The sequence below is a fragment of the Astatotilapia calliptera genome, chromosome 4, assembly GCF_964374335.1.
Source record: "Astatotilapia calliptera chromosome 4, fAstCal68.1, whole genome shotgun sequence".
In the NCBI taxonomy this organism is placed as follows: Eukaryota; Metazoa; Chordata; class Actinopteri; order Cichliformes; family Cichlidae; genus Astatotilapia; species Astatotilapia calliptera.
In genome coordinates, this window is record NC_137425.1 from 10,414,915 (window position 1) to 10,628,551 (window position 213,637).

Below are 213,637 nucleotides of genomic sequence, written 5' to 3' on the forward strand. Positions count from 1 at the left end.
TTAATTTGAGGGCTATCTAATTTGTTATTCCCACGTCTGCACCTGACTCTATAGCTAACCATCTGCCTTGCATATGAGATGTCCAGAAATCATCAGCCATCGTATGGATCTTAGGCTTTGTGTGTATCTGCAATTCACGCCAAATTGTGGCATAGCTCTCTAGTCTTCCTTTTTGCTTCACAACTATGAATGTGGACTGAGAAAGTCTGTTGATCTTCACTCTACATTGCTTTTATTTGGAAAGACAAAGGCCTATGGAGCGTAGTTGTTTGCTATGGTGTCAGGCAGGCCTAAATGAAGACTAAGAGAGAAAGGAAGGGGCTGTGCTGAGGCCGAAGTGAGTGCAAAGTGTGGGGAATGAGAGAGACAAGTCCACTGTCTTCTTCTGCACCCATCTGTTCTGAAAGTGCAGGTGGAGCCCTATTCACACTGCTCTGCGTGTGTGTGTGTGTGAAGAGGGGGGCAGGAAGAAAGGAAGGGCAGCGAGAAGGAGGGAGTGGAGAGATGGAAGGGCAGGGATGGAAGAGGGGGAGGACTCTCGGTGATCTCTCCTGAAGGGGATAATGGGAGACGAGCGCATTGCAATGGCTGCCATGTAGTACCCTCCCTGCACAAATAGCCAATCAGCAGCGCGCTCTGCCAGCCAGGAGGACGCATAAAAGAAGAACATTGCAGCAGAGGCACAGAAGGAGACTGCGAGAGGAGCAAGGAATTACACACAAAAAAACAGCAGAACCAGAACACCCTCCCCTGGACACACCCTGCTGAGGATCACTGCTTCTCTTTTTTTCTGAACCATCACCCACGCCACTCGGAGAGAACGCTCTCCCTCATCATCATCCAGTAGAAAAGCCCTTTCTCCTCATTTCATCCTATAGAGGACACATACAATCTCAGAGGGCTGAGATCCCTTGGCGAAGATTGTATTTTTTTCCTTTTTTTCTTTTTTTTTCTTTTAAGTTTCACTCCTGACAGAACATAAGGGCCAAATAACATAAAGGCCGAAGAGCATATAAGAGACTCAGCCTTCAGATTCAAGACCAGTGCAAAGGAGGACCTAGATTTCTTTCATTGTACGTCAAGAATGGTTACTGTACGTATGCCTCTATTTCTTTTATATTTGTGAGGGAGATGCTGTAGCTTACATTCTATCTCAGTCCCTTTGTGTACACATGTGATGCAGCTAGTCGTAGACAGATCCATGTAACATCGTTTTTTTTACTCATGCTTTTTTTTGTGGAGATTAAAACCCAGATCTGTGGTTGTGCCAAGACATGCAGGAGTGTTGGGATTAGAGTCAAAAGTTTAAGTCCAATATGCGACGCCTTATTATTACGATAAGATTAACAATCCATACAGGCAGTTAGTAATCTCATACTGAGTGATGCGCCATGCCGGCTGCGCTCCAGCCTGCAGTCATCCTCCGCGTTGAAAGAATTCTCTTTTTCTTTTTTTCCCCTGCCATTTTCTGTAGCACACGTTTTACGTTTTAGCATCATAGCTACTACAAGTGCCTAAATGTCGCAGCTCTGGTTATAGTTCTTTCGTAATAAGCAGTCAAGATGTAGGAATCCTGCAGGGTCGGAGTGATGGAGAGGGAGAAATGCCATGAGGCGGTTCAGCGCGGGGGGAGGACGGGCTTTCTCTGCCTGGTGCAGAACAAGGATGCTGGAGACGGCTTTCTGAGACAAAACATGATGCCTCGGAGGCTGAGGGCCCATCCAGCGAGGCAAAGGGAGGGAAAAAGGGTCGAGTCACTCCGTGAGAGGGAGGGGGAGGAGAGAGATTACGCACCCATTGGTTAGCATTGAATCAGACAAAGTCCAAATTCCTCCGGGTTCTCGTTGCGATGTAACCGAGTAAATGGGCTGGAAATCTCAGAGGCCGCGACAGTAAAGGCCGCACACGGACATCTCCATTTTAAGCGCATTTCTCCGAGTTTCACAGCGCTCACGTAGGCTACAAGATGGCCATGCTTGCTCGCAGTGCGCTCGTCTCCTTTCATCCGACGAGCGCTGATAAATTAGCTTTGCTGTGTGCCGACGGTCGGATTGGGCGTGTCTCTGCTGGACCTGAGCACCCAACAAGGGCCTTGAAGCCTCAAACGACCTATTCAGCTTTTCCTCTTCAAATGCTCTGCTTGAATGCAGTTTATCCAAACAGGCGAATTAAGACCAGACACGTTTGCATAAAATTATTGAAGCAAATGAATAACCAAGAAACAGAGAATAAGCGCAAAGGCTAAAGATAAAAAGCTTAATATTGCGCGCAGGAGAGCAGTAAGTATTTATTAGAGTGAAAAATAAAAATGACCGTTAATTTAGTTTTTTGGGGATTGCGTAATTATTAATTAGAGCTTGATATATTTAAACATAATAAACTGTTCAGGCTGCTCAGTCTATGGCTAATAATAGTAACCAAAATAAATTATTTAACACTCAGAGGAAACAGGACGAGAGGCAGATAGTCCTCGAAAAAAATATAACCTGTAAGATCATTTCAAGGAATTTGAAATATTGCTCGGAAAAAGTGTGCAACACGGAGGTGCACAGGATCGGTCTGATTTGTTGTCCACTTTTTGTCTCGTTTCCAATTGCACTTGTGGTTTCTCTTCGCTCTGTACGTTACCTATTGTCCTTTTGCAGGCCTAGACAGTGTCACACCGACAGTGGCTCCCCTCCACATGGTCCGCAGTCTCCCATGCCTGTACCGCAGTGCCAAGCAAATAAAAGCGTTGAGTCAGATAACCTTTCCAAGGCACTTACACAATTCAAGGACAAGGACAGTCGAGGACATCACATTAAAACCAGCTGTTTGATCTTAAGTCGCACAGATTTAAACGTGAATCTTTAAGCCTGACGTCAGACATAAAACGTTTAAACGTTTATAAGCGTAGGCTTAATGTCATTTATTTACAACTATGCTGGGTCCTAGGTCGAGACGTAAAATCCCATTCAAATAAGCGGTTAAATGCCTCCTGTTGCCCACCACTTTATATAGTTAACAACAAATAAACCCAGCAGGCCGAGTTAGAAAACATATCTTCCTCTGAGACTATAGAATTTACTTGTTTGCAAAATCCTAACACAACGACAGTGATAATTTCATAAAGAGTTAAATAATTCTATATTTTATGTGACAGTTCATTTTTTTTAAATATATATCATTGTAAATTAATTATATATAAATATATAGTGAATTCAAGAATGCTTTATGTCAAAGGCAGTTATTAAACAAATAATTAAAACAGCCCCGTTCTAAAAGAGAAAAAGTAACCCATTTTAAAGCGCTAATAAATACTTTTATTATATTTGACCTATCGTGGCGTTTTTTAACTCGGAGCTGGTGACTGTAACAATCATTGTTCCCGGAGAGTCCTGCAGCCCCCTGGCCACCACACAAAGCGCCACTGTTTACATTAATATTCATAGCGCTGCCATAGCCTCTGCGAGAGAGAAGAGGAGGAACGGGTGGCTCTTTTGTTTGGTCGTTTCAATACGTTTATTCAGCAAATAGACGCTCCGGTTCATGAATGCCTGCAGAGCTCACAAGTCTTGGCTTTTTAAAACAGGGAGAAATAAGAGAAAAAGACAAATCGAGATTGTTGTCCTATTTTTATTTTTATTGTTTTTGCTCGTACTTCGAATTAAAACCATTAGTGTTAATAATAATGACGATTCGGTGGTCTTCGGTTGATTCACGGTCATCGCCGGCCTCAAAATGAGACCGTCCGAAAGCCACTCCCTTTTTCAGCACGCTGGATAGCGACCCGCATGCTACGAGGACTTGCAAGATTTCTCTCCTTCGCCTTTGTCTGCTGTGATTTTATCAAAGCGGTGCACAGGCGCTCCTCCGAGAGCTGAAATCTGTTAGAAATCTTTCATTTGTAGTCTGTGGAGTAAAGAATAGGATGGAGTCTGAGCGCATGGCTGACAGGAGCTGTGACTCCTGTCGTCCTGTTGTGTTACAGCTGCCACCATGATCCCTTAAGCTGCAGAGAGTGTGGCTAATGCCCTTTGTTTGGGATAATCCTGTAATCTGTGTTATTTAGAAGGCTCATTTACACTTTAGCCTTGCATTTACTTTTGATTCATGCCTTCCAGAAAAAAGAAAAAATCAAAAAGAAAAAATCTTTACATAACGCATTAAAATGTGAAATAGGTACAGGTTATGTCTTAAAAGAATAAATCTTTGTTGTGATTCTAATTCCGTGTCTATCTAAATACATTTACTGTGCATTCTGAGTGATTTAAAGATACACATAACACAGGCAGGGCAAGTGAATCTACCTATACACTGAGCTTATAATTCCCTTGCGTGACCTTTGTGTCAAAACGCTAGATGTTACATCCAAACTGTAACCTCTAATGTGGTAAATCCCATGTTATGAGCTAAACTGGGAAAGTGTTATTCTTCCGTACATTATAGCCCGGAGTCCTTTAGTGCATTTGGAGCAGAAATGAATTGGGGAAGCTGTTTATATGCATCAGAAGACAGAGAACACAGACTGCGTTTACATTTAGTCTTGTAATGCTTCTGTGTTTTGTAATTTAATAGTGTACCGTGTAGGTGGAATGTGTGCTTGGCAGTGGAGGCAGGGCTCTCGTTTGCGTGCGAGTCTGGGTTCATGTGTTTGGCAGTGGAGGCAGGACTCTTGTTTGCGTGCAAGTCTGGGACCATGTGTAGGCGATGCTGATGCAGTACATTAAATATTAAGGGAGATCTCGCAGAACCCCAGAATAGACGAAAGCAGTCGAGGTGGGGGAACACACAGAGCTACCACAGCAAAATATTTTTTAAAAATTGTCTTTATTTGGCTTGTTTTCATTCTTTTTAGACAGTGATTCAGAAAAATGGGTAATGAAAGGCAGCAAAGGGTTTACACAATTAGGAAATCTAACTAGCCCTGGAGAGATCTTTGTATTTGTCACCAATACTTAAAAATCTCTGGAGCCACTAGCTGGAGTATGTGTATACTTACAGCATATCGCGATTATTCATGCTGTTGTGCACCCATCCCAGTAATTTCTCTATATTACACAGTAATTGGGTTACTGCAATCCAGAGTATTTGCTTATTGTTGGTGGTGTATAAAATGAAATATGACAGCTTAAAAAAAATTCTATTTGTTTCAAATAACCTCCAAGCATGCTGTTGCTCTCAGTTTCTATATGAAAATCTTAATCTCAGTTGCTGCTTGTGTCAGCCAATCTCTGAGCCCAGCCCTTTCCTCGGTGGCTCTGTGAATTATATAACTTCACACTGTTCACTGGGAATGTGTGCTCTGCCATGCTGAGGGTTATTTTCGTTGGCGAGTCAAATTTGCTCTAATATGTTTTTTGTTTTTTTCCCCCTCCCTCGAAATGCTTCTGTCATATTTGGGACACGTTCAGCTGTTTGTGTTTCTGTTAGTCAGATGCATCACATCACACAACAATGTACTAGGTTATTATTACGATGAATAACATAACCGCTTGACTCCACCTTATTTTGTCAAGACGTGCATCTCATCATTATCATTTAGAGGGGCACGCAAGTGATATTCACTTGGCATTACAGCTGGACATCAAAACCTTTGCTTGACAGATTGCTATTTTATGTCATCTGCTGTTTGTGCGTAGATGTGTGTTTGAAGTATTTTATTTTTAGGCTGCTTTAACTCTGTCACTGTGCTGCTTCGCCCCTTGTCATTGTCAATCTGACTTATATTTCCTACAAAGCCATACAATACACAGAATAAAAGGCGGACAAATGTCTAACCTGTGCGCTCTTAATGAGAACAGACACACACTCAGCCTACGGTAAGAAAGCTTTTTCAGCCATTTGAAACAATGCAGTCTTTGAGGGGCTGTTACCTGGGCAACGTGAGTCAAGGTGAGGCTCGAAGCAAGACAGACGGTCATAGAAGCAAGGGAAAAAGCAGGTTTCATTAGACAGACCTATTTAGGGGGACTAGAAAAAGAAGGAGAGCACATGAAATGACAAATACATTAAACACACAAAGGAAGAGATGAGTCCTTTTCAGTAAAATGAGTCTTAACACAGAAACAATGATATGATTTTTGTTTTAGAAGAGATGACATGAGGTTACAAGTCAATTCTGTCTGCTAACCATCCAGGTTTTTCCAATAAATTTTTTTTTAAATAACATCAATTGTCCATTAAAAGTACATGCTTCAAAGAGCTAAAGAGAAATATGTGTTCCTGTTATACTGTTTAGTGCTTCAAGGACACCTACAATAAACTCTCCATCAAGCATGCAAATTTCAAAATAACTTTGAGGATTTATTAATTAAGTCCCTTTGTTGCTTCTGAGTACACTGTAAGCATCCAAGAGAAGATTCATTTAGCCCATTTGACTTGCATAACACCCACCCAGTTCTGCAGCAGCTCAATCCAGCAATCTGACATCAAAATTTACATTTTGGCCTCCACCACCACGCAAGCGTTATTTATTCAGACAATTTATGGAGTTACTGAGCTACATAAAAGCTGAAATTTTTGTACTCAAAAATATAGTGCAAAGGCACAGCAGGGCCGTGCTATAAAGGTGATCGTTTAGCGTCACGATTCAAAAACATGAACGCTCATTTATTTTGACAAGTGAAGGGAATCAAATCCAAATAAATGACTTTAGACCTTAAAAAAAATAAGTAAATGTGAGAATCATAGACTTACACATTTAGGTGGTTATTTTTAAAGCATGGTATGTGAGACTACCACAGTAATCTCATACAGCTGAGCGATCTCCATCAGTTCAGTGTAGTTTAATGTGAACAGAGTTCCTGTTTCCTATGAAGGCTTACGCTAGATATGTTCCTCTAAACACCAAGCAGTAGGTGTTGCTTGTGAGTGAGTGGGTGGAAAATAATTCAGGAAGTTTTGTTTGCGACCAAACAGATGTTCCTTGAAATCCCACGTGGCTGACGTTAAGCAAGATGGTGCACACCAGAGCAACAGAGCAGACATGAGCATAGTACTGTACACTAACCCATACCCTTACTCCACTGTCAGCTGACCACTAGGAAACACAAAGGCAGAAGAGCAAACATGTAATCCCGATTTATCTTTTAACCAAACCGTGGTATTCTCCTTTTATTGTAGCACCAAATCCATTTAACAGTGCCGCTTTCTTCCCTTTGTCCATAATCTCAACCTCTGCCACTCCTAACTCCCCCAGTCTCTTGCCAACCTCACACACACACACACACACACACACACACACACACACACACACACACACACACACACACACACACACACACACACACACACACACACACACACACACACACACACTTCTACCATCACTATTATCCATCCCTGTGTAATGATGTAATGGTGTTTGACCCTGGAAAAGAGTGGGGGGAGGGGAGGAGAAAGGGAAAAGGGACTGTGACATCTGCAGGACCAGAGGCAGAGAGCGAGAGAGGAGGAAATATGGGGTGCAGTGGGGGTGGGTGGGGTATAATAAATCATAGCTGGTATCCGTCTCCATTTTAGCATTGCTGATTCCTGACCTTTCCTGCTGACAGTGACAAAGTGGACAGTCTGTGTGCGTGGTTATATTTGCATTTGCAAAATGGTGTGATAAATATTATATTTATATCAGCGCCGATCACCACCATGTCTCTTTGTGAATTATGAATCTAACTCCACCCTCTTCCTCAGCAGATAATCAGCACCATGGAAACCCAGGTGTCCAACGGTCCAAGCGGAACCAGTCTGCCTAACGGCCCAGTCATCAGCACAAACGGCTCCACAGATGACAGCAAAACCAACCTGATCGTCAACTATCTGCCTCAGAACATGACCCAGGAAGAATTCAAAAGTTTGTTTGGTAGCATTGGAGAAATTGAGTCCTGCAAGCTAGTCAGAGACAAGATAACAGGTGCAACACATTGTACATGCCAAAAAATGTGATTTTTGTTTGTTGTTTTGGAGAATCCCAAACGTCATCTATATCTCTCTCTTTGTCTCCAGGACAGAGTTTGGGATATGGCTTTGTAAACTATGTCGACCCAAATGATGCAGACAAGGCTATTAACACACTCAATGGTCTCAAATTGCAGACTAAAACAATCAAGGTAAGCAGAACTGAACCAATTTTGCTCTCTGTTTTTTTTTTTATTCTTCACAGCATGCTAGACAGAGAGAGGAAGTGTAGATTTTGTCAAGGGGGTTGCTGAAAGAGGCAGTGACAGACGTGACAGAGGGAGGGGAAGAAAATGGGGATGAGGGGGCAGAAGGCTAGAACAAAGGAAGTGAGAGAAAGGCTGAAAGAGGAGGAGAAAGTGGAGGTCAGAAAGCAAGGGGCGGACAGCATGCAAAGGTTATTGTGATGGAAATGTAATTAGGAAGCCTGACTGTGGTGCATGAGGGTCAGTCCAGGTTAGCCCATCTGCCTCCAATCTAGGCTAATTAGGGGGGCTCCTTTGTCCCAAAATCAGATGATGGGGCATAAAAACTGATTCTCTCCGTCCCCTGAACACAATAAAAGAAGATCAAAGATTGAAATGAACTGCAGGATTGAAAAAACAAATTTTTGAAAGAGCAGAGCAGGTGATCCTAAAACAGCTGTCCTTCAAAATGGCTTATGGCTGATCAAACAATTCGCTTGAAGTCACAGACTGTATATGCTTACTTTTTGGATAAACAGACAGACAAATCATATTTTATATTATATTAAAAGTGCACATAACCTTGTGAATTTACTTTCACTCTAGAGCAGAAGTAATGAGACTGTCATGATAATTATTACACTGCAATGTTAATCATATAAGATCATTCATATTTAATGTATCTGTACATAGATAACTTTGTCTGTAATTAACTGCTTTGTAATTTATTCTTAAATCTCAAAATTCATTAATTCATGCGGCCATAGACCGGTTTCATCTTCCTGATTTTGGAGGAAGCTTCAATAGAAAGGGGTGAAGGTGTTAGGGTGGGGGCAGCAGTAGAAGGGTAGGGGGTAGCTCAAAGAGCAGAATCCCAATGACAGGATTAGAGGCCATATGGGCTTCAGGCACCATCTGTACTGTGGGAGCGACAGCGAGAGGGTTAATTATAGGGCAGCCTCTGTTCCCCGAACACAGTGACTCCCCCCTGACTCGTCCAGAACACCCTAATCACTCCAACACACAACCCTCCTGCTCATACAGTCCATCTGTGTGCACAATAGACACTAGTGCTTAGCAGTGATGGATAAAATCAGAACACCTGTATTCACACTAAAGATATCTACAATATATGTGTAGTACTTGTTATCACTGTTTTCTTTGTGTCAGAACAAACCAAAGAATAGTGCAACTACTTCTAAATACATTTGCATTCATTACACCATATACATGCAGACAAATAGCACGCGGGTGTGTGTGAAAACCATGTTTATATGTTATTGGGAATCTTGCAATTCTTGTGATGCAATCACATTGTTTGCTGTTTGCCTGTAGAGCTGTTCTTCCCTGGAGAATAGAGACAAAGGAAGGAGGCAGGACAGGGAGGGCAGCTCAGCCTATCTCAGACAACACTCACTCTGTCTCTCCATCACACACAAACACACCACTTTTAACAATGCACTGGACTGGACTATCTGTCACAGAAGTGCTCACGTGTTCCTATAAACACAAAAATGAGAACGTGTCTATTGCTTTTACAGCCAATTAGATCCCGCTCTGCACCACTAACTCAAAATGTTCTGAAAGTAGACCAACAGAAAACCATAAGGGATATAAACACAGATGTATTAGAAAATGACCATGCACTAATTAAGTCACTGGTGATTTCAGGAAAATATATCAACTAAGGCTGATTTTTTTTTTAAGTACAAAACAAAGCTGACACTCGGTGTGGGTAACGGTTACGGCCATTATAGCATGTCTGCAATGCTCTCATTATAACTCTGATTAAGTCCACAGACACCAAACAGACAACTGGGTCTGTAAATGTTAAACAAGGCAAAATCGCAACAATTTTTTTGGAAACTCAGTCTAGTTTTAGCTAACATGTGCCTCCAGTCAAAGTGACGGTTCTTCTTTTTTCTGCTATAAATTGTTCCAAACAAAAAACAAACAAAACACAGTGATTATGTTATATTGTGTGTTATAGGTATCGTATGCCCGGCCTAGTTCGGCTTCCATTCGCGATGCCAACCTTTATGTTAGTGGACTCCCTAAAACAATGAGCCAGAAGGACATGGAACAGCTGTTCTCCCAATATGGTCGGATCATCACCTCACGGATCTTAGTGGACCAAGTTACAGGTACTGTCAGTCAGTTTTTTGGGATAAACTATATATCAATACAGCCTGTGTCAGACCAGTCACGCTTGCAGGAAGCAATACTGATGCCAAGGTAGTAACACTGTCCTGCTTTGCTATTCGGAGCAGGCATATCACGAGGAGTGGGCTTCATCCGGTTTGACAAGAGAAATGAAGCAGAGGAGGCCATCAAAGGACTGAACGGACAGAAGCCTTTGGGTGCTGCCGAGCCCATCACTGTCAAGTTCGCCAACAACCCCAGCCAGAAGACAGGCCAGGCCTTACTCACTCAGCTGTACCAGACTGCTGCTCGTCGCTACACGGGACCCCTCCACCACCAGACTCAGCGTTTCAGGTACTGAACCTTTACCAACCTCATACCACCCGATGTATGAGTCCCTTACTAACCAACAGATAGTCTGTAAATAAATATAATTTCAAGGTCAAGTCACAGGTTATCCTGCTCTGTCGTTGAGCTTAAGCAAACTCAATAATAGCAAATCCAACTCGTAATATTGCAAGTGTGTCAGCGTTGCATTGTTTTAGTAAGACATGGAATATCATTACTGTGTCAGTAGCCAAGTCAGCAAGTTTTTCTAAACTACATCAGAGAATGGCTAAGAGTAAATGCATCTGAATATTTTTGAAGTGGCACATTCACAAATTAGTAAATGTGATCTAGTTTAACAATACAGAGAATGATTAAAGAATAAATAACAGATTGTCTGTCACTATAATACATATTAAGCTATTTTTTTTACGTTCTAGTAAAGAAGGAAATGGCAATATGGTGTCCCTCCTTCTCAATTTCTTTCTCTGACTTTCTTTTACACTGCAGTGTGATCCCTTCACTGGGAAAGGGACCCGATCCAAATAACAGCTCAAAACCAATGTAAGAAACCAGATTTTTCCCAAATACAACAAAAAAAGCAAAGTTAAATGAATGTCGCCTATACTTAATAGGCATTTAGGCATCATAATGATAGATGTTATCCACATCTATGTGGATAATTATGAATAAAAAGTTTTCCAAGGCTTCCAGCATGAAATATTTTTAAGGGACTTCACAAACTGTAGACACCCCCAGATTTGGAATGCTCACTTGCTCAGTATGAATACTTAATTTGAATAAGTAGATGTAAAATAACATATTACTCTGGAGCTTAAATAAAAACCAGCAGGCCAATTTGACACATCATCAGTTTGTGGTTGGATGGTTTGGGACTACGCTGCAGTGAAGGATGCCCTCTGGAGGCCAGCTGGTGAAGGAGCAACATGTTAACATGAAAGCCCCCCCTTCTTTGTAGATCTCATAACTAACTTCTGCATCCCCTTCATTCTCCCTCTTGCGTTGCAGACTCGACAATTTACTAAACGCCAGCTACGGAGTCAAGAGGTAAATGCCAAAGGTGTACTTTCAAAAGCATCCATGCCAAAATAAAACCTCAAACAAAGTGCCCGGAATACCACCTGCTGACTTCATCTCAAAATCAGATACTAGCCATAATTCTTAATGCCCACAACCCATTTAACCATGCTACAGAAGCAGCTGAGCCAACAAAAGACTATCTGTAATTGCATTAGGCAATGATGCAGCATTCCGACAGCAGGGTATTCTGGCATGGCTTTGTTTAACCTTTTGTTCTTTTGTTTTGATTAATAGAAATAATTTCTATGTATTTATTTATGAACTAACATTGTCAGTTTCAGTTGCTTTAATGTCCCCTTTTTTTCACCAGCATGGACATACCAGATTCCGTTTGCGTCTCCTCTGTTTGCTCCAGTTTTTGTATGATTTGATTCCAATTTGCTTTTCATCCCTCTCTAGGTTTCTGTGTTTTGTTCAATACTGTGATTTCCGTTGAACATCGTGATTCATGTGTTTAATTCTTCCAGAGGCTTTGGTCAGCAGAGAAAATGAGAAAATATGCAGATTGTGTGGGTGTCTTGTCTCAGGGCTCACAGTGTCATTTTGTATGAAAGCAGGTAGTTTGGAGCCACTGTGGTGCCCACACATATTTACCTACATAACTGTGCAGGAGAGGGGAAGGAGATGGGGTCCCCTGACTCCATGCCTGACTACAAGCGTTAACATTTCTCAAAGATACACGCTCATTAGAGACAGTATAGAGCACTGAATGCTGTGTGGAACTTCAGAATGACACCCATGGTAGTTCTCCCACTCTCTTCCCCAGATTCTCACCCATCACCATTGACAGCATGACCAGTTTGGCCGGCGTCAACCTTACCGGTCCAACTGGAGCCGGCTGGTGCATCTTTGTGTACAACCTGTCCCCTGAGGCGGACGAAAGTGTCCTGTGGCAGCTCTTCGGGCCTTTCGGTGCAGTCACCAATGTCAAGGTCATCCGTGACTTCACCACCAACAAATGTAAGGGCTTTGGCTTTGTCACCATGACCAACTACGATGAAGCTGCCATGGCTATTGCTAGCCTTAACGGCTATCGCCTGGGTGACCGCGTGCTGCAGGTTTCCTTCAAGACCAGTAAGCAGCACAAGGCCTGAGAGAGAGAGAGAGGCTGTTGCCGCCAGCTCCTTCGACCTGCAGGGAGAGCAGCTCCCTGTGCCATCACTCTACATGGGCCTGGACTGAGTCTCTCTCACATAAATTCATAAAAACGGAATCACAGACACAGACACGCAGATACATGCACACACACACACGACACAAACATATCCATATGCAAGCATACACAAGTCAGAGTTTCAAGTAAACACACACTAGTGGAGTTTTTCTTTTCTCTTTACACAACATGCTAGTCCTTCCCTGTATTTGCCTGGATTGAATTAGAAGGGGTACGTAGCTGGTTTGTTGGGTAGGGGCAAGAGCGATCTATTTAGGAGACAGTCTAACGAATGTGACGGAGAATGTGTACTGAGTGCTTTGATTGAATTCAGGCAAATAGCGACAACTGATGAACAAAACGATCAAACAATTTAAGCGAACGAAATATGTGCAATTTACCCAAACTCTTACCCCACCATCTCTCCCATTATCTCGCTGGAGAGAATGTAGTCACTTTTTTTACACTTGGGCATTTTGAATCAGCAAGTTTTTTTAGATCAAAGAAAATGAAATTAAAAAACAGTGTTCTCTTATATACGTCTATTAAAATATAACTATATATTCAATATTTAAGGTGGTTATAATAGCCGAGTATGTAAGCATTTTCTAGAAACTTTGACTACTGTTTCCTGACCTGCATTAGGTGGTGCCTAGCGTAAAGGCAGTTTCTCTACCCTATCTGGGCTTGTTCAGCTCAGACCCAATATGATTTAGGTTAACTAATGAATACTGGTCACAGAAAAGAGTAGTTCGAAGGCCATCAGAATCACTTTCCCTCACAGTCTCACAACAAACAACACAATAGTACACTTATGTATCACAGAAACACAGTTCAGTAACTAGAAGATTACACATATTTAGTCCAGTAAAGCTGTATTTTTTCTAATCGGTCCTTAAGATGGATCTAATACAAGCAGACTGTCTGTGAACTTAGAGCAGAGTGGCAGGGCTCCCATGGTGACAGTGTTCATTAGTAAGTCTCCGGTGGCCATGAGAGAGAAGAGCGCGAGATGAAAAGTGTTTCACCATAACACAGCCACGTCGAAGGGAAATACCGGTGTTGTTTTGCTTTTGCATCATTTTCAGATGATTGTATTTTGCTCTGTCAGCCATCATCCGGCATGAGATCCTTTGTCAAAAGGTCAAGAGAAGACAAAGACAATTTGTTTCGATTTTAAATGCTTTTGAAAAAAAAAAGGGTTACTACTGAAAAATTGTGAACTCAACAACGGCCAAAGCAGGTCTGCTGTGAAACAACACAGATGAGCAAAAACTCAAGAGCACCGGTATTATTCTTGAGTGCATAGATAGAAGCTCCCTGAACAAATGAGGTCAAAGTTTTACATTTCAGTAGAATATATGGGTAAAAATATGAATAGAGCAGATTAAGTAAACTGCAGTTCCTAAAGACTGAGCACTTAAAGTTGACTTAGAGTCATGTCTGCGAGTGATGATATCCAGCAATGTAAAGATTATCACTGATCCAGTGAGGAGAAATATTAACAGCTCCTCCAACTTTGCTAAACGCTCCTCAGTTTTACTTTAAAACCCTTTGATTCTCACAAAAGCTTCGCAGAAACTTTGAACTCCTGCCCTATCAAGAGATGACTGCACAAAATCAACCTTGCAGAAAAGAAAGTGTCATAATTATACTTCTGTTTACAACAGAAAAGTATTTATTTATTTGCTTCAGATCTGTTTGGCACAACCACTAAAATAGCATTTCTAAAATATCCCCAACCCAACTGCATGAAGATTATTTATGGCACCCGTGATGAAACATTAAGGCCAACCTGTCTAGTTGAAATGTCTGTTAGAGCCCAGACTGATGATTTACCATGGGGGAGAGCTAATGTCTTTCAATATCAAGACAACTGCACACATTAATAGATTAAATAAGGTCAACTATATTCAAGACATTTTTGCTTTTTGCTTTTCTAAATGACGCTGTGTTAGCCAAAGAGGACGATCTCTTTGAAAGGATTACATTAGAGATAAATCTATTTTTATACATACAAAGGAACAAGACCTTGTGCTGAATTTTTACAGATTCTTAAGCTTGGAAAAATTGGGACATCGCATGGCTTTATTTTAAACCCTCTGATCTTTGCAGAGCAAGGGGGAACAAGCATGCGGTGTATGGGTGGGGATTTGGGGAGGGGGCGAAGGAACAATGTATCTCATACAAACTTAACTGTCTAACCATATCAAGATGATTGAAACCGAACCTAACAAGAACAAATTTAATGGAGAAAAAAATAAAGTTACAGGTAAACAGTTGGGGGTATAGCCAGACAGACATATCTATACTTTTGACTGCTTAGACACACATACACACACATCTCTTGTCCTGAAGTTGTGTACAGTGTTGCTTCAATGATGGTGCAGTGAAATGAAGTTCTTTGACTTGAGAATCCCAGATAAAGCTCCAATGAGCCCAGCTCATCGCCCAGCTGGCAAATTCTATAAGCTGCTTGCAAAATTAAATAAAAAAGTAAAATGCAGATTGAAACAGTGACGCAGATTCACAACTGAGATTGAGCATGAGTCTTTATGATTAGATAGATTTGAGTTTTGCCAAAGAACTGCTTTGCAAGTCAGTACAAGAAGGTTCAATTAAGACCAACTATAATATTCCCTAAGTAATTGCTGTACAAATCGATGTTATTTATTGAATAAGGACCCTCTACAATTTCAGTTATCATTACTTTTTGAATGTTTAAGTTGCGCATATCAGTTTACATTTATAAATCTTTAAATCACTAAACCAAAAGTGACAGATGCAAGCAATCCCATTTGCACATCTTTCATGCAGACACCGAATGATAAGAGGCATATCAAAAATAAATGCGATGAATCAGTCTCTCGACGAAAGAAAAACGCATCCTCCTATAATATTTCCCCCGACATTTAAATCATCCGCTTTGTCTTGTGACTAATTTATCCTTCAAAACCGTTGCACCACTTCAAATACTTACACAGGCATCTTTCAATCTGACTCATGCTGTTTCATCCCCTGAAATACTCTGAATGATTGTTCGTGGCGTGTCCAGAGCTGACCACATAAAGGGACTAATCTAGCTATTTTTGGTCATGCAATTTGAAAGAGATAGCACAGTAGGACTGAGCACTTGGTGAGACCAGTGATAGACGTTAGGAACAACCGAGATAACAGGCCACGTTGAGCTGCAGCTGGAGTTGTTTACCCAGCCATGTCCGATGTAGAACAGTCAACCCAAGAAACCAAACCCACAGTCCAAAACGACCTTTCATACACAGTCTATACGAACACCTACATCTGATGTACAGCAAAGAGCCAAGGACAATGGCAGGAAACAGTACTACACTGCTTGAGCAACAACAATAATCATTTAAAAAGACAAAAAAACTTTCCTATGGAACAGTAAGTGCAATGTGCTTTGTTTTTATATTGACTGAGAACAAATGATATATATTTTTTAAAAAAGAAATTAAATGTCACACTGAAATGGTTTGCGGAATCGTGAAAGGAGCAAAAACGAACAGACTCGTTAAGAAATCAAACAAGCAATGAGAGCTCTGATCTCAAAATTGCCATAATCACTTCCTCAGCCCCTAATTTGTGCTCTGACCATGCTAGCTCAAACTGCATCATTTGGCTGTCTTAATAGAGCAATTCTCAATGACCTTGAAAGGAATACTGTCTAATATATCATCAGTTTTAGCCCATGTCAATTTCAAATATCATTTTTCCTGTAATTTATTGATTTCATTTACATATCAAGACTCACATGTTAAATTAGTGTATTTGTGTTGTTGATGTTTCCATAGAGAACACACATGGGTCAAAGATTATGTTTGGTTGCATTGATTGGGTAAAGTTTGTTATTTTTCTTCCATTATTTAATTAGTTGCAGTTTACAGTGTATGCAGATTTTAGACTTAGTTAGATTTTTTTCTTTCAATCAATCTGTGTTCAATTGTGTTTGTAAAGTCTGTGGTAGCTTTTGTTGCAACATAAAATAATTTAAACAGAAAAAATTCAAAATAGCGCCAACAAACTTGTATTATTTGGGCGACTTTAAGCTTGTAGTTTTAACTTATTGTTAACTTAAAAACTATTTATTATGATTATTATTATTGCCTCGTATAAAGTATGTTTTGTGTATATTTATGGTTTATTTCATTATATTTGCAAGTTTAAAAGATTTTAAGTTTGCCAAAATTGTGGTTACACCATTTCGTTTCTTAAAAGGGGGACAAATAGAAAAACAGCTTTAGAAGTACGATTTGGAAACGTTCTCCATAGTCAAAGAATGCACTGCTATATTTAACTAATTGAAGTGTATAAACATACATGCTTTGTGCTAGATGTTATGCCTTTACTGCCTGTGTTCTGTTTGTCTTGTTAAATGAAAATCTTTTAATTATTTAATCTTATCACAGTCTTGTTTTTTCAACCACTCGGTGAACCCCTGAGACACGGCGCAGCCCCTGTAGCCAGGCTTTGGCCCATCTGAGGGTCCTTCAGCTAGCCAGGAAGGGAGGGATTTGATTTGATATGCTCACAAGAAGCTTTCTTGTTCATGTTGATGGTTTGATTTACAAAATGGGATATCAGGGGTTCAGTTTACATAGCTGCATTGTATACTGAGATCACCTGTATCGATTTCAATATCAATTTGTGCTTCTTGAGCCTCATTACACAATTGGCAACCTAACCAGGAGCTCCAACAAAATAGTGCAGAGCTCAGAAAAGCTACAGGAAGGTTTCCTTGGGAGTCTTTAGGTACTGAAGGGGTGAGTGGTCCTTCTGTTTCTCAACCAACTGTATTTTGTGTCTATTTATTTAGAAGAGGGGACGCAGTAACTTAGTGATGTTTTTCTTACATTTTTCCTGGAATGGTAGAACAAATCAAAAGTGAAAATGATCAAAACATTTCCGTTGACACCAATGGTCTGCGGAAAAAAATATACAAAATCTCATACTTCCAAACATGACCAAATGAACAATGTCAAAATTTAACAAAGAAAAAAAAAAACCTTTCAGTTTAGACTAGGATATTTATTACTGGGATTTCAGCTGAAGACGCTTGAAGACTTTTTCATGGAATTGTTTAATTATTTGTACTTTACATGCCAGAAAAAAAATAAAAAATAAAAGCTACAAATACAAGCGGCTCGATTTTTACTGATTGTCAAAACACTATTAAAATGTCATTTTACAATCGCATGCACATTCAGTAAGGCTGGTTTGTTGGCTTGAGTGTTTCGATAATTGCAACAATAACGCACACTGAATTATTTTTTTAAATGACACATTTCCACCAGCTCTTCAGTTAAATATTTAATAATCAATAGGATTGGATATATGTAATATATCCATATGTTTTGTGATCATAAGAAAAATTATTTAGATTTAAAGTTTATTTCTGACAAAAAAAAAGCACTGGTACACAAAATTTAACAGCACGATAAGAAGTTTATTTCAAAATAATGGAATGACACTACAGTGGATAGAAACAGGCTCAAATAAACAGGTAGCACTGGAAGTTGGAAATTTAGATGATGCTACAGAAGTGAAAGAGAAACTAATCATTGGAATTTATCGTTAATTGTTAACCAACACCAAGGTGATGCTGCTCACAGCATGGCAACTCCATACTGCTGTAGTGACTGTGGTCCCTTGAGAACAACCTGCAAGATGGAGCACATACATGTTTATTTCAATGGCTTGTTTGCCTAAGTCATGTCTTTGTTGTTATTTAAAAAAGGAAGAACAATTTAGTCACTGATCCCTAATGGTTTCATTCCTGAGGACTAAGCATCTGCAGCACAGATGCCTCCTAATTATTGCTTACATTCGAGATGGATGCCATGTTAATGTTAGAGGATGACACATTCAAGTTTTATTTTGCTGTACCAGATCAATTAGAGATGCACCGATGTAACTGGAAATCACCAGCGTTGGCAGATACTCACCTAATTTATAGCCACTAGACAGTCAGTAACATTTATCTATAAATACAAACCAAAACTATTTTAAAAAAACATGAGTATTGGTGCATCTCTAATAAGAATCCCTATTACCATACCATTTTAAAGCACTTTAACATCAGGTATGTAACTATCAACTGTGCATCACCCACAAAATCTAAGACAAATGGCTATAAGAAATCAATTTAATTTAAGATTAACCACGCTTCATAATTTGCAGCATTACATCACTTTGTATTTCAAGAAAAACTGTATTAGATATCTGTTTACCATTTACGACATCTGTGGGCGGCTTGCGGGCAAACTTATAATTTGATATCACTATATCGCTGTGGTATGAAATGTGTGACAGTAACTGCGATTCAACAACAAACCCTAAATTACTTTCTAAAAATAAGAACTCATTTTACAATCTGAGCTGGTAGCAATGTTTATACCTGTGACATCATTCAAACAGCTGGAAGCTCTAAAGTTCCAACTGTGTGCAGTAAAGGATGTATGCACTATTGTAAGAGTGCTGATGTGGAATACTGTAGTACCGTTTGCATTCATCTTACCCTTACAGGACATCATTAAGTTCTGGCCTTCATTAATTCTAACCCTCTTAATCACTACGATGAATTATTATGAACTTGCCTTTACCTGGATCTTGCTGCTGGCCTGCTCTTCTTCTAAAATGAAGCTTTACCTAATTCTTCCAAAAATTCTGAAATGCTAAACCTTCAGATTGTACAACATTTTCATTTGGTTAAGCAAAGAAAATATGCCAGCTTTAAACAATGCTGGCCATAAGAAACATTTGATATATAAAAGGGATGGACAGGAAGACGTGAAAGGAGGATGATACTGGTTTGCTACAAATACTCAGAAGTTGGGAGTTACTTACTAATCAAAAAGATCTAGAGTTCTTGGTGCTCATGACTCGATATTTCCAGGCTTGGGGGCTCCTGACAGACTGCAGGGCTTGTAAACTCCATCAGGTACTCACAGCGACTAGGCTCTGAGGTAGACATCACAACAGTTTCCTTCCCACATGTTAACTTAACCTAAAAGGGAAAACAACAAATTATATTGTTTCTCTGTAAAATAACAGCAATTATTTAAAGTCAAATTAAGACAGAAAAGATGAAATGATGCCTGGCTGGGTGTCACTCACTGTGGTGGATCTGCTGGGGCCTTGCCAGCAACCTGTTCCATGTTCATACTTCATTACAGAATAGATGCTGTCCTCAGGACCGGCCCATTTCCCCCAGGATCTGCACAAAGAAAATGGTGGCAAACACGGATGAGCAAAGACTCAAGCAAAGCCATGCGAAATAGAAAGAACAGATATTGTCTTACCCTAAGTTAGTTTCTGATCCACCAAACTTGGATTTCTGGGTTACCCTGTTAAATGGACACAGTCTATAGATGTACCTGAAAGAAACAGACAAACTTAGACCTTCAGAAATATATAATATATATAATAAATATTATACAAAGCATTAAAAAAAATATGTTTTGTTTTTTTTTTACAATACATACTCGCTTGTAGTCAACTCATAACACTGGCTATAGAGGTAGGCAAATTCAGAACTGGGTCCAAAGTCAAAAGAGATTTCCTTCTCAAGGTTCCTGAAACAAATACCCAATCCAAAATTAAACAGTATTTGTTTACAGGTTTCAATTACAATAACTCGCTGATTGTGTAAAAAAAAAATAAAAAAAAAATAAAAAAAAATACAAATCAATGCAGCTGTTGAAATTTAAACTCTCATTATGTTAACAAAAGCTGATTGCATTACTGGCAAAGAGGCTTCTTCACATTCAGGCTGAGCACTTACCTGATCTGATCATCTACTTCCCGGAGAGCTCTCTCAGCCTCATCAAACTCATCCCTGGCTTTCTGAGCAGCTGGGAATCAGATGCACAGACTTGAAATATACACGTACAACAAACTCACAAAAAACACACACAAACATACAAAAGGTCTGAGCAAATCATGACTTCCTCTTGATGCTTTCATATGTAATGAACTTCGTGTCATATAAAAGATACACAGCTGGGGAATTTAATTCCTTTTCTGTACAATTTATTGCAAAACATAATGAATAATTCATTTCAAATTAGAACATTAAAATGCAAACTGACATGCTTCTACATCTGTGATGAGTCAAATACTTATTGCTCAGGACAGGATGAGTCACTCAGTTTTAAACGCATTCTTACCATCAATGAGGTTCTGCGTTTCTTGGTCATAGGGAGGCATAGCTCCTTCATCATCATCCTTCTTTTCTTCAGTCCTCGCTGTAGGAGGGATCTGCAAATCAAACATAAGTTAACTCCAAAAATAACTCTGACTCATCCAGCAGAAGTTTGATGAAAAATTCAGTGAGCTGACCTTATAGTCATGCTCATCGCGGTCATCATCTTCATCCTCTTCATCATCATCATCTTCATCCTCTGGTATATCATCGTCAGGGTACTGATCAGATTCGTTGTCAGAGACGGGCTCGTTTATTTCCTCCCGTGAAGTTTCCTCTGGTGCTGGGGTGTCTGCGTTGGACTGATGCCAACAATATTTACATAAATTTCTCATGAAATTTACTATTTATTAAAAAAATTAAAAAAATAAAAAGTATAGCATCTTACCTCTGACATGTATTTTTCTTTGACATTACTCCAGATAGATTCAAATGCTACTGTGTCTACTTTATCCACTCCTCCCAATAGTCCCTATGCAAAACAAAGGAAAGGTTCAGATTTTGATGTGTCACAGTTTCTAAAACCCAGTAAACTTTACCAGAAGACAAACAGAATCCGTTTTACCTGCGCCTCTGCTTCTGTGAAGGAACCGTCTGCATCTGGGTCAAGCTCAGAATGAGACAAAAGCTCAGGCACTGACACACTGTGGCGTAAAAAAATATATAAATTACTTGGATAAAGACAAATGCTACAACAAATGCTAAATTACTTCAGGATAATGATCAGCCAAAGTGTATATATTAAATGGCATGTCAACCCTTTGTTTCAAAGAGTTACAATCAGTTCACGGTGTTGCTATTGTTACCAAAGTGGTCTCTATGGCATGTCACCAGCTGTTTAACTAGATATATTTTTCAGTTTGTTACGTGTCCCAACAATTCTGGAGGGTGCCAGTACTCACAAACCATCTGCATCATCATCAAGTTCAAGAAACACCTCAGCCATTCTAGCACTATCTTTTTCTTTTTGAATGAGAGCTTTTTGATCTGGGGAAAAAGAAAAAAAATTATATATGAAAATTTAATTAACAACCTTGCTATGCGTTGCGAATGAGCCATACTTGCAAAACAATCAGGATCAAACAATATTTAATATTTAGCTTAAATGACACTAGAGAACCTGTAATGTCATGCTCATTACAAACAGTAGATGGCGATATACTTTTAAATCTTAGTTTACCTTCCCAGGCCTTCAGATGGCGCTCTTTAGCTTCTCTCTCAGGCTGCTCTGCAGACTCCTTTACTGTTCTTAGAGCCTCCACCTTTGCTTCCATATCCTTCTTACTCCCCTGAACATCTCCAAGTTTGGCCTATTGAGAGAAAATTATAAAATATAACAATTTAACCTATACACAATAGCTGTGGAAAATATAAACAAATCACTATAGAAAGCAAACGATACCCTAACATTAAAATCCAGAAAAATATAAGTACTGAATGCAGCCCCAAAACAGGTCACATAGAACGCTAGTCTATTGCACGTGTGGCACTAGTAACTTAGTTAAAACTTAAAAAACAAACAAAACAAAAAAACAACAACATTTTGATACTTGAAATTATTTTGGTTTTGGTTTTTTTGTGCAATTTGTCTAATATTTGGTTTCTGAATGTAAATGTGAGTTTCTAAGAGGTAACTGATGTACACATTTGCAAGTGTATTTTGTTAGGCACCGGCATCTCTACATCAAAATGATTATGACTAAGGATTCATGTTTCAGAGGCATACTGCAAAAGGACCACAGGTTGTTTTGTCATTCACACCTTCTTATCCTCTAGACCCATTTTGGCTTCGTGGATGAGTTGTTGTTTTAGCAGAAAGCCTTCTTTTGCAATTTCAGCCATCTTCTGCAAGCTCTCTCTCTCTTTTCGCCCAAGCTCTCTGCAAGTTAAACATCATATAAAACATTCTGAATAATAAACATCTACCGAAAACACTGAATATGTATATGCAAGTATAAGCAGTGTTGGGGAGTAACGGAATACATGTACCGCCGTTACGTATTTAAAATACAAAATATGAGTAACTGTATTCCGTTACAGTTACCGTTTAAAAAGGTGGTATTCAGAATACAGTTACTTTGTTGAAATAAATGGATTACATTTCCTGTTTCATATTGTGGCGGGTCAGGACTGTTTGGGTTTGTTTTGACAGCTATGTTTTGTTGTTCCAGGCGGCAGCGTTACGGTTGCCATGGTTACAGGGTGATGCTCTCTCTCTGCGACTGTGTTTCCTGGGTGTTGTTGTTGTTGTGCTAAGCTAATAGGCAGAATGCTACAGGCATAGCCCTAAAGAATGTAGCATCATGGGCAGTGTAGTCCGTGCTGCAGGGAGAATGGACTGCCATACCCGTTATGTGTCTGTGAGCGCTAGGAGGGAGAAAAAGGAGAGTGGAAAAGTACGAGCTGTCATCGAGCAGAAATGGGAGCTGGAAGCATGTAAATATAATAACCACTGCAGCCAAGAATAGTAGGGATGGGTACCGGTGTCCGGTGCCATCTGACATAAACGGTAGTAACCAGACCGAAAAGCAGCGCACATTTCGGTGCTTTATTTCGGTGCTTTTTTTCCTGAGCTGTGATACACTTCTAGCCAATCATTTTACGTTTCCGAGGATAGTAGGTGGGTCCAGGTACGTACGTTCTTTTAGAGCAGAGCTACAGATTAAAAATGTCCAAGGCCAAGCGGTCAAAAGTCTGGCTGTACTTCACAGCAAAATATGCAAACTCAGCAGCCTGCAACAAGTGCTTTAAGCTGATACTGTGATACTGTCAAAGGAGGTAACACCTCAAATCCGATGAAACACCTGGCGACGCATAGCGTTTTTTTAAAAGCTGAGAAATGCGCCGTATTTGATAGCTTGCTGCGAGACCTCACACCGAGCACATCTACTCCGGGTGGGTTGCCTGTTATGCAACATCCCCCAAAAACACGAAGAGGAGAGTCCTGGCCCCTAGCCCTGCCAGTGTAGCAGAAATGATGACGGATGATGATGGCAGCAGCAGCCGTTCTTCTCTGCGTGAGTAGCTTAATGTTGTTCATGTGTAATTTACGTTGAGTAGGCTAACCACGTTATTACATTAATGCATGTAAGGTGAACTAGCAAACATCGTCATAGCTACATGCAGCTGTCCTCTTGTTTGATGGCAGATACTCCCTTCACCCTGGCCAAAAAGACTAAAATGACCAAAGAAAAAGTGGAAAACAGTTAAACATGAGAGGTTTTGGACAAAGTTTGTGTTTTTTCCATTGTTTAAGCACTGCTTCCAGCCAAGAGTGATACCATATATGCCCCATAGCTGCAGAAAAGGCTAACATTGTTATCTTTTTACAAAAAACAGCTGAACATGAGAGGTTTTTGGACCAATTTTGTGTTCTCCATTCTTTAAGCACCGGTTTGAGCACCGTTTGAGCACCGGCACCGTTTCAAAAGTACCGATTTGGCACCGGTATCGGATAAAACCTAAACGATACCCATCCCTAAAGAAGAGTGCCTGACGAGCCCAGTTGTAAGTAAGCTATTAAGACTCGACTGTACACTGTGTTCATGTTTTCCTCCGAAACAATAAGTTCCGTTGGAGCAGCCTTTCAACGCCTCTCTCTGCCTCAAACTTGACCCAGACAACAAAGTAAAGCTATTTTTCGGCTACGAGCCCAACACGGAACCTGACGTATTAGCCAGAGGTCCCTTTACTACGGTTTGGAGCCGCGGACCTTCAGTAATAGTAATAAATCACACAGCAATAGTACATTCATGTAAAAAGTTGTAAAAAGCATGATAATATATTAAGTAATCCAAAGTATTCAGAATACGTTAGTCTCATTGAGTAACGTAACGGAATACATTACAAAGTACATTTTGCGGCATGTATTCTGTAATCTGTAGTGGAATACATTTTAAAAGCAACCTTCCCAACACTGAGTATAAGTGAAAGCAAAAATAGTTAAGAAAGTTGTATAAATCCCACCTGCATGTGTTCTGACACGTAGCACCACTGTTGTACTCATCAGTTGTGTCACAGCAGTCTGCAAAAAAAAGAATTCAAGGTGTAAACAAAATCATAGCCACACAAAAGAACAGAAATAAAAATGGTCAGCATGATTTAAAAAAATAAATAAATAACTAAATTACCGCAGATCCCATCATTGATGCGAGAAGAGGGGATGAAGGTTGGACGGAAACCTGCATTGGTGCAATGAAAGCTGCCGTTGGGACAAGCAGCAGTGCCTGAAAATAAACAGCACAGGTGCATTTAGCAGCAACTACCTAATTCAAACGTTCTATGAAAAGAGTAATCAGACTCCAGGATATACACACCTGGCTCATCAGATCCATCCTGGCAGTCACAGTAGTCATCATTTACTCTGTCAAACGGAATGGTCCGGGAGCCATCTAGGCACGTAAAGGGTTTGCCCTCTTCATAAAACTGCCGTTCTGTCGAGGTTTCAAGTTTATTTTATTAGTGCCATGAAAGCTCCGCATTACAAGTAACTGACTACCAGAGGTTCGGTGAACTAATTGATGCGTTTTAGTCTTGTTTAAAGATATAAATGCTTACTTGACAAAGGGACACCGCGAGGACGTTGGACCTCCACCGCGGAGACTCCTACACTCAGCAACAGCAGGAGCAGGAACTGACAGGACATAATGACAGTCCACCGTGCAACGGCACCACGACCTATCGGTCATAAAAAATATACAGGTTAAACGCAGCTTCAATAGGAAGCACACCAGGAGCCATAACTTTATAAACTACAACGTGCCTGAGCTAACTGTATCAATTTTATATCCCGAGCTAACAAATCAATGCTAACTAGCACCTTTAGCTACCGCATTAACATATTACAAAATTAAAATGCTAATATAAAAACACCCTTCGAGTGTATTTCAATATCATAACGTCATATTACCTTTGCAATTCAACTAATGCGCTGAAGCCCAAACAGGACTTTATATTTTTATCTTGTTTTCAAAAGAGCTAATAGCTAAACTCTGCCACCGCCTAGCTCCGTATTGACAAAGCTCTTGCGCATGAACATGTACCCTCCCCTTCCTCTGTCATGTTTCACTCTGATTGGACGACGCTCTTATGTGGCTCCTGTGATTGGCGGAGAACGGGAAGACCCTTTGCGCTTGTCTGAAGTGTAGAGGACTCTGGGGACGCAGCCATCTCGTGTAAGAGAGGTAGTCATCACTGTTTGCACTTTTACCAATATTTAACTATGGGGTAAATAACATTTAAGCATTTATGCATTGATTTTAAACTTTCATAACACATTTATAAATCTATATCAGAAATGTCCCTACGCAATAGCCTCTCTTTAAAACCACAGTACCAGATTTAATACAAATAGGAAATCTTATTTAAATCTAGGTGTATGCATGTACCAACCTACCTGTACTAGACCAAACAGGTCCAAATAGAGGTGCATTCCAAGGTTACAATACTTACCTAAGAGTACGTGAGGGGAAAAGGAACTACTGTAAATCTTTTAAAAACCAAAATGTAAACAAGCTAAGCCACTCTGAAGTTTAACTGAAAATAAACCAAGCTGCAGGCTAAATTAAGTTAAGCACGCCTACTGGATGACTATGGAAAATGTGAAGAAGTCCAGGGATTTTTAACTTTTAGCTGACCCCACCTCGATTGCCATTAATTGTAAACCAAATGAGTTAAGTAAAAGTTAAACAGTTGAAATTGCAAAAAGGTTCCTGTTCCACTATTAATATAGAAATGTCTATTTTTTTTTCAGTTAATCCACAGCAAACAACATTTTCTGTGGATTAACAAAAACTGCCGATCAAAGCAAGTCGCAAACACTACTAAAATACTTGTCTCAAAAAGGATGCCACAGTCTGAAGAACAGGGGTGGAGTGGTTCAACAATGTTGGTACTGGCCTTGCTCCTTAAGGCTTTAATGGACCAAGATTATTAAACTGAAATATAAACAAGCCCGACAAGAAAACTTTAGAATTGGGGTGACAGTGAGTTAAAATCATTTTAAACAGATTGGAGGTGATTAATAGATAACAGTCATGAAAATAGTCAAATGCAAGTGAGAGGAGATAAAGACATGGACAAGCAGGTCCAATTCACAAGAAAAATAATGAATGAATCTCCTTATTTATTGTAATAGACGCAATAAATAAGAAATCTGGAGTTCTTAATTCTTTTTCTTTAGCTATATTTCTTAAATGAAAAAAAGCAAAACGAGTGAATCAGACTTGATATGAGCATCAAAAGTCAAAAATGTGATTAAAAAAAATGATGAAAAAATGATAGCTTTTACAATGGGTGAGAAACACCCCAAGCTCTGAGTTGGGCGGTAATGCTCACAAAAGCACAAGTTAGACACTTTTTTGTCCGTGTTAAGCTGCATAGAGTTATTAGAAACCATTAATGCGAAGAAGAAAAACGTAGCAAACAGGAGAGTGGAGTTTGCATTTAATAGAAAAATCTTTCTTTATTTGTATTTTAACACACTTTACAGTACTGAACAGTGAAATAAAAGAAAAATATACTGATATACTATAATATTGTTTTATATATAGATGTTTGCTTATTAAATGCATTTATTCACAAAATGACACCTCAGCTCTGTCAAGAGGAAAAACTCTCATAAAAATAATATAATAAAAAATAACTTGGACACATTTTACACATTACAGCAACATCATTTACAAATATTACAATCATTTCATGTTTTTTTTTTTCCCTTGAATAACCTTTCTTACTCATGAACAAACACATGAATTAAAGCCCAGAGAAGTATTCTCAGAGGGAGTCAGTCTGTGACAACAATAACCTGACAGCAAACCCGATGGGAACCAGCTAAGTAAGCCACCACGGGATGGACATTTAGGCTATCAGGCTAGATAGTGATTAAAGTTACTAAGAAACCGAGGTGGTGACGGTGCTAGAAAGGGCCAAGTCACATAAGGACACATTTATCTCCTTTAACTGTATCCTATGTGACTACCTCAACTTCCATTTGATCGCATTGGTCAAATGGGTTCAGTCTCATCTGGACATTTAATCGAGAATGATTGGGTTGTTTGGTTATGCCTGCAGAGAGAGGTGAACGCTAACTGCTTCACAATGAGGGTTTGTGGTTTGGCCCAGTGGAATATAATCAATAAGTGACTGCGAATGACCAAACCAGCAGCACACACTACCTGAAACACACCGTCTGCCTCGAAACCTGATGAAATAAAGTGCTGGTACGAATATATTTGATTTGAACAATAAATGTGAACAACTAAAAAGTGAAAAAATAAAATAGGACAGCACGAGTGAGGAGAACATATGTTTAAAAAATGGAAATATGAGGATGTGGCCTGCAGTGGTTCACTTAACAACTTTAAGTGGTTATTTGTTAATCATGATGATGCGGATAAATTTATAATTTACAATCCAATATTACATTATATACAAGAGTGGTAATGCTTATAGCTATAGTCATCAACACGTGATTCATTTTCCAGACCATCCACCAGAATGATATAAAAATAAACTGTACACAAACTGTTCAAAGAAAACACTTCCCCTGGTTTTCTTCTCATCATTTAAAAAGAATGGCAGCAATCAATCACTTTAATAATTTCCTTAATAAGAAACAATTGCTACAGTATTGTGTTTGTATGGCAATTAAATATTGATGTTTTTATAGCTTATAACAGAACGAGAAGCCACAAAACAAAGCAACGTGTTGAAAAAAAAAGGCCAGTGCATATGGGAATCTTTTATTTGAGTAACTTCCCATTTCACTGGATGAAACAGCCTGTGTGTGGGGGGCCTCGCAGCTGTGCCCATGGGGCTTTTCTTACACCAGTCTGTGGTGGTGTCTTCAGATAAGCTGAGTTACTGACCTGCAGGAACTTGGTCTTACCTTCAAAAGAACCCCACTCGTGTTCTTTTGTTTGTTTATGTATTTAATTCATTTATACCCTGTGAGAAACGAACACCTGGACAAACTGCGGCCGGTTTGAGCTGTTGTCGATCGAATCCTGAACATCCGCTCGACGAGATACGGCAATGCCAGTGAGTGAGCGACGATGAGTGTGACAACATCTTCCTCTTAAACCTACCAAAAACACACACACCTCAACTCCCCCTTTCAATTCTTATTTCCCCCCTCAATGCCTTCAGATAGCTATAATAAGATAGTCGTTGTGATTAGAAAACAACACATTCTTTACGTTGGTCCAAGCACAGCAACAACATAACAGCTAGTCAGCAGCAGTGTCTACCTTTTCCCTCCAAATGCAATGCTGGATACATTGTGTATAGACCCACTGATACTCACAGAAATAAGCATACAGACGTGATATAAATATACTAGGATATCTATTGTATATCTTATAAATCTACATACTAGCAGGCATATATCCTGCATCTGACATTAAGGCAAAAAAGCATCAAACATAACAAGGATGATTAGGGACCGCTAGACCTCCTATTTGGCCACGTCACGCTTCTTTCCCCTGACATTCTGCCTCCCTGATTTTCTTATTCATCTGTCTTCCCTTGAATCACTTCACCCACTGAAGTTTCTCATCCTTTACTTTGGTGAGATTGGTTGTGTATGAGGAGACATGACCACGCAGTGCAAGTGGGCGTGAGATGGCGTTTAAAAAAATTTGTTCTGCTGATGAAATAATCCCGTGTCCCTTCAACGTATTCGGCAACTGTCAAATATAAAATAGGCAAAACGTATGCTTCAAAGCATCACATGGCTTATTCTCAGAAAGTTTAAAAAAAATATTCTAAAAATTAAAAAAGAAAAGAACATAAGCTGGAAAGAGTCTACTGGTGGTTGTGGTGGTGGTAGTGATTGCTCTGCATTTAGAGTTCTGAGTTATTATATTACCAGAAGAGCAACAAAGGAAGACTTACAGCTGAAAACATATCACCACAGAAACTGTACGTGTGAGATACACACCACGATACCATGAACAGTAAAGAGAGAGAGATCTTCAACAAGAGACAATCAAAAATGATGACAAATTCAGACACTCCTGTCCCACAATGCATTGCTTCACGACAGCTCCGTTCAAGAAGCTGGTGTTTCAGAAAGGCACAGAGCCATCTTGCACCAGTAGCACTCTCCGCGTAAAGGGAAAAAGGGGGATATGGGACCCGATGGCCCCTTCGTCGCAGCATCTTCCTTTCCTTCCGTAGTTTTTCCTTCACCTCCTCCAACTCCGATGGGATTATCTTATTTTTCTTTCCGACAGAAATGGAAAAAAAAAGAAGTTACTCGGACGTGTAGCTTTTCTGAGGAGAACAGTTTCTATTGAGATTCTAACGAACATGAATTACTAATACTGACTGAACACTAGTTAATACTCCATTAAGGGATGGCTTTTTCCAAAGAGATTCAATACTTATCAGTGTCCCTCTAATAAATGCACACATACAAACATACAGTCCAGCGTGTGTTTCTGCCTCCCGAAAAAAGAAAGGACAGGGAATATGCGGAGCACACTTTTACTGCATGACTGCTGCATGCTCGTACACACATTGCATTGGTGGATTTCCTGCTCCTGTTTTTCTTTCTTTCTATAAGTTGTGTGTTACTTCATGTGTGTTTATGTGTGTGCATTCTAGTCCCAGAGTGCTACGCTGTCTTCAGTCGCCCAACATTAATGCTCTCCTAGATTCCTCTTAGTCTAAAGTTCACTGTGGAATCAGTCGAAAGACTTGTTGCCACTCCAAATCTACAGTTGCTGTGTAATTAACTTCTCTTTAAGCAATTTGTATTTATTCCCTTTTTGAAAAATATATTTAAAGGTGTGTATTGTCATTGCAGTCTTATTTGTTCTTGGTTTGGCCATTGAAAGGATGAACAAGATAATGTGTGCAAGTGAGGAGGGAGATACAGGAGCAAAACTCATGTATCGTCAGCTTGTGAAGAAGAATCCTCCTCTTCTTCTACAGGACTTGTGTCAGAAAGTCTGTCCTTGTCAGGCCCCCCACCCAACTGAGATTTCAGCTCCTCCTCCAAGTTCTCTTCTTCCATTGCCACCTCATCTTCTTCTTCTATTATATCCTCATTTTCCTCCTCTGCCATTATGTCTTCTTCTTCATCCTTTTTGCACTCATCCTCCCCGTGACTGCAGTCCTGTGCCACATGGTTTGGCGTGGGCTTGCCATCCTCGTCTTCCTGTTCCCGCTGTAAACTCTCTTCCAGAGTGAGCTGAAACTGAAACTTGTCTATGCACACGTTTAGATCCTTGTCGTCGTCCACAGGAGGTGGTGAGGGGCTTTGGGGAATAGTGCTCTGGTACCAGTCTCTGTTGTCCTCCAGAGTGTCCAAGATTTCCTGGGCATCAGGGTGTACAAGATCCCCCCATGTCTCCCACAGCGGGTGGACAATGTAGTCAATAAAGCCCACCTACGTAAAGGAAAAAAAAGAAAAAGGCAATGACTGCCATGACATAAGCTAGCACAGTGGTGTTTCTTCACTGCCTGCAAATCAGCATTAAAAATGTAGGAGGATGACTGCTGCGATCAGAGCTGATAAATCACTCTCTGCACTGTAGTTATCACTCCACCTACAGCATTAACAGTTATCCAGTTGCGTGCTGTTATATTCATACATGTGTGTATTTCACTGCTGCTCATTTACCTGACTTTTTTCCACAGATGCAGTGTGTTTATCGCACATGGGACTGATCTCCATCCCCCGCTCTCTCTCCTTGTCTCCCTGCCTGAAGAATTCCTGCATGATTCTCTCTGTCCATTGTCGATACACAGCCAGAGGCTTTGTGGGATTGCTCAGGTCAGCACAGTGCACCATGTTCCTCAATACCTGCACATATACAAAATCATTTACCTCACATTATATTGTGAACGTACAAAGCTAGAAATACTAGTGTTGGATGAAACTTGTTACTGTAATCACATGACATTTTTTAAGTAATGCAGTACTACTAAATTCAATAATTAAATGACAGTTAAAATTATGTTGTTACTTGTGTTAGAAATAAAAAACAAACAAACAAACAAACAAGCTTTTTTCTTTCTGTGCACCACAATCAGCTACTTTCAGTTTATGTGCAGGGAGGAACAAACTGGTGTCATGGTCTACGGCTTTTGAAGTGTAGCGATACGGACATTACCTTTATTGTTATTGCATAAATGGACAAGAATGCGATAGTGAAATGAAGACTGCGTCCATGACAGAAACAGTTGCATTATACTGTTAACGCAGCTTCGGCCCTTTGCAAGCATCTGCGCAGACATCATGCAAACACAAAGCTAGGCAAGAACCCAGAATGACATAATAGCTGAGTGTATGCTGACCCCAGCCCTGCAGCCAGAGCCTTAACTTCAACAGGTAACAAAAGCAATAAGCTTGCTGGCCTCTATTTAAACCTATGCAGTTGAATTACGGTGACGATTCCTTTAAAGTCTTTTTGGGCTCTTTATATGCGTGTCCTTGTTAGGGTGGGGATTTCTATTGGTGTGTGGGACTGTAGCTTCAGGTTTATAAGTAATAGAAAAGTAAAGAGTAATGTGCAATACCTCACCTTTTTTGAGTAATGGCCGTAGCATTGATTAACACTATCCTGAAATCTGATAAACATGAAGATTGTTTGCCCATCGTCTACTTTTTCCCTTTAAGTTGTCTGACATTTTAAAGCATTTTAAATTGACAAAGCGACTGAAAAATGTGGTGCAAACCCAATGTTTTTATGACCTTTTTCACATTCATTCTCTTTTCCTTTCCTTTCCTCCACAAGTTGGTACAATTCTCCAAAGTCTCAGTAACTGCTCTTTCCTCCTTATTGATCTTGACAGCTACTAAGCAAAAATGTTCTTCATGTTTAAATCCTCAGAAAACATCCTCCACTGCTTGCAGCTGAATTTAATTAACCTCTGTATCTAACCTCCCAATGAAAGGGTTGTAAAGATGTTATCGCTTAATCCAGATGTCACCTGAGCTCTTCCTTTAACTCCCGCTGTTAATGTCACCTGTTCTTCTGTGACATCTGACTGGAGCAGTGCAAATCACTTAGTTTCTCCAGTGGTGAGAAATTCCAGATTAGCTGTCCTTTCCAAAACTCTTGACACATATAATAATACAATAAGTTGTTAGAATCTAGTCTTTCGTGGATTCAAATACTTTTCGAATCAACACCGTTGTTTCGTCTTTGTTCAAAGACAGCTGATCAGCTGCTTTAGAAACTGTCAGCAACCACCATCACCTTGGCTGAGATAACTGGGGATGTTTCATTTCTGTCCCATTCACCACACTGTCAGTCTGGATTTTAGATCTTGCAGGAGTTTGGTGTGTGAAGTATATTGTTCAACCAAGCAGCAGCTTACAGCTCTGAAAGATGAAGTAATCTTTCAAATGCCAAAAACTGCCACTTGAAAGGCTGGCTTCAAAACTGACAGGTTAAGGCCAATGCAAGCGGCTTTGCTTCTGCCATTTGAAAGTCACCAAACTAAAAGCCTCAACTGCGTCAACACTTTTAGGTGCTTCTTGAAATGGCTTGTTGGTTATTGTACTTAAGAGTCCATTCAGTGCTGTTTGTACCGATTAGTTGACATCTGCGTCTGTGCAATGCACTTTGGTAACCAAGCATGCTAGCATTACATGATGCCCTAGCACTCCACCATTACATTCAGATACTTCCCTTCTGTGCCAAAATAACAAGACTGCAACAGCCATGGAGTCCAGCCTTGAAAACCAAAGCCCAGAAACGAATGGCTGTCTTTGTGGTGGCTACACCTGTCTTATACATGCACTCTAAGGGTTTAGTTTATTTAAAACAAAATGCCAGCTTCATATTTATTGTGTTTCCAACTTGTCTCCACCTTTAAAAAACATTGTGGTGAGCCACGTTCACGGTCTCATTATCTTTTATAACACTCCTATCTTTTATAAATATTCCTCTCATTGTTTGTTGACTGGAAGTACTTTTAAATTAACTGAATAACTGTAGCTTACCTGTATTCGATCAGTGTAGTGGTCAAGCATCAGCACTCCAGAACTTGTCACTTTCTTAGTTTCCACCATAGTTTTGAGGTCTGCCAGCAAACTCATGTGTTTAGACATGTCTGTTGCCAAAACCTGAGAACAAAGTAGGTATGAGTAGATTAGAGGAAAAAGAGACAAATAAAAAGTAGAAAGGGTCACATGACGACAAGTGAGAAAGGTAGCTATAATTCATAATGAATATGTTGACACTCACCATGTCAATAACAAGCTTCCTAAGGCTCTGTCTTTGCCTCTTGGTAAGGTTCTGGAAGATGTCACAGTTGTCCTCATGAAGCAGCTTAAAACCCACAGCCAAGTGATGGTTCTCCAGCACAGACTCATCATTATACATCAGGGCTAACTCTGAGTCTGAGGAAGGCATCAAGCAACAATCGATATCAGTAAAAGAACAACAAAAACTCCTTTGAGAATTACTATTTTTTTAGGGTAAACTGTTGCATTTACAAAACAAAATGAGAAGTCACACTCTATATATGTATGTATGTATATAAGTGCGTGTTGTATACTACACTATATACATCATAAATACAATTTATATACACAAAACAGTAAAGCATATATAAAAATCCCTGCTTAGTTTTTGCTATCTGAATTATCCCCATTCTTAAATCAGAGACTTTTACAAACACATTGTTATAGACATTATTGTACTGGTTTCTTTATAGCTACCCTCTCTTTGCTAGTAATTTGCTAGTGATGATTGCACATCACACATCAGGCATATTCAACCAATTCACCTTTTTTTTTATCACCATTGTTTATGTTGTTTCGTTTTTATTAAAATTACCTGAGCGTGTTTGATGTTTCTCTAGTGCAAAGTAGTGACAGTAACACTGTGGGGGTTCCATGTGTCCTAAGCTACCCAGTTGGTACTCATGCCTAAACCCAATGTAATTCTGGAGTATTCCCATCTATGCACCTGTTTCCAGAACTTATTAAGGGATGCTGGAGCTTATGACAGCTGATTATGAGAGAAAAGTGAGGTCTGGCCTCTCTATTGTGGAGCTAATAAAAACAGACAGGCAACTTCAAATTCACCTCTTCCTGTTCCAAAGAGGAATTTCCCAACCTATCCACTTCTTTCTGACAGGGGACAGTCCTAACCAGTCCACCACCATGCTGCAGAACCCCAGGTTTTAGAGTATGTGAGTGAGTGAGAACATGTTGTACCCAGACTATCTCCTGCTGTGTGATACACTACCAGTCAAAAGTTTGGACACACCTTCTATTTTTTACTGCTTTCTACACTGTAGATACAAACCGAAGACATCAAATATATTACGCAAGATATACGGAATTTTGTAGCAAAGAAAAAAATGATAAATAACTTTTATATTATCTTATAGTTTAGATTCCTCAAAGTAGCCACCCTTTGCTTTGTTGACAGCGCTGCAAACCCTCATTCATTTAATTCATTTGTGGAATTTCTTGCCATCTTTATGCGGTTGGGACCATCAGTTGTGTTGGGCAGAAGTCTGGTTGGTACTCACTTGACAGCCCTATTTGACAACTTAGAATTCATATTATGTCAACAACCAATCAACTAAGGAAAGAGAAACGACAGTCCATTACTTTAAGAACTGAAGGTCAGTCACTCTGGAAAATTGCTAAAACTTTGAATGTGTCCCCAAAAATCATCAAGCACTACAAAGAAACTGGCACACATGAGGACCAGATTAGAGTCCAGATAAATGCCACACAGAGTTCTAGTAGCAGGCACATCTCTACATCAACTGTTCAGAGGAGACTAGGCGAATTCAGGCCTTTATGGCCAAAAAGCTGCTAAGAAAACACTACTAAGGAAAAGCAACAAGCAGAAGATATTTGTTTGGGCCAAGAAACACAAGGAATGGACATTAGAACAGTGGAAATCCGTGCTTTGGTCTGATGGGTCCAAATTTGAGATCTTTGGTTCCACCCGCCGTGTCTTTGTGTGACGCAGAAAAGGTGAACGGATGGTCTCTACATGCATGGTTCCCATCGTGAAGCACTGAGGAGGAGGTGTGCTTTTCTGGTGACACTGTTGGGAGTTTTTTTTGTTTCCTTCAGTGAGAATCTACAATGTAAATAGTCACGTGTCCAAAGTTTTGACTGGTAATGTATGTGTGTACAAGTTTAATCTCATTTTGACTCACTGGTGTTTATGAGGAATTGGTTTGACACTCCTGGATGGTCCACATCATGGATGGCGGCAGCAAATAATGCAGCTAGTATCTCTAGATCAGTGAATACAGCCTGTAAGAGAGAAACAAAGAGGGGAACACATAGTTTGCAGTTTGGCTCTTAACTATTGTTTCGTTTTAGAAGCTGTGTGGACTTCTTGTCATTGGCAGTTAAATAGAGATACTTACATCTAAAGCTGGTGTGGACAGCAGTACATGAGTAGACTGAGTGACATCAGCAGCGTGGAGGCTGTTATGGTAGGCCACATTGGCATGGTAGTGGTCCTCCAGGGTCATCACATAGGTGACAAACGTATCCACAGGGATCCGAAAGGTCTTCAGTAGATCTCTTTCCTGCAACAGGCGGAGTCCACAAGAGTCATGATCACAGTCATTCTACATTCTATTAGTTGCTGCACATTCCATTAAGACCGGCCTCTCACCTGGAAGATGGCATACATTATGCAGCTGAGGGGTCGATTATTAGAGAACTCTGCCACACGAAAGATATTAAGGCCCCACTTGTTCAAGTCGTTCAGCTCCTGAGAGCAAAGAGAAACACACATGTCACCAAACTGTCAGTGCTGCCAGTTCTTTAGAAGTTCACAGTAGAAAAGTTTATTTTAACACAATCTACTACGGTCCAGTGTAGACATAATGTGATGATTGCTGTCAGTGTTTTGGAGTGAAATTCTCTTTACATGTTCTCACAGAAGACTACAGAATGCAAACAGGAATTTAGTATTAGAATTAGATAAATAAATACAATGTGCTGAGAAAGTAGGTTTCACTTCCGTTTACCCTGGCTAATGCATCCTCGTGTTCAGTCTTCACTCCGAAGCGAGGCAGGGCGGAGTTGGAAAGGCTGGAGCTGTGCGTGAGCTTCTTCACACCACTGATGTGACACATGGGCTTCTCCCTCTCCCTTATGGTGGGGGACGGGATCTCCACCTCGTTCTGCTTATCTGCAACAAGCAGAAGTCAGAGATCAGCTGCGGGTGAAGCTGCTATAAAAGTTGGCAACAAGTGGGCGGCAGGTTTTCTTTACCTAGAAAGGTAGTGGAGATGTATTCTGACACTTGGTTCCCTGAGCGACTCATCTCTGACAAATGGGACAGCTCCCTGTTCAACATCCTTTTAAACTGAGGGGAGGACAGACATTGACAGAAGTGAGTGACTTGAACAGTAGTTAGGACATAGAAGCATAAGACATGTGTTACTGACATATCCAACTATATATTAACACTGTAATTTAGATTCCATTTGCACTGATATATAACAACAAAACATTCCTGTGATTCAAATATGAAAAAATAAATTATCACCCTCATTTTGCGAGGGAATCAATTATGAATCATGCCTCCTCCTTTTCTCAGATGAGAACAGACTGTTCAATACCCCGACTCAGTGTGCTTGTACTCTGATTTCCAGAGATGTGCTGCAGTAATGTGGCATGTTTCTTTTATGTATTCTTTCCCATACAACTACAGTGTCAGCTGTGAACTACAGACACAAATATGATTAAATGAGTACATTATCCATGCAGACAGACTGAACACTGTTCCTGAATCTTCTCGCTGCGTTTATGTAACGTTTTATTGTCATAGCTCCACACGATGATTTGGGAGACTTAACAGTTCCCTGTCAGACAAGTTATGTGAAAGCACAATGCAAATCGGACAGACCCCTCAGTCTGTGTCCCACTGACTGATCTTTCACACATAACAATCTCCATGGCAACCCGAGCAGTTGCCATGGCAACTGCCTCCTCACAGTCAGTCCTTCAGCTTGATGTGAGAGCGGTGGCTTCTTGGGTGACAATCTGAGGGAGTAGGCAGGTGTCTCTGACCTTTACCAAGGTCAACCCTCTCCTCCTCTGCCTCTGCTCCTCGCTACAGCTCTCTGTTACTTAAAACTGCTCCTCCCTCCCCCTAGAGGTAAACAGCATTCTCCATTACCTCCCTTGAGCTCCCAAATCCTTCTCTGTCACAAGCTCCTCTTTGTTTTCCTTCCGTTTTATTTTGTGCAACACCCCCCATCTCTCACTCTTATCCCCATAGTTATCTCCCATTTTCCCATCATTTCCTGGCCTGTCACCTCTTACATAATAAGCCAGGCAAATAGCTAATTGTAACAATAAATTGTAGGAGCAATCAGGCAGAATCAGCCATCAGCAGCCAGGAAGGCCAGTGAAGCCCAGTGGCACACTTAGGCAAGCAGGCTCAGCCCAAACCTCCTCTCTCCCGCTCTTTGGTTCTTTCCTTCCCTAATGCTGTAACGCTGAGTCATAGCTGCCAACCAACACTTCTACAGTGCCAGTCCGAGTGCCAGGACAAACAACACTCTTCCTCTGATACAGACTAATGAAGCAAACATGCAAACACTGTTCAGACATGACTGTGGGCTCACACACCTGCATATGTAAGGTATATATCAGGCATATATCTTAGGCATATATACCGTCATGAATAAAACACGTGGAAGTGCTCCAAAGTATAACCTGTACTTAGTGATACAGAGATATCAAGTAAATCCTATAATCCTTATTCTTTTTCTTTTTATTAAGTGTCGAGATATCCCATCACATACAAGTCTACAAATTTCATTTATTAATAAAAACCTGTGAAAATGTATAAATTTACATAGAGTCAGAGGGTTAAATAACCAAAAGGGGGATTAAGCATCTACACAGAACCAAGACAATAAGCTTCTCCTTCACTGACAGCATGCTTGCCTTCTTTTAGTCTGTATTGAGGCCAGCTTCGGGGTAGCAGGAGAGAGCCAGAGAGAGGGATGTGGGACGCAGGTGTGAAGGATAGAAATGGCCATTATGTGACACTGCATCGTACCTGCAGTAAAAACTGCTGGACTACTTCATAAAGTCCCAAGGCTATTTCTCAGATTATAAGCAGCTCGGTGTACTCTCACAGGACACGGATGTAGACAGGTTATAGGGGGATGAAGAATGAGACTGATATTATTGTCTTTTTGTTTACAGTTCTGCTGCAGTGTAGAAACACTGGGCAGAGTTAATAAATTCTGTTCCCCTATCACTGTTCCTGATGAGTAGTTTCATGTAAATTATCTACAGGAATATACTGGCCAGCATTCTGACTTACTGTTTGAAATGAAGTCCCTGCCAGACCCAGAAAGTCTTCCAGCACCACATGGAGTCCACATAAAACAAATCTAATGTAGCACCTTTTAAGATTTTCCCTTATAAGCTCAATATATTCACAAGATGACGCAACAACTGGTGAATTTTTAAAAAAGACACATAATGAGGGCTAGCTAACAGATGAGTTGTTAACGCATGCATAACACTTGTAGAGTTCACAGCATCCATCCAAGATGGCCACCGCCAGGCCTTGTTTGTTTTCTGCAAGTTCCCCGAGCCCTACCTGGTCCCACCAACCGATGAGCCAGGGCTTGGAGCAGGTCTCACAGAAGAGGTCCACTAAGGGTGTCCTGCGCTCTGCTGCTGTCCCACCCCCCTCCAGAACTCCTCCAGCAGCTGCATCGAGGTCCAGCTCTGCCCCTGCCCTCCCCTGCAAGGGACTGTAGCTGGAGGAGCGGGGCAGCCTGTAGCCCCCTGGTACAGGCGAGGGGCAGGGGGACGGCGCTGGGTCAATGGCCTCCACCACACCCATGTTGAGGGTGACTGGGGGTTTTGGTCGATGGCACCGGCAGGAGGTTCGGTAGTGGAGTGGGGTAGAGGTGCTGCGAGTCCCCCAGTGGCATGAGGGCGTCGTCAGGGTGTGTGGGGAGAGGCCACAGCCAGTCAAGCCGGGACACTCCAGAGTGACGGCTGCCCCAAGAAGGGGTCAAAGGAACAGGGGAAGGGGGTGAGGGCAGGGGCTGCTGGTGCAGATTGTCCTTGCCTACATGCAATACCCCAAAGCAGGCCACCCAGTCACTCCTGAGTCAGGCTCCAGCCTCAGTGTGGTCCGAAGATGAGGGCAAACCAGGAGCCCCCTGGATCCGGCTGCTGTGGAGACTACATCTCATCCCATTTGCTGAGCAGGCTGACCCAAATATATAGTCAGTGCTGGGTAAAGGTGGATGGGAGCCGAAAGAGTAAAGATGGAGGCAGGGGAGGCGGGAGACAGGGAGCGATGGACCGTCTGAAGGGCAAAGACAGCAGCGAATGGTGGAAATGAGTGGCAATGTAAGAGAAATGTAAAGAAAAAAAAAACAATGTCACGAGAGCTGGGCTGCTTCACAAACACTAATGAAAAAAAAAAAGGTGAGGGCAATGGAGAGATGATGACGGGAGGAGAGAAAGATGACTGAGGTTTCAAATAGTGGATGCAAAGGGAGCCTGGATAGCAGGAGGACCAGGGAAGGGAGAACGGGCAAACAACTGATGACAGCAAGAGAACAGCAAGACTGGAGAGAAAGAGAGGGGGACAGAATGGGATGCAGGCAGGCCTGTAGCAGACAGTCAGGTTGAAGAATCAAACCAGAGCTGTGGTCTGGAAAAACAGTCTCCCTCTCTGCGTCGGCTGCCCCTCCCCCACAGTACGGATCCAGAGGCCCGGCCCAATCCTACCGGTGCATCAGCCCGTCTGTGCCGTCTCACACCGATCCCAGTAACACACAGTCAGAGCAGAGGCAGTCCGGCTGCCTCCTGATACCTCCGCAGCACAGTCCTCTGCTCCCAGTCAATCCGTGCAGCAGCTGGCCAAAATGCCAGAGGTCTAATCCCGCTGCTTTAGGCTGCCGCTTCTCCTCAAATGCTCTGCCTCTTGCGCCATTTCCCTGGATGCTGTAGACAGCTCTCGCAAGCTAATCAGGCAGTGTGGCTGCAGGCGCGTGCATGTGTGTGAGTGTCTGCGCTCGCCTCTATTCAGATGCCGACAGCGCATGTGCAACAAGACAGCATGTACGTCTGTCGGAAATATGTGTGTGAGTGAGGGTGTGAGTGTGAGTGAGAGACTGTGTGGGAATATTCATGTGTGCACCTCCATGTTGGCAGCGTGGAGGATGTCTTATTTGCACCTTCTAAGACGCCGCGACATATTCACAGAGACTACGTTTTCACCAAGAGTCTTCCTCTCTCTCTCTGTGCATTGTATGTGCACTGACACATAAACTATGTCCCTTCATTCATCACTGTGTCCTTTTTTCCCTCGCTCTTTTCATCACAAGCCTGATTACAAGCACAAAGAACGCTGCTAATTATTAACACAGAGGTGAAGCATGGGAAGAATTTCTGGAATAAAATCAACAAGGCACAGGATGCTGTCTCTTTAAGACAGAGCACTATTAAAGGAGCTTTGCCTGTGCTTCATTGGTTGTTGCCTAAGCCACATGGCTTGTGGTCAGAGTGGGAAGCCAATGACAAAAAAGGGAAGGGCAGACCCTGCTGCTGTTCGGTAGCAACCAAGGTTACAGCAGAGACATCAGCATCAGGACCTATCCACCCCCCCCCCCCCCACCCCCTTCCCTTGTCCTTCCCACCCACAAACCGTCACATCCCACCCTTCTCTACCGCTCTCTCTCTCTTCCTGTGCCCACACAAACAAAAGTGCATGCATCTGTAAGAATCCTGCCCATGTGCACACATATGAATTATAAACATACTAATGCAAAAATGCACCAAAATTCAATACTGCTTACAACCACACCAACCACTAGAGTTGTTTCCCCCCCCAGCTTTTCAGCATACCAACCAAAAAGGAAAGCACTAGCTGAACACAGGACTCCACATCAGTTATTTATGAATACCACAGGACTGCAAATAAACCCAGAATTACTGCAAATGATCACTTTTTTAAGTGGCACATGAATACTCCAGCTGATGAGTCATGTGCTGAGCAATACTGTGTGAATATGTGTGAAGGTCACATGTGACAAGCACTGGAGGAGGCTGGAAAAGCCTTGTGGATCAGTTTATATGTTGCTCATTATCTCAGCAGGGCGCTTACGCCGAGATAGGCGAACAGTGAAGGTGAAGCTGAACATATTTGTGTGCGAACAGGTGCCCACCTTATTGGACGCCATCTCGCTGACTGAGCGGTGGGTCTGAATGGTTTCCAGCTGGTCCAGACACCAGTCCAGCTCCTCCAGAGTTTCCCGAGCCATCTGCTGGTATGTCTCTTCTGGCAGGGGCACACACCACACATAGTCAAAGTATAAATGGGCAGGAAGTGTGAAAAGAGCATGTGTGCATGGAGATCTGGGTCACATTCTAGTGATCGCACTTTCTGTCTTCCACCTTGGCTCAAAGATGACATGCACTGCACAGTACTGAATCATAATTAACCTAAAAAGCTGAGATTAGTGAAAAATAGTCTAGTGAAGCAACATCACTGTGCTGATAATGTCATGTATCATTCTGACATTTTAAATCAGGATTAAGCTTTTTAATACAAAAAGAGAAAATACCAGTTTTATTAATAAAATAAAAACTGCAAAAATAGTATTTGTTGAACACTTATTTTTCATATCTATTTCACAACCCACGGCAATAGCGGTCTTGCAACCTCCTGGCTCCACATTTTTTCAAAGAATCCTATAAAAACTAAAAGTTTCACTTTAAATGAAGCTATTCTTACATGCACTTTGTACATCTGCATGCAAGAAGTGATTAAATTCAACATTTTATTAACCCATATAGCCATAATAGCTTAAGCCTTATAATTAAGATCCACCCAATTTCCTAAAGTCTGCGCAGTGCAGTTGATTAAACATTTCCTCAGTAATAGCCACATAATATTATGTGATGTTCTGCGGTCATTAGGGGAGAGTGGGAGCCTTGGCGTGTCCTTAAAGGAAACTCGCTGGACAGAGTTTTAATTAGCTAACAACATACCAGAGAGTGTAGCTTGGGGAACAGTGGGTTGGCTTGTTACTGGTGACCTCCTGTGGACAAAGACAGCATTACATCAGTCTGAGAACTGCCCTCTGCTGCCCCCTGCTGGGGTTCAACACTCATGCAACATGGCAATATATGGTTTTTAAAAAAGGGCTCAGACAGGAGATATAAGAATTTGTATTGATGTTTTTTCGTCTATATGCCCACAAACACTAGACAAGCGGAGGAGTGAATATTAACATTTCATCTGGTACTCAATAACACGGCAAGGTGCTTGTTTTAATAGTGCACACAAAGTCTCTTGTTTCACTTCAAAAATGAAAGAGTCTAAAAATGACTAAAGACAAAGCCTGAGTTCGGCTTTCTTCTCAAAAGGCTTTTGTGGTTTTTGTAATCGTACGGCAAGGGTACACCGCCGTGTAATTATAGATGCTGATAATTCAGTGGCGCATTGCTTTATATATCATATTGACGTGGAACTCAAAGCCTGCCAGCTCGAGCTCCTTCTGTCTACTGCATTACAAGGGAGAATAATTTTAGTGTTATTGACCGTCTCCATCGTCTGGGCACAGAGTCAGGGACATACACCTGAGGCACTGAGCTCTCTGCACTCAGTCTTCAGCTAAAGCTTGCTGGAAATATGCCAAATAATGCACATCACATATTCCTTGAGCATTGTCTGGTCATCATAAACTGGTTAATCATGATGACTAAAGTGTTTCCCCATGGGATCAAGGAAACCGAGACATTTGTGTACACACACTGCAAACGAAGCAGGCAGTCGTGACAAGTTAAGTGGGGGGGGGAAGGGGTGTTTGACAGCATGATACTGACTTGTTAGTGGGTGTTGTGACATTGGCGAGGATGGTGAAGTTGCTTCTTACAGTTCGTAGGCTGGCCAACACCTGGGGGATGGATGGACAGCGTGGGAGGGAAAGGAGGAGGAGGGAGGAGGAAAGAGGAAGGGAGGAAGCAGGGAGGTGTGGGAGGGGGGAGGACAAGTTCACTGCACTAATTAGCTGCCTTTTTTAGCCATTTACAGCAATTAAACATGTCAGATGAGGTGCACAGGGAATACGTACCTGAGCGAAAGGGGTGACGATCATGTCTTCTGTATGCCTGCAGGACCAAAGGTGAAAACAAAAAGCAGAGAATGAGAAGAATATGAGTGGTTGTGGCTGCTGCGGTGCTCTGTGTTTGTGTTTATATGAGAGGCTGTATCTGTGAGCTGGATGTTTACAAAGACCTGTGTGGATCTAAACAGGAAAAAAAATCCCTGAAACACATGAAAGGTTTGAGGTTTTTTAAGCTTACTGAAAAACAGACCAGGAAACAGAGCACAACAGTCAATATTATGAGGATTCATCATGATTTCATTAGCATAATGGATGCATAATTACAATCCCATTCCCAATGCTGTGTTGATTGGGATAATGTGTAGTTACTGTGATGTGCGTGAGTGGACACTGTGGGTTTAAAAAAAACATGTTTCCATCCTGTCCTCAACATGATGGATCCAAACGATGGCTCCGTGCTTACCCCTCACTGTTGATGGAGGAGTTGCGTGACATGGTTTTGGGGGACGTGTCGTAGTCTGAGTCTGAGCGGTACAGGAAGGATTCCCTGCGCTGGCTCTGGGGAAAAGAGGGGTGGAGCACCAACCCAGGACTCGCCTGCGAATCCATGGGACTGCGGCCTGGCGAGGGACCATTTTCTGAATCAAAGCTGCAGAGTGAGAGAGAAAAGAGAGAGTACAAGGGTTTTAGATGAGTTCCATTTTTGCAGGTTTCTGTTGCCGCCTTTCTTATTTCACAGTGTGGATAAACATTATCGAGATAACCCTGAATGCCCAGACACGAGTGATGATGCAGCTCAGCCTCTTGCAGTGTTTCTCTCCTTTTTTTTGGAGTGAAAGTTGAAGAAAGCGATGTGACACTTTGCGGCATGAATGCATGCAGCTGTAACTCTGTGGTTCAGCTGGATTGGCAGGCTGCCACAGGGTTTCTCCAAGAATTACACTTTACTGACATGTCACTTCTCAGAGAGCATTGTGTTTAAGTGAGGAAAACGAGCCACATCAACCGCACATTCTCTCTGGGCCAAAGCTTTCTCTCTATCTGGAGGCATGACTGATTGAGAATGTTGATTTTGCTACAGATCTGACGTTAAAACAAACTACTGGTCGATTAAGGACACTCAAACTGAAGTCCCCCTGTGGCCTTTAGACATGTAGCAATGCTGGGAAGAAGTTTTTCTGTGACTTTTTCTGCCCCCCTTTTCTTGATTGTTGTGCAACACACATAAGGATGCACATGAGAAAATGCGGGTGAGGCAATACTCTATCCTAACAATGGAATGACCTATATCCACTGATCTGATAATATGTTGCAATAAGTAGACATGTTCCAACAAAGGCAGGAAAGAAGAAGAAGAAGAAGAGTGAAAGCCAGGAAAAAAATCCTAAATACTTTTTAAATGGGTTTGGAAAAAAAAAAATAGACACATGTGCCGCAACTTCACCTATGGTTTTGTGAAGCCCAATTTTGATGCCTCTGTGTTAGCGTTTTGCCGCTATGTTGGAATTTTTACAACCTGAAGTGTATTCTTGTATCTTTGCTCGTTTGTGTTGTTGTGTTTGCACATCTCTGTTGCTTGTGGGGCTCGCACACAAGAATTTCACTCGCATGTGCTGTGCCAGTGTGCCTGCACATGTGATGTGACAATAAAAAAGTGATTTGATTTGAAGTGCCCATACTCTATGTGGACAAAAGGGGTGGATTGCTAACTTTTTAGCTAATGCTAACAAGCTCCACTCTGACACTGCACCGGTGCACAGCTCAGACACTGCTGCTAATTAGAGCTAACACATAAAATATTGGATTTTGCTGACTAAAAGCACGAGCACAGATATCTTGGATGGTCTGTTGCTCAGTCAACCGCAGAGCAAGCCATAATGTATGACAGATAATTCCATTAAAAACGCTCCAAAAGGTACCAAAACACAAACCTGTTGAAGAGGGCTGGTTCGAATTAGCAGAGGAAAAGTGTGCTGCCAGATACCTCCTGCTGTGTTTCCATCAGCTTGTCAAGTTTAGTGATTAATATATATGAAAAAATCCTCCCCAGCATTCAAATAAAACGCATCAGGTGTGATGTACATAGCACCAATAATAATTGTCCTCAAGCTTTTAAGACACAGCATATCAATACAAATATAGACTCAAACAGTACACCAAATAGCAAAAACAATGGCAACTGCAAACTTGTAAGAGCAAGAGCTAAGAATTACAGGAGACCCATTTCATCAAAAAAAAAAAAAAAAAGTTATTTTGTTTAAGCCATAGTTTTATCTTGTGCATTAAAATTTTCAAAGCACTCAATGTCTTTATTTCCAGAATATTCCAAATTTGAGGACCTTTAACTGTGAAAGACGACTGACCAAATGTTGTTTTACATTTCTATGCTGCTGAATTTTAAATCATACATTAACTAAATCGGGGGCGAGACCAATTACGCTTTCAAAAGTCAACCTTTAAAAGGAAAATATTATTAATAAAATTCTCTCTCAAGCTCAGCATTGCTTTCCTGAATTTTACAATGATGCTATTGCATTAGGCCTCTATGGTTGAGATCTTTAAAGCCTGTTTGTGTATTGACATTATAAGTTTTATTTATAGGTTGGTACTTGCTACAGAGAGCAAACCCATTTCATGCCAGGCAGTAAAGATGTTTGACATTTCAATACGGGACTCTGTGGGGATTTTCTCGCTCTAGGAGGCAGCTTTGAGGTGCCCATTGGATAAACTACAGCTTTCGCCATCTTTTGCCAAAGTACCAAATAAATTGATGATAACTTTGTTATTGCCTTTTACAGCTCTGCAAATCAACAATTAATTCCCTTCTCCTCAAAATTCAGAGCGTAACCCAGATGAGCTTAACCCAAGGGGGCACAACAACATACTGCTCAGATTACACTCCCCTCTTTTTCCCCCAAACCACCTTCAGTCACAAACCTTTAGTCTCCAGCAAACGTCAGCAAAATTCCTCTGGCATTTTTTTTTTCTTTTTGAGATGAAAGCAAGATTAGATCTTGCAACACAGAACCAAAGTCAGTATTGATTCAACAGGGTTTCAGAGTTTGGCATTATGTAACAAGAAAAAGATGGACAGGCAGCAGTGCAGACAGACACCAATTTATCTGACAGCATGTGCGAAAGGTATACTGCTGGATTTATTATGTTTGTTACACACCTAAACAGCCACAGGATTCCTCATATATATTTACCTGCGTTTAAATGTTGGGATGACAAGGACAGATATGTAGGCGCATTGCACTGCAGCAACAGCAGCAGACGCAGCATCTATTTTTGATATAGGATCACTTTTATCTCCTCAGCACCTCTCCACGTCTCCTAAACTTCCCAAACTTTTGTTGTCAACACAGTTGTGAACGCCCTTCAGTTCAATTTCTAAAATTAAGCATGAAGTGTGATATTTTTGGAATTTACTTATAAATTGGCCAATTAGGAGGCACTCCTTGCCCCAGAAGGCTTTGAGGATATGGCAGCAGATCAAATTATCATTAAACATGTTTCCTCAGTAATGAAGAAGACATAAGAAATGTCTGCCATGGGGACTCTCTGCAAGCTGCATGTGCTAATCCCTGTTTTTTTTTTTCCTGCAGACTTTCAGAGTAATTATGAGACTTCAGCATTCTGAATTCAGCACTTCTCCAAATCTAATCCATCTGACTAATGGTTTAACAGTGTGTGCATGGAATAATTTGCTCTGAAATCCACTTTAGTGAGCTGCATTACAGTCATATTGGACAAACGTTGAAATGGTCACGCCGCACCTGAACTAAGGCATAACTGTTACACATAACTTCTGCATATTTTTCTCTTTTTCTTTCTTTCTTTTTATTTTTAATGAACAAAGATTGCTTAGTCACGACCAGGACATTAAAAGATCAGTGTCTTGGTGCACAACTGTACCTGTAAACACAGTGAGATGAGCGTCTGCGCTCCTGAATACTGCGGTTTAGTTTCAAGCGCCGAAACAGAGCAGAGCCTCCTCCGTGTCCCCGAGACTGATCCCCTGGCGACACGGGTGAGGTGAGCGGGGGCACCAGAGGTGGACCCTCACTACTCTCCCACAATGTCAGCTGTCGTGTCAGCTTCTTCTGACTCATTGCTGGCCCTGCTGGAGCTGACAGGCGAAGGAAAACTCCCCCAGCCTCCACTTACAACTGGCTGTCTTGCTCTCTGTGGCCGTCTCCCTCCCACGCAGTCCCCCTCATCCACTTTTCAGTGAGTACTCAGGCAGAAAAAAACAAAGCACCTGACGTATGTGCTGCAAACTGTCCTCAATCCAGAGCGAGGTCTAATAACAAGGCCTGATCCTCCCTTTAGTCCTGCTCTTGCACACGTCTCACACTGGAGGAGTCAAATTTCATCAACATGCGTATCCTGTGATGTGATCCTCATGCCCTGGATACCTTAAATCCAGTTCCCCCTTCTTGCATCCTCAGTTTGGATTAATTTGGGTCTTTTTAATCCTTGCTTGAGCGGGTTTGTGTGTTCCTCACCCCTGACAGCCTCACAGAGAGCTCTTCTGATGTTTCACCACATCAACTCTGATTCCCATACAGGCTGACCCAAACCGGACCTCCGTCCCCTCCTGGTCTCCACGTTGCTGTTGCTCTCACGTTCACAACTCTTAAGACATCCCTGCCGCTAATGCACCAACTGCTAATTTCCTAATTAGCCAGCCTTTTGCCCTCTCGTCTAAGTTTTTTTCCCCCCTCCCACCTCCCTGATGAAAGCATGTGCTCTCACTATCCTTATCTCTCTGCTCACACTTCCTCTGCAGCAACAGGAAGGCTGATCAGTACGAGTAACAGACCACAGGCGAGAGAATAGAGAAACACGCAGAGCCTGTGTAATGAGGATTTGAAGAGGAGATACAAACAGCCCAAAAAAGAGAGGAGGAGAAAAGAGAGAGAGGGGGGGGGGGGAGAAAAAATCAGGGGAAAATGGGTTGACTCATACCCCTGTGTAAATGTTTACACGATCTACTAAAAGAGCGTGCAAGGTTTGCGCCCAAAACATTTTGTATTTTGACATCAACAACCTTCACCAGCAGCACTTTCTGTGGCCTTTAGATGGGAACAGACATGGTTCTAGCATAATATTCTCTATGAGCAACAATTAGACCATGAAATAGCTTTCAGACAAGGTGCATAGGTCAACCACATCTAATTCAGTGATGGCATTGTAGATAGTAATAGTAGACAGCCCCAAGCTGAATTTTTGTGTGTGAAGAGTGCTGCTCTTTTTTTGTGGTTGTTGGGGGTTTTTTTTAACACGCCACTAAAAATGATGAAACAAGTCTCTGTAGTGTTTATTAAAACTAAGTTGGAGCCACTGAAGCACTGCAGGTGTCAGGTTAGCTGTCAGCACTGTTCCTGAGGTGTTATTTGTTACTTTCATACCAGGAGGCATTGATTAATAGCATTGTGACTAACTGATTAACCCTGAAATTACCAAAATGGCATTTGGCAACAACACTGCTGGAAATTTAGCAATTTCCTTTGAATAGAGAAAGAGTGTGTGCAATTTATTTAGATACTGTACCAAAATGTCTTGGTAATAACCACAGTGTTTATTGTTTTACACTGACCAGCGCTGTGTAATACTCCATGATGGCATAGTTACTGAAGTTACAAAAATCAAACTGTGTAAATAACTTGTAGCCGTGTGAAAAAAGTGCACCCCAGGAATAACATGAAGTAATCATTTTCTGTATGACTTTATGAGTCACTCACGTCGTTGTGGAAGAATTTTTTTGCAACTCATCTTTCGCAATGTTGGGCCATATCATTGAGGTTTGTGCGCATTAGTTGGTGCAGAGCTCTCTTAAGGTCTCTCCACAGCTTTCTTAGCATGGTTAATGTCTGGACGTTGACATGACTATTTCATCACCTTAACTTTTTTATTTTTTTCATTTTTGTTGCCGATTTGCTGCCGTGCACGAGCTCACTGTCCCGCTGCACGATCTAGTTTCCATTAAACATTAGCTGGACAGATGGCCTCACATGGAATTCCAGAATGCTTTGGTGCACAAAGGAGTTTATGGTCGATTTGATGCAAGGTGCCGAGGTCGTGTGGCTGCAAAACAAACTCAGATCATCACCCCTCCACCACTGTGCTGACAGTTGGTACGTGGTGGTTATGCTGACGTACTGTGTTTGGCTTTCTCCAAACATGGTGCTGTGCATCACTTTGGTCTACTCTGTCCAAATGACGTTGCTCCAGAAGGGTTTGGGTTTGTCGAGATGCAGCTTTGCAAATTTAAGTTGCGTTCTTCTGTTCTTTTTTTACAGAAAACAGGATTTCTCCTGGATCCTCCCAATGAGTCATACTTGTTTCTGTCTTTTTCAAAGTGAACTGTCATTAACTTTAACGTTTAGGATGCTGCTGAAATTTGACTGTAGAGTCGTAGTTGTAGGTCTCGGGTGTTTTTGCATCTTCTCTGTGTCGTCTAACCTTGGAGGGAATTTTGTGTGAACTCCACTCCTGGAAGATTAACAACTGCCATGAATGTTTCCCACCAGTGACTTTATATTTTTTTTGGAATTAGTTTATTATATCAACTATCATAAAACAAGAAAAATATTTTAAAAGTCTGTCAAAAACTTAAGGTAACTTTCAGGAAGTTACCAAATTAACTTTTTTATACCCAAATTTGAGGCGGCACACTGTATTCACTGAGAAATTAATGAAGCATAACATTTAACCACTAAAATTAAGTTAAAAATGACAATTAATTTCTGTTCAGGAATGCAATTAATTAACTGTAATTTAGCATCTTAATTAAAAAAAATAGATTTTTTCTGCTTTTTTGCAAATTTGAAATGTCATGGATGACAACAATAATTATATTTAAGCATTAAAAATGACAATTTTAACTGGAAAAAGCTTGAACATCCTGGTGAATTAACCATTGTAGAAACAATTACTGATAAGGTAATTTAAGGCAGCTGTGATAAAACATTGCATTTTGTGGCGGTATATATATATATATATTTGGGAACAGTTCACATATTCGTGCGACAGAAACACCTGTTAATTTTTTATGTCTGTGCTGCAGGTTGTTCTGCTTCTGCAGTATAAAGAATCATTAATACAGTTGATGTTTTAGAGGCTCTCATACTGCTGATTGTTTACTAAATACAATTCTTAATTTCTGCTTGTCTAAGTAGAAAATGTAATCCAAACACTTCCTGTTTTTGGTTGTAGGACTAACCTTTTGTCCCTGTTTGGGATACAAATATTTCAAATTGTAGAAGTCTGTGTGCATGCTGATACAAACCTACATTTGTGTGTGTTTGTGGGTGTGTGTGTTTGATTTTGTGTGTGTCAGCAGTGAGAAGACAAAAAGAAGAAAGCTATTCAAACTCTGTGTCACAATTTGAATATACACTGCGCACATACCGAATGAGAGCATAAATGAGATGACTTGTGAATGGTATCTGTTTTTCCTTCAGCCTTTTTCTGCAACAGCAGCTTCGGGAAAAAAACAAAAAGAGCCCAAGCAAAACCTGCTGCATGAATTCAGTGTTCCACCTTTCAGCAGGCGGCTTAAAGCCTGAGCACGGCGAAAAACACGCCGAAGATAAGATGCCTCGTCGAGCCGTTTCCTTCTCGCCTCTTGCCTTCTGCGTTCATTGGTTTACTTTTTCCTCTGAATCTATCTTTTCCCTCACTTCTCTTCCTGGTGGAGAGAGCAACTACCGTTTGTTTGTGATGCACTCGGCATGGATGATGGAGCTCATCTTGGAAAGTCACTTATGAAAAGGCCTTGCATACATCCTGTTTGAACAGTGCCTTTCACAGCCAGACTTTGGGAAAATGTCAAGAATTCAAATTCACTTGACAGTTACTGTTGTAATCTCTGGAGAGCTGATGAAGAGACAATTATTCTATCTCCTTTTAAATACCAAGTCCCAGCTCGATAATAGCTGGTGAAACCTCTCAAAGTGACTCATGCACACCCGTGGTTGTTACACACACGCGCGTGAGCACATACTGGCAAAAACACACCCCGATGATATGCTTAAGCGCACACACAGAAGAGCGTTAATGCTGAAACTCTTTTGTTTTCAATCAACACTATAAAAAGGCGAACTAGTTGCACGCACATACACACACGGACACGCACACATATGGGTGATTATAAGCCGGGCTGTGGGCAGCTCTCTTGGTTTCATTATGTGAAAGCTGAGTCCCTGGAGTGTATTGCTGCAGACAATGACATGATGATCAGAGGTTTCAGGGGGAAGGGGGGATTCGTGCCAACAGAGTCCCTTCTAATGCCGATAGCAAACCATCTCTGTCGTGATTAAAGCTGCTGTCTCTCATATAGCTACCTGAATGCTTCCCTCTGTGAATGACTGGGGCTCTGTGACGCACGCCTATGGTTATAGATATGTGTTAACAATGCGGTTTGATTTGCATGACTGAGAGATGTAGTCAGTCAGTGACTTGGAAAATAAAGCTAATTTCCTGCATGCTCACTAACCCTATAACATCAAGCTGCATTGTATTTACACTGAGAAGTCTTATGCACAGGTATTAATGCATCTCTATTTGCTTATTAAATTACAGCTGTGCCTTTTCTTACAAAGAGTCCATGTGTGCAGAGAGAACCACGAAAATTGGACTGTGCTGCAGCAGCACTTCATTTAGTCTCTTCACTGCATACATTTCTGCAACAAAAGGGGAAGCCTGGTTTCATGTCATTACTACAGCAGGCTTCAAAGGGCTATGGAGCCCTAAGTCAATACAGCGATTAGTTTAATTAAACCTATAAGTCCATATGAGAGCGTAGAGGAGATTTACATACACTCCCTCCATTGAACGTCGCTTGCTATCGATTATTCATTAACAGTCATCACGAGGAAGCCCCTGGCAGGGGCAGCCTGCTGCCATATCAGCGTTTTCCCAACAGCCTGGTTGGTGTCAGCTCTGCTTTCTCCCCATCACACTGTGCACTGCGGTTAATCAGACCTCTCTGAAGGGATGAAGCAACACTCATCCATTTAAACGACTGTAAAAAAGAAACGATATACTCCAAACCCCGCCCCAACAATCCTTTTTCTTAATTTTCTTCAGCTCAGCGAGTTAATGATTAACCTGTGTGAGTCCGTCAGCCTTTCTCTCTTCAGTCTGTACTCTCAGCCTTAGTGGAGAATGACAGTTATTTCCTGCCCCCGCTTCCTCCTCTCCCAAGCAAGCACAGATGCTTATTTCCACGTGCAATTTCAGCCTCCCCTCCACAACATTCCCCCCTCCACGCACGCACCCACCCACCCATGAGCTGTGCCTCACCCAGGCATTTAGCACCTGGCTGATTGCTACCACTGTGGGGGCGGCAGTCAGGCCAGTTGAAGGGAAGAGGAGTGAGGACTTGCAAATTGGGAAAGGCTGCTACTTTTATAGGCTGACCATGTAATCACAGCTGTACTCTTATTGCTGCTGTTGAATCATCAGCGGATCTATCGAGCACATTAGGCCTTTTTATTACGAAGCAGTCTCAGGCTGGGGCAAAGCTTTTAGGGCAGCGTGCCCGTAACTGACACATCTCAAATGACATGTCCAGAGCAGGCTTGCCATCTCCGCTTGCCTCAGCTTGCCCTTTGTGTTCTCAGGCAAACACCAGATAAGAAGAGAGATAGAGGCACGCTCATGACTCCTTACATTTTAATGCCGACATTTACAGTACAATGCGCAAGAGGCAAGCGCTCTGAAGGGAAAGTGCTGGAGCCAAGCCACATGGACAACAAAAGGGCATTTGGTCACTGGAGCTTCACAGAGCTGGGGTGAGAGTAATGCAATGGCATAGATGGAAAAGGGAAAAAAAGGGCAGGACACAGTAATAATCAGTTAGACGGAGATGCGAGAAGACTGCTTATGGTGCAGTAACTGTCTGGTCAGGAGGCACCCTCTAAAATCCCCCGAATTTGCTGAAATCTGCTAATGTGTCATCACTAATTCAATAATTAAATCAAGTCTCCCGTTGTTACAATCATAACGATTTCAGAACTTATAATCAGATATTTAAGCGTCTTGATTCGTTGTGACCTGGCAGCTGAACGCTCATTAAACTCATCAAATTATGTTCGTTAAGAAACATTGCCACCTTATTAGCATACCAGCCAGCATCCATTCATGCTGATTTAAATCTTTCCAGAAATCTCATTCCTTATCCAGCTAAAAAAAAACAAAAAACAACCCATCTGCATTCAGAAGGCATTATTGAGTCTTTTCATCCATGCATCAGAGATGAGTCACAGAAATTTTCTACAATAAAAATCAAAACAGTGCTAACCCCTGACGAAAATTCAGATCCACTTCAGCCCCTACCCCCACGCTTTCACTTTTCAAGAGTTCCACATTTCACCAGTAATGCTGGACTCCACATTGTGAGAAAAACCACACTCATTACATGGCGCCCTATGACCAAAAGTAAACCAGATAAGTACATTTCAGCATGACTGAATGGTTGTTTGCTGCTACTTTTCAACAGCTTTGGTTTCTACTTGAAGCTCTTGTTAAAGGTTTTACGTCGGCTGCTGTCACGATCCTGTTGCTTAGGTTTTTTTTTTTCATTGAAGGTTTTTATTACATTACGGTAACTTGTCTGTCACCTTGCACGTTTGCCAGTCATGGTGAAAATGTATGAGCAAGCAAATAAGGGTCAAGTCATACAGGCCTATGCTGGTCAGCCTGGCAACCACTGGTCATGAGGGAAAAAGAAAAAAGATTAATATTTCCCGACTGGTTGCGAGTGGTTGCTGGAAGTTGGCAATGCTATAGCCCCATTTGAAGGCAAATAATCTCCATTTCCAGCTTGCGTGCATTCCAAAGTTACAGCTAGCATACACCTGGAAACGCTGTCAAACAGTCGGGTTTGACAGTGACTGATTGGATGAAGCTGTTAGAGGCAGATAAGTTATACCAGGCAGCCTATCAATCCTATAAAACCTGAGTAATTAGTAATTGTTCTTTCTTTTTACCACTAGTTCATTCATTGTAAGCTAAAATTGACCAAAAATACACACTTTAGCATGCACCATGTTAACTGCCATTTTGCATATCTAAACAAATATAATTTTGCTAGCATTAAAGTAGCAATAAAGCAGTAAATTGTCCAATTTAAGAGACTAGATTAGATAGTTATGCAGAGTGAAGGAGTTCTATATATTGATAACATAATGTTTAGAATTTTTTAAATATATCATACAAATATTTGACATATTATTAGTGGAAAACATAATAATTACCAATTCGAGAATCATTAATTAATCAGCGTGTTTGCAAGATAATAATAGATTAGATTAGACACTGGAGTATTTAAAGCTCTCTTGAGTTTAAATTCACAATAATTTAATATTATCAAACTTCTACTTCTTGTATAATACTCATATTTGATGACTGTTGCATTTCATCTTACCACACGCAGAGTGTTCTGTGCATGAGATTTTACATCAAGTCTGAAATTTTGTGTGTCTTTTGTGTGTTCTCTGTTTGGGTTTTAGCGTCTGACCGTTTTTGGGTTTTTTTATGCCGACATTCTTGGCTTCGGACATAATGAAAGACAGAAAAAAACCACCTGTGGCCTTTTGATGGGAGATGTTTTGTAAGGGGAGGGAGATAGTTTAAGCTTACAGGTCAGAGTGACCCACTAATGGTGGTAAACAGAGGGCTGGAACGTTTCTATTTCTCTAAGCTGAACACATGCAGAGGATGAGATCATGAGTGGAATTTTACAGAGAAGGATGGGTTAGTAAACCACTTGCTGTAACAGCGAGAGGCCCCAAGAGCCCAAAAGAGATGTAATCTGAAGTTTCGTCTGCAGTAGTTTATGCATATATTAGCAACAGTCTGAGAGATTAGCTTAGTGAGTAAATTTGCATTCAGTTTTTCACACAGAGGCTAAAAGGCTTTGTCCTTTTAAGCAACAATAGCATTACCTAAAATTACCCTAAAGAAAGACAACTAAAGTTCAGTTTTTGATGCCCTAAACCAAGAAAAGGTTCCTCCATGAATTAAATGTTCTGCTAATATTAACCCTACCATACTGGTCACATCAGCTGTATATCTTCCAGAGGCATGTGATGCCTTTGCACAGCTCATATTTTCTAATTGTATTATGTATTTCTGTTCACATTTAAAATTATAGCTCAAATAGCTTTTGGACATAATTTAACAGTGCATAATTTAGCAGCTTTATTTAGACAGAATTAAGTTCAAGCTTAAGGGCTTTGGGAAGCAACATTAGCTAGTAGAAATGTATGGAAGCTGGAACACTGGAAGCCTTGCCGGGTATACTGACTTCTTTGAGACTAGGATTAATGCTTGGAGCGTCCACTGCGATGTGTGAAAATTCATTCTCAGCAGTGAGGAATGTTTTCACTGACAACCATCAGGCACACCATGCACATAATGCGTAATTTATGGTAATGCAGTTGTGTCCATTTGCGTATGTATTTCCCTACAAACAGCATACGGAGAGGTGTTTTCACCCTGTTGTCTAAAATCCCAGCCACACGTTGCTGGATGTGAATGCCACTGTGTGTCACTGGATTGCTGTTAGTGTTGCTAGAGGGGAGTGACAGCAGAGTTCATCAGGATTGGCAGAAGTGCAGATAAATCAAAGATCAAAAAATATGATATGAAAGCCACAGACAGCAGCTGCAGTTGAGTCTTTTTATTGTTTTTAAACAATTTCGCTTCAGCTCTTCGTACGTTGTAACTTTGCTCTTCTTCTTCGACTGGCTGACAGGCGAACAACAACAGAAGGAAGAGTAGCCCACAGACCGGTTTTACCACATACTTTGTACACCACCTCCATCAACAGCAGACACTCTCTGCAGGTAGACAGGTCTTTTATAGACTGCCAGAGGACTTGCAACACACTACCACTGCTGAACTGTAATTTCAGCACAGGGCAGAACATGTTTGAGAAAAACCTCAAATGCAAATGCCTTCTCGGGGCTTGCTGTGCGCCAGGAACAGGACTCACTGAGAACAATGTAAAAATTAAAAAAACTGCTTTATTGCTGAAGACTCACAAAAAATGTAAGAAAACTTAAGCCAGGAACAAACCATCTCTGGAGAAGTATTACCAGGAGAAAACACGAGCAGAAACACACACAGCTAGAGGGGAGACAACGACAACGTGACAGAACAGAGGGAGACTGAGGACATGAATACACACACAGGACAATGAGAGGATCGACAACAGGTGGGACACAGCTGGAACAAATCAGGGGTAACTAGACAAAGGAGATTAAATAGACTGCAACACACAGTGAATGAGAGACCATCAAAATAAGACAGGAAGTAATGAACACAGAGACCCAGACTATGAGACACAAACTTGACACAGAGACGAGAAGCTAGAAGGACGAGGTCCTCGAGTGATCCCACTCTGAGACACATTGCATCCAGAATTTTTAAATGGTGAGTTTAAGAAACTGTTCTGTGATCATTCTAGCTCAAACTGAGGAGTCTGTGGTAAGAATCTTTAGTGTTTTTGGATCAAAACACAAGGGGTTAAGCATCTTAATTGTACTATCAGCAATCTTTTTTTAGTGTTAATGACATTTTTTTATCCTAAAAAGCAGGCAGCAGGTTTCTAACCCTGTTCAAAATCCAGACCCCTTGTTAAAACTGGATGCCCAGGTCTTACAGGGCTGGGTTTGCTTCCTTAGTAACATGTCACTAGCAGTAATTAATGGCAGATTCAGTCCTCTTATGTGAAGTTGGTGCTTTAGGCTTATTATTATTGATGTGCAGGAGTCAATAGAAGCAAGTGGTTAGTGGACTGTGCTAAGCTGGGGAGCTTGTTGCTCCTTGTTGGTGCAGGAGAGAGGCGTTGAGGTACTTGGATTGTCACACTCATTAATATCAATATTGATATTGCAATCCATTAACACATTGTCACTCAAAAGGTGTTGAATGCATGAAAATACTATATACTGAACTTCTAAGCTATAAACAGCATGTTTATTTTTGTGCTTGGTTGGTATCTCTGTTTTGTTTTGGGTTTTTTTACAGTACAGTGGCTCTCATCTCCTTCAACCCTGCCATGTCTGCTGTCCACTCCCTCGGTAGTCTATCCCACCCGTCCAGCTCTATTCTGCTGTGGTCAGATCAGAGAGCCAAAGATTACAGCAGATTATCCTGCCCACAGGATCGCAACCCAACTCCAGGCGGCTGAACACAGAGCTGGCTTCAGCCTCTGAAAGTGCGCACAACACAGGCCTTTCAAGAAGAACCCAGAGGGACTGGCCGCAATCACACACCTGGCAAATGCCACAGGAAAGGGATTTATTTTATGAGCTACACTAGACAGGATAATCAGCATTTATTCCGCAAAGCAACAGGCCCTTCACTTTGTGAAAGGACAGCCACTGCCTGCCCTCTTAATCTATTAATGCACTGTGCAAAATAAATTCCACTGGGATTGAGGGGTTCACGTACAAAGCTTTGAGTATTTTCTTTCACCTGAGGAATCTGGGTTCTGCTGCTCTGTGGGTTGCCTTACACTTTGTATTCTTCGAAACCCACCAGAGGCATCTGTCACTTTACATCATCAGATCTCTGAACTCCTGAAAACTCACAGGAGTCTCTCGTCTCCAGGTGGAGACTAGCCCATTTTGTCGCCTTCCGCTTGAGAATTTGTGATGCAGCCAACAGCACAACACACAAAATCAGAAAACATGCTCCTTTGCTCAGTGTACACATTAATTTGATTTGAAACTATGAAGTTATTCTGCCTCTCTGCTTTAATATCAGGACATTAACATAAACATCAGATTAAAAATATTGGAACTGTATCCTAACTGTATATCAAAATGAAACTCCATATTTCAGGGTACAGGAAGTTATTTAAAGAGTTATAATAGGTTATTATTATATTTGCTATTTGGTTGTGAGTTTTGACGCCATGTGCTGCCAGGCCTGTACTGTGGCCATCTTCACTTCATGCTTGTTTCGTGGCCTTCCTGCCTTCAGTCTGTCATCAGAAACTGAAACACATGCTTGCTTGGACCGGGGTCAGATTAATGACTTAGCCAGTCAGTGGTATTTGCCTATTTGTACATCAATATCGCTCCTTCACTTCTCTGTAGGTTTAGATTGAATTTCTGCTCTGATGTCCTGGGGGTCTTTGTATGCAACGAGCTAGACGAAGTCAGCCAAAAGACCATTAAAGCATAACGCTTCGTGCTGACAGTAAAAATAGCAGTCTCTTATGCAGAGTAAAATCAAAGAAAGCAAAAAACAGTGTTCTTACTGCACAATATAGATGACTGCTGTTTTTCTGATGTCTTCAGCATACATTACTGCGTAACTAAGGGCAAGGGGGTTATCACCGATTGACCAAACAGCTCTTTGTTACTTATAAGTGCCTCGTCCTATCGATATCCTTTCTCACTCTGGTTGTGTGCACAATGAATAATTACAACAGAGTTTTGTACACCCAGCTCAACCAGAAACCCCTCCTGTCTCCTGACTTGTCCTCCTTTCTTCACTCCTCATCCTCCGTCCTCCACGGAGATCCCTACGCTTTCATATGCAAATCCCTTCTGAGATCCCAGAGGCTGTTAGGTGTGAAAGGTAAGTATTTTTTGAATCCCACTCTGCAGCTCTGTTTCTAACATTTTAATTTCCGAATATCGGGGCGGGGAACCATAGCGGTTCACTTAATGAGGATTGTTCCGTTTAGCAAGCTCCGTGTATGTTCGTGTAACGAAGCTCCGCTTTACTTCTGCTCCTCTCTGCTGTTGTAGAGACTGAAGCCGAGCTAAACAGATGGATCAGCTGACGAGGAGAACCATCCTGAGAGATGACAGATGGTGAGACGTGTTCATTTGGTGTCCTGTTTAGTTTCCCGCTACTGAAAATCCAGATGAATTGGGAGCTGTGAGAGCAACTCCTCGACAGGAAGAGAAACTGGTGTGTACGCAACAGCGAGAGCAATAAATTGATATTGATTCACTTTTGATGTTTAATGGAGTTTCTCAAAGGAGAGACGTGAGCAGTGGGGGGTGTGATTCGCAGAAGGAATGGGGGTCAGCAAGATAAAAGCAGTTTCTAGCAGACTCTGGCGTAATGAACTAGATTTTAATTGCACTGACCAGCGTTCCTCGAAAGTGGAAAAGTGCTTTTACAAGGCGCAATTAGTGAACATTATAGAGCACAGATCAAAAGAAAAGACGAGCTTGAAATGCGATAGGGCTGGACTGTGGAAAGTAGTGATATCACTAGCGTACTATACCACCAAATCCATAAACCTCCCTCCCCATTCTTTTGCCCCCCCTCCTTCCTCCCCAAGAAGCCCACACAAGGAGTGGTATTTTTAGCACATCACCCTATCTCTGAGATGGAGCGCACAACTCCCTCTCTGCAGGCTGGGGCTGCTGGGCCTCTTTTATTTTAATCCAGACTGGAGAGAGATGAAGAGAATGAGAGAAGAGTGTGAGTCATCCAGTGCTACCTTTGTGTCACTCTGTCTATGTTCTTCCCCACCATCTCACTATCCTCCATCTGTGTTTTTGCTCACTTCCACTGATCGCTAATCTATCTATCTATCTATCTGAATTTCATGATCTAAAAATTTCCATATCATTTCTGTAAATTCAAATGCTGTCACCACGAATTCAGTCTCGAAATGAGCTGCACACTCATAACCAGTCTTGGCATCCAATTCGTCATACATATTCCAAAGCACAAAGATGGTTGGCTGTATATTACCCTGGAATGATGGATAATTACCAATATAATTTGGTGCGAAAACAAATGCCGAGCAGGGGTTCAGCTGAGTGTGAAAGCGTACAAGGTTGATTTGAACACCCGGTGAAATGGCCCATTTAGCTTGATGCTCTGAATTGTCCTTTAGTGCATTTGTGGCGTGGCTAAGGAAAAGCGTGCGCACCGAAGAACTGCTTCCCTCTTTCGATGTGTTGCCTTTCACGTTAAATCCAACTGCTGTGCTAAAGGCAGCTGATTTTTAAGAAAATAATCAAAGCACATCATCTCAGATCTTAAAAAACGAAAGTTGAGTGGCAGAAAAATCCCAAACATTGAGCTGACACCGTGCAGACCTTAGCATAACTGTTTGTCATGTGACATCTTTCATAGTCATTTGACCCATTTTAAATATAACAGCATAAAGTCATGCTAGCAGCTCTGAGAAGCGCAGAATTGCTTTGAACTCAAAATGAATGTCACCATGGTAACATGCTCATGACAACACGGGTAGAAAATGTGTTTTTTCCCCCTTTCTAATGTCCACTGCGTTCTCTTAGAGTACAGGGCATGCTAACATTTGGAAATGAGCACAGCTGAGAGTAAATGGGAACGCCATTAGTCTTTTTAAAATGTAAGTTATTTTGTAAAAGCTGAAATTCTGATCTCGCTAGAGCTAAGACGATGAAAAGTTTGGATCGCATAGCCATTACAATTCAACTTCTAGGTATCAAAATGTAATTTATTGTCAAAGTATTGCACTCTAATGAATTCTGTAAACTTCTAGACCAAATTCAACAACCATCCATCAACTAGATGTTGCAACCAACTGATGCATTTCTAGAATAATGCATCTACCATGGTAGAAATATCCAATATTAACCAATGGTGCTTCAAGTTATTCTGATTATACTACATGAAGTCTATTTATATTTTAAGATTATAGCCTCAAAATATAAGTAATATCTCAGCTAAACTACATCCCCATAGATAGAAGACGCTCTATATTTCATGGGGGCAGTAAAAGAAAAGCTGTGAAACAATTATAGTACTTTAATAATTACAATAATAAGAAATAGGCAGTACCTGTGAGAATCATCTTAGTAAGAGAACAATAAGGAAATCAACGTGATTATCCTAAATAGCAGTAAGATATCATTAGTGAGAAGAAGGCAGCCTTATCTGCGTGGATTAATTTGTTCTGAAACTGCATCAGGGCCACTGCCATGCAGCCTGGCAGTGAATGCGACATGCTTGTCTGATGAGTCAATCTGTCTGTCAGTTTTGTTCTGATCTCATTCACTGCCCTCTTGTCCTTCTTCTTCTCCCTTTTTTTGAGCACAAGCACTGCAGTATTACACTTGTGTTCCCCAATTCAAATGTGCCCTTTCCACTTTTCCTTCTTTTCCCTACATCAAGTCACGCTCAAAGTTTTCATTCTCCGTCTAACTTCGTCCCATCAAGACCTGACCAAAAGTCCTGTCCACTCACCCATAACCCATCTGTTACCTAAATATGGTCATAGATGCCTGACAGGAATACTGCATTGATAATGAAAAATAAAATCTGACAAACAACAATAAAACAGTGTGGGAACATCTCATCTCTCAGGCCTGTTTCTAATGGATGAAGGATGATGCAAATAATCTGACATGTCTTGTCGTAATCCTGAAGCATCAGAGTCGCTGTCACTTTTGCTGGGCAATCGAATCCATCTACGGTAATTCTGCACACTCCCCAGCCACTTTGCTGGCTTTGACCCTCTGCTTGCCTTTAAAACTGCCTTAATTCTTCATGGCATAGATTAAACAAGGTGCTGGAAACATTCCTCAGAGATTGGCATCCTTATTAACATGAGAGAATCACATAGTTGCTGCATACAGCAAACTCTTTGATATGTTCAAGAAATCTTTGGCACATTATCCTGCTGGAAGCTTAGAGGATGTGTACACTGTGCTCATAAAGGGATGGACATGGTCAGCAACAATACTTAGGTAGGCTGTGGTATTTAAACTTACTTGGTAGTAAGGGGCCCAAAGTGTGCCAAGAAAATATCCCCCACATCATAGCACCACCACCATCAGTCTGAACCTTTGATGCAAAGCAGGATGGATCCATGCTTTCATGTTGTTTACACCAAATTCTGACTCTACCAACTAAGTGCTGCTGCAGAAGTTGAGGCTCATCAGATCAGGCAGGATTGTTTTCCAGTCTTCTATTGTCCAGTCTTGGCAAGCGAGTGAGAGTTGTTGCTGACAGGAGCAGGACTCTATGTGGTCTTCTGCTGCTGTAACCCATCAGCTCTAAGGTTCTATGTATTGTGCATTCAGAGATCCTCTTCTCCATACTTTGGTTGTAACGAGTGGGTATATTATTCATTAGAAAGTTATTGCTGCCTTCCTATCAGCTCAAAGCTCCTCTGGCCTCTGGCATCAACAAGGCATGTCCTCCAAGAGAACAGGATATAGCTCTTCTGTAAACCCTAGCGATAGCCGTATCCCACTTGATGAGCAGTTAAATGGGTTTATCTAATGTGGCCAGTGGCCAATAAGTATACATTTACTGGTAGTTTTGCTTCTTTTCTTCTAATACAAATTCCAAGTAGCACTGGTAGCTGGTAGGTGGACCAGCTGATATTAATCTCATACAATTTTTAAACAGACTCACTGATTTCTCCAACCTTCCTTTCATATCAAAAATCCTTGAAAGAGTAGTTGTCAAACAGCTAACAGATCATCTGCAGAGGAATGGTTTATTTGAAGAGTTTCAGTCAGGTTTCAGAGCTCATCACAGCACAGAAACAGCTTTAGTGAAGGTTACAAATGATCTTCTTATGGCCTCTGACAGTGGACTCATCTCTGTGCTTGTCCTGCTAGACCTCAGTGCAGCGTTCGATACTGTTGATCATAATATCCTATTAGAGCGATTAGAACATGCTGTAGGTATTACAAGTACTGCGCTGCAGTGGTTTGTATCATATCTATCTAATAGACTCCAGTTTGTGCATGTAAATGGAGAGTCCTCTTCACACACTGAGGTTAATTATGGAGTTCCACAGGGTTCAGTGTTAGGACCAATTCTGTTTACATTATACATGCTTCCCTTAGGCAGTATCATTAGAAGACATAGCATACATTTTCACTGCTATGCAGATGACACCCAGCTCTATCTGTCCATGAAGCCAGATAACACACACCAATTAGTTAAATTGCAGGAATGTCTTAAAGACATAAAGACCTGGATGGCCGCTAACTTTCTGCTTCTTAATTCAGATAAAACTGAGGTTATTGTACTCGGCCCTGAAAATCTTAGAAATATGGTATCTAATCAGATTCTTACTCTGGATGGCATTACCTTGGCCTCCAGTAACGCGGTGAGGAACCTTGGAGTCATTTTTGACCAGGACATGTCCTTCAACGCACATATTAAACAAATATGTAAGACTGCTTTCTTCCATTTGCGCAACATCTCTAAAATTAGAAATATCCTGTCTCAGAGTGACGCGGAAAAACTAGTTCATGCATTTATTACTTCCAGGCTGGACTACTGTAATTCATTATTATCAGGATGTCCAAAAAAACTCACTGAAAAGCCTTCAGCTAATCCAAAATGCTGCAGCAAGAGTCCTGACAGGGACTAGAAAGAGAGAGCATATTTCTCCTGTTTTGGCTTCCCTTCATTGGCTTCCTGTTAAATCCAGAATTGAATTCAAAATCCTGCTCCTCACATACAAGGTCTTAAATAATCAGGCCCCATCTTATCTTAATGACCTTGTAGTACCATATCACCCTATTAGAGCGCTCCGCTCTCGCTCTGCAGGCCTACTTGTTGTTCCTAGAGTATTTAAAAGTAGAATGGGAGGGAGAGCCTTCAGTTTTCAGGCCCCTCTTCTGTGGAACCAGCTTCCAGTTTGGATTCGGGAGACAGACACTATCTCTACTTTTAAGATTAGGCTTAAAACTTTCCTTTTTTCTAAAGCATATAGTTAGGGCTGGACCAGGTGACCCTGAATCCTCCCTTTGTTATGCTGCAATAGATGTAGGCTGCCGGGGGATTCCCATGATGCATTGAGTTTTTCCTTTCCAGTCACCTTTCTCACTCACTATGTATTAATAGACCTCTCTGCATTGAATCATATCTGTTATTAACCTCTGTCTCTCTTCCACAGCATGTCTTTATCCTGTCTTCCTTCTCTCACCCCAACCGGTCGCAGCAGATGGCCGCCCCTCCCTGAGCCTGGTTCTGCCGGAGGTTTCTTCCTGTTAAAAGGGAGTTTTTCCTTCCCACTGTCGCCAAAGTGCTTGCTCATAGGGGGTCATATGATTGTTGGGTTTTTCTCTGTATCTATGAAGCGCCTTGAGGCGACTTTTGTTGTGATTTGGCGCTATATAAATAAAATTGAATTGAATTGAATTGAATTGAATTTTGTTGATTATCTTTAACTAGACATCATTTTACTGCTGGAACTCTTGGAAATCCGCCTCACCTCCAACAGGGGACTGGAGCTAGTTATTTGTTTGTTTGTTTTTACTCTGATGCCAGAACCACTGGCTGCAGAAACTTCTAATTTTCCCATGATTTTACATGACAAATGGCGCAGTCACTGAAAATGGGCCATTAGTCTTGTTATTTAGCCTCTGGGGGCAGCTGCCAATGTTCTGGGGTTTACGGTGTAGCCAGTTGATATCAGAATAACTGATATCTGAGCCAGGTTTGCAGTCTCCATATGAATACAGATTAATTTTACAAAATTGTTGTCAGATGAGACTCAGCAGTTTCACGACTATATCGGTGCGTTCCTCTTTTGCTCTCCACTATTTTAAGCAATGAAGAATTTAACCACTCGGACTCGGAGATGGAAACCACGAACCAACCAAATAATCTTGTGAAATACCTTCACATTCTGCATTTTCACACGTACATACACATTTGTAGATGTATTTCAGTTGTGAACATCTCCATATTTACCTCTAATATGAATGCAAAGAAGCATTGCTCCTGCTGTATTTTTTCCCCTATCACCTTCTCCATTTGTCTTTTTCTTTCACCGACCACTGATGAATGGGCCCTTATGATGAGTCTTAAAGGTGCTGAAGATGTTAATAGTGTTATGTTCTCTTCTAATGGGAAAAAAGCAGGAGATGAGTAACATATATTTATCAGCAGAGAAATGAGTGAACCTGGGGAGCCAAGTGCCCCCTGACTGATGGCAAAATGATGGAGGAAGAAGCTGCGACTGGGTAATGAGGCCTGAGTGGCGTGATAGAAAAAGCAGTCACAGACTGGCAGACCGTTCCAAAACGTCAGAGTTGGGGAATATGGGCTGTGAGACTCCGCAGTATGTCCAAACAGAATGGATGTCTCCCACTCTGCGAGTCCCCAGACACTTTCCGTCTCACAAAAGCATTCACACGAGCACATGCTCGCACACAGACTTGCAGCCACAATCGTTGTGCCAGTGTGGCTTTCTGTCTGCCTTTCACAGACCAGGATTCAATGAAAGCAATGCACAGGCCTCATGCGCCACGGTTAAGCATTACTTTTCCACTGGCAGCACCAGACAGGCCTTGCCATGCGCCATGTGGAAACTGCTGGAAAAGGCCGGAAAGCTTGGAAACCAAATCAAAGTTTCGTGACGGCGCGACGTCTTGAACACATCTTTAGGAGATGCACCATGCCCTGCAGGGTGTGAAGTGAGGACATTACACACATACTCACACAAGTCTTTCACATTATCTCTCTGTTTCTGTCCTCCAATACACACACACAATCGCACACTCCACACTGATGCACAACCAGATGCTCTTGGACTAGTGCGCAGAAGCAGCCACATTCAATATCTTCCTTATACATATTGAAAAACAGAATGGAAACTGAAATAAAGTTCAATAAAACACTGGGAGCTCAGGCTGGTCTGGTTTAATCTCATTACACTGACAGCTGGAGGCTTCAATTCCCCCCCCCCCTCCCCCCCCTTCCCCATTTATATCACCCTGAGAAAGAAAGACCGGCGTTCATGAGCACAGCATCAGTGGCTTGTGAATCTACGCCCGTGAGTAGCAAGGGACACGACCAATCGCAGACAGGTCTTGCATCAAATCTGATGTGACAAAATACACAATTGCCATTGATCTGTGAAGACAGCAGCTCTCTGCCTGTATCCCCTAGACACATGTGCGCCTCCTTGTTTGCCACATTTACCTTCTGTTCCTTTCCAGTCTTCTTATCTTCACACCTTCCCCGTAGCATGGGCTTCTAACGTCCCACCTGTGTGACGCAAAGGAACGGACTGTGGTCTGTGAACACCAGGGCACCCTCCCCTCCCACGCAAAACCAACACATTTCCCTGATTGGATTCAGCTGATTTTAGCTGTCTGTCTGTGACTTCAGACTCTGCTGATGCAAAATATGTGAGGATTAGGTACTCTCGCTAAGGGACACTGGGAAACTTTTAGCCGTGCACTGTCAGTTCTGTGGATTGCACCAGAAATCTTTCAAGCTTTTTTCTGGGGGGAAAAAACCCCCAACAACACAAATGAGAAGCTTAGGGGAGGGAAAACTTGCATTGAATGAGAGAAAACTCAGTTCTGTTCTTCTTTATGGAAACCCTTCATAAGAAAACCCCCAAATCACATAAGTAATCACACAATAATCCCTTGACGCACAAACAAACAGAGAGAGAGGGTGAGACAGGATCGCTGAGGAAGAGAGAGAGAACTCGGACTACACTTCTGCTAATTACTCTGGCTTTGTTAGGGGTAAAATACACGTCCCAGCCTGCATCAGCATCATTAGGAAACACTATTCAGGCACAGTGTACTGTATGATGGATGATATAAGTGAAAAACTGCTCTGGACCCTGCACAAGAAAAAAAATAAAAATTATATATATATATATATATATATATATATATATATATATATATATATATATGCTCTCCATCACGTCACCTTGAACTGAAAAGTAGCATCAGATGAAAATACCCCGAGCCCTCAAGCCATGTGTGTGTGTTTTCTCTCCCGTTCTGCCCTCCAACAACCTGAATGTTGTTGCTTTTTAATGTGCGAACACATTTGCTCACACTTGATCTAGCAGGGGTCAGGAGCTGGAACTGCAGCTCTTTTTCTAACTGAGAAAACCGAGTTGTGCATCTGCCTACCACACCTTCAGTCAGCTATAAATCATAAGCTGCTTCATGCATTATGTAAAATGCACAAGTGTTCCCACAAACCTTGTTGCAGCTCCACAGATGGTTTTTTCCCCCTGTGTACACATATATTCCTCACACAAACCTATTGTATGTGTTTTAATTCTATATGTTGCTGAGTCTTTCCCTGTTAGCAGCAATAAAAGACAGAAAAAAAAAACTATTTTACCTTGGCCTTGAGAAGAAGCAGCATAACAATGTGTTCTTAAGCCCCAGCTGGCGTTGCCATATCTGCAGTATTGTAAAGTGAAAAGTGCAGGCTATTGTTGATACTCTGGCCAGGCACTGTGAGTCATTATAACATATAATGGGCAGTGACAGTCATTTGGCATTGAGCATTCTGACAAACTAAAGATATTAAATTAAGAGAAATGTAAATTATTAAATGAATCTGAAAATATCCTGCTTTATTTGAGGAATGATTTGTTCATTTGCAGGCTTGGAGCATTCTCTTTCAAAAACCGTCTCGCTGCTTGTTTCTTACTCTGTAATAAGGCTACAGCACAAGGTTATTTTTGTTAGTTCCTCTTCATTTGTAAGCCCTGGTTCAGTGTTCGCTGCGTGTACAGCACTGTGGAAAATGCTTGAGCTGCCCCTCATTTCTTTATATTCTCCTGAGGAAGTTAAAAACATGTGCACATTTATTGAAACATACATGAAAAGACAGTGTATAAGGCAAATGCTGAGTACAATTCTAATAATCTTGAATGTTGATTTTTGGGACCATATTTAGTTTTCCACACAGTCTGGACCCTCTTAGGGGAGCTTTCTTGTCATTTCTTTAAGTAGTCTTCAGGAATAGCTCTCCAGGCTTCGTGAAGTACATTCAAAGCTCTTCTTTGGATGTTGGCTGCCTTTTGTTCTGTTCTCTGGTTTAATAATGTTGAGGTTCGGGCTCTGGGGAGGCCAATCTGTGACTGATTGTGTTCCATTGTGTGTTTTTTCTTTCCAGGTATGCTTTTACTGTGTTGGCAGTTTGTTCGGGATCATGCTGAAAAATAAAGCCGCTGCCAATCAGATGCTTTCTACATGGTATTGCATGGTGGATCAAAACTTAACGGTACTTTTCGCCATTCATAGTTCCATAAATGTTCTCATGATCCTCAACACCACTGGCTAAAATTCTGACGAGGGTTCAGCAAAAAACAGATGCACCAACTGAAGGTCCAGATCCATCTATCAGGTTTGTTTCACATCTTAGCTGGATTTTTTTCTATTTCTTCTGCCACTTCTTCTTTGGTGTCCTCCACTTGTTACCTCAGATTTTATTAAGGATGCATTGCACACAATGCTGAGATAAGCCACATTTTCAGCTGATACCTACCAGTATACCAAAAATACTGTTTTATGCCTGTCAAATTATGTTATCGTCGGCATCTTTTATAGCTTTAGCTACAGAAAATTGGAGCAAAGGATGTATTTTGTGACAGGCTGCTTGGAACAAAGTGCCTAAAGATACAATTTAAAATTGGCTCCTTGCTAAGTTGTCTGTTATGCTGAGAATCAACACTGGTTCATCTCTTGAGTTTAAGGCTTTTTATGCTTGAACAACTCATAGGTTAAAGTTAAATAGTTCAACAAATAAACATTAAAAAATTACATTTCTTTGAAAGTGGTTAGATGGATGAGAACTGGACTGAAAATGAGTAAAAAAGCACCCAATGTGCAAAGAAAAGCTTTGAGAGACCTCTAAAAAGCACTTTAAATACCACTTCACAAGAAAGTCTGGCCCTTGGGAAGCAAAATATGAAGAAATGACAGGTGGCTCAAAACTTTTGCACAATACTTTCAGTTTAAATTTAACGGTGGTTTTGCTTTTTCACATGAAACTACTTTCTTCTGCTCTATATGTTCTTTGACTGTTAAAATAACAAATTATTATTTCACCTTGAAAAAATTGTACGTTTTATATTTAACTACTACCCAAAAACACTCAAATATGTTTTAAAAACTTGATCATTCTTTGAGACTACTGTTAGAAATTATAAAGAAATAATTAGTGGTGGGTGTTTTTTTTTTGTCAAGTGTCATTCCTGCAGGGGACGACCTAATCAGAGCAATCTTTGTAATCGCCTATTTCCAAGGTGCACATAGAAGAACATCGATATTAAAGAGGTTAAAGCCTTAGTAACACTTGAGTCATGGATCTGGATTATTCTTCTGAATCTGATTTGAATGAGGTGATAGATTTTGTGTATCAGTTACTGTTGCACCTCCTCCCTATGCATGTGGCGTGTGTGGAGTGATGAGGTTGAATCAGCCTTACAATATAAAGAGATGCGATTCATTTCCTTTTTATCTCTTTTTCTCTTTTTATAAAATCTCAAAGACTATTCAAGTTTTTTAAGTACATTTGCTACTTTTTTACTTGATAATTTGTAGCTATAATATTACCACCATCACCACCCACCTCGGCTGTCTAAATTAGCACACTATGAAAGATTTTTACTGGCATATTTAGCAAGCTCTCATGCTGTTATATTTTTCATAGCAACTGGATATTATTTACTGTTGTTTTCAGCATTTTTCCAATCAAGCTCACACAGTAATAGTACTGCTGAGTCAGACTGGGAATGGGCAAAAAACAATCTATTTCCTGCTGTATTTCTGTCCCAGGCGCTCTATATCTGTCAATAATAATAATGATATACAGTCAACACCTACGAGTATGATTTATGCCGTAAACAGAATAAAAAATGAGAGTCTGAACAAAGCGTTGGTTGTATTTGTTGCCTTAGTGTACAAGTCTGTGACACGTTAAGCCAGCATTAAAGCCATCTGTTACTCTAAACACGTATGACAGTCTTCCGTAGTCATCCATATAGCTGAAACTGAGCCAGTAGTTTTGGGCGGGAGCTCTGTCCTGGGGCACGAGGCCTGGAAGCGATATTTCAGATGAGATGTTGGCATCAGCGGGCAGCTGAACACAAGCGTGAGCATCCCCCCCGACGAGTGCGGCCTCTAGGTGCACACCTTCATCTGCTCCAGCCGTAATTTGCTGTGAGTTCTTAATTTAAACTCGGCACTCTTTGAGCATTCCTGACATGCCTCACATTAGTCCGACACGGTGCTCTGCTCAACAGGTGGCTACGGTTTTGTGCGCTCTGCTTCACTGAACGCGTGCTGCGCTGACACGCCGCTGACAGAGGGGTTGTCAGACTCACTCATTCAGACAGCTCTGCACTGAGACAGCAGCCTAAAGCGCTTTTCAAGGGGGTTGCCCCCTTTGCGACATCATCAGAGACCGCCAGCTGATTCTGATTGATGGTGTATCACCTGCTTGAGCACCACATGGACACAATATTCTTATTCGTCGCTCTATCTTATAGGGAATCTCACACACGGGCATCATGTTGCCGTTTTCTATCAAGCTGAACTGTTTGCTGAGAGGTGAAAGACTAGCACTTATTGTGAAATGGAATACGCTGCACATTTTGACATTTAAATACTCCCAAGTCTCAGCAATAAAGACCTTTTTCTTGGTATGAAGTGGGCGATTTGATTACACTAAAAGGTTTTTCCTTTTAGTTCCCCTTAGTGCCTTTGGGCTCGAAGAATAAATTACTATTACTACTAAAAAAGAAACGCTTTATTTATTTATTTTGTATCAGACGAAAACTAAATCCAAGGAAATGGGTGATTGTAAATCCATACAGGAAGCTTTACAGAGTACTGTGTGTATTTTAATCTCACAGCATGATTAGGATGCTGTTTTTCCCAACTTCTCTTTGATGCAAAGGCTGTTTGAACTCCTTTTTTTTAGTGGCAGCTGATTTCCAGCCATGTGATGAAGGTGTTTGTGTCTGCCATGCCCTTGAAGTCTGTGATTTTTCAAGAAGCGACTGGAGCATGAAGAACTAAAAATCACATCAGTATAAAAACCTCGTTTTATGGGGAAGAATATAGGAAGAGATGAGGCGCTGCACACTGTTGGCGGTGGGCAGTTCATTTCACTGCCAGGATGTGAAGGTTTGAGATTCAGATATGGCTTTGAGGAGGTGGGGGGGGTGAAATAAGAGATTTATGATAGTGTGCTTAATGCCGCTGTAAGCAAGAAGAAGGCTATCAGAAAGCATCTTGACGCTACTGGGAACCAGCGAGACGGGCCACACAATGGAAAGACAAAGCAGAGAGCAGAAATAGAGATGGAATCAATACTCTCCATTTACTCTGAGGTGAAAGGAAGCACTGAGAGGATAGGGGATCAAAAAGAGAGACATGCAGCAATCAAAGACTGTTATTTTAATGGACAAAAGACTGATTCAAGCAGTATAATTAGATAAGAAAAGGAAAAAAATAGCCATTATGAGGCTTATCATCATCATAGTGGGCATGTTGAAAGAGGTAAAAGAAAGTATTGCATAATCAACTGTGTCAGAAAGTTCCAAAAAGGCGATTTAATGAGCATGAGCGTGAAAAGGAATAGGGACTAAGGGGCTGTTACAGACTAAATGTAAGCAGCTGCAGCAAACACGGAGATAATCGTGGATAACAGGTGGACTTGTTGTGCAACTTGGATTTTTGATGCCGATGCTCACTTTGTTTCCTCTTACTGGGATCTCTGCCCATCCGCACTTGTTAAAAAGCACACACACACACACACACACACGCACACACACACACACACACACACACACACACACACAAAAACAACAAATGACTGGTGTATCACAACTCTGAGAAGATTCAGTGTGAAATCAATTAAAATGCAAAGACGCCAAGGTTTCCAGTCGATTCTTGAAGCTTAGCTGACGCCACTAAACGTGGTTACAGGAGGCCCGAGTGTCTGTGGGAGAGTCTGCAGGCAAACAAAGCGACGAGCAGAGAACAAACACAAAGAGGGACCTTGAATGAGGGGACCTATACATTCCCTTTGAGCAGACATCTGTTCGGTGTCATTGCTGAGGAAGGTTTTACCTGGGGTATCCGCCTGAGCCAACTAAAGCACAGTGAGCACGGTTCCAGTCCGTGTACTGCCTCCAGATACTAATTAGTGCTGAGAGCAGCGAGAAAGCACGATGTATTCACAGAAGAGCGCAATCTGTAGCCTAAACAGATGCTTGCACTACCTAAATGAGATAAGAGGTCTATTACTTAACGCTATTAAAACGCTTTTGGTGGGGAAGTTCCTGAATGCTCTCTGTATGAGACTTGGATCTCCTGTGTTAGAAATGCAAATGTATGATCAACAGCAAAATACTGCTGTTGTGGTAATTAACTGGAGCTGTACCTCATTATGAGCTAAATTATTATGGCAGCCGGCCAGTCACGCAGGGAAAAGAGCAGCTACAGCTTACAAATCAGCACTAGATCCCTCGGTTGGAGGGAGGAGGGGGGAAGGGGGGGGGGGGGTGTAAAGAATGCATATGTGGTAGGTGAGGAAGTGAGCAAGCCTTTGGTTTGAAATTGTCGCAGAGGTTGCTGTGATCAAACTTCAATCTGAAGCCCTCAGTTCTTCAGCTGAGATGCATTAATATTCCCTTTTTCACCTTATGAACATACAAGTCATGATGCATATCCAGCGGGATCTGCTACGTACTGACAAATTATACAGTCGAGCCCATCAAGTGCCTTAGGCTTTGCCTTTTTTGGGTAAATGAAATCTATTCTACAAATGCACAAAACAAGTAACCATAGCAACTGAATTGCGGGAAGAGCTGTTACTCGTTCAGTGTCAGTCATTCATTTCATGTCGGAACTTCCCAGAGCGCATTGGGCATGGGACCTGATGGCTGATACGTTCATATTAACGTCCTCTGACAAAAGGCATGACAAGGCGGTTGAACAAAAGACATCGGGGAAATGCAGAGGAGGCAGACTGACACTCTTTGGGGGGGAAGCTGATTGCCACTAAGACTGCCATTTTGTAGGATAGAAGTAGAAAAGCTGCAGACTGGGATTCTTCAAACAGTTATGCAAAATCCCTTTTGTGTATTCCCCATCCGCTAGACTGGCGACTGTTGGGAGTGCTTTTTTATCAATAGTGAGGGTTTCTATTACAATTCCCTGAACCCTGTCCAAAACAATTTCACCAGAAGCTCTCAGGCTCATTGATCTCTTGAAACCTCCTCCAGATGAGGCGCTGACCGACTCCTTAAGGTCTTCCACCGGGTCAGTCAGCACGCAACAAATCAAAGACCAATTATTCTTCCACTCTTCTGGAAAAAGAATCCTTATCTGGTACAGTTGGTCTTATTGTGTTTGCACAAAGCTAAAAACATTGAATTCGCATACATTAAAACTTAGAACCATCTAACCTGTCACCGATTCATGTTTGCTAAATTTGCGATGCCTTCAGAACATTTAAATCTAAGCAGATTTTAGGCTCTAACTGTTGGTCACTTCCTTGCCATATGATGGGGCTTGGAGCAGGGGCCTCAAATATACAGCGAGCAAGAGCCGGTCCAATCCGCCTCACTGGATGGCTATATTAAGTGTGAAAATTACAGGGGGGAGGGGGTCTAATTTGTTGCTGTATTTTGCTGCAAGGCACATTGTGTTGCAAGTCCCAAAGAAAGGATCAGATCATGAGAGTGATTGTCCAAAATGTCATTTAATCTTAGCAAGAGGTCAGATTTACAGCCTTCCTATTTCTCCTGGCCTTCTACTGAGACATATTGTGAAAATATACTTAGTTATCTCAGACTGTTCACCTTCTGATTTGTGAATGGACGGCTCCTTAAATGAGAGCTTGTTTAAAATGTACTTTGAGGAAAATTTCCAGACATCTGCATGTAAATAAGAGCATTCAGAGTGGTGAAAGCAGATGTGCATGAAGCTGCCTTCCATAGGCCACACTCAATGCAAGTTAGCCTTGAGCGAAAGAGCACAGCGCTGCTGGATCAACATAGATGTTTATAAATACAGTGAAGCGATGAGGCATCTGCTTGAAGCATCCATTATGTGGACATAAGCAAAGAGGCAGAATTTACAGTCGCTGCAGTATGTGAAAATAATAAAAATAGCTCCAGCACAGTGGAAATACCTCTGACCTCCCATTGATGTGAAAAGAGGTAAAACAAGGCCTGTTGGAAACCATATGGGCTACAGGTCAGACACTAACCTGTGCACAGCCCACACATAAATACCTCCACACACATTTCACCACCATCCGTGACACACAACATTCAACTAGCAGCCTCCATTCCTCCGTGCACCCTCCTTCCTGACCAGTGTGTAGCACAAACACCCACTGATCGCACACATCACTTTACGAATGTGCTAAGGAACATACACGCACACATGAACACGCACACACAGTTGGAGCCAGCTCCGTGTGCCCTCAAAACTGAGCTTGTTGGAATCGAATTATCTCTCTTTCTCTGCCCTCTCATGGTTTGCCGCCCACAGAAGGAGAAGGGCAGGCAGAGTCAGTCCCAATGCACTAAAGATTGGACTGCCTCAGAGCGTGTCCTGGGGACTAAAATACAAATCAGTCCTTCCTCCAGTCAGCTGGAGTTGGCCTTTCTCCCAGGGGCCTGCCGGGAAGGCCGTCTGTGGCATTGAAAAGAAAAAAACTGGAAAGACAACGAGTAAAAGAAAAAAAATGCTAGACCCCCACATTTCCATTGGGACCCACCACACAGCCATCAATGTGTCATCAGTGTGACAATCCTCTTGTTTAATGTGGTAGAGGCATGTTTGTGCTTCATGAGTGCATGGGAAACGTTTAGGAGGATAATAAGGCAGTTCTAAGCAGTCCAACATGTAAACTAACGCCTTGACTTGGAGGAACATCAGGGGACTTCAGGTCATACTGAGAAAAGAAGGGAAGAGGGAGCAAACTAAAAACCAGCATAAGCACGAAAGCCCTCGTCTTTCTCTCCATGACAATCACTCTTTCACAGACAAGAATAAAAAAGAAAAAGAGTCACAACCAAGACTTTACTGCCTATGTTACCAGGCAGTAAATTATTTGCTGTTATAAGTTAAAAAAAGGCGACAACACTGGACAAAACATCCTTATGCTGCACTCTCAGTGTCTCCTTAAGAGGATAAATGGAGCGTTTGTTGAGTGAGGACAAAGTAATCGTATCATAATCATGCAGTTCCACGACTCACTTAATGAAATGCCTTTAATCAAATATGTTTGATTAACATCCGTTGCTTAATTTGATTTAAGTGCTAGTGCAGTTTAGGTGTGCTGTGTCCTCTCGTTATGAGGCAGTGAATTTTTTACTGTCATGTCTGATCACAGAGCAGCAGTGTGTGCCAGCTAGATGCTTCCTGAAGCCATCTGTGTGACATTTCTGTGACACAAGTCCAGGTAACACTGCATCTTATTTTTTAGCCCACCAATTCACCACAAAAAGAGGGTCAAAGGTCAGGGAGACCTACATTTGAATTTAGAGACTGTCTTGATAAGGAGTTCATCAGCAGGGCACTTTTTTTTTTGCTCCAACGCCCACCTAGCCCCAAACCGCCCTCTGAGAACAAACTGATGCAGTCCCGGAGTGCGCACGCCGGCGATATCTCTGTCTTGCACGCACGAACGCACACACCAGACCTTTGATGCCATTAAAACCACCGAGCTTCATGTTACTTATCAACTAGTATGCTGACGCTCTTAACATTGTTAAGGTGCTCCTGCGTTTCGAGTGGGCGGCCTGGTTTGCGCTTCATACCCATCTGACAGAGTCTATCCAAAGACGCATAACGCATCTGTACCGAAAACCCACGCGTCCCGCCTCTCGATAGAAAGCGCTTCATATCAGTTAACCCTTCAGGCGCACTGCGTTATTACGCACTCATTAAAATGCCCCCACCCCTCCCCCGTTTACGCATATGCCTTGTGGGCTGTCATGGGCTATTATTGGGATGTTTGGAATGCATCTCTTTCTCGCCTACCGTTTGTTCCCGACACAATTTCCGATGGATGTGTTTGTGGTCCCGTGGAAGGAGGATGGCCAGGACATCCGAGACTTTTTCAGTCCCGGTCTGTCGCTCGTATCCACGGCGTCGGAGCGCTCCATGTGCCGGTGGTGATGCCGGTCTGTGTCGGAGTACCCCCGGTGTTTGATTTTGATCGGGGTCCGGGGTTGCCTCCAAAGATGCTGCGGAGGTTTCAGAGTCGCCTGTCCTTCCCGGGGAACCGGGAGCGACAGGGACAGGCTCTTCTTCGAACATGGTGGTGGTTCCATCATAGTGCAACAAAAAAAAAAAAGAAAAAAAAAAGAAAAAAAATCTTTTTAACTTCTTGATTAAATAATATGGCTGTATTCGCTTATTTCAAGCACAAAACAAAACATGTCATGTCCCTCTCTGCCATTTGATCTCTGAGAGAACAAACCAAAGTGACCAAGTCCAGCGCAGCACCGGTCTCTATGCTGCTTTCTGAATAACATCAAAAAACTGCCACAGTGGTAACCTGACAAGTCATCCAAAAATCAATAATCTCATTGTTCTCGGTGGAGATCAGTTTTAGTTTATCCCCAAATCTCCAGTCTTCCGTGATCCTCACCAGTTCGGGGTTTTGGTGATGAGACACCGGTCCTCCTGCTTCTCCTGAAGTTTGACGCCTCATCGCCCATGGCGCACAACCAGATGACTGTATTTATTTTAGAGAATTTATTGCTTTTTATTAGCCACTTATTGCAGAGACACACAGATCGCCGGCGCTGGCTCTCCCCGCTTTCTTTCTCTGTCTCTCGCACTCTCTCTCTCTCTTTCTGTGTGTGGTATTATTGCTGTCCGTATGTTTTTTCAGCAGAGCTCAAATTTCCAAGCAATTTCCATTAAAGTACTCAGTCTATCGTGGTTCGTGTAGAGCTACAGCATCTCTGTGCGTACACCAAGCGCAGAAGTCTTCAGCAATTCCTCGGTGGAGATATTTTTCTTCTTCTTCTTCTTCTTCTTCTTCTTCTTCTTCTTTTTAACTAAAAGGCTTAACAGGACTCAGAAGCTTATCTTTAATAGATCAGGATGCTGAAGAAAGGTTGGACATATCCAAAAGGCATAAGCGATCCTTTGCTGTCCAGATTTTCTCTGCTTCAGTTTTTCTTTCTTTCTTTTTTGTTTCTTTTTTCAGTCAGAATGCATCGTAAAAGGAGAGAATTCATAGTTGCGGTGGTTCAGTCATCCTGTGCAGTGTGGGCCATTATCTCCCCATCCTCATATTTGCTGGAGTTCGACGGCAAACACTGGCTTCACCACAGCACTCTCTCTCTTCTCTTTCTCTTTCTCTCCCCCCCTCCCTCTGTTCTGGTCCATCCAGTCTCTATATGGTGGATGGGTGGTTGCTCTCCTCAGTGAGCACTGTCAGCACTGGGGGGGATTTAAACCATTTATTTGCACATCCATTATGCTTTGCCCCCTGTCTGCTCACTTGGCATTTCCGTGAGAGAAAACAAAAGCAACAAATTGGCCAAATCATGTCAGCTGAGAAAGAGTCTTATAACATCTGATATGCCATCTAAAACACCACTCTTTATCATTTTTACCTATCTGAGGCTGATAGTTGTTGCTTTGAGTTACCATCTCAAGCTTGAGGAGTACGTGTTCATGTCCAGACATCACTGAGAGCTTGGAGCTGTCCCCATAGAGCTCTTGCGTACAGTCTGTTGGGTTATTTTTAGAGAAGAAACAAAAGTAAAGACTATCTTGTTGCTCTGGAAAATGGAGAAGGCGCTCACGTTAAAGGGTAAAAGGTTTTATTCCCATCAGAGCTGCCACTGATAATGGTAATGTATAACACTATCCATAAAAGCAAGAGACAAGCGCTTTTCGGGAAAATCTGCTGACCTCCATCAATCGAAGATCAATATTTATACCAGTGTATGTAAGCAGTGCATTTAAATGCAAAATCTGATTCCACATTTGATAAGTTGGTTATTATAGAGCTGCAGGTGCTATTGATTTGAGTAGAAATAAAATGAACATGCTCTAAAGGATTACACGGCTCATCTTCTTCCTTACAGTAATTCATGCAAATTCAATTTCAGGGCAGCCACTGTTTAGTGTTTATGTAACATACTATAAAAAATTGCCCTGTACACTGTAAAACATTATTCAGTCATTGGAAATGTCTCTTTTTGTTCAGTTTAAAATAAATAATTTGTAGCACTAAAAAGTCTTTTTGTAGTTTGGAGAAAATAGACAGGAAGAGAACCTGCTGTTGCATATTTAGCGAGGCTCATCGTGACCTTTCACCTTTCTATATACTGTATCTGACCTCTAAAGTACCATATGAGCCTGTACTTAGCTGACATCTTCTGACAGGAGCTTTTTATTTGTTCCCGAGGTGCAGCCGCTAACTAGAGGTGACGTTTGCAATCATAGCCCCGAAGCTATGGATCGAGCTGCCTGAGGAAATCAGGTCAGCAGAGTCAGTGACCTCTTTTAAATCTCTTTTAATGATATACAGTTATCGGACAGGCTTTCCTGATTTAAAATGAATTATTGATCAGATGTTCCTTTTTCCAACCTCAATGCTTTATTAATTGTATATTGTCTTTGCTTTGCTAACTATTATTTTGTTTGTGTATCAAGTAATTTTAGATAGCTGCTCTCTTATATATTTTATACCATTGTTTAATGTTTATTTTCATTGTAAGGACAATGCTAACCTGGATTCACATTGGTGAAATTAGCAATTTATGCCATTTCAATTTTATGTCTTTTTTCTGTCTATTGGAGTGGCTGCAACAGGAAAATTACCATATTTAAGTCTGATATGTAAGTGTTGTTTGCAGCTAGTTTCAAAAACAGAGAGATTTGCCAACACAATCAGCTAAGCAGGTTTCTCCTCTGTATGTGTCCAAATCTTCTCGGACTTGCTTTTCTAACACATCTAATCACTGTTTGACTTAAAGGTGACGTGTTCTGCTCATTTTCAGCTCCATATTTTTATTCTTGCATTCTGCCAGAGTATCTCTGTGTGACTCATAGTTCAAAATAGTCCTATTTTGTCTTTTAATGGGCCTTGGAGAAGCCTGTCATTTCTTCCACAGTTTAAAACAAACTGTTTTAGCTCCCTTACCCATCCCTTTAATCCATATTTTTTCTCATTGGCTGTCTCTGCAGACAGAAGGTTTGAGCTGCAGGTGGGTGGGGCTTCTTTTGCTCACAACCAGATCCATGTGCCTGAGGTGGGCCTGTTAGGGATGCCCGCTCTTTGATATACAGAGCCAAGAGCAGAAACTGCAAAATTACCTGAAACTGAGCACTTAGAACAGTTTGACGTCTGAGCTTTTGGTTCACAGGCGGTTATTTGAACACGCGCCGATCTCATTATTTGAAACTTTGGCCATGATTGATATGGGCTTTCACCAGTGCAACAGCACTATATATCTTACAGAAATCAGGAAAGAGCACTGTCAGGTAACTCTTTCATGCATATTTAAAGTCGAGGGGAATACAAACAAGAATGTAACTACCAAATAAGGACAGACGTGATGTTTACTGCAAATCATGTGATTCGTCATGTAGTTGATTAGGCCGACTGGTTAGTTGACTTTTACGCTTGTTGAAGTGATTGTGAATAAATCTTACATTTACACGGGGCGATGTCGTCTCTAGTATTATTGCCTGGTATTGTTCAATGTTACTTTGACATACGCTATTGAACTGTAATCAAATACCCCTTGATTACAGGTATCAGGCATCTGAGCTGAACTGTAATCAAGTCCCTGCAGTGGCCTGCGCAGTGTTTAGCTCGGTGGCAGTAAAGTGCATTTTTGGCGTCTGCACATGTGTCAGACGCTTGTCCTCTCTGTATTGGAGATGCGTGTTTCTTTTTAAATCACTTTTCCATTTTTTAGATATAAAATTCAAGCTAAGCTTCACGCTTGTGATGCTGCTCTTTCACAGGAACCACTTGTTATAAAAATCAGACAGTTCTGTTCCCCTTAGATATTTCCTATTAGTGATGCAGACCACCAGGAAGCATTCGTGCAGGCTGGAATTTGCGCTTCAGCTGACCCTGAAGGGCCTCCAGATTCCCCAAATAGAGCTGTGGGATGCTGCTGGGATCTGGGCTGCTCTGCTTGTTGCCACGACCCTGACACAGATAAGAAGCTATTAAAAAAATAGATGAATGTTTGGAAGCATTTGCAAGCTTCTAAAAAGGTGCAGCTGCTCCTTTTTGTCTGCCAATGAAGTCTGAATGCTCCCAGGAGTCTCTGAAGGGTTATGGAGAGTCTTGGTGGAGGTCTTCTGCTATTCTGCCCACACCTGTTGTCCTCCCTGTGAGCATGAGAGGAGACGATCAATACTGGGGATTTGATAGTCGCTAAGAATCACCTAAACATCCAGTTTTCCCTCTGAAACGTTCTCCCATTCTCCCCAAAAAGCAATCCAACCTCTTTAATATGCTGAAAAAGGCATCAGGAGCAGATTTCCAATAAACACAGCTTTTTCATCATTTTCTATCTCCTGCTCTCTCACCTTCTCACAGTTAATCTACAGGGAGTGCAGAATTATTAGGCAAGTTGTATTTTTGAGGAATAATTTTATTATTGAACAACAACCATGTTCTCAATGAACCCAAAAAACTCATTAATATCAAAGCTGAATGTTTTTGGAAGTAGTTTTTAGTTTGTTTTTAGTTTTAGCTATTTTAGGGGGATATCTGTGTGTGCAGGTGACTATTACTGTGCATAATTATTAGGCAACTTAACAAAAAACAAATATATACCCATTTCAATTATTTATTTTTACCAGTGAAACCAATATAACATCTCCACATTCACAAATATACATTTCTGACATTCAAAAACAAAACAAAAACAAATCAGCGACCAATATAGCCACCTTTCTTTGCAAGGACACTCAAAAGCCTGCCATCCATGGATTCTGTCAGTGTTTTGATCTGTTCACCATCAACATTGCGTGCAGCAGCAACCACAGCCTCCCAGACACTGTTCAGAGAGGTGTACTGTTTTCCCTCCTTGTAAATCTCACATTTGATGATGGACCACAGGTTCTCAATGGAGTTCAGATCAGGTGAACAAGGAGGCCATGTCATTAGTTTTTCTTCTTTTATACCCTTTCTTGCCAGCCACGCTGTGGAGTACTTGGACGCGTGTGATGGAGCATTGTCCTGCATGAAAATCATGTTTTTCTCGAAGGATGCAGACTTCTTCCTGTACCACTGCTTGAAGAAGGTGTCTTCCAGAAACTGGCAGTAGGACTGGGAGTTGAGCTTGACTCCATCCTCAACCCGAAAAGGCCCCACAAGCTCATCTTTGATGATACCAGCCCAAACCAGTACTCCACCTCCACCTTGCTGGTGTCTGAGTCGGACTGGAGTTCTCTGCCCTTTACCAATCCAGCCACGGGCCCATCCATCTGGCCCATCAAGACTCACTCTCATTTCATCAGTCCATAAAACCTTAGAAAAACCAGTCTTGAGATATTTCTTGGCCCAGTCTTGACGTTTCAGCTTGTGTGTCTTGTTCAGTGGTGGTCGTCTTTCAGCCTTTCTTACCTTGGCCATGTCTCTGAGTATTGCACACCTTGTGCTTTTGGGCACTCCAGTGATGTTGCAGCTCTGAAATATGGCCAAACTGGTGGCAAGTGGCATCTTGGCAGCTGCACGCTTGACTTTTCTCAGTTCATGGGCAGTTATTTTGCGCTTTGGTTTTTCCACACGCTTCTTGCGACCCTGTTGACTATTTTGAATGAAACGCTTGATTGTTCGATGATCACGCTTCAGAAGCTTTGCAATTTTGAGACTGCTGCATCCCTCTGCAAGATATCTCACTATTTTTGACTTTTCTGAGCCTGTCAAGTCCTTCTTTTGACCCATTTTGCCAAAGGAAAGGACGTTGCCTAATAATTATGCACACCTAATATAGGGTGTTGATGTCATTAGACCGCACCCCTTCTCATTACAGAGATGCACATCACCTAATATGCTTAATTGGGAGTAGGCTTTCGAGCCTATACAGCTTGGAGTAAGACAACATGCATGAAGAGGATGATGTGGACAAAATACTCATTTGCCTAATAATTCTGCACTCCCTGTAAACTGTTGTAAAGTCACTACACATAAATCTTGTGGTTTTTGTAGAACAAGTGCATGGCCATAAAAAGAACCACCAAACCAGCAATTTTGCTTTCGGTAACGAGCATCTCAGCCTCACAGGGCAGCCAGCAGAGGAATAGACTTCTAGTCTAGTTTCTGTCTATACTGTAATTACCGGCTTTAGAAATAGACTGACACTCTAAGGAGTTGTTTTCCTCTTATACACGTGCCTCTTCACTCTCCCTTTCTGCCTCGACCTAAATATAATCATTATTTTTTTACTTATGTTTCAGCGCATGTAGGAAAAAACATGTAGCATTTTCTTGTGGCATAATATCACTTTGAGCTATGATATTAAACTTCAATATATTGCAGGTAAACAGACAGAACAGGGATACAGTCCATAGTATGAGAAATGAATCACAGATAACATTCGATGGCACTGATTAAACACTGATTAAAGCTGTTTCAGAAGCTCTGACTGAAGTGACTGAAAGGGTGCAGATGTAAGAAATATCGAGAAATATTGATATCTAAGAATTTGTCACATGCTCAAATGGTTAGTTAGATATTTATGCAGTCTCACAAGCCGTTAAACCTGAATCTCACCACCAACTTTTTATATTCTTTATTAAAAGAGACATTTCTCCCCCAAATCAAATGTATGTACTTCAGTTCTGGCCTGTAATGTTATTTAATTATTTATTTTTGGTGTGTCTTACTCAGTTTTTCTTCAAAGTAAAGCAACCAAATGACACTTACCTCGCGATGCTCAAAGTGAGCGCAGCAATAATGTCTTTCCAGAAATCATGACCCAGTTACTCAAAATTCTGCAAACCTTGTCGTAAGCACTTGGTTTTGGAACTATTTTTTCTCCTCTCGAAAGAAGTTGAAGGGTGGACAATTAATACTGACATGCAGTCAGTATTGTCTTGGGTAGACGGACGATTTCTAATGTGGGGTTAAATCTTTGGCGAGTGTAGTCCAATAAAGAGAAAAGGGTTCCTGCATGACACACTCACAATAAGGTTTGTGGATTTCTTTTGGAGTAACTGGGTCATGATTTCTGAGATGAGACACTGCTGCTGAGTTTTTCGAATACACGGTACAGTGCAAAAATGTTGTGCCACCCCTGATTTCTTTATATTTTGCTAGGAAATGGGAAAGAGGTACAGCTGTTGTAGAGCTATCTTGCAATTTCTTTAACTAGTCTTCGGGAATAGTTCTCCAGGCTTCTGAAGGACATTCAAAGTCAATGTCAACTTTATTTATATAGCACAGTTAAATGAGTGGCTGTTGAACAAAGTGCTGTACATCTAAAATAATCTATTTAAAGCTCTTCTTTTAATGTTGACTGCCTTTAGTTCTGTTCTCTGTCAAAAGGATCCCACACTGCTTCAGTGATGTTAAGATTTAGTGAAGGCCAATCAATGACTAAACATGTTCCATTGTGTGTTTTTCTCTCCAGGTATGCTTTTACTGCATTGGCAGTGTGTTTGGGATCATTGTCCTGCTGAAAAATGAAGCCACTGATGCTTTTAAGATGATATTGTGTGGTGCATCAAAATCTGATGGTAGATAACAATAATTTAAATATTGCCATCAATTTTGATTAAACAAAACCCCCAAAACCACTGGCTGAAATGTAGCACTAAGCCGTGACAGAGTCTTCACCATGTTTTTCTCATGACCTCCTGGCGACAGTTGTAGTTGGATAAACTAAAGGACTCAGGTCCTGAGTCATTTGCTGGATTTTTCTACTTCTTAAGGACATGGCTTTCATTTGTTTTTCATCTGTTGCTTTTTTAGGTTTGATCCTTTTTTTGTCTTCTATTTATCCAGTTACCTCATTTTTCAAAACCACACAAAGGATAGCATGCAGAGGTATGCCATACATATATATACATCCCTCCATCCATTTTCTTCCACTTATCCAGGGCCGGGTCACGGGGGCAGCAGCCCAAGCAGAGAAGCCCAGACCTCCCTCTCCCCAGCCACCTCCTCCAGCTTTTCCGGGGGAACATCAAGGCGTTTCCAGGCCAGCCGAGAGATGTAATCTCTCCAGCGTGTCCTGAGTCTGCCCTGGGGCCTCCTCCCGGTGGGACATGCCCAGAAAACCTCACCCAGGAGGCGCCCAGGGGGCATCCTTGTCAGATGCCCAAACCACCTCAACTGGCTCCTTTCAATGTGGAGGAGCAGCGGCTTTACTCTGAGCCCCTCCCGAATGGCCGAACTTCTCACCCAATCTCTAAGGGAGAGGCCAGCCACCCTTCGGAGAAAACTCATTTCCGCCGCTTGTATCCGCGATCTCGTTCTTTCAGTCACTACCCACAGCTCTTGACCATAGGTGAGGGTAGGGGGGTAGATCGACCGGTAAATTGAGAGCTTCGCTTCTACACTCAGCTCTCTCATACAAGAAAAGTACAAGAAAGCCTGGGTCCTTGGAAGCAAAATATATAGAAATGAGGGGTGGGTTATGCACAGTGCTGCATAATGTTTGGCCCTCTGAGAACCATAGATCAGTTATATTCAAGAGGAGGGTGACACCTCTACTGCTGATATCTCCAAAACTGGGCAACACACAACAAAATAAGCACCAAGAGTAAAATAAAACAAAAAAACGTAGGAAAAGTCAAATGTAGAGCCTACTACAGAGTAATATGATTAGATTTATCTTTATACAGCATGTAATGGTGCATTAAATAGTTAACACCCATAGTAAGTATGTAGCCTTTGTTCAAGAACTAATCCTCGAATATCATAATCCCTGGATATTTCCTGACTGACTCTGGATCACAAATTAAGTACCACTGAAGCCGTTTGCTTTAGCTTGATCGTGGGAAGAACAAATGTGTAAAGCTTTCACACACTGACTCTGGTGCATGATGATAAAAATCCTTTCCAAAGTAATTTTTCCAAATTTGGAAAAAATGTAGTTGTTAAATCTGGAGCTGCAGATCCTCGTGAAGGAACGTTCAGAAGCACGGCAGTAGTTCAGGCTGAAAGGGAAAAAAATGGAAAAGCATTAATCACATTGTCTCTGACTTTAAAAGCCAGGGCAGGCCTAAATTTAGAAGTGTTTTCTCAGTTGAGTAAAAAAAAAATAATAATGAAAGAGTACTATTACACTGAATCCGCCTGCACTTTTAAAACAGGCAAAATCTGAAAATGTCACGTTGTTGATGGTCTGCCTTATGCAAATGTTGATATTGATATGTACTGTATGTCTGTATGTGCAGGTCAAACACATGCGACCTGTGAGATTCGGCAGCACGCCTGTTGAATACGATAATAAGCCTTTATTGTGGGTTTATGGACAAAAGAAATGTCAGCAGTGTAAAAATGAATCATTCAGCCAGTTTTGCTACAGAGTCCACAAACTAGCGCTCACATTTCTACATTATTCACAACCTGCAGAGCTTCAAATTGAAAATCCTTTGACCTTATATCTAATATAGCATCTTTGTATTTTACACACCCCTTTATTAGAGGTCTGATCTTATTCTTTCTGTCTTCCCTGCTAAAACTACAAGATATGTATTTCAAAACTGATTACTGATAAAAGACTGATTGCTTTCTCTAAGGGCAGCTGCACTAAAGTACACTCGGTGCTGTTTCCTTGAAAGAAAACAATCGGCTGTAGTCTATGTCCTTAAAGATGAATAGATAGGGGGTAGAAAAGGAAGAAAAAAGAAGGATGATCTGGTTGTAACTGGATCCAGAAATATTATGTGAAAAAACATGTGCCGGAAAATGGTAATTAAAATGTTGTTTGTCAGGAAGGGTTCAGAAAAGATCAACATCAGACTGTTTATCAGAATCAGAGATTAGAGTATTGTTTATCTGGGAAACACCTTTCAAAATAAAATTAGAATTTTTGCAGTCGAGTTGAAATACCCATTTCGGAATTCCTCCCTGAAAAACAAGTTTCAGCACAATTTAACGTGTGATTCAGTCGCTTCATCAGAATGCAAATGAGCACGCAGAGGACTCCAGGAGTCCTGATTTAAATTCCTGCATGCTGACAAAAGAAACTCTCTTTAATTTAATCTTGAAGGCCTTGGCCAAATATGAAGGAAAAACACAGTTCTTTTTACTTTTAATACATTCGTAGGACTTTAGCTGCATGACCTTCATCTGTCCAGCGCTCTGAGAAGAAAATAAATACATACATTTTGAAAAAGACAGGCACTCCATGGAAATATGGCCAAGTTTATATTTTTCATTGGGTTGCTGGCATATTTTCATTGCATCCCTTGAGAATGACATTTCAGACGCCAGTAATATTTGAATACAAAATAAAGTAAAAAGAAACTAAAGAGCCTAAAAATGGAACTACTGTGTCAGATCATTAAGTTCTCAAAATTTAAAAAAGTCATGAGAGGGGGATAAATTGGATCACACGATGACCACAGACCACAGTGCAGCCTGGAGCTCTCCATTGTGGCGTGGAGAAAAGAATTCTCCTCTTGCTTGCGTCAGCTGCACACTTCATTTAGCGCCCATCTGATTTATTATGACCAGCCTCGCCAAATGGCTGTCCATGTTATATATATATTCAGATTGTGAGGAATAATTGAAATGCCATGCACTCTTATTTAGTCAGTGCGTCGGCTGGTTGTGCAGTCTGTGGGAATGTAGAGCGCGTAATGCATTTCTTCTGTTTTGATTTTAATGTTGGTGCATGTGCACAGTGTAGGCATGTGCTTAAAATGAACTTGAGGGCAGTTTATCGGTTTTGGGACAATTAGAGGAAGCAATGAATCCTGTGCGTCCAGGAGAAAGACCATCTTCGGTCTGTTTGACCTCTGGTCCGCATGGAGTCTACACATCGAGCATATGGGAATGCTGGGAAATGGATTGACTTTCTGCCAGCGGAGGGCCATGAAATATTAATTCACACCTCTTTTCTGACAGTGAGCAATACTCTGACTGCAAATCAGAATCAGAATACTTTATTGATCCCTGGGGGAAATTATTTTTTGTTACAGTGCTCCATTTTAAACCAACATATGCGTGTGCCTGCATGTGTGTGTCTGGGTTTGTGTTTACACATATGTAGGCTGATGGAAAGCAAGCGGAACGTGCTGGAATGCAGTTGTGTGTAAGAAAGAGATCAGCATGAATGGGATGAAAGGTAGCTCAGACCTGGTCTACCTGCAGTGATATGTAACAGTGTTTCAGAACACTGTCGGGCCATTTACACCAAGTGTTGAAATGATTCCTGAAATAACTTGAGGTTGTCTTTTTCTGTGGAGGTGCAGCGGCGGAGGCAGATTGTCCTCTTGTCCATGCTGCATTCATTTGTGTAAAGGCTCGCACGCTCATGCTGATTCAAAGCTAACGTTGGAGTAGAGCTGCAACAATCCTCCGCACTTTAAACAACATAAAAAAAGCACAGTCATTCATAAGTGAGAGATGTGCACAAAAGCAGCAGCAGAAGCATAAGACAAAACTTCTCACTTCATTTTCACTTAGCAAGTGGGGGTTTTTTTTCACTCCGAATCAATGAGATCTGACTGAAATGTCCATCCAGCTGAATGCAAAGGAGGGAAAGATTTAATGCTGTGTGAGGGAGGAGAGGCAGTGTCTCACTTTAGGGACAAGCTGGGGACTACTGAGACCTCGAATGACGTGATAACTAGATTTTAGAGCTACTAAGAGCTCCTGCTAATGACATTCAGGCTCTTTAGTGGTGACTGGAGCGTCAGAAAGACCATGCTTCATACTGGTGTGGAAATCTTGTGAGAGCAGGTTTACTCATGAACAGATGTTCTACACAGAAAAGCCTATTGCAGCTAACTAACCTGTGGAGAGTAGCCTGCAGCAATAAAGCCACATCCCATGCTGAAAGTCCTTCATGTGTATCCCACATTAGTCTGCGTACATGTTACAAGGATGCCATTTTTGTATGAGTATTTGAACTAATAGGCAAGTCAAGTCATCTTTATTTATATAGCACATTTAAAAGACATCAAGTGTCGGCCAAAGTGCTGAACAGAGGGATAATATAATAAAAATAATTAAAATAGGATGGACAACAATGAAAATGTTCCTCTTTTTCTAAAGTGAATGGAGGGGATGATGGGATGCAATTACAGCATCTTTAAATTTGGGGTGATTAAAAGATTTTAATTGGACTGTGAAGGGTAGCATTTGCTGTTTACTTTAACATTGCCACACATGCAAGTTGCAAGTTACCCAACCGAGGTGCATGTCAACTTAAATGTCTGACACAGTTGGTCTGGATTTTATCCCGCTGCTTGTGTGAATGGTGAAGCTAATATTCTGGCAAAACTGCCGGAGATATTATACAGATGGATAGAGATATGGCACTCATACACTCAAAAGTCTGTGGGGGAATTCTGCAGGAGCAAAAAATAATGGTAGGAGTGTAACTTCTAGGGGAGGGGCCTTCTGAAAACTAACTTTCGGGGCAACATCAACAAAGTTTTTATCAGCTTTGACTAAATCGATATTCTGTTTGTAGCAATTGGAATCATATGTAGTTTGCTTTCCCAATAAATGAAAGACATTGAGCTCTTCTCTGTATTAGCATCTGTATAATGACATTTTTTTTTTACCATGTAGGCCTCATTTCAGCAAAGATTTACCAAAAGAAAAATAATGACAATGTTTACTGTACAACAGAGAAAACATTAAAAAAAAACTTCTTAAACTGTGTTAAGTTTTGTGCCTGATATATAATAATCTAAACAAACTAGTTAAAGTAAAGTAGCACAACTCACCACGTGAAGACCTTGGACAGAGAAGAGGACGCTAGAGGTGGCCAATTGATCCAAACATCGACAGTATTGATGCCAGCACTGGTATTGGATCAATACATTGTTTCTGTCTTTTAAGTTTAGTATGCAGTCCAATGACTGTGTTAACACGCACTATGAATAATGTCTGAACCTTTTTGTGTTGAGTGTCACGGAGCATAAATCTACTTGCTAATTTATTTCAGTAGGTGTACATTCTGATGTGTTTATGCACCACGACTTTAAACCGGTGCTATTTACTTTACAGTTTCATCTCATAATGATCCATGTTGAATTCTGTCATATTTACATTGCACTAGTTACACTAAACTATCACAAAGTCACTTCATACTAAAATCTAACAGCTGCTGGTTCTATTACTGTGGGAGTTTTTTCTGCTATGTTGTATTTATTGTCACATTAAGGTTGCACTTCTACATGTTGCATCATTTCTTTTTGGGTTTAAAAGAAATGTAAAGTCTTATTGAATAATTTTATTTGTGGGGCTGAGTAAAAAGTTGAATTTTGGGAGGTATTTCTAGGTGGCTTTTGTAAATCAATATGTTATTGATCTACAGACTTTCAGCTTTAATTTAAGTTATTATACTAAACTTTTGAATTAATTGTTCAGGAATTACAGCAAAGGATCAATTGGGGAAAAAAATGAAAGTGATTTATTGAAAAACGGATTTCAATTAAGCTATTTGGTGATTAGACTTTGATGATCCATCACAGCATTATGTGATCTCTGCAGCGATCGGTGTTAGGGCAGATCCTCCCAGAGTCTAGACATTAGTGGTGCCAGAAGAGCACTGAGATTTAAAATACACAGATTGGAGGCAGGTTGGCTCCTGTGAGTCCAACAAGAAAATGATTGGACTAGAGTAATGATGTCAGAATTGAGTTTGATAGCATGGGAAAACAAAATTAAAGCTTTATACTGGCAGACAAACGCCCAGGAAGCAGGTAGATGAATGATTACAAATCATCCATAGTTTAGCTTCATTTTTATACACAGTCCCCCATTTTTAGAGGCTTTAAATTAATTAGACAGCTGACTGGCAAGCAGTTTCATGACTGAGTGAAGCTTGTTCCCTTGTTATTTCTTTGTAAATGAAGACGGTAAAAGATCTGGAGCCATGTTCAAGTGTTGAATTAAAATTTTATAGCTTTCATTTTGATTTTAAATATGAAGCCCAATGAGATGCAGTGTAAGTGAGGCAGTGCATCATACACTGAACCCCACCCACCCCCACCCCAGGAAGGCACTGGCCAGCTGAACAACAACGCTAAAAGTCCTGAAACAGAACAGAAGACAACTAAAATTAATAATGACAGAAATATTTCCATGGTCAATAAAAACAATTTAACAACATCTAACAAAGTCAAGAACACTCTCGAAGAGGCAGGGACATCATTGTCAGCAGTGCTGGGTGTAATGCACTGTAATGACATTACATTTTTCAGTAACCCAGTAATGTAATAAATTCAGTAATTGCATTACAGTAAGAATTATACCATTTATTGGGCTTAAAAGGTTCTTCGGTTATCTACAAATCACACAAGCATGTTTGCACTTGCGCTACAATGAGCTGATTTCAGTTCATGTGTGGCAGAAGGAAAAGGTTGGAGCTGTTGAGGAGTTATTTTGCATTGCTCAAAAGGACAGGAGTGCAATGATGAAGTGAAAACTGCATGTAGGACAGAAACAACTGCATTATGCTAACACAACTTCAGCTCTTTGCAAGCATCCGGACAGACAGCATGCTAACATACTAGCACAAATCTAACCCAGGACCCAGAGTGATGGTAAATCTGAGTGTATGATGACCTCAGCCCAGCACTTAGACCCTCAATTTGAACAGGTAATGTTATGATATTTTGATACCACGGTAAGCATTTACAGGATATTGTTTTATACAGGAAAACTGTTACTCAATAAGGCCGATCTACTAGTTGTTTTTCTCTTTCTCTGTGACCCAAGAATTAATGTGAGACTCACAAGCTGGTACCTCAAGGTCGAAAACACCACAGAGATGAGACCACTTCTTTACTCCCATCCTCCCTTTTCTTTATCTCCTGGAAAAGGCTCGTTAAAGGCTAGGTGGTTCGTTTCAGAATTCACTGATGAAAGAACTCTGTATTCTATGTCTAGGAGTGTATTTTGCTGGGATGATCATAAATTGTAGCTGAACTGATAAACTACACACAGGATACTTCTTGGCTCACAAGGCAGGAAGACGTTTCCTTATTTGGTCTGTACCGGTTTGAACTGGGAAAGCTGACACACGAACCTTTTTTCATCTATATAAACTGCTGTGTATCAAATAAACCTTTGAGTTGATTTGGGAAAGCAACCTGAAGCAGTCTGTGTTTCCTTGTTCTCCCAAGCTGCTCCCGGCGCTGTAACTAACCCAGCTGAACGGCATACCTGAGTGTTACTTTAAATAATTAGGAATCTTAGAAGGAAAGGACAAAACTCTGCTTATCGCTCACGCCACGGAGGAAACCCGGGAAGGCAATTTCCTTCAATTTTGGTGTCAAGAAGTGGGATCCCTGACAGAAGGTAAATATGCGTCTTTCATATTTATATAGAGACCATATTATACCTCTCTCAGTGATTGATCCATAAAGAAACGGGATATGCTGACGAAGTTTCACTTAGTGATCCAGAGAGATACACTGACGACTTCCTCAGTCCCCGAATAAAGTAAATTAACCCTTGTGTGGTGTTGGTGGACACAGGAAGTTGCCTGTTGTCTTGAATATTTTAATTTTGTTTAAAAAAATAATAATAATTAATTGTTTAATTAAACGTACGTTAAAAAGTGAGAAGTTGCTCACTTAGAAAAGTGACACAGAAAGTTGCCTGTTGTCTTAAATACTTCTCGTTAAGTGAGAAGTTGCTCACCAAAGAGTGACACAGGGAGTTGCCTGTTATCTTGAAACGTACGTTAAGAAGTGAGAAGTTGCTCACTCACAGAAAGCTAGTAAATAATTAAATTTAATTTTGTTAAAAAAAAAAAAAAAAACGAAAGAAAACTGAAAACGGGTCTCACAGACCCGATTACCATACAAGGGTTAAAAGCAGTAAATTAAAAGCAGAAAGACACAGGAAGTTGCCTGTTGTTTTACGAGAAGTTGCTCGTTAAGCGAGAAGTTGCTCGCTAAGTGAGAGTTGCTCACACAAACAAAAAATTGCTAGCAATAAATTTAAAGTAACCTCAGCTGTGCCGCAGCGAAAATACTAACCTAAATCCTCCTAGCGTGTAAACCCCTCTGGAAATCACTGAACATGGGTCAGAATAATTCAAAGACCACAGACAGGTCCGATAAAAAATCTAAAGTACCTGTAAAACCAAAAATTAATAAAATACAAAATAAAGTCTCAAATAACGGCTCAGTACAACTCCCATTTCCGGTTACGTGTAACCTACGTCCGCGAATCGGTGAAGACGTCCGTGATCACGTATCCAGAACATGCGGGAGTGCTTATGTGACTGACTTTGTTTACAACTTAAGAAGTTCAATGCATTCTAATTTCTTTTCGGAGCCTTATCCCGAACGATTATCGCCAGAAACCAGGTCAGTAGAAATGTTGAATATCATTTGTGATAAGAAAAGTAGTCTACTTAAAAAGTCCTGTAGAAAATATATGACAGAATGCCGCGACGTGATGCATCAAATGTTACCGCTATGGACAAAAGGAGGGTAAATAATGACAAAGTCGCCGATTTCTTTAAGAATCTAAAGAAATTCCTGCTAACAATGTCCAGAGACAAAATTGACTTAAATGCAGTAACTATGTGTAAACAGAAGCCTGATGAATCCATCCTAGTATTCATAAAACGCTTTATGCACTGTTGGACAAGCTAGAGGTGCAAATTTAGCTCAGTTTTCCAGCAGCCGCAGACACCCAAAGCGAAAATGAATTTGTGTATTTAATTTAACATAAAGGGTGAAATGTTTGCTGACACTGATAACAGCTTATGTTTTCTCTGCCCTATGTACCGACATGATGGAGAAGGAACATCCTCTGTGTCAGCTGGACCCTCAGCAGAGAATGAACTCAACATCCTTTTTGTCCGGTACTCTATGTCACACACTGTGCCAAAAAAAAAAAACGTGTACAGACGCCACTACCAGGTAATCCCATGACTGGGAGCCACACTTTTGTTTCTCTAAGGTCAAACAGTGATTTTGTCACATAACTCAGACATAGGTTATGATATAACTACACCATGTCGTCACATAGATCTAACCTATCCTATCCACTGTACTATTTCTGCACTTACGTTGCCAGCTGAATACCAGAATATGACATTGTGGTCAAAAAGTGAGAATGATATAGGATTTATTGACTGCATACCTTATCACGCACAGCTAAAAAACAAAAAGCGAGTATATGTCAGGCAATGTCCCCTTTCCACGGAAAAAGCCGCAGCTCTAGATGTCATCATAGGAGATTTATTGACTACAGGAGTAATAAAGCCCACAGCACCATGTCAATCCTGTGCCAAAGCCTAACAAACCTGGCGTATGGCGTTTCATACAAGACTTGAGGCAAATTAATGCAGTCAACATTCCTCTGCCACCTCTCGTTTCAGATGTTCACAGCATATTGACATGCATTGCATACACATTTTACCGTGGTGGATTTATGCTCCGCTCCTTTTTCTCATGAAGACACACAGCCGTTATTTGCATTCACACATAGAAATAAGCGGTACACTTGAACTCGTTTGCCCCAAGGCATGATAGACAGCTCTGCTGCTTTCTCTATGGTGCTTCACTCCTCCTGAGGGCTGTACTCTGATCCACATGTGGATGACCTCCTCCTCTGTGCTGAAAGTGAAAAACTATGTCAAACTGCTACACACATGCTTCTCCAGCACCTCCAAAAGACTGGCCACAAAGCATCTGCAAAGAAAATGCAGTACTGTCAGACTTCTGTTCAATATTTGGGATTCACACTGTCTCACGGAAAACGTTCCATGACTGCAGACAGGGTCAAAGCTGTGACCTCCGTCCCTCGTCCCACTACACAGAAGGACATGTTGTCCTTCCTGGGCATGGTGAACTATTGCAGACAGTGGATACCAGACTGTTCTTTTCATGACCACATTCTGCGTGACTGTTGTAAAAAAGACAAGCCTCCTCGAATACTGTGATCCACAGAAATGACTGTCTCTTTCAATGCATTACAGGGAGTGCTGACCTCCGCCACTCAAAGGTGCTGCCTGAATTGTTCAGGGAATGCCGGCCTGCCTGAGGGCAGTAGCAGCTTGCTCTATCATGATAAGGGACTGCGAGAAGCTCACACTCTCACATGACACTATTCTACACACCAATCACCAGGTCACGACCATTGTAGCAAACATAACTAAACAACATATGCAAATCTCACTATAAAAGCGAGCAGCACACGTGATTCGCCATGACATTTATTGATACTATTCTGTGTTCTTCTGACCGACAGGATGGCTCAGACAGGCTTGACGATCATGACTGCATGACACGTATACAGGAATCCACAGCACCACGTCCAGATTTAGAGCAAACACCTATCTCAGACTCAGCCACGGTTTATGTGGACGGGTCCTGTTCAAGGCCGAATGACAACTCATTTCTTTGTGGCTATTCAGTGGTAACAGTGCCTGACATCATACTAGAGGCTCACTCATTACCATTTCACTCAGCACAAAAAGCAGAGCTCATGGCTTTAATACGCGCCTGTGAGCTACATTTGGATAAGCATGTGACGATTTACGCAGACAGCCGCTATGCATTTGGCGTTGTGCATGACTTTGGCACATTGTGGAGACAGAGAGGATTTAGATCTGCTGATGGAAAATAAATTGCTAAATTCTGATTTTGTTCAAAGACTTTTTCAGGCTATACAGCTGCCATCGGCCGTTGCAGTTGTAAAAACGAAAGGACACAGTACAGCTGACACAGACGACGCAACAGGTAATGCCTTAGCAGACGTGACAGCCAAGGCTGCAGCTGCATCACAGCTCCCACCTCCGCAGGAAGTATTATCTGTGCCCCTACAGCTGCCACTTGTTACACTCCCAGACTATTTAGGAACAAATGTTGATTTAAAATTCATACAAGAGCAAGCCTCTGCATGTGATTACACCTATTGGGAGAATAATGACTGTACCTTAGATGACAGAGATGGCTTATACAAAATCTTAAGGGTTTGATTGCCCTCCCATATTCCCTGATGCCAGTCCTTGCCCGACATTTTCACTGTGTGAGTCATGTCGGACAAAGAGGGGTAATAGGGGCAATAAAATCAAGATTTGTAATTGAGAAAACATGACATGCAGTAAAAAGCATATTAGCAACCTGTCTAACATGTGCACGAACTAATGTAGGAAGACCAAAAGCAAAACATCAGCATTTACCACAACCAGATTTTCCATTTCATACATTACAAATTGATTTTATACATATGCCAGCGCAAGGAAGTATCAAGTACTTACTGGTAATAGTGGATCAATTTAGTAAATGAGTAGAAGCTTATCCAACCTCAAAAGAAACTGCAGAAGTAGTCTGTCAAAAATTGAGCAATGAAATAATACCCAGATTCGGAATACCTCACCAGATTAACAGTGATAGAGGATCTTCATTCACATTAGAAGTAATTCAAAAGTGTGCTAAAACTTTAATGACCTGTGTCAAATTACTTACTCAAGTCCTGTGTGAGATTAGAATGACTCAATCTGAAGTAACCAAATTATTTCCATTTGAAATAAGACTATTTCCAAGACCATGGTCAGCTTCAAGAGGGGCACCGCTAGTAGAAGGTGATGTATATTGCATTGTCCACTGATGTTCACAACCTGATAGAAAAACTGAATAATAACTATCAGAAAGTTTGTCTCTCTCAGCTTTTCCCCTCCACAGTTCCACCAGTGGAGACAAGGAGATGCATGTTGGAGAAGCCACTAAAACCAAGGACTCTCTGGGAGGCCGCGCGTGTTCCAGCCCCCAGACTGTACTGGCAGTGACGAAGAACCAGCATCCTCACAGACGGACAACCTCAGTGGATTCATGCCAGCAGGGTTAAGACCAGCCCAATCGGACCATCTCAGGCGTCGGATCAAGCAGACGACATCTCCGGCGAGCCAGCGCCCGGAACTAGAGCAAATAAACACACACGGGTAGATGACATCTCCGGCGAGCCAGCGCCAGGATCCAGTGCACACACACAATCACTGATTAACACACAACGCCGGAAAGAGCCAAGACTCAGAAAGCCCTTTGATCCCCCACCTGAACAACAACAAGGTACTCAAACATCCAGCAGGAACAGAAAGCCAAAAGTACCACATGATGTCTAACCTGATAAAGCCAGACTCATTCCATCCTGATAATGGAGAAAATGAAATGCCCATTGTCATCATACGACGCTTATTCTGTGTCTCTCGAACCTGGGACCAGGCCAGGAGACGACTGAAGAACTGTCTTTTTTATATATTTAGGTTATTAATCATATCTACTGCATTAACCTTAGGATTTTTATTTACTATTTCATATTGTAAACTGCAACCCTGTTCACATTTCTGCAAGCCACATTTTCAATGATAACCCATATAGCTACCAGTACAGCCACTTCAATGTATTTGCAATTAGCACAAATTGATCCTGAGGATGTGCCAGATGTTACCAATGATGTTCCTGATGTGTATATTGAACATTAGGTTGTGAACTATTACATTTTATGATTTGCTTTTTATATTATGTTATTACATTTGTGATTTTTCCTTTCTATTTGAGTTATTATTTTTAAAAAATAATAAAAGAGGGGAACTGTTATGATATTTTGATACCACGGTAAGCATTTACAGGATATTGTTTTATACAGGAAAACTGTTACTCAATAAGGCCGATCTACTAGTTGTTTTTCTCTTTCTCTGTGACCCAAGAATTAATGTGAGACTCACAAGCTGGTACCTCAAGGTCGAAAACACCACAGAGATGAGACCACTTCTTTACTCCCATCCTCCCTTTTCTTTATCTCCTGGAAAAGGCTCGTTAAAGGCTAGGTGGTTCGTTTCAGAATTCACTGATGAAAGAACTCTGTATTCTATGTCTAGGAGTGTATTTTGCTGGGATGATCATAAATTGTAGCTGAACTGATAAACTACACACAGGATACTTCTTGGCTCACAAGGCAGGAAGACGTTTCCTTATTTGGTCTGTACCGGTTTGAACTGGGAAAGCTGACACACGAACCTTTTTTCATCTATATAAACTGCTGTGTATCAAATAAACCTTTGAGTTGATTTGGGAAAGCAACCTGAAGCAGTCTGTGTTTCCTTGTTCTCCCAAGCTGCTCCCGGCGCTGTAACTAACCCAGCTGAACGGCATACCTGAGTGTTACTTTAAATAATTAGGAATCTTAGAAGGAAAGGACAAAACTCTGCTTATCGCTCACGCCACGGAGGAAACCCGGGAAGGCAATTTCCTTCAGGTAACAAACACCATCACGCTTGTAGCCCTCGTTTCTACCTGTTGATGTTTCTAAAATAGAATCACTGTAGAGATTTTAAGGTGTCGCGGATAAATACAACAAAATAAAACCAGGACAGGTACCAAAAAAAAAGAAGGGTGCACAATTGATTGGATAGAGCTTCACAGTGCAAATGGATAATGACCCCAAAGCATATTGCAAAAGCAACCCAAGAATTTCTCAAGGAAAGAAATGGGATGTTCTTCAGTGGACAAGTCTGTTACAAGTCAATCTCAGTTCAACAGAATATGCTTTCCAGTCATTGAATACAAAAATGAATGCAAAAAGATCCACAAACAAGCAGGAAGGCAAAAAACACAGCGTTTAGTGACTTTTCTGAGTTCTAGACATCAGGCAATCTTTGCAGAAGATTTCCAAATATTGAAAAACAGTCCTTAAATTTAAAATGATGTTGGTTTGCCCATTCAATTTGGAGTCTCTTAAAATGGGGGAGTCTGTAATTTAAAATCCACTGTGGTGATGTGCAGACGTAAAACTAAAAAGAAAATTCTGTCATTTTCCAGCAAATTACTGATCTAGCTGTTGGTAGGAGAGCTTACCGGGTAAAGAAGGCACGCTAACTATGCAAAGTCTTTCTCCTGTGATTAAATAAACTGGAGCTCTGTCTACCTGTGATGTCTCCAGACAGGCACCGAATCATTACGTCCTTACACATATGCCCTGTAGCCCTGACAGTAAGTCATCACCAGTCAGTGACCTCCGAGAGACCCCTCTCTCAAAGTGACCCCTTGTGGCGCTACCATAGAAAAAAAAATTCTTCACACATACATGTTCCTTGAATGCACTTTCCCGGTCACTGCTGTCCAATATATTATTCATGGTTACCAAGGAAAAGGTGCAAATTATGTTTTTATAAGCACATAAATTATTCATGCACACAAAGATAAGGGCAGGAAAGAAAAATGGTTTTTAAGTAGCCAAAAATAAGCATTTAAAAGTACCAGTAAACACTAGCAGCATGCGTCTAGTCATTATCTGGTGTCAGTCATTATAAGATGTTAAAAAAATGTCAAACAGTCCTGTGTTTTAAATTTTAGATTAAGCCTTTAAAGACATGCTGCTTTTGAATTAGGAAATGATGAATAATTTCAATGGTGTTAATGGGTTGAATGGAAAAATACACTTCGGCTGTAGAGAAATGGAGACGGCAGCGGTCAGAGATACAGTGTTCTAACAATATCTCACAGTTCAGGTGTGAAAATGTAAGAGACTAATGGCGGCTTGAAAAAAATAAGATAAAGGAAAGCTGTGCTTGAGATAAAAGCGTAAGCCATTAATGTTGAGGAGCACGTTACGGGACATGGTATATGATTCAACGAGAGGAGAGAGGACAGGCAATACTTCTTGAATAAATGAGTTTTTAACCAATGTCTGAATCACTTTTATGCACTGGAGAAGTTTAATAAAAGCAATCTGAAGTATCTCTGGACCAAAAAATGAGCCTGACTACTTATAAGTCCAAGAAAAATAGAAATGAAGCGTTTCTGTTTTGGAGTAACTGTTCTTTTTCTTTTTTTTAATCAAGTGTGTTGTTTCTAGACAATAACACAGCACTGGAACACAGCTTTTATTTCCCATAACCTGAAGTGGTTATCTAATTGTGTAGTGCTGCGATAATATAGAGTTACATAGAGGACAGAATGGGGAAGATGAAAATGAAGAGCATAACAATACCTGGGCTTATGTCAGAGGGGATAAGGATGCGTGTTTGCACTTTAAAACATCTTCTATATGGTAATCTTGTTTGGCTGTATAAGCACGAGCAGCATTCAAACTGAATGGGTTTCCCCCTGTTCTAGTCGCTTTCTGCTGGTCTACTGATGTGTTCTTGTGCTTTATAGACTGAATGTTGTGGGGGGGTGGGGGGAGTGGGCTGCTTTCTATGACTAATCCTGCTATAAACAGCTCCTGTGACAGACCCTATTTTATTACACTTTGCTGCTGGTATCTTGAATAAAGCAGGAAAAAAAAGACACTGTAAATATGAATTTAATGCATTTTTTTAATGCACAAGTAGATTACAATGTACATTTAAATGCAATCACTGAAAAACCCTTATTTAATGGACACTGGCAATATAATGAGACAGCAGATACATTTTTGGTTCTACAGCAGTCGTATATAACTTTTTCATTATTTTCATCTTTGCATCTTTGTTAGGAATGATGCTGCTTTTTGGTCTGTCTTCAGAGCTCTCTCTCCTTCTTGTATGTATTTGGGAAAATCGCAGGTTTCAGCAGCATTCACCAGCATTCACCAGCAACTGTGCAGGGTAGCTGTGTGGGTGGAAATATGAAAGGCAGAAATCTAAATGTGTCTGACACAGCGTCCACTGAGCCTCAGCGGATCCCTCTGAGAACTCCGGGTAGACTGGCTGCAGGTATGAGAAACGCAATTCAGCGGCGCCAGAAGCATTACAGATAAATATCGCAGAAATAAACCCAGAGGCTGGAGGAGGGGAGCACAATAGTGGTGGAAAACTACCCATCTTTCTTTCACAATATTCTCATTTCGATTGTCCCTTACAGATTGATGATAAAAACAGCAGTATTTCTTCCTCAGTCTTATTTAAGTGACATGCCATGACAGATCCAATGTCTACCAAAAAAACCCCTCTCTCTGGGAAGTGTCATGAACAATATCATTGGTAAAAGGGAAAAAAAGAGTTTTATGGCTAACTGTGTTTTTACCCGTCAGAGGAGCGCTCCATCAACAGCTCCACTCCTCCAGGCTCAGTGGGACCACCAGAAAAACAGCTAATCAAAACCTTTCATGCTGATGGCTGCTGAGAGAAAAAGAACTACCTCTTGCCTCTTAGCACCTCAGTCTGAAGGGTGAGGGACTTCAATGCAAAGGGCTTTTGCAGCACCACACAACCAATCAACTAGGTGGACGACTTCGAGCTTTTCATTTCTGCCTGATAAGATTTATATTGACCTGCCATCCTGAGTATTCTGAGGAAACCGGGCCTACAAAACACATCTGACATTTCAAGTTGTTCCTTTATGCATCACCTGCTTTTCCTGACGTCTGTTACATGCACACTCACTGTCCACCTTGTTAATGCAAAATATCTAATCAACCAATCATATGACAGCAACTCAGTGCATTCGGGCATATAGACATGGTCAAAACAACCTACAGAAGTTCAAATTGTGCAAAAAAAGCCCTATGATTTCAGTGACCTTGAATGCAGCATGGTTTTCGGAGCCAGACAGGCAGGTCTGAGTGTTTCAGAAACTGCTGATCTCCTGGGATTTTCCTGCACATCCATCTCCAGGGTTTACAGAGAATGGTTTGAAAAAGAGAAAATATACAGCAGCAGCTCGCTTGGTGAAAATGCCTGTTTGGTATCAGAGGTTAGGGGAGAATAACTGGCAGCTTCGAGCTGATAAGAAGGCAACAGTTATTCAAACAATCACACATTATAACCAAGGTAGAAGAGCATCTCTGAATGCACGACATGTTAAACTACAGCCAAGGCTTCAGTTTAAATAGACTCATTATAATAGGACAACAGAAGATTGGAACAGCATTGCCTGGTCTGATGACTCTCGGACTGTAGTGTCATAATTTGGTATAAAAAACATGAAAGCATGGAATTAAGGCAGCTGTGGGAAGCAAACTGCTACTAGGAAGGTGTCCAATGAGCTATATTGTTACACAGCATTGGATGTTCATATTAGAAAATGGCCAGAGTTTCAAATAATGAGGTCAGTGTATGTACAGGTAACTCCTGAGTGCTAAAAAGCACTGAATTTGGCTGTCTTTGGTTTGCTACTTTTGGTTCTCTGTGATGTTTCTTTATGTGTCATCTTCCTGCTGTTCAAACCCCCTGTGCGAGGAGCAACCAATCACACAAAATTTAGCTTGAAGGGTGCTAAACCAGCTTGTTTCAGACAGCAGATGAAATTAGAGGAGCTGCACCAAGGCCCAGTATGAGATGAATAAGGATTATATTGGACTGTGATTCATGCCAGCCTAATCTAATAGAGTTTAACTATAAGACTATGGTGTTGGAAATGAGCATAATAGGTCCCCTTTTAGTATGAAGCTGTCTAATCAGATCTCAGTTTGACACATTTCTTCAGTTGTTTTTAGTTTTTGACAACCTGTCTGTTGTTCAGTAATTATCCATCCAGGGAGCACAAATTATCCTCCTGGCAGCAACCTGCTTAACATTCATACAGGTCACATTCACAGCAATACAGCACTGATAGAGCACATTAGAAGCGGCCCTGTATCTCCCCGTTAACAAGATGTAAATGAGATTCACGGCAAAGGGCAAAGGCACCTCAGTGATAACAGCTGAGGCGGGTTTGGTTATCAGTTATTAAGGATTGTATACATCATAAGATACGAGTTAAGGTTAAAAGCCTTGTTTTTTTCCCATGTGAGAGAAGACAACAAAGAAAGAGAGGTTTTGTTGAAGGTTTACAGATGCTTTGAAGCATGTTTCCTTTTGTTTGCTCCGGGTTTTCTGTCTACCACACCCATTCCTCAAAATCTGTGTGCAGACACGTAGTCTTTACGGTTGATTACTGAGCCAATGAAGCAAAACATCAGCTGGCTGTGTGTGTAATCACTGCTGATTGAAACGACGCACTTCTAGGTTCTGGTTCATTACTTAAATATAACTGGGATGAAATATAACCAGTATGTCAATTCATGCTGCTTAGAACTGTGAAGGAGTTCTTAACCTTTTATCTCGGGCATGTAAGTTGGCTTATGAGATTTTTAGTAATGTAAATGCTCATATGTCAAAGTCAAAATGTTAAATTTCTAACTCTGAACTAATCTAATTCACTGGCAAACTCAGACTGTAAATAGAAGTTGGACATAGCCAATGTGATGTCACCCATTGGTTAGTGAGGTATGTTTATGAAGGCTCAAGCTGTCGCTATCTTGCCATTTTGGAATTGGATATGACGATAGAGAGGTGGATCTGACTGAGAAACGGATATAAAGGCGACCGTATGAGGCGACCGTGGCTCAGGGGGTTGGGAATCGCATCTGTAACCGGAAGGTCGCCGGTTCGATCCCTGGGCTCTCATTCCTGGTCGTTGTGTCCTTGGGCAAGACACTTTACCCTACTTGCCTACTGGTGTTGGCCAGAGGGGCCGATGGCGCGATATGGCAGCCTCTCTTCTGTCAGTCTGTCCCAGGGCAGCTGTGGCTACAACTGTAGCTGCCTCCACCAGTGTATGAATGTGAGAGTGAATGAATAGTGGTATTGTTAAGCGCTATGGGTGCCTTGAAAAGTGCTATATAAATCCAATCCATTATTATAAAGGAGGATAATCACTGTGTAGACCTGCCCTAAACTAAACCCTTTTTAAAAACATATCCTCCTTTTTCATTCGAATGCTCAGTGACCAAAATTTACAAAATGAATATCATGTTAAATTCAATAATACTTCAATAAGACTGGCAACTGACACCACTCGGTTACTTATGTCTTGTTCTGCAATTTTACCGGATGATTATGTTCACTCGTGATGACCTCAGGTTACTCATGCAAATATAGTTCCTAGTGTCAATATGACTTTTTGCATAGACACCGTATGCAATCAAGTGGCGCGAAATACAATTTTGCTTTGGCATGTGTCTCTTAATGCTGTGTTTGGCATGAATAAACCATAAAGCTGCGTGCACACTGGCAGCGATTCGCTCATCGCTTTTAAGCTGATAGCTGTAAACTTGTGGACATTCCAAACTCCGGTCGCCTAGGTGACCCTCTAACAAATAAACTTAGTAGTGTTCTTCACTCATCGTCTCTTTAGTCACTTGCCTGAAAGTTTACAGTAGGTCCTGCTCAGTTGACGTCACCAGCAGTTATTTTGCACGTAGTTGCTTGAAGTTGCCAAATATGATGGACTTTCTATGGTCGCCGTGAATCACTTTCAGTGTGTCCGCAGCTCAAGAGAGAAAGGGCACTCAAACAATGCTGGAGTGCAGTCAAATAGTTTAGCTTAGGAGCGTTCCAGAGTGAAGTGACACGGAAGTATCTGCATAACAGTCATAATAAGAGCTAGTTGAATTCTCTAAATACAAAAGAAAGCTTATTCACTCCACTTAACAGGATATAGTGGACCGTTCTTTATGAAAGAATAACTAGACCATCCAATTCACAGCAATGCACCATCCATGAAAATGATCAACAAACCTGGCAACATGACTGTGAGGGCCTGAGACAGTTACGCATGAGGACAATTTTGAGAAAAAACGGGTTTTAATGATCCAAAAATGCAAAGAATAAGTTATACAAAAGTCATCTAATACTACCGGGCCCTTTTGAACAGAACTAAAATAATAAAGTCAACAGGAAAAGAAACCTAACCACTCAACAGATCCAAAAACTAAGCTGACAAAAGGGACTAAACTACTGGCTTATCAAACCAGTTTTACACACAAGAGGGAGCAAATACTAACAAATGATTTAATATTGAAGAAACAAAACCAATAGTCAGTTTAATAATTACTTTAAATGAATAATAACCAAATCCAAACATAACCAAATACTAACTCGGGAGTTAAAACAGACAACATATTTAAGATGAATGACTTAATCATGCCTCTGACTATGAGCAGTGTTTGGCATGGCCCAGTTGGCACTTCCTGTATGTAAAGCTGCCTTCAAGAGCACATCTTTTGCTCCCCGTGATGCCAGCAGGCCTCAGCAGCCAAACGGACGCTCCAGCACTGGCAAAACCAGAGAAAGAAATTAATAATGAATAAAATAAGAGAATTTAACAGAGCTGAACATATGAAACTGAACTAAATCTACGTATTTGTATTGCGCACAATGTACTTCAACAGTGCCAAATAAATCTTGCCATGACATGCAAACTAGAGAATTTTGTTGATTTATGTGTCTGTGTGTGATATTTATGGAATTACACAGCAATTTTAGAGTAATTGTAAGTGTTGGCTCATGGGGTTACCGATTTGTTAGCTGCGTGTCTGCAGGTGCAGCCATCACAAGGGTGCAAATGTGGATTTCTATTTTCCATTTCGTGTGAATGACCTGCTGATGTGTTCTGAAGTGTCAATGACTCTGAACATCACGCCGCTGTAATAAAATCTCCTTGTTTTGATGAAGAATGTAGATTTATAGAAACTCTGAATCCAGATTATTTAACACGTCAATGTGTTTAAGGTTTGCCATGATTCACTTTGCATTACTTATATTTGTTGTTGCATTTTTTCTTTTTTTAAAGTAGACTTCTGAAGAAACAATTTTTTGTATTTAAAAAACCAAAATAAAATAGAAATGTAGAGGAAAGATTGTTAGTTTTAATATCTGTTAGTTTGGTGACAACTTGCCTGATGAGTCATTAATAGACGTGTTTATTTAGACTCTGGATATCTACAAAGCTCAGTCAACCGCTTTCAAAAAGTCTAACAAAAACTAAACTGAAATAAAATCTTGTCTGGAAATAATGAAACTAAACTGAATTCAAAACTTTTTTCCAAAAGTTTTTTTTTTTTTTTTTTTTTTTTTAAATTTCAAAATGAAATACAAAAACTTATCAGAAGAAGAGGTTGATTTGATTGATGAGAGTTTTGTTTTTTGTTAAATTCCAACCTTTATAACAACATTTTTAATCAGAGGTTTAGATGACCTTGAAGCGCCTTGAGGCGACTTTTGTTGTGATTTGGCGCTATATAAATAAAATTGAATTGAACCTCTCTGCACACAATGCTTCCCTTTTCTTGAGTCCTTAAATTGTCTTCACACCTTTCCTTGACCTTGTGATATTTTTCACTGAGCTTGAGGGGAGAGAGAGGGAAGAAGAAGGAAAAAAAAAAAAAAAAAAAAAAAAAACATGAGGCGAAAGAGGCACGTCGTCATTTTTGGACTATTCAACCGCAGCTCCAGAACTGAAATCTAAGGAACAGTCCAACAACGGTAGAAGAAAAACTTCCAAGGGAGAGAAGCTTTTCTTAGAGACTCCTTTTAGGTCATCATTTTTATGAAATTTGACTGGTCGTTTCTACACATGCACTTTTTATGGCTTTAAGATGAGAAAATAACTGCCCACAGGTGTTTGAAGATAAGAGACTCCTGACAGGACTCTCTTACCATACGGGAGCTGAGCGTATGCGTTTGGGTGACAGATGGATGTATTAGATGTCCGTGGGGCACCTTTGACCTTTTAGTACAACTAACGCAAACAGTAAGAAAGCCCAAATACCTCATGGGGGAAGAACTCATTTTAAAAACCCATCTTTGCTGTCCCTCTTGTCACCAAATGCTGTACATCTTTTCAAAATTTTCAATATTCAGCAAAAGCCCCAAGATTTCTTAGGTGACATGTCTGTTTATGAAAGCCTAAATAAAAATCGTATTCTAATAGTCAATTTATATTAACAGCCTCTACACAACAATTATCAGGTGCATTCTATAATCAAGATTTCTGGATTATAGGGTAGAAGTTTCATTTAAAAAAAAAAAAAAAAAAAAAAAAAAAAAGCTCTAAAAGTAAGCTGTGAATGACAGCCACATTAAGACGCTGAAGTTGAACTAATTGAGGTCTAGCCTATGAGGTTAAATGTAAGAGCAAAACAGACAGCCATTCGATCCAAGTAAGGCTTCACATTTAGACACAATTCAAAAAGAGTTCAGAGAAAGTGGTGAGTTTAAATAACATTTACTTGCGCACATCACACACACACACGCATACAGAGACAATCATGGTGGTACAGATGAGAGGACAGCAGTTAAAAAAAAAAAAAAAAAAAATCCAATCAAAATAAGTGATGATCATACAGTACAGCTGCATCTCTTGGTCCATACACAACATGAGCAGTCTGCTGTGTTGCCACTCTTCACTTCCAAAAAAAAAAAAAAAAAAAAAAAAAACGAGCAGCAAATATTCAAAAAACACCAGAACCAGAGGCAGGTGTCATTAAGGAAAACAAATGTTTTTAGACTCAAGAAAAGGGAGGAGGGGAATCTTTAACTATTTACACAGCAAATAAACACAAATTGTAAATGTAGATGGAAGCCAACACAGGGCAGGATGAGATCACAGAAAACACAGTTAAGACTCAAGTGTAGCTGCATTTCCTAGCAGAAGTCAGAGGTAATGGGTTTTCACAATCAAACCGTCAACCAGATAATTATTCTTTTTTAAAAAAAAAAATTAAATAAAAATAATACAAGGACAATCATGTCACTGACCAATCACCTGCCACAAGCTTCCAGCAGTATCTCCAAAGACATACTGAACCCCCAATATCATCTGAAAACTAAACAGAGGCTGTCCATCGTTCCAGCTGCCGTGTGCTCGTCGGGAGAAGCCGGTTCAACTCACAGTTGAGCCCCTCACTGAGAACACCGAGCCGCTCCTGTATTCATGCACAATCTGCTGGCAGCTGGAGAGATGGCATGCAGCGCTATCTGCACCTGCCCGCACCCTTCAAGGGGTGGGGCAGCGTTCACGGTTTTATAAAACATTCAAAAATGTAAACATGGCAACACAGAACTCACATAAACACAGAAAATACGTCGACTCCTGGACATACATGAGTGAGAGGGGGACTTGAGATGGCATTTTTATACAGGTGAGAACACATGACCGGTGCCCTCCAAGTGCATCACTCAACAACCAGTGTAGAGAACAGACTCCATGAACAGGCTGGAGGGTGTGGTTAGAAAGACAAAACAACGTGGAAAAGTTCAGGCTCAGGAAACATCCCAGGTTTGTAAAAAGCTTCGCCTCATAACACCACACAACCATCACTGGTGGATGGAAAGCTGCAGGTTAACAATTAGGAAATGTTTGAAACCAGAAATGTTATAAAGCAAAATTTACAACCGTGTGGTAGGAAGGGGGAAAACAAGACACCATAACACCATCTCATTATACAAACTCATGAACTTTTTACATGGAATACGGTAGGCTTTTTTTTTTTTTCTTTTCTCCCACAAAGTAAGAGCCTTCAAAGCTTGTTCTTACACTATGCAAGTCCCTTTGCCTGAAACTGTGGACAGCGTCACTTTGGTGAGATGTTAAATCACTTTTATTTTTTTAAAAGCAGCCGCTAGTTACCATTGAAACTGGCCAAACTGCAGATCTGCTGATATACCTCACTCACAGGAATTCCCAAAAAAAAAAAGAAAAAAAAAAAAAGATTGTATTTACTAATGAACCACTTTTTCTCCTTAATTTACAAGGTTTTCAACAGGAAGTTCAGGCAAATAAAAATTTAAAACTGAAATGTACAAAACACAGTAAAATCATATATACAAAAAAAAAAAAAAAAAAATTTTGAAGGTTTTTCCACAGAGTGACAAACAGGCTGCACTACTCTGCAGCCTCCAGAGGTCACTCACACGTGCATATGGGACAATAAATCCGAGGACCACCAAATTACTGAGTCCATTGGAGAATATGGGAGAGGAGATGCTACTCCATCCTGGCTGCTGAATGGCTACTCGTTACAGCTGTACTCAGAATATACGCTTACGCTTAAGATAGGAGTCTGCGTAGTGACCGCCGAGGCCTTGGGAGTGCTGGCCCACATAACCGCCTTCAGGGCTCGGCTCGGGAGACGGGATCAGCCGGGAGAACGTGCGCTTTTGGCTACCGATGGGAGTCTATAATTACAAGAAAAAGAGGAGGGGGTGGGGTTAAAATCAAAACAGAAACTTCAAAAAGAAAAATATGAAACAATAACATTGAAGCCTATAAATTACCTTCATAACATTCTCCACACCTGCAGGGTAGTTGGTGTGGCTCACAGGAGGCATTCCCACAGCCTAAAGACAAACAACCACTCATCATTTGACTTCAACTCAAGCGCTCACAGTGCAACATTAATTATTAAACACAGACTTATTCTTGGCACCTAACCCTCCACTATTTTATTTTTATTTTATTTATTTATTTTAATCCTTCTAGTGCTATCCTCAGTATTCTTGCACTGACAAATAATCAATCCTTCATATATATCAAAAAAAAAAAAAAAAAAAAAAATCAATGCAAAGCTTTTGCTTACCCTGTTGAGCTTGGGGGTGGGAAGGCTCCCATTACAGGAGCTCTCAGACCCTGAGCTGAAATATGAGGACAGAGGTGGGCTTGGAGGGTAACTGTAGGGGGGGAACCGCTCACTGTATTCAGCGCAATGAGAGGCCTGCAGAGACAGACAAGTTCACAGCTATGTTACTACAGGGAGGCGTGCATTTAATTTACTGACACTACAAATGTCCTCAAGTCAGCTTTGAAACAGTTGACAAAGCACTACCTGCTGACCGAATCCTGCCAAGGCCCCGGCATCAAGATTCTCCTGCTGTTCATACAAGTGGGCAAGGGGATCCTGAGGAAAGACACCAGATGGCATCGGACCAGATTGTGTCATAAAACCACTAAATGAGCAGCCAAGCGCTATACAGTAAATTCAACAGGTCACAATGACTAGAGCAGTAAGGAAGACAAGGAAAAACAAAAAACACACAACCCATCGATGCAGAAATACACATTTAAAAAAAATAATCAGGAGTCTGAGCAGCAATGATTCATAGTTACCCGATGGAGTGGGGGGTACTCAGGGCTGTAGGAATCCTGGTAACGCAGGTTGTAATTCGGTTGCATGCTCTGGTTGGACACGTTACTCAGTGTAGGCCGCCTTCTGTAAGGGTGAGGTCTGCAGCTTCCTCCTGGAGGAGATGCACGGTATACAAATATATCCTTGATGCATCCAACATCATCTCTCAGTTGAAGCAGCAAACAAGAACAGACTGTAAAAGTAGATAAAATCTTTACCGCTCATGCGAGCACAGCAAAAAAGCAGCACCTCACCTGAGGAAAACGCGTTGCTGACATTGAGGAAGGGACTCTGGGGAAGGTTTGCATCTTTTGCAGGATCTCCTAGTATGGAAACCTGACATGAAGTTTAAAAAGAAAAAAAAGATGGCTTATTTTTACATTTCCTGCACAGAATGAGGAATGAGAATGAAGAGGGGAAAAAAAGCAGTTGAAGGACTGAAGGCATTTTAAAAAGGCAATTACTTGGGAACTCACCCCTTGTGCTGTGAGGCCATCTGCCCCGATCATGCCACCCAGCAGGGGTATAGAGATCCCCGGCAGGGTCGGAGAGGAGGTCTGGGGGAAGGGACAAGCCGACGTGGGGGACTCCTGATCCCTTGAAAGAGTTCTGCCACGTGGCATTGGCTTCAAGGGGGGTAGAGGATCTGTCTGAAGAGCCAGTCCAGGGACAATACCACCTATGGTGATTAGAGACTTCAGCGTAAATGACAATCACACATTTCATTTTTAATCTTCTCCTTCAAGCTTTTCAGAGGAAATTAGATATGCATTCTGTTTTAATTTGGGTAACATAAGTAATGTAAGGAGTAAGACGCCTGATGGACAGGCTAATGGCAATGCAGATGTTTATCATCAAAAGCAGACATGCAGTCTGTGGCTGAAGGAGCCACGGCTGGAGTGGACTGATGCCAAACCTTGGGGCAGGTCTCCGAGCAGATGGACTCCCTGCTGGACAGGCAGAGAGGCCAGAGGATTCTCCCCAATAAGTCCCGGCTGCTGACCAAGAGGGAAAAAAAAAGAAAAAGAAAAAAAGTTCAGTCACAACAGGGTCACTCAGCCGCACTGCAACATCAAGGTGACGAAGAACTGCTCAACTAAACTTAACACATGCATTCAGCAAGTTTACTTACTGTATATGCAATTATGTCCTTACAGGATGTACCTTTACAATTCTGGCATACAGCATAATAGTACATCTACCGCATTACTCAGCACCACTCGAAGGAACACTCCACACATACACGCACAAAAAAACCCCTCACTTTCCTAGCAAGAGCTTACCCACCCAGGCAATAGGTTTTCTATCAGCATTCACATAAAAAGAAGAAAGGGCCAGAATCCATCTAACTTCAGCTCCAACTCACACACACACTGATGGCCAACCATAAAAACCGTTATCACTCACACAAGGCACTAGAGGGTTTTCTTTATTGTGTAGCACCTGAGCCCACAGAAGAGGATTTCCCAGAAGGGCTTGCTAATGGTAAAGAGGGACAGAACAGAGTGGGGAACAAAGTCTGTGAGTAGGAGAGGATGAATCAAAAACGGGCAGGAAGCAAAAGCAGGGAAGAACATGACGGAGCAAAGATGGAAAAGGCAGCGGTACCTGCTGAGCCTTGGCCTGGTTCTGAAGGAGCAGCTGGAGCAGGGCGGCCGTGAGAGCGGGGTTGGCAAGCAGTGGCGGTATGGCGGGGGCCGCACCGAGGAGGCCTGCGCATAGACAAAGATTAAGATCCACCGCAGGAGAACGAATAATAGCAATAAAACAGATTAAAAGCAGCTCACGGCTCCTCACCTTGTTTATGTCCCTGTGTCAGTGGGTTGAGCAGCATCTTGAGGGCGGCGGGGTTGCTGAGGCCTGTGAGTATCTGCATGGCTGTCGGATCAGGGAGGAGTCCTTTACCCCTGTTTACAGCCTTGAGAGGAAGGAAACAAAGCAAAGACTCAGAACAAGACCAACAAATAACCAAAATTTTTTCCATTAATCTGAAATCACGTGATGAGCCAGCTCCTCTGTGAGAGTTATATAACAGCAATGCTTCCAAGTCGTGTCCAGTAACGTAATTTTAACTACAGCACGAACTCAAAGGCAGCAATGTTATGCCTTAAGGGCTCAAGCAAAGACTGTAGATTGGAATACAGTACCATGGTTTGTGCAGCAATCAGAGCAGCCAACATGCTTCTTCCAGGAGGACCCGGGGCACAGAAGGACACCCTGATATGTGTCCCACCCAGCAGTCTGCCATCTGTGAGTCGCTGTGCTTCCTCGGCCATCTCTGCAGTGGCAAACTCCAGCACTGCAAAACGCCGGAAACTTCCATCTTGTCCCTGAGCCAACTGTGGAGAGAAAAATTGAGGCAGCAATTTTTCAAGCATATAGAGAAAAACAAAAAACCCAAAAAACCCTGCAGCCAATGAATAAGATGCACACACACACAGAGAGTGGAAGCCAAGTGGTTTTCACTTACACCCTCAGTGTTCACATATTTTAGCACAAATTTGGAGAAAGATGGGGGAAAAAAAATCTCATGGAATTTATAGTTAATAAAAACTCAGGATTACCACAGAGAGAAACAGCACTCACTCAGAATTCTGCAACAGTAGTATAAGCTCTTTAAAACCTAATTATCAGGAAAAGTTGACAGAATTTAAATGTTCGAGGTTGCAGTGGTGACTCTACATATGCAACTTTTACATCCTGGTGACCGCTGAAACTCACTTGTTTAAAAATAAATAAATAAATAAATAACTGCCTGGTGGTGTTGGAGGCCGCTACCGAGGGGCAAGACTTGCTTCACAAAACACCCATCGCAGCATTTGGTGAATTCTGAGCTCAGATTTACATGAGAAGTGCTACATGCTAAACATGCAACCATGTAGTGGCAGATATCGCTACTCTGTTTTGTTTGTTATTGTAGCAAAAACGTCAAGATTGCGTGTCCAACTGTTTCCATGCAGTGAATTAGAATGGCAAATCTTGAACATGTTCATATAAATAATAATGAAAAAAAAAATAAAGCAGCAATTTTATATATACCTGGTGAGCACTCAACCAAAAGTTATGGATCTTTCCCCATTCATTAAGATAGGAGCTTCAAATAACTGTCAAGATGGCTACAGCACCAAAATTGTGTCTCAGGCTGCTGCTGAGCTGAAACAATCTACATAATTTCCCCAGGCCTGGATGGAAAATATCATTAGGTCAAGGAAAGATCAAGGTGAATTGATAAAGAAAAATAGAAGCAACACAAACTGAATTGGGGTGAAGCTTCTACACAGCTCACGATTATTATTTTAACATGACCCTCAATCCTGATTTATATAGCCTTTTTAAAATCTATATACGCGAGTTTTATCATAGCAGTGTGATGTTTGTAGTTCACCTGCTGGTTTAAGAGTCTCTTAGTTAGGAACAAATTAGCACGATATGACACGAAATGGAAAACCCTTTTCTAATTAACATTTTATAGTATCTGCACCAGGTGACACTCCTGTTGATTGTTTTCATCAAAGTTCTCATTGGGGGATGGTGTTGCCTCCTTTCTTTTCATAAAGGAAGTTTCAGTGTATCCTATTCTAAAAGGTGGCAAGAAAAGACATAAGAAGGAAGCACTCTAGAAATTTTTGGAGTACTAAGACTCTTCAAAAAGCACTTACTACGGCTGCCACCTGGATACTTATGGGTCACTTCACTCAGTGAATTTTGATTAGGAATGCTACTATTTGTCAGCACCCTTTGCTTTCATTTATGGTTTGGCAAATTTCAAATAACCCACTGAAATTTGCATCTCTAAAGTCCCAGATCAAAATCTGTTTTACCTTTTAAGGCCCTTTAATCACCACATCAACCACTATATATGGCTTTGTGTTGTTTTTAGTGGTACTCTGCTCTTACCATGATGCAACCGTCTGGTTTTATGAATTTGATAAAGCTGCAGTGATATCACAGTTTCCTATTAAAACCATCATATGGCTCCTAATTATTATGACTGTTCAGTCTGGAAACAACAGAAAACTACGACTGTGTCCTGCTCAAAAGGACACAGCTCTCTCCCATTCCAGAAAAAACCTGCTGAATGACACCACCTGGGGGTGTCAGGTGGTCATCACCATAGAAACCAACAGTTGCTATTGCTATAGTAACTTTGAGTGGCCACAGGAAAACTGGGGTAAAGGTGAAAGATCAAATATGGATTGCAGTTTCACAGTGACTCAGTAGTGCAGTCATTTTGCACACCTTCAGGGACAATTTTACAACTTTGTGATGGATTTTAGCAGCTTTTAAAGCACTCAACTTTTATTAATGTGGGCATTTGCTGTATAAAACAATAGCCACACAAAGAAATGACAAAAAAGTTAATGATCGCTGCTGTGTGCAATCAGTATGCTGTAGACTTCTGAAATCATTCACTTGAAGTATTGGGCTTGTGTGCAGTAAAAATCTGACCTGGCAGAAAACTGGCGTGTGGGTGTCAGCCAGGGCACTGCGGAGGTCTTGGGCTGTCAGCAGGCTCTGAGGCAGGCGGTCCACGCACAGGCATTTGGAGTGCAGCAGTGGATATGTGAGGGAGCCCACCTCAGTCCAGTGGACGTAAAGCATACGGGAGCCCAGCTGCTTCCCCAGGAGCTCCGATTTGGCCCTGGCCGCAGAGTCCTTCTTCATGTACTCCACAAAACCGTAGCCCTTGGAATGCCCTGAGGTGGCACTGTACACCAGGAAGCAACGCTCCAGGTTGCCGAAGGGGCGCACCAGTTCCTCAAACTGCTGTTGCGTGAATGCACGGGGCAGGTTGGCGATGCACAGCAGAGCATCTGTCGGCTGCAGCTGCACAGAGATCTCCCGGTCCCGCAACACATGCTGGTGGAACTCTTTGATGGCACTTTGTGCTTGTTCACCATTAAGTAGGGTCACAAATGCTTTGAGTAACACGGGAAAGGAAACAGAAGAGAGAAACAAATTGGTGTAAGGCAAGGGAATGACATTGTTCAGGTGGCATAAAGTCAGATTTATTTGTACTCAGCAGGTGTCAGGGAGCAAACCCTGCCTGTGACGTTTTTGCCTCTAGCAAGGCTGTTAAAACAGTTCTGGTGGCACAATATCAGCACACAGAATCCTTTGTGTTGGTGTAACTTTACCCCTTGTTTAAACTACAATGCCTGTCAGTCCAGCAAGAATGAAATCAACATCTTGTTACCCATGTTATGAAAAAGAAAGAAGGCGTGAAAAAGTTTTCCAGTTTTGTCTGAAAGCCATGAGAAGGGGAGGAAAATAAAAAATAAAAAAAGTAAGAAGTTAGTTTGGCAGCCAACTCTATATTGTTAAAAAAAAAAAAAAAGCGCCATCTAAATGTCACTGGTTTTCTTCCATATCAGCTTGCTGGATACCAGGCATACCCTGAAAATACCATCTGCCTCACACAATTTTCTGGCCTATTATCATGATCATCACCCATTTTCTAGTGAAATATTACTGCAAGAATGCATAGATATTTAATTATTTATATTCTAATCTGATATTTTACATTTTATACATTTAAAAACAAGCAACTCTAGCTGGACAAGATGGCAGATCACACCGAGGGGCATGTGAGGTAACACATACACAGATACACAGAGAGCCCATCGATCTTATCGCACTTGAACTGACAATGTAACGTGACACCACGACAAGCGAGCATCAACAGTCGCCAAAAAGAGAGATCTGCAACTGTGTGATAATAAGTGCAAGAGAAGGCACACCGTGAAAACAAAGTCTTTAATTGAGGTCTGGCTGCTTTCTCCCGAACCCCTTTTCATGTTCAGTATGTCCATTGAAAGTCATTAACTAAGCATGCTCCAAATCTGGAGAGCCCGATTTACTTTTGTTTGCTACAGAGTTCACTGTCAGATTAAATTTTAAAGGGGCGTAATAGAGCAGATCCATCCTGATCCCCACCTCCTCCAACTTGCAGACGCCAAACTTGCCAAATTGCCTTGCTCAGTCCAACATGGTTGAGCAGTTAGACCTACCTGTGCCTTTGTACTTGTCAACAAAGCAGTACTTCAGATCATAGCTGCCCAAGAGCTCATGGACCTCCTGTAAAAAGAAAGAGACAATGATTAACTGCAGATGTTTAAATGTGTAAATAACATTTGACTTTAGGAGGTCGTTGGTTAATTGAAGATTTCAATCAACCCCCTCTCAGCCAATTAGCTCGTTGATATACACTGGGGGGTGGGGGATCAGTGCACCTGCTGGGGGGGGGGGATGAGAGGTGAATGACTCCCTCATTGTTGTAGGAAAAATTGTTCTGCCCAGCTTTTGCCTATTCACACAAATGGCGATGCTGCCTAGCATTTTCTGAAACGTTTTGTCCCCACGCCTTCCACCTTTTGTTATAGAGAAACTCACATCTCGAACTCCCACTACTGCCCCAGCCCCCCCTCTGTGAACAATGGTACCGCCCGCAGGCCCACCGCTCCCCATGAGTCAGGCACGTTCCAAAAAAGAAAAAAAAAAGTAGCATCAAGAGTTAATTACAGACAGAGTTAATAACAAATGGACTTATGACCCACCTTCACTGCATATGTAACCCGCATAAACCGGTTATGAACCACAGTTTGGCTCGGCGGGCCAAATGGTAAAATTCAACCACGAATGCAAAGCGGCCTGGTGGGTCACACAGGCCACAAATGACCATGATTGATTATTTGACCACTTGTCAGTAAACGCGAGCCATGTTAGTTAACAAACAAACTCAAACCAGTTATAGAACTGTTTGCATCGTTTTTAATTACCAATAATCTGTGCGTTTTGACTTTTAAACCACTAGCAGATGTAGTACACAGAAAACTAAATAAAAGGTGAAGCTAATAAGTTAAATGCCTGTGAAGCTAACATTGATAGCATGGCAGGTATAACGGAGCTAGGCTAGCGTTAGCCACAGGGTAGCATCAATCAATCAACCAACCAACAATTAAACCCTCACCCCCTAAAACTTTCTACTCATACCTGATTGCTAACGTCAGAGGGCAAGTTTTTTATAATAATTTTCCTCCTGTTGTAAAACTCCCGTCGAGTTCTCTCCAAGCGGCTCTCTATCTCTTCGGGGTTCAGTGATGTCAAGTCCTCGTCGACCTTTCGCTGACACTCGCGTCCGGGCGTCGCGTCCTCTTCGTTCTGCACGAGTTCGGGGTACCGGCGATCCCCGGGAATCCAGTTTTCTTGGTCCACGGCGGGGTCGTATTTTTCATTAAGCGGACGAGAAGCCAAACTGTTTCCCGAGTCTGTGTTTTCATCTTTGGCAGCTGTATTAACTGACACTGTGGCCGCCATGACTCGGTGCTGGAAGTTTTTTCGGTCTGAAAACTCTGGCTGATTTGAGCAGTTTAAACAATACACACATGGCCCCAGCGCTGCTTCTGATTGGACGACAAGGGAACGCATTCTCCATGACTACAACGTAAATCGGAAGGGTGGGGGCGGAGCAACGAGTGTCCCTGCTCCTCAGCATGAGGTGCATAATGGATGTTTTTTGGTAATTAATCTAATTAAAATGTAGTATTAAATATCTAGATTTTTAAAAGACAACAGACAATTTAAGAGTCTAATTTATGCATGTACATTTTCTCAAAAATATCCCAACAAAATATGTCTGAAAGATAAACTAGTGAAATATGGTTTATAATTTAAATATGCTCATTTTTGTTAGAACTACCAGTTCATAAAGCAAGGAGGCTTGAGAATATGTCCACATGATTGTGAGCTACTTGGCTTTACAAAGTGTCTCAAATAACAAATAAAAAAAGGGAAACAAAAACTAATACTGAAATAAATAAAAAGTCAAACTTGACACTTGAAACAACAAAAGCTGAACTGAGACAAACAAATCCACACTGGAAACTGAAATATAACAAAACTGAAAACAAAAGCATTAAAAATTCAAACAAAACATAAAAATCCGTAACGTTTTATTCTTGGAAATCATTGTGGTTGGTTTGTTTACTTAAATTCCATTATCTTCGTAATAGGCTATTGTTAGCATGTTGATTGATTATGTATTATTTTATGAATACCACTCTTTAAAAACTCAGCAGTTAATTTTTGACACATGGTAATTTATTCAGACTTTTCTACCACGAACAAAGCATTCATAAAGCCCTTTTTAGCTATGCAGAGAGTGTATAGGAAAACAGCATTTTTTCGCAGTAGATATAGAGAAGAAGATACAGGTTTTGTTTTGGTAATTTGAATTTGGTCTCTAGTATAGGCTGCGTCAGCTGAGAATATATCCAACACTGTAATGATGGATAAAGGGAATCAGTTTCATTTGGCTACGAAAAATGCCTGTGCCTCCAGGGGGCTTCACAGTCCAGACAAGCACCAGAAGGACCAATCATGTCATGTCCAGAAGTCAGTAGTGGAGTTTCTCTCCAAGATTATGAGTCAGAACAATATGCTTCACTATTCAGCATTTTTCTATGTTCCCAAGGGGAACAGCAGTAGTATTTAACCCTTGTATGTTGTTCGGGTCTGTGAGACCCGTGTTCAGTTTTTTTCAAAAGAAAAATTAAACAATTAATTATTTTTTCACGTGTAAATGTGTTGTGTCTTTCCACTCACTCCACTTGATTATAACTGATTTATTTATAACATTTTATATAAAAGAAAAACGAGAAGCACATTAATTCATAAATGTGATCTAACAAAGGTAAAGGGAAAAAATTAACCATGTTTGCTGTTCATATGTCTTGTAATTGGGATGAAGTAAACATCTGTTGAGTAATTTAACATAAAATTGTTTGATAGTGTTAATTTGGAAAGCCAAAACTCTAGCGGGTCCACCAGACCCATGAACACTGGCTGAGTAACAAAAATACGAACACCACACAAGGGTTAAGCATTTGGTGACTCAGCTGGTGGTGGTATCACTCTGGACTAATGCTTAGTACTAGACATGCCTCATGGTAGATTCCTCATTCTCCATTAGCCTGCAGTCCTTGCAGTACTTTCCTTCAAATACATGTTGAGAGCTCTCAGCAGGGAAAGCTCCCATTTAAGCAGACACGTCTGATGCTGACAGTTTGTAATACACATAACTGTGGCAGGACAGATGTCTTGGAGCTCGTGCTTCAGCTTCCACTTGCTGTATGCGTCTTACTCAAAGCGTATGCAGAACAGAAACACGAACACCTGCTGAATATAAATAAATGCTGAATTTGGCAGATTGTTCTTTTTCAGTTCTACGCTTTAGGCAATGCGAGGCAAATTTTTATTTGTATTGTATATGTCGTACATAAAGGCAGTTAAAAGTGATTTGCACAATGCAATGAAACAACAGACCATATAAAAACAGCATAATAATAATAAAATGCAAATTAAAAGAATATAACCCTATTTAAATGCAAAGCACAAGAAAGTGAAATAAAATAACTCCACACCAGTTCAATAAAAGCGAGTGTAAATCAGAACTTATAGCATGAGTAAAAGTGTCATCATTACTTTAAAGCTGTGGCCTCAGTTGGAGCAAAGCTCAGAGTGAAACTTGCAGAATTTTAGCAGTGAGAAGCATAAAGGCTAAAAGACATTTCACCATGTTTAGTCTGAACTCTGTAAACCACAAGTTGACCAGTTCCTGCAGATCTAACACTATGATATGACCCTGAGTTAAAGTGCATATTCAGCTGAAAGCAAGTACTATGATCTAAGAATCTAAGTAATACTCTCATCTTGGGGTTTGTCAGTAGCAACAGCTTTGTCAACTGCATATGTTTAACGTCTCATGGTCTTATCGTGGAGGTCAGTAATTATCACTGCTTTACTGCAAGACAAAAAGCATGAATGGGCTTTTCTAAATGTAACAGTGTCCAACTTCAGCTATGATTTAAATGCCAGAATTATGATTTAGCTATGGTTTTCATCTGTCCAGTTAAAATTACATCATCAGTGATTCAGAGGAGGTCCTTTCAGATTCATAATTGGATAGACTATCTACACATCCCCACTTTAGTGTGATCCAAGCCATGTGGGCCCTGTTTTGGCTAGACAGAAACAATTTTCCAGCATATGTAGAAGTCTCCTGTGCGGCACCAAGAAGCAATAACATCAGGCTATTAAGACTCAATCAAAAATCAGGTGGTATGTCATTAAAAATTTTCTGAGAGCTGAGTCAGTGCTATAATGTGAGCTGAAAGCTGCCAGAGATGCCATTCGCAGAAAATGAATGGTTAGCTTTGAAAGTATTTTCTCAGTAACGTCAAAAAGAGTTTGCTTTTTGTTTTGTTAGAAAGGCTACTTGGAATTGACTCATCCTTGTTTCTGTTTTCATTTGGAGCCTGACAGTTGTAGTTTTCAGGAAGAAAAATAAGGAGCCATGTTTACTATATGCAACAAAATCTACCGCCAAGTGGGATTTGTTTCTTTTTTTTAAAAGTATCAACTAGCATGTTTCCATTAAAGATACTGGACAGAGTCAAGTGCCAAGTTGTAGAGACTGTTTCTCTTTGTAGATGTCATAGCCAATCTGAAGTTTACTTCCCTGTGACTTTACACATTGTCTCTTCTGATCTCTTGTAGCATATCCCCATTGTGTTTGCAGTTAACAGCTCTATACTTCAGAGGTGCCATTTTGAAAGCCCTAAGAGTTTTTATAAATTCAAAATAAGATTGGACTTTGTGTTTAATGATTCTGAAAAAGCTTTAATGAGTAAAGCTCTGGTATGATCATTTATGCATTTGTGTTTTGACAGTTTTAAGAGTAACGGCAAATAACAGGCAGTCATGCACCAAAGAGAAAGCAGATGTGTGGAAACAAAGAGGCATGAGTGTTTTGGAAGGAAAGCCCCTGTGACCATGAGCGTGAGCCCTGAGACTGGTATCAATGAAATTCTCCATATGAATTTCAAAAGCAACCCCTTAAAATAAAAGCATTACAAGTACATATCACTGATAGTGTTGTGGAATAGTAAAAAATGAGTGAAAACCAGGTAACACGTAGACCCACTGATGGAGTCATCAGTCTATTTCAGGCTTTAATAAAAGAGCTTGTGGAAAATTGTTTATTAGATTCTGAATTATTCATTTAAAGTTTATAAAATTAAACAGTCAAAAATGTACAATAACTAAACAAAATGAAATACAGTATCCCTCAACCGTACACAAACTGTTAATACTCACTGTGATATATGCAAACCATTAACTCTTGACAAACATGAAGTTTTTGCCCATAAAATTCATTACTGTGTTAACATCACATATAAGAGGATAGCAGTGTGCTTTTATTATGAAAAGGTTGCAAATATATCTCTTAATAGAGGCAAGAAACACATTACTGGCTCCCCTTAATATATGGTTGCCATTGTAGCAAAGCGATGACTTGTAGTCAAATGGATTTCCACATAGTCCCCGTCAGCAAATCAGCATATCTGAGACTATGAAAAGGACTGCCAGTATGCTTGGCGTAGGCTCTGAAACTTTTTAATTAGGGACTCAAAATCTGGCCGTTCTGAAGGATCTGCACTCCAACACCGCTCCATTAATATCTTCACCTGTTCAAAAAACAAGTAATCATGAAAAAAACCTATACCATTCATAATGCCAAAAAGTACTGAACTTGATTTATGGGCTTCTGAGCTTACCTCATGTGGGCTGTCCTTAGGGCAAGGCAATCGCAACCCTTGTTCCAACAGTTTTATCAGTATCACCACAGTCATCTGTCCTTGAGCTTCCTTCATCATTTCAAAGAACTTCTGCAAAAGATACATAAGAACAGATTGTGTAATTCACACAGAGATTGATCGATAAGGCCGGTTCAGTAAAGAAATACTTGAAAAAGAGGCCGGTGATGACATACATCTGGAGGGCTTTGGCGACGGTCACAGCGGGTCAGGATCTCATACAGTGTAACTCCAAAGGACCAAACATCAGAGGAGAAGGAAAATTTACTCTCTTTCAAGCACTCGATGGCATACCTACAAAATTTTTAAAAATGTAATTTAGAGGACAAAGTCACACAACAACACAATGAGTGACAAGTCTAAGTGCGTAAACTGACCAGAACACTGGACTGTCTCCATCCTCACGGACACGGTAGTAGATCTCACCCTCAGGGATGTACTTCGTCAGGCCAAAGTCTCCAATCTTTACCAGACTGTCATTTTCCACCAAGACATTACGGGCAGCCAGATCGCGATGGACGTATCGCTTTGAGTGCAAGTAATTCATCCCCTTAAAAGAAAATAACAGGAATAAAAAGATGGATGCCATTTTTATTTCAAAAACAGCTGCTATTTTAACCACGGTAAAAAGCAAAAAAACGTGTCCCTACGGAGAGTAACTCCTTCATGCCTGTCAATCAGTCTGCAACAGCAATTCAGATAAAAACAGGTCAGAAAAGCTATTTTTACAGATCTGTGTGTGGTGATCACTGAAATCTTCTTCTAGCAATATTAAGGATTAAATTTATGGCTCTGAGCAAGCAATCTAATTATCTATTAAATATGCTGCCATTAAAATTGAGCATGTGCATTACTCCTGTGGTAAAGAATCATTAGATGAATATTTTCCATTAAACACCATCACCAGGTCTAAATGTCAGTTTATCCAATACTTTCATCTACAACCAGAAACCTGCAAAGCAAATTGCATTCCCCGCAGACTCAACTGTATCTTTGTTTGCTGACAACTTTGCATGCCATAACAGAGACCATTAATGTGATAACTATGCCTCCACACCCATCTACACCCTAGAACCGTCGCTGAAACATGTTAGATCAAAATAATTTCACAAAAGAGCCTCGCAGAGCCCTGTTCTTAATCTTCTGCAATATTTTACACTTTTTAAAAAATCAAGCTTCCCATCAAGAGCCCTTAATCAAAACTAATATTACTTTATTATCAACAATAAATTCAATCAGAAATTGGCTATTTTTTCCAAGGCTGCTATGAAATTATGGTTCTGGGTGTTGAATGATTATTTCCTGGAGGACATTTCCCAGGTTACTGAGAGAAAACACAGCATAACATAATGCCAATGCAATCAAACTACTTATTTCAGACAGAATGAATTAATGACAAAACACACACACAAAAACAGAGTGCTGTAAAATGGAATTAAAGCTTAATGTGATGGATTATCTCCTTCAGGCTGTTACACTGTATGCTGCACAAAAGCAAACAGAAAAACAGAGACTCTCTTCAGAACAGAGAAGAATACAAGCTGACATCTCAGCAGTTTTCACACCAGAAAATATGAAAGTTTAGCTGAAGCTAGGAGCGGAAGTCACGACCACTCAAGTAAAAGCAGACCAGCTCAGATTCAAGGCCAAAAGGGTCTAGACATTTAAAAAAACAAAAAAAACAAAACAGTAACAAGTGTAATAATAATAAAAAAAGTCATGTTAATTTATGAAAAAAGAAGTATGTACAGTAACTCATTCAAATGTTGGGCTGTACGGATAGACACATATGGTGTTTACAAGTAATACAGCGCTAGCACAAAATATTAAACCACCACAACTCACCTGACAGATCTGCTGAGCAAACATGAGACAATGAGACAGCGGAAGGTTACGTTTGGGGAGGTAGTCTTTCAGACTCCCCAGAGGAAGGTACTCCATTATTAGTTGGACGACTTGCCCTCCTGTCAATGGACAATGCAAAAGTGAATTTATCTTCCTGACAAGAAAACCTGTTCTTATTCTGGTGCTTTGCTGTGCTGCTCAGCATGCTGTGTGTTAAAAGCTCAAAATATTGACATACAACACAAACAGTGGTGCACTTCAAATGGATTTCCAATATTTACAGAAGAACAGCAGGGACCAAAAATCAATTTGCTGAATGATCCACTGAGCCCCGCAGGTTACAAGAGCTGTACTGCACACTCATTTACACATGCAGACTCTGTTGACATATGGCTCAAACAGATATTTAAGCAGACAGAAAGGAAAGCGAGGACTCACCCAGTTCTGTGCAACAGCCCTTGTATTTCACAATGTTGCTGTGATAAAGAGATTTCAGGATTTCAATCTCCTTCATCCAGCCGTCAGAAATTTTGTCGTTTTCTTGCTTCAAAGACTTCACAGCCACCTGCTCTCCCTTCCCGTCATTGGCTGGGTCATACAAGTACAGAGTCACCTTTCCAAAGTGACCCTATAAACAGAAGAATGAGGAGATGATTACTCCAGCTAATACAACGAAAAGCAAACTACTGCTGTGTGGTACTAACCTCTCCTAAGATCCGCACTTGCTTCAGGTAGCGTTTATGGAACACAGTGGGGTCTGTGTTAGCTGAAGCTTCACTGGAAGGCATAACAGACTGAATGACAAAACCTGGATGAAGAAACACACACTTGTTTATTGAATGAACTGCAACAGAGTTTTAAAAAAGGAGATAAAGTAATCGAGCAAACACTGACCTTTCCTCATGAGTTCTATGAGTTCTCTGTGCACCTTGCGGAATGACGGCCTCTCCTCAGGCTCATAGGTCAAACACATGTTGATGAACCTGGCCAACTCTGGGGAAGATGGTTCAGCTAAGTGGCCCTTTTGCTGATAAAAGCGCTCTTTCTGGTTGGGGTGGGGAGACTCAAGTGTTAAGATTACAATTCAGAAGAATAATATGTGATGTGATACTTTGGGTTGTTGAAAGAGGAGTAAAAGCCCGAGCTGTAGCACATGCCTACCTCGGACAATGTGTTGAAGTTGAAGGGAAGATCACCGTTGTTGTAGATCTCAAGCATCGTTACGCCAAAGCTCCACTGGTCAGCATGGCTGCCTATGTTTGAACCACTGTCAATGCACTCAGGGGCAATCCATGGGATACGTTCCAGGCGCTCTGCATGGCACAAAATAATAACACAAGTTAGTGTAGGATATTTATTCTGGCTTATCTGAAGGAGAACTCCTCCTAACTGAACTAAATAGATGGTGACAAACACAGAAGCATCTATAAAGTTGGTATTCAACATCAGCAAGTGCAAAACAAATAACGAAGAGTTTTGTTTTACTTTCGTGCAACTCTCATCTCGACTTTTTATTTTTGACACACTTGAACAACATATTTTAAACCAAACCTGCAAGACAGCAGGAAATGGTTCACGAGAAGAGATTAGAGATTTCCTGTTTCTAAATCTGATTGCAAAGTACATAAATTAGAACACTCTTGAAGCTGACCGTGTATAGAGACACATAACACATAAACTGAAGCGAGGTGGTGGTACGGACCTTCCCGTGAAAGAACACTCAGAGCAATTCCTGGGTCACTCAGCTTGATGAAAGGAGTAGTGTTAGGTTCTAGACCATTTTTCACCAAAAGGATGTTCTTGGCACAGACATTTCCATGAACCAACCCGTTGGTTTCCTAGAATAAGGAAAATAGCACCGTTGGTCAAGCAGAGTGTTCTTAAAAATAACACAAACTGTTACTGCTATTAGTCAATAGGCAAAAAAATTACTTGGAGCACTTATCTTACACTTTGCTGTGATATGACATTTACTTCACTTCCTGCCTGATAGCAGCATCTCAAAATCAAAACATGGCATGCAGTAAGAAAGAACTACTACTTGTTTCTTTTGTTCAATCATTTTACACATGAGTCTGCAGCAGCTTATTTCTTAGAGTAACACTGGATAAAAAACTTCACTGAAATCAATTAGATTTACTGAAATATAATCAGTGTCAAAAATAAGGATTAGAACGCACAAGATAGTCGAGGGCACTGGCAAGCTGTTTTGCAACAATGAATTTCCACCCAGCAGACACATTCTTTTCTCTGCGAAGGAAGACATCCAAAGGCCCGAAATCCACAAATTCCTCCACCATGATGTCTGCAAAGACAGGAACAAGTCTGAAAGGTTTGGTTCATGATATACGCACGAGCAAAACGTAAAAATAGAACATGGTTAGGGTGATTTTGCATATGCAACATGGTTTTCTTAGTACTAAAATCAGAAATTTGACTGTATACACTGATGTGTGTGATGGGGAAATAACAATGAGGAAGTGAGGATGAACAGTGCTACGTCTCTTACTTTCAGATCCTTTGACAGACACGCCATATACAAACACCAGGTGACGGTGGGATACCTGGCACATGAGACTTGCGGTTTCGAAAAACAACTAAGAGGAGTGAAAACGTAAACGTCAGAACAGACAAGATCATAACAACCGTTTACATTCAGCATAGTAAAGTGTCATTTTTTGAGTGAGTTTCAAACAGCTTACCAGAGCAATATCTTCATGGGTTTGGTCCAGAATCTTAAGAACGACTCGGTGGCCTCGGTGAGAGTTGTTGTTGAACTCGTCATTATCACTTTCCTCTCTTTCCTGCGTTAACAGCCGTCCTGAGTAGATGTTAGTTCTGGTGCCGCGACCCAAATGCTGCTCCTGCTCCAAAATAAAACACCCGTACAGTCAGCTACAGGACAGAGGACAACTAATCCTCTATGACTATGAAGGTGGCGAGTGGACATTGTCACCTGTTTGATATCTTTGTCCTTGATTTGGGGGAACATTAGACGGGTCTTGTAGGTTTGGGATAAGGGCTCGGCGTGAACATCGCATTCATTGTGTCTCCTCACCAGAAGGTTGGATAGCTCTGCACCACACACAGCAGAACAGACACAGTCAATTCTGATTAAAAACCTAAATATCACCTAAATTCCTAAACAGGGATACGAGTACCCCAATTAGTAAGTAGGAACATTAGCGCAACTATTACAGTTAATTTTAAAAACTGAGTAGAGGTGAACAAGGCTGAATTCAAAGGGGGCTTCAACAGGACTCTAGAGGCATAATATTGGATACATGAGCAAAACAAGGAACACAAACCTCCTGATTTTGGCGAACAGCATTTTTTGACAGTAAAGCTGTCCGAACCAGACTTGAGGACAAACGACTTGAGGCTATCGGTGAGCTCCTTCATGCTGGGGAACTGTCGTTCCAAGCCCTCCAGACAGAGCATTGAATCCTTTACGTGAACACGAAACTGCTTGTGGCTTCGCGTTACACCATCCTGTATGCACAAAACACAGGTGCAGGGAAAGTATCGGGTTTATTTTTCGGCCATCATTACACTGCAACTACTTCCATATAAGAGGGTGGGTGTTGACTCACCTGATTCTTGATTAGAACAGCTAGGATGATGCAGTTATAGTCAACAACACTCCAACGAGCGAGGAATGTTCCCTCATCCTCTGCCTCCTTTTTCAGCTTAGACAGCACAAACTCATCACTGGAAAAACACACAGGAGTTATGACATAACACACCATGTTTCTTTATAGCCTTTTCTGTGTCTGAATGTGCATGTATATAAGGGTAGAAAACTCACTGCATAGGTCCATGCAGTAGATTTGCTTCACTCCACACTACCCTTGGGGGAGCCACTTCATGACAAAGATAGTGGTGGGCGTCTGCAGTCAGTCGGTAGTATCCATCTAGGAGGGAGACGAAGGAATGGGCCTCCTGGCTGGAGATCATCTGAACCTCCTACATACATATACAGAAACACCACTACCTTACAATCAGAGCTCCCACCTACTGACACATACAAATTCAAAACAGGATAAATTGCCCAAAGCAAAGTCAAAAACGAGAGGCTTTATAGTCAAACACATATAGAATCTAGGCAGAAATGTATAGTGTGTTGTCTATAAAAACATCCTCAAAAGACTGAGCAATTAGTTGAATGACTAAAAACACTTTATCCACTGGACTAATGCATTACAAAGACATTTACCAATTAAGTGAATGCATTGCAGCTTTTACATTAAAAAACAAACAAGTGGTCTCACCATACAGAGATTGTCTCGAGTGCTGATGCACACATTAGAATCAGTAATGGCTATGTGAGTTATTTCAGGGAACTCGCTGAAGAAGGTCCAGTCATTGGGTGTGTCTGCATCTGGTTGGCTGGAGTGCTGTTTTGGTTTTCTCATGTAGTTTATGTAGCCATTCCCCATGTAATTATTTGCCTGTGCCTGGGTAAAGAGATTGAACAAATTAAAAAAAAACCCCAAAAGGCCACTCAACCAACATATACAATATGCCAGCATCAGTGTCTATACAGACCCTTTGAGCAGACACCTTCCTCCACTGAATCCCTTCAGTACCGGACACCGATATTTCATGTGATATTGGGCCGCAGAAGTTGTCTTTTGAACCACACTGGGCGTGGGTGGTGCTGGAACACGAGCCACTTCGGTCATCTTCGTCCCTCAGATCCAGGCGGGTTACGGGGAAAGTCTCAGTGCCAAAACGCGGTGCCAAGTGCTCGAGTGTAGCGATGTACTTGTACATGATTTCCTCAGTGCACAGGTTGCCCCGATCCACTGTGTGCTGCTGGAAGGACCGCACAAAGTCTTTAAACACTCGCTGGATCCTGAGTTTAGTCAGGAAGTTGTCTCTGGAAATGTGTTTGGCGAAAGATCTTGGAACGCAGTCTAGAAAGCTGAAAAAAAAAAGAGGTATAGTGATATTATCTGAACTTACTGATTAGATTGGATTAAAAAGACATTTGTTACAGTAGCAGAAAATAACATTAACAGTACAAGATATAAACATATTATAAGCCATTTAAGAATGAAAGCTTAAAACACTATTTGGAAGGAGGGATTGCGGTGTGATCAAGCCAAAGTATATACCTGACTTTTGAAGCTACATCTTGCAAAGTTGATTCCGTTTTAATTGCCTGGTATGAGAGGTGAAGCACAGCCATTCCCAAACTCTCATTTTTGAAGCGAGTCTGCTCCTCCTCTGTCTTGACGTATTCCATTTGTACCACTTCATTCACAAATTCATACTTAGCCTGATTTGGAAAAGATACTATATTATTGTCAAGACAGGAACATTATGAGTGTAAAAGCATGCCATTAAAAAAAAAACCCAAAACAACCTGGGAAAATAAATACTCCAGTGAAGTTGTGTCAAGTAAAGGGAAACCCCGTTTTGAACCAGATTTGGGAGGATAGCGGCACATCATGGGCTCGTTTTCATTCAGTCCATGCCAGTTCCGAAAGTAATACCTAAATACAAAAAGACTATATCAACATCCTCGCTGTATGTTATCTGTGTCACAAGTACAGTGTTAAACAAACACAGACTCACCTCATACAGTAGCGAAGTACAAGGCTCGGGTTTTCCTCTGCCTTAAATATGTGGTTTGGGCTGTACCAAAAGTGTCTTTCTGGGTTGTACAGCGCAAACAGTGAATGGCACAGAGCCGTTATCCCTGAGGAGGAAACACTGATGTTACACACTGTTGCCACTAGCAGGCTCAAATACCACATGAAAAGAGAAAACATTTTCATTTCTGGACTGTGCATTTGGTGGAGCCTTTTCCTCTTACCGATGGTCTCTGCTGCAGAGATACACAGCTGCTCCGCTGTGACCTCTCCTGTGGTGTGAGACAAATATTTCTTCCCATCTTTTGTCCAGAAAAGGTAGACATGGATGCCCTGATCCTTCGGAGGCTCACTCAGGCCTGAAAACGATCCTGAAGATCTGGACCTCCCTCCCATTACTGACACACACAGACAAACGGGAGTTTGACCACAGCTTTAAGAAAATCAGCTACATAAACGTGCTGTGGTATACATAAATACTAAACAAGAGTAAGTTTAAAGCTTCTTTAAAATAAAATGTATTGCTTTTATTATACATTTCTGTCTTTAAAAAAACAAAACAAACAAACCTCATAGCTTACCAAATAACAAAAAGAAAAGAAGAAAAATATGCTTTAACAAATATGACGTCAGAAAACCCGATCAATATGTCGATAGGCCTATCAGGGATTACACCTTATAACGTATTGTTTACATCACGTCAAGCTACTAACTATTCGAGGGCACCGATTAAACTATACGGAGACGCACAGTACAACAAAAGTTTGCTTTTTCCCCTTCTATCTGACGTTATATAAAAGCAAACTGACCGCGTTATCGCGAGGCCTAAATCAAGCCTCGTATGCACTTAACAGCGTACGCGACACCACAACAAGGAAATATATCGACAGCAAGTCGGAGCTGTAAACTTAGCAACCTGTGCGACAGTAAAATATCTTACCGTTTGACGAGCGTCTTCTAAAAGTTTCGCATTAAAAATAAAAAACATAAAAAAGACACCTCAGCACGTCAATATGATTGACAGTTAAAGCTTCATAGTTCTGCGAGCGTATTTCCCCCACCGCCGCCTACACTCTCGGGTTCTCGCGAACTGTGAGCAACGACGGCAACGCGCTGCTTCCCGAAACCAAGACGCAGGGCCACTCCTTCCGTCGCTAGCGTGCGGGTGCGCATTAGCACGTACCTTTCAAAATAAAACGTTAAACTGTTCCGCTTAATGTAAATCAAAGACAAAGAAAGGAACAAACTAACAAAGTAGAGGAAAGACTCTGAATAGATATATGCTTGTAATAATATCTGTCCTATGATATTATTACAAGCATACATCTATTATCTTACTTCTCCTTCCGCACAGCCAAAAATGTAAAGTAATAAATCTTTCTCCCAGACTCATAGTCCATAGATTAAGTCAATATTGTATTTTCTACCTGATTTCATTTGGGGTTTTTTTTTTGTTTTGTTTTTTTTAAGCAGGGGCGTTTACAGGATTTGTTTTTTTCATTAGGGTGTCCCACAATGCAGGGAATTTCCATCTTTCTCAGTTCATTACACCTTAAATAAGATATAGAAAACTGTGTGTGTTGAAAGTGGTACTGCAATAAAATAGTTATTATTAGCTATTGTTATTACACCCACACCAATGACCAGGAGCTTTGGGTAGTGACTTAAAGGATGACATCACGGGGCCAAAATGAGCTTACTCTGCAGGGTGTCTGGGCTCTATGTCAGAGGTAGGCCCAGTCATTCAGGAGGGACTCTGAGTAAAGCTGTTGCTCCTCCACACCGCAAGGGGCCAGGTGTTCTGGACCTGCAAAAATATTATCACTCTATACCGGGCTTCAGTTTTACAGATGTTAACCTAAAAATGATTCCTATAACAATATTAAACAAACTCTTGTGCCACTTTTATACCATTAAAACATCCAATAACAACTCTGCATACCTTTTGGTGGCATAACCTATGCCTAACCATGTCTCATTTTTCCAAGTGCAATATCCTAATTGTTGATTTATGTTCTCATTAGACACACTTTGTTGATATGTTTAAGTCACTTGTTTTGCATTTTAACATGGGAACAATGTATATTTTAAAGTTTAATGTTTTGGAAAATCTTTCCCTGGAAACCTGGGATGAATATTTCCTTCACTGGCATCTCTCTAAGACTGAATCAAAAACATCCAAATAAACAAATCAACTTGTGCTTGCTAAAAGTATTGGTTTAGACCTAATTAGTCAGCTCTCATGTTTTGAAGGTGAAAATCACACATCAGATCATTTAGGATGCAGGTGTCAAACTCCAGGCCTTAAGGATCGCTGTCCTGCTTGTTTTCCAGCTAACCTGCCCTTGTAGCTTCTTATTGGCAAAACACACCTGATCCAGGTAATAGCAGCAGGTAGGGCAGGGATATCTCAAAAACAAGCAGGATGCTGGCCTTCGAGGACTGAAGTTTGACACCCACGATTTAGGAACATCATAATGGCATGCCTAAACTTCTTGATGTGGCATTAAAGCTTTCTTTGAAAGCTTGAAATACAGCTCTACACAAGACCTCAAAACACAACTGAAATAAAAGTCTATTAACTGATTTATTAAGTGTTTTAAGTTGAAAAACACTGTGCAACTATCTACCCATGTGTCTTGCGCAAAGTAAACATCTGCCAAAATAATTAACTTCTTTGTGATGGCCCCCCAGTCCTCCTGTGGCCATTACATCTGCTGCTCATCTGCTCATCAGAGGGGATCGACCCAAGTACCATAGTATTCATGCCAATGCTGGTATTAGCATCAGATCAAAACATACTGAATTTATCCACTAACTTCAGTATTTTTTGTTTTTTTTGGAAATAAAAAATATCCCTCCAACATACAGTATGAAATGTTTTATTTAAAGAACACATTTATAACAAGAAGCCGACATCTTAAATCACAGTGATTTAGTGGTCATTAAAATATGTTGAGAATTTGTGAACTGATGATGAGTCATCTAATAAGTCATAAGATATGACAAACTTCCCCCCACCATATAAGTTGCATTTATAAGTTAAAGGTTTCAGTATTGGTATTGTTATAGGAAACCCTGTATTTACTTGGTATTGGATACCAAAATTTGCTGTATTGCACAGCACTTGTCATCACTGCCTTGGTTTCCTGCGTCGGGCTGCTGGGCTGAGGTCGGCACAAACTGAACTCACACACAAACTGAAATCAGCAGATTGTGCAGGAAGGAAAAAGCAAGTTTGTTTGATGTTTTTTTCTTTCAAGAATGCTGGATTTTTATTTTTATTTTGTTTTTCATATGTGATTTTAGTAAATAGGCTATAGTCAACAGGATTTATGATGGGGTTGTATATAAAATAAAGAACTGACTCATTTTGCAGGTATCTTTATGGCTCTCTCTTATTGGACCTATATTATAATCAATTCAGCCCTTTTTGCCCACTTTAACTATCTTTATAGAACTGTTATACCTGTGACAATTTCTGCTGCCTTCTTGGGCCGATCCTTTAGAAAAAGATATTATTAATGCAACTGAGGCTTTTTATTTGGATAAATAAAGGATATGTAAAGGTCACTTTACCAAAAACTAATTGCAGATTCTTTTTGACTGATGTAATTACATCATTATATACACCTGATGTAGTTACACCAGATGTAAATCAATACAAGCCTTCCAAGATGTTTGACTTCTGTTTAATCAGTCCAAAAAATATGGAAAAAAACCTACAAAACATTTTTATCATAAACTTTGATCTTCGCTGAGACAAGAGAGGCCTGCACTTCTTTGTGGGAACTTCTTTGTGGGTTTGTGGGAATGACTATCACTGTTGTTCGCTGGAGTCCCAAAGCCTTATGGTTTTGTAACCCTTTCCAGATTGATATGTGTCAATGACTTCTTCTTCTTATCTGTTCTCAAGTTTCTTCACATCGTGGTATGACGTGTTGCTGTTTGTCAGACAAGTTCTATATAAGGGAGCTCTCAATTCAACAGGTCAGGGAGTAATGAAACTCAGCCCCCCCCCCAAAAATGCAGTTAATCACAATCAACTCATCATTTAACAAGAGCAGGCAATTTCGCTTTCACGGGGCCTAGTAGGTTTTTCCCTTAAAAAATGAAATCATTGTTTAAGAAATGCATTCTGTATTCATTCAAGTTATTTTTGCCCAAGCTTAAAATTAGCTTTCAATGAAAAATAAATATTTGTTGGGGTTAATAGTTTGCTCATATATCCATTGAGCAGTTTCATTTATTAATGTCCAAGACAGTCAAAAATGCCTTTTATAAGCCATTGCAATTAGTTTATTTGTAAAACAAGTTCTGACATCATGCAAAAGCCCAAGTACTAATCACCTTCAAAATGACAGCACAGAAAGTGAATGTAGATTCCAAACACGCCTAACTGGCACGCACTACTGTGCAAATTTCACTATTAGAACATATGATCTGTCAATTGCCCCCATAACGAAATGCTAAACCTGAGGAACTTTTAACTCCTTTTCGTCAGGCTGTAAATTAGTTACAGTATGTGCAGCCAGTGTGTCCTGAAATGAAAAGCTTTGTTTTTTAAAGTCGTGATAGTTGTAGTCATCGTCTTCATGTTTGTGACGTACTAAAAATGACAACAAAGTCATCAGGGTTAACACCACTACAGGTCTCATCTGCTTTTGATTCACATGTTTGCCCTCTCTGATCTCACCCATACATTCAAAACAACCACAAACGCTTTGTCTCAAGGAGTGAACGTTTAGATTAGTAAGTTTGTAGAAAATGCAATTTGGGAAAATAATACACTGGCTGCTCAAGCCAAAAATCTCAAAGAAAAATTGGAATTTGAAAAGTACAAAATCATCATGACCAACACAAACAAAGCAGCCAACGCATGTCTGCGCTACGAATAACTCAAAGAACAAAACTTCAGTGAGATCCAAACAAATAAGACACACACACACACACAAGCGGCAGTTTCTTTTCCAGGCAGCAGTTGTTCACGTAATGTTGCTGTGGAGTTAGGTGAACACTAATCCCTTAAATGTCAGCTAAATATTTTTGAGAAGTTGTGTCATTGGTTGGCAAACTAAACATACACATAGTGAAGTTGAAATACAGTGGGGTAACATTTGCCAAAAAAATAAAAACAAATCACAATTCAGATGTGGTCATTCCTTTTTGGCTTCTTCCTTCTCGTGTTGGATCTCTTCGTAGGTGGGCTCGTCGTCTTTTTCGTCCCCTTTTTCTTCCCCGTCGTCTCCCTTGGCGTTGGGTACCCAGAGCCCAGAGTCTATGCACCTCTTCATGTGAGCCTTTGCCACCTAAATCATGTAGAACGAATCACATTTATGAACCGAGTAAAGCTAGGATGTTTAAAAAAAGATATACATACATTTTTACATTTAAACAGACTCCGATGAGAAAAACTATAATCTAATCAAATCAATTTATTTATATAGCACTTTTCACATTATAAAAAAAGTGCTTCACAGTAATAAACCTGCACGACAACACCAAACAACCTACCGTTGGATCCATTTTGCTAATAACCTCTTGCAGCATTTGGATGTCCTTCTCATCAAAGCATTTCTGCATCTCCTGCAATTACCAATGCAATCTGTGAAACACGCCATTCAAGAGAACGAAAACAAAGGAATGTGCTCAATTATGCTGAAAACTTACAGTTGGAAGTGACTCATACACTTCAACGGGATCGAGCCCTCCAGGTCCAATGCGCTTCTGTCGTTCCTCTTCCTCATATTCCTTCATAGCCTTTTCTATCCGGATCTTCGCCCTTCCCCGAACGCGCTCCTTGAATGACTCCAGTTCATCATTGAAAGCTTCCTGGTACTGCTGATCTGCTGTCTGATAAGGCACACGTATGCACACGTATGCACACAATTAGTACGAGGGTTTCCCCATGTCAGAGACCGTTTACGGAAACTGTGCACTGTACACTGAGGACTAAATTTAGTTCCTGTACAACAGGTCTAGATGCAAAAAAACAAAAACAAAAACAAAAAACCCCAAAATAAAACCACTCCACAATCCCCTGGTGCACCAGACCGAAATTATTATTATGAACTAAAAAAAACAGCAACGAAAAAAACGGTTTAGTTAAGTAAACCTGCATTTGCATACATCTGTCAAGCTTTCAAAACAGAAGGATTATAGGTTAGACTGTGTTTCTGAAAACAAGGGGGATAACGACAGATCGGGATTCAACATTGTGAACTCAGAGGAATCTGTCAAAGGTTAGGAACCGGTTCTCTACATTTGCAGAGTTCAGGTGATGATCAATGTTACTGTTCTCCACTTCTTTTAATACAAAAATTTAGACAGAAAGAATTTTTTTGACTGGATTTTTTAATACATCTTCGACAATAAGCAAATCCCAGAAAGCTGAATCTGTTCATCTGGATGCAACTTTGCCAGCGGAAGAAATGTTTCATCACTAATAGACAAATTAACCACTCAGATGACCGATGAAGCGTTTGTCCCACAGAAAACTTTGAATCAAGATGAACAGAATCAACCTAAATCCATCCCTCTGTAAAACTTTAGTGAACAGTGAATACCTAACCTAGGCAAAGATAAACTAAAGCTAGTCGTCTGAGAACTTGCATTTTTCTGCCAAGTCTTTTTGGATATGTGGTTGTGACCATTGCCAGGTAAATCTCCAGTAAAGTGTAACCAAACTTTTTAACCTTAACTTCTCTAAGCTCCTGCCATAAGAACAGGAGCTTGGCTTGCATGCCACTGCAAAGTGTGGAAGAAAGAGCTCTCTGCCTGACTTGCTAACAAACTCAGAAAGACAAATAAAACAGACGTGGTGAGGTAAAACGTTCACGGAAACATTTATGCAAATAGGAAACAGTTTTCTTAAATACCTTGGAACCAAACCATGCCAATGCCATCATCTTTAATAATTTAGCCTTGAGCTCAATTTAATACCAGGTCTCTGAACTCCACCCCATATTTAGGTCACTGAATAAGTTATAAGATCCAAATCCAAATTGCAATGCCTGTACTGATGCTCCCAAACCTTTACTCTGACATTTACTTTCCATACAATAATAATTAAAAAGACTAAAACTAATAGAAGCTAAACTAAAACTAGTTACCTTAATCTTTGCAAAAAACTGGCGAAAGCATCCACGGGGGTCAACTTTGAGGCTTTTGGCAAGCTCCAGAATGAACTGCATGACGATGGTCTGATGAGCCACTTGCTCCATCAATGCGTGTTTCTGCAGGAGGAAGAAGCGTTTTTACAGCTTAATATTTAGATGGAGTATGGTCACGTGCAGAAGGAATTCATGACAAACAAGCTCTGTTTGTATTACTTACCTCCTCAACTTCAAGGTCGATGCACATGATCACCAGGTAGTTGGCGGTCTCTTCGCATACCAGATGAGGATGGTCAGAGAGGTACTTCTGGCTGTCATCCCAACGTCGCAACATGCCTGCAGTAACGAGAGTAATGAAGAAGCATCTCTACTCTCACCAGTACCTTGTAACGAGAGTAAATACTGATGCATGCGAGTGCTTACCGAAATGTTTGATCTCTTTCTCATATTTCTCCACGAATGTTTTGTGCTTTTGCTCCTTCTCTTCTTCGGTCTCTTCAGTTTCAGGTTTGACATTAACAATACTCTATGAAAAGGACAGTGGAAGAATGGACTCGTTAACGACAATGTCTCTGAGTTCTACAGAAAGAATGTCATTGCATACAAGTTAGAGATGTCAATATTAATAAACCCATATCTGAAAATTGCAAGAAAAGACTTCAATGTGTTACAAAGTCAAAGAATGAGAGTAGATGTAGACTTCTGCATTGAATCTATACTGTAGGTATGTCGTAACAACAACAGTTGTATTGGCCTGTTTAGTACTGTCAATTCCTCCTCTGCATTTCTGGCTACTTTTTTTTAATACTTGCTCAATCTATTAGCAACTGTTTCACGGTTTTATTTGTTTCCATCATGGCTAACTCTGCATATAAAATACTGAGACAGGACCAGGTAATTAACACTACGCACAAGCATGAATGCTGGCGAGAGTATTGGATCCTTGTGGAGGTTACTTTGTAGGATCTGCAAAGATTCAACACAGAACTCTAAATCAACTGTAAATGTTGAAACAGAAAAGTCGACTCTGTATGTGTGCCCTTTCCCTATTTCCTTCAGTCTAATGTCTTCTCTTAAGTAACTGGTGATACTTCCAGCTTTGAGCCAAGGATCAGTGCAGGTGATGGCAGCTGATGCCACATCTGAAGTACCATGTCCTTTCACACATTTTATTCTAAAGCAGGACAGATGGGCACAGTGGCATACGAGTTGAATGGATGATAAAGCAAGGTGAACAAGGTGTTGAACTTTTGAGGGGATCTAATGGCTCTGTTGTGGGGGACATGTGGTGATCATGTTTTCGGCCAATTTTTCCCTTGGATGTCAGGCTCAAACAAACAATTGCAGAAGTTAAAAGATGAAATATGGAGAAAAGACAACAGTTTTGTTAGCGTTTGTTTTCCTGAAAATACTTTAGAAAAAAAAGAGTGTAATAAATGATGTGCGATGTAAAACCTGTAGTGCTTTTTAAGCTCCACTTACTCTACCTCACCTTGCTGAACCCATCCTTGCTGAGCGTGTCTACATTCCACGGCATCTTCTTCTCCTCCCGTTGGTAGTCTCCCACCTTTCTCTCCCAATCCCGTTCCTCTTTTTTCATTTTCTTCTCCTCAGCCTGGACTTTGCTCAACTCTGCTTTGGCATCCTCTGATGTTGAAATGGTTAGCTCCTTGATTTTCTTCTGTGTGTCTGCCAGCTTGCGTCTGCACTCGGACAGTCCCTTGTTTAGTTCTTCACCTTTCTTCTGAAATTCCTCCATCCGCTCCACACGAGCCTGAGGTCAAAATATAAAATCTTTACTACTTGTTTTTTTCTTTTTTCCAAATGTGGATTTAGTTGCAAAAAGTTAAACATTCCTATATTCATGTTAAAAGTGAACACACGAGGTCAGCTAACAGTTCAGGTCAAATATGCATCACTTTTACTTCATGTGTAGCATCTTAATTGTAACCATGCGTGGCTTGTTGGTATACCTGGTGTCTCCATCTGAAGAGACTGGGTGTGTCGATGTTTGGATGGATGTCATCCTCATCGTCCGACACCTCAATGTGGTCCCACACGCTGTAATCTATCCTGGACATCCTGACACCAAGACCCCAAAGCTAACACCGTTAGCTTACAATAGGCTTCAGCTAAGTTCGCGAGCTATGAGAAGCTAACAAGTTTGATTGAAACAAGGACAGACCGCAAGATCGCCGCACAGCGCAGAAATATGTATTTGTTTCTTTAGAAGAGCTTCTTGCTGTATTAGATGTAGACAAACTCAGATGAACATCCCTGAAGACAGCGGGCTAGAGAGTGCTACAGAATTCTAGAAAGAATTGGAGCTATAGATTTCCGTTTGACGTCATCGCGTCATTGCGTCAACAGGACGACGCCGGAAACACAGGAGTGCTGTTCCTTTCCTTGTACTTCGACTAGATAAATAAAATAAAATAAAGTAAAATAAAATAAATGACTCGCTGTAACTTCTCTTCAAAACATCATCTTTTTAAATTTGTCGGAACAAAAATGAAGTGTAAAGGTAAAGAATAATTATGTATTTGTTTAGTCTTAATATGTTATAATACCTAAAGTATAGAGACTTAAATAATTTAATTTAAAATGACTTCAATTAATGAAAAATAGGAACCCCACATCTTCTGATTGCCACAGGGAATCATCTGTCTCCATCTCATCCTATCCCTAACATCATCATCATCCATCTGCGTGTCCTTCTTCACTACATCTATTAAACTTCTATGTAGTCTTCCTCTTTCCTTCCTGCCCACTAGGTCCATCTTCAACATTACGTGTTCTCTATATCATTATTCCTCCTCTAATCATGCCCATCTATTTTCACCTTCATCTATTGTAGGCACTGCGATTCTGCACACCATCTTCACTCTTGAATATTGGTGCAGGTAAACAATCTGGGTAAAAAGTCCACTGCTCATCTCCAACAGGTATAGAGAAACCATCTATACTAGCCACTTTTCACTCTTCCTCACCACACCTGCCCTCACTTTCTCCTTTCGAATCCCTTGCACTTCCTGATTCACCAACTGTCCTCCTGTCCTTCATGCATCCTCCCTCACCCACTCATTTTTCACATTAATCAGCTCCTCAAAGTACTCCTTCCACCTTCCAAGCCCCCTTTACTTGTTAGTACATTTCTGTCTTTATCATTAATCACCCTGAACTGCTGCACATCCTTTCAAGGTTGAGGGCTCTGCCTAGCTGATAGAAGAAGTCTTTTTCTCCTTTCTCAATGTCCATTCTCAGATGCATCTCACTATAAGCCTTTTCCTTTGCTGTAGACCTTGCTTAACAGTACTCATATCTACATTCTTTATTTCCCTTACTATATTACCTTGTCTTTGCTAACTTCCTTTGAATGCTTTCCCGTATTTTTTCATTTCGACATTAAGTATGAAATATGTTCTTGTCAGTTTCCCTCACCACTACAGCTGTACTTTCCCAGTCATCTGATGACTCCTCACTATTACCATGAGCTGGCCTCAACTCTTCCCTGAACTCTGCACAGCATTCTTCCTTCCTCAACCTCCACCATTCAGTAATTATCTCTGCCTTCAATTGCTTCCTCTTTTTGATGTCCAGACTCATCTTACAGACTACCATCTAATACTGCCCAGTTCCATTCTCCCCTGAAACCACTGAGCAGGTTCCTGTCTCTTTCAGATTACACCTTCAACATGTTTGCTTGCTCCATTCTTATGCCACCCTCTTCTCGACCCACTACCATCAGTGCTTTCACATTTCTTTCCTTAACCCAAAACCTCTGACCAACTTTTAACCTACATATCCATTGAACGCTGCTTCAGTTGCCACTCTCCACCACTTCATCCAACTTAATCCAGGATTCCTCATTCTTTTCTAACTGGCATCCAACCTGTTGAACATATGAACTGAAAACATTCAACATCGCTATATCAAAAGATCGAAAGCCTGCATTTCTTGATTTTTTTCTTATTTTATTGCCGTATATATGTCTTTGGCTATACATTTGATTGGTCTGAATGTATAAACCTTTATCAACACTCTTTACTTTTACATGTATAATTCTATTAAAGCTATAAGTTAAGAGACTAAAGCTTAAAGCCTTAAGAAACTAATTTCTGCACAGTGATTCACTTGCATTCGTACGTCAAGAACCGCAAGCAGACATTAATCACAATTACAGCACAGATGTCATTTCTTAAAATCTAGATATAAGATATAAAGCCACTTTGGCCTGCTAAGATGGCTCAAAGGGTGGTGGAAATTATGTGAGGCACAGGAGGAAGAATAAGATGAAGAACACTCATTCCCAAAAAATATTCAAGCATTTATATTATCATATTTTTGTGCACGAATTGATAACCCATATAAAAAGAAACAGCAGAAGTGTGAAGTAGGTGATTTTCTTTTCTCACAATTATGTACTCATTAAAGTGTTTCACATTTTTCCCAGACTCCAGTTTTATGGTTTCTAATTTTTTATAATTATGTTAGATGAGAATAAAACTGGTTTCTCAGCAGATCCTCTGTTGCCACAATGATGTCTTGGTAAATAAAAGGGAAGCTGAGGAGTGGATGGCAGTATGTGTGTGCGTGTGTGTTAGGAGGGATCTATTTTTTATTCAAATTTTTTTTTTTACATGCAAGATGGCCACACGAGGCCGGAAAGACTTGAGTTACATGTTTTGAAAGCTGTTTACATTTTTCGTCCTAGGCGTATTGTGCAATGTACCATGTGTGGTGTGATTATTCTCAATGGTTCCCTGTGTGATCTGACAACACTCCGTGGTTTTGAGAACGTGCAAAACTGTGTTGATGAGTTAGTAAGATTTGCCAGAAGTTGTGTGAATTTACTTGTTTAGAGTTTTGACAAAAGGAGGCAAGGTTTCAAAGTGTAAAATGAGCCTGAGCAACCGTTTACAGCTGCTCAAGATGGCAATGACTCCCATGCAGAGAATGTGGAGCTCATGTACTAAGGAAATCCTTAACAATGTAGTTTGTCTGGGTCTAACAGGTACAACCAGGGTGTCAGTGTTAAAATAATCCAAGGCCTGGATTCACAAATATTCAGACCATGCCTAAAAAATATTAGGCATGAGTTACATCTTCAGAGACATTTAGGTACATTTATCCTATACATTGTGTGCACATTTGCACTTACACTTTAAAAACAGAGGGTAAAATAAGATGCATAGCTAAAAATAAAAGGTTAAAGGTATATTTAAAATGTTACAGAAAGAGGGAGTCCCGTATAATAATAACCTATACACTCCATAGTGTAGAGTTTTACACATTCACCCAACAAGCAAAAGGTCCCTGTTTCAACCCATCTGATGTTGTGTCAAGAAGGGCCTGACAAATCAGAAATCTGGTGCTACTCGCTGTAATGACCCCTTGCAAATATGGGGGCAGCTGGGCCACCTTTAAAAGTACACAACAAATTCAAGAACAAACAAGCAACTTTAAACCACAAGAATATCCACACCACCTATAACAAACTACACAAGTCGAAAAAATGACATTTTTTTTGTTCCAAAGAGTCATATGGGGGCTCTTCCCATTGTTTGACTTGCACAGGCCCATTCGCTCCAAAAATCAGTGTCCTCCTGAGTCACACTACTGAGATTACTTCCTAGTCACTAAGCTACTATTAATCAAATAAGTAACATGAGCTTGGTTTTTACTGTAATAGCTTATCAATGATTTAGATCTCCTTCCTTACCAAACTGAAGGATTTAATTTTACTAAAATTATTCTTTTTGCTTCTCTCTTTATGAGTTGCCACAGTGCCTGCCTCCAAAACTATGCCAGTAGAATTCAGCTGAGGGGGTGCACTAACCTTTTTGGATGGGCCTGGACCCCTGGGGCCCATAACACCAGGGACTAAAAGTTTTAAGTCATTGAGGAGGTGTGGCTGACCCAGTTCTGGCCCGAGGGCCAGAATCGACCCAGCAGAATGGAAGGTGAAAACAACACACCTAGGAATAAAATCTACCCAGGGCATTATGTAGTTCTAATTACAATTATGTAGTCAATAAGGTTGTTGAATTAACTGAAAGCCACAAATCTACCAGAGTATTATTAATTTCACACCTCCACTTTTACCTGCTTCCATAAAGAAAATGTTTGACAACATGAATCAATCAACAAATCTTAAATTGTAATGACTTTCTTGTCCTAATCATTGCATGAGTGGTGAATGATGCTCCTAATTTAAAAAGTATAACCCAATTGTTTCATTCAAAGTGCAAACATTTTATTTCTTTTCCAGAAGGAAAAAACAATTGTTAGAGCCTCATCCTTGTCTACCCAGCTAGCATTAAACTTTGTCTTTCTGCCATGTTCTCCTCTACACCCCTAAAAGCTATCCACTGTACGATGTTTGCTGTAGGCTGAGATATGAATAACAAGTTAGTCTCGAAATAGGGAAATTCTTAATTTAAAAAAATCTTTATTACTATAATTAGAATAAAACTCCTTGCCACACACATACTTGAAATTTCATACTAGGCATGAGAAATACATTGGGTGTGGACAGAACCACACGATATAATATTTAAATACATTAGACAGCTTGCATTGTTCAGCTTTGTGAGGCTGCCAGATGTGTGCCATTTAGCCCCAGGGGGATGAGTGATTATGAGGCTCTCTGCAATCTCAAAATGTCTGCTGTGAGAAAACACTATTTAAATTTACAAACGGATGGTAGCAGACAGACAAATAAATATGCAACAACTCAGCAAACTCCACTGTCATGTTATACTAATACAATGCAGAATTATGACTTGCATGAATACATGTAACATGGAACTATTCGCTACTTTTGCTCTCTGCGGGTTTTGAGTCTTTGAACCCGGAGCAGCAAATGGAGTTTCCCGCATGCACTTGACAGCACCGCCGCATCTCCGCGATCTCCTTCTCGCACAGGCTTTCCACGTACTTATTAGCTGCAGGGGGGGAGATAGAGTTAGGCAACAGTTCAGGTTCACTTCACCAACATATAATTGCGTCAAAGTGAGCGCTTAAAGCACCTTGTAAACACTTCTGAATTGCACATGCTTGCTTTTGGCACGGATCCTTCTGTGGCATTTCTGAAAGAGAACACGACATTCTTTGTTGTGAGCAAATGCAAAGAGGACTTAACATAAGAAAGAACCCAAGAAATGACTCCCACCTTTATCACTTTTAAGTAGTTGTCATGGACCTAATAATTAGTCTCAAAAAGCTAACTAATGTTAGCTGCTCATGCTAGTCCCCCCTTGCTAAGCAGTGTTTTGAACATGTGACTCTTCAACAGCCAATCACCTCTTAGGAAGTACAGCAGCGTCATCTCGTGGTCAGAAGCCGCAGTGACCGCGTGACAGGGGTCCAAATGATAAAATCCACACACAGATGGCACTAAATTTTTAAAATCAACACTCATATACTAGTTCTCTATATATTTAAAAATCCTCTTACGAGGCAGTGTTTTGATCATGTGAGTCTTCAACAACCAATCACCTCCTAAGATCAATGACTGTAGAAGTATAACCACGCCATCTCGCGGTGAGAAGTCGTAGTGACCCAGTGACAGAGGGAAAATGATGCAATGGCAGCTGTTTGAATATTGTGAAAAGTTGTGTTTTTTTGGTATAGCTTTAAAAAGGTAAACACGTATGTATTCTGCATTAATTTCAAACACAGTGAAATAAACTTTTTTTTTAGGTTAATTTAGAGTGTTTTATAGCTTGTGAAAATCAGTGTCTCAGATATTAGATTATTTTCACAAGTTTGATTAAATTAATGTTATTACAGCATGAATACTGTTCATCTCCTGGGCATGCCACGTGCAATCGCAATTATGGGGGAAGGCTGCTGACTTGGCACTTGTCCAGACAGCGATCAATGACGCTGTTCACAAAGGGAGAAAGGCAGAGAAAGTCATTGGTGAAAAGGAATGGGCTGAGCGTGGTGCCAGTGCATCAAGAGCAAACACTGACTTTTCCTAAATCAGAGATGAACCAGATTTACTTTTTAGTTTTGGAAATCAAAGTCCTAGAGCGTGGAGGAAGAGTGGAGAGGCACAGAATCCAAGGTCTGTGATGTGGTTGGTTCACCATGTTTTATAAAGTGCAATGTCAGTGCAGCTGTCTACCAAGAGCTTATAGAACACTTCATACTTCCACCTGCTGATAAACCTTATTTCCTTTTTCAGCAGGACTTAGATCCTGCCCAGAGTCTCAAAACTACTACCAGATTTGCTGCCTGGGTTATTAATGTGCTTAATTGGCCAGTCAACTTGCCAGAACTGAATCCGGTAGAGTGGGGGTGGGTAATTGCCCAGCCCTGCCACAGAGAGGCTGTGCAGGGTATTGTCAAGCTGAGAAACACCCAACACAAAAATAAACACGAGCTGAAGGTGGCTATTAAAGCAATGGCTTAAATAACTCCTCAGGAGTGCTGCAGGCTGATCGGCTGCATCACGCTGCTCTGCAATCATGCAGCAGTTCACGGTAAAGGAGCCCAGACTAAGTATTGAGTGTACAGATGAACATACTTTTGATAAGTTGGATATTTCTGTATTGTAAATCTTTGTTTCATTAATATAAGACAATATCTCAAATAAGAATTTGAGAAATTGGCTTCTGATTTCCATGAGCTCCAAGTCATAATCTTTAAAATTAGAACAAAATAGAATATGTAATTTTACTTAAAATGAATATAGGAAATTATAAAGGTTACCTTTAATATGAATTCTATCTATATGTTCTAAGTTCTGCATGATTCATTTAAGCTTCATCTGGATTGGACAGACTACTGTAAATTATGTGTTAGTATTCTTAGTATTTTTTTCCTTTGGAAAGATGTTTGATTAAAGGTGGCTTGTTGGTCCATGAAAGAAGTTTATTACAATTCATTTATTAAACTTGTATTGATAAAGATGAGAAAACAAAGACGTCATATTTACAGCCATGTCCTGGTGCTAGTCATACTGCTATGATGAGTAGCTACACTTCTGTAGTGTTACAAGATAGTTTCATTAATAGGAAAAAAGGGCCTATCCAAATATAAATTAGACACAGAATGTCTCATAAAATGTGAACTACATCCTAAAACAACACTGACAAATTAAATGGTAATTACCAAGCACAGCATATTCAGGTCTGTTTCTCTGTGTGAACTAATTCTGGATGATAAGAAGATCGTCTCATAAATATGCACCTCCATCGCCAGAGTAGCAAATGTGAAAGTAAAAAAACAAAAACACCAGAAATAAAAACTGTAAAAAAGATAAACTTCTCGCTGTGTTTCTGATGTGGTCGTCCAACCCCCTCTCCACAGTGGTTGTTTCAAACGCCTAGGTGAAAGCAAAAGAAGATACAAGTTAGGCTGCAGCATGCACAGACAGGTTGCGCATGTGCCTCATTTCTCTCTTCTACCTTTGGTCTTTGCCTTGACAATGAACTGCTTGCTTTTCTTTTCCAGTGTATTGGATGCAGTGCAGGTGTAGGTCCCTGGGAGCAGCGAGGAGGAGGTAACAGTTGCTTCATTCTCCACCCTCTCCTGCATGGGAACGGAAGATTGCCAGCTGTATATTGGGGTGGGGTTTCCTGTTGCAGTGCAGTTTAATATGATCTCACCCCCCAGTATAGAATCCAAAATCTCTGGTTCAGGACTCAGGAATGTCGGGGGAACTAAAGAGAAAGTTACACATATCATTTCTCACTGTATCGAGCATGCAGGAACTTGCTTTAAGAATGAGAAGAGCTTAGTGACTCACAATAAACAGAAGCATTGAGAGGTTCTGAGGAAACAGTGGGAGGTGGCTGTGGTCCCTCTGGCCCAAGCTCCAGCTCTGCAACACACTTATACTGCACTCCGTTCTCAGCTTTAGTTGGTGTGATAACAAGGATAGAGGATACTTGGACAGGTGAGGAAGAGGTGAGATCAGAGAAGGAGTGGTTATAAACCTCAGTCTGCCCTCTGTACCACCTCAGGCTGAGATACTGAACGGGAGCAATATTCTGAACTTCGCAGAGCAGCTGGTACTCTTTCCCTGCCACCATGGGGCCGGTGTGGTTCACCTGTCTGATGGAGACACTGTCTGGAGTTTCTAAATGAATAACACACAGGGTTCAGGTCAATCAAAAAAGGGCTCGGTTGAGAAATCAATCTTAACAACAGCTTTTAAACAACTCACTGTAGAGCACGAGGTTGAGCTTCTCCTCGCATTGTTTCGGAGCTGTGAAAAACACCCCATAACAGATGGGCTCCTCTATCCAGTCAATGAGACTGTCCACCTTCCACTGGACAGACCGGTCCTCTTGTGTATGTGAAGCACTGATGGCTGACTCCCAGCCCAGGACACGGACAGGGCGTGCAGCCTCGCAGCTGACAGACACTGACTCCCCAAAGCCCACCACGACCCTGGACGGCTTGAGGATTAGGGAGCAGCCTTCACCTGACACTAAGATACACAGCAGTGATATCTCTCACTGTTTTTCTGTCATCATCATCACAATGCATATTCATATTTACATGAAAAAGCCGTAACTACTTGCACATTATGTAACCCTGTTACAACACACTCACAAGTAATCAAGCAGGAATTGTCTAATACTTTCAAAGTTTACAAGTGTGCATTGCTAATAGGGGATTTATAGCTATACTACTAATAAGTCACATGTGCTATGACAGCAGAATTAAACTGACCTACTTACAGGGCGTCACCCACATTATATCTTGGCTGCAACCTAATAAGCATCCAGCATGCAACCACACATCTTATTCTTTAGGGCCTTTCATCACTTGAGTAAATAACAGTCTTGGCATGAAGACAAATATTTTTGTCAGCACAAAACTGGCTGCTCTAATTCTTCGAGCTCGCCTTTAGATTTATTTCACAGAAGTTACTGATCATTCTAACCCGGATTTACTTACTAGCATTTCCATAAGACCAAACGTCATCTACAACCCAAAGAAGTGAAAAGAAACACCTCTGCGACAAAATCTTACCTGAACAAAATGTGCAAAGCAAAAGAATCCATGTGAGAAAGTTGTTTCCCATGTTATTTTCTGCACCGAGCTGTGGATTAACAGACTAGAGAAAGAGAACTCCAACTTGAAAGACCTTGGCAACCCTGCAGGGAATTATGTTGGAACAAAAGTTCCCTCCCAGCTGACTTTGGGGGGCGATGGAGGGGGTGAAAGGGAAAGAGGGAAATGTAACAGGTTGCAGGCCTCTGAAAAACAGCATAACACTTACTGCACTGCAGTAATCTTAGAAGCAAGTATGCAGGATATTAAAAGCCTGCAGAGACATCGAAGTATATGCAGAACTAAAATGCCACTAATATAGGATGAATACATCTGTCTAGTTCCTCCACCCCCTACCCCTATTTTCCAACATCCAGCTTGAAATCTGAGTAGAATAAAATGTAAACACCAAACTTTCATTCCTTAATTTTTGAGTCATGTGAGTCTCCTAGAACACAGAGGTGAAAGCATATCAACCTGACCCACATTTTCTCTTTCCTTTCAGTGTCACTCTCTGTGAAGAAACGCTTGTTTTCCCTTCGTCTTGCATGCTTGCCTCCTATTGCTCCTGACCTCCATGCTTTGTGAAATCCCAGCAGGCAGCAGTGCTGGTCTTGTGCAGGATGTAGCTTGTAAGACTCCCAACTGTGACCAGAATGCTACGCAGCCTATCAGCTTTGACCACAACTGCAGTGCAAGGGAGCGAGTAATCGAACGCTTTATGGTGTATTTATGGACAGCACAGCTGGGAATCTCAACTTACACATTGCAGTATGAGCTCAGTTCACTTGCAGCTTTGAATATGCTCTTCCCTCTAAAAGTTCTCTATCGAAACACGTTAATGTTGTGCGTTTGCTCATTTGAAAAATCTTGTTTTTTTTTTCTTTAAGTCCATGACTAATTGAGCACTGGTGGCTGTGCCAGGTTGTTAGGGCAACACAGAGCATACAGAAACAGTATTTGAACAGTGACAGAGAAGGAAAAAAACATGGTTTCATAAGAAATATGTTTATATTGGCAACAGTAGTCTGGATCACAAATGATCTTCTTTACATTCACTTTTTAAAGAACTAATTAGTATGGCAGAGTGAACATTGTAAAATGTAGCCAGACTCAAAGACCGAGAGTGAGAAAGAAAACTGGTTTGACTTTGCCTCGTCTCCTGAATTGTTTAATTCAGGATTTACAATCACACACATGTAGTTTCTTAAAAACATGTCACTGGTACAATTAGACAAACTCTGGTAAAATGCAGACTCAGTAAAACAACTGTTGTGTCATGTGAAAAGTTGGCGCAATACTTGATAAACTCTATCAGTCTATTCAGTGCAAAAATTATGAAGCGATCCGAAAGACTTACCAGTGCATACAGAAATCGAATTTTACAAAAAAGGAGAAAGAAATATGAATAATTTATGCATATCCTAAAAATGAATACTTAAAAAAAGTAATTACTACATTGTGCTCTCAAGTAATTCCATAAAAAGTACCTCCAAAGCATTTACATGTTTAGATGAGTAGAAACAAAATGAATATATAAAATGCTGACATAGAATTGCTAATTTTGCTTTAAAAAAATGAGTTTTATGCAAATATTTAATGTACTTCTTGATGAATTGTTATTTTTTTTTAAAGACACACAAGAGGTCTACAATTCAGATGAGGCAACAATTGCTGTTAAATAGTACCTAATTATCAAGTCATATGAACAATAAAAACAATATTTTTTAACACAATTACTAGATGAGAAATATAACCCAAAAGCACAACCGCACAAAAAGCTGAGAAATCCACTCTGACCATATATAGCTGTATCAACGTATTACAGCAATTGTGTCCAAAATATATGCTCTGTTTAATTCCTCTGATACGACCTTTGTCTTCATTTGTAGTTTTGCATGGACAGGATATAGTGGCTTCATCGGAGCTTTGCTGCAGCACGAAGCTGATAATCAGCACAGAACAAACCATACAGTATGTGTGAAAGCCATAAAACCAAAATGATGAGCTAGAAAAAGAGCGCCTGTTAGGTGTTAATTCCCCTGAGTCCAACATCAGCTTGATTCATTAAATGAGTTTATGTGCATTCAAGTAACCATCTCGACATCAGCTACAGACTTGTGAAAATGTGCAGGAGAGAGGAAAACATCACATCCATATGCAAAAAGGTTTGAATTATCCTGATTAAAACTGAAACAGGAAGTATTTGTGTAGTAAAGATTTCCAAATAAGGCCAGCAAGCACATCATGCTTCCAAAATAAGACTGTAGTGGGGATGAAATCTAATTATTTATCTGTTGCATTTTTATACACAGACTTGTAAAGGTTACTGCAGTGCATTTAAACGCATTTCCTGTATTATATATGTTTGTTAGGGCAGCAATCTTGATTAGTGGAGCTTTAGAGATAGCTGACAAGATAATACATTTTTAAAGCCACAGCTTTGAGCAGAAGAACACCCACAGAGCATGCAGAGCAGACATGTCCTTTGTCCATTAAGAGACATGTTACAGAATTTTTGGGTCCAAGCACCAAATAAGATCATTAACAAAAATAAAAATAATAGCCATGCAAATCTGAATTTAAAAAAAAGTCTGCCTTATACTGGTCTTGAGGGAGTTCCTGGTTGATAGCCGCCTTTGTTGAAAGAGAACGTTCCATTAGGTGTCACAAAATATGCACCAACAATGAGGAGCAAAACTCCGACGGCCACACCCACTCCCACCATGACTCCAAAGGTTGTTCGAGACCCTGTGGGAGATGGGAAATGTTGTTACATTGTTGCTCTCAACTTATCTGCTCAGACTTTCTGCTCTGTCTGTAATAAACCCCACATCCCAAAATAAAAATGAAAACAAAGAACAAAGCGATTAAAATCCCAGCAGTGGTCCCAGGATGACTACCTAATGGAGAATCACAGCACAAAATATTATAGACAATAAGAACGTATAACGAGATACAAAATGTCATGAAGTAACTAATGAGAACTTACTTGGAGCTTCGCTGATATTGAAATATTTGATCACATTGCCTTGGTTACTATAGGCTGTGCATGTATAGACCCCTGGAAGCTCAAACGGTAGGGTCAGAATTGGCTCAATCACTTCTTCTTTGTCATGCCATTCTTTTGTGAATTTTGGGAATTCCCAGTGGTATAATGGTGGAGGGTTTCCTTTAGCGTTACAATTTAAAGTCATATTTTCACCAACTGTCATTTCCAGAGTCTCATTTCCAGCCTTGGTGTAGGTTGGTGGGTCTGAGGACATGCATGCAAATAAAATACAGACAAATGTGAAATAAATTAGAAAATAAAATACAAGGAAAATCTTCTGATGTTTGATTAAGATCAAGTTAAAAGCTCACAGAGTACAGTCACTCTATGCGACATTGAGCGCATCATGGCAGGACCTTGTTCTCCTGGCCACAAGTTTAGTTTTGCTTCACACCAGATCTCAGCTCCATCATCATCTCTATGAGCAGTCAGAGTGAGGACAGATGACTTACTGACGGGAGATGGACTGGACTCAATAAATGTCTCAGAATTTAAGATCTTATTTCCTTTGTGCCAAAGCACAGAGAGATTTCTTGCTGGTGCAACATTAACAATGTCACACTGTATGGCAAACTTTTCACCTTCTTTCACTGTAGTTGAATTTTGTCTCAATGACACACTGTCTGGCATTTCTGCAAGTAGAAGAAATAAAATGAATTAATGTCATTCACTGTTCAAATACTAAAACACCTTTTCTGGAAATATATGAGACAGTTAAGGCTACTTACTATAAATAGTGACTGGTAAAATCTCTGTACACTGATCACCATCATGGAGATTTACATAACACATTGGCCCTAACTCCCACACTGGCACAGAGTCAATTTTAAAGTCAAGAAAAGTGACACCCTTGGTATTGTCCAATCCTCCATATGGAGACTCCCAGCCCATTCCTTCAGTCTGGTTAGATAGTGAAGTGCACTTGGATGATAAGGCGTCTCCAAATTTCACCACAACTCTAGAGGGACTCATTTGTAATGGACAGGAGGCACTTGCAGGGTTTTCTAGAGAAGAAGAAGAAGACTTAAGTTTATGGCAACATTTACTCTGATGTTCTACTAAGCATTACGGTCCTGTTAGTACTCTGGCCTCGTTCAGAGGACTTAAGACTCCGTGCTGAAAAGATGAGCCATTCAATATCTGAACACAAACACTAAACAACTCTCGCCCAATTAGTATTTGAAAGCCAAGCTACTCCAGGATAGCCAGAAAGATTATTGTATTAAAAAATTATCAATTTCATACTCTTCAGCTCTCCAGATGAAAATTTATTGAGGACCTTTTTTTAAATTTCATAAAGATTTGATATTTTGATTTAAAGACTTCTAATCTCTCCTCCATGCCTGCTTCATGCCCTGGGGGATGGGGCTATGGGTCTCTACATCCTCTAGCACACCATTACATGGGGAAATCTTTTGAATACAAGCGCGCTGATCCACACAGGTGTGCACACGGGTGTCCACTGTTCATAGACATAAACTACACCTTTATTGGCTGCTATTTCCAAGCACATTGTGCGCTGTCGGTCCTACGTGCTGCACAACAACATTCAATATTTAGTATTTACTGCTGTTTACACTTAGCTAGATTAACGTGATGGTGTTGTGTTTAGTATGTTGCTCTGTTTTTTTTGCTTGTTTTCTCTTCTTTTTCTCTCAACAGGTGATCCAGGAGATTTTTTTTTCTCTTCTTTCTCTTTTTAAGTGCCCTCTCTCACTGTCCCTATTCCTTTCTGTTTTTCTTTTCCTTCATCTTTCTTTCTCCCTTTCCTATCCCTCAGTCATGTCTGTCCCGTCTGTAACAACTGAAAATAAAATAAAATAAATAATAACAACAAAGGTTGATCAAACGGACCAATATGGCAAGGCCGTGATGATCCATTTCGCAAAGTAAATCCATTGGGTATCCTTGTTGGTCTTCAGACAACAATTCTGACGGCTAAAGAACCAAATGGGACAGGCAAAAAAAAGGACTTCTAATCTAAAAGGCATATCCTCCCAAGAAAGGAGATCAGGCAGTATCTAAAGCATAACTGGTACCACAAGTTTGTTGCAGAGTTACTTCATCTTACATCATTATACCTCCAGCCAATAAATGAATCCATTTCAGAAGCAAAATATCCACTGGAAACTTTATTCAAGTAATTTAAAGTATTGTCTGGGATCAGTATCAGAGACTAAGATTTAACCAGCCTTACTCAGTGACATGACTCATATTTCTCTTGCAAAGAAGTTGATGACTGATAATAATTCATTGCTTTGTTATGGAAACTGCAAATTTTCCTCCTTATTCCTATGAAGCTTAAAGAAATCTCCTCATAAAATTAGCAAGAAATCTGCCCCTTCTGTAAAGAAACAGATCTCTGAGAAAAGCTGGTCTGTCTAGTAGCGCCATAAATCATGTTTCAAAGTTGTTGTTTTTTTCTGGGTTCACACAAGATAATGAAATATGGAGATGCAAGTTTATGTAGACACATAGAGTACAATTTCTATTCATATCTATTTTTGCTTCACTGAATGTAACCCCCCTCCCTACTTTTGTTTCTGGTAGCACTTTCTTTTCATTTTGTTGGTGGTGACGGGGGTCGGACTTGATTGGATTTGAGGGGTTCTAACTTTTTTTTGTTGTTTAGTTTACAGTGGTTGATACAAATGTTACTATAGTTCTTCTTGGTCATTTAGTTTCTCTTTCATACATCTCCAGGAATAACAGCTCAGACACTGACCTGATAAAATACACAAACTTGGGTCAATGATTTACAAGCTGTGTTTAGTCGAGAAGATCTACACAGAGATTAAAACTGAAATTCACGATTATAAGAAACAAATACAAACCCGGTCACGGACAGTAGGACAGCATGTTTATACAGTCCACGAACAGAGCTGATATGTATCAAACAATGGGCGTAGGCTTTCTCCCGAAGATGAGCTCGAAGCTGCAGCGATCAATTCATAAAGACACAATATGGTAGCTTTATGTAACAAAGAAAGAAAACAAGCTCACCTGTACACGCGATTAATAAACCGAAGAAGAAGAAGGACCACACCATGGTTTCAGCAAACAGGGAAACACGCTCACAAAGAAAAGAAAAATAAATTAGATCCGGCTGAATAAACTTAGTCAAGCACCCGTGTCCCTCCTCCTGCTGCTCCTGTACCCACAAGCTGTGACCAAACCCTAAACCTGTAAAGGAAAAAAAATCCGAAACCAAAAGTAGTCAGGCAGCAACTATCCCGACAGTCACACGATTACCTCACCAAGCGTCCCGTCTTCTGCTCGCTCTGAAGCGACATTGTGAGTTAAAGGAACAGTTCGAAGTTATTGTTCAACCTCTTACTTAATAAATTAAACATTTGATTTACTTTTGAAGAAAACCTTCAAAAGTTTGCAGTATAGCAACTAGTTTCATTTAACCTTAGCTCAACCTTTAGTTTCAGCTAATTACTCAATTAAACCCCCCTCCTCCAAGACTTCAGCATTTAATCGTCAATTTTAAAGCATGTAAATGATAAATGTGTATGCAGTTTTTATACAACCAAGTCGCAAGGCTTAAAACTTCGTCTTTTCATACTGGGTAGAAATGTCTAATAGCAATATTCCCGACTGCACTTGAAGGCGTCCATACCTGTAAACCTGTTGGATTCTCCCACAGCACCCTCCCGAGGACAGACTCCAACAAAACACTGAAAATTCAGGTGCCTTTGTTTCATGTGCGCCAAATGTCCCCGAAATAAGCAAACAGTTTATGCCTTTTATAGAGATATCAAATCTGTGTGCAGGACAGAGCAGAGTTTTTCCATATGCCTTGTATCTGTGCAGCAGGCTGAGACAAAACTATATTGTGCTCCTACTGATTTAAATACAATGGTATGCTTATATGGTTAGGTTACTGAGTTTGTATCTAGGCCTACAATTTTCCTTTCGATTTTAATTTTGCTCATAACAACAACCAAAGAAAACAGCTATTCTGAATTACTGGCAAAGAGGTTTACAACCTTGTATATTTTATGTTCCTTTATTACACTAATAACTGCTGTTTACATGCATATGAATAGCAACAAGATGTTTAATAAGAAAATACACTTTTGCCTAAGTGACAAATATTTACAGCACATACAAACAAATACAAATATGTTATAAAGTTCTCCTCAGCCTTCACACGAAGAACTTGAACTCCATTAACCCTTCAATAATTCGGATTATTAACACATCAGTGTGCGGTTTATTTTCAACAATAAGTTATTCAGGCTTTACTGTTTCTCATAAATAAATATAAACTTTTGGATTTACATCAAATATTAAACTGAATATACAGAGACATTCAATACGACATATATGGAAGACTGAAGTTAAATAATAAAACTGCGGTGCGCACTGCTGGCAGGACAGGTGATAAGGAAAGGCAGTTTATAAATGCTTTGCATTTCCCGTGAGTTTAACAGTGCCGTAATTTATTATTGTATTTTTTTCTGTAGCGATTCAGAGGTGCACATGCTGGTCTGTTCTGGATTTGCTGCACAATCCAATCATGCTTGAGGTTCAGGGCTGCATATTCTCTTTCAGGATTTTCTGTTAGAGAGCAGAATTCATTGTTCAGTAAATTGTAAGTTGTGCACGTCTTTAAGCAGCAAAGCAGCCCCAGATTATTACACTACCACCACCATGTTTGACTGGTGCTATGATGTCCTTTAAATGGACTGCTGCGATGGATGTAACGGGACGCAAGTTCAACTTTTGTCTAGCTAGTCCACAGAAGACGGGCCATCTGAGCCTTTGTGTTCTTTTTGGTCAGCAGTGATTTTTAAACTTGGAACTTTCCAATGAAGCTATTTTTTGCCCACTCTTTTTCTTATTATTGAATCATGAACTCTGACCTCAACTGAGACAAGTGAGACCTGCAGTTCTTTAGATGCTTCTCTGGGTTATTTTATGACCTCTGGATGAGATTTTGATGTTGATGCACTCTTGGAGTAATTTTGGTAGGTTCAACAATTTCTGGGAAGGTTCGCCACTATTCCAAGTTTTCTCCATTTGTGGCTCTCTCTGTGGTTGACTGGATCCCATACCATCATATATACCATAATTTAAAAATAGCATTTTTCATTTACTCAGGTTATCTTTGTCTAATGTTAACATTTATTTTATGATCTGAAACATTCAAGTGTAACAAAAATACAAAAAGCTAAGAATTCAAGAAAAGGGTAAATACCTTTTCACTACACTGTATTTAACAAAAACTAAATCAAAATGGATAAGCAAATTAGTGAAAACAACGGAAAAAAAAGCCATGTGATTCAATGGGTAGTAGAACCACCTTCAGTAGCAACAAGACCAGTTCACTCAAATAACCATCCTGACATCAGCTACAGACATGCAAATACAATGGAAAACTTTGCCTAAAACTGAAACAGAAAATAACTGCGTGGAAAAGGTGTCCAAAAAAAGTCCAGGAAGCAGTGAGTCATGCCTCCATAATAAGCCTGACACATTTTCTGTACCACAAATATGTGTTAGGGCAGCAGTCTTGATTAGTGGAGCTTTAGAGATAGCTGACAAGATAATGCATTTTTTTTTTTTTGGCCTGTCCCGTTTGGCTCTTTTGCCCTCAGAATTGTTGTCTAAAGGCAAAGAAAGATGCCCAACGGATTTACTTTACCAAACTGACCATCCCAGCCTTGCCGTAATGGTCCATTTGATTCACCTTTTATTGTTTATTTTATTTTCACTTACTGAATACGGGACAGACTTGACTGGGGGAAAGAAGGGGAGAAAGAAAGAGGGAAAGAGAAACAGCTGAGAAGAGGGACGGGGGAGAAGGGCAAAAGACAAAAACCAACAGAACGGGCAGAGAAAAAAAAATGCATATATCAATCACCTGGGTCACCTGCTGAGAAAGAAAAAAGAAAGCAAGCAGAAGAGAACAAGAGTAATAGAATAAACAACATCACAATGATATATGGGAATATGACAGTAAATACTAAATGTTAAACATTATTGTGCAGCACATAAGATCAACAGAACACAGTGTGCTTTGAGGTAGGAGCCAAAAAGGGTGTAGTTTGTGGGTGTGATCACCCGTGTGTACACCTGTGAGCATGGACGCGCTTGTTTTTTGTTTTTTAAAAGGTTCCTTCATGTAATAATCTGCTAGAGGGTGTGGGGGGGCCACAGCCCCGTCCTCCAGGGCGTGAAGCAGGTGTGGAGGAGATCAAAACTCCAGACATCCAGAGGCCCCCAGAACACAAGAGACCAAGGAAGACCAACAGAGGGGCAGCTGCGCCACTGTCCCGGAAAGAGCTGAGGAGAGTCCCAGATGAGGGCTCACTCAGCAGCCGCGGAGCAGAAGCCAGGGGGAGTTGCAGTGACGCGCCCGTGAGCTCCGCCGGCAGCCAGCTGCGCCTGAGTGACCGAGCCCCAGGCCGAGAGGCCGGGGGCACCCCACCTCCGAAGTGGCCCGAGCGAGCCCCAGGCTCCAGGCCCCGATAAGCGGCCGCCAAGGAGTGAGCTGGTGTGTACCTGGACGCCCATCCCCGGACACAAAGAACCACCAACGCACCGATGTCTGAGGGGGTCCGCCACTGGCAGGGGAAGTGGTGGTAGGGGGAGATAGGCCTCCAAACCTTGGAGGGCCTGAGATGTCCCCAGAGAGGTGGCGCCTGACACCCAATCTGACATATAGACACAGACATACAGGCACACACAGATACAAACATCCATTCCCACCCTCATGCTCTCATATGCACTCACTCCACACTCAACCAACGTGGAGACAGACATAAAGAGACGTTGTACACACGATCACACTCCCCAAGCGTACTCTACAAACCGGGTCTAGGTGCCCCCGCCCCTGGAGGGGGGAACTGCACCCAGACCCAGGTGGTGTTTCCCTTTTCCCTGCGGTGGGGGGAGGCAGACCGCCCCGACTCCGCAGCAGCAGGAAGGCTCCATACTCCAGACCGCAGTTGGACGGCCAACTCCTCCTCCTAGCCCCCCTGCTCCAGCAGGTCGCAGAGAATGGGGGTGAGAGAAGACTCCAAACCTCCCTCCACCCGCTCATTGTAGTGTTGATGCATGTGTGTTTTAAGGTGCATTTTTAAAGCTACAGCTTTGAACAGAAGAACACCCACAGAGCACGCAGAGCAGACATGTCCGTCGGCCATCAACAGACATGTTACAGATGTTTTCTCCAAACACCAAATAAAATAATTAGAAATAATAATAATAGCAGAGATGTGCATTTTTATAAGAAGATAAAGGTTTACCTTATACTCATCCTGAGGGAGTTCCTGGTTGATAGCCACAATTGTGGAAAGAGATTGTGCCATTGGGTGTCACATAATATGCAACAGCAATGAGGAGCAAAACTCCAATGGCCACACCTATTGCCAGCATGACTCCAAAGGTTGTTCGAGCCCCTGTGGGAGATGGGAAATGTGTTAACATTGTCGCTCTCAGCTCATCTTCTCAGTCTTTCTGCTCTGTCTGTAATAAACTATCTTGTGTGGACTGAATCTGGGTGTTGTGTGCTCTGTGGTTGCCATCACTCCTTTGGGCCAAAGGTGCTACTGTGTAACGGGTACAATGAGGAGGAGAGAGAAGAAGTGAAGTGAGTGTGATGTAAACAGTTTGATGGACATTAAAGTGTGCCTAAAAACGAGCCATTGTCTCCAGTGTTATATACAAACACAACAAACTACACATCCCTAAAACAAACACCAAAACAATTAAAATCCCAGCACTGGTCCCATGACGACTACTCAATGGAGAATCACAGCACAAAATATTATGACAATAAAAAAAGTATAACGAAATAAGAAATGTTATGAATGTATCAGAATACAGAGATGAACAGAGAAAAACTTCAAGAAATGAAAATACAATTACAAGTGATGAAAACTCACTGAGTACAGTCACACTATGTGACTTTGAGCGCATCATGGCAGGACCTTGTTCTCCTGGTCACAAGTTTAGTTTTGCTTCACACCAGATCTCAGCTCCATCATCATCTCTATGAGCAGTCAGAGTGAGGACAGATGACTTACTGACGGGAGATGGACTGGACTCAATAAATGTCTCAGAATTTAAGATCTTATTTCCTTTGTGCCAAAGCATAGAGAGATTTCTTGCTGGTGCAACATTAACAATGTCACACTGTATGGCAAACTGTTCACCTTCTTTCACTGTAGTTGAATTTTGTCTCAATGACACACTGTCTGGCATTTCTGCAAGTAGAAGAAATAAAATGAATTAATGTCATTCAGTGTTCTAATATTAAAACACCTTTCTAGGAAATATATGAGAAAGTTAAGGCTACTTACTATAAACAGTGACTGGTAACAGTTTTACACACTGACCACCATCATGGAGATTTACAAAACACATTGGCTCTAACTCCCACACTGGCACAGAGTCAATTGAAAAGAGAAGAGAAGTGACACCCTGGGTAAGGTCCAATCCTCCATATGGAGACTCCCAGCCCATTCCATCAATCTGGTCAGATAGTGAGGTGCAGTTGGCTGAAAAGGAGCCTTCAAGTCTCACCACAACTCTAGGGGGACTAATTTGTAATGGACAGGAGGCACTTGCAGGGTTTCCTAGAGAAGAAGTAGACTTAAGTTTGGCATATGGCACAAACAGCGATGTAAACATGGCTGGTACTCAGTTCAGGGGACTGAAGAATCTCCACTTAAAGGATGAGCCACTCAATATTTTAAAACAAAAAACTGATATTTCAACACCTTTTCCCAAATCACAACATACCCAACACTACTTTCTTTCCTCTCACTTGACTTTGTGCATTAACACTTGAACCTGTTGTCATTCTAGTAAAAAAAAACCATTAGACAACTAAAACTACAGTCATCCTCTTTAACGCCCCAGACAGAAAGTTTTAAAGGAGTCTTTTTTCATTTTCATGAAAACAGAATATGTTGGTTTTAAAAACCTCTTAAAAAGCCACTAAGCATCAAACTACACTGGAATACTAGATTTTCCTTAGGACTGTGGATCAGACAGTATCTACAGCATAACAGGTGCCACAAACAGAGGCTATTTATTTTTTTTTACACCAAAATACATCAATTTTAGAAGCTTAAAACTATCTACTCATGACATCAGAAATATGCCCAATCTAATGAACAACATTACATGAATTAGATGAACAATAATGAAAGCTGGTCTAATTAGTATAGCCCCATAAATCAAGTTTTAAGATGCTTTGTGGGACCATGCTTTGTTTCTCCTGTAGATGATAATGTGGTTTATAGGAAGGAGAAAAAAAGCCGTTTAGTAGAAAAGAAAATATTTTATGAACAGAAGATTCTTGTTTGTCACTTGGTAACTCTGTCATACCTTTCAAGGAATTACAAGTTTAACAGGTTTCACAAGTATGCTGTATCATTTACAAGTTTCGCTTAACCTACAGAATCACACGAAAACTGAAACTAAACCCATCAAGCGAAATAAAGCAAATATCAAATATAAAAATATAAGGTCATAGACAGTATGGCAGTATTTTTATATGGTACATTAACAGAGCTGATATGAATTATAAATTAACGGAGACATAATATTGTAACTTTATATCACAAAGAAACAAACACGATAGATAACAAACTCACCTGTACACGTGATTAAGAAGCCAAAGAAGAAGAAGAACCACATCATGGTTTCAGCATAGAGGACAACACGCTCTCAAAGAAATGACAAATAAATTAGACCTGGCTGAATACAGCTAGTCACACACCTGTGTCGCCCCTGCTGCTCTGCCCACAAGCTGTGACCAAAACTGAAACCAAAATTGAAGGTAGTAACACAGTATATTTTTTTTAATGTTTATTTTTTATGATGTATAAAATGACATGACTAAAATCTTTTTATTTTATTTAGTTGGTTAGTTATTTAGGAAGAGCAAAACAAAAAAGGGAGAAAAGGTGGAGAGAAGATAACTGAGATGACATCACACCTGTGAATGCTTCACATACTCTATGCTAAACCGGTACTGAACCCAGTATGTAGAGCATGAGCATATTTTCAAAATAAAATCAAGATTTTTTGGAATCTTTTGGAACATTTTTCCTTAGTTTTACATTGTATGCACCATTGTAAATGGGACATATACCAGCCCACCATTTGAACTTAGTTATATATATTTATATTCAAGAGACCCCATTGATTCGTTTAGACAACATGGAATTTTCACTGTTACAGTTTCTTGTAAAATGCTTGTTTATTTTAATGATCTCACCATCCTTATAATTATCTGTATGTATACATTTGGACTGCTTTAAAATACAACTCATATATTACATGTAAGGGATAATTAAAACAAATCATTGTATTCTATTTTGAAATGATCATTTAAACACATTTTATAGTCTTCTTTTACATGAAAAGTCTCGTTACCCAACATGTTTGGGATCCACATATCAAAATATATACGGTATAAAAAATGTGATACATGGATTATATAAATACACTAAAGAATATTCTCAGTTTTATGTTTAAAGCAGCCACAATTAACCATGTGATCCACAACAGGTTAGCAGAGGAAGACTTCAAAAAGGATTTGATAGTGCATCCACCATCAAAACACATAAAATATCAGCTTATTTTATAAATAAGGGTAACAGGATGGACATGCTATGCTTCAACACACTAATGAACCATTCTGAAAAATGGGGGAAGGCAAAAGAATGATATTAACTTTTTGTTCTTGTAGTTGATGTTCTTAGAGATATGTGTGGTGGACAAAGCAGAGCTTTTCCATATGTATTGTGCTGTGCTGCAGGTTCAGGTAAAGCATAAATACTGTACTGTTATTCCTCCTTTACCCCCCCAAAAATATTATTGTTATGATTTAAATACAATGGTATGCTTAGGGTTACTGAGTCTGTATTTAGGCATACAATTTTCTTTTTTAATTTTATTCATGCCAATAACCAAATAAAGCAGCCATTCTTAATTACTTGTAAAAAAGGTTTAAAACTACATATCCAAATTGTCCTTTCTTGAACTCCTCAGTTTTCTTTATTACACTATAATACTTGGATGTTTCCATGCATATAAATAGGAACAGCATGTTTTAAAAAGCGACATTTTTAATAACAAAATACACTTTTGCCCCAGTCAGAAATATTTACAGCAGTATATACAAATGTGTCATAAAGTTCTCCTCAGCCTTCACATGAAGGATTTGAACTCCATTAACCCTTCAATAATTTGCATTACTAACCAGTGCGCAGTCCATTTTCAACACTAAATTATTCAGCCTTTACTGTTTCTCATAAATAAATATAAACTTTTGGATTTACATCAAATATTACCCTGAATATACAATTCATATAGACATTCAATATGATATGCGTTGAAGAGTGAGGTTAAATAAGAAAACTGCTGTGTGTGCACTGCTGGCAGGGCAGGCAATAAGTAAAAGCAGTTTATAAAAGCTTTGCATTTCCCGTGAGTTTAACAGTTTAAAGGACAGCAGTCTGAGATTCACAATGTCCTAAAGACGTGAAAAATCCCATACGGTTCTGATCTGAAGTCTTAAGGTTAACAGAAACATCAACATTAGTGAAACCAACCATGCATCAGATATAAAAAATAAAATGGGAAAATTTTTCACCTTCGAGTTGGATTGCTCCTTCACTTCTTTCTATCCAGTGAAAACTGGTAAGAATCCAGTAGTATAGACAGACTTGTACATCTCAAGCCGAGGTTGCTCATTTGTGTAACTACACCAGGTGCAATAACAGTCACAAAGAGTAAAAGCTACAATAAAAATAAAAAAATAAATCAAAAACCTGATTTAAATGTTTCTGACCCTCACTTTATTTTGTTGTTTCCTTAAAACCAAACTGCTTCCAGTGTGGCTGCTATTTTCAGATCACTGAATGTAAATCACATTCTGACTACTTTCTTTATAGGAAAAGGATGAAGCAAGGCCCCGAGAGATAAGTCTTGTGTTTTGTTTGGTGGCACAAAAAAAGCATTCAATGTGCTGTGTGGTGACTCCACATAGTCCTTACCTTAGCTCAGCCTTTGGGCTTGGACTCGTGAGACACGGATCTAATTATCAGTGTTAATCATGGATATGAAGTCACATCAGTTCGTCAATGTAGCTGATATTTGCTCAAGTTTAGGATTCACAGTGAAATTACAGTTTTGTGAGTCGAGTAGTGAGAACTGATCTTTCATTGAAGGATCTAAAAACAGGAGCCATGATGGAAGTGGTGAACATGTTAACAAGCAGAGGACCTTAAAGAGACCCTGCCAAATTTAAATCAAGTATGGTTTTCATTATTTTTTCTTTAAATTATTCAAATCAAGGAAATTTGTGATTACACCTAGTATTACTGCCTTATGGATAAAACACTTACAATTGCAGGTATAGTCCCCACCTCTTTTTTTCCCACCAGAGAGGAAACAACATATTCACAGTTAGCTTAATCGGTCGAAATTCAGTTGTCACGTCAACAATATTTCATGGAACAAAGTTTAAAAAAAGTAATCAAAGCTGGGCTATCTAGGGCCAAACTACTCTACAGTATAAACCTAAAATCTGTGTGGAAAAGATGACACGTATGATGTGTAGAAAAACACCAGAGTAGAAAGGGACTCTTCACTCTGCATATTTAGAGCAGACTCGGTGAAGAGTTTCAGCACATACCAAAAGCACTGCACACAGCTGTGTGCCTACAATGTAACAACTATAGAATTTAAAGTTCACTGGAGAATAAGTGAGGAAGAGAGATGGCACCAATGTTAAAGAGAGACTGTTCCTATCAAACAGGAAAGCATGGAAAACAAAGAAGACACATCCAGGGAGGAGAGAGCTGTAAGCAGCATGTTATGGTTATAGTTGAATAATTTAAACTTGCCACTTTGGTGATATAGCCTTAAAAACAAATAACTCTAAAGGCTGTGTGCCTGTGATCGATGCGCTACTTATACAAATAGGACTACACCTCTGATTATAATGTAAGGGGAAATCTGTGTGAGAATAACAGGGTGATTGACGTTTGGAGGACAGAATAGTCTTTCTTTGTATTTGGCTCGGTATTCAGACTTAAAAAAACAACAACAACAACAACAACAGCAATAAAAAACAAAACAAGAAAAACCTGTTAACCCTGGTGGCAGAGAGATGCAGACCGTTCAGATTGCTCAGCAGTCTATTCTGTGCTATATACAGATGTACTGCTTTGATAGTCGGGTCATTGGGAACTGCAGGTCACCATTGCTGTGAGCTACATTCCCATTGTGCATGCTGAATTTGGGGTTTTTAAGGCTGTAGTGGCGCATCTTGGTGTTCTTGTAGTAGATTGAGTAGATGAAGATGAAGATGGTGGAGATAGCTACCACAGTGACAGCCACAAATCCAGCGATGAGAGGGAGGTAGTCCTCTGCAATATAGACAGTGAAACGGGAAACAATGCAAGGGTGTTCATTTCCTATGTGCAACAATACAAATGTAAACTTTTTACTCTATAATTTAATGGGGTCAACAAACAAACATGCAAAATTAAAAAGTGCAAATAAAAATAAAGATTGATAGCTTCTAATTTATTTTTTAAAATGACCAAGTATTGGGGCAGGAAGATCAATTGCAAAGTAGTAGTACCCCTTAAGTTTCTAGTGTGTTCTACGTGACAGGCTATAGGTTATATTTACAGAGAGATTTGTGGAATATAATTTTATGATTTACCATCTCCACACACTCCTTTCTTTGTGGAGTTGGGATGTTTTCTCTGTGTTTGCTTGGGTTCTCTCGAGGTACTCCAGCTTCCCCCCCACAGCCCAGAAACATGCAGTTAGTGTGGTTAGGTTAATTGGTAATTCTAAATTGTCCATTTTATGATTTATATTTCCTTAAAATTGGCAACTGTCCACAGGTGTGTGGGTATGAATGGCTGTCTGTCTCCCTGTGAGAAACTGGTGATCTGCCCAGGTTCTTCGAAGCCTCCTGCACTACTATTGAAATTACTATTCAATGTAATGTTTTCTGAAACTGAACGAAAACTAACATAGGGCATCATAGAGTCACTGAGCACTTTATTAGGAACTCCAAACTTATTGTGGATATATCCTGTATTTGATCATAGCCTCAAATTTTCATGGCGGATCTCCCCAACATATTTAAAAGATAAGAGAGATAAGAAGATTATTAGTCCCACATGTGGGAAATTTGTTGTGTCACAGCAAAACGTGGACAGTGCAAAGTTATAGCAGCAAATTGAAATTTTTTAAATTCCTGCAGATATTTTAGCTACACATTTACCACTCTACCACCTCCCGAAGCTGTTGTTTTTGGAGCATGAAGGGACCCTCATAGTCATCAATTATACTTAAATATACAGTCATGGTAAAAAGAAAGCTGTAGGGTTTTACATATCATATCACCTTGACTTTACAAGGTCTTAAAACGAATTAAGCCCGAGATGAACACCAGCATCATTATTTATTCAACAAAAACCAAGTACTTATGATGATTCAGTAGCTTGGACAACCACTTTTAGCAGCAATAAGTTAAATAATTGTTTGCAAGTGATTTGGGGGGAATTCTCGCCCACTCTTCTTTCTGATGAAGAAATCTGAGAACTTAAAGAGAGTGGATTTTCTTTTTACCATGAATAAGACAGTCATATTCCATGGGTTTAAAAAGGAAACAGTGCATGGCTTTAAGAATTGTCCCTAGCTTCTCTAGTCTGCATGTTGAAGGATTCATGGACAAGATACTGAACCTGTGTTAACCCAGGTCATTGTTGTTATGATCCTTGGTCTTGAACCCAAAATTGTGAGTTATTTGCACTTATTATTTGGTGTTAGTTTTTTGTATATTATTTTGTGGTATTTCATAGTTCATTAGTTCAAAGTATGTTAGGGTCTTGTCTGTATGTTAGTCAGTGACTTCCTTTTTTATTTTATTAACTGTTTGTCTTCAGTATCTTGTTTTTATTTTTACTTCCTCTGTCTGGTTGGCCTTGATTATCTTCACCTATTTCTTGTTACCTAGTTGTTTCAATTGCCCTCACGAACCCTCCGTGGTTCTCATCTAAAGAGTTGTGTCTTTTTATTTGTCCTTTGTTGAATTGTACTGTGTTCTGTGTGATTGTGCTCATTGTTTATCTGTCGTTTTATCCATATTCCATTTGGATCTGTTACACTCCAAAATATGACAGACATATGAATGTGTGTGTGATTGGGTGACTTGTAGTAAAAGTTCTCAAATAGAGCAATACATAAGTACCATTTACCATTTACATGGGAAATGCCACATTGGCCATGTCCATCTTTTATATACAGTCTAGGACAGCCTTATATTCATGCTTTTGCAGAACTTCAGCTTTATGTTTCTGCAGAAACATGTAGTACAGAAATGTATTACCTTTTAGAATCACTTTAACCTCATATGATGCAGAACCAACATCATTGCTGGCAGTGCAGTTGTAGATGCCAGGCCCATACACAGTGAGGTTTCCTTTAGACACATTCACATGAGACTCTGGGTTGTAGCCCCACTTGATCTTTGGGGTTGGGTTACCATCTGCTTCACAAACAAGCTCCTCAGGGTAGCCTCTGAACACGGGGATTTCTTTTGGAAGCTTTGTGGTATTAATTTTGGGCTTATCTGTTGTGACAAAGAGGTAAATACAGTAATGTCAAGACAATGAGTATTCAAGCAATACCATGAAAAACAAACAATGCGTTACAATTTGAATAGCATATTTTCAAACCCATCTGTACACCTCTGAGATGAATCCAATTGAGAATATAAGAATGAATAGCATGAAAATTTTTTTAGAAATTGGGTATTCAGAGCAAAGAATCCCAAAGTGGAACTTTTTGTTCAAATTGTGTACTTTTAAATATCTTTACCTCTTTATTTGAATATTTCACGACATTTAATATAAACACTTAAAAACAGTATATGTTCAACATAACAAAAGGAATGGTAGATTCCTCTTAATTGGGAAAAGTGAATATGAAAATAGGATCTTACACAGGACAGTGATCTTAAGAGTGCTGGATGTTGTATTTTGAGGGGTGTTTGCTCCCGTTTCTAACAGAGCCTCACATCTGAACTCCGCTCCGCTGTCATTCCTTTGCAGATTGACATTAATCGTGGTAGAAACATTTACCGGGGATCTGACATCACTGAATTTGCAGGTTTTGTTGTTTTCAAGCTGACAATCAGTTTCTTTCAGTATGTCTGACAGAAAATAAGACAACAAAAAGACAAAAGCTGACATTTCCACCTGATTGCATATCAGTCGGAGACATAACAGAAATGAAGCATGACTTGCAGTACCGTGAAAAAGTCTCAAGCAACACCTTATTTCTTTACATTTTGCCTGACTTTCTTGTAATATTTTAAAATGATCTCGAACAATAGTTCCCCACACTTTCTGGAGGTCTTTCCAAGGTTTTTCTTTGGATATTGGCTATTACCTTCACTTATTCAGTCCACTCCTACCTAACCATTTTCAGAGGAATTTTTTCTTTGCTTGCTAAATGTCTTAATACTTAACTCAAGTAATGAATCAGTGTTGTGTCTATACATAACAGAAAACGTTGCAAGAATCAAGCATCCTGTTGCAAACACAAATTTTGTTGTATTTTTATTTCATAAAAATGCCAAAGATAACACAGTTTTACAGGCATAAAATAGAATTGTTGCATCAATCAAGTAATTCCCAGGGAACCACTATCTTGAGACTTTGGTGTGCTGTGTGTCTTTAAAGAAATGTAAGGCAATACTGGACCAGTGGAGGACAACATGCAAAAACAGCTGCCAAATTATAGCAATTGAACTGAAAATCAGTGGCAACAGGTCTTATGGATTGATGAATCAAAATGAAAAATTTTGGGTTCAAATCTTCATCTATATGCATGGAGAAGGTCAGGAGAGACATGCAGTAAGTGTTTGCATTTCAGCCAGTGGTGTTTGGAATCTTGTCAAAACTGATGGAATTATGAACACAGAAAAGTACCATCATCCACTATGCAATACCATCTGCAAAGTGGTTGATTGGCAGCTGCTTCATTTTTCAGTATGACAATGATCCCAAACACACTGCCAACACAATAAACGCATACCTGGATAGAAAAACAAACAATGAAACAGTCATGGATTGGCCTCCCCAGAACCCGAACCTCAACATTATCAAAGCAGTGTGGGATCTTGACAAAGAACAGAACAAAAGGCTACTAATATTTAAAAAAAGAGCTTTGAATGTCTTTCAAGAAGCCTGGAGATCTATTTCTCAAGACTATTTAAAGAAACTACAAGCTTCCCCAAGAAAGTTTGGGTTGTATTGAAGAATTAAAGAGGTCCTAACAAATATGGATATAATAATTAAACTTGGAATTGTATAAACTCAGTTTTTGCCTTATGTCTTGCATTTTCACGTTCGTCTGTACCCATTTCTCACTCCCCCAGCATAATACAGACAAAGAAACCTGGCGTAAGCTATAACATTTACAAAAAAAAGTTCTTCACCTTGATTTTTGTACCACAAAACAGTGGGTTTTTTTCCCGGTGCAATGTTGACAATGTCACACCGCAGCTGGAACTCTTTGCCCTCTTCCATGGAGGTAACGTTATCCACGTGATTGATGGAAACACTGATTGGTTTTTCTACAGTAAAGAGTTGTTGGGAGAGGGAATCACAGTAACAGAAAGAAAGCACAGTAACAAAAGTTGACATTCAAGTTTGAAGGTGGTAAAAGTGTAAAGAGTGCATTTCGATGATTTATTGCATTTTCGTAGTTTTGGAAATATTGCAGTGCAAACTAGCGTTACCACCCAGTCATCATTGGTGTTAGCAAACCAAGTTATATTATCAGATTCTACGCCCTCCCAGTATATTCTCTAGACATTTGTGGAGATTGTGGATGTTGAGCTGCATGTTGCACCCTGCTTCTGTATTCAGTCACCATTGGGTTTGGAGTTATTTCAAATGGGCATTCTTGCTTAGCACATGCAGAAAGATGAGTGGTAGTAAAAGTCCAAGTCAACATTCCTCCATTATATATAATAATGCAAGATTTCCACATCCAGCGCTGTAGTGAAATAGCAATGAAAGGAAAGCTCTTTAAGCTGTTCCTGTGTAGGCAACAGGAAAACACTCAGGAAGGATACACCCCTCCCACAGGGAAGTCTGCACTTGCTGCCCACCATTCTTTGAGGAGGACTATACCAACAACACATATCAGTTAAATGCGTCACATTCAACTCAGTTCATTTCCACGTATTACAAAGTACAATGTTATGACACCTGAGACATATATCTTTTAACCATGCATCTACAATAAACAGATTGTTGGGGGAAAATGTAAATATACAGAAGATCCTTATAACCCCAACAATAAAAGTCACTAATTTTCCCACTTTTGTCATTTTTTGTCTCCCATTTAATCGTTTAGGAATAGGCTTCCTGTACATGCCTCTCTTGAAAACTAGACTCAGTGAAACTTTTTCCTGGATAAATAAAGGATTTCACTAAAAACTTCATTCACACTTTCCCAACTTTTTAAACACTCCCTTTTTGCTATAAGCAAACTCCAAAGCACGCAGGGATGGAACCCTTAGCCTCTGTTATTTCCATGTCAACAGCAAAGAAAACATGAGCTCTCAAGTGTTTCTTACTTACTGGTTTCTGCCCCGTTAGAAAGCGATAACAGCTCTACTGTCAAAAGGGCTGAAAGAAGACGAAGAAAGCTCAAATAATCCATTAGAGTAAACTTTCTGAGTCTCTTATTCCAACAGCTGCCGGTGTTCCAGATCTACTGGCGTTTAGATCAACTGGCGTTGGTCGAACAGATGTGTGGCAGACTTGCGTTTCAGGAGCTGCTACCGACAAACCAGCAAAAAAACGCCAAATGTGTCACCTGTGACACTTGTGAGGTTGTCTCAAACACACTCCGTCAGTCTTGATGCTGTTGAACAACAAAATGTTTAAAAATGTGGCGAGTTCACCTGGTGATATCCTCATGCGCGACGCGATCGCGAAAACAGCAAACAAGTAACACCACGCCGTTGTTGTTCACAGGACACAAAGAGTAAACGATCGGGAGACTGTTATCGTCGTTATCGTTCCCCTCGCACGGTTTATTCCTCCGAATTCAGCGTTTTTGCTTCACAACTACAGCGTGCTGTTTACTTTGTGCACTAACATGGAGTCGAGTCAACCAGCGCCACCTCTGGCCAAGTGCCACAGCCTACAGCCAGATCAACCTGTGACACACATCTGCACCACGTTTGAATTCGTGTCATGCACATTTGTACCTTTCAATTGTGTCTGTTTGTGCGTCATGCAAATAAACCTTTGAAATGAATGAAATGATATCATATATTTATTATCAGCCTACATTTGTACAAAATGCCAAATGACATACACATAAGAATCACCATCCTGATATCAATACTTTTGCCCATACGAAAAATGTCGTGAACACACTAATATTTCACCAGTGTTGTAACATCACATGTCGTTAGCGTAGTCTGTCTGTGTCTGCCCTCTGCAAACAAACATGTTAGAGTTGGTTGTGATATACAGTCTGCATAAGTGTGGTCAATCTAATAAACATTTGTAAGGAGATGGCAGTTACTGTGAATGTACAGCAGGTGATTAGTAATAAACAGCCAGACAATGACTCTGATAATCTCATTCAATCTTGCAGATTGCACCTTCTGTGGAAAGTGGTACCACACGGTGTGTGTGGACTTCCCTTGTGCAGAAGGCGACTACAAATGTTGTGGGTGCTAAATAAACAGAAAAAAGTGATCCCTGTTGTCTTTGCTTACTGATTGTTTTTAGTGTTGACAATCCACATTGCTGGCATTGCATCTTTCAACATGTTTGTGGGCAGATTTGGATGTACCAGGGGTAAGTGCAGCCACTCAGCCTCTACTCACTGTGATCATAGCAGCAGGTGCAGATGTGTCACAAGTTAATCTAGTAGTGGGCTATGGTCATGTGTTAGTGGTGGGAACAGTCATATCCACTCACTCTCACTGGCTGTTTATTACTAATCACTGTGTAACTGCTGTGAATTCACAGTAACTGCCGTCTCCTTACAAATGTTCATTGGATTAACCACACTTATACAGACTGTATATAACTCCAGCCATGTTGATGAATTGCCTATATTGGCTGGAAATATTCATTTTCAGGGAAAAGACACAGACAGACTATGCTAGCGACATGTGATGTTACAACACTAATGAAATATCGATGTGTCATATTTGTCCAAGGCGTATTTCATTGTTATGGAAAAAGAGAATATCAAAATCATGATGACCAATTGGAGTGGTGATTTCTATGACTTTGTGTATATAATTTGGAATTTTGTACAAATGTAGGCTGATAATAAATATATGATATCATTTCATTCATTTCAAAGGTTTATTTGCATGACGCACAAACAGACACAATTGAAAGGTACAAATGTGCATGACACGAATTCAAACGTGGTGCAGATGTGTGTCACAGGTTGATCTGGCTGTAGGCTGTGGCACTTGGCCAGAGGTGGCGCTGGTTGACTCGACTCCATGTTAGTGCACAAAGTAAACAGCACGCTGTAGTTGTGAAGCAAAAACGCTGAATTCGGAGAAACAAACCGTGCGAGGGGAACGATAACGACGACAAGAGTCTCCCGATCGTTTACTCTTTGTGTCCTGTGAACAACAACGGCGTGGTGTTACTTGTTTGCTGTGTTCGCGATCGCGTCGCGCATGAGGATATCACCAGGTAAACTCGCCACATTTTTAAGCATTTTGTTGTTCAACAGCATCAAGACTGACGGAGTGTGTTTGAGACAACCTCACAAGTGTCACAGGTGACACATTTGGCGTTTTTTTGCTGGTTTGTCGGTAGCAGCTCCTGAAACGCAAGACTGACACACATCTGTTCGACCAACGCCAGTTGATCTAAACGCCAGTAGATCTGGAACACCGCTCCTTTTCCTTGGCTTTCCTTTCTCTTACAGTGAGCTGGAGTGTATATCGCTTCAGCTCAGCTGCTAAGTAAACCAGCGGCGACTTGTTGACTTTTTTAGGAGAAAGCTAAGCTAAGCTACAGCTGACAGCAGCACGCCGCTCCCAGCTCCCAGCAGTTACCGGGGAGGAAACTGTCCCTCCCCCAACAGTGGGCACAGAGAGACACTGAGTGCACTCACTACCCCTGACTAAGAAAACACTGCAGCAGTGCTAATAAATCACAGTTTAAAGTGACAAAGACAATGCAGTTAGTTAAAATGTAAAGTAGCAACATTTAGTGTAAAGACAAGAAAAGGTTCATTTAAAGTGATGCATTAAGTGACACAAGTGGCTCTTTGATGCAGAGAGTCAGTAAACATAAATGCAGAGGAAAAAAATAGATCTTTGAAGTGGATTAGATAAAAGTAGATGGATTCGTGTTGGGTAGCTTGTATGGAGTAATGTAATCTTTTTAGTCACAGTCATACTAGACTCACTGGTCAGTATATTAGGTACACCTTGTTTAGTACTGGGTAGGACTCCCTTTTCGATTCAGAACTTAGTATTTCATCACCAAAAGTTGATTCTGTTCATCTGGACGTAGCGTTTTGTGGGAGAAACGTTTCGTCACTCATCCAAGTGACTTCTTCAGTCTCAGCTGACTGCAGGTTTCCCCAAATCTTATGAACAGTACATTTGCATAATGACTTCAGTAATTATGCAAATGTACTGTTTATAAGTGTAGCGGTAGACTACTGTTCCCATAAGGCTGTGTGTGGGGAGAGCTTCCGGGTTACGAGTAAAGTTGGATTTGGGGAAACCTGCAGTCAGCTGAGACTGAAGAAGTCACTTGGATGAGTGACGAAACGTTTCTCCCACAAAACGCTACGTCCAGATGAACAGAATCAACTTTTGGAGATTTATTTTCCTGGATGATTGAGAATGCATCAAGACGTTAGTATTTCATCACATTATTATCATTTAAATAAGACATGCTAATGTTGGTATTTAGCCATCAATTTTCTTTTGATTTTAGTTTTCTTTTTTTTCCTTTAGTTTTCAACAGCCATTCTTAATTATTTGTAAAGAGTTTTAAAACCCTATTTACTGTTTTCCTTTGTTGGAACTTTCCACCTTCCTTTCCTAGCCTTCTCCCATCACCCTCAACTGGTTGCAGCAGATGGCTGCACCTCCCTGAGTCTGGTTCTGCTGGAGGTTACTTCTGCTTAAAAGGGCGTTTTTTCTCCACACTGTCGCCAAGTGCTTGCTTGAAAGGGGTATTATTGTATTATTGTAGGGTCTTTACTTTATGGTATAAAGCGCCTTGCAGCGACTGTTGTAATGATTTTGTGCAATATAAATAAAACTGAATTGAACTGAAACCATCAGTTTTCTTCAATATGCCATACTCGCTGTACATGCATATAAATAGCAACAACATGTTTAAAAAGTGATCATTTTAATAAGAAAATACTTATTTTTTCCTCAGTCACAAATATTTACAACAGTATATACATATGTGTTATAAAGGTCTCCTCACCCTTCACAAAAAGGCTTTGAACTCCATTAACCCTTCAATAATTTGCAATGCCATCATATTGCCATGCAGTCCATTTTCATAATACATTAAATAGTCTTTACGTTTTCTTAAAAGGAAAAAAATAAATAAATATATATATATATATATATATATATATATATATATATGCATTTACATACAGCTCATATAGACACTGGGGTAGCAGTGCCTGTGGTCACTCATCTGTGGAACAGGACAATTTGTCCCATAATGAGAGACCTTTTAGATTTTGGCATAGAAAGAACCAGGCACAGAAAAGGCTACATATGTAGAAAGGAATGCAGAGTGACTTATAGGAAGTTATGACTGAAACAACAGTTGGCTCAATACATGGTATACACTGAAGTACTGTAATGCTTGTAGGTCCTCACCTGTTAAATTTCACATGGAGATTGGTACATTGTTAGAGCATCTCTGCACATTTTGATTACATAACACAGTCACATTAACAGCTACATTTTGACTGACATTTTTATATGATATGTATGACTGTGATAAAGGGAAGTTAAAAAATGAAATTGCTGCATGTGTGTCTGTGTGTGTGTGCACTGCTGAGCTCTGCAGAGATGTTTAAAAAAAAAAAATTATGTACCAAATCTCCCTGTGAAATGCACCTGGTGACAAGATGGTGTAATTGATATATATATATATTTTTTTTTTTTTGAATTTCAGCTTGAAGCATACTGATTTGAAACCTTAAGAAGGAAAAAGAACCATGAAAAAAACAAAAAATAAAAACATCAAATATCTTTGTGCTCATTAAATTAGGAAAGGTTCTACTTTCAAGTCAGAAGCAAACTTATCACTCCTTCACATATTTCTATCCAGTGAAAACTGGCAAGAATCCAGTAGTAGATACACACTTGTGTAAATATGGTAGGTGCAATCAAGTTACAAAAAAACCCCTTGATTAAAATTTGACTGAGCCTCATTTACGAGTTGAAAGAATAAACTGTTGAAATGTTGTGGGTTGTTTGGTAAATAAAGATTGAATTAGTGATACACAAAAACAGTATTCAGTGTGCTCACATAGCTCTAATGACCAGTGATAATTGTGGATATGATGTCACGTTAGTTTGTGAGTGAAGCTGATGAGTGCTCAAGTTTAGGATTCACAGTGAAATTACAGTTTTGTGAGTGGAGTGGTGAGAACAAAACTTTCATGGAAGGAAGAGGGGAACATGGAGAGACCCTGTCAAATTTAAATCAAGTATGGTTGATGCTATTTTTTTCTTTAAATGATTAGACTCATGGAACTGTGGTTGCACCTAGCATTACTCTCTTAAGGATGAAACACTATTATAATCAGAGGTGTAGTCCAGAGTCATGCCCAACATTTTGTTTCTCCAAGACAGGAAATAAAACATCCACTTAGCTTAATCATTCAAAATATAGCTGTCACTTTAAGAGTTTTAGTTAAAAGACAACAAAGTAATTGGTCAACAATGTCATCTTGACATCTAGGGCCAGATTTAGTAACGACCTGTGCCATCACAAAACCTTCTTTTGAGGTCAGAAAGGCTCTGCTAGAGTTTACCGAAGAGACAGAGTGTCAGTTTTGTGACTGAAAGCACCAGAGCAAATTACCGTGATGATGCGTTCACTAAAATGTGCTCATGGGAAAGAAAGCTTTGGGTGATCTAACCATGCCCCAAATTACATACATTACAATAATTACATTCATTTCAATAATTACACGGCAAGGGCAAATTAGGGCTTCAGAAACTAGCAGTCAGATATGTTCATAACCCTGAGATTAAATGTGTGAAAAGTGGTGCAAAATTCACCACAGATTACATGAGGGAGAGAGGCAAGTTTGAGAGAGAGCGGGCAACTATCAAACAGACAGTATGGAAAATTAAGAAGACACATCCAGAAAGGAAAGAGCTGTAAGCAGCATGTAAGAACTGGTGAAAGGGATTAGAGAGATGAGTTTTATATTACTAAGGTCAGGCTGGCATTGATCACTATTGCTCAGTTGTAGTTGAATAATGTAAATTTGCTTCTGCAGTGAAAAAGCTTTTGTCGTGACCGATGCACAATGTTACTTAGACAAATAGGACTACACCTTTGATTATGATGTATTGGAAAATCGATATGCAGTAGAAGGTTGCGTGATATTTGAATGAATAGATCTTTGTCGAAGTGGTAATCATACTTTAAAAACACTGTTAACTGCAGCCAATTCAGATTGCTCAGCAGTCTGTTCTTTACTACGCAGAGATGTACTGCGTTGAAAGTCTGGTCATAGGGAACTGCAGGTCGCCGTTGCTGTGAGCTACATTCCCATTGTGCTCGCTAAATTTGGGGTTTTTAAAGTTGTAGTGGCGCATTTTGGTGTTCTTGTAGTAGACTGAGTAGATTAAGAGGAAGACAATGCTGATGGCTACAACTGCAAGAGCCACAAATCCAGCGATGAGAGGTAGGTAGTCCTCTGCAATGAAGACAGTCAAACAGGAAACACTTCAGTGTGCAACAATAGAAATGTAACATTTTTACTCTATATGTAACTCTACTATTTAAAGAGGTCAGCAAATACACATACAAAATAAAAGCTAAAGTATAAGTAAAGATGTGCAGTAGTAGTAGTAATACCGGTGAAGTTTGAAAGCATTTTAGGTGAGAAGTTATAGATCATATTCACCCAGAAATTGTGGGGCTGGAAATAAAATAATAAAATATCAATAAGATTTAATGCTTTAGAATTCCTTAAATGTCCATTCAAAGTAATGTTTTCAGCAACAGAAACAGAAAGAAAACTGTAACAAGTGTATTATGGTTATTGTTATGGTTATTATGTTACTATGATGGTGTTAGAAACATCACATGCACAAATCATTACCCATTCCCTAATGTAACCAGCAGCAGTGAACCAGTGCATACTGCAAAATCCATAGACTGTATTTATACTGTATTTAAAGAGAGCATTTCTTTTTACCATGACTGTAAGACAGACATAACCCCATTGGTTTAAAAGTGAAGCTGGTGCATATATACCTTCGACATTGTAGATTTTATAATCTCAGTTAGTAGTTTCAAGTTTTATTTAATACAGTTTTATTTACAGGGGGGATATTTTGCAAATTATGCTTACATAAAATAGGAAATTTTGTAGGACATAGCTCTTGTGACTGATAAGTCACTGCCATATGAGTGTGCAGTTTCCTCTTTTTTAGAGTCAGATATGCCTCTATTTTGGAAACAGCCAAAATAGAGGCAGATGTTCAGTGAATGACTTCAAGATGTGACTTCAAAAAAACAGGCCCTTTAAGAGGATGGATGGCTGTGAATCAGGAAGTACTACTAATCAGAAACAGTGCCAAGTCCCTCCAGTCTGCATGTTGAAGGATTTAATAAAAAGCATTGTTGTCATGACAATAATGGACCTGGGGTCACCTGGAGACCTCTTCCTGTTAAAAGGGAGTTTTTCCTTCCCACTGTCACCAAACTGCTTGCTCATATGGGGTTATATGATTGTTTTTTTTTTCTCTGTATGTATTATTGTAGGGTCTACCTTACAATACAAAGTGCCTTAAGGCGACTGTTGTTGTGATTTAGCGCTGTATAAATAAATTTGAACTGAATTGAATTGAAACTGAAGTTTTTTTTTCCAAGTTTATTGCTTATATTTGATTTTTATATTCCTTAGTATTTATTTCAGCTCCTTTTCATTTCTATTAGTATTCTGCCTAGGGTTTATTTTGTAAATTTTGTTGTGGTATTTTCATAGCCTTCTCCCCTTCTGTGTTATATTTAAGAATGTTAGGTTCTTTAGTCACAGATAAGAACCTAGAAATGGAACTCACTCAATTTTTACTTTCCCTACCTAGTTCACCATTTTTCTTGTTACCTAGTTGTTTCCACTGCCCTCGTGAATCCACTGTACTCCTCATGTAAAGAGCCGTGACTTTTTAATAAAACATCTAGGGCAGTCTTATATTTTTATTGTCTTGGCTAACAGCAGTGGAACCCTCTGATTGTTTGGCTTTAAGTTCATCCAGAAACACATACATGTAAAAATGTACAGAAAAGGTGCATAAGGTGAAAAATCTGTGTGTTAAAAGTGTGTTACCTTTTAAAATCACTTCAACCACATGTGATGCAGAACCAACGTCATTGCTGGCAGTGCAGTTGTAGATGCCCGGCTCAGACACAGTGAGTTTTCCTTTAGACACATTCACATGGGACTCTGGATTGTAGTGCCACTGGATCTTTGGGATTGGGTAACCTTCTGCTTCACAAACAAGCTCCTCAGAGTAGCCTCTGAACACAGGGATTTCTTTTGGAAGCTTTGTGGTATTAATTTTGGGCTTATCTGTTGTGACACAAAGGTAAACAGAATAATGTCAAACACTGAGTATTCAAGCAATACCACCCAAAATAAACAAATATGCTGTTTAAAACTCATCCGTACACCAATGTTAAGAATAGTAAATTTAAATGGAAAGAGTGAATAGCACAAATATCTGCAACAAGGTTAAAGCAGGGTGTCTCTGTTTTGTAATTACATTATCTTTACCTTCATATTGTTATAGATAATGATGGATTTAGTCTTTTAATTACATGCTGTAATCTATATGCACTAGCAAGATTATTGTTTGACTTTAAAGATGTGCTATGCCTGGAGCAGTTGACTATATAAGGAAATCTTTCATAAACTGATATGACAGTGACACAATAGAAAGACAAATTTTAGAAATCTGATGTTCAGAGCAAAGAGTCAAATGGTGTACTTTTAAATATCTTTACATCTTTGTCTGAACATTTCACTACTTTTAACATAAACACTTAAGAGAGTAACAGTATATGTTCAACATAACAAAAGGAATGGTAGCTTCCCCTAATAGGGAAAAGTGAATATGAAGTGGGATCTTACACAGGACAGTGATCTTAAGGGTGCTGGATGTTGTAGTCGGAAGAGGATTTAATCTCAGGTTTAGCCGAGCCTCACATCTGAACACCACTTCGTCGTCTTTCCTTTGCAGGTTGACATTAATCGTGGCAGAAACATTTACTGGGGATCTGACATCACTGAGTTTGCAGGTTTTGTTGTTTTCAAGCTGACAGGCAGTTTCTTTCAGTATGTCTGACAGAAAATAAGAAAATAAAAAGACAAAAGCTGACATTTCTACTTGTTTATGTATGAGCGGGAGACACAACAGAAGTTAAGCATAACTTACAGTACTGTGAGAAGATCTTGAGCCACTCCTTATTTCTTTATATTTAGTTTATAAGAAGCAATGAGTTTTAAAGCGGTCTTGAACAATAGTTCTACTACAGGCTTTGTGAAGGTCTTTTAAAGGCTTTTTCTTTTGCTATTGGCTACTTTTTTCACTCATTTTCAGTCAACTCATTGTAATATGACCACTTTGTTAAACATCTTAACACTAGCTGATGAACCACTCAACCATATTAAAGACACCTAACTGAAGGGATGAACTAGTGTTGTGTGTACACATAGCAGAAAACCTATACAAGAATCACTTTTTAATTAGATCTTAAGGCACTTTGTTTTTTCTATATAAGTGCACTGGTTGGTTTAACTAACATTTACAGGTTTATCATCCATTTAATGTTCGCTGAAGCCTCATCAGAAGTCGTCTTCAAATTACATGAGAACTGGACTGAAAATCAGAGGCAAGATGTCTTATAGATTGATGAACTCAAATTGGATCCTTTTGATTTAAATCATCATTATTATATATGGTGGAGGTGAAGGTAGCGTAATTTTCTCTTTCTATGATCAATCTTTCTTTTGCATCCAGTGGCGTTGTCCACTGCTGGACACTAGAAAGACTCTCAAAGCACTGTATTGTGTTGTATTGCAAGTCTCACACAGTACGTCTATAATATTTACAGAAAAGCTCCTCACCTTGATTTTTGTACCACAACACAGTGACGTTTTGTGCTGGAGCGATGCTGACAATGTCACACCGCAGCTGGAACTCTTTGCCCTCTTCCACAGAGCTCAAGCGACGCACGTGGTAAATGGAAACACTGTCTGGTTTTTCTACAGTGGAGAGTTGTTGGGAGAGGAAAGAGCAGAGTAACACAATTTAAGATTCAAATTTGAAGGCAGCAAAAGTATGAAAATTGTTGTGAATAGAGGTGGAAAGTAACAAAGCACAAATAATTCTCAGGTATCTGTACTTTGCTTGAGTGTTCAATACTGAGTATTTTTCTGACAGCTGTCTATACTTTCCATTCCTTATGTTTTCAAAACAACCTTGTTACGTTTGGTTTAACACATTCAAGTTGAGATATTATTTCACATCACTTTGTGCTTTTAAACATTAAATCAATTTGATCCTAAACTGTAATACACAAAAGGCATACTAATAGTGGATAAAGTGGGCAGGTGTTTTGCTGAATCTCTCTTTAACCTCTGACTGTGTTTCCTGTTTATGTGTGGAGGCAAAGTTATCCTCTACAATGTAGGAAACAGAAGATAGAGCTCTTTCAAAAAATCATTTTTTCCTATGCTCATTACTGAGTCATGCTGAGAACAATCATTAGAATAAAATTTAGACTGAAATAACTGAAGACTGAAAATATTCTATTCCCATATACTACAATTTTATTACATTAATATAGCACAAGGTACTACTCAATACGTTCTTACTTTGAGTACATTCTGAGTCTGTACCTTTTCCCATTTACTTTAGTAAAGAAGTTTAAAACAGTACTTTTACCAGAGTATTTTTTTAACACAAGGATGTGTAGTTCTACTCAAGTACAGGATGTCTGTATTTTTGCCAGCTCGGGTTGAGAATACTTACTGTAAAGAGTAAAGTTCAATGATTTTTGGCATTTTCCTATTCCTTGAAATGTTGCAGTGCAAACTGGCGTCATCCCCCAGTCTTCATTGGTGTTAGTAAACCAAGTCATATTATCAGATTCTACACCCTCCCAGTACATTTTCTTGACATTTGTGGAGATGGCGGATGTTGAGCTGCACGTTGCACCCTGCGCTCTGCTTCTGTACTCAAGCACCATTGGATTTGGAGTTATTTCAAGTGGGCATTCTTGCTCAGCACCTGCAGAAGGAAGGGTGGGAGTGAGAAATGTTATTTCAGTCCAAATCTACATTCCTTCATTACAATAATGCAAGATTTCCACATCCAGCACTGTAGTGAAATGAAAGGAAAGGTCTTTAAGCTGTTTCTTTGGAGGCAACAGGAAAAGATCCCAGGAAGGATACACCCCTCCCTAGCTCAAAGAATTATTTGGGGTGGACTGCACCTGCAACACATATCAGTTAAATGTGTCACATTTACTTAGCCAAATTACTCTTAATATAAGGTAAAATGTGATCTGAACTGAGGTATATATATTTTTTATCAGCAAGTCAATCAGCAGTTTTTAAAAATTCTCGAAAACTGAACCAATAACCATGCTTCATTTAAAGTCACTTACATCACCCTTCTTCCCCATTTGGTTTGAACAACACATCAGTAGTGGTAATGGTGAGAAGCTGTAAATCGATACTTCTCGATTTAGACTCAAAAGCCAAAAAGCGTGCGGATCAGCTGGTTTTTATTAATGCTCTCATATTACACACAATCCATGATACTTTATCACTCTTTCCAGGACATTATCTAAGCAGGCTATAATTGGTAGATCGATTATGTTGCATACTGTGTACTGCAGTTCACCTACCTATAACTGTCACTTTGATTGTTCTGGAAATTCTTCCCTTGTTGTTCCATGCATGGCACGTGTAGGTACCCATGTTGTATGCAGTAGCGCTGTGAATCTCCAAACGGGATACTCCATCTTCATTTTCCTCCATCACATTGTCAGTCTGGTAATAATTCCAGGTATACGTTGGTCGTGGGTTTCCACTGGAGGAGCACTTCAGCTCCACAGTGGAACCAATGTGGACTTCAAGGTCTTGAAGCTCAAATATCTCTGATGGTTGATCTAAAGACAATAATTTCATTTAAGACAAAAAGGAGTAAAATATACGTATGTAATCACTCTCGCTTGACGTGTGTCTGAAAGACTTACAGTGAACAATAATTTCCACAGTGGCGTTAACATTTGACTGATTGTTTGAAGCTGTGATCAAGTAATGTCCTGCATCAAGTCTCGTCAACGTCTTTGGAAGTTCCACCACCTCATCATCTCTGTACCAGACCATGACAGGTTCAGGAAAGCCCTCAACAGTACAGGTGAGATTGTGAGGAGTATGTTCCTCTGCCATGTAAATGCTTGGGCAGTTCAACTCTGGTCCGTCTGAAAAGGAAAGGACAAAGGAAAAGGACAAACACTCAGTGTGGTCCTCCCTGGGTTTGGGACCCTTGGTTTTGAGTTTTTTGTTATTCTTCCCTTGTATTTACAATTCTTGTTTATCTTCTGCTTTATATAGGCTCTTCATGGTTTATATTTCAGTCTTGCTGTTTGAGTCTTCTGTTCTTAACTTTGTTACTCTCAGCTTGTCCTTTAGTTAGTTCCCTTGTAGTTTCCATTCATGTCATCTTTCTGCTTTGTCTTTTTTTTGCCTTCCTACACTGTCCTGTCCTACTCCCTTTCCCTTTTGTCATGTTAACCCTCTTCACCTTCTTGTATTACATTGTATATTGTCTGAGTCTCTCCTTGTTCTTTGTTGCTTTGACCCTCATAGTTGTTTGTCTTCCAGCTCTGTAATGCCCTGAGAATATTTATTTCCCAATTATTTATGGCTTTTGGATTGTCTGGCATGGTTTCCTTGTTTTTCCTGAACTTTGGTCTTTCTGTGTTTTCTTTGGTCTAGTCAGCATTAAAAGTTTTGCTTCGAGTCAAGGTCCTGCCTCCTGCATTTATGTCCACAATATCCTCCCACACAGCTGAGTATGACACTGAGTTTTTGTCCTTCAAAGGAATTTATCTGCTGGAAGACAGAGATACTGCTCCAGTCGCAGTTTGGCCTGACTGACACTAACCAGAACTAAGAGAAACATTTTAAGAGATCATTCTTGAATATTCACCTGTGTTTCATCCCAGCATGTGAACAGATAAAGTGACAGTCCGGAGACTTTCACCTGATTAAGTAGCCAGGCTTCCTTTGAAATTCAATGCTCTTGTTTCCCAAGACTCTGTTAATTAAAACCTTTAAACCTGCGTACTGTGTTGTAAGTTTGAGTCATTTGATTAAAACAGTGACAGCTACTCTCAGTTAGGACTTGAGCACTTCTTCCACTTTGTGCATCCAGCAATTTCTGCTATTTTTAAATGTATAATGTTCAAATGTAGTATTAGTTTTGTTAGTTTGTCATAAAAGTGGATGTGACACTCACATAACACATGAACCTGGATGTTCTTTTGGACAGAGAGTGAGCCATTAGCTTCAAGTGTGTACATCCCTGCATTTTCCCTTCTCATCGGAGTGGTTGAGTTGAAGGGTTGTCCATCTTTCAGCCATTTAACCGAGGGGGTGGGATTTCCTGCTATATTGCAATTCTCCTCCAAAGATTCATTTTCCATTAGCTCAATAATATTGGAACACTGTACATCTGGTCCAACTGAAAAGAAGCAAAAGCACCAACCATTTGTTACAATGTAATGTTTTATCCTTCTTTCAGACATATACCATCTTGCCAGGTAAACATAATAGTCACAAATACTATCTGAGACAGAATTGTATTTTATGTGAATTACAAACAAATAAGCTCAAACTTACAGACAACTGTAATAGTAAGCTCCTGTGACGATACATTCAAATGTGGTCCTACTGGGCTCAGGTCCATCTGTGCCTCACATCTGAACCTGGCACCGCTGTCGTTTCGAGTTGGTGTAAACGGGAAGGTAGATAAAAGTTTCACTGGTTGTTTAGTATTTTTTAAGTTATTTGGTTCAATGATTTCTAAGACATCTGATTCAATGATTCTGTCTCCATTGTACCACTTTACAGTAAGATTTTGGACTGGTGCTATTTTGGGGATTTCACAAGTAATGTTATATTCCTCCCCTTCTACCATCATACCATTGGAGTCAGCGGTGGAGTTGATTTGGATTTTTTCTGGAAATGCTGAGAAAAAGAAAGGAGTTATTAGATACCAGAGTTATTAGAGTTATCATAATATAATTGTGATAATATACGCACAACAACCAGGACTTACTGTAAACAACGATGTTCAGATTTTTCTGGCACTGCTCATTAGCGTTAATAAAGCAAAAAGCAGAGATGCCCCATTCTGTTAAACTCTCCACATTCCAGGGCAAATGGTTGACCTCTGTAATCCCTATCCCTCCAACTGAAGCCTCCCAACCCATTCCATCATGGCTCACTGTTGCGGTGCAGTTGACTGAAACTGGGTCTCCATACCGCACCACAACACTGGAGGGGCTCAACTCAATGGGACATGAGGCACCTACACCTGCAGCATAGAAATATTATATATATTTAGATGCTTCACATTGTTTTTGTTTTGTAGTAAAACTAAAATGTAGGATCGACAAATCAAACCAAATATACTAGTCAAAAAGGAAATGCAAGTTTGTGTTTTAAGCATATTTTATAGACCAACACTACGACATATGTATATACAATCAGGCTAATATGTGTAATAGGATGTGTCTGGATATGCTTCTGATCTAGAAAGTCCTGCATTCCTCTGGTTGTGTTGGGTCAGGCAATGCCCTGCTGAAACAGCTGCAGAGCTATTTTAGCTACTGCAAGAACAGCACATGTACTGGTCATCTCAGCACCTCTGTGCAGTCAGATTTTTGACAAGAACAACCAGGTTAGAGATGATGCTCTCATGGACACGTAAGGCTCCAGCAAACCAACATGCCAACAGCCTAGCCGCAGCCCATCACAGTTACTCACAGCGTAGTTTCACTGATAGAAATGTTGCGCATGCAGAACAGTGAAGAGGACTTCAGTAGTGTTTTTAGGAAGAGTTTTAGGCCAATCAGATGCTTTCCAGGTGGTACTGCAAGATGGTACTTTTCTGCATTTGTAATTCAATCACTTTTGACAAAGTTACCAACACCAAAGACTGAAACGTAGTCCTATACCACGACAAAACCTCCACCATACTGTTGTACCTTTCAGATGCCCTCTTCAATACGTATGACTATTTGCACTTCATAACACCTGTTGGCACTATTTCAGTCCATTTCTTGTGTAATTTGGCACACCTCAGTCTTTTCTATCCATTTCCCTTCCTGAAGAATGGTTTGTTGACAGCCAGCCTTCCACTGAGACAATTTCTGATGAGACACAGGTCAACTGAAGCCAAATGCATCGCTCAGGCCACAGTGGACACTGTGCAGATATATACCAAGTTTTCAGCTATTAGCTCTTTGGGAATCGCCTTGTTGATGCAAATAAACAAAGCTAACAAGTCGACTTATAATTCATCTGTTTAATTGACATTGCTTTAAAATGAAGGTTGAATGGGTTTTTTGTTTGTTAAACTCCTGTTTCCTCCTCTCCTCTCTCCTTGTTCCTTCTCCTGTCCTATCTCTTGTGCGAAAGACTAAGTGAGCAATGTAAGGAGACTCATCAAGGATGCACAAATTAAGAAATCAGAAAAGGAAGTGTATGGACTCTCCCTCTTTGTTGGAGGGAAGTGGAAAACTAGTCACCCTATGGACCTGTAGTGTTTTACAGATTTTTGCTGTAGTAAAATAACTTTCTGTAAGACATTAAGACCTTAAAAAAACACAAGTAAAAAAGCATATTAAATGTCTCACTAAACAACAAAATACAATAAAAAAGGCAGATGAAGTCAAACAAGCAAATTAGCAATTTGGGGGGGATCTACCACCTCCTCCTGTGTGTTTCTTTGCTTTGCTCACTAATACCTGTATTTGAGTTTCTTCCCTCCACCGTTTGCTTGCTTGCTCACCATGGATAAAATAAAGGACTCGTGTAGAAACAAGATTATCATAATGCCAAAGAGTGTTTTTTTACACAGCCACACTTCCCTAAATGATAACAGTGAAAGCAAGAGGTTGATGAGGTTACAGTCCATGACCTCACGGTGAACAATGAACCCTTAAGAAGACAACACCTTTAAAGGGGAAAAGAAGTTGTTGTACAAATCAAACCTTTTAATAGAAAGAAATTATTGATTAATCTGAAGCCTTATTGCAGTATTCCTCCATGTTCTCCCAATTCCAAAAAAAGACATATTTAAAAAAATATATACTTAATGGAAAGTGAAAGGAAAGAACAACACACAGCTGGCTATACATTTAACTACATCAATCCAATAAACCACTAATGAACATTCAGAGTCACAGCCAGTGCCAGCAAGTTGAAATTGCTGTTGCATAAATAGCCTTAACTCACATCTAAGAAGACCGGATTTCACATAATAAGTGTTCTTTTGAGGGGAAAAGATTTGGTTCAGATTTCACCTCTTTTCTCCCTGGGTACTTTTACACATTCTTTCACAAAATCTGGGAAACTATCCACCATTTGTTTTTCATTTCTTTTATTTTCTCTCTCTTTTACACACGGCAATCTATCGCACCCTTCTGGTTAAATTAAGTCCTGCACCTGGGGCATGTCACAGCTTTAGCTGCTGTTGTTTTACTAATCACGCCAATGACTCTTTCTCTAACACGAATATGGCTTCACATTTATGCTTGATCCGTATAGACCTTGTGGGTAATGAAAATAAAATAATAAATAAATAAATAACAAAAATAAATAAAAACAAGTCTTAGCCACTGAGAAAAAGACATCATATGACAAAATTACACCAAATATGCATTATAAATCTCGAAGACCGTCATTTTAGCAATGAAAATGAGAGCATCTTACCTGCCGCAATGAGAAGGAGCCCCACTGACAGCTGAACAAATAATCTACTTTGACTCATTTGAGTTGCCTTACTCAACAATGACCCCTCAGTCATTTGTTACTCCTCTGCTCAGCTTCCCCTGTTGGACTGTGCAGCTCCGAGCTGTCGTGAATAAGTACAAGCAGACTCCTATCTCTCTCTCCCTCTCTTGCTCTCTCTCTCTTCCCACTTTCACTGCACAGTTAGTAATTTGCATGCGGGGGGCGATATTTCTGTTTTTCATGAGTCAGGCTATGTTACACAGTCTGATGTTTGCACTGTTAACTATTGTAGGTCTTGAGTGAGGTATTTACAGACATTAATAGCTTTAAATAATATTTTTGTCCATTTAACACAATTTGATATTTGCTGTGAAAACTTTAATTCATGATATTATATTCATAAAAACACATAAAAATGGATTTAGACCGTTGACTTTTAGACAAATAATAAAAAAAAAAATCTGTTTAGGTCATTTACACTTCCTCTTTCCATAAGTCTGTAAATTTAGACATCCTGTCTTTTCTTTAGAACTGTGGGAAAACCCCCTGAAAAAGCATAAATGTGATTATTTTTGGAAAGTTTTACACTTTAAAAGAATGGAAAATGTGCAAAAATAAAGGATGAATTAAAATACTGTATATGCGACTTCACTGTTGCATATACAGTTACATTTTACTACTAAAACAACAAAAAAATTACCCAAACCCTCTAAATCAGCTGAAGAGTGAAGATTTTTTTGGTTGTTGGCTGTTAGCCGTCGTTTTGCCCACACATACACATGCACAGACACATCTTAAGGTCACCAGCACATAGATTCACACCCACGCACCATCGGCTCTGTTGCTCTGTGTTTTCATAATTTAGACCAAATGTTTAAAGACCAAAACTGGACCATTTTTTGTCCCTTCTGGTTGAATTTTTACACCAAATTGATTCATTCAGAAATGAAATATGTATCATATGGTTTATGTATTGGGATTGGGGTTTTTTTTTGTTCGTTTGCTTTTGATTCATTATCATCTTAACATCAGAGAAAAGGAATGTGCCCATTTTGGATTGTTGATTAAGAACATGTTATGGCACAAAAGAAGCCAATATTAAAAACTGGAATTTCCCAGATTTCACTTTCAGTTAGATTTTTGTGTATGTGTGTGGTGTCTGTGTGGCACAGTCTGGAAATGTGGGATACTCCCAGATAAGCATGTGATTTTCTAGAAACTGAAAGAAAGTTGTCCTGTCACACTAAAGGAATGGATGTAGGAATCATTTCTGAGTCAGTTTAAGGTGATGAACTCTTTTGGGATGCATCCCCTGCATTAAATAACAAATCACAGCAAGAACAGTGAATCTGTGGGAGGCTTTAAAAGCAAGTAATCACATCCTCCTTGTGCTCTTGGGACCCACAGAAATGTTTAATAGGAACAAGAACAATATGTTTTTGGTTAAGGGCAAGTGAGAAAAAGCAGCTACGTGCAGCAAGTTGTCTTTTAATCCAGTGTAGGTCAAAGGTTATTTGAAAGGTCCATTAGGTTGAAGCAGAAAAGATAGAGGATATCCAAGAAGGAATGCTCTGAAAGACAAACAACACACTCCAGTGAAGAAAACAAGCATTGAAATTCCAGTCATGCTGCAGAAAAAGCAAGCAAGGATTACACCCCCCTCTGTCTTCTTTTTTCTCTCTCCTGGAGGTTTATACACATATCAGACTTAAAAGGCTGCTATTAAAATTTCACTGGACTAATACTGGTCTCATTCCAGCTTGATTCTCTTGACAAATGGTGTGTGTTTCCCAGCAACAAAGTCCATTTGAAATCCAAGCTAAGTGCTGCCAAACCTAACAGAAATGTTCAAACGTTTGTGCGGTTCACTTACATTTCATGAAGCCACGCTGTGATCGCTATCAGTTTCATTTAATAAGGGTACTTCCTGTTCAAGTCTAAGAATGTGCAGGAACCACATTCATCAGCTGGCCTTGAAGGATTTCAAGGACACTGAGATTAACTGGACTCGGGCGTTTACTAGAATAAATCACAGAGCAATTAGTGGCGTGACAAATGTTCGTGAGGCTGATGTGACAATGTTGGCCTTTTTACTACAGCTTGTTATAAAAAGAATGAATTTTCCAGTGACAAAAGGGAAGTGTCCGTTCAAATTTGACAAAGTCCTAAGGAAAAAGGCACTTGACTGTATCCTGCAGTTTTAATGCCAGTCCTGTACTAACACCCAGGAACTGATCATATATCTTACCACTGACAAGATGGCATTGTTCTGCTAGAGAGAAATTCCATCAGTTCTTTTGGAGACCAGATGCACTTTCCTCACCCCGTTATAAAACCGAGCAAGCAACCAGTGTCCATCGACTTCATTTGTGAAAACACAGAAAAACAACAGAGACATTCACAGTGCAACAATATCTCCATTTACTTACTGAAGCTCAGCTTGTTGTAACGTGATCTTGGAAGATTCATGAGTCTAACAGAGGACCCTCTGTGTCCACAGATTCCTTGTTTCTCTGCTGGCATTTTCTTCTTTGGCATTTTCTTTACTTTATGCAAGACACATTGCATCAGTGTCAGGGAGACTGGGGAGACAAAATTCCCTAAAATTCTTTGTTACACACATAACATCAGATATGCCCTATCCTGACTGCAGTATAGAGTAATTTTATCTTTCCTGCTGGGAAATTCATGATTAAGTCAAACAGCAGCTTACTCATCTTGTATCCAGTGTGGAAAATTCTTCCTAACTTTATCAGAATCTCAAAGCAATTTCTGACTAATTCTTACAACTTGTATTTGAGAATTAATTTGTCACTGGAGGAAGCAGTTTGTCACTGTTTCCACTTTGGTTTTAATATGTTTGATTTCTGTGCAAACTTCACTCTTCACAAACTGCCCAACGAAAGTTACAGTTTTTTACAGACGCTAGGACACATTTCTCAATACTTAGGTCACTTTTGCAAAACTCCTCACACAGTGAGCACAACAGAAGTCTATGTGGGCTAAACTGAGGATCAGTTATCATTGTTTTGGCACAAAATGCATTCAATGACTACATCTCTCAAATTTCATGAATTATTTTCTCACTCAGACACAACAACTGCCAAAAATCTTTGTACGTACAGGACATTTTGCATGTGCTTACATACTGTTTTCAAAACTGTTAAACTTATGGCCAAAACAATAACACAATGCAAAACTTAAAAAGACAGCAAAATTCAACAGCAATATTTTATTGAAACATATTTTAAATCTAAAAATGCAGTTTAACCAGCCACAGCTGATTCTCATTGTAGATGAACATCTACACAGGTGTTACTCCTTCAATTTTTCAACTCCTTCAATTCTGGCATGCCAGAAGATTATTTCCTAGGTGTATTGCCCTAGATGACATGAGATGTGATGTGGATGAGAACCTGTGGCCAAATGGAGAAGACCGAGTAGATTAGCATTACTATTGTATGTGTATCAGTGGATGGTGTGTATACAAATTCTTGTATTTTGGGATTACTTAGTGCAAAAAAATAAAAATACGGTACATAAACAAATATTACAGTTTTTTCTGATTGCTTAAGCACATTTTTTGTAACTATTGGCTAATTTTGCAAAACTCTTCACACAAATAAGAAAACCTGTCACCCAATCATCAAAACATTGTAGTTCTCTTGCAAAAGCAAACACAGCTAGATTAACTCTTCACACCTTCGTAAAAATGGTGTTTCCGTATCAAACAGTACACACAAGCCATCATCTACTAAGCACACAATGCGCCAACTGCACACTGATGGTATGAATACAAAACACATCTGGCTTTTGCTTTCTCTGTGCACAAGGTAGGCTATGTCAGTTTGAGCTCATACGTCTGTCATAGATCCATAAGCATAGAGGGATCCAAACTTCAAGTACTGGTGTTTATTCAAACACATCAAAACAAACACAAGTGTTTATTTCCAAGTATAGGATTATTTGCAATCGCCATAATGACTATATGGGTTACTTGGTCTGCAGTGAACATGCTTCCTCTGCCCCCAGCATCTGGTCATCTAGCAATTCTGTAAAGTAACAATTTCAGTATTTTTACATCAATGGTATTGGTGTGTTTCTCATTGGCATATGGCAGTGCTACAAATCTTTGTGCGAAGTGACTGTACTAACCGATTCTCATTTCAAGATGTCCTTATGGTACTTGCTACAGTGTAGCGGCTCGAGTTAGGCTGGACCCGTTGGCCAGCTACCCTCAGGGTCATTCCACGGTTGATTACATGGTCCACTATTGTAGCTCTGATGTCATCAGCAATTCTATTTCTTACTCTTCTTACCCTTCCTCTCCCCCCTCCTCATCTTCCTCTTGCTCCTCCTTGTCCTTGTCGTCCTCTTCATCCTACTTCTTCACCTCCACGTCCTCTTCCTCGGCCTCCTCTACTTCTCACTCTTTCTGCTCCCTCCATTGTACTCCGCACACACAGCTTACCTGTATTATAGTGCTTAGGCTGACTGCAAAGTGAACTAATTATCTAAAAAAGTTTTCACATGTGAAAGTGTGCCAGACAGTTGGCAAATTAGTGTTAATGATAGCCATACATGTGTATACTTTTGCTAGGAGTGTGTTGGAAATTTGGTAATTGAGTGTTGTGCAGTGAATTGTGCCTACAGTTTTGCAAAGTGTGTGTTACAAAATTGCAAACTGAGTGCAAAGCAGTTTTTAATAATAATGGATTGGATTTATATAGCGCTTTTCAAGGCACCCAAAGCGCTTTACAATACCACTATTCATTCACTCTCACATTCATACACTGGTGTAGGCAAGCTACAGTTGTAGCCACAGCTGCCCTGGGGCAGACTGACAGAAGCGAGGCTGCCATATCGCGCCATCGGCCCCTCTGGCCAACACCAGTAGGCAAGTAGGGTAAAGTGTCTTGCCCAGGGACACAACAACCAGGACAGAGAGCCCAGGGATCGAACCGGCAACCTTCCGGTTACAGATGCGATTCCCTAACCCCCTGAGCCACGGTCGCCCTAAAGTTTTTGTGCTTTTAGTTTTGCAAACTCAGTGAGTGGTTTTGCTATAAGTCTGAATAGTTTTAGAAATTGTGCTACAGGAATCACAGTTAGGGTTTAAGCATTCAGAAAAAACTGTAACGAATTCTGCATGATGTCTGATTCATTCCAGTAACATATATTGAAATTCTAAACAGAGATGTGTCCTTGTTTTACACAAGAAAACGCTGTGTAATGCTACATGTTGTTAGTGTTTTTTAGGTCATTGTTTTGTGGGTGACAAAGTGTGTTTGTCGGCTGTCAACCTTTGCTAGTGTTCTGGAAGAAGGAGTTTATTTGAGACCTGAATAAAGTGTTTTGGTAGTTGTAGTGCATTTTGAATGTGAAATGAACTGCTTTGCCAAGCTGAAGGTCAGTTAGGAGGATTGTGTGAAGAGTTTTGCAAAAGTGACCTAAGTATTGTGAAATGTGTCCTAGCGGCTGTAAAAAACTGTAATATGCTACATGCCACAGTACTGAGAAACATCAATTCCCCTGCCAAAGATTGCATTCTTTACCTCCTGTGTGTGTACTTTTGCGAAAGATATTGTATATATTAGGCTACATGTGATTGTAAACAGACATTCTTGGAAAGACTCCCAGAATTAGAGGTTATCCAAACCTTTTGTAGGTGAATACTGAAGTTAGTCTGCACACACCCAGCCTTAATTTGAGCAAATCCACTTTATGTTTAGAGTACGATTAACTTCAGGATGCTAACATACTGATTAACAACTGCAATGTTAACTTATGCGGTGTCTCAAATTGCATACTTCCACACTTACCATTTTCATTGCATTCATACTGTAAAATACAGCTGCATGACGTGCACTATGAGTACAAGTGTGGTGCCGTCAGAGTAGTCAAAAATGTACGTTTGGGACATAGACTGTATATAAACGGTGGATGTGTGAAACCCTGAGTCTAGAGTATTGTCTTTGTGTCTTGAGACTGGATGTGACGAATGAGGAATGAATCTGGCTATGTCCACACTAATGTGTTTTCGTTTGGAAACGCATCGCTCTCTCTCTGTTTTGGCCTCCCGTCCACACTGAGACCACGTTCTAGGAAAACGCAGCGTTCTGGAAACGCTCTCGAAAACGCATACGTTTGAAAACGTATGCAGTGTGGACAGCGAAAACGGAGGCTTTCTAAAACGATGATACATGTTAGTCATATGATGCAGTCATGTGACCAATTAAACTAAGATAGTGGAGGGCATTGCACAGTTGTTTTGTTTGCTCTCAATTTTGACAGCCCTATTAAAGATTAATATCAGTTTGTACATGCTTCAAATAGCTTTTCTCCAAATTCTTTAACTCTCAATCGCTTATGCAACTTTGTACTTTTGCGTTACTCGCAGCAACAACTCCACCTCATTGTTAGTCCATTTTAAAAACTTGGTGCGTTTCCTCAACATTTTAAGTAAATAAGCGGCAGACAGAAATGAGGCAGGTCGAATCTTCTTGCGTTTCACGCATGCGCAGTACTGGAACGTAAGTGTTTTCGGTGCACAACTCTGTGAAAATGACTGAAAACGCTAGTGTGGATGCGGAGTATGGCGGAGCGTTTTTAGACGAAAAAGCCGTTTTCAAATCTATTCAGGCTAGTGTGGACGTAGTCTCTGAGAGGGGTACAGAGGGCACGCTCAAATGGTGTCGATATTTGAGCGTGCCCTTTAACTATAACTGTCTGTTTTTGACAGATAGCTGCTGCTCCTGGAGTCTGGTTTACGTCTCTTCCTGTTTAAAGAGAGTTCATTCTTCCCTCTGACCTCAAGCGCTTCCTTATAGGGGATTTCCTTGTTAGGGTTTTCTGTCTAATAATGTAAAGTCATTACCTTTCAATTTAATGATTCCTCGAGGTGTGAGTATGATTAAAATAAATTAAAGCAAGGTAGGTCAGATAACCTGCTTTAACCTCCTTTTTAACTTTAATGATTGTTAGTTTGAATATGATTTGAAACTGTGACTGTGACCACAAACTCACCAAGGACAGTGTCTCCTGAGGTCACAGTTAGAGGAAATGAAGGTTCACTTACTGTTCGACTTCTGTCCAACTGGACTTCTTTTTCACATTTTGAGCTGCAGAATTAAAGCAGGTTTAACATGAAGCTTTGGCTTCACTTATCTGACCAGGTAGCTATTGTCCAAACTCCGTCTTTTATAAACTGATTTTTTGGGGGGGAATGCTGCTCAATTCTCAGCATTGGTGATCATATATGTGTGTGTGTGTGTGCGTGTGTGTGTGTGTGTGTGTGTGTGAGAGAGAGAGAGAAAGAGAGAGAGTGTGTTTCCATGTGTCCGTGTGCTGCAGGCAGGCTACAGCAGAAAATTTTGGTAGTGAAGGTGTATTTCTAGCCTCTGCACCGAGGCTTTAGGGTTATTTTGTGTGACCTAAAATGTACTTCTTGAATTTGAAAACCTGTAAAATCTTAGTTCCTGTTCTTTTCTGTTTGTTTAAACCTAACCTTAAGGCAGTGGAAGCTTGGTGGGAAGTCAGTAATTTTATTTAAGATAAGATAAAAGATAGAAGATAAGATAAAACTTTATTAATCCCTCGGGTGGGTTCCTCTGGGAATTTCTTTCTTTTTGTCCATTTCTGTGGTTAGACACGGGGCCTATTTTGTAGTATTTTTTTCATGCTGTAGCTTTATTGCTTTTTGTTATTTGTGTGTAAAAAGAAAGGTACTTATGTTTGCTATTTTCACCTTTGAGGCCCCAGAAGGCTGTTTTTCTTCTTTTTTATTCATGTTTTCATTTCTTTATCCTTTTGTTGTTGTTGTTGTTGTTGTTGTTGTTTTCACTGTTACTTTGTGAATAAATGGTGACTCTGATGTATATTCTGAAAAGTGTTTAGTATTTTTGAATTAAATTTTGTAGGTTGGTAATACCTCACTTTTACACTATTTCCTGTGACACCCTGGGTAAAGGTTGTACGTTGTACAAACAGTCCTCTGATTGTACAACTAAACTAGAGCACAAAACCACTAAGACTCAAACAGGCCAGCCACAAATTACACTTGCAAAGGAAAGCATGGGGCAAGTGATGCAATTGAGTGCAGCGTCTAGCTTTAACTTAAGGTCTGAAAGCTGAGAGGAACGGAGAAGCTGAGAGAGAAAGAAGACGAAGCAGTCGACGATAAAACTAAAGACTAAAGTCCTCAGCGGTTCACCCGCGTCCAGTGCTTCACTCAACAATGTGACAAAAGCCTAAATGCACTTAAATGAGTGACTCAAGTCGAACCTATCAGATATTTTGTGGGAAATGAGTCTCTCATGGAGTGAGACAACAATAACAAAACTGGGGAAAACTGTCGTCGCTTTACATTAGTCGGCTATAAACTGTGTAGATAAGCTCCTGCTGAATTACTTCTGAAATAGTAGTACACAATAATAAAGCACAGAGGCTGTTATCTACTGTTTTAGCACATGCATGTGATTTGTTGCTTGTCTTTTATTTGCCACAGTTTTATCTTCATTTCCAGTAAGCGCATAATTTCCCATATTTGACTTGAGGCATCTCTGTCCTGTCAAAATCCATACATTGCACTGGTAAGTCAAGTGGATATACAGTGGGAGTTTATTGTTTTAGCAGGTTAACATTTCCCAATTATCAATTAAAATGTATAAGCTGAAGCTGGAGTGTCAGTAGTTTGGACCCTTGGACCGTCAAAGCCATTAGCAGCCATATGAGGTTGATTATAATCAAGAAAAGTAAGTAATTGATTCTGGCAGACTCTCTTATGGGGATGTTTTGGTAAAACATACCAAAACAAGCTCGGTCCAACAATCAACGTGAAGATGTAAGTCTGTCACATGGCAATGAAAGTCTTTTAGGATGTTAGATAGGAAAGTGTAAACGTGTAAGTGTGCAGGAGCCAGATAACAAACAGGAAGTCATTAGTAGTAAACAGGCTTAATGAGTCCGTAGAGAAAAGGCATAAATCTGATTGTTCAAAGCAGCGCGAGAAGCAGTGAAGGTGGGCTATTTCTGCTTCCTGGATCCCATGTTTGGATCTTATTCACGGTTAAAACTCCTGTCTGTTATCTCCTAGTTATCTTTTTTTGTTTCCTTCACACTCAGTCCACTTTTCCACCCTCTCCACTACCTGTGCTTGCTAATGAAGGCAGTACATCCTGTGCTTTGAGCTTTTGCTGAGCACATTTGGATTATGACCTGTCTGCTAACCTAAATCCTTCTCTTGTCTTGACTTCTTTTGTTTTAACTTACTCTACCCTTGCTTTCACACCATATATCCTCTGTCTGCTCCTTTCTCCCGTGTGCTTTAAAATGCAACAGCTCTCTTCACTTGGAAATTAAGCAGTGTTACTCAAAGCCTTGGCTCAGACCAAAGGCCTCTTTTCAGAGTGATGACATTGTTTCTTTATTGTTTTGCAATGATGGGATGCCTGCTGTCCAGCTGAGTCAGGGCAGAAAGCTTGTCCAAGAACAATCTTCCTCTTCCAGGCCCCTGTTTTTGCTCAACTGTTTACCCACAACTATCAGAGTCAACCAAAACACTCCTAGGTGGCTCAGGGGAGATAAGTTTGGTGATCTGTCAAATCACTTCTGCTGATTACCACAGAAGGAATGAAATGTTTTAAAAAAGACCCATATTTAGATTTCTTACAATGTCACACAGATTCCAGAGCAAAACCATTTCTTTCCCTTTTTTTTTTTTTTTGAAATTTCTCTTCGTGTGAAATGCATTTTCTGAGAAAATACAAAGCACGTGTAGCAAGAAAAATGTGTTTTGACAGCAGGTTTCACTCCCTCTGTTGAGGGACAATCTATCTGGGCCCGATGGACCCAGTAGAGGATTGTTACTCTGGAACTAAGCTTGACATCATAGACACATGGAAACGTTTAGCAACATTATAGTGGGGATAGATAGACAGATAGATAAAGAGCTGTGACAGAAGTGCATTCAGTTTCCTCTATGCAGTAATTTTTTTTTATCTACAAGCCTTGAAGAATTTTAAAGCGCAGAAAACTTTGGTCGACTCACTGCAGCACCAGGTTGTCTGTTTATGCATTTATTTATTTATCTGGACTTTGGTAACTTTAGACTCTGGGTTTAGGAGAGGTGTGTGCAGAGGATGCAAAAAATGATGTCATGCAGTCTGGGATTTATAAACTGTAAATACTTTTCCAGCTGAACGGCAAATGCTCTGCTACATCATCTGGGTGGAAAGACCATCAAACCCTTGGCATGATATTCTCCAGCAACAGATATGTTTTATGGGTTCAGATGCATCAACAAGGAGAATGGGGAACACTGCTGCAAAAAAGTCTCCTTTTATTTCTTTATATTTTGCAAGAAAAATGGGAAAAAGATACAGCAATTTGCTCAAATATGTGCAAACATACATGGAAATGCAATATATAAGGTAAATAAAACCAAAGTTTGCATAATTCTAGCAAGCATTAAAGTCAATATTTGGTATGATTGTCTTTATTTTGCAACACAGCTTGAACTGAAGTAGTTCTCAGGAATAGTTCTCCAGACAAGGACATTCACTCTTCTTGGATGTTGACTGCCTTTTGTTCTGTTCTCTGTCAAAGTGATCACACACTGCTTCGTTAATGTTGAGGTCTGGGTTCTGGGGAGACCAATCCATGACTGATAGTGTTCCATTGTGTGTTTTGCTCTCCGGGTATGCTTTTACTCCACTGGCATTGTGTTTGGGAACACTGTAATGCTGAAAAATTAAGTTGGTATAAATCAAATGTTTTCCAGATGGTATTGCATGGTGGATCTAAATCATACCGTAGTTTTTTGTGTTCAGAAGTCCAACGCCACTGGCTGGAACGACAGATTCTCCACTGTGTTTTACAGATGACTTCCAGCTGGAGACAAAAATTTTCTTTGTGTACGTCAGACATCTGTCATACCAGATATGCAGAGCTAACTGCTGTGGCAACCTCTCGTGGCACGGCAGCAGCTGAAAGTAGCTTGCTTGCTAGGAATGTTGTACATTTGTCTCGACCTCCTCTGTGGATACTGACAATGATTTGAACCACAAATTTCAAATATGGATTCATCACTCCATAAGACCTGTTGCCACTGATTTTCATCTCAGTTGTTGTGTAATTTAGCACAGCTCAGTCTTTTTTTCCCAGTTTCCCTTCCTCAAGAATGGCTTCTTGGCTGGCACCCTTTCACTGAGACCATTTCTGATGAGGCTTCAGCAACCAGTATGTGGATCAACTGAAGGACCACATGCATTTCCCAGGTCCTGTGTGAGGTCTTTGCTAGCTAGCTAGCTAGATCACGTCAACATCAGCAGTTTGACACTTTCAAACTGTCAAACTGTATTTATTTTTTTTGTAGGTTAAACAAAAACAATTGTAACAAACAGCTTGTGTCGCAACAAGCTGCAAGCAACAAAAGATGCAAGCAACAAAAGATGCAATTTAAAACTGATTCTTGGCTAAGTTTTCTGTTATGTGTAGACCCAAACCTGGCTCATTCCTTGACCTAACTGCCATTTTTTATGTTCGAATGATTCCTGGGTCAGTGTTAGGGTTAAAAAAAACATTCCATGGAAAATGGTCAGAAAAAGCAAAGAAGAAAAACTTTGAGAGACCTTAAGAAATTCTATAACGATTGCTCAAGAGCACTTTAAAAATTACAAGAAAATCTGGCTGCTTGGAAGCAAAAAATAATGAAAAGATGAGTTCCTCAATACCTTTGCACAATATTGCATGTGAATTTTTAACTGTTTAATTTATTATTGCTGAATCTCTACTGAATATCTGTTAACCAGCTCACTTTAGTCCCTTTATCTCTGGCTCCCTCTGGAGCCACAGCCAACAAAATAATAATGAATGCCATCATTATTATTATTATCCAGCACTTTACATGTCTTCACTGTGAATCACACCTTAAATATTAGATTTTATTTTAACGAATGGCTACAGTTATACAGATATCTCATTTATAAATGGTTTCCCACTGTTTTCCAATACTATCGGAAGACACAACTCTAAATCCAGACCCATTAGTCAACACTAGATGGCAGCAAAGTGTCAAATCACCACCGCTCAGAAGTACACTTTGTCCTTAGCAGCTGAACAAATTTGATCCCCTATGGCTGTGCAGTAACTTGTGGGGCTGACATGGCTTTTGAAAAAGGAGGGGAATGCAGTACTTATGGAATTGGGAAACATCTGCGGTGGCAACCGCAGCAACCACATACTTTCATAACAAAGCCCAAACCCAATTAGGAAAGTCAGAATCAACTGGTTAGAAAGATGGGATGCCCGTTAGGCAGATTAAAAAGATGCAAAGACAGAGCGTCTGTGTTTCTACTAGAGAAATTTCTAGAGAAATGTTACATTATCATCCAAAAATGGCAAAAATATTACTCAACCTGCTGGTACATGCAGTGGAGTTAGTGGGAAAAGCTCACATCTCAAGTAGCTTCATGACCTATGTCAAAGTCTAAAAAAAGAATCTGCAAGCTTTGGCTTGATTTGTATTCATACTTTATCTCTGCGTAACAAATATGCTTTTCTTTGGAACTTATACCTGCAATTATTACAATAACTGTACTGTAAAAGTTAAATATGTTATGCTATAAATTATAGCAGGAGAATTTATCATTCTAGTTTTTAAAAAGTGTTTTTTTTAATAATTAAACAGAATGCCAAAGTTTGAAGACCTTCCTACATGTGACTTTTTAACTTTCTTTTTAGTTCTATCTTTCTCCAAAATGCCCTATCTCTCTGTGCGTCAGCCAGTGGGGGGCTACTACATAGATTATTGGTTGTATTGTGGTGGGATAAACCACAAAACTGACAATTTCTCAGACCTTTGAAATGGTAACACGGTAATCCTCTGTTTGTAAGAACGTTAAACACACAGATTGGCTTTCACTCTGTGGTTTAATTTTAACCTGTTTGTTTTGGGTCGTTTCCAGCGTGTGCTGCAGATGGACACTTTCTCACAGAGATCCTCGGCCTGGAGCTTTTTTCTTCTCGCTTCAGCTCACTCGCTCCTCTTTTGGTTTTAGTCTAGGGATCACTTGGTCTGCACCCTTTGCCTGAGCCATGCTGGTGCATTTGAGTGATCTATCCTTTATATGGTGCAAGTTGCCAGAATAACAGAAACACCCCAAAGCCATCTTTGGAAGTTGTCCTGCATCCCTGATGGTTGCATTCGTCATCCAATCACCGCAAACCTCCATAGTAAAAGAACATAAATGAATAACCATGACTGGAAAAGTTCCAACACTGGTTTTAATATTGTTTTTAAAAAATATTCCCTGAGGGACTGTGGCTGTCTACCATGTCTTATACTGTTTTATGGTCTGTACTGCGAAATAGATAGGACCCCAATGATTGGCCATTCAGCTTGGATCATTTAGTGGAGCTCATAGGGAGAGAGAAATGGAAAGATGGAAACACAAGCTAACTCAAGAGAGTAGCCATTGATTTTTTTATACCAAGACTCATTTATTAAGACTCAGAAAAAGGAATAATATGGCAGGTTTGCAATAAGTTGACAAGGAGCAGCTGACACAAGATACTCAGCCCAAGGAAGCTGATATATGAAATCTAATAGTGTTCACCACCACTACCCATCTGGAGAAAGAACAGCTGCAGAGGACTTTGTTATCCTGTTTGTAAGCACACCTTCCTGCCTCCACTGTTACTAGGATGTCTTTTTAAACCACACCCAGGTTTCTCATCAGGAATTCCATTTGAAACCCTGCTGATCAATGCAAAGAGAAGACAGCTGACCGATTACCCTGTGAAAGGGAAAGGATCCTGAGGTCTTTTTTGTATTCTCTATAGGAGGTTGAAAGGTCTTGTGACTCCCCTCCCTTCCCCCCTCAAAGGCCTCCTGGGCACCATTAACACCATGAGAGAGGGGCACTGACTTCCAAGGTTTGGTAGGCCAGAGAATACAGCATCCCAACATCTGGAAGGCATTACGCAGTTGCTGCCCGAGGGTGAAACACGGGGAGACGATGACGGGGGAGTTAGTGTGTTTGTGTGTATGCGTGTGTGTTTTGTGGAGAATGACTTAATTGCACTGATTTGTGAGTTCGATTTTAAAACCGGGACTTCTTGAGAAATACTCGGAGCTTAATGGGTGGCACTGCAAACAGTAAAAACAAAACAAAGGAGATAGAGAAGTACAGTGTACTCTTTCTATGTGTGTATGGGGTTGCTTATGGGTGATTACAGCCTGTATGGCTCTTTGTTCGTGTGACTTATTTGAAGACTGGGTCTTTCAGTGCGCGGCAGGATGTAGAGCCCTGGACCCTTGGCAGAGCAGCTCCATATGAGCCTGGTCTCAAACAAGCTGGCTTTGTATATAAGATCATCATCCTGCCCCCTCCCTTCCTTCTAAAAACCTTACCTTTCGAGCTGCAGGCATTGGACACCAGGTGCTCACTCTTGTTAGCCTCACAGCACTTCGATGCTGCCACTTTAAGTACTTTGACCTTCACTGGGACCAAAATCAGCCCTCTCTTTAATCAGCGCTGCTCTAATATTAGCTGGGAGACAGTGAGAGACAAGCAAGCTGTCAGGGACCAGCACATGATACCACACGTTATCGGCCCTTGTACAATATTATAAGCGCAAAATGCTTTACTGTGGCACATGATGGACGTAGAAAGCATAACAGGCTGTCACGAGGCTTGCTAAAGGCTGGTCACAAATGAGGCCAGCCTCTGGCTGATGCAGCGTGTTTAGCAAATAGAGTCCAGATCTTTATCTGCACCCAACAGATTAAAACTTAAGGTCATATTTTACATGGAAGCTCTGCCTCAAAATAGCAACTTGCCCGTATTAATGAAAAACAGACCATTTTGTCAGACAGCTGAGGAACTTTTTTTTTTGTTATTTTGTGAATTTTTCCTGGCTGCGCAGCATTCGCACCCCCACCCCCTTCGTCCAGTTTTTTAAGAGAGAACTGAGTCCTCTCCATAACACATGCTATTGCTGCCAACAGCCTCAGGCTCGTTATAGACAGACCCTGGATGGTCTTTCCCCCCACCTCTCATCCTCCTTCTCTACCTCCCCCACTAACCTGTCATTCACTCCTCTTCCTTCACAGCACGTCCCGTTCCTCCTTCTGGTCTCTCTTGCCTTCATTCGGCTGTTATTGCGCATGCATTTCACAGACACTCCCACTGAGACCAGTGAACTCATGAGCGGGCAGGAAGTCAAAGGGTTCAAGTGCCTCCTGTGAGAGTAATCCCACACATCTCTGTGTATTTGATTCAGGATAGGGGAGCGTTGCGAGGCCATGGGGGTGTGGAGTCCCCACGCTCAATACTTTCTCACTATCAGACCATGCCACATCATCATTGTCATCACATGGCCATAGCCTTTGGCGTACCTACCCTGGAAGGAAGACATTTTCTGGGGGGCGAAAAAAAAAAGGCTAAATCCAGGTGTCTCTACTTCCCAAACTCGGAATAGTTGCAACGTGGCAGTGGAACAATATAGAGGAAAAGAAAGACAAGAAGTGGAAGGAGGTTTTAAAAAAAAATGGTGAAAGATGTTATGTGTGGTTAACCATTATTGGTCATAGTGCTGTGTGATCATTAACAAACAAAGACAGCCCTGTTGCCCCATCTACTGTCCTATATCAAGAACTAATCGTTAATTTGAAACATCAGGGACACACAGCTGATTGGTGGCTTTTTCCCTGAACTGGGTCAATGACCTTGACTGTTTGTCAGTCCCTTCCTGCCAAAGTTCTGTTGCCTCAACAAATTACATCAGTGAGAATATAAACAAGTACGGCATTAACTCCTGCCTGGACACACCCGCCTGGTGTCATCACTAATACCATAAGACATTATTACTTTGCGGTTATGTTGCAAGATTTCAACATATCTTTCATTCAGTGTGTTTTATTGATATTGTAAAAGCAGACAAAGTCACATTACAGTGTGTTATTACACTGTAACAACCAACTATATAGTCCCCAAACAAACTTTTGAAATGTTCAGACCCCGATAGCGTTAATGCATTGACCCATCTCTATTTCATGTAACAGGACTACGTGACATGTGAGTACATGAAAACAGCAGATCAATGACACACCAATTAAATATGCCCTGGAGCTGTATCATCCAATCACAAAGGCTCACAAACGCACGCTACCAAATGCAAATGAGAAGTGATAATCATAGCCTGGGCACAGCAACAACAGTAAAATCATTGCAGGCATGTCCAACCCACCTAAACATTACCAAAGAAAACTACTCAAGAACAGATCATGCATCATGACAGATTGCTCTAGGCATTGATCTAGCCTCCAAATTCCCCCTGATCTCAATATGACTGAGTATCTGAGGGATATGTTTGAACAAGCCTGATCCTCAGAGGCCCCAGCTTGTATCCTACAGACCTGCTGCCAAAGTCTTGGTGCCAGACACTACACGACACCTTCAGGGGTCCTGTGTCCATGTCCTGACATGTGAGAGATGCTTTGGAAGCACAGGGGGAAGATACACCATACACAGTATCGTGCAGGTGGGCTTAATATATTGTTGGTGCTTGTTCTTTTGCTCATTTAATATTGTTTTCAGTTATGAACTGCTTTCTGATACATATTTTCTTTTCCAGCTTTGCTCACAAAGCCAGCATCTATTAATTTGTTGCTGACATTAGCCTTGGCATTATGCGACTACCATCAAACAAAGCAAACAGAAGACTTGCTATGTTTAGTAAGTAGAAACACAGATGTTTTGTTCTCTTGGGATCCTCCTATTTTTCTCTCTGCTCTGTTTTAAAGCTGTTTGTGGTTTTTGTGTGTGAAAGGAACAGTACACACTGTTGTATGAAATCAATTGTTAATTCTTTGGCCGTATTTGTTAAAGCAACAATTCAGGTGAAAGTTCTTTTTTTCCTTTCACTGATTCAGCCTGTATTCAAACCTGCAAAGGTAGATGCTGCAGACACAAAGTAGCTAAAATGATTGCTTCTGTAATCAACAGCTGAAACTTGTGATGATAGAATATGACACAGGATGTTACAATGGTTGCTGAAAATTAGCTGTTTATGGTTCATGAGCCGATATGTGCTGAAAAGCAATTCAGTTTTCTTTTGTAAATGAGGACATTTCCAAGTGACCCCAATATCTGAGTGGTTTCTGTTTCACATCCTGTATATAACTCTGACTCCTACACGCTTCCACAGAGCCATAAGTTGCAACACGTTTGTTAACACTTTGTGCTGACAGTGCAGAAAAACCTACCCTTCCATAGAAGTGAGTGTGTGCCTGGGCTTGGCCGCTCCAGGCTTGTAGAGCACAAAGAAGTAAACACTGCCAGAAATCCCAGAGCAATCCCATGGAGAAAGAGAGAGAAGCCCAGACCAGCTCACAAGATCGGGCAAAAATCAAATGTAAGGGTGTGGATTGAGCGTGAGTGTTTGCACACACTTTTTTCAGGGGATGGTGGGGTTGAATGACTGTGAACTGGGCAGCAAGACAGCTCAGTTCATCAGCGATCTTTGCCTGAGGGACATTGACGGGTTTGTGCCCAGATGTGTGGGAGGAAGACAGAGCTGAACAGTCATATCCAGTGTTTGTGAGTTTTTTCCACATCTTCAGACATGGTTCATTCTTGTCAATAAATCTGCCTTTCCATGCACTTGGCGTCAGTGACCTGACTACAGATCGTATGCAGATTTAAATAGAAAAGAAAAATTAAAAACAGAAGGAAGTATTGGATTTTCATCCCAGCCTTATCTTGCAGGAAGGAGACTATAGTGATGAAATGAAGCAATTTAAACAGCTCCACATGTTTGTTAGGAGCAGTGTCACCAGGCCGTATCACAATCAGGCCTCTTTGAATCAGATGTGCTGTCAATGTGGAGGCTCTATGTGTTTTAAGAGCCTTTTTTCCCCCCGTCTGACTCTGTGCCAGTATTCATACTTTGGTAAAACAGAACATTCAGATAGAGACACCAGTGAGACTGGGAGGACATTCACTGATAAACTCTGAACCCTAACAGTGAGAACATTCAGACTTTGTAGCCAGGGATGACATTCTTTCATACAGCAGCCAACACATCACCTTGGTGCCTCTAATCCTATGCTTTCGTCATTTGGTGGAACTCTCTAGTTATGCATGTACTTGGGTGCAGAAATGTACTCACACTCTGTCAAAAAGACTGACGTTTTTGCAAACAGATGCATGGGAAGCTCTGTGTGTGCACATGTGACACAGAGAGAGGGAATGGGGAAGAGTGATAAAGAAAGTATGCAAAAGTGAGAGAAAGTGTGTCTGTGGTGATAAGTACAGGTCACTGGAATCTGATTCCTTGAGGATCAAGAAGGTCAGCGTTGATGTACAAACTTGGAATGTCATGTAAAATTGCTGTGTGGGAAAGCTTGATAAAGGGAAGGGGAATTTTTTCAGGTCTGTTTAGAATAATTGAAGTGCGTCCTTCAGCTGGAGTGCGTGTCAACGGAGCGTTGGTTGTTGAGAGAGGGGGGAATAGGGGTGGGGGTGGGGGTGGGAGGGAGAGCGAAGAAAAGGAAAGAAAAAAACATAGGAGATTTGGTCCTCGAGCAGGTCTGGTTCCCATTAGACCAGAGGCCCGGGGTCGGTTTGTTTGTACAGGCAGAACGTCCCAAAGGAGAACAGAGGCAGCTTGATGTTGCTCCTCCCAACCAGGCCGCCATAGAGGGAATATCAGCTGCAGTGCTTCACTCTCTTGGCCTTCTGTCTCAGTCCCCTTTCTGAATCCCTCCTTCCCACCCACCGTCTTGGAACAAAATCCAAACGAGTCCTTCAAACTGTTTACGGATGTTCTCTGTTTATGTGCTATTCATGAGAGCTGTGCTCTGAATTCCCGTCAGAGATCTTGGCCATATTGTCCCAGAAACACAGCCAGTGGGATGTATACGTTTTTTAGATGAGAACACTATCCTGTGTATTATTCAGTTCGCCTGCATCTAATGGGCATGCAGAGACAGGTCTATCACTGGAACGGGTTGGGCTGCAGCGTTGCACTCACACACTCCTTTTAGGCTTAAACACGGGCCAATCAATAAAAATCTTTTATATTAGCAGTGTGAAACAGTGGTTGCATAACATGTTTTTTTTTCCTTTCCTCACATAACTGTGTTGTGTCATGGAACATTTTCTCAGCACACATTACCTTTTCAGTTAAGTGTAAAATTTGTGAAACATGAGCTCCCCTCCAGCGGATCATCTGGACCAGTTTTTAGTCACGCTTTGCCTTGTTTGTTCACCATAAAACAACTGGCAGGAGGTAGCAACCCGTGGGACCTGGCTAACACCACTGTAGTGGATTGCGTGCAATAAAGAGTTAACGACAATACGACCACATGCAGAAAAACTAACAGGTAAATAAAGCAGAGAGACTGACTGACGCAGCATGACTTTGTCACCACAGTGGTGTGACAAATGGGGCTGTTAAGATCTCAGCAGATTGTGAGATACTCAAAGTGAAACAGAGACCTGTTGAGGTTGTGGTAAAACGGGAGGAAGTTCTCATCTCCTACTTTTGGCTGCATCAAAACAGTCAAAGGTGGGTGTGTGAAGCTGAAGGGGGTCACAGAAAGGGAAGGGGGTGATGTCTCTCCCTCTGTGCTCTACAGGGAGTGGAACTGTGATTAATGCGAGCCAGAACTTTGTTGCAAGTTTTCCTGGAATTCGGGGTTGCTCAGATGGGGCGTAGGGGTTGACTGCGGAAGGGGTAAGGGGGCAAGACTGGTATGAAGCCAGGATAAGAGCACTATTTTACAGGGCCATCAAATCCATGTTTCTCAGAAAAAGTGAGTATTCAGAGCTAATGAACATTTTCTCTTGCATGTTAAAGCCTGCCCGTGCTACTGAAAGTCAGTGGAGTGAACCTGCAGATTTAAAGGAGAGATCTGGAAATGAAACAGTTCTTCGACATAGAGGTTAAAGTCCCACGGTTGGTAAGAGACAGTAGAATAAACAAAAATCTGAGAGTCTGGCTGTATAGTGTTATTCAAGTTGAACAAAAACACTAGTCCTGGTGGTGCTTTCAGATCAGGAGGAATGCCTAAATCAATCTGTTTTAGGTTAGCGAGATTACTGCCAGTCACAGAAGAGTTTGTGCGAGCTGTTAATTGAAGCCACATTTTCTTTTTGTTATCCAGCAGCGATATTCGTCAGTTTTATGGAGCATTCTCTGTGGCAGCTGCAATGTTGCCAAATTACGCATACTTAAATGTCTCTGACTCTGCATTTCCCATGATCCACCTCAACAACCGGATGGAGTGGTTTTTATTTTGTTCTTAACAGTGTATACAGCCCCTATCAAACCTGCAGGGTGATTAGATAATGATGCAGCAGTCTTTTTATTTCACTGTGCACAGTTGAAGCTCTAATGCAATGACTCACACATGTGCAAGCAAAACCAGACCAGCTGGCAAGCAGCAGCATGAGCTAACAGTCATCAGCATGTGAAAGCTCCTTCAGGGGGAAGTTGAAGAGAAGGTGTCGTACTGTAGTCATCATGTCTCATCTTGGACTTTACCAGGGAGTAGTGATGGCTCGATGTCATTAGCTAGCTTAGAGATAATTGAGTTAGGAGTTACCGTACTGTATGTGGGAAGATCTGCCAATTCTTAAGCAAGTATGTTGATTCTTTAGCCACAGTTAATGATCCTTTTAAGTATTGTTTATATTGTGCCTTCACAGCAGTGCTTTTAATCTTTCTGTAATGTTTAAAACATATGTACGTGTACATTTCTATATGTACCCCATATCACTACCTTTATTCCATTTTTTATAGTGTGACAAAAAATTTTGAACTGGGATGTGAGAAGTGAGGGCATCATGTCTGTTGGCTTCAGTGCCATTTCCTTTTTTAACTTCCCGAAAAGTACTTTTGTTTGTTATCCCAAACATTTTGCACTCAAAGCCCTACAGCAAGTCAACTCATTTAACATAACAGGAAAGACTATTGCCATACATGTCAACTCATTCTGACTGATTGGTGTTACAGTGAACAGAATGTTAAGTGAGACGAGTTCTGTTAAAAAATAAATAAAAATTTGCTGTTAAAAAAATATTCAGAGTTGTGAAATGACTCAGACAGAAAGACTTCCTTTTTAGGCAGTCACGTATATTTGATGATATTCTCATTTTGTATCACAGACTCCAGGCGAGCCATGTTTTCTTGTTGCTCACCTGTAAAATTTCAGGTGAATTTTCATTCAAAAGCAAAGAACAATTTAAAACAAGTGAAGATCAATCATATCCATATTTGGCCATATGGCCATGTTATGGGAATCAAAGATCTTTTACATGTACATTCATCTCGTCTCTCTTGCTTTCTCTCCCTCTTTATCCTCTCTGTCTTTGAGCTGTCACCCAAAAGTTAAACATTACAAAGAATAAAAGCCATAAACCGATCCATATCAGTTTATAGCAATATTGAAGGTGAATACAGACTGCTTATTGTCTTATCCAGGAGTTACCTGGAGTTACCATGGTAACTGAGTAGAGATCAACAGGTGTGAAACCACAGTTAACTGAGAAATAATTTCACTGGAAAATGGCCTCATCGTTTCTAATAGATGCCTCAGACAACTGGAGGCGGGCCAAAAGTTGTTTTTTTTTTTAACATCTAGTTTTAACCACAGAGTTGTGTTAACTGTGTGTTAACATAGACAGACTGTGTTTTAGTCTGCTTTGCTGATGCTTATTTCCAATCTGATCAAAATATTTAAAGTGCACACACACATTTGCCAAGGAAATCCCGATTTATGTACAGTACTTTTCCTCTCACACACACTCATTTATGGACAAATGGATGGATTGTCCAACCTGTTTTCTGTTTCATACGTCACACATCATTTTTTCCCCTATCATATTCTGATGGCTTATCGTAACAGAGAGATGATGCTTTACAGGGAGACGTAAACAAAGCATTTGCTGTGAAACTCCGCAGACCCTTTAGTGGTTTGACTTGGACTTTATATCCTAACGAAAGTTAAAATCAAACAGAGGTGAGCTATTCCAGCTTTGTTGAGCTGTATTTTGTCAGTGCAACCCTGATGGAGTGAGGTCTGAGCGACTTGAGGTGTTCCAGCTGCAGCCAATAACAAACACCGGGGAGGGAAGTGAGATGATGATGGGAAGAATGCGTGCAGTGTGCTGATCAAAGCATCACTTCCCGGGTGGTGTGTAGAGCTTAGACACAGGGGAGGCAACGGTGTGGAGTCAATAAATCTCTGAGGTTTTCTCCCTGGTTCAAAGGTGATTTAAAGAGTGCTACTATTTAAAAAAAAGGACAATAAAAATACATCATTCTACTTTATGAATTCAACAATGCCCTGCTTTATCTAACTGTTAACTACCTCATTTGTTTTGCAGTGTTACAAGAAATGAATTTACAGATTTGTCCTGATCCCTTCTCAAACTTTGGTTTCTTCTCATGTCTCTGTGACTGTCTGGCTGTCTCCTGCTCTGTTTATGTTTATGTGTGTCTGTCCCAGTTTTAAAGACAGAGGTGCTTCAGGCTGTATCAGGGAGGTGTGACATTTAGACTCCTGCTGCTCCACTTCCATCGTTTTTTCATTGCCCAAGTTATAACTTTGACAACAAAATTTGGATCTGTGAATGCTCACCTTTAGCTAAAGGGGTGAAGGTCATGCGAGAGAACAGCTGGATTAAAGTAATGGCCTGCCCCTGATCCATCTTATCTGATGACCTCCAACATTGACCCAGGCAGTCAGCTTCCCTTTGGGAAAAGAGCCGTTTCTCCTTGAGAATGTGCACCTTTGGACTCATACGTCAGGAGAAACACCCTTTGTAGACGCACTTAAGCAAACAAAAACAACAAAAACACAGCGTATGGCCTCAAGCAAAAATACATGGGATTAAATCACCGAGTCTGGTTTCCCTGTCTCAGCAGTACAATAGCCAAATTTCAGTGTGTGCTTGACCTGGTTTAGGAAAACTTAGTTTACCCTCTGTCAAACGACCTAACATCCTTCTCTTTTCTGATTTCTCTATAGACACGTTTAGTGTACCGCTCCATTGGTTTTGTCTGCGTTTTGTTTTTTTGTTTTTCTCTCTTTCTGCATGAGAGAACCAAAAAAATGAGAGACTTCCTTTGTCTCTTGTGACCACATCTTCACACACATTGAAGTTACTTACCATAACAGGCACGTAGCATTTTTTTGAATCCCACGTCAACAGTCAAGGTCGAAGAGTGAGAGCATCTGTTTTTATCACATTTGCAGAATCCCAGAATAGTAAACATAATGTCATCTTCTAAAATAATCTCAGTTCAAAGCAAAAACGTATCTTTTTATCATCACATGTTCCAAACACATAACAACGTAAACAGAGAAAAAACTGAGTTGATTTTTTTGTCCTGATATCACCATTTTCTAAAACTAACACACCCACGTGTTCATTCAAACCTCTGACTAACCTTTTGAACTTCTAGTCAGTAAATTAGCAAGAAATGTCAGGGTTGTGCTTCTTTGCCACTGATGGCTGCCATATGGTTTCAGGTCAAAACATCAGATTTTTAACCGTGCCCTTAGCAAAGCCTCTGAAGATTAAATGTCAGGGATCCTATCTCTGGCTCTGCCAGATGCTGAACTTTGCTGTTTCCACATCTCAGACAATCCCCCTCAGTTTCAACCAACAATTGACTGTTTGGCCACAAAGCAGACAGAAGTTGTATCAGTTCTCCTTTGGCTGCCCCTGCTATTAAAACCAGGCTTGAGTTATGTTAATGGAAAAGACTAATAATGAGTGTGTGGATTTGAATGTGTTTTACTAAGGGTACTTTAGCAGGGCTCTATAAACACCGTCCTAATCTGCAGGAAGCCACAAGAGTCATGACTAACCCCCCTCCCGACTGTGTGGGCACCACATGTTACTATCCACAAACACCTTTTCCCTCAGCAAACCAGTGAATCATGAATACAACGGACATCCAATACTAATACCCAAGCATAGTAACCAGTACACAGACCAGTGCAAAACTGGACCATGGGAACGAGCTTTTTAAACCTTGCTATAAAACTATGGTAACTTTATACCCATGTGAGAGACACGTCTGCACATGGGTGGAACAATGGCATATTGTAGTTTTGCACGAATAAAGAAAATGCTGGTAACGTTTTTGTCACAAACACAGAGGATTAAATGATGCCCAAGAAAATATAAACATTGACAGATAACACAAGGTCTATATTTCCTTTGTGCATGAGCAGACAAGGTGACCTGAACAGTTATTCAAATTTTTACTCCTGCACACAGAGCGGATCAAGTTCTTTTGTGCCGAAGGGAAAAAAAGTTTCTAGATGGTCCAGAGATAAGCAGTAAGATAACACTGCAGGTTTTCAGGGAGTGAATGGAGGGTGTACGGATTTCTTCTAAACCTGTGAACACCACAGGCATGTGGCACAGCCAGCACTTAAGTCTGATGTTTAGAGTGCAGGCAGAGATAAGCTGCTAGACCCCAGACAGGACTCCTGCTCTAAGGTATATGCCACTAGCAGTCTGCCTGCATGCTGTATTCACAATGATTGTGATTATTAGAGCTTTGTGTTCTTCACTATAAGCTAAACATAGATATTCATTGTGTATTGTCTTCATGTTATGGAACTGAAGTGCCAGATATCCTTTGTTGGTTTCACATGAGCTACTACCTTTTCATCTGGATCATGGGTCCTGATCATCTGAGGAACATTCAAGAAGCTAAAAATACTCATATCACATTGGTAAAACATCTTTATAGGAAAGAGGAAGGTATTAGCAGTGATTTTTTCTAATGTCTGGAAGATTTTTTTTCTTTCTTGGAAGAGGAAGTGATGCAAGATCTTTCCCTTGTGGTCAACTTTCCATATTTGTTTTCTCTTTGCAATCAAAATTCTTCAATAGTACCTTTCAGACAAACAACAAGCTCAAAATGCTTCAAAGGCTTTGCCAAGACAAAAAATACACCAAAAGGCAACCAACAAACTCTATATACATCTGTCAGACTAATAATGAGTAAAACAAAGAGTCTGAAACCAAAAAAAAAACCAAACTCTACATACATCTTTAAATACCAGAATAAAAATTAGTACACCAAAGTGCCTAAAATAAAAAATACAAAATAAATGTAAGATACAAAATATAGTAGGACTCCCATCAAATGCCATTTAAAGAAGAACACGCAGTACAGCAAATACGACAAAATCTAATTAACAGAATTTTTTTCTTGAGCAACAGATCGCTCATTACTGGAAAACAATACAAAACGTATCTTTTTTTGTTGTTGTTGTGACATTATGACAGTTCATCTGTACCTGGAATTTACATGCTATCAGATGTTGATACAGATGGGATGGAAAGCCCCTGTGTCTCACACGGTGCTGCCAGAGAGCAGTCAGGCTCAATACTAAGGACTTCCTTGGTGTAATTGTGCTCAAAGAATTAGAAACATAGCATATTTAGCCCCTCTGCATAGACTCATTTATAGTTTTGGTTCTCTGGTTCCATACAACAAAGACCTCCAGTGATGAGTAATAAAGCTAATCCGCTGTGTTCTCTTTGTACAGTCGTGCCACTTCTGCTAAGTACCTCAGTTCTGGTAAGTCAAACACAGGGCAACTCACCTCTATAAAGGCTTCCTGTGTATGAGACACATTTTCAGTTTGTCTCTGTAAATATATTTAGACAAACTGAAAATCTGTATCTATAAATCCATCTCTATCTCTCTATACACACACACACACACACACACACACACACACACACACACACACATATATATATATATACTGTTCTATCTCTATGGAGAAAAAAATCTATTTCGAAACGACTTAGGAAAGTGGGTGGATGCAGAAATGAAGAAATAATTATGATAATAATAACTAACAAGAAAGTTTCAAGCTTGCAAAAACACTCTTTGTTTAATGATAAAGTATGAATATCAACTTTTCTTTTGTGTACATAATATACATCACCTTTGTTCTAGACAGTGATGTCTAGGTGAGGGCATTGCACCAGGCACAATTACCCAAGTAACTGAACTGGGCATTAGTTAATATTGGCATTTTAGGGAATTTTCATGGTGACAATGCCTCTGAAATGCCCGACATTTTAGCAGATAAACTGTTCAAGTGTGTGGTCACAGATAGTGTTAAATGAGAAATGCGTCAAGCATTACGTCATAGTAATCGAAATTACAAAGTACCAGGACTTGTTAAATGTCAAATAGGTTTCAGTTAGGACATGTAGTAAAATCTATAATAGAAGTATGAATGGTTGAACTACCAGATTAAGTACTTTCTGTTACTCTTCAGCACTGGCTGTTAGCTCACTTTGCTCTGCACGGACAATAAACATGGTCACAAGTAACAAAAATCCACCTATTACAATCCTCAAATTTCACCAGATGTCTTCACATCTTATCTTTTTTGTTTTTCTGTACAACAACAGCATCTATAGGGCAGATTCTAATTCTGCCTAGAAGCAGGTGAGCAGTTAGAAGCAGATCCCAAACAATAAAGCGTTTGCCCACAAACCTCTGGCAAAGCTGCTACTTGTTTTGGAATAACAAACAAGGTGTGATGTGTTAATCAGAAAACTTTAGAGGTTCAGGTTACAGTTAGACAGATTCAACCAAGCTCCTTTCTATTGAGCTAATCTCTGGCTTTTAACAGTAAGACTGTAGAAAGCCACAAATCAATTATTTAAAAAACACTGCAAGAAAGAACACAAACATGTTTCCCAACATTTCGCCTTCCTATTGTCAAGAATAAACGCTTAAATGTACCACAAGGACAAACAACATCGGAGAGAGCAGGTTTTGAAGTGTGTTTTGGGGCACACATCCATGAGCACATGTGGAACTCTTCTTCGGGGGTTTAGGGGTGGGTACAGGAGGTTGCTAATAACAGCTGCCAGATGTGCAGAGTCCCCAGAGCCCATGTACATTCTCACAGACAATGGAATGCTTGTGAGGAGCCCCAACAGGAAGTGAGGTCAGGGCTCTTGACCCCTCCCCTAAAGGCTCAGAGAGAGAGACCGCAGCGGGGCAGTTTTAGTGGAGCAGTGTCCAATCATAAACCCTCTGACAGTGAGCAGCCAGTCCATAAAGCCTGTCTGCTACACAGCCATTAAACACCTAGCTGAAGAAGGACCGTGAGAACAAAAGCATTTGAGATACACCACTAGACCGTTTACGCATTGACCCCATCACTTGGGGATTGCAGATTGGAAGATTTAGTCAACGTTAAAAGAAGTGTTGCAAAGTTGATGTTTTTTGTCACAAGTTGTTCTTCTTTTTCTTTAGAGAAAGTAATTTCCCCACACCATCAACAGCAAGGATGATAGACATGTGTGTGTTGAGAGAGAATTGCACAATCTTTCTCAACCCCAGTAAACCATCAGCAGACGCAGCATGAGTCAAGGTTGTTCAAACTGTCTTGTAGACACAGACAGGCAAAGACTCATCTGGAGACGGCTGTTGCACGCTACGTCTCATACACTCTTATTGGGGGGCTTCATAAGAGCAATGTAGTCATTTTTCATTTTAATGCTCTCTGATGTCATTAAGCACATTCTGGTACACAAAAGTATGAACAAATGCCACCTGTTTCCTGCCATTTTTAAGAGGAAAAGGTATCTGAAAGTGACTCACTGTGTTTCAACCAAAGTCTTTCACTTGTCGTTCAGATTTTTCTTTTCTCTATTATAAAAAATAATCAGTTTTTTTTAACAAACAAACAAAACATTTATTTAGGGTGTCTCAACAATCCCAAACGCTGCTCTCACAATCCCACAAAATCCAGTCCAGTTTTTGATGTTTAACTGCTGCAGTAACATAATGCAGCTTCTTCTTTTACACAGACGCATGACATCATGGCCACTTGGGACGACTTTGGCTTTCAACATAATGACTGGGAAGACATTATTACCTTTCCTGCGGCTGGAAAGAGGCTTTTTCGCTGGGGCGAACACCTGCCAGCTGTGGGCACAGCCCTGTTGACTAACAAGTCCTGACTTACCTTCACCTCACCCATCTTATTGCACCTATATGCCCAGACCTGAGGGATAAATGGA

The 213,637-nt window shown here is 40.4% G+C and overlaps 10 protein-coding genes, 4 long non-coding RNA genes and 1 other non-coding gene across 45 annotated transcripts; 3 read left to right on the plus strand and 12 right to left on the minus strand.

The window, feature by feature from the left end:
• Window positions 1-633: 633 nt before the first annotated feature.
• elavl3 (ELAV like neuron-specific RNA binding protein 3) lies at window positions 634-13,991 on the plus strand. Of its 23 annotated transcripts, none has more exons than XM_026164575.2 (8): window positions 634-1,093; window positions 7,675-7,891; window positions 7,984-8,087; window positions 10,111-10,264; window positions 10,388-10,616; window positions 11,100-11,153; window positions 11,619-11,657; window positions 12,436-13,991. In XM_026164575.2, the coding sequence occupies exons 1-8, from the start codon at window positions 1,085-1,087 to the stop codon at window positions 12,782-12,784; spliced, it is 1,155 nt and encodes a 384-aa protein (XP_026020360.1). In that variant the 5' UTR covers window positions 634-1,084; the 3' UTR covers window positions 12,785-13,991. The 23 variants fall into 23 exon arrangements, with proteins under 23 accessions (XP_026020360.1, XP_080156345.1, XP_080156347.1 ...); XM_080300219.1 differs by having other exon boundaries at window positions 10,391-10,616; XM_080300221.1 differs by having other exon boundaries at window positions 10,391-10,616; window positions 12,457-13,991.
• Window positions 13,992-18,286: 4,295 nt separating this feature from the next.
• prkcsh (PRKCSH beta subunit of glucosidase II) lies at window positions 18,287-26,119 on the minus strand. The gene is made up of 18 exons (XM_026164573.2): window positions 25,974-26,119; window positions 25,622-25,741; window positions 25,381-25,497; window positions 25,195-25,290; window positions 25,031-25,088; window positions 22,826-22,943; window positions 22,245-22,374; window positions 21,967-22,051; window positions 21,630-21,708; window positions 21,453-21,536; window positions 21,202-21,366; window positions 21,030-21,120; window positions 20,645-20,714; window positions 20,346-20,435; window positions 20,163-20,237; window positions 19,978-20,077; window positions 19,708-19,867; window positions 18,287-18,521 (listed from the first exon to the last, which is right to left on the minus strand). Exons 2-17 carry the CDS (start codon window positions 25,707-25,709, stop codon window positions 19,721-19,723), a joined length of 1,593 nt encoding a protein of 530 aa, XP_026020358.2. The 5' UTR covers window positions 25,710-25,741; window positions 25,974-26,119; the 3' UTR covers window positions 18,287-18,521; window positions 19,708-19,720.
• Window positions 26,120-30,808: 4,689 nt separating this feature from the next.
• On the minus strand, window positions 30,809-77,721 carry pde4a (phosphodiesterase 4A, cAMP-specific). Of its 3 annotated transcripts, none has more exons than XM_026164569.2 (15): window positions 76,933-77,721; window positions 44,598-44,783; window positions 44,141-44,177; window positions 43,893-43,963; window positions 43,056-43,105; window positions 42,230-42,342; window positions 37,287-37,380; window positions 37,040-37,203; window positions 36,682-36,780; window positions 36,428-36,592; window positions 36,212-36,311; window positions 34,270-34,424; window positions 34,026-34,148; window positions 31,695-31,877; window positions 30,809-31,460 (listed from the first exon to the last, which is right to left on the minus strand). In XM_026164569.2, exons 1-15 carry the CDS (start codon window positions 77,226-77,228, stop codon window positions 30,957-30,959), a joined length of 2,340 nt encoding a protein of 779 aa, XP_026020354.1. In that variant the 5' UTR covers window positions 77,229-77,721; the 3' UTR covers window positions 30,809-30,956. The 3 variants fall into 3 exon arrangements, with proteins under 3 accessions (XP_026020354.1, XP_026020355.1, XP_026020356.1); XM_026164570.2 differs by lacking the exon at window positions 76,933-77,721 and adding an exon at window positions 48,053-48,366; XM_026164571.2 differs by lacking the exon at window positions 76,933-77,721 and adding an exon at window positions 46,066-46,204.
• Window positions 57,024-58,612, plus strand: LOC113020537 (uncharacterized). The gene is made up of 2 exons (XR_003272204.2): window positions 57,024-57,586; window positions 58,184-58,612. It is a non-coding gene; the product is annotated as an uncharacterized LOC113020537 (long non-coding RNA).
• LOC145428248 (uncharacterized) lies at window positions 59,592-60,128 on the plus strand. The gene is made up of 2 exons (XR_013908493.1): window positions 59,592-59,746; window positions 59,920-60,128. It is a non-coding gene; the product is annotated as an uncharacterized LOC145428248 (long non-coding RNA).
• An 8,308-nt stretch (window positions 77,722-86,029) lies between the features above and the next one.
• Window positions 86,030-117,359, minus strand: raver1 (ribonucleoprotein, PTB-binding 1). 4 transcript variants are annotated; one of them, XM_026164589.2, is made up of 15 exons: window positions 116,906-117,358; window positions 115,924-115,990; window positions 114,362-114,831; window positions 112,060-112,251; window positions 111,710-111,830; window positions 111,521-111,624; window positions 110,829-110,910; window positions 110,389-110,591; window positions 110,167-110,248; window positions 109,894-110,024; window positions 109,613-109,684; window positions 109,367-109,501; window positions 109,065-109,127; window positions 108,836-108,965; window positions 86,030-86,049 (listed from the first exon to the last, which is right to left on the minus strand). In XM_026164589.2, exons 1-15 carry the CDS (start codon window positions 117,338-117,340, stop codon window positions 86,045-86,047), a joined length of 2,292 nt encoding a protein of 763 aa, XP_026020374.2. In that variant the 5' UTR covers window positions 117,341-117,358; the 3' UTR covers window positions 86,030-86,044. The 4 variants fall into 4 exon arrangements, with proteins under 4 accessions (XP_026020374.2, XP_080156342.1, XP_080156343.1 ...); XM_080300216.1 differs by lacking the exon at window positions 86,030-86,049 and adding an exon at window positions 104,573-105,061 and having other exon boundaries at window positions 116,906-117,359; XM_080300217.1 differs by lacking the exon at window positions 86,030-86,049 and adding an exon at window positions 104,573-105,061 and having other exon boundaries at window positions 110,829-110,907; window positions 116,906-117,351.
• On the minus strand, window positions 105,650-106,650 carry LOC145428247 (uncharacterized). The gene is made up of 2 exons (XR_013908492.1): window positions 106,049-106,650; window positions 105,650-105,984 (listed from the first exon to the last, which is right to left on the minus strand). It is a non-coding gene; the product is annotated as an uncharacterized LOC145428247 (long non-coding RNA).
• A 3,578-nt stretch (window positions 117,360-120,937) lies between the features above and the next one.
• On the minus strand, window positions 120,938-130,147 carry tyk2 (tyrosine kinase 2). The gene is made up of 24 exons (XM_026164593.2): window positions 129,955-130,147; window positions 129,239-129,412; window positions 128,998-129,121; window positions 128,786-128,915; window positions 128,535-128,698; window positions 127,963-128,341; window positions 127,686-127,871; window positions 127,223-127,380; window positions 127,008-127,125; window positions 126,723-126,906; window positions 126,371-126,489; window positions 126,117-126,278; window positions 125,924-126,011; window positions 125,595-125,719; window positions 125,117-125,252; window positions 124,576-124,727; window positions 124,309-124,459; window positions 124,119-124,222; window positions 123,853-124,042; window positions 123,415-123,533; window positions 121,947-122,119; window positions 121,746-121,863; window positions 121,531-121,641; window positions 120,938-121,440 (listed from the first exon to the last, which is right to left on the minus strand). Exons 2-24 carry the CDS (start codon window positions 129,408-129,410, stop codon window positions 121,324-121,326), a joined length of 3,480 nt encoding a protein of 1,159 aa, XP_026020378.1. The 5' UTR covers window positions 129,411-129,412; window positions 129,955-130,147; the 3' UTR covers window positions 120,938-121,323.
• Window positions 130,148-133,286: 3,139 nt separating this feature from the next.
• LOC113020540 (cell division cycle 37, HSP90 cochaperone) lies at window positions 133,287-138,508 on the minus strand. Its single transcript, XM_026164594.2, has 8 exons — window positions 138,103-138,508; window positions 137,622-137,903; window positions 136,553-136,655; window positions 136,350-136,465; window positions 136,127-136,249; window positions 134,685-134,867; window positions 134,529-134,600; window positions 133,287-134,323 (listed from the first exon to the last, which is right to left on the minus strand). Exons 1-8 carry the CDS (start codon window positions 138,208-138,210, stop codon window positions 134,171-134,173), a joined length of 1,140 nt encoding a protein of 379 aa, XP_026020379.1. The 5' UTR covers window positions 138,211-138,508; the 3' UTR covers window positions 133,287-134,170.
• A 4,491-nt stretch (window positions 138,509-142,999) lies between these two features.
• On the minus strand, window positions 143,000-143,574 carry LOC113020002 (C-x(9)-C motif containing 4 homolog (S. cerevisiae)). Its single transcript, XR_013908494.1, has 3 exons — window positions 143,435-143,574; window positions 143,161-143,220; window positions 143,000-143,076 (listed from the first exon to the last, which is right to left on the minus strand). It is a non-coding gene; the product is annotated as a C-x(9)-C motif containing 4 homolog (S. cerevisiae) (transcript).
• Window positions 143,575-144,991: 1,417 nt separating this feature from the next.
• On the minus strand, window positions 144,992-147,839 carry LOC145419214 (vascular cell adhesion protein 1-like). The gene is made up of 6 exons (XM_080300232.1): window positions 147,632-147,839; window positions 147,125-147,291; window positions 146,310-146,576; window positions 145,890-146,222; window positions 145,549-145,803; window positions 144,992-145,466 (listed from the first exon to the last, which is right to left on the minus strand). Exons 2-6 carry the CDS (start codon window positions 147,174-147,176, stop codon window positions 145,459-145,461), a joined length of 915 nt encoding a protein of 304 aa, XP_080156358.1. The 5' UTR covers window positions 147,177-147,291; window positions 147,632-147,839; the 3' UTR covers window positions 144,992-145,458.
• A 1,160-nt stretch (window positions 147,840-148,999) lies between these two features.
• LOC113020541 (cell adhesion molecule 3-like) lies at window positions 149,000-153,447 on the minus strand. 2 transcript variants are annotated; one of them, XM_080300230.1, is made up of 5 exons: window positions 153,201-153,447; window positions 150,926-151,201; window positions 150,509-150,829; window positions 150,138-150,401; window positions 149,000-149,896 (listed from the first exon to the last, which is right to left on the minus strand). In XM_080300230.1, the coding sequence occupies exons 1-5, from the start codon at window positions 153,244-153,246 to the stop codon at window positions 149,745-149,747; spliced, it is 1,059 nt and encodes a 352-aa protein (XP_080156356.1). In that variant the 5' UTR covers window positions 153,247-153,447; the 3' UTR covers window positions 149,000-149,744. The 2 variants fall into 2 exon arrangements, with proteins under 2 accessions (XP_080156356.1, XP_080156357.1); XM_080300231.1 differs by lacking the exon at window positions 153,201-153,447 and adding an exon at window positions 153,032-153,139.
• Window positions 153,448-157,466: 4,019 nt separating this feature from the next.
• LOC113020004 (intercellular adhesion molecule 1-like) lies at window positions 157,467-160,007 on the minus strand. Its single transcript, XM_026163675.2, is given in 4 exon segments — window positions 157,467-157,612; window positions 158,099-158,419; window positions 158,516-158,791; window positions 159,818-160,007. Coding segments are annotated over 4 exon segments (789 nt in total). The 5' UTR covers window positions 159,864-160,007.
• A 3,178-nt stretch (window positions 160,008-163,185) lies between these two features.
• LOC113020542 (hemicentin-1-like) lies at window positions 163,186-185,748 on the minus strand. 3 transcript variants are annotated; one of them, XM_026164597.2, is made up of 14 exons: window positions 185,520-185,745; window positions 182,860-183,117; window positions 182,421-182,768; window positions 182,038-182,262; window positions 180,770-180,997; window positions 180,419-180,682; window positions 179,539-179,796; window positions 178,632-178,769; window positions 177,636-177,845; window positions 176,832-177,074; window positions 167,701-167,838; window positions 166,201-166,410; window positions 165,586-165,828; window positions 163,186-163,603 (listed from the first exon to the last, which is right to left on the minus strand). In XM_026164597.2, exons 1-14 carry the CDS (start codon window positions 185,611-185,613, stop codon window positions 163,383-163,385), a joined length of 3,078 nt encoding a protein of 1,025 aa, XP_026020382.2. In that variant the 5' UTR covers window positions 185,614-185,745; the 3' UTR covers window positions 163,186-163,382. The 3 variants fall into 3 exon arrangements, with proteins under 3 accessions (XP_026020382.2, XP_080156355.1, XP_026020383.2); XM_080300229.1 differs by lacking the exons at window positions 166,201-166,410; window positions 167,701-167,838; window positions 176,832-177,074 and having other exon boundaries at window positions 185,520-185,748; XM_026164598.2 differs by lacking the exons at window positions 163,186-163,603; window positions 165,586-165,828; window positions 166,201-166,410; window positions 167,701-167,838 and adding an exon at window positions 174,386-175,193 and having other exon boundaries at window positions 185,520-185,747.
• A 10,117-nt stretch (window positions 185,749-195,865) lies between these two features.
• On the minus strand, window positions 195,866-201,212 carry LOC145428249 (uncharacterized). Its single transcript, XR_013908495.1, has 2 exons — window positions 200,629-201,212; window positions 195,866-196,282 (listed from the first exon to the last, which is right to left on the minus strand). It is a non-coding gene; the product is annotated as an uncharacterized LOC145428249 (long non-coding RNA).
• Between the last annotated feature and the right edge of the window lie 12,425 nt (window positions 201,213-213,637).

What these genes read in the sequence shown, in the direction of transcription:
- elavl3 (XM_026164574.2), top strand. An exon ending in AGTCAGAGACAAGATAACAG is followed by an intron (nt 7,892 to 7,983) that starts GTGCAACACATT and finishes CTTTGTCTCCAG; the next exon opens with GACAGAGTTTGGGATATGGC. An exon ending in AATAACAGCTCAAAACCAAT is followed by an intron (nt 11,154 to 11,618) that starts GTAAGAAACCAG and finishes CTTGCGTTGCAG; the next exon opens with ACTCGACAATTTACTAAACG.
- tyk2 (XM_026164593.2), bottom strand. Translation starts at nt 129,410, where the DNA reads ATGGGAGGGAGGTCCAGATCTTCAGGATCGTTTTCAGGCCTGAGTGAG. An exon ending in GATGTAGCTTCAAAAGTCAG is followed by an intron (nt 128,342 to 128,534) that starts GTATATACTTTG and finishes TTTTTTTTTCAG; the next exon opens with CTTTCTAGACTGCGTTCCAA. An exon ending in CCAGTGCCCTCGACTATCTT is followed by an intron (nt 125,253 to 125,594) that starts GTGCGTTCTAAT and finishes TCCTTATTCTAG; the next exon opens with GAAACCAACGGGTTGGTTCA.
- prkcsh (XM_026164573.2), bottom strand. Translation starts at nt 25,709, where the DNA reads ATGTCCTGTCAGTTCCTGCTCCTGCTGTTGCTGAGTGTAGGAGTCTCC. An exon ending in TGGGTCTAGAGGATAAGAAG is followed by an intron (nt 22,375 to 22,825) that starts GTGTGAATGACA and finishes TTCTCTCAATAG; the next exon opens with GCCAAACTTGGAGATGTTCA. An exon ending in GCGATGAGCATGACTATAAG is followed by an intron (nt 21,121 to 21,201) that starts GTCAGCTCACTG and finishes TTTGATTTGCAG; the next exon opens with ATCCCTCCTACAGCGAGGAC.
- LOC113020540 (XM_026164594.2), bottom strand. Translation starts at nt 138,210, where the DNA reads ATGTCCAGGATAGATTACAGCGTGTGGGACCACATTGAGGTGTCGGAC. An exon ending in TCTTCAGATGGAGACACCAG is followed by an intron (nt 137,904 to 138,102) that starts GTATACCAACAA and finishes TTTTGACCTCAG; the next exon opens with GCTCGTGTGGAGCGGATGGA. An exon ending in TGTATGAGTCACTTCCAACT is followed by an intron (nt 134,601 to 134,684) that starts GTAAGTTTTCAG and finishes TGGTAATTGCAG; the next exon opens with GAGATGCAGAAATGCTTTGA.
- pde4a (XM_026164569.2), bottom strand. Translation starts at nt 77,228, where the DNA reads ATGATGGAACCACCACCATGTTCGAAGAAGAGCCTGTCCCTGTCGCTC. An exon ending in CATCTCCACTACCTTTCTAG is followed by an intron (nt 37,204 to 37,286) that starts GTAAAGAAAACC and finishes TGCTTGTTGCAG; the next exon opens with ATAAGCAGAACGAGGTGGAG. An exon ending in TAATGTATGCCATCTTCCAG is followed by an intron (nt 36,593 to 36,681) that starts GTGAGAGGCCGG and finishes CGCCTGTTGCAG; the next exon opens with GAAAGAGATCTACTGAAGAC.
- LOC145419214 (XM_080300232.1), bottom strand. Translation starts at nt 147,176, where the DNA reads ATGGGAAACAACTTTCTCACATGGATTCTTTTGCTTTGCACATTTTGT. An exon ending in GCTTTGCACATTTTGTTCAG is followed by an intron (nt 146,577 to 147,124) that starts GTAAGATTTTGT and finishes TGTGTATCTTAG; the next exon opens with TGTCAGGTGAAGGCTGCTCC. An exon ending in TCTCAATGCTTCTGTTTATT is followed by an intron (nt 145,804 to 145,889) that starts GTGAGTCACTAA and finishes CTTTCTCTTTAG; the next exon opens with TTCCCCCGACATTCCTGAGT.
- LOC113020541 (XM_080300230.1), bottom strand. Translation starts at nt 153,246, where the DNA reads ATGGTGTGGTCCTTCTTCTTCTTCGGTTTATTAATCGCGTGTACAG. An exon ending in TTTATTAATCGCGTGTACAG is followed by an intron (nt 151,202 to 153,200) that starts GTGAGCTTGTTT and finishes CTTCTTCTCTAG; the next exon opens with AAAACCCTGCAAGTGCCTCC. An exon ending in TTTACCAGTCACTATTTATA is followed by an intron (nt 150,830 to 150,925) that starts GTAAGTAGCCTT and finishes TTCTACTTGCAG; the next exon opens with AAATGCCAGACAGTGTGTCA.
- LOC113020542 (XM_026164597.2), bottom strand. Translation starts at nt 185,613, where the DNA reads ATGACTGAGGGGTCATTGTTGAGTAAGGCAACTCAAATGAGTCAAAGT. An exon ending in CCTTAAGATCACTGTCCTGT is followed by an intron (nt 177,075 to 177,635) that starts GTAAGATCCCAC and finishes GTGTCACAACAG; the next exon opens with ATAAGCCCAAAATTAATACC. An exon ending in GGTTAAAGTGATTCTAAAAG is followed by an intron (nt 163,604 to 165,585) that starts GTAATACATTTC and finishes TCTATATTGCAG; the next exon opens with AGGACTACCTCCCTCTCATC.
- raver1 (XM_080300216.1), bottom strand. Translation starts at nt 117,340, where the DNA reads ATGCGTTCCCTTGTCGTCCAATCAGAAGCAGCGCTGGGGCCATGTGTG. An exon ending in GACACAGGGACATAAACAAG is followed by an intron (nt 111,625 to 111,709) that starts GTGAGGAGCCGT and finishes GTCTATGCGCAG; the next exon opens with GCCTCCTCGGTGCGGCCCCC. An exon ending in GCTCGGAGACCTGCCCCAAG is followed by an intron (nt 110,592 to 110,828) that starts GTTTGGCATCAG and finishes TAATCACCATAG; the next exon opens with GTGGTATTGTCCCTGGACTG.